This window comes from Micromys minutus, assembly GCF_963924665.1.
Source record: "Micromys minutus genome assembly, chromosome: 18".
NCBI lineage: Eukaryota > Metazoa > Chordata > Mammalia > Rodentia > Muridae > Micromys > Micromys minutus.
The window spans coordinates 31,841,363-32,129,720 of record NC_137953.1 but is presented as its reverse complement, the minus strand read 5'-3'; the positions used below and the strand labels follow the sequence as shown (position 1 = coordinate 32,129,720).

The 288,358-nt window shown below is 44.3% G+C and overlaps 5 protein-coding genes and 4 pseudogenes across 9 annotated transcripts; 7 read left to right on the top strand and 2 right to left on the bottom strand.

The window, feature by feature from the left end:
• Nucleotides 1-7,498: 7,498 nt before the first annotated feature.
• LOC308432125 (diamine oxidase [copper-containing]-like) lies at nt 7,499-11,038 on the top strand (the record flags this gene model as incomplete). The annotated part of the gene is made up of 4 exons (XM_080931843.1): nt 7,499-9,068; nt 9,840-10,125; nt 10,409-10,541; nt 10,772-11,038. 4 exons carry the CDS (start codon nt 7,499-7,501, stop codon nt 11,036-11,038), a joined length of 2,256 nt encoding a protein of 751 aa, XP_080787969.1.
• Nucleotides 11,039-24,431: 13,393 nt separating this feature from the next.
• Nucleotides 24,432-27,883, top strand: LOC308432253 (diamine oxidase [copper-containing]-like; annotated as a pseudogene). Its single transcript has 4 exons — nt 24,432-26,002; nt 26,779-27,064; nt 27,372-27,502; nt 27,758-27,883. The product of its transcript is annotated as a diamine oxidase [copper-containing]-like (transcript).
• Nucleotides 27,884-55,242: 27,359 nt separating this feature from the next.
• Nucleotides 55,243-58,772, top strand: LOC308432699 (diamine oxidase [copper-containing]-like; annotated as a pseudogene). Its single transcript has 4 exons — nt 55,243-56,721; nt 57,603-57,876; nt 58,186-58,323; nt 58,578-58,772. The product of its transcript is annotated as a diamine oxidase [copper-containing]-like (transcript).
• Nucleotides 58,773-72,307: 13,535 nt separating this feature from the next.
• On the top strand, nt 72,308-86,509 carry LOC308432599 (diamine oxidase [copper-containing]-like; the record flags this gene model as incomplete). The annotated part of the gene is given in 8 exon segments (XM_080932378.1): nt 72,308-73,429; nt 73,431-73,439; nt 73,871-74,633; nt 75,679-75,964; nt 76,285-76,417; nt 76,639-76,777; nt 85,254-85,459; nt 86,330-86,509. Coding segments are annotated over 8 exon segments (2,838 nt in total).
• Nucleotides 86,510-115,298: 28,789 nt separating this feature from the next.
• On the top strand, nt 115,299-139,287 carry GPNMB (glycoprotein nmb). Its single transcript, XM_080932569.1, has 11 exons — nt 115,299-115,436; nt 122,744-122,896; nt 123,659-123,802; nt 125,646-125,819; nt 127,670-127,828; nt 128,121-128,660; nt 133,849-133,947; nt 134,468-134,570; nt 135,218-135,426; nt 138,191-138,284; nt 138,690-139,287. Exons 1-11 carry the CDS (start codon nt 115,367-115,369, stop codon nt 138,841-138,843), a joined length of 1,899 nt encoding a protein of 632 aa, XP_080788695.1. The 5' UTR covers nt 115,299-115,366; the 3' UTR covers nt 138,844-139,287.
• A 9,657-nt stretch (nt 139,288-148,944) lies between these two features.
• LOC308432598 (large ribosomal subunit protein uL4-like) lies at nt 148,945-150,205 on the bottom strand (annotated as a pseudogene). Its single transcript has one exon. The product of its transcript is annotated as a large ribosomal subunit protein uL4-like (transcript).
• Nucleotides 150,206-160,211: 10,006 nt separating this feature from the next.
• On the top strand, nt 160,212-166,303 carry MALSU1 (mitochondrial assembly of ribosomal large subunit 1). Its single transcript, XM_080932061.1, has 4 exons — nt 160,212-160,474; nt 161,399-161,577; nt 164,613-164,694; nt 166,097-166,303. The coding sequence occupies exons 1-4, from the start codon at nt 160,237-160,239 to the stop codon at nt 166,282-166,284; spliced, it is 687 nt and encodes a 228-aa protein (XP_080788187.1). The 5' UTR covers nt 160,212-160,236; the 3' UTR covers nt 166,285-166,303.
• Nucleotides 166,304-168,875: 2,572 nt separating this feature from the next.
• Nucleotides 168,876-286,823, bottom strand: IGF2BP3 (insulin like growth factor 2 mRNA binding protein 3; the record flags this gene model as incomplete). Its single annotated transcript, XM_080932246.1, has 15 exons — nt 168,876-168,974; nt 169,313-169,426; nt 170,181-170,312; nt 172,735-172,809; nt 175,714-175,830; nt 187,255-187,380; nt 189,082-189,217; nt 189,760-189,882; nt 191,210-191,344; nt 197,397-197,678; nt 209,612-209,675; nt 209,765-209,816; nt 241,901-241,949; nt 285,638-285,698; nt 286,649-286,823. 15 exons carry the CDS (start codon nt 286,821-286,823, stop codon nt 168,876-168,878), a joined length of 1,740 nt encoding a protein of 579 aa, XP_080788372.1.
• On the top strand, nt 177,218-181,309 carry LOC308432332 (large ribosomal subunit protein uL6-like; annotated as a pseudogene). The gene is made up of 2 exons: nt 177,218-177,792; nt 181,150-181,309. The product of its transcript is annotated as a large ribosomal subunit protein uL6-like (transcript).
• Nucleotides 286,824-288,358: the final 1,535 nt, after the last annotated feature.

The window sequence follows — 288,358 nt, the reverse complement described above, 5'->3', positions numbered from 1 at the left end:
AGAGAATACCCATGGAAAAGGCTTCTACTAATTAGGCTATGGAGAAACTAGGGCCTGTGATAGAGATCTCCCCAGCATCTGGACAAGCACTGAGACTTCTTATGGAATCTGCATGGACCAGACACTCTCAGGCATCCCTACATCCAAATACAAGGGTGGACAGAAAGTCTGCCCCCATTGCAAGCAAACCTGCCCTGCACATATTACTGGTGGCTTGGGAATAGGTTTAGGCTGTAAAAATCATTGGCCATGTCTTCCCCAAAGCTAAAAGGAAGAAAGCATCTTCCTAACTCAATACCTGGAATGACCTAACACCTACCGTTTTCGTAGTCAAAAGACCCAGACTTGCTCACCCAACTGGGAAGCCGTTGAGAAGTGATCAGGGCAGCATTTTCCCATGTTTGCTTCAAAACTTAACTAAGTCCAAGCAGTTTGCAGCAGTCAGGGCCTCTGATGGACTAGTATCTAGGTTGCATCTACAACATCCACTTTAAAAATATAAGCCCGGGGGCTGGAGAGATGACTCAGCGGTTAAGACACTCTTAAGAGCTCTTCCAGAGGTCCTGAGTTCAATTCCCAGCAACCACATGGTGGCTCACAACCATCTCTAATGAGATCTGATGCCCTCTTCTGGTGTGTTTGAAGACAGTTACAATGTACTCATATACATTAAATAAATAAATAAATCTTTAAAAATATGTGGAACGCTTTAAAAATATAGATATAAACCCAACATTAATTGTGTTACCTGAAAGCTGACATTGTCTCATATGCTATACATGTATTGTGATGTCTTGAACCTCCACAGATTTCAGGCTGTGCATCCTGCTGCTTTTATTCCATCTCACAGCTACTACAATGGAGCCTTAGATAATTTAAGCATGTCCATGACAGCTTGTCCTTTATTATGTGATTTCTCCGGACTTCACCCTAAGCAGCTTGACCCAGAACAAGGATATTTACACTAACTTTCAAAAACCATTCCCCAAATGGTACGTTGTTATACTAAACGTAGTTTTCCTGTCATTATAGCTTCTGCCACTCCAGGACATAAACACTTTGATTCCTTAGCACCAAGCCTTGGGTTGCTTTGACTCATCCATTTGCATAATGAATCTTCTGCAAATAATACACCAAAAAAATGGGAAATACTGTGAGTTTATCTGTGTAAGACATATCATAAGATATTGTAGATGAGAAGAAAATAGATATACACACAGATAATGACCTGAGCAACATTAGAGGTGAATGGAAACCCAGAGATTGCACCTTTGGCTTAGAGAAGGAAGCTCACCTCCAAGGTAAGAGATGAAAAATAGCTGCTCTAAGGGTTGTTTGGAACAGAAATTGCCTAAGTTCTCTCTACTTCTCTGCTGCAATACAAAGCAATGGGGTTGGCACAAAGGAGCCTGGGACTGGTCTTGGCAACTGCCATCTTGTTGATGCAGACAGCAATGGCAGACCATGATGACAATGTCAAGGTATTTCCATCCATGAGTGTTCACAAGCTGGGGTCAGCACACACCTTTCTGATGACACCCAAGTAACTGGACATCAAAATTGGCCAAGAGCTTAGTGTTTCTCATTGTAGTGTTTCTGCCCAAGAAGTAGAGGGTCCTGGATTTTATGCATCTCCTTTGTACAGAATACACTCTTCAGCTCATAAGTTTGCCAACATTGTTATTTCAAAATGAACATATTGAAGAAAATGTACTGAAGCCATCTGTCCTACCTACTGCTGGCCTTAGTTCTACCTGGAAGCTGGAGTGTTGCTTGGTGTATAATGAGGGCTGGAGTTCATGCTATGGCACAGCCATATCCACTAGATATGATGAGAGTCCTGAAGCCAGCACAGCTTCTTGACACAGTTTGAGCAAAGCTGGGCAGATTGCTCCAAGCACTGTCCTTCTATCTTTCACTTTGCATTCTGGCAGACTTTCTGTAGTATGGTTCATTTTATTTCTTTTCCTGAGAAAAATTATGTCAGAGTCTTTTTAAGGAAAATCCTAAAATTAACTCTTTCTGACCCCTATTTGGCATTATTTCTTATGCCCTGGAGATAATTAAGCACAGAAGAATACATAGTTAGATGAGGCCATCACTCCAGGAAGCCTGGGGCATCTGCCCCTGATTAAACTCAAACAGCATAATTGGTGCAGGGTAAACAGGAACAACTGACTGTCCTCACTGGCCAGGAGAATAGGTTAGAGAATCAAGGTCTCTTTTTATTATAGGTTTAGAACATTCTCTAAATATAGTTTGAAGATAGGGCATCATACAGGGTACTGAATAAAACTCACTGACTAAGATATGTTGAATAAAATAGATTTTTCTACTTCATGGCATAGATGATGAAAATATTGCAAAAGAAGGTAGGCATTAGTATTTACTATTCATAAAATACTGCTTCAGATATATTGTTTGTCTGATTTCAAATAGTAAACACTACCAGCATAAAAGCAGGCTGTCATATAATAAATGTGGTTGCCTTGAAGAAGACATTCTTTGTTTTTTTTTAAATTGGAGTTACGGGGATAATATTAACAAGAACAACAATAAGAGCAAGAACAATAAAAATCTATTCTGTTTGTATTTTCTAATTGTGGCTGAACTAGTAACCCTGGAGATCTAATGAAAAGTCTATCATGCACTTGTACCACTAGGATAACCATTATTCTGTCTTTATTCTGTGAAACCTGAATAAATAAAGAAGTGCCTGGCTTCTAGTTAGTCAGAGCCACAAATAGGGTCTGACTGTTAACAAGTCAGAGCCACAGAAGTATCCTAAATGTTAGCAAGTTAGCTAAGAGATTCCCATGACCATGGGGCTTGGCTCCCTACTACCCTTCCCTGACTCTTTATCTCTTTATTCACTGTGAGGAAGCATCCTATGCAAGCTGGTGAAGGCCCCCTGGATGAGCCAAAGCTATAATAGATTTACCCACATCTTTAAAACATTACTGAGGAACTGTCTGGAATATTGGAGGCACGTCTATAAATACCCAAGGCCAGAGTTCTCAGATGACTGATTCTCAGCACCCTCCTGCCCACTGAAGCCTGCATTTCTTTCTAAGAATTCAATGGCTTCCTACACATCCCTGACTTTAAGGATGGCCCAAGCATATTTTCAACTAGAACTCCCTGGGCTTCTTACTCCAGCCATTCAAGTCTTTCTGAGAGAGACCCTTGATGACTTCTAGAGACTTGATGTTGTAGCAGCAGGCAAAATTCACAACCATGTCCAGTGCTGGTTCGCTGTGGACAAGACCTGCATGATGCCACCTCATTTCAGCGACAATTTTACTTACAACCCTATATGACTGACTCAGCAATAGCTTCTGGGGGACAGCATGAGAGCCCCACAGAGACAGACCCACACATTAGCTCCCAATAATTTACAAAGCTTCTTAGAGCTGAGGGAGACAGTGATACATTCTCAGTTGGGCAGCAAAGAGCTTCTTTCCTGTTCACTAGTTTACTCTCCAAAGCACTCTGCATCTAGGACAAAAGAAGTTCATGAGATGCTGGATTTGCACATCTGACATTTTTGACTCACTCTCAATTGAATTGTCCCATGACAGTAATAGGTATACACAAGAAACAGCTAAGGGGAATGGCCAATGAAATTTCCAACATGCTCTTTCTTTGGACACTGCTCTAGAATCTATGATTTACTCTCCGAATCTCTTTATAATAATGGTTCTCAAACTTTATTGAATCACTTCCTTATGTTGTGGTAACCCCCAACCAGAAATTAATTTTTATTGATACTTCTTAACTGGGATTTTTGCTACTATTATAAATCATAATGTATTTTTGGAAATTGAGGTTTATCAAATGGGTAGCAATCCACAGGATACAAATTGCTACTTCATAACATGTGTGTAAGTGTAAACTGACTCATTGCAATATGGTTATAACAACAGAAGCCTGCACACAACAAACTTTCTTTCTGTGGGGAAGAACAGTTCAACAACGTAGGGAACAACTGTACTGTGGTACCTGTGATGGAGAAAGGGAAATAATCCTGGACAGCCTGGCTACAGGGAAAGCCCTCCAGAACCTACCAGTAACAAAGGAAAACCGCACAGAGTAACATACATAGGGTGCCAGCTTCTATGAAGTAACAGAAGACTCTTGAGATCTGTCTTTCTAGGAACTGGAGTTGGAAGACCAATGAGTGCCTCAAAGACACAGGAAAAACAAGATTTATATAAATTGCCTCCATTAGAAACACAGCTCTGAAGAGCTAGAGAACAGGTGTTGGGACAGGGGATTAGCAGTAATGCACTTGTATAAAAATCACAAGGTCCTTGAGTTCATATCCTCAGTATCTCTGTAAAGTTGAGCACAGTTGATTCTATATCCATGGTGCTGTTGGGGTGGTGAAGTAGGGGTAGGGTTGGCAGATCTCCTTGAGTTCCAGGTCAGTCTGGTCTGCATAGTGAACGTGAGACCAGCAAAATCTACAATGATATCCTGTCTTACCAAAGAAAAGAAGTGGGGAGGTGAGGATGGAAGGGGACAGACAGGGAGACAGAGTCAGGAAAAAAAGCTGCCCCTCAACTCAATCTAGTGGAGCCAATTCCTTAGTTAAGGTTCTTTCTTCCCAGGCATCTCTAGTGGGTATCAAGTTGACAAAAACTAACCAGCATACATGAGTTACCTCAAGTTTTTTTTTTGTGATATTTTTTGTCAATACACAGAACATTACAATCCCAGACATATTCTATACAGAGAGAAAGAAAGAGAAACAAAGAAATTCATGAAAGAGCTCTAGAACCCAGAAGTCACCGAAACTGTGTGGACATGGGTTAGAACAGAGGGAGAACTCTGGGCTGGGTGTGGAAATTTCTCCCCAAGGCTTGCTGAGAAGAGAAACAGAAAAGCAACCAGTCGGGTGACTCCACAAGAACACTTCAATACTGTGATTCCCAAACTGCAGAAAGCTGTCATCCAAGAAACCATGGGAAATTCTAGTGCCCAGACCACCAAGGAGCCAGAGCAAGAAAGACAGCCATGGCAGCCCAAGGGCTGCTAAGCTCAAGGGTTCACTAAAACCAACCCCACTCACTTTCCTATATGATGAAAAGAAAGTTGTAATTCTTAGATCAACAATGCACCTGAGCTCAGAGAAAAGGAAGTTAAAGACACTGGGCCAAGCTGGTGCTGTGAACATTGTTCTATACACGAATGTGCATGCTTCTAAGTGTGTGAATGTGATGCAGGGGAGAGGACATTTTTCACTCTGACTACTCTATATAGCTTAAGGACAGAAAGGTGCCTCTTTGGTGTGCTTCCATGACTGACTGTGGGCTGAAGTCTTAGGGTGCTTAGAGGTAAGTCTTGAGTTAGAGGAGAGATGCACCAGAGCAGAGCTCACAAAGTTCAGATCCAAAACCAAAGAGACTGACAGGGAAGGGCAAAACAAGGGGACAGGACATGGTGAGAGGGACAGGAGAAAGTTAAGCAGGCCAGGAAGTGGGAGTATCCAGAGCTGGTGACAGATGGCCATACTTTTCTGTCTAGGGTGACAAAGGGGGGTCCCTAAAGAGATAGATGGTAGGGAGTAGACATGCCTCATGCCTGCAGCATGACAAGAAGCTCTTACAGCTCTTCTATGTTACCTGCTGCCACAGTGTCCTCCTTGGCTCTCACATTATGTCAGAAGAGAGGGCTCTAAACTCTTCCACATTTCCCTCCTTCTGGGCAAAGCAAAACATTATTGGAGGAATTTGACTGAACAGTAGGGGGTCAGGAGGACAGAACCACCAGAAACATGTCCCACTGAGTAAAGAATTCCAGCCCTGCTTCTGGAAAGCCAGTTGACCTGCAGGGGGAGGGGAGGGAGAAGCAGGATGCAGTGGAGAGTTTGGGGACACTGAGAATACTCCCCTACACTGCTAAGGCCACTGTCTCTCATCACACCCTTCTATGATCCAATGACACCTGGCCAGAGTCAATCCTGGGCTACATTACATGCTCTGGGTGGTATGGTAAGGAGGTGGCCCTATGCCTTGGCACTTATGGCACACTGGACTGACTGGTTGGTGCTGATGGAGGGTGGATGACCTGGGAATAGAGAAAAGGGGTGAAACAGTTCTCTACTCCTGCTCATTTTTGCTATGAATCTAAAACTTCTATGAAAATTGAAGCTCATCTGTAGGCCTATTGTTCATAAATCACATAAAGACCTCTCTTCATTTAAAAAGGAGAAAAAAATACTCCAGAGTTCTCCTGGGGTTGGATCTCCTCACAGCAAACAAAGCCAGCTCATCACTTCAGACAAAGTCCTTCCACTCAGCCAAAGACTCAAACTATAAATCAAAACTCTGGACTCGCATCAGCTTGCTAGATACACAGTGGCCAGGGAGTAGGAATCCTCGATAGATGGAAACTTCTGGATAGAGAAATGCAGTTAGGAAGGAGCTTTCCATGGGGCGCCCAACAGCACTGGCTCCGGTTAGGATCTAGAGAAACCAAGGTTGGTTGCAATAACAGCAGCCAACACATGGGCAAGACCTGAGACTTCCCAAGATCTCTGCACACTTAGACTTGGCAGACACCACCATACCTAGATACAAGGCTGAATAGACTGTCAGTGACCAATACCTACAGGAGCACATACAGTGTGTTACTGGTTGCTTGGGAGACAAAACGAAGAGATGAAAACCCTGACTATTTCTTCTCTCAAAAGCTTAGGGAGAAACATTGACTATCTCACTGCCTGGCTTCAAAACCTAGACTCAGTCCTGCCAACATGTACGGCTCAGAACCTGCAGTGTGCTGGGGTCCACGCTGTGCTGTTTGGGTGTAATTAAAGAGAAGCCCAGCCAGTACTCCACACCTTCCTGCAAGGCTAGCACTGTCCAGTATGCTTTTCTTTACTGTTGTCTTGATTCTCTTGGGAACACTCAGGAGATCACAGTTCTGTTGGCATTTCTCTTTCACACTTGAGGCTGTGGAAACTTTGGGCAACATGGACTCAGTGATGCTGTCATTTATTAAAACTTGAGCACAGGTAGAACTCAAGAGGCAACCTTTGAAGATATGAATACATTTTTAAATGAAATTTCCTAAAGGATCTATTCACAAAGGGTACTTTTGATGAGGACAGTCCTCTGCCTCACCAGGACATAGGCATTAGTAGACCTTTGGCACCAAGAATTGGGCTGCTGTGATTCATGTAACTGGCTGAGAAAAATGTTCTTCTTTTGCAATAAGCTGGCAGATGGTGCAAACATTGGAATTTAAGCAGACACAAAAGTCTTCAGAGTATAAGAGATAAACAGAAGTGAATTCAGGCCAATAGATGCAGGACAGAGGACCAGACACCATTAGGACTAGATCCAGAGAGCCATCTCTACCTTCTGTTTGATAACAGCAAAAAGCTAGTGGAAGGAAGGTGCTAGGACAGAGGGACAAGCTGTTGTGAAGTGCACAGAAACTTGAAGGTTTTATTCAAGTCCTCTCCTGTCCTCTGCTGGGTTCCAGAGCCATGAGGCTTGCACAGATGAGTCTGGCCTTCGGCTGGGCAGCTGTCATATTAGTTCTGAGGATGGCAGACACAGCAGTTCCTGTGAGTACTACTTGTGAAAAATCGAGGGTGTTTGCAGACCTGAGCCCACAGGAGATAAAGGCCGTGCACAGATTCCTGATGAGCAGGAAGGAGCTGGGGCTACAGCCATCCAAGAAACTGACTTTGGCCAAGAACTCCGTGTTTCTTATTGAGATGCTACTGCCCAAGAAGAAGCATGTGCTGAAATTTCTGGATGAAGGAAGAAAAGTTCCAGTGAGGGAAGCCAGGGCCATAATCTTCTTCGGTGCACAGGACCACCCCAATGTCACGGAGTTTGCTGTGGGGCCCCTGCCACGGCCTTACTACCTACAAGCCCTACCCCCCAGGCCAGGGCACCATCTGTCCTGGTCATCCAGACCCATCTCCAAAGCAGAGTTTGAGCTCATCCTCCACATGCTCAAGAGAGAAACCATGCCTTTGCACCAGTTTTTCCTCGACACCACTGGCTTCTCATTCCAGGGCTGTGAGGACCGGTGCTTGACCTTTACTGATGTGGCTCCACGTGGTGTGGAGTCGGGTCAGCGTAGGAGCTGGGTTATCGTGCAGCGCTTTGTGGAAGGCTACTTTCTGCATCCTACAGGGCTGGAGATCCTAGTGGATCATGGCAGCACAGATGTCCAGGACTGGAGAGTGGAACAGCTCTGGTATAATGGACAATTCTACAATAGCCCAGAGGAACTGGCTCGGAAATACGCCGTTGGAGAAGTGGACACTGTGGTCCTAGAGGACCCACTGCCCGATGGCACAGAGAATCCTCCACTCTTCTCTTCCTACAAGCCCCGGGGGGGATTTCACACGCCAGGCACGGTTGCTGGACCCCACGTTGTCCAATCCAGTGGCCCCCGATATAAGCTAGAGGGAAACACTGTGCTCTACGGAGGGTGGAGCTTCGCTTACCGGCTAAGATCCTCTTCCGGGCTGCAGATCTTTAATGTGCTCTTTGGAGGTGAGCGTGTCGCCTATGAGGTCAGTGTGCAGGAGGCCGTGGCCCTGTACGGAGGACACACACCTGCAGGCATGCAGACTAAGTACATTGATGTTGGCTGGGGCCTGGGCAGTGTCACTCACGAGTTGGCCCCTGGTATTGACTGTCCGGAGACTGCTACTTTTCTGGATGCCTTTCACTATTATGACACCGATGACCCTGTCCACTATCCCCGTGCTCTGTGTCTCTTTGAGATGCCCACAGGGGTGCCACTTAGGCGCCACTTTAACTCAAACTCTAATGGTGGCTTCAACTTCTATGCGGGATTAAAGGGATATGTGCTCGTGCTAAGGACGACATCAACAGTCTACAATTATGATTATATCTGGGATTTCATCTTCTACCCTAACGGTGTCATGGAGACCAAGATGCACGCCACTGGATATGTCCATGCAACGTTCTACACCCCTGAGGGACTGCGCCATGGCACTCGGCTACAAACCCACCTACTTGGCAACATCCACACCCACCTGGTGCACTACCGTGTAGATATGGATGTGGCAGGTAGGATTTATTCCCAGACTCTCTCTCAGTCACTGCTTCTCACTGACAGACCCACTCACAGGGGATGGGCTGAGACCATCTGAGTCACATCAGTAGTATTCTTTCTGTCTGACACCTAGCAACATGTAGCAGCATGTGTCCCCAAGGTTACTCTTCTGTGGGGTGTGAGTCTCATAGCCTTGGGTTCAGTAGGTTGGTGTATGTGGAGTGAGGAAAGGGTAAGTGTTCAGACAGGTGAAATATGCTGAAAGCTAGTACTTGGATTGGAGCTCAGTACCTTCTGAGGTTGCTCAGTGACTTTCCTAGATTAATGATGTCAGCAGAGAATGACATCAGGGATGGGATACCTGGTGTCAGATTAGAGAGCAGAACAATGCCACCGAGATCAGGTAAATGGCTTCCTCCCATTGAGCCACACTTGACTTCAGACCCCTGGTATACTGATAATTCTTGGGGTGTGCAAATGAGGGATTGTACAAACTCTGCACCTGTGCCACAGGTTAGACCCCAGAAAATGTTACAGAGCACAGATCTCCAGAGATGTACAAGGTATGTACCACAAGCTGACACTGACCTGAGAACTGGCCTCTACCTGCCCTGGTTTCTTTTCCTTTGTGATGCTTTCACCTGGCTGTCCCCTCACTGAGCCAGTGCCTGCTCTGAACCCTGCATCTTCTTTACTGCAGGGTATGGTCTAGGATAAACATTTTACAAACAGCAAGGTTCCTCTTCCCATAATTGAACCTCACTGTTTCCTCTTCTGCACCCCAGGCACCAAGAACAGCTTCAGTACCCTGAAGACTAAGTTGGAAAACATCACCAATCCCTGGAGCCCCAGTCATTCCCTGGTCCAGCCCATACTTGAGCAGACCCAGTACTCCCAGGAGCAGCAGGCTGCATTCCGCTTTGGACAGGCTATGCCCAAGTACCTGCTCTTTAGCAGCCCCCAAAAGAACCGCTGGGGTCACAATCGCAGCTACCGCCTGCAGATCCATTCTATGGCTGAGCAGGTGCTGCCACCAGGCTGGAAGGAGGAACGAGCTGTCACTTGGGCCAGGTGAAAAGACCCTTGAAGGGGTTCCCTTCATTGATTGTGTGTGCCCCTGTTTGCTTTGTTCCTCCAGTCTCTGAGCTTGTGTGTGCTTCTGGGTGTGTCCTCTTCTGCACTTGGGGAGGGAGGGGTGATGCCTTCAGTGCCCCAGCCCTTGAGTGCTGATTTGCATTCTTGACAACTGTCAGGAGACAATGATCTTCCCCATCTTTAGCCACAAGAGTGCTCTCTGGAAGGGGTCCAAAGGCAGCCCCAGTGCCCAGAGACACCTGACTTTTTTTGTGTGCAGGTATCCTTTGGCTGTGACAAAGTATAGGGAATCTGAGCGCTACAGCAGCAGCCTCTACAACCAGAATGACCCCTGGGATCCCCCTGTGGTCTTTGAGGAGTTTCTTCGGAATAACGAGAACATTGAAGATGAGGTACTGATCATCCCAACCCCACCCTTCTCACCTCATGGCCTGTGGTCTTAGAATTAGGTTTATTTCTAGTGTGTGTTATATTCAGGGTCATGATAGATCTGCCTTTGTCTCCAATGGCACTGAGAGCTCTCAGGATGTTTATAGACACTTCTTTAAATCATGTCAAAGTGCCCTTCAATGTCTGGAACACAGCACTGCCCTGCCCAATAAAATCTTTCTCTTATCCACAGGATTTGGTGGCCTGGGTGACAGTGGGCTTCCTGCACATCCCTCACTCAGAGGATGTTCCCAACACAGCCACCCCTGGAAACTCTGTGGGCTTCCTTATCTGTCCCTTCAACTTCTTCCCAGAGGACCCATCCCTGGCATCTCGAGACACTGTGATAGTATGGCCCCAGAACAATGGCCTCAACCATGTCCAGCGCTGGATCCCTGAGGATATGAACTGCTTGGTCCCCCCTCCTTTCAGCTACAATGGAACCTACAAGCCTGTGTGATTACCTGACTCCCACCTCTGCCTCATACTACAGCACCTCACAAAGACAAAACAAGCAAGCAAGCAAACAAACAAATCTTCTATTTCTATCCTGTATTTTGCCTTTTAGCAGCGGGAGATTGCTGGTTTTATTCCTGTTCCCTTACCATACCATCCAAAGATTCCCAAAACCAATGCAAATGAAGGATCACAGAATTCTCTTTTGGTGGGTTGAGGGACAGTAGTTTTTTAAACATTTGAGGCTTTTGTCTTTCTATCAGGAGACCTTAGGAAAATTGTCTCATCTAAATGAAGGGCAGAAGTAAGAAAACTGTCATATAAAAAAATGTAATAAAATTATACCTTTGCTCTTTTGACATTAAAGTGTCTAGGTTTTACTCTATGTTCCCTTTCAATACACACACACTCACACACACACAAATGCATATACTTATTAAATTATTGCCATTCTGTCTATAAAAACCTAGGAACATCCAATGTCAGTGGGATAATAAAACAGATTACATCCTTCTTTTGTTCTGAAGGATAAACTGCTGTTATTGGTTTATAAAAGTATTTTGATGGAGTTCAAAAGATAACAGGGTCACAAACACTCAAGGGAAAGCAGCTCCAATAAACAATGGCTTTCCCTGCTATGTGATGGAGTGTGTGTGTGTGTGTGTGTGTGTGTTTGTGTGTGTGTGTGTGTGTGTCAATGTGTGAATAGAGTTCACCACATGAATGGACTATGTGGTGAATTCTGACGGATCATAGGGAAATTTGTGAAAGTTCAGGGAATACAGGCTGCTCTCTATGCCTTTGGCTAAATTGTGCTATGAATCTAAATTGTTCTAAAAACAAAACTCTGAGGCTCTACCAACATTACACCTAGGAGCTTTGGGGAGCTTATGGTTGCAAGGGGAAGGAACAGTCATACTCATTGAAGGTGTAAACACTGGGAAGTTACACTTTTTCAAATAAATAACCCCAAACCCATGCTCAGGAAAACAACCCAAGAAATCCCAGTGGACTACAAAAAGAATAGTGAATGAATGAATGAATTTATGAACATGAGAGGATTTGTTATGAAGGAGCTCGGAATGAGAGTAAGAAGATAATTAGGAAGTTATTACCAAAGTGTTATCTATAAATAAAACTGTGGGAAAATTTTTACTTGCTTTTTTTTTATATCAGTCCACTGTAGTTGTCTTCAGACACACCAGAAGAGGGTGTCAGATCCTATTACAGATGATTGTGAGAAACCATGTGATTGGTGGAATCTGAAATCAAGACTTCTGCAAAAGCACTTAATTCCCTTAACTGCTGAACCATATCCCCAGCCCTTTGTAAAACATTTAATGTTTTTATGAGTATTATATTTACATTATTTCCACAAGTCCCTCTCCCCTTTTTCTCTCCAACCCTTGCTCCCAACTCCATGACCTCCTTTAATTATTATTGTCACAAAGGCACACTGTCTTAGTCACGGTTTCTATTCCTGCACAAACATCATGACCAACAAGCAAGTGAGGAAAAAAGGTTTTATTCAGCTTAAACTTCCATATTGATGTTTATCACCGAAGGAAGCCAGGACTGGAACTCAAGCAGGTCAGGAAGCAGGAGCTGATGCAGAGGCCATGGAGGGATCTTACTTACCGGCTTGCTTCCCCTGGCTTGCTCAAATTGCTTTCTTATAAAACCCAACACACAATGGGCTGGGTCCTCTCCCCTTGATCACTTGCTGAGAAAATGCCTTTCTGGATGATCAAGGAGGCATTTTCTCAACTGAGGCTACTTTCTCTGTTATAACTCTAGCTCCTGTCAAGTTGACACAAAATTAGCTAGTTCTTGAACATGTGCCCAGGCAGACAAACACACCTGCTAAGCCCATTTTGTGTTGTTTATATGTATGTATATTTAGGGCTGACCATTTAGGATTGAACAATCTGTAAGAGAGATATTTTTTCTCTAAAGAAAACTGACTCTGCCTCTCTTGACAGCCACGAATTCCCTGTGATGCTGCATCGACTGATAGGGTCTTATCATTATCCTTGGTCACTTTCAGGTGCCACTGGGCTTGTCCTCATGCAGGTCTTATTGTTGAGATGTCAAGGGTCAGTTTCCCTGTGATGTATAGATACTGTTTCACAGCAACTGTTGCCCGTCCTCTGACTCCCCTGGCCATCACCCCTGGCCTCTGTGGTTTTCCCTGTGTTAGGTGTAGTCTGCACTGTTGAAGGATCATCTGCAGTCAGGAAGGTACAGTCAATTCTCTGAACTACAGTTGTAGATCTCTGAGATGCTCCCCTTTTGTTTTAAAATGGAGCTTACCTAGTGAGGGCTGAGAGCCACACTTCCATGTGGGTAGAGGGATAAACAATGGTTTTCAGTCTGTGGCTAGTGGCCCTCAGAAAACTTATTGATCCACTCAGATTAGAAACAGAGAATCTTTTCAGCATCAAAATCACAGCTATGAAGCAGGAACAAAAGGAAATGTATGGTTTGGAGTTCCTGAGCCCATCAGAAATATGTGTTTTCTGATGATTGCAACCCACTGTTGAGAACTGCTGGTTTAGAAGTCAATTATAATTCATATATGTTAAGGAAAACTGGAGACACATACTCTCCTATAGGGTCTGTGACCTCTCCAGGCAGAGTAGTGTTAGATTTACCCTACCAGGTGTGAATTCCCTCCTATAGAGTGGGCATACTGCCTGACTAGACAGTTGCTGACCACCCCCAAGTTAAGTATTATTTGCTACTATCACAGCTTTGGGAATGCTGCGCCATGGCTGTCACTGTTGTGGTTCACAGGCTTCTCAGTTGGGAGGACTGTTCATGACTTTTCTCCTCGGCAGCTTGCGTAGGACCTTCCAATACTATGAAAGCTGGACTGAGAGATGAGTCTTTCAAGCCAGTTGTAGCTCAATTCCTCCAAGTCCTGTGTCCAAAGTGGGTGGTGTCTTCAACAATACCTTTTAGTTGTGGGAGGCAACAAAAGCAATGGCAACACCTGATGCTGATTTAATAATCCCTTGGATTTTTAATTCTCAAAAACTGAAATGAAGATTTTCCATGCCTGGCAGTGACATTTTTTTGTTAAATAGGAATCTATGGATCTTATGACAAACATTATCACTCTGTTTGCCATAACTCCATTTAATGTGTGTGTGTGTGTATTTATTTTAAGCTTTATTATTTTTAAATGTTGTGAATAAAACCACACATCAAAGTTAGCCAGACAATGGATCATACAATTCAGTGAGCTTCCATACCATTACAGTAGCCATTCAGAACACAAGTTGTAAGTGTTACAATAGATTTTTTACTTGTAATATCAAACACATTTTATGAACTTATCCACTATAAAAAAACAAAAGGAGCTAGGACTAAACAAGCAATCAGCTTTGCATCATCTTTCATTATTTAGTTTATTTCCTAGATCATGTCTTTTCTTGTTCTGTTTCTGTATGCTATATTGAATTCATCAATATATTTTTATCTATCTATCTATCTATCTATCTATCTATCTATCTATCTACCTACCTAAACAACCATCCATCCAGCCAACCATCCATTCATCCATTCATCTATCCACCTACCTACCTACGTGCCAACAGACTTATGTATGTATTGAAACTACAATATGACAATTTAATACTATCTAACATTCAGAAGCATAATGCTTGTAGTTTCTCCCCTAGGTCCCATGACCTGCCATATCATAGACACATGGCCCTGATAATGGTGTCCAACATGAATTCCATCTGCAGGATCGGTCCTGAATCCAATCAGAAGGGATTGGTTCCTCCCATGTTATTTGCCAGTCCTGAAAGTGGGCTAACTGTGCTGTAGTTTGTTTGCCCTTTCTAATCCATTGCAAACCATTTTTAGATGAAATTCACCCAAGTCCAGTGCACTCTGCTGGTAGAGGACAGGCAGCCACACAGACCCCTGAGCCTTTCTATACTGCTATATATATGGGCAGGGGGGAAAAAGAGAATTTTCTACAGGCTCCTCCACAGGGATTGCAATCTGGAGAATCCGAGGCAGTTCGTCACTTATCACAGCAAAGTCTTCTCAGAATCATTCTACCTGTTCAAGTCCAAATGAGTAAGTAAGCCAGGCCTCTGTAGTTCATCCTGCCTACAGGACTGAGGGATGCAGCTAGAGACCCAGAGGGAACTTGAGTGGAATTTCATAGTCAGATAGAGCCCTCTTGTATCAGAGTCAGGCACAAGGTAGCCCCATGAGAGAATACCCATGGAAAAGGCTTCTACTAATTAGGCTATGGAGAAACTAGGGCCTGTGATAGAGATCTCCCCAGCATCTGGACAAGCACTGAGACTTCTTATGGAATCTGCATGGACCAGAGACTCTCAGGCATCCCTACATCCAAATACAATGGTGGACAGAAAGTCTGCCCCCATTGCAAGCAAACCTGCCCTGCACATATTACTGGTGGCTTGGGAATAGGTTTAGGCTGTAAAAATCATTGGCCATGTCTTCCCCAAAAAATAAAAGGACAAGGGCATCTTTCTAACTCACTACCTGGAATGACCTAACTCCTACAATTTTTGTAGTCAAAAGACCCAGACTTGCTCACCCATTTGGGAAGCCATGGAGAAGTGATCAGGGCAGCATTTTCCCATGCTTGCTTCACAACTTAACTTAGTCCAAGCAGTCTGCAGCAGTCAGGGCCTCCGATGGTCTAGTGTCTAGGTTGCATCTACAACATTCACTTTAAAAATATAAGCCCAACATTACTTGTGTTTCCCAAAAGCTGAAATTGTCTCATATGCTATACATGTACTGTGAAGTCTTGAACCTCCACAGATTTCAGGCTGTGCATCCTGCTGCTTTCATTCCATCTCAAAGTTACTACAATTGAAGCCTAGAGAATTTAAGCATGTCCATGACAGCTTGTCCTTAGTCATGTGATTTCTCAGGCCTTCATCCTATGCAGCTTGACCCAGAGCAACGATATTTACACTAAACTTCAAAAAGAATTTTCCAAATAGTACTTTGTTATACTAAAGGTAGTTTTCCTGTCATTATAGCTTCTTCTGCTCCAGGACATAAACACTTTGATTCCTTAGCACCAAGCCTGGGGTTGATTTGACTCATCAATCTGCCAATGAATCTTCTGCAAATGATACACCAAGAAAATGGGAAATACTGTGAGTTTATCTGCATAAGACATATAAGATATCCTAGGTGAGAAGGAAATAGATATACACACCGATAATGGCCTGAGCAACATTAGAGGTGAATGGAAACCCAGAGATTGCACCTTTGGCTTAGAGAAGGAAGCTCACCTCCAAGGTAAGAGATGAAAAATAGCTGCTCTAAGGGTTGCTTGGAACATAAATTGCCTAAGTTCTCTCTACTTCTCTGCTGCAATACAAAGCAATGGGGTTGGCACAAAGGAGCCTGGGATTGGTCTTGGCAACTGCCATCTTGTTGATGCAGACAGCAATGGCAGACCATGATGACAATGTCAAGGTATTTCCATCCATGAGTTTTCACAAGCTGGGGTCAACTCACACCTTTCTTATGACACCAAAGTAACTGGACATCAAAATTGGCCAAGAGCTTAGTGTTTCTCATTGTAGTATTTTTGCCCAAGAAGAAGGGGGTCCTAGATTTTATGCATCTCCTGTGTACAGAATACACTCTTCAGCTCATAAGTTTCCCAACATTGTTATTTCAAAACATGAACATATTGAAGAAAATGTACTGAAGCCGTCTGTCCTACCTACTGCTGGCCTTAGTTCTACCTGGACCAGTGCCTGGAAGCTGGAGTGTTGCTTGGTGTATGATGAGGGCTGGAGTTCATGCTATGGCACAGCCATATCCACTAGATATGATGAGAGTCCTGAAGCCAGCACAGCTTCTTGACACAGTTTGAGCAAAGCTGGGCAGATTGCTCCAAGCACTGTCCTTCTTTCACTTTGCATTCTGGCAGACTTTCTGTAGTATGGTTCATTTTATTTCTTTTCCTGAGAAAAATTATGTCAGAGTCTTTTTAAGGAAAATCCTAAAATTAACTCTTTCTGACCCCTATTTGGCATTATTCCTTATGCCCTGGAGATAATTAAGCACAGAAGAATACATAGTTAGATGAGGCCATCACTCCAGGAAGCCTGGGGCATCTGCCCCTGATTAAACTCAAACAGCATAATTGGTGCAGGGTAAACAGGAACAACTGACTGTCCTCACTGGCCAGGAGAATAGGTTAGAGAATCAAGGTCTCTTTTTATTATAGGTTTAGAACATTCTCTAAATATAGTTTAAAGATAGGGCATCATATGGGATACTGAATAAAACTCAGTAACTAAGATATTTTAAATAGAATAGATTTTTCTACTTCATAGCATACATGATGAAACATATTATAAAGAAGGTAGGCATTAGTATTTAATATTTGTAAAAAGACTGCTTTAGATATATTGCTTGTCTGATTTCAAATAGTAAACACTGTCAGCTTGAAGGAAGGCTGTCATATAATAAATGTAGTTACTTTGGAGAAGACATTCTTTGGTTTCTTTAAATCGGAGTTATGGGAATAATGATGATGATGATGATAACAACAACAACAACAACAATAATCAATTCTGTTTTTGTTTTCTAATTGTGACTTAACTCGTAACCCTGGAGATGTAATGAAAAGTAAATTATGTATCTGTGCCACTACGATAACCATTATTCTGCCTTTGTTCTGTGAAACCTTAATAAATAAAGAAGTGCCTGGCTTCTAGTTAGTCAGAACCACAAATAAGGTCTGATTATTAACAAGTCAGAGCCACAGAAGAAGCCTAAATGTTAGCAAGTTGGTTTAGAGATTTCCTTGACCATGGGGCCTGGCTCCTTCCCACCCTCCTTGTCTCTTTATCTCCTCTGTGGGCTGCTATGTCAGGAAGCATCCTATGCAATCTGGGCAATGCCCCCTGTAAGATGTGCAGCCATGATAGATTTACATACATCTTTTTTATCGGCTAACTTTTTTATTGGATACTTTCTGTATTTACATTTAAAATGTTATCCTCACCCCTCTTCCATCCTCCTCCCCCTACACTTGTCTCCAGGAAGGTTACTGGCTTCTAATCACACTCTCCACCTCAGTGCCTTAGCTTTCTCCTACATTGGCTAAACGTGCTATCACTGGGACCAAAGGCCTCTTCTCACATTGATGCCAGACACTGCTTTATTCTGCTCCATATGAAACTGGAACCATAGGTCTATGTGTTCTAAATGGTTGGTGTTTTAGTCCATGGGAGTTGTGGAGGGTTTGGTTGGTTGACAATGTTGTTCTTCCCATGAGGTTGCAACCCCTTTCAGCTCCTTCAGCCCTTACTCTAGCACTTTCTTTGAGGTCTGTGTTCAGTCCAATGGTTAGCTGTAAGCATGCTCAACTGTATCTGTATGACTCTGGCAGAGCCTCTGAAAATGCATTGCTATCTGATTTCTGCCAATAAGTTCTTCTTGGCATCAGCAATAGTGCTTGGGTGTAGTGGCTGCATATGGGGTGGATCCCAAGGTGAGGCAGACTCTGAATTATCTTTTCTTCAATCCCTGATCCTCTATTTGCACCTGCATTTCACCCTGTGGGTGTTTTGTTCCTCCTTCTAAAAAGGACTGATGTATTCACACATTGGCCTTCCTTCTTTCTGAGCTTCATAATGTCTGTGAATTGTTTCTTGAGTATTCAAAAATTTCTGGGGCTAGTATCTACTTGTCAGTGAGTACATACCATGTGTGTTCTTTTGTGACTGGGTTACCTCACTCAAGGTGGTAGTCTATAGTTCCATCCATTTTCCTAGGATTTTCATAAAATCATTGTTTCTAGTAGCTGAGTAGCACTCCATTGTGTAAATGTACCACAATTTCTGTATCCATTCCACTGTTAAAGGACATCTGGGTTCTTTTCAGTTTCTGGATATAATAAATAAAGCTTCTATGAACATGATGGTACATGTGTTGTTGTTATATGCTAGAGAGTCTTTGGGGTATATGCCCAGGAGTGGAATAGCTGGGTCTTCAGGTAGTACTATGCCTAGTTTTCTGAGGAACCGCCAGACTGATTTCCAGAGTGGTTATACCAGCTTGCAATCCCACCAACAGTGAAAAAGTTATCCTCTTTCTTCACATTCTTGATAGTATCGTCTGTAATCTGAGTTTTTGATCTTAGCCATTCTGACTGGTGTGAGGTGAAACCTTAGGGTTGTTTTTATTTGTATTTCCCTGATGATTAGGTACATTGAGCATTTCTTTAGGTGGTTCTCACCCATGGCCATTCTGTATTCCTCAGTTGAGAATTCATTGTTTAGCTCTGTACCCCATTTTGTAATAGGATTGTTTGATTTTCTAGAGTCTAATTTCTTGAGTTTCTTGTATATATTGGCTATTGGCCCTCTATCAGATGGAGAATTTGTAAAGGTTTCTTTCCCAATCTTTGGGATGCTGTTTTGTCTTCTTGACAGTGTCCTTAGTCTTACAGAAACTTTGTAATTTCATGAGGTACCATCTGTTGATTCTTGATCTTAGAGCATAAGCTATTGATATTCTGTTCAGAAAGTTTTCCCCTGTGACTATATGTTCTAAGGTCTTCCCCACTTTCTCTTCTAATAGTTTCAGTGTACCTGGTTTTATGTGGAGGTCTTTGATCCACTTGGACTTAAGCTTTGTACAAGGAGATAAGAATTGATATATTTTCATTCTTCTGCATGCCAGCTGCCAGTTGAACCAACACCATTTGTTAAAGATGCTGTCTTTTTTCCATTGAATGTTTTTAGCTCCTTTGTCAAAGATCAAGTGACCATAGGTGTGTGGGTTCATTTCTGCATCTTCAATTATGTTCCCTTGGTCTGCCTGCCTATCTCTGTACCAGTACCATGTAGTTTTTCCTCACTATTGATTTGTAATATAGCTTGAGGTTAGGGATGGTGATTCCCCCGGAAGTTCTTTTATTGTTGAGAATTGATTTTGCTATCCTAGGATTTTTGTTATTCCAGATGAATTTGCAAGTTGCTCTTTTCAATTCTATGAAGAATGGAGATAACCTCTAGTAAAGGTCAATAAATGGGGACGGTTTAGTAAGAGAGTCTATGGGTGGGACTTACAGATGAGGGAGATCATCAGTAGATACTCCCATAGTAACCAGGACAGTGACAAGTATCATGAGTGAAGATATGGAGACCCACACTCTGTCTTTAGCTAAATCGAGCTGAGGAAATTTTCAGCAACAAAATGCTGGGTCTTGGGAACAATGCTACAGCTTGGTGAGGGATATGTTTAGGAGCCTTCACCTGCTGCTTTCCAGAGAGGTTGAGCATGCGGAGAACTCAGCACTGGCCTGGATGTCAGCATCTTTGTGTTATAGATAGCCATGGCAGAGTACCCTAAGGACCTCACTTGGGATCCTGAATGGAATGGCTTACCTGTTGTGGGGCTTAGTGCATATAAGCTAAATGCCATGCACAGCTTTGCAGATTCATCTCTAATACAGAGTGTGGCTTCCTCTATAACACATGGAAGGAGGCCACCAAATCTCTTCATTAGATACTCCTCAACACTTTCAGCTTCTTAGCTCTGTGGCTGCCTGTGCCTAATCTTCCAACATGGCTGCCCCTGGTCTGGAATCCAGCCAGCTTTGCATCTGCTTTATCTTATAGCATGAGATAGAACTTCCTGTACCTCATGGTCTGAAAGACCCTGTGTGGAGGGCACTGTAGACTGAAGAAGCTCTGATATAATGCAGAAGAATTGGTTTATGATATGAGGATAGACAGATGGAAAAAAAATGAATCTCCAGGATCCACTGCCCAAGTGCACAGAGATGTCATCATTCCTCTCTTACATGCACTGTGGGATTTTCTTTGCCCATCATGTGGCTGTCCTCACTGGAGTCCATTCCTACTTTTCATGTAATAGCCTAGGGGACAGTGCATTTCTCTACAGAGGCTACAACTTCTACTAGCTGTTCCCTTCCTGGCTGCATTTACTGAGCCTGTGCTTTGGGCATGAGTAAACCTCCTATGAGGTCAGTATGCAAGATGTTTGTGATACTGTCTGAAGGGAACACACCTGTGGGCATGCAGACACATGGACATGGTCTGGGTACTGGACAGTGTCACTCAGAAGTTAATCCTGGGTATCTACTGTCCAGAGAAAGCCACCTCAAGCCCAGAGCCACCTGGCTTCTTCTCAGCCAGCAGGTGGCAGTGACTACGCACTAAGAAAGGTGGTGTAGCAACATCCATAAGCAAATCAATTCTAAGATTCCCCCATGGTCTTTAAGGCCTTCTTTCAGAACAAGAGCACTGAAAATAAAATACCAGGTCATTCAGTCCTCTCCGCCTACTTCCAACATCCTTGGTCGCTCATACCTAGACTGGTTCTGGATCCCAAGATGGTGACTTGTGGCTGAATGGAGGGCATATTCAGAAGCCATGACAGATGGACCTGTCTCTTTCTAGTAGAGGCTGAGAACATATCAGGAAGTTTAGAGGCACACTTAAAAACATCCTAAACCAGAGTACCTTCAGATGCCCAGTAGTTAATACTGACCTACCCACTGAAGCCTGTGTCCTGCCCATAGTATTTGGTGGCCTATGTGACAGTAGGATTCCTGCTCATCCCCCACTCTGAAAATATCCTTAATGTGGCTACACCTGGAAGCTCTGTAGGCTTACTGCTCTGACGTTCAAGTTTTCCAGAGAATCTCTTCATGGTCTCCATATACAAGCAATCCTATGCCCCATATACAGAGACCATAATTATAACAGACACTGGATCTCTGAAGACAGAGCCTGCCTGATGCCTCCTTCTTTCCACTATAATGAGTCCTAAAGTCCTGGGTTAAGAATACTTGGGCACTGCCTAATAGCTCCAGAGCACCACAAAGACAGTGGTTATGGCAGCAAACAAAAGCCCCATGAAACCTCAAGCCAGACTAAATTCCAACATGGAGGGGGTGTATGAAGTCCCTCCCCAACTGAGGAGATAATTGGTAATTGATAATGTCTGTAAAAAATACTTTTTTTTAAAAAAAGAGTATCACCACTGACAAGTCAACCACACTCCCATGGATGGTCACACATCCATGAGAAATATATATATATATATTCATGAATTTATATATATAAATTTCACTTGATGGAAAAAAGACAGAGGAGACAATGTTGTGTGAGTAGGAAGAGAATACGGATCTGGGGGGAACTGGAATAGGAGGTAATATGGTCAAAACTCATCGTAGAAATTCTCAACAATCTAATGAAAAGAAAAAGATTAAGAGGAAACTAACAAGGTATGTGTGGAATTTCCTACCACAAGCCTGCAGAGGAAAACAGAAAAGGAAACACATGAGGAACCCACACTGCTCCCTTAACACTGACTCCTAAACTGCACAGAACTGTCACTAATGGCGACTCTTAGAGCCATGGTGTCCAACCAGGAATCAGGAGCAGAAGAAACTGGAGTTGTGAAAACTGAGAGGCAGCCAAGCCCAAGATTCAATAAAACTGATCCAAACTTCTTCCTCCACAAATAAAGGAGGACTGTGATTGGTGTAGATAAGCAATTTACAGGAGAGTGGGTTGGACATCAGAGGGCAAGCAGCTTCTGAAGGTTGTGCTGCACATGTGTGTGTGTGTGTGTGTGTGTGTGTGTGTGTGTGTGTGTGTGTGTATCTGTTGCCATCCTACAACATTGAGAGTCGTTTTGGGACTGAAAGCTGCCCCCTCATTTTCCTGTCTATCTTCTCTAGCTGTCAGATCCTGCTGTACATGAAGTTGGGGGGTCAGGTTTACCAGCTTAATAAGAACAGACACTCAGAGGTGTGTTCCTATAGGGCACAAAATAGTAGGAGGCCAGACATGAGGGACAAGAAGCGCCAGGGTTCACAGTGCCTGATGTAGGATTCCAACCCTGTTCTGGGAACGTGGCAAAAGTTTAATTGTTAGCAGAGGTTGAAGTGAAGAGGGAGTGAGGAGAAAGCTTTGGGGATTTGGGGACAGGGAGAATGCCCCTAACACTGAGGTGGCTGATGTCTGTCATTACACGTTCTTCACAATCTCTGACTGCATGCTGAGTGTGAACCCTGACCCACAGACTGGTTTTAAGGTGATAGTGTGTCTGTGTGTCCCTGTAGTTCAGCAGTTTTTACCAATGGGGGAGTGCAGCTGGAAAATCAATGGGGTTCACTTCCACAGCCAGATGAAGCCACCTAGCCTTAGTATCAGGTTCAAGGCAGATTGTAGTAAAATGTCACCAATGAAGTGCCCCTTCCAGAAACCATCAGTATTATTTTCAAGTTAGGTTCTAGAGAAATCAAAGCTTGTGACAATGACAATGTCTAGTATGTGTGCAAGGATAGAGGTCTCCCTGTGACTCTCTATACAGCAGGGCCTGCCAGACAGCTTCACCTCCAGAGACAGGGCAGAACAGAATGACAGCCACCCAGTTTCTTCTAGCACTGCAAGCAAACACACTTTCCATAAGTACACAGCACTTTGCTGCAGTTTGGACAGAAAATTAGGATGTGAAAATCTGCCCATGCCTTCTACAAAATGGAAAGAGAGAGGGGCATCCCGACTCACTACGTGAGATGGGCTGACAGGATGATCCCAACCACTAATGGTAAGATGGCCCTGACTTGAGTATCATACAGGGATGCCAGAGGAGGCTGGGCAGGACAAGACCCTTCCCCATCCTTATTTCACAAACAGGCTCAGTCTGCCCAGTCTATAATACCCAGAAACTCCATCACATAAGGTCCGCAGGGTCCAGATTGCATCATTGAGGTAATAAAATCTAAATCAATAATCCCATATTGCTGAGAGACTGAAATTGTCCTAAACATTTTATATTTACCTGTCTTGTTTTACTACAGGGAGACAGGGGCCAGAGAATTTAAACAACAGGCTCAAGGTCACACAGGTAGTGTTCAATGTTGTAACATCCCAGGACTCAAACTCAGTCAGCCTGAGTGCAGAGCCTGCATTTGAAACCCACACTTCAAAATACATCTCTCTAAAGGGAATTTTGCTGTAGGTATAGTCAGACCCAGAAGGACACAGTACATTATAGCCCATGGGGACTAAGTTTTGTGCTGCTGTGACTCATGACCATCCTAGCCTGTGACTGTTTCCCCACCGAAATAACTCCAAAAGTGGAAGATGGAGAAGCTTATCTAGATAAGAAAGACCATAAGAGATTTTCAGGGGAGAAATAGGAAGATTCACACAGACCTAGACAGTGCTGAGGTCTGAGTGGGAACCCAGAGACTTCAGCTGACTTTACTGGGAGGAGGGAAGAAGTTCAGTCCGTAGGAAACAGATAAAGCTGAAGTGCAAGGCACTGTGAGGAGCAAGCTTGGAGAAGGAGATAATTAACTCCCCTCTCCTGTGCTGTGTTCTAGAGCCATGGGGTGGCACAAAAGAGCCTGGCACTGGGCTGGGTGGCTGCCATCTTGCTGCTACAGATGGACATTGCAGAATGCCCCAGGCGGACCCTGAATGGCATTTGCAGCAGTTCTTCATGGGTCTTCATGGACCTGAGTGCTTATGAGATCAAGATTGTGCAGAACTTCCTGGTGGACAGGAAGGAGCTGAAGCTGCAGCCATCCGAGACACCGACTTCGGGCAAGAACTCCGTAAACCTCATAGAAATGCTGCTGCGCGATAAGGAGGACGTGCTGGATTTTCTGGACAAAGGAAAAAGAAGTCCTGTGCGGGAAGCCCATGTCTTCATCTTTGGTGCTCAGGAGGACCCTAAAGTCACTGAGTTTGCTGTTGGGCCTCTACCATTACCAATCTACATGCGAGAAATATCTCCCGGACCTGGCCACATTACATCCTGGGCATCTAGACCCATTTCCAAAGCAACTTCATCTACCGTATCCTGGTGGAGGCCACCGAGCCTCTGCATCAGTTTCTCCTTGACACGACTGACTACTCACTAAAAGACTGTGTTGAGGATTGTCTAACTTTCACGTTTATGGCTCTCCTTGGCACAAAGTCTGACCAGCACTGTAGCTGGTTCATGTTGCAATGCCATATGGCAAGCCACTTCCTACAGCCCACAGGCCTGGAGATCCTTGTGGATTATGGGAGCAAAGATGTCCAGCACTGGAAAGTGAAGCAGCTCTGGTATAATGGGAAGCTCTACAAGAGCCCAGAGGAACTGGCTCAGAAATATGCAGTGAGTGCAATGGTCCTCATGGAGTCAGTTGCCAAGGACACAGAGCAGCCCTCAGACTTCTCTTCCTCCAATACCCCAGAGGAATTCCCCACTACCATCAGCATGACTAGACTCAGAGTGTCTGAGTCCCATGTTCCTGGCTATAACATAGAGGATAACACAGTGTTCTACAGAGACTGGATTTTCTCCTTCCGGCTAAGACCCTCCTCTGGCCTGCAGATCCTGAACATGCACTTCCAGGGTATGCGTACTGCTTATGAAGTCAGCATACAAGAAGCTGTGGCACAGTTCAGAGAACACGTATCTGCAGGCACTATGACCAAGTACATGGATGTGGGCTGGGGTCCCAGCAGTGCTACTCATCAGTTAGCCACTGGCATTGATTGTCCAGACATAGCCATCTTCCTGGAAGTCATTCATCACTATGACACTGACAAACCAGTCTCCTATCCATATGCTCTCTGTCTCTTTGAGATGCCTGCAGAAATGTCAATTAGGCAGCACTTTAACTCCAATTTTAGAGAAGACTTCAACGCCAGTGCTGGGACAAATGGACACATGCTGGTGCTAAGGACAATCTCAACAGTCCACCACTATGATTATATTTGGGACTTCATTTACTACCCTAATGGGGTAATGAAGGCAAAGATACAAGCCACTAGCTTGGTCCATGCCACCTTCTACCAGCCTGAGGAGTTGCGCCACATCTCTCAATCACAGACCCACCTATTCAGCAACATTCTCATCCACCTAGTTCACTATCATATTGACCTGGATGTAGCAGGTAGGATTCAGAGCCACACCACCTCAGACACTCAAGTACTACTCACATAGCACTTCACTCCACAGGTTGGAGCTAAAGAGTCCTTGGTTCAATATCAGGAGATTGTTTCAGTCACATACTGTGCAAAAGAGAAACACACACTCCTGGAAAATGATAGCAGTGGATGGTACCCTGGGGTTACCCTGAGTGGACGTCTGCTCTTGTTGGCTCTGTTAGAGTAGGATGATACATGGGCATAGGGGGTTCCATGGAAATTAAACAATGCTTTGGCTCAGCACTTTGTGATGTGTTCTAGTACCATCTGAGGGTGCTCAGTGTGTTTTTTATAAACGTCATCGTGAGAAGTGATGTTTGGCATCCCATCCCATAATTGAACAAGGCCAATGCCACCAGTACCAGAGAAGTGGCTTTCATATGCTCATTCCCATTGGACCCTCTGATCAGGAATACAAACGGACTGTCCTTAAGCCTGCAGAAACATGGGCTTCCTGTTCTACATGGTTAAAAATAGACACACTGGAGCAGGCTCTCCAGAGAATATTGGGATCCCAACTCCACATGTGCCAGGTGTGACGCTTGAGCTCTTCCTCTAGCTTCTCTGGTTTCTGGTTTGCTTGGTCTTCCAGCCCATGCTGCTGGCCAAGTGTCTGGCCCTAGCCTGACTTCTCCTTGGCAGTTGTCTATAGTTTTTGTCTATTTGGAAACACTGGGGTAGAGGAAGTCAGATTTTTGTTTCAACAACTGATTCTCACCCTTTCCCTCCCTCCTGCTTTCAGGCACCAAGAACAGCTTCCAGACACTGCAGATCATTCGGGAAAACATCACTAACCCTAAGATCCTGAGACATCATGTCCTTGGAAATACCCTAAAGCAAACAAATTACTCCCAGGAGCACCAAGCAGCCTTCCATTTCAGAAAGCTGCTTCCCAATCACCTAATCTTTGGCAGCCTCCATACGACCCATCTGGGCTACAGGAGCAGGTACTGCCTGCAGATCCACTCCAAAACCTCTCAGGTGCGACTGCCAGGCTGGCAGAAGAAGTAAGGTGTCTCTTGGACCAGGTGAGTTGGGAAACGTGGCTAGGGATTCCCCATAGTGATTATATATTTGTTCTGTTTGGATTTTTGTCCTGGAAGGTTCATGTCTATGTTTGCATCTGAATATGCACCCCTGTGTACTTCAGGAGGGGGTAGGAATGCTTACAGAGATCCTGCCCCAAAGATGGTGATAAGCAATTTTCTAGAACCCTAGGATATAAATATTCATTATGGAGAAAGACTAAATTCTCCATTCTTGACACTGGGGATGGTACCTGAAGAGATCAAATACAACTCCAGTGGCTCGAGCCATTTACTTTTCTCCCTGTAGATACTCCTTGGCTGTGACTGAGTACCAGGACTCTGAGAGGTGCAGCAGCATCTACAGCCAAAATGATCCTTGGAGTCCCCCCCGTGGTCTTTGAAGATTTTATTCAGAACGATACAAACATTGAAGATAAGGTAATACTCCAGTACCCACTGTCTTAGGCCTGTCACCAACCACTGCCTAGTCCTGTTGCTGGTCCCAGCAGTTGTGATTACTTAGTGGTAGATAAGTTCAGGGGTCATAGCAGATGAGTCTGTTTTTTTTTTTTAAAGTGGGACTGAGGACATTTCATGAAGTCCATAGGCCCAACAAGCCAGAGTGACTTCAGGTAACTAGGTAGCTAGCACTCAGCACTGCCCTGTCCACTAAAGTCTTTGTCTCTCCCATAGGATTTGGTGGCCTGGGTCACAGTGGGCTTCTGAAACATTCCACATTCTGAGGATAGTGCCAACGTGACTACACCTGAGAGCTCTGTGGGCTTTGTGCTCTGGCCTTTCATCCTCTGTGGCTTCTAGAGACACCCAGGTCTGACAACTTCACCGACATCAGGCACTGCATACCTAGAGACCGAGCTTGCCTGATGACCCCTCCTTTCAAGCAAAATAGGACCTGCAACCCTGTGTAAAGAACCCTGCCCCAGAACCTGCTTAACAGCCCCAGATCAACACAACAGTAGACAATAAACTCTTCCGGTTCCACCCTCAAGTGTTGCTTCCTAGTGGTCAGGGGAAGGAATGGGTCACACCTCCACGAGTGGCCATGGTTACATTCAAACCTGTCTCCTGACCCCAGCAACACCCTATAAATGCCTTTTGCAAAGGGGGAGAAAACCCCTAGGATACTACAAATCTCATGTAGATTTTTCAACATTTGAGATTTCCAGCTGTCTTTCAGGAGAGTGGATAAAAAAATTATCAACATTTTCATCCTGTGGCCATTGTTGTAAACTAAGATTTACCCCCAACAGCCCTCTAGAATCATAGGTAAAACATATGTGGATGCATTATTGTTATCTGTGACAGCAAAAGCATGAAGAAGACCAACCTCCCATCTGTGAGGAAGAATAGTACGGTAAACTAGGGCTCAGCAATACTCAGGGCTGGGTGATAGGAAACTATATGACTGAGGACAGCCTGTAGACTGTAAGAGAAACCCACAGGTTAAGTGGTAGGTTAAAATGGCAGACAATTGCATGCATTCTGCTATCTTTTAAGAGTGGGAGGAAACTAAAGCTCCATTTCCCTAGGAATGAAAGGTAAAAGGCCTCCGGTCCCATTGAAAGCTGAAGAAGCAATGAAAGGGATTTTCCTTCATGCATGGTTAGAGACGCAACAGTAACAGCTCCAGGGTTGGGACTAGCATGCTGGTACGGACAGTAAGGAGTTGGCCTGACTTCAGATCCCTAGCACCTACATAAGGATGCACATGGGGCTGCATGTCTATAATCCCAGCACAAGGATGGTTGGTGGAGATAGGCAGATCCCTTGAACCTGCTAGTTGGTCCATTATAGCAGAATCAGTGAGCTAGAGGTCCAGTGAGGGACCCTGTGGAGAATGAGTGACAGCCACACTCTCCACAGGGATGTGTGCACATGTGTGCATGGATAATATATGCAAATATGTACATGGATACTGGCAGAGTCCTACGCATTTGCACAAGGACACATGCCTACACACATGAAACACAGCATGAGAGGGCATAGAGGAACCTAAAGAACTAACAAGTTAGTTGTGTGGAACTTCCTACCCCGAGCCAAAGGATACAGACAGGGAGCTCTCACGTTGTCTCTCCAATACAATTCAGCATCTGCACGGAGCTGGTACTCACAACTCTTATTAGCGTCAGGGCCCCCAACCAGGAACCTGAGAGGAAACCAAGACCAAGGGTTCAATAAAACTGATCACCTGTTTCTCCTTCACAGGAAATGAATTCTGTGACAGACTGGCTCATAGCGGTTCAGAAAGAGTACATGAGAAACCAGAAGGTCTCTTCCGTGGGCATGTGTGTTCTCTGTCTCTCCCCCTCCCTCTCCCTCTTCCCCACCTCTTACTTTCTGTCTCTCCCCAGCTGTCTGATCCCACTGTGTGTGCAGTGGGGGCTCAGTTACTCCTACTGAGTGGGGCAGAGTTCAAGGTCTGCTCTGATGGGACACCAATGACACTGTCAAAAAGTAGGGTGTGCAAGTGGCCAGGAAGTGAGTGGCAGAAGGCCACTTTACAGTACTCTGGGGTGACAGGGGGACTCTAAGAAGAGGCAGATTGCAGGCATGCGTCCAGTCTGCAGCAAAGAGCAATCACTGGCTTCCAAGTTCTTCCTGGAGCTGAGTGCCTTACCCTTTGCCCTGCCACCATTCCCAGGTAATGTCAGGAAAAGGAAGTTCCAAAGCATGCTTCCACATCTCTTTCCTTGTAGACAAAGTTGGAAGAGATTCAGAGATGAGAAGGTGCAACACAGGAGGCCAGCCATGAAGGACACAGACACTCCAGAAATACAGTCTCCTGGGATTCCAGTCCAACTTTCTAGAACAATGAGGTTCAATGGCTGATGGAGTGTGAACTACAGACCTGAAGTGAGCGTGAGAATTTAGGGCGGGGGGGCGGGGGGACACTCCCTGCCAAGGCAACGGCAGGTACTTGTCATTATACACTTGTCATGAACCTCTGGATGCTTGCTTACCAAGCTCAAACCAGGGGCCACACCATGGGTTCTGGGCAGTAATGGGGTGTCCCTGTAGCTCAGCAGTCGTCATGTTGGTGGGTGCTGATATTGGGGGTTGTCAGGTAAAGGATAGGAAGTATATGGCAGCTTTCTCCTTTTCAACTGGGATGAATCTAAAACTGCTCTCAAATATGAAGTTATGTATGGCCCCATCAACCCCCCATCATGGATTAGGAGAGGGGCTCATATGGCCAAAAGTAAATTACCCCTTTCAAACATATTATCCCTAGACCATAAGGCAAGCGACCTAATTAAATGAGAGAGAGAGAGAGAGAGAGAGAGAGAGAGAGAGAGAGAGAGAGAGAGAGAGAGACAGAGAGAGAGACAGAGAGAGAGACAGAGAGAGACAGAGAGTTTTTAAAAAGGGAAATATTATATCTGAAGACACATTGCCACATTGCTATCTGATGGCTGTGCCACCCACAGGGGAGATATTGATGTGAGTGCCTTCAATGTCATCTGTGGCCATGGTGATGTCCAGATCCATGAGGGTCATGTCTGAGTCTCCAGGTCCTACTAAAGCTGGGATCTGTTTTGATATCTATGGTCTATGTTTCCACCAAAGGCCCTGTGGATGATCACAGTCTGGGCTGCAATCTGAAGGTATGTTGATGTCCATGGTCCAGGCTGCCTCCAAGCACCTTGCCGGGGTCTGTGGTTCTACTGCAGCCGGGTATAATGTTCATGGTCTGTTGTGTCACTCAGGAGCCATAATCTGGGCTCCTGCTAACTGCAAAGAGCAAGGAAGAGGAAGCTACCTTGGCCGTGAGGTATGATTGTAGATGCATAGTTGGGAAAGACACACACAGAAGGCTTCTATAACCTTCTTCTGTAACCTTCTTCTCTAAACCTCCTCTACCCCAGCTCTGCCCCAAAGTAGAAGCCTAAAAAGAAAGCAATTAAGAAGAGCTCTTAAAAACTGTAATAAGGATCCTGAGGTTAACTCTCCAAACCTGATGGATTCTACGGGCAAGAGGTGGGGTGCGAGATGGGAAGGACTGAGTTCTATTTAAGGGGCAAGCCATTGAGACCTTAACCTTGCTCCTCTTAGTGGCACCCAGGGTCTCTGAATGTCTGGGGTCATCTCAGGAGTTGTCTCAGGAGTGCTATGTCCTGTCTGTGCATTAAGACACCAGACAGGGATCATCCCTGGCCTGTGCAGCACCGGACTGGTGGTCAGGATAGCTTTCTGTCAGGGTCCCATCTTGGGCTTGCTCCTCTCCTAGACCACCTACATGGTCCCATTTGGGAGTTTTTCTAGTCTCTGTCTGGCTCTCTGTCTCTTATCTCCTGCTTACTCTCCTCCCTGGGAACCCATATGGGCCTTCCAGGTGCTGGACTGGTGGTCGTCTCACTAATTTCAAGGAGTGTTAGTTCTACTAATCATTCAGATAGTCATAGGTCAGAGCACTGAACACAGACGTAACCTCTCTCCTCTCATAAATATTTCAATTAACACATATGCAATGATAGGTTTCATTATGATGTTTTCATTTATAAACACGGTGCTATAATGTCACACCAACCCTCTTTCCCCTGTTATGTAGAGACAAATCCTGCCCACCCCTTTCCTCTTTTGGGCAAGCTCCTTTCTTATGCACTGAGTACTCAGTGAGTTCCATTACACTTACTTGCAGGAACATGATATGAGGGTTTACATTTATGAGCATGGGTGACATAACTGAAAGGCATATATTTTCATCCCTCATCAACTATTAATCAGGTATGGAGCCTGAGGGAAAGAGACACCGGTATGAGCCCTCTTTTTCCATGATAGGAAATAGATGGACCTAGAATCCTGGATTTCTTCCTGTTTCTCTTCCCCTCCTCCTTCCCCTCCTCCTTCTTCCTCTTTTTTGTTTTCCCCCTTTGAGACATGGTTTCTCTGTATAGTCCTTGACCGTCTGCAAACTAGGCTAGCCTCAGACTCAAAGATCTGCCTGCCTCTTTCTTGGCCTCTGCCTCTGCCTCCCAAGTGCTGGGATTAAAGGCATACACCATCACTACCCAGCTCAGGATTTTATTTTATTTTTAAGTGTCATAACATGTATAATTTTTGTTAGTTCTATGAACATTTTCTATAGCATATTTGAAATCATTTTCATCCTTTCCCAGCTCCACCAGATCCATTGCCCTTCCCTGCCTACCCAATTTAGTCAATCTGTGCTACCCATATACTCTTGAATATATAGCCGTCTACTAAAGTGTATCAACCTACTATGGGCCATAGCCTTAAAGTGGACTGACTCTTTCTCCCAGCAGCTATTGATTGCAAATAACTCCTCAGCTGGGGGTGGGACTTTGTTCCCCTTCTTCTCTACCTATGCTGGGATTTTTGTCTGGGTTGAGCTTGTGAAGGGTTTTAAAGCTTTATTTATTTTTCCATAATTTCAGACCTATAAGTAGAATAAACCTTGTTCAAAATCCCAATTATCCTCTTTTATTTCCCTCAAGCTCTTGGCAAGCTTTCTCTTCCCAATAAGTTCTCCTTTTCTATTAACATGTTTTTATTCATTCTTTGGGAATTTCACACCATCTACCCTGACCACATTCATTTCCTAGTCCTTCCATGTCTGTCCCCCATGCTATTGTGACCTCCCCCACAAAAATAATAAAAATTAAAATAAAAAATAAAGATTAAAAAAGAAACCAAGTCTAACTTGCTCCTGGAGACTAGAGGCAGAAGTGGGGACTAGAGGGTAGTGAGGAAGAGCCTGATGTGAGTAGCCAGTGATGCCACCTAGGACCATGGTGAGCTCCTAGCCTTGCCTACTACAGCACTTCGGAGAGCAGGCCCTGCAACTCACCTGGGCAGCATAGTAGAGTTGTCCCCTGTCCTGCATGAGTCCTCCCCAAGGATGTGAGTCTGTCCTGAGGGTGTGAGTATGAGAAAATCAGCCTTGCCTTTTGTCTACTGTGCAGTGGCATTGGCTAAAGAGAGATCCCCTCACTTTTTTTTTTTTTTTTTTTGGCCTTGACACCTGTGGTGGGCAAGACAGCTGGCTCCACAAGGGTCATGAGAGCAGGAAAGTAGGAGAGCAGATCCTGCATCCAATCTGGGCATCATAGTAGAGCTGGTAGGGACACGGGTTAGCTGGCCTGAGGGTATACGGATGGGAGAGCTAATCTTGCAATTTATGTGCTATACAGTGGCATGGTCCAGGGAAAGATTCCTTCCCCCAACCTTATCCTTTGCCACCTATTGCAAGCAGGTGAGCCAGGAGAGTTGTCCCAGCCTCTTGTCTACTGCAGCACTAGAGAGAGAGCACAGGCCTGGCACCTCGCTTGGGCAACACAGTATGGTTGACCTTGACGTTGTGGGCACAGGTAAGCCATCATCGAGGGTGTGACTGCAGGAGAGCTGGTTCTGCCCTTGCTGGCATTAGACGGAATAGTCAGGAACAGGCAGAACAGTTTACCCCTGTGATGTGGGTTCCTGAGAGCTGGTGGGCTGACTATGAAACAGGGCAACATCAGGATATCCAAAAGGAGTCCCATTATTGATAGAGCAGCAGAAGCCTGACAGGAGCCATCATAAGACAAGATAATTTTCCTGAGATGTGTCTGCTTTGGATTAATAAATAATCCATGACAAACTTGCTCCCATAGGCAATTCCCACTGGAAAAATATTTTAGAAAAGATTTCTGCTATTAATATGCTTTTTCTGTTATTATTAAACATATACTACAATCACTAGTATCTGCAGAACTACATATATGTACTGTCTCTTAGTGATCCTACATAGACAAATAGATGACTTTTTAATTCTTAATAATGATCTTATAAGAATTCTTAATATTATATCAGTTTTTATCAAGTTCTTTTATGGTGGACTGCTATTAGGTCCTTCCTGATATTCAAAACAGCAATGAGAACTCTGCCAGTCTCTCTCACCAGTTAATTGCTTCTACTGCTCAAAGCACATTTCAAAAGGTTATAAAGCCATTAACCAACGGTCATAAAAAGGGAACTACTATTTGTTATAGGTGTTAGGGCAGAAGATAAAATATTGACTGGGTTTATTTATACAAAACTTCAGTGATAACTTAGTTATGGTTTTTAACTCTCCAAGAACCTGTGGAGCTGTGACAGGTGATCAATCTTTTGCCAAATAATTATTCCTAATGAGTATATGTATGTAAATATTCTCTGTTGTAAACTTATTTGATTTATAATTTGAATTTATGTGTAAACTTGTGATGAACTTTTTATCATGTGATCATGTATTCTCAAAGATGTATGAGTGCTGAGGGCAAAGAGAGGAACACAGATTTCCCCTGCCCTGCTTAGGATCTTTCTGCTTTTTCCCTTTTTCTTACAGATCTTTCATATAAAACGTTTTACAACTTGAAATTGAACACTAAATTCACTTTTCAGAGTGTCCCTTTTTCTCCTGTGACTTCAACTAGCAGTCTGAAAGTTAGAGCCATGCAGTTCCTGTTGAAATAGAAGAAAGGTTACTTTACTTAATCCCTTGCTGTTTTAGGATGAGATGCTAAATGCCATCCTACTTGTCAGACTCAATGAGGCCCAAGTACTGTGAAAGAGCTCATCTCAAAATTACACACACACGCACACACACACATGCATGCACACTGACACTCTCACACACATATATGGATGCACACTCACACTTGCACACACGCATGCATGTTTACACACACACACACACACACGCACACCCTTTGCATACACTAAAGAGGAAAATAAAGTAAAACACTAATAAGCTCCTGAGCTGAGAGGATGTTAGCCAAGATGTGTAGAAATTATTCTGAACAACCTGAAAAAGCAGATACAGATGTGTGTTTTTCTATCCTGGGCCTTTAAGCAGAAGAAAACAGAAATTGGATCCTACATTTCCTTCTAGCACTGTGACTCCCTGATTATACAAAGCTGTCAGTTATGACAAGACTCACAGCCAGCACTAAGGGGGATTTATTTTGTTATTTATCAGAACATGAGCCCAGGAACTAAATTTTGAAAGCACACTAAACTTTAAAATGTGTCCCCCGAAAAGGTAATTTGTCCCATCATAAATAGCTCTGAATTCAGTATACTCCTCTGCTGAACCAGGCCATAACCATGTTTCTATCTCTTGAAGACTTAGCTTTGGGCTTTTGTGACTTGTGGTGCCTCTGACTAAAGAGAGAAATTCCTATTTGAGAAAACCTAATTGAAGGGCAAAAGGAAGGTATGTTTGTAGGTAAGAGAGGCCTAAGACTTTGAAAGATAAAAGATATTATCAGTGGGTACACACAGCGAAGCCTGGACAGTTTGGGGACCAGATATGGGGAGTCAGGGACCTCAGTTCTGTCTTCTGCTGAAGGAAAAATAGGAAAATATTGAGAATGAAATAGGAAAATGGTGAAATGCAAAGCAAAACACTCCTTGGTGCTAGATTAAAAAGGGAACACTCAAGTCCTCTCCTCCCCCTCTCTCCTCTCCTCTCCTCTCCTCTCCTCCCCACTGCTATATACTAAAGCCTCTCAACTACAGACATCCACGACAGAGTGCTCCAAATGGATCCTGAATAGGAAGAAATAGATGCTCTAGACTTAACACCAGGAAGCTGAAAGCTGTGCATATTCCTGATAAACATGGAGGAGTTGAAGCTGCAGCCATCCAAGACATGATCCTTGACCAGGTACTCTGTGTTTCTCACTGAGATACTGCTTCCCAAAAAGAAGCGTTGCTGAGCCTATCTGCCATCCAAACAACAATTCATCGTGAGAACCCCTCGTGTCTGACATGAAATCCTACTATATACTTCTCAAACCAGTTCTCTCTGGGACTCAGCATGCCAAAATGGACCGAGGGCAATCTGAGTCGGAAGGCCCTGAACCTATCTCATTGTCACTTGCCTGTCAGACACCCCAATCATCACTCTGCTCCAAAACCTCATGGATTCTGAAGCAGAGCCCTAACAGTTAGAGATCCCAGAGGCAGTCCCCTTATCCCAGTCCATCCACCCAGCACTCACCTCCAGGACCTATGGGATCTGACCTGAAACATCAGAATGGCTTCAAAATTGAAAACCAAATGCTTATAACTTGATAAATTCAGATAACAGAAAACAACAACCCAAACATTCACTTAACAAAATCAAGACCATATAGCCATACTATGAAATACCAGCACTAATTTACTCTAAAGTCAAGACCTCAAACACACAGGTGAATAACCAACTCTGCTCCAGATGTTAACATCTTCATTAGAGTTTTCCCTGAGAAAAGCAAGTTTGCTGATGCACAAGACAATGACTTCAAAATAGTGATTGTAAACATGTTCAAGCAACTCAAAGAGAATATGAATAAATATTTGAATAAAGACCACAAAACACAAAGTTGAATAAATAATGAAGACATTTAGATATGGCCAGAGATCTTAATAAAAAGAAAAGCCAAACACTTGAAAAACTAGAAAATCAAACAAAGAGTTCTGAGGAAAGCCTTGACAAACAGATTGGGTGGATCAGGGATAATAGAGAATTTCAGATCTGGAGGACGGGGTAGAAGAAATGGACCACTCGAAGAAAATGTTAAATCTTAAAGGGGGCTAAACATTGAGAGAATCTGGGATACCTGGGATGGCATAAAAAGACCAAACAGACAAATAATTGGTGTAGAGGAAAAAGGAACTCAGGCCAAAAGCATTGAAAGTACTTTTTCAACAAGACCATCAAAGAAATTTTTTCAAATCCAAGGAAAAACATGCTAAATTTAGGTGCAACAAGCATATAGAGCATCAAGTAGACAGGACCAGAAGAGAAACTTCTCATGATGTATAATAATCAGAACACTGAGCACTCGAAACAAAGGATGGGTACCGAAAGCTGCAAGAGAGAAAGAACAAGTTACAGATAAAGGCAGATTCTTAACGATAACACCTGACACTTCAGTGGAGAGTCTGAAAGCCAGAAGGACCTGGACTGATGCTCTACAAGTTATAATAGACCACAGATGTCAACAAAAACTACCAGTCATAATTGGAAGGACAAAGAAAAACATGTCACAATAAAATTAGATTTGTGGAATTTTTGTCTACTAAGCCAGCTTTATGGGAGTCATTAGAATGACTACTTTGGTCTGAAGAGAAAATTAAACACACCCAAGAGGACACTGTGAGTAAATAATTCCAGGGCAGTCAACCAAAAGAAATCTAAAAAAAAAAAAAAAAAAAGAACACCACCTCCAGAACAAAACAGTAAAAAATTTAAAAACAGTATTTAATAGTAACTCTCCATATTGATGGTCTCAAGCTCTCCAAAAGGTAGACTGACAGTTTGAATCAGAAAACAGAAAATAGAATTCTTTAAAAAAAAAAAAAAAAAAAAAAAAAGAGTCTGCTAGCTTTGTTTTTCAAGTTGTAGTATGTAGCTTATAAGCTCATACATATTTCATAGAAGATGGACCAATTTTGACCCTAAGGTAATAGAAGCAGAATTGGATAGTGGTTAGGAATTCTAGAGACTAATACAGAGCCATCTTTTTTTTTATTGTCTCCAAGAAACACAGCTCACGTCAGTGACAGACCGTCTTAGGGTAAAGGGATGGAAAAGGGTATTCCAAGCAAATAGAACAAAGAAACAGATGTAGTTATTTAACTATCTTACAAAATCAATTTCAAGCCAGAACTGATCAGAAAAGCTAGGGAAAGACATTTCACACTCAGTGAAGAAAAAACCCACTGAGATGATGTTACAATTCTAAAGTTTGTATACCCAACACAAGGGTACCAAGTTTATGAAAGAGATACTGCTGGATCTAAAATCACAGATCCTAGTACAGTAAGAGTGAGTGATTTCAATTCCCTACTCCTGCCACAAGACAGGTCATCCAGACAAAAAAGATATAGAGAAACTCTGGGGTTAAATGACATAATAAATCAAGTGAATCTGACTGACACCTACAGAAAACCCCATCCAAACTCCAAAGAATACTCCAAGCAGCCGTGAAACTTTCTCCAAAATAAACCACATACTAGAACACAAAAGAAGTCTCAGCAAGTACAGGAAGACTAAAACAGTACCAGGCATCCTATCTGAAGATATAAAGAAATATAGCTGGCTATCCACAACAACATAAACAGCAGAAAGTACACAGGCTCGTGAAAACTAAACAACTCATTAATAAGTGAAAATTGGGTCAAGGGAAAAATCAATAGGGAATTTTTCAAATTCTTAGAATTGCATAAAAATGAAAATATAACAAAATCTATGGCACACAATGAAGGCAATCTTAAGATTTATAGAAATAAATGCCTGCATCAAAGGGCTGATGAGATTCCATATTCATAACTTAATGACGTACAACCTTCACATGGCTTCCCTAAGGCATGTTTCTGTATGCAAAACTGCATGGTAACATACACACAGACCTAATGCATACTGCGTTGAGCTGCATGGAATGGGGAAGCTGATTCTCAGCATAGACTTCTCCAGGCCTTTAGCTGTTTCTCACTATCTACTTCACTGCACAGAGACCAGAAGGATAGACTTTCTGAACAAACCAGGGCTATTCTTCCAACCCTCTACCTGGCAACATAAAACATGTGCCCTGAGAATTGTTGGCAGCAAAACTAACCCTATGGTATGTATGTGGTATGCCCTAGCCTGTGGCTTAGTATGTATGTGACAGAAACACAGAGTGCCTGTGAGAATGTGATCCTGCTGTCTAGCACATTAAGATGCTTTCCGATAACATCTAAGGTGCTTGGTGTATTGCTCGGATAAATGATGTCAACACAGAAGGGTGGAATGAGTATGATTTTGGCATCAGATCCACTAATAGAACAAGGTCATCAAGACCACATGGGTGTTTTCCATCCAATAAATCCCATGTTGCTTTCTAGTTAAACAGTCCTCAGGCCTGGGGCAACATGGCTGCTCCTTCTCCAAGGTCAAAGGCAGCAAACAGGCTAGAGTACAGCTCTCTAGCAAACAGCCAAAGTTCACCCTAAAACATCCCCAGTTGGCAGGAGTGACCCATACACTGTCCCTTAGCTGTCAGTTTGGGGATCTGCTCCACCTCCCATCCACACTACTAATGCAATTTCTGCCCAAGCAGTGTTTCTTGCTGGCAGCTGGCCATGGTATGGTCTGTGTTGGAGACCCTGAAATGGAGAAAAGGTTTCCTCTCCAACACTTGACTCCCACCCCCAGTCTTCCCTCATGTCCCTACAGCTTCTAGACACTGAAGATGAGGGAGACCACCATCAACCCCAGGGTCCCAAGATACCACACCATGCAACACACACTGAAGCAGACACTATACCTAGGAACATTGGATGGTTTTCTACTTCAAACAGACTCTGCCAAAGTTCCTGCTCTTTAGCAGCTCCACTGAAAGCCCCAGAGCCACAAAGGCAACTGCTGCCTGGAGATTAGTTCCATAGCCAGGCAGATGCTGCCCTAAGGCTGGAAGGAGTGAGCTCTGTCACCTGAACCAGGAGCGAAGTCCCAGAGAGGATGGATAGGATGCCTAAAGGTTCTCCTGTTATTGTATGTGTCTGTATGTCCTTCCATCCTCCAGTCTCATACATGTCTGTATGTATATCTGGATGTATGTCACCATGCCCTTGCGAGGATGGGATGGAAAAGCTCATGGAGATTCTGGCCCTTGAATAGCAGATTATGATGATAATAAGTCTTCCAGATGCCTGGCAGTTAATCCCTCCTGATCACATTCTTGTCCCACAGTATGTTTCCTCAGAAGTACTAACAGGCAATCACATGTCCAAAGGCTTTTTATCTTCCAAGTAGATATCACTGGCATTGGCCAAATATTAGGAATTCAATTGGTACAGCAACAGCACCTACAACCCAAGACAATTCTTGGGATGCATTCACATCTATCCTTGACTGTGATCACTAGGGCCAGGAGATACACAGAGAGAAGAGCTAAGGCCACCAGCTCACCAGGATATGTGGCAGGTATAACACACGTCTTTCACTCTTGTCAAGTGATGCTCATTCCTCTACAGAATAAGTAGCAAAATTCTGAGGAGGGGGCAGGGAGTGAGAAGTAAACGTGAGGTCCAAGACAGAAAGGCCCTTGCATCTGTAACACACACACACACACACACACACACACACACACACACACACACACACAAAGGCTCAGGGCTCATTATGGAGGAGAGGGTAAAAAAAAAAGTGTAAGAGCCAGTGAATGATTTCAAGGACACAGTGTCTTCTGGGCACAGCAGGGTGGCTGCACAGACAAATTCAGAGTTGTGAGTGTTGCACAAGTTAGACCCAATGCCAGCATGGAGAGGAAAGAGAAACTATTGGCAACTGATAGCCTCTGGGCAGGAGGTTTTCTTTTGTTTGTTTGTTTTTCAATACTAATGTTGCCACTCTAAGTCAGTGGCAACCAACCGTTGCCATGGTGAGGGCCAACAGGGATGAAGGCTCACCCACCAGGAAGGATATCGGGCCTGGTGCTGGAAACCTAAGGAGCTTCAAGGACCTTAGAAAAGAGTCTGTTACTGACACTCCAACAGACCAGCATAATCCCTTCCTATATTCTAAATCTATCAGTATCCTCACAGATGAAGGTAGCTACCACCCCTCCTCAGAGAAGCTCTCTTTTAAAGCCAGTGGAGACCATCAGAGGAAATCACAGTAGACACAATGCAGAGCTCAAGGGATCATGGGAAACCCAACCCCAACAGATGCAGCCACATCACAGTTCCTGAAATGTACAGCTACTCAGAGAACACAGCAGAAGAGGAAGAAGTATTTTAAGAACCAAACTACCAGTAAGTCTGCTGTAAAATGGTCTCTTCTAGAAATGGGTACATAGACAAGACCAGAACAAAAGCAACACCAGTGGATGTGCTAACTTGGAAGAGGAGAAATTTTGGGGGTCCCACCTCAAGACAAAAAACTATAGGCAACTAATGAATGCTGAGAAAATGATAATTAGCCTTTTGGTTGCTCAATGCAGAGTGGTCACCCTTGATACATGATATATATGCATATGCATATATGGTTATATGTATATATATATATATATATATATATTCACACACATATGTATACATGTATATACATATATGTGTGCATTTTGTTTTACAAATGTAAAACAAAATTGAACTCATTGAGTTATATTTAAATATATGTTTATGCAAACACTTATAACAATTATAACAGGAGAAAACAGACAATCAACTTGAGAGTGGGGGACATGGGGGGTCTATGGAAGGCAGCTGAGAGAGGCTAGAGAGAGGAAAGAGGGGAGGAAGTGATGTAATTCTATTTCAGTTAAAAGCATTTTTAAAGTATTGCTGATTAGTTGATCATGCTCCAATGGAAGGCCATACATCTAATAATATAAAGGCAGCACAAAGGGGATTTGAGGGGAGAAAGACATAAAGTTGAGTGGAGAAGGAAGGACTGTGGATCTGGGAGGACTTTAGAGGGATAAACATCACCAGAACTTATTGTTGAGAAATTTCTGAAGCACAAATTAAAAAAATAAGGACTAAGGGAAAAATAAGAGGGAAGGCCCTTGTTGAGACCAGGTCTTAACTGATTTTGAACAGGAACACAGGATGTGAACTTGGCATCGAGATCCAAGTGAGAAATTTTCTCTAGAGAGAAGAATCCAGAAGGAAAATAGTCTTATGTGAGGACACTGAGTCTGATATATGTTATACAGAGACACGTTTATAAGCAGCAAGCATGAGGCATGCCCTGAGGCTCTGGTCCTGTGCTCCAACTCCTCGCTGGAATCTCTGGTAAGTGCCTTTGCCTCCCTTTGCTTAATTCTTACTCTGAAAGTCATTATAGGGTGACACGCACCTAAGTGTCTAGTCTTGTACCCAAAGCTGGGAGGTAAAAGGCACACCACAGACAGAGCTCTGAGCCATCTCTGTGTCTGTCTCCACCTTTCTCCTAAGGACTCCAAGTACCCAAAGGAAATGAAGTCCCGATGACAGCAAAGGCCCTTTAGACCCCTTCCACATGCTCACAGCCCAGGACTTAAGCAAGGCCTCAGAACCCCACCCCCTCTTTAGCTGTGAGGAATTGAGCTAGAGATGTAGAGAGATATTTGAGTGAAACTTCAAAGTACAATAGAATCCTCTAGCATCAGCCACGAGAAAAAGACAGCTCCTTTGTTCAAGAACGACACAGTGTGAGGCTCCCTTATGGGGTCAGAAACATTTAGTTAAGTTGGGATCTGGAGAAGCCAGGACTAATGACAGCGGTCAGCATGTGTGCATGGACTGAGGTCTCTCGGTGACTCTGCACACTGCAGGGTCCACCACACTGCATTCCAACCACAGCCACCAGGGTGAGTTAAAGAAGCAGCCGTCAGAGACTCTGAGCACCACACTCAACTCTGCCGTGCAGGCGTGCACACATGAGCTCAATAGCTTAAGGTCAAGACTGGAGGGTGAGAGCCTTGTCCAGGTTTTTCCTCAGTCTGGAAAGGGGAAGGACACAGGTGACTGAGCTCTTCTAGACTTGGCAGGAAAGAAACCCCCAACTTAAATGCACCATTGCATGACCAAAGAAGGCTGTCAGGGCAAGATTCTCCATATCCTTGCTTCAAGTCTGGACATAGTTCATGCAGTCTACAGTCCTCAAAATCTTTTATTTGTTGTGGTCCAGACAGTATCACTGGTGTTCACTTTAAAAAGAAGTGTGGCTGGGTTGTGGTGGTGCACACCTTTAATCACAGCACGTGTGATTAAAGAGACAGGTGGCTCTCTGCGAGTTCGAGGACAGCCTGGTCTACAAAGTGAGTGCCAGGACAACCTGGGCTACTCAGAGAAACCCTGTCTCAAAAAAAAAAAAAAAAAACCACACACACATACATACATACATACATACATACACACACAAACATACATTCTCATACACACATACATACACACATACACATATATACATGCATACATACATACACACATACATACATATACACATACACACACACACACACACACACACACACACACACACACACACACACAGAAGCATACCCAACACACTACTCCTAGAAGACCAGCATGCTGCTGCTGTCATTAGAGTTTACCGTCGAGACAATAGAATCCCAGAGAGTTGAACACAGCCAAGATAATCTTGTTGCCCTTAGTGGTGTGATTTCCCACCACTTGAACCCAGGCAGCTTCATCCCAGAGCCTGAGTTTGAGAAAATACACTACCATCCAAAATACATCCCCTTAAAAGGTAATTTGCTGTATTATAAAGGTGTTTTTTTTCTGATTGTCCAGTCCTTTGTCCCACCAGGACAGGACCACTTCATGGCTCTGGGTAACTAAGCTTTGGGCTGCAGTGACTGCAGATGGCTGAAGAATGTTCCCCCCCAAAACCGAGGTTCATGGTGAGGGGAAGTAAGCCGGCACACAGAACTGACTAGACTGCATTTGGGAGGCAAGGTGGCAACCCAGATACCCCAGCTCTGGTCTCTACTTGGGCTAGGCATGAAAGCAAAGTCAGTAGAAAAAGCAGACAACACTTAGGGATGCGCTGGTCAGGGGTGTTGGCCTAGAGACGTAAATACATAAGTCTTCTGTTCATCTGTCCTGAATCCTGGAGCCGTGGGGCTAGCCTGAAGGAACCAGTCACGAGGGTAAGTGACTGACACCTTGATGTTACAGATGTTCATGACAGTGCCCTAGGTGGACTCTTATGACAGTCACGAGGGTAAGTGACTGACACCTTGATGCTACAGATGTTCGTGACAGTGCCACAGGTGCATTCTTATGACAATGCCTGCATATTCCAGGTCCTGAATTTTGTGGGCTAAAGGTTGTACACAGCCTACTGGGAGACATGAAGGAGCAAGAACTGCAGCCATCATGACACCAACTTCCGCCAAGAACTCTGAGCACCTTGTAGAGATGCTGCCGCCCAGGGAGAAAGATATGCTGGATGTTCTGGATAAAGAAAAAGCACATTCTAAACAAGGAACTCAGTATTCTCATCTTTGGTGGCCAGGACCACTGGAATGTCAGAAAGCTGTCAGGCCTCTGCCACAGCCCCTACACCTGAGAGCACTGTCCCTGTCACAGGATAACACTAGTCCTAGCTTCCAGATTCTCCAAAGCAGAGTATAGCCTCCTCTATGTCCTGGAGGAGGCCACCAAGCCATGAGGATTTTTTTTTTTTTTTTTTTTTTTTTTTTTTTTTTTTTGGCATCTCCAGATTTTCATGTCCTCCAGTGTCAGACCTTCGAGAGTGTGGCCTCTAGCAAAGCCAGGAAAGTACATAGCAGGCTTATCTTGCAGAGCTGTAGGAAAGGACACTTACTGCCCCCTACTGGCCTGAAGAACCCAGGAATCACAGAAGCACAGATGCCCTGCACTGTAAAACTACCCTCCATAAGTGTGATTTCTACAACAACACAGAGAAGCCGGGAACACAGGACATCACCAGGTCCAATCCGTGCACCTGAGCAGATGCAGTGCTCCCAGAAGTGTCGGCCATCTTGTGATTTGGACAGACTCCGCCTCAGTATCTGTTCTTTATCAGCCCCCCAAGTAGAACCTTGAAGGTCACAGGCACAGCTACTGTCTATAAATCTGCCTGGGCTCAGAAAGTGGTACCACTAGAATGAGATAAGTGAGCTGTCACCTGGGCCAGGTAAGGAGTCCCAGGGAACTCAGGAGAAAGATCTAGAAGATCCCTTCAGAGACTGGTTGTGTGTACATGCTTCATGCCTGGGGGTCTCCACCTGTGTGCACTTAAGGAGGGAGTGGAGGGACTCCCAGCCATTGAAACTTGGATGTGATGGGTAGTCTTATAGACTTGAGGAAATAACTTTTGTTCTGAGGAAGCAACATATTTCTGGTTTATTCTCTGACTGCAGGTTCTGCCTGCAAGTATCAGGAGCCTGACCAAGTATCCGGAGCCTGAGAGGACCAGCACTAACCTATACAACCAGGACCACCCTGGGTGCCCCTTGTGTCTTGGAGAAGTTCCTTGAAAACAAAAACACCATTGAAGATGAGGTACTGATCCAGTCTCCCTTGTCCACCTCTAGCCCTGTCACTAGCCTCTATGTGGTCCTGGTCCATGTTTTGCAGGATGGAGAGCAAATTCAGAGCCTACCTTTTTTAAATGGGAATATGGGTGTCTCGGGACATTTATAGACACATCTAAAACTTCCACAGCCAGAGCATCTTCAGGGTGTCAGCACTTAATATTGCCCTGAAGCCTGTGTCTCTCCCATTAGATCTGGTGGCTTGGGTCATAGTGGCCTTTCTGTACAGCTCTGATTAGGAAGTTGTCCCCAACATGGCCATACTTGGAAATTCCACAGTCTTCTTATATCAATCCTTCAACTTTTCTTACGACATCTACAGAAACCCATGAACAATGGCCACAACTCTGTTGGACAGTGGACAGACAAAAGCAGGGACTGCCTAATGCCTCCTCCTTTCAACTGTGATGGAAGTACCTACAATCTTGTGTGCAAAGTCCAGCCTCAGGTCCTGGCTAATAGCCCCCAAAGCCCACAGAGTCAAACAAAAGTCCACCCTGATACACTGCATCTTAGGATCCGTGGGAGGACATGGGCCACACACACAGATGGGTGATCTCGGGCTTCACTTGTTTGTGTACAGAAATCTCCCAGAAGATCACAATGATCCAGGCAAAGAGAGTCTACTGGGATAATGGATTTCTGTATCAGTTGGGTTTTCAGGCCTTTGGCTCCCTCTCATGGAGGATGTAGGGAAACTGTATGATCCTAGGAATTCACATGCTGAAGATAGCTGCTTTAGGGAAATTAACAAAAATACCAGTACCTTTATGCTTTGGCTAATAGTCTAACACCTTAGAGATGTCCCTAAGACCTATAAAAACACACAAGAGGTGCGTGTATGTGTGTGTGTGTGTGTGTGTGTGTGTGTGTGTACGTGTGTACTAATTTGTTGAACTGTTGTCTATAACCAACTTTCCTTCTGTGGGGATAAGCATTCCAGTGAGCTGGGATATGCTTGCTCTTGATGTCAGGTGGTAGAGAAAAATTGTGAGTCAGGAAAGTCTGTGATAAGAAAAACCCAGAGCTGGTATCAAGTGGAAAGAGAAAAATCACAAATTACATGACAGTAAGCTGACTTTATGTACAGATGAGAAAGAAAAGGAGAGAGAGAAAGAAAGGAATAAAGAAAGAGCCATATTTCCATGAAGATGGGTTATGAGGGCATTTAGGTACCTGGAAAAGCTGGGGAAAAAAAACAGACTCCATCATGGCTCCAGCTGAAACACGGCCATGAAGGACCCAGAGCTTAGACAATGGCTCAGTCAGTAGCATGCTTGCCACACCATGAAGACCTGGGTTCAGATCCCAAACACCTTCATAAAATTTGGCACACTGGTGTTTTCTGTGACCCCCTCACTAAATTGGGGTTAGAGAAGAGAGGCAGATCCCATCGCCTCACTGTCTGGCCAGGGTGGTAGAGTCAGTGAGCTGCAGGCTCAGTGAAAGCGCTTGTCTCAAAAAACTGAGGTAGGAAGTCAACGAAGACCACACCAAGTATCTGCTTCTGACCTCCACAGACAGGATACACACACACATACAAACAGATGCACACACATTCACCACAGGAAAGAGAGAGAAAGAGGGAGAGAGAGAGAGAGAATCAAAGACAGAGAGATCCCAAACTGGAAAGACATTACCCAAGGCACATGAGGCAACCTGAAGAACTAAATGGGTGATGTGAACATCCCTGCCCTGGTGCTGTAAACACAGGAAAACAGACTCTGCTCTTCCCTCAAACACCATGACTCTCAGATTCTACAGAGCTCTCAACAATGCCAACCCTCAAATCCAACACTAAGGATGTTTCAGTTGTGGTTTCTCAGGACCCATACCCAGGCACCTCAATCCAGGAGGATGACTTGGAAAGTCTACACACAAAATTTCAAAATGTTTTAAATTTGTTGCATCAAACAGGAATTCTGAGAACTCTGTGGGTTTTTTTTTTTCCTTTGCATGTTGACCAGATCTGGGTCTCTGTGTTAATTACCATCTACTGCAAGAAGAAGCTTCTCTATTGAGAAGTGAGAAACACTCTGGTCTGTGAGTACAATGGTAAACCATTAGGAGTGTAGCTGAGTGATAGCTAGAGCATGGGGTCCCCTCCCAGGACCTCTGACCTTTCTAGCCACATGTTGGCTCTTTCATGGTGGTAGGTACGGTTTCCATGTCAATCCGATGAGAAAACACTTGGTTATTCCCACACTATTAGTGTCACTAAAAGGGATGAATATGTTCAAAATATACTGTGTGACATTTTCAAAGAACTAATATTTTGTTATTAAATTGAAGGTAGTTCTGCTGCTAGCATTGTCCTCTGCCTTACCAGGGGAGGAGCACATTTCAGCACTTGATGACAAAGCCTTGGGCTGCTGTGACTCAGGATACACCTGGGGCTAAATAATGTTTTCCAACTTAGATGATACTCAAAATAGAGGGGAATGTATAATTTTATCTGAATAGGAAAGACTCTAAGAGATTTTCAAGGAAAGAGGAAATGACAGAGGGACCCAAACAGCCCTGTGAATCTTGAGAAATGACCCAGAAGCTATAGCTCTGGCTTTACCTGGAGCAAGGACCCTTGGGTGATAGGAAAATATGTGACCTTGAGACAAAGCCTTCTGAGATGCTAGACAGGAAAGGAAAATCACTTTCTCTGCTGTGTTACAGAGCTGTGGGGATGCTGAGGAGCTGTTTGGCCCTACGATGGGTGACTGCCACCTTAATGCTGTAGGTGAACCCTGAATGGCAGGCACAGGTACTCTGGGATTTGAGTTGTAATGGACTAGGGTCTGTGAACACTGTCCAGATTAACATAGGTGACCTGGAACTAGAGCCACCCACGACACTTTCTTTAGGTAATAACTCCATGTACCTTGGGAGACGCTGATAGTCAGTAACAATGTGCCAAATTTTCTAGATAATGGAAAAACACATTCTGTGAAGAAACCCTGGCCTCTTTAGTGGCCAAGGTCACAAGGTAGTCTTCAGTGTTGTGCTGTCCTAGGACTTGAACCCAGGCAGCTTGACTCAGGAATCAGGACTTGAATGACTAAACTGAATTCCAAGCACTCTCATCAGAAAAGTTACCAGATACTTTGAAGGCTGATTTTGCTGTTAGTTTTGTTTTTGTCGAACCAGGAAGTAAGTGCTACTACCTATGGATCTTGACTGGGGACATTTTCTCTGGTAATTAAAGAATTAAAGGGTAGGGCAAATCCCAGACACATCAGGCAACAATATGTACAAACTGTTAAAATAAAGAGACACATGGAGAGAAAAGACAGAGATAATAGAGAGAAAGAGATGAAGACAGAGAGTCAGAAAGAGAGATGGAGAGAGACACTGAAAAGACAGAGACAGAGAGGGAAAGAGACAGAGACAGAGAGACAGAGAGAGCTGCATAGAGGCAGACAGACAGACAGACAGACAGATAGACAGAGAAGCAAGGAGACAGAGAGGGACAGAGAGAGGGAGAGAGGCAGAGAGACAAGAGGGGGCAGAGAGACAGAGAAACAGAGATAGAAGGCAGAAAGACAGAGAAAGACTCTGAAAAATATCATGGAAACTTTTTGTTCCATGAAGGATGAGGATTTTACATGATTTTGGTAGCAGGAAAATCCCCTTCCCTTAATTTTGGGGAAATTGGTTGGCCAGTCTAAACAAAGAAAGGGGAGCTGACAGCCCTGACACTTCAGATAACCCTGTTCAGGACCAGCTTTGGTACATCCAACCAGCAGGAAGCAGATCCCCGCTGGAGAAAGGAAATGCTTACAAGCCTTTGTCCAGGGTCAGAAGGTGAGAAAGAAGCCTTTCCCTGTCTGTCTGTCTGCCAGGAATCTGTCCAGCTCCTAGTGCCCACAAGTACATTGCTGTCCTTGAGAACACAATCTTGGACTTCTGTGACTCGAAGTGTGCTTGCCCTAGAAAATGGCTGCCCACTTAGACACTTTTCCTAGAAGCTTTCCTAGATACAAAATAGTATAAGAGGTTACTGGATGAAACAGGGAATAAGATTCTCACAGGGCCTGGATGACCCAGAAGCATAAATAAACAGACTTCAGCTCTAGCTTCAGCTGCAATACCAGGAAGAAGCTCAGGGGAGTAGGAATGGGATGCAGCTTAGGGACAAGGGACTCTGAGGGAGTACCCAAGGCCTCTCCTCCTCCAGGCCATGGAGGACAAACAAGCTTGGTACTGTGGTGGACCACTGCCATCTTGGTGTCACAAGCCACCATGAAAGAGAGCTCCATTGGAAGTGGGCCTTAAATGGCAAGGAAGAGGTGTTCTTTGAACTCAGTGCCCATGAGCTGAATGTCCAACACACCTTCCTGATGAACAAGGTGGAGAGGGAGCTACAGCCATCCAGTGCACTGATTTTGGCCAGGAACTCTATGTTCCTCGATGAGATGCTGGCAAGCAAGAAGATTGACATCTTGTATTTTCTGGATAAAGGAACAAGACATCCTGCCTTTGCTACAGCCCATGTCTTCACTGTTTTATGAAACCCAAGAGCCACCATCTCCGAGATTACTGTGGGACTTTTGCCACAGCTGTTTAATATGCAAGGATTATCACCCAGACCAGAGCACCATCCAGACTTGGTATCCAGACTCATCTCCAAATCACCAAAGCAGAGTATGGCCTCACCGACCATATGTTGAAGAAGGCCACCAAATCCCCACATCAGTTTACTATTGATGCTACTGGCTTCTTCCTCCAGATCTGTAAGAGCAAGTCCCTAATATTTGCCAATGTGGTCCAGCATAGCATCAAGTCCAGCCAATGTTGAGGGAGTTTACCATGCAGCAGCTGTTTCTGACCTGGCTCAGAATTATGAAGGTGGAGAAGTGGACATAATGGTCCTTGTAGAACCACTGCCCAAAAGCAGAGAAGCCCACACTCATGTCTACTTCAAGCTACAGGACAGGTTTGTCTATGTGGTTGACCCCCTCACAGACCACTCCCAGTGCCTACACTTGGATCTAGAAGACAGCAGTGGAAAATGTGACTTTCCCTCCAAGTTGTGTTCTCCCTCTGACAGTGTATCATTAATGTGTACTTTGGTGTTTAGCATAAAGCCTAGAAGGTCTTGTAATTGTGGCAACATCTGGAAGACACATCTGTAGACATCCAGGCAAGGTAGGTGAGTATGAGCTTGGGCCTTGGCTGTGTCATTCATGAGTTAGCCCCTAGCATTGGCACAGTAATCTTCCTGAATCCCATCCACCACTGTGACAGTGACCACTCTCTCTACTGTCCATGAGCTCTCAATGCCTCTGAGATGCGAAAATGGTTGTCCCTTCAGTGTTTCTTTAGCTCCATCTTTCATGGGGCCTTTATCTTCTATGTAGAAGTAAATTCAAGCATGCTGATTTTACATGCAAACATAACAGTCTGTACTTTTGATTGCATCTAGAATCCTAAGAGGATGATAATAGCAAAGATTCACACCACAAGTTATGCACATGCCTCCTTCTGCATCCCAAAATGGCTGACACACAGCACTTACCTGCATATACATGTCCTTGACAAAAGCCATGCCTTCATATACATTATCATGTTGATTTGGACAGGATAGCTAAGACTCAGGAACATATCTTCCCAGTCACTCTACTGTTTTCTACCAATGATTTCACTTCACAGGAGATGAGCTAGGAACCTCTGGTATCAACTCAAGACTACTCATTAGGACTAACTCCTTTAATAGGAAAAACAATGGACACCTCCAAAATGGTGGTACTGAGTAGTCTCCTAGAGTATCCCAGAATGAAGGTATTCAGCTGCTAAGTAAAGACAGAGTAGGGTGGTACAGAATGAGGGGAAGAAGTGCTGTAAAAGGGAGAGTGTAAGGAGTCAGTGTGGTGTAGCGCAGCCTCTACAACCAGCACAACCCAGGAACCCGCCCCCCGTGGTATTTGAGGACTTCATTTAAAATGATGAGAACATTAAAAGGAAGTTACTGGACTAGTGACACCCATAACTCTCTGGCCTTGTCACCAGCCTCTACCTGGATCTTTTCCTGGTTTCAAGACTGTAGATGATGTTTGAGTTCAGATGTGGGCCTACATCTTTCAAAGGAGGCTTATGAATGTATTATTTTTCAATAAATTCTGACACAATAGAAAGACACAAGCATGCTCCCCTGTTTTGGGCATAGTATAGGCACAACATGGTTGTAGAATATGTGTGTTCTAACTAGAAGCTTACAACCACTTTCAATATCGCTGTAGTCTGAGAAGAAGGTAAATCTTTTCTTTCCCCAACCTTTTAGCTAGCCTGATTGCTTAACCATGTTCTTGTCTGGATTCTTATGATGTCATATGTTTGGCGGCTACATAAAGCACAAATCTCAAACTTGTTGATTTAATTTATGATTTTTGTCATGTTTTAAGTTATTTTAACAAAACAGCCATATATGTATTCACCAAAGCTGTCCAAAGTAATCCTAAGACCTACCTTCGTTTTGCAACAAGCGATTTCTGCCCCACCCCTCAATTTTATCAGAAAGGACTTGAAATCTATCCCTGCTCCTCTCAGGAATGGCAAATGAGAGGTCTCAGGGGGAACTTGTTAGTGACTAAGCCAGGCAAACACCTTCAGGGGCAGCCCCCTATGCTGACATACTTTCAAAACACCTTTTTCGTTGCTTCCAACTAAACTTTATGCTCAAACTGGATATGTGCAGGAATGTCCCCTCCCCAAAGTGCCTGCTGTCTGGATATGCACAGACTCTCCCACCAAGTCACCTCTTCTTTGTTCAGAGACAGCACCACTTTGGAAATTACCCACTTTGCTCTCCTTGCTGGTGGCTGGTGATGTTTTCTTCCACTTTCTTGTCTTAGCTGTGTTTGCGTAATCTGTGACGTAACTATTATGGAACTTTTTGGTGTTTGGTTACATGTCCGGCTCTGGTTCTCTGAAGACAGAGTCCAACCCCAGTATCTGGAGGATACCTCAAGAGGCCCACAAAATCAGACAGTTGATTCTTTAGCTTCACTTGGATACAGCTTATTGAAGTTGTGAAAGGTGTAGTATCACATAGCAAACAGATGTCCATGAACCCCATTCATATTTTTCTAGTGTGTCCCCTAAGAGACTTCTATGATCAGGGCAAAGGAAAAAGGGGAGATGTTGGGTATATGTATCAACATGTTAATAACTGTCCGATCTTTCTGTCCCTCTCTGTCCTTCTAACAGAGGCTGCTTGGGAATTATCTGAACTCAATGATGGACGTGCCTACGGAAGGTGCTATGAGAAAAATCTAATATTTTAATGTTAATTTAAAATGTTAAAAATCTAAAATTACCAACATCTTTACTCTTTGGCAATGGTCCTGCATCTAGACTATCACCACAAGGTCTCTCTATTCAAACAGAAAAAGTAAATGCATATGTGTGGTGATTCCTTGTAACACTTCTGTAACAACAAAAGTTTGTAGAGACCCAACTTCCTACCTATGGAGAAGAAGAGTCCAATAAACTAGGACACCACTGCACTGTGGTTCCCAATGACAGAAGTATATGAGGAAGGACAGTGTATGGTCTGTAGGGAAAACTACTATTAACTAAGAGAAGAAAGTGTTGGAGAACAGCATATGCAGTGCACTTGGTTTTGTGTACAAAAGTTTTGGATTCATCTTTTCAGGAATGGAAGATGGATGGTCTGTAAGTGCTCCTTAAATGCTGGGCAGTTCAGAGAATGAAATTCCTCCTTTGTGACTCTGTTAGGAACATGGCTCTGACACACTCCAGAGCTGGGGCTGGGAGGATAGCTAAGTCCATTCAGTGCTCGCTGCACAAGTATGGTGTCTTGATTTCAAATTCACAACATCCAGAAAACTTGAGCACAGTTTTGCATCCATAACTCTAGTGTCATTGGGAGAGCTGGGATAATAAGTGGATTCTGGGGTGGGTTAGCCTGCGGTGTAACAATTTAGTGAAAGACTACACCTCAAAAAATAAGGTGAATGGCTGAGAGAGATACAATGCCAACCTCTGCCTTCCACACATGTGCATATGCACATACACATTCACGGGCAACTGCAAAACGTGCACACAGAGGCACACATATGCCACACCAAAAAGAAAGAAAAAGATAGGATGGTGGAAATGATAAAAATGTATCTGGAGGTGAAGAGATGTCCATGATGTGTGAAGACTGCTCAGAGCATCTTGAAGAACTAACAAGGTGTGTGTGGGCTCTCTACCACACACTTGTAGACAGAGGAAAACAGAAAAGCAAACAGGTGACGACCCAGCCCTGTATCTCTAACACTGAATCTCCCAAGGCAGTGCAGACTTAGCACTTATGGCAAGTCTCAGAGTCAGGATCCCCTTGTCCAAAAGAAGAGCCAGGAGCAAGAGTCACAGTCATGGAAGCCCGAAGCTCCTTTGCAGTGTTTCTTGAAGAAAAGAAGGCTGCAATTGGCATCGATAAACAGTTGAGGAGAGCTCACAAAAGGCCATGTTATAAAACAGAGAGCAAATGGTTCGTGTGGACACTCTCTCTAATCTGGGGAACCTATGGCAGTGAATTACCTATGATAAAAAGGACCACTCAGAGTCCTTTCGCCTCCTCACAGGCTGAGAGTAAGTCTTGACTTCATCAAGGCCTCATGAGTGAAACTCCTGCTTGAGACCCAGATGGAGCCTTGAGTGGAGAGCAAAGGTCAGGTGGGGTCTTCCAGCATTGGTGACAAGTGCAAGGCTTTGGGGGAGACATGTTCATCTGGGACCCAGAAGCACCTCAGTCAGGATCTGCAAAAACAAGGCCTGATGCCAGTGACAGCAACCCACTCATGGGTAAAGCCAGTGTGTCCCAGGAACACTGTATACAGCAGGACCTGGCAGGAAACCTTACTAGCAGGTACAAGAAAAGACAGGGCTACAGGGGCTGAGGTCTTTCAGTACCACAAGCAACCCTGCCTTTCTAGCTGGTGGGAGTGGGCTACATTGACAATTGTCAGGCAAGAATTCTGACCTTGCGAGTGAGCCTTAAATACATTTAGATGGCTGTCCATCACCCCAACACATTTGCACCATACAGAGTGCCTTTGTCGGGTCATTTGCTGTTCATTTGTACGCTTTACAGTTAAGCAGCACTATTGATCATTTTTCTGTCTTGGAAGTTTGAACTCACCTTGTGAAAGCATAAGACCCAGTCCTTAAGTAGGAGGCCTCTGGGTCAGATGTGGCTAAATTCCTTCAAGTCTGAAGGATGTGATGTCTCTAGCAATCGAGTCTTACCTTCGAGCTGTGAGAAGCAATTAATGTGAATATCAATAGCCTACACTACTCTGGGAGTCTCATGGACCTCCCCCTGACCAACAACTCAAAGGGAAGTTTCCCGTGCCTGGCACTGGGCTTGCTGTTGGTCAACAGCTCAGTAGGGGGACCAATATCATCTTGGGTAGTGTAATTCCATTTAAGTGTGTCTGTGTCTGTGTCTGTTTCTATGTCTGCATCTGTTTCTATGTCTGTGTGTCTGTTTCTATGTCTGTGTGTCTGTTTCTGCGTCTGTTTCTATGTCTGTGTTTATGTCTGTGTCTGTGTCTGTTTCTATGTCTGTGTTTATGTCTGTGTCTGTGTCTCTGGGAGGTGAAGTGTTTTGTCAGTAAGCTTATAAAATGTTTCCCTGTGAATTTTTCAAACATTATCTCTCCATTCCACTGACCTTACTTTTTTTGTATTATCTTCCCTTCCTGCACTTTAAACATTTAACCTAAATTTCAGCATGCAACCCTCTAAATGACCATCTATTGAATCAGAAATAAAATTTTGCTATTACTGTAGCCCTCTGGCTCACCGGATCTCAGGTTATTTTAGCCCTTGAGGAGCAAGCCTTGGGCTGCTGTGACTCACAGTGCATCCTTTATTACACCAAAAAGGAAAAACAATAAGAGATATCTAGATAAGAAAGTGTATAAAGGGTGTTCATACGCTAAAGAAATTAGGTGGATGCACACGGGGCCCGGAGAGCACTATGAACTGTGAGTAAGGACCCAGAGACTCCAGCTCTTGGCTTCAGCTGGGTAAGGGAGGAAAGACAGGGCGTAGAGACAAGGGGCTCTGGAGTGCTGGTCTGGAGAGAGAAACACCTAAGTTCTCTCTTATCCTCTGCTGAGTTCCAGCACCATGGGGTTGGCACAAAGGAGCTTGGCACTGGGCTGCATGGCTGCCATGTTGGTTCTACAGACGACCATGGCAGAGCACCCCAACTGGATGTTGAATGGCAAGGCCCAGGTGTTTGCAGACCTGAGCGCCCAGGAGATGGAGGCCGTGCACAGCTTTCCTGATGAGCAGGGCAGAGCTGGTGCTGCAGCCATCAGACACACAGCTTTAGACAAGAATTCTGTGTTCCTCATTGAGACTCTGCTGCCCAGGAAGAAGGATGTCCTAGAGTTTCTGAATAAAGGAACCAAACCTCCTGTGCAGGAAGCCCGTGTCATCATTTTCTTTAGTGCCCAGGAGCATCCTAATGTCACCGAGTTTGCTGTAGGACCCCTGCCGCAGCCCACGTACATGAGAGAACTGTTCCCCAGGCCAGCAAAACATCGATCCTGGGCATCCAGACCGATGTCCAAAGCAGAGCAAAGTCTTCTCTACCACAAAATCAAGGAAGCCACCACACCCTTACAGAAGTTTTTCCTCGACACCACCGGCTTCTCATTAGAGGACAGCAACGGCCAGTGTCTGACCTTCACCCATGTGGCCCCCCACAGTGTAGAGTCTAGACATCGGGCCACCTGGTTTCTATTGCAACACATTGTTAAAAAACACCTGCTGCAGCCCACAGGTCTGGAGATCCTAGTGGATCATGGGAGCACAGATGTCCAGGACTGGAGAGTGGAGCAGCTCTGGTATAATGGGAAGCTCTACAGCAGCCCAGAGGAACTGGCTCAGAAATATGCAGATGGAGAAGTAGATGCAGTGGTCCTCAAGGACATGCTGCCCAAGAACACAGAACTGCCACAATTCTCTAAAAAGCCCGGTGGGAAATTCCCATTGCCCCTCAGAAAATCTGGCCCCCATGTGGAGCAAGCCAATGGTTCCAAGTACAGCATAGAGGGTAACACTGTGATCTACAAAGACTGGAGATTGGTGTGCAGGACGCTGTGGCTGTGCACAGAATAAAAACACCTGCAGGAGAGCTGACCAAGACCATGGATCTAAGCTGGGGCCTGGGCAGTGTGACTCGTGAGTTAGCCCCTGGCATCAACTGTCCAGAGACAGCCATCTTCCTAGACGTCATCCACTACTATGACACTGATGGGCCTGTCCATTATCTACGAGCTATCTGCATCTTTGAGATACCCACAGGGGTGCCTGTTGGGCCCACCTTTAACAGTTTTGCAGGCAAAACCAACTTCTTTTCAAATGTATTGGGACACAAGCTGGTGCTGCGGGCAACTTCAGCACTCTATAATTTTGATCACATCTGGGATTTCATCTTCTATAATACTGGTATGATCTCTGCCAAGACACACGCCACAGGTTACGTCCACACCACCATCTATACACATGAAGGTCTGGGAGAAACTCACCTGCTGACTCATCAAGTTGGCAACAGCCATGCCCACCTTGTGCATTACCGTGTTGATCTGGATGTGGGAGGTAAGACTTGAAATCCGACCCTCCATGTCACTTACCTGCCCCCCACCACTAATACTACCTCACAGAGATAGGGCTGAGACTCCCTGGCGTTAATTGTAAGCATTCGCTGAATCCCTCTTGCCACAACCATGCAAAAGAAATATTACACATATCTGAGAAATAATGGCTATGAATGGTACCCTAGTGTTACACAGCATTTTAGGTGTGTATCTGCCTTGGGTCTGAACTCAGTGGTACGGAGAAGAGGGAAGAAAGTACAATGGGAGGGCGATGAAATGTCACTGTCTAACTCTTTCAAACTGTCTGTAGTGAATATATAATATCACCACAGAGTAGTATCATGGCTCTGACATTTGACATCAAAGCCAATAACAGAACAAGGCCAGCAAGATCAGATGAATATCTGCCACCCACAATCTGATCTCTTTTTATGGCTCAGAACATATTGCTGCAGGAAGGCTCAGGCCTTCAACAACACAGGCTATCCCCTTCTCTTGGGCCAAAACTACGGCAAGCAGGCTGTATCACAGCTCTCTTGAAAAGGGCCTTGGGTCACACTGAAACCACTACAGTTGTCAGGACTGACCCATGAGATGTGCTCTAGCTCCTGTGGTTTGGGATACACTTAATTACCCGGCCCACATTGTTGTCCCATTTTCTCCTCCCCCCACCACACACACACACACACACACACACACACACACACACACACACACACATACACACACACACACACACACACACACACACACACACACACACACACTGCTTCTTGCTGGCGGCTGGATAGGGAAGTGATCTATGTTAGAGATCCAAAATAAAGGTAGAAAGCTTCCAATCTAAACTTAATTCTGAACCTCCTTCTCCCCTCATGGTTCCAGGCATCAACAACAGCTTCCACACACTGCAAACCAGGCAGAAAGACACCACCAACTCCAGTCGCCCGGGACGCCTGGTACAGGACATAATGGAGAAGACCCAGTACTCCCAGGAGCGCCAGGCAACCTTCTCCTTTGGACAAACTCTGCCTGCATTCCTGCTCTTTAGCAGCCCCAAAAGGACATCTAGGGATACCGGCGCAGCTACTGCTTACTCCACGTCTGAGCAGAGGCTGACCCCTGAAACCCAGGAGGACTTGGCTTTCAGTTGGGCCCGGTGAGGAGTGCAGAGTGTGAGGAGTCGGTGGGAGCTTCTCTGGCTGTGAATGTCTCTCTGTGCTTCAATTCTTGAAGCTCTGGGTCCATGTGTGAGTCCGAGTGTGCATCCTCATGCACTTGGGAAGGGAAGGGGTGGGCTCATGAGGCTCTTGGCCCTCAGATGACTTTGAGCACTCTTGCAAAGTTCCAAGAGATAACCGTTCATTATGAGGAAACACCACCTTCCCCATTTGTGGCACTGAGGACGTTCTGAGCCCTAGCTGGGGCTTCAGCTCTCAGAGCCACCTGGCTTCTTTTCGGTCTGCAGGTACTCCCTGGTAGTGAGCAAATACTCAGATTCTGAACGTGAATGCTACAGAACCAGCATCTACAACCAGAACCACCCCTGGGATCCCCCGTGGTCTTTGAGGATTTCCTTCAGGACAATGAGAATATTGAAGACCAGGTACTAGACCAGTCTCTCTCCCTTCCTTCTCTCGTTCTATCACTACCCTCTAACTTGACCTGTCCCTGGTCCTAGGAGTGTGGCTTGTTGGTGGAGGGCAAGTTCAGAGATCATCATGAAAGATGAGCCAATCTCTTTTCAATGGGGCTAAGACTCTCTGGGCAAAGTTTGTAGACACATCTTAAAATGATCCAGACCTTTTAAGGCCCACAATCAGTACCTCCTGTCCACTAAAGACTTTGTCTCTCCCACAGGATCTGGTGGCCTGGGTGACAGTGGGCTTCTCTCATGGGCCCCACTCTGAAGCTGTTCCATATATGGCCTCATTTAGGAACTTCGTAGGCTTTTTGCTCCTGCCTTTTAACTTCTTCTATATCACAGAAAGAAACCTAGGTACAAGTGCCACAGATGTAGCAGACACTGGATCCCTGGGGGCAGGGTCTGCCTGATGCCCCTCTCTTCAACTTCAGTGGGGCCTACAACTCTGTGTCAAGAGTCCTACCCCAGATCCTGCTCAACAGCTCCGTACCCCCTCAAGGACATTTAATAAACACTTGAAATTCTTCCCTTCTCTGTTGCTTCTAGAACTGTGGAGGGTGTGGACCTCGTACTCAGATATATGACCAATGCCTCCATATACAGTTATCTATTGCATGCCAAAAAGACCTCCATGACCAGGGTAAAACTGTTCTGAGATGGATTTTTCAGTATCTGAGACTTCCTGAAGCATCTTTGTGGGAATTGTCACACCTCGATGCTGGGCGAGCAGAAAAAAAGCTGTTGAGATTACCAACATCTCGATCTTTTGTTGCTTTAGCATCTAAAGTTTTCCCCTAAAATTCTTTTATCAACAAATGACAAAACATATGTGGGTGCTGATTCACAGTAGAGCTGTCTGCAGCAAGCAAAGTCTGGAGACAACGGACTCTGCTCCTTTGGGGAAGAACAGTTACTTGTTCAGTCAACCAACAGTGGTGCCCTGTGATAGGGAGACAGTGAATGAGTCAGGACTATAGAGAACCGCCTACAGGATGACTAACAACTGTGCAAACTGTGCTAACTTTTGTGTAAGAATGGGAGGAAGCTAATTATAGGAACTAAAGGTGGACAGTGTATAGGTGTCTTCAAAAGGTAGAAAGAGGCAAGGGAACAGAGTTTTCCAGAGTGCACCTATTGGGAACACAGCCAGATCTGGAGTTAGAATGACAGCTTAGTCCTTGCCATGCAGGTATGAGAAGCTGCAGTCAGGTGTCCAACATCCTCATAAGACACGGGAAACACAGGGCCCAATTCTTTATCCCAGCAATGGAGACAGACAGATCCCTAGGGTTCTCTGAAAACCCAGGCTAGTTAAATCAGTGAACTCCAGGTTCAGTGAGAGACCCTGTCTCAAAACAAAAAGTAGAAAGAACAGATTTTGTTCACTAGGAAAGCACACACAGAGGCATGGACACACGCTCAAGCTTATAGAGATGCACAAAAGAGAAGGGAAGAAGCGAGTGTGGCAGCACATGCCTTCAGTTTCAGCAGAGAATTAAAGGTAGTGTGAGGCCAACCTGGTCTACATAGCAAATTCCAGGCCAGCCAGCGCTACACAGTGAAACCCTGTCTCAAACAGAGGGAGAGACAAAGGGAAGGAATTGGTGGGTGTAGAATGAATAGCTCTTAGCCAAGATTTCCCCCAAAGTGGGGGAGGAGGGGCATTTTTTAGAGCAGCAAAGACAATGTTTGGAACTTCCAGAAGAACTGGAGAGGCAGATATAAACTTTTTTAACCCGGAGCTGTAGACAGAGGGAAAAAAGAGCAAATAGGTAGGGAACCCATATTCTCCTCCAGTACTATGACTTCAGTGCTTTGCAGAGGTCGTGACAGGCCTCAGAGCCTACACAAAGATCATTCTTTCTATTGTGATTAAGCAGGACTTCAACGCAGGGCCATTTGATCCAAGTCTAAAATTGAACGACTATACACATTTCAAAATGCATCCCCTCAAAGGAAAGTTGTATCATTAAAAGGTTTACAAGTACAGCCTTCTGTCCTACCAAGGTAGAGAGCACTTTGTACCCCTTGGAGATCAAGCTTTGGTATCAAGCTATGCCCCTGGCCAAAGTATGTTCCCTCACTAAGATAACACCAAACAAGGGGGAAATGGGAGTTCACCTGCACAAGAGATATGTGGGTGGAGGAGGAAATGATAGAAATTCACAGCAGTGATTGGGCTTGGACAGGGCCATGGACTGTGAGTGGAAAGTCAGCTCGAACAGTAGCTAGCTTTAGGGAAAGAAGCTGAGATGTAGGAGAACGACTAGGCCTAGGAACAAGGCTCTAAGGACTGGAGATGGAAATACCTGTGTCTTCTTTTCCTTTCAACCCCACACGGGGTTGGTGTGAAGGCCCCTGGCTCTGGGCTAGGTGGATGCCGTCTTGGTACAACACATGGCCATGGCTGAGTGTCCTGGGTGGAGCCTGAATTTCAAACCACAGGTACCCTGAAACCTGAGCACTGACAGCAGAGGCTGGTGCAAACCTCCTTGTTGAACAGGAAGGAGCTGTATCTGCAGCCATCTGCGACAATAACTTTAATCAAGAACTTGGTGTTCTTCTTTGAGATGAGAATGCCCAAGAAGAAAGACAGCTGAAATTTCTCAATAAAAGAAAAACATCTCCTGGGGTGGCGGACTAGACCATCACCACTGTTGCTCAGGCGTGGAGCACTTCCGTGTCATCAAGTTTTCTCTAGAATCCTACTGTGGCCCATCTATATTAGAGCATGCTCCCCTGAGCCAGGGGGCTGGCCACGAGTGTTGAGCTTCAAGACACATTGTCAAAGCAAAATAGGACCTCTTCTAGAAAAAAAAAATTTAGAAGGACAACAAGACTATGTTAATTTTTTTCTTGGTACCACCAGCTTCTTATTACAAGATACAGAGTGTGTGACATTTCAGCAATGTGATCTTCCCATGGTAGGGGGTTCACAAGAGTCATAGCAAGCTCATCAGAGAGGACTGTGTGGACACTGTTGCTGTGTACTCTACAGAGTGAGAGATCCTAATAGATCACCGAGCACAGATGTCCAGGACTAGAGTTGAACTCTCTGGCATAATGTCAAGTTCTACAACAGCCCAGAGGAACTGGTTCAGAAAAACAAGGGTAGAGAAGTGGACGTGGTGGTCCTCAGTGACCACTACCCAAGGACACAGAGCATCCTACAATCTTATTCTCCTACAAACCCCATGGGGACTTTATCATGCCCTGAGCATGGGTGACCCCCAACATGGCACAGCCTCACTTTTCCCACTGCAGCCTAGAGGCCAGCAGTGTACTCCATGGGGGTTGGAGCTTCTCCTTCCAGCTGAGGTCCTCTTCTGTGCTACAGATGCTTGATGTGAGCTTTGCATTTAACGCGCCACCTACAAGGTCAGTGAGCAAGAGGTTGTGGACTTTATAGAAGACACACACAACTGTGTGCTTTCAGATCCAGTAGGTGAGCCTGGGTAGTATCATTGTGACTTGCTCCCTGGAATTGACTGAACTACAGCCACATTCCCAGATACTTTCTATGACACTGGATTTCTCCATCAGATGGGTTTTACGATATCTGTGGCTTTCAGCTGTCACTCGTGCAGGAGAATTGTCCCACCTCGATGGCAGGGATGCAGAAAGAGGCTGCTATAGAAAAATCTAACAAAATGACCAATACATCTGGATGGTCATTGTTCTAACATCTAAGGTTTACCCCCAAAGATCTTTCCATAAACACTTGAGTGTGTGTGTGTGTGTGTGTGTGTGTGTGTGTGTGTGTGCTAAATCACTGTGGTACAAATCACTGTTTGTACCAATGCAAGTCTGGTAACAGAATTCTTCATCTGTAAGGCGGAGCAGGTCAGTACATTAGAGCACAGCTGCACCCCAGTGTCAAGTAATAGAAAATCCCATGTAAGTGGTGAGTCTATAAACCGGAGGGAAACCCTGCAGGAGCTCTGTGAGTTTCAGGCCAGCCTGGTCTGCAAAGTGAGTTCCAGGACAGTCAAGAACCCAGTCTTGAAAACAACAAACAAACAAATGGATGAAACTCAGCCTTGAAGAGCTCTAGGATGGGCATGGACAAACATTCAGTCACTAAAGTCCTTGCCACCAGGCATGAGGTCCTGAGTTCAGATCCCCAACATTAATAGAACTGTATAGTGTGGGTTGGTAGACAAACACAGGCAGATCCACAGAGCTTTTTGACGGGCCAATCTCAAAGAATCACTGAGCTCCAGGTTCCGTGAGAAATCTCAACTCAATAAATGCAATGAAGAGTGAATAAGACGTAGGGAAATGAGCAGTGACTTTCACATAGATAGCAACAGTCTCCCCAGAACCCCCTCTTTCTGACATACACACACACTGTCTCTTTCTGTCTGTTTCTCACACACACATATACACACATCCACTGTGCTGTGTGTCTATGTATCTGTCTTTCTCATACACATACAAATTTACACTGTATCTGTTCATTTTCTGTCAATCTGTCTGTCTCTCTCATACACACACAAACACACACATATACATACAGCTGTCTTAGGCTCACTGAGGTGTGTCAATTCACCTATAGCCTTCATGAGAGGGACCTGAACACTTCTGACAGTGAAAAACTCCTCTTACACAAAAATTCAATATCTCCTTTGGCTTCCTTTGCCCTGGAAATGGAGGGGGAACAGACAGACAGACAGACAGGCTTTTGCTACCTGTCTTGGTTAGGGTTTCTATAGCTTCCACAAAACACCATGATGAAACCAACTTGGAAAGGAAAGGGTTTATTTGGCTTAAGCTTTTATATCATGGTTTATCACTAGATGAAGTCAGAACAGGAACACGAGCAGAGGAGGAAGCTGAAGGCAGGAGCTGATACAGGCCATGGAGCAGTGTTCTGATTGGCTTTTTCATCATGGCATGATCAATATGCTTTCTTATAGAACCCAGTATTACCAGCCCAGGGATGGCACTACTCCCAATAGGCTGTGCCCTCCTCCATCAATGACTAATTAAGGAAATGATATCTTACGGACTTGCCTATAGCCTGGTCTCATGGAGACATTTTCTCAACTGGGTTCCCTCCTCTCAGATGACTATGGCTTGTGTCAAGTTGACCTAAAAGGAGCCAGCACACACCCTCATAAAGTGAGGGGGATGGGATAGGAGAAATCTGGAGGGGAAACAGGGAAAGGGGATAGCATTTGAAATATAAATTTTAAAATTCAATAAAAAATAAAATAAATTGCACCAGCCAAAGTTTCACCAAAAAAAGAAGAAAAGGAAGGAAAGAAAGAAGGAAGGAAGGAGAGAAGGAAGGAGAGAGAGAAGGAGTAAGAGAGAGAGAGAGAGTTCAGGGCCATAATCATTCCAATTCCAGCCTGGGTTAAATTAGAGCATGTATCAAACAAAAGAAGAGAAGGAGGAAGAGGAATAGAAGGAGAACCAGAAGGGGAGGTGGCCACTGAACAATATCACACTTAATTTTCTTCTGAAATCCACACCCATGTACATGGAAGCAACATGCCTTAGCAAATGCGCCCTAACACACACAGTTTGTTTACTTTGTTTATTTCAGAGAGATGACTAAGATGTTAATAGCATTTGTTGCTCCTGCAGAGGACCCAGACTTGGTTTCTTACAAAGTGCCTATACTGAGGCTTACAACTATATATAATTCCAGTTCTAGGGTATCCAATCCCCTCCAGACTTCCATGTATGTGGTGCATGCATATACTTAGGCATATACATACACTAGTAAAATAAAGAAATGATACTCTGTTATGTTTTCACACAGGAGCCTAGAAAAACTCTCCTCTGAGAGGCTCCACCCAGCAGTTGACTGAAACAGATGCAGAGACCCACAGCCAAACATTGTACTGAGCTCAGGGAGTCTTATGGAAGAGTTGGGGGAAGGCTCGGGGCCTGGGGGAGATAGGAACTCCATAGGAAGACCAACAGAGTCAACTAAACTGGGCCCCTGGGAACTCTCAGAGTCAGAACTACCAACCAAAGAGCACACATAAGCCAGGCCCAGCACCCTGCACATATGTAGCAGATGTGCAGCTTGGTCTTCATGTGGGTCCCCTAACAATTGGAGGGGGTTGTCCCTAAAGCTGATGGTTGTATGTGGATTCAGTTCCCCTGACTGGGTTCCTTTGTCTGGCCTCAGTGGGAAATAACGTGTCTAACCCTGCAGAGACTTGATGTGTCAGAGTTAGGGGATACCCAGGGAGACCTCCACCTGTCAGAGGAAAAGGAGAGGAGGAAGGACTGTGTAATGGGGACTGGGAGGGGTAGCAATCAGGATGTGCAGTGAATAGATAAATTGATTAATTAATTAATGGAAAATAAAATTGCAAATTTAAATGCTAGAATCAGAGCTGAGCTCATGTCCTTCTCAGTTTGTACTGTGTAAAACGTGCTTGTCTCACCCACTTCGATCAGACTGGACATATACCATATACATACCAGTCTTTCAGCACCAGGCCTTGCCACCAACTCTGAAAGGCATGTGTTTCCAACAGAAGGAAGTGCCCAGGCTGGAACATTTCCTCAGAGTCACACAGGCATGAGACTCCTCAGGTAGGTGTCCAGGACAGTGAAGAGGGACTCTCAGACCAGCCTTGACAGTGGTCACCTGGGCCAGCAGTCATGGGACAGGAGAACTGAGGCTACCAGCAGCCCAACAGCCTACAGAGAATGAGGCAGGGACAGCACGCACAGTTCACTGCCACAGTTGGAATATTTCATTCTCTGCAAACTAAATACCAATGTGCCAAGGGCCAGTGGATGGGACATGGACAGGGCCAGGGCCAGGACCAAGACAGGAAGTCCCTTGAAAGAGAAATATCCTAACAAACATTGATCAGAGCAACAGGATATGACTTGGTATAAAGGGCCAGGTGAGAAAAGTTCCTGAACAGAAGAAGCCAACAGGAAAAAAAATCAGCCTTTCTGAGCACACAGTTGTGATCCCACACTTGTGTGTGGGACATATGATGTAAGAACACATGTGCCTGATGAGTGCCTTGCTTCCCTTTGCCTAATTCCTGCTCTAACACCAAATTTTAATTGGAATGCACCCAAGTTCTCACCCTCATGGGAACTGCTTGATGATCCCTGGTCTCCTGGAACAGACCCGGTAACACAGATCCCTGAGCCCCTCTCTGTGCCTCTGTTGCCAGATTTCTCTCCCAAAGTTGTGTTGTGGTTGTACCAGCTAGGAATGGGCACGCCAAGGTCACATTTTCTCTGCATTTTGATCAGTTGTGGATTTCTGTAACAGTTACCATGGGTTACAAAAAAGAAAACTTCTTTGATGAAGGATAAAAGCTACACTTACCCGTAGGTGTAAGGACGAGTGCTTAGAATACAGTTAGAAATAACGTTGATTTTAGAAAACGACAGAGTAAGTTCTCCTTCAGGGTCTACGACCATCAAGTCACGGGGCATACAACCAAGCATGAATTCCTTTCTATTGAGGGAAAGTTAAGTCTCATTAGATACCTATTGGATATCCTGAGATAAAGATGTCACTATTGCACCATCAGAGATGTCTTTCCAGGCTGGTCACTATTGTGATTCATCTGGGTATGGGGTTAGATTGCTTTTCTCCCTTTGCTGCTTGAACTGCACCTGTTGTCACAAGAGCCAGTCCTCAGGGATGAGACATATGGGTCGTTCCAGCTCCATTCTTTCAAGTCCTGTGTCCAATGAGTGTGTTCATCAATAGGTTCTTACCTTCATGCTGTAGATGGCCACCAAGAGCAATGAGAGTCTCTTGAACTACCCTGACCAATAACTTGAAGGATGGTCTCCCATGATTCTTAGTTTGGTTTCTATTGCTGTGATAAACACCATAACCAAAACCAACTTTGAGAGGTAAAGATTTATTTCACCTTACGACTTAGTTTCTCATGAAAGAAAGTCAGGGCAAAAACCTGAAGGTAGAAGCTGAAACAGAGACCATGGAACAATTCTGCTCAGTAGCTTATTCATACTGCTTTCTGAGACAACCCATGACTACCTGCCTACAGGTTACACCACCTGTAAGATGAGCCCATCGGCATCAATCCCCAATCACAAAAATGTTCTATAGAGTTGCCTAGAGGCAATCTGACAGAAACATTTTTCTCAATAGAGACGACTCTTCCCATTCAACTCAATTACACTGTGTGTCAAGTTGACAAAATAAAAGCAGAAAACAAAAAAAAAAAAAAAAAAAAAAAAAAAAAAAAAAAAAAAAACCAAAAAAAAACCAAAAACAACAAAAACAAAAAACATCTAGGATACTGTGCCTGTCACCAGAATTTTTTGTTCATGACCTTTGGGTGAGACAATATCATCCTGTGTAGCATAGCAACAATTCATATTTATATAATATATAGAGAGACTAATTTATATACTGTGTGATATGTAATATAGTAAATAAAATGTAAGTTTTGGCAAGCATATAAAGTAATATTTGTATTTTCAAACATACTTATGTCCCTTCTTCCTCTGTATCACTCTCCCTTCATTAACCTGGATGGACACATGCTCAAACTGCACACAACTTCAGCATGCTACAACTTTGTAGGGAGAATCTCTTATGAGCATCACCTGTCAATAAAGAAAGTTTATGACCAATGAGCTGAGGCAGGAAATAGTAGGTGGGACATCCAAGAGAGCAAGGCAGGGGAGGATTCTGGGAGAGAATCAAGCACAGGAGGATTTGCCTAAAGAGGAGACTGGCATGGAATCTGAGCAAAGGCATGCAGCCATGTGGCTTACCAAAGCTTTTTATCTGTCCCATAGGATTTGGTGACTGGATTACAGACTTCTTGAACAAGCTTTCTTCTGAGACTGTACCCAACATGACCTCACCTATAAACTCCATAAACTCTTTGTTCCAGCCTTTCAACTTCTATATCACTCAAAAACACCCGGACATATCTGACATATCAGACATATCAAACACATATATGCCATAGACATATCAGACTGAATCCTGAGCACAGGGTCTATCTCATGCCTCCTCCTTTCAATCTCAGTGAGACCTATAAACCTGGGTTCATCCCCAACCCTGTCTAACAGCACAGAGCCACACTCGGGTAGAGAGCAAACCATTCCACCATGTGCTTTGCTTTTTAGAGCTGTGGAAACCATAGGCTGCATACTCAGATGGGTGGTTGTGGGATGGATTCGTGTTTTTCTAGTGTACTCTAAAAGATCTCCATGTCTGGGACAAAGGCAGCCCAATGAGGTACTGAGTTTTTCACTATCTGAAGTGTCTGAGTCTCTTCCGTGGATGTTGTGGGTGTATTTTTCCACCTCAGTGATGGTTTGCCTCAGGAAGCTATATACGTGCAATTGCTTGTGCATACATGTGTGTGTGTGTGTGTGTGTGTGTGTGTGTGTTGCCACCTCAGCAACATAATATATAGCTTGCCTGAAAGCCATCACTCTCTTTATGCTGACTTTTCCTAGCTGACTGGTGGTGTTGTGCATGCAATAGGGATTGGGTGATTCTTGCTGAGTGGGGGCAGAGGCAACCGGAGCACAACTCAGAGGTCCATAGAATAGGACACTGAAGAGGTTGCAAGAAGTCTGGGAGAATAAAGGAACAAAAAGGTCACTCCAGGGCATCCTGATGGGACATAGGGCGGTACTGCTGGGAGGGGGCATTTCAGGGAGTGGGCATGTCTCTGATCTGTAGCAGAGAGGGTCACTGGCTGCTAAGTCCTCCCTTGCCAGTGTAGCCCTCCCCCTGTTGCCAACTTACGTCAGAGAAGAGGGTTCCAAACACTCTTCCTCATCTTCTTCCTCCTGAGCAAAGCAAAATGACATTTGGAGATAAGAGATTCCAGAGGGAGATCGGCTGTGAAGGACTTGGAGACACAGGGAAACGCAGTCCTTCTGTAGGAGTCGTACTGTCCAGGATGAATGCAGCGTATCAGTGGTTGGCAAAGGCGTCACTGCAGGGAAGGGGAGCAGGGAGAGCATAGAGGACTTAAGGTCATTGGAACAGTGCTCAGCAGGGGCCTGTCATTACACATTCATCAGGATTCTTTGTATATATGGCAAAATGAGCCTTGACACACATTATGAGTTTGGTATGTCAATGGACTCTCTCTATGGCTCAGCAATCGTCACTCATGGACCACGCTGTCGGACTCTGACAGTGGAGAGACTTGTGGAAAGAGTCAAAGATATGGAGTAGCTAGCTCCCTATCCCCCCTCTTCAAACTGCTGTGAGGCTAAACATCCCCTAGAAATGAAGTCTGTGGACCCATCAGCATCAGTTACCCCTGTCAGGTAATAACCACCAAATGTGCTTGTGCAAGCAACCTCATTAACTCTGAGCTACAAGAATAAAGGCATGAAGAGGGGGACTGATTGGAAAGAGAACTCCATTTAGCTGGAGGTGGTGCCATAGGAAAGGACAATGAAGGGTTGAAGAAATCAGATGCTGTAGAGGTGTGAAATTGTGAAAGACTAAACTTAAGCAAAACAAGAAATCTGAGCTGAGAGTGTGCTGGTGCACATTTTTAATCCCCAACACTTGTGCAGCGAAGGCAGACATATTTCTGTGAGTTCACAGCTAGTTCAGGTTCTAAATGAGCCAGGGCTGTATAGTGAGCCCTGGCTCAGACCAAAACATGAAGTCTGGGTCTCTACGAGGTTTAGAGGGACTCATTGGGATCCAACCTCCCTAAGGAGAAGAGGAGAAATTTTCTCCAGTAGTATATCTTCTATCAAGTTGCCCATAATTGTGTGTTCATACTTGCTCTTGCACTATTGTAAGAAACTGCAATAAAACTCATTTGGTGACCAAATTTATATACCTATAGACTCAGAAAGTATAAGAGTCTATATAGAAAGTAGAAAAGGATGAGCAGAATTTAGAAAGGGGTGAAATTTTAAATATCTTATTATTCATTAAATATATATTTATAATATATAATATATATTGACATAATATATTTACTCGAAATAAATATATATTTATATAAAGATAATGTATTTGAACCAAACCTACTCCCCATACCACTAGTTTTCCTCTTCATGTGCTCCTTTCTTAATACCCACCCAGGCCACTTGGTTCCGAGTGTGTGTGCAGCCGTGTGAGATCTTCTAGAAAATAGGCAGCTCTCGGGGTCCGCATTCCTGAAGAAAGCTGGCTCTCCCCCAGCAGCTGTCAATTACCAACAGTCCCTCAGAGAGTGATGGAATATTATAAGCCCCCCCCCACATCCGTGCTAGGATTTGGGCTGACTTAATTTTACAAGTCTTTCCAATTAGTAACAGTGAGTGTGAGTTCGTGTACACAATGGCTCCATCATGTCCAGAAAGTACTTCATCTCTAAAGATATCTACTCCCTTAACTCTTACAGTCTTTCTGCTCCCTCTTCTAAAATGGTCCCAGGCTTTGTAGGGAAAGGGTATAATATACGTGTCCCGTGGTCTCTTAATCTCTACTTGTTGAGAGATGTGAGTTTGTACTAAACACCATCTACTGCAGAAAGAAGAGAGATGCACTAATCTTTGGTAGAAAAATACAGACTTAGGGAGCTGTGTCTATTTATGACAACAGTAGCTCAGCGCAGTGCAGATTTTTCCCTAGGGCTATGAGCGAGTCAGCCATGGGGGACGATATAGCAAAACCATCCAGGGTTATGTGAGGCAGTAGTTCAAGAGAGAGGGGGTGAGGAGAGGAAGAGGAAAGGGAGAGGGAAGGAGAGAGGGGTGCAACATAACGAGATGAAATACAGTTTTAAATAAAGAATCCGCTCTAAAAGTAGATAGTAGAACCATAGTGAAGCTCATGTCCTCCTCCCTGGTACTGACTTTATCCAGAAGCCTCTTGTCTCATCTACACATAGCAACGAAGGGAAGTCCTCACAGTGAACCACTGATGTAGACTAGGAGAATGCAAAGGAACCCCCAGGCCAGCCTTGACAGTGATCACCAGGGTGCGTGCACACACACACACACACACACACACACACACATATATATACACACATACATACACACACATACACACACAAACACACACACATACACACGCACACATACATACACATACACACACATACACACACATACACACACACATAACACACACACATACACACACACACACACACACACACACACACACTGGTGCTGGGTGAGCCTAGCAGCTCGCAGGTAGGTACAGCACACATCTCTCACTGTCACAGTCAGGAGATCTTGTTCTTTGGAGACTAAATAACAACATGCTGAGGGACAGTGGATAGGACATGGACAGACTCGGGTCCAGGACGAAGACAGAAAGTCCCCAGGTGAGGTAGTGTGAGCCAACTTTAAGGGAAGAAAGGTTACAAGCTTGATATAAAGAAATCAAGTGGAAATATTTCTCTGCACGAAAAATCCCCCAGGAAAACAGGCACTTTGTGAGACAGGCTATTCCATACACTTGTGAAAGTTGCATACAACACAAGACACTGACAAACAAAAAACATGAAGCACCCATGATGCCCAGAGCCTCTGATCCAGTTCCTCCCTTGTGAGCACCTATGCTTCCCTTTTCCTAATTCCTACCCTGCAAGCCATTTTTAGGTGACATATTCTCTTCACCCTGAACCCCATTACTAGTGGAGAGCACATAGCAATATGGACCTCTGACCCCCTCCTATGCTGCAACAGAGGAGTTTTCTCCAGATTCCTGCCAATCAATGAAACTCAAGGCAGTTAATCTGTGACAGCTAGGATCTCTCAAAATCCTTCCACCTACCTCGAGGACCAAGCCATAATTCAGGCCTTTGAACCTCACCAAACCTACAGGAGGAGTGCTACAGGAGACCCAGAGGGACCATTGAGTGGGATTGCAGAGTGGGGTCAAGGGCAGGTGCGAGGTCGCTCCCATGTAAGTGGGTACACAGGAAAGAGCTTCTTGCTGGGACCCAGATCAGATTAGGATCTGGAAGAACCAGGGGTGGTAATAGTAACATGTACACAAGAGAAAAAAGCTCTGTGCACCTTGCATATATAGCATGACTGGCCAGCCCACCTCAACCACAGGTACAAGGGACAACAACATGGCAGTCAGCATCCTTTACTGTTGTTTGGGGGACCTTGTCGAACAACAAAACCTCTGACTATGCCTTTTCCTCCGGAAGGGAGAACGATACATCCATAACTTCATAATCCCTGATGTACTTCATGGGATAACTAACCTTCCAGGAGTGCTCAGATGGCCTTGACTACCCTGACCTTGCTCTACAGCTTAGACTCAGTCCAGCCAGTCTGCAGTGCTCAGAGCCTTCAGAGTGCTGGTGCCCAGACCATGATCAGGGTTCGTTTGAAAGCGAGGAGACAACATTCTGTGTGTCCCAGAAGGTCGGTGTTCTTCCACACATTTACACTTCCTATCAGCTTCTTTCTCTCCAGAGCCTTAGAGATGTGAATGCTGTTGTTACCATCTCTACTTCACAAGTGAAGACAGTGGAGACCCAGAGAATTTAACAGGTTGGCCAAGCTCATGTGGTAGTTCCTAGCCTTGTGACTTCCCGGGACTTTATCCCAGGCAGCTTGAACCCAGAGCCTGCACTTGAAACATTTCCCACTAAATTTGTTGCCTTCAAGGGGGATTTTTGTTGTCAGCACAGCCCCCTGCCTTTCCAGAAGCGTTTTGTAACCAGTGAAGACCAAGGCTCTGCTGCTATGACTCATAGTGTTTCTGGCTGATAAATGCTCCCCCACAGAGATAACACCGTGAAAAAGAAAAATACGGGCAATGTCTAGATAAGAGAGGGTATAAGAGATCTGACAATAAGAAAGAAAACAGCTCTGTGCACAGAGAAGTCTAGACACCACTGAGGTCAGCTCTGGCTTCATCTGGATAAAAGGAAAACGTTCGTGTAAGAACTAGGGACTCTGAGGTGCTTTCTCAGAGACAGAAATACCTGGGAGCTCTCCTCTCCTCCGCTGTGTCAGAGCGATGAGCCTGGTCGGAAGGATCTTGACTCTGGGATGGATGACTACCATCTTGGTGGTCCAGATGTCTGTGGCAAAGCACTACAGGTGGGCACTGAATACCAAGCCCCGAGTGTTGTGGGACTTGAGTGCCAAGGAGCTGGAGTGTGTGCACAACTTCCTGATGAGCAGGAAGGAGCTGGAGCTGCAACCATCCACGGTACTGACTTTGGCCAAGAACTCTGTGTTCCTCATTGAGATGCTAATGCCCAAGAAGTATGAGGTGCTGGCTTTCCTAGATAAAGGAGCCATGCCTCCTTTACGAGAAGCCCGTGTCCTGATCTACTTTGGTGCCCAGGAGTACCCCAATGTCACCGAGTATGCTGTGGGGCCCGTTGAACAGCCCATGTACATGAGAAAACTGAAGCGCAAGAGTGGCCAGGAGCTGTCGTGGGCATCCAGACCCATGTCCAAAGTAGAGTCTGCCCTTCTCTTCCATGCCCTGAGGACAGCCACCAAGCCCTTACAAGAGTTTTTCTTTGATACCACTGGCTTCACACTGCAGGACTGCAATGGTGGCTGCCTGACCTTTACCAATGTTGGCCCTCGCAGTATGACATTCAGGAAGCGCCAAAGCTGGTTTCTTTTGCAACGCTCTGTGAATGGTCGTTTCCTGCAGCCCACAGGGCTAGAGATTCTTGTGGATCATGGGAGCACAGATGTCCGGGACTGGAGAATAGAGCAAGTCTGGTATAATGGCAAGTTCTACAACAGCCCAGAGGAACTGGCTCAGAAATATGCATATGGAGAAGTGGACACAGTGATCCTTGAGGACCCACTGCCCAAGACTGCAGAGCAGTCTCCACAATTCTCCACCTACAAGCCCCATGGTGAATTCCTCATGCCCATCAGCAAGGGTGGCCCCCGAGTGGTCCAGCCCTATCCTGAACTTTCTGTGCCCATCAGCAAAGGTGGCCCCCGAGTAGTCAAGCCCTATCCTAAATTTCCCGTGCCCATCAGCAAGGGTGGCCCCCAAATGGTCCAGCCCTATTCTAAATTTCCCATGCCCACCAGCAAGGGTGGCCCCCGAGTAGTCCAGTCCTATCCTGAATTCCCCATGCCCATCACCAAGGGTGGCCCTCGAATGGCCCAGTCCCGTGCTGAATTCCCCATGCCCATAAGCAAGCATGGCCCTGGAGTGGTCCAGTCCTATCCTGAATTTCCCATGCCTATCACCAAGGGTGGCCCTCGAATGGCCCAGTCCCGTGCTGAATTCCCCATGCCCATAAGCAAGCATGGCCCTGGAGTGGTCCAGTCCTATCCTGAATTTCCCATGCCTATCACCAAGGGTGGCCCTCGAATGGCCCAGTCCCGTGCTAAATTCCCCATGCCCATAAACAAACATGGCCCTGGAGTGGTCCAGTCCTATCCTGAATTTCCCATGCCTATCACCAAGGGTGGCCCTGGAATGGCCCAGTCCCGTGCTGAATTCCCCATGCCCATAAGCAAGCATGGCCCTGGAGTGGTCCAGTCCTATCCTGAATTCCCCATGTCTATCAACAAGGGTGGCCCTCGAATGGCCCAGTCCCGTGCTGAATTCCCCATGCCCATAAGCAAACATGGCCCTGGAGTGGTCCAGCCCTATGTTCAATTTCCCATGCCCATCAACAAGGGTGGCCCTCGAATGGCCCAGCCCCATGTTCCCCGCTACAGACTAAACCACAACACTGTGCTCTATGGAGACTGGAGCTTCTTCTTCAAGCTGCACTCTTCTTATGGGCTTCAGCTCTTTAATGTACACTTCAGAGGTGAGCGCATCGCCTATGAGGTTGGTGTGCAAGAGGTTATGGCACTGTATAAAGGACACACTGCTACAGGCAGGGAGACCAAGTATGTGGATGTGGGCTGGGGCCTAGGAGGTATTACTCACCAACTAACTCCTGGCATTGACTGTCCACACAAAGCCACCTTCCTGGATGCCATCTACTACTATGACAGTGACGGTCCTGTCCTCTCTCAGCAAGCCCTTTGTATCTTTGAAGTGCCCGTGGGAGCTCCCCTTAGGCATTACTTTAACTCCAACTTTAGAAATAGCTTCACCTCCTATGCTCGGCTGAGTGGACCCATTCTGGTTCTGAGGACAGCATCAACAATCCACAATCATGATTACATCTGGGACTTCATCTTCCACTCCGATGGCATGATGGAAGGCAAGATGTATGCTACCGGGTATGTTCACGCCACGTTCTACACCTCAGAAGGGCTGCTCTACCGCAGTCGCCTGCACACCCACCTGCTTGGAAACGTCCACTCCCACCTAGCACATTACCGCATTGACCTGGATGTGGCAGGTAAGTCTTGAGACCAGACCCTCCCAGGCACTAAACTGTTTCCAATACATTGATAACAAGAGATGGGCTAAGACTCCCCGGCATAAAATCAGCTGTGTCCATTCAGACTTCTTATATACATGAAAAAAAATCATGTACCCCTAAAAAAATGGGGACTACAAATGGTACTCTAGGGTTGCCCTAAATGTGGGGTGTACGTCCCCCCTTGTTGAGCATGAGTGGAATGGTTGGGGGAAAGAAGTGTCATGAGGGTCAGAAATGCTACCTCCCCCCCACACATACATTGTAGATGTGTATAGTTTGGTCTTCATGTGAGTCCCAAACTGGAGCAGAGGCTATCCCAAAATCTGTTGTCTGTATGTGAGATATGTTCTTCTAGTTGGGCTGCCTTGTCAAGCCTCACAGAGACTTGATGTGGCAGAGTGGGGAGATACCCAGGGGTGTCCCCACAGCTCAGAGGAGAGGGGGGTATGGAGGAAGAATGTGGGCAGGATGTAAAGTGAATAAGTAGAATAATAATAATGGTGGTGATGATGAGGGTGATGATGAGGAGGAGGATAAAAAGAAAGAACTGCTACCTCCCAGCACTGAGATGACCACACTGTCATCTGGGTGTCCAGTGTTTTTGGATAATGACATCATCCCAGAGGCATAGCATGGCTGTGATGCTCGACATCCAATCCTATAACAGAACAATGCCCTCGATATGGCTTTCAGGACCAGATGGGTAGCCGCTACCCTCTCAGCTCTGACCGGCCCTCTATCCCAGAACACTCCAATAGTACTCAGACCTGAGAAACGTACCATGTCTCTAAGGTTAAAAACCCAGAAAGCCAACGGAATCTCTAGAAAACAGTCTATAGTCACCCCTGTAGTTCATCTGTGGGCCTCCCTTCTTCCCACATGCTCACCAAGTGCCTGACCCCAGCTTTCTCCTATGGGCTGACTGTGGGTGTGGCCTAGCATGGAGCTCATACAAACAGGGAGGACCTTTCTGTCCCAGCCCTTGATTCCTCACCCCTGCCCTCCTTACCTCATGATACAGGTACCAAGAACAGCTTCCAGACACTGAAGATGAGACTGGAAAACATCACCAGCCCCTGGAGCCAGAGAAGCCAGCAGGTCAAGCCCATCCTCGACAAGACCCAGTACTCCTGGGAGCGCCAGGCTGCCTTCCACTTCAGGCAGACTCTGCCCAAGTACCTGCTTTTTAGCAACACTGGGAAAAGTGTATTCGGTCACAGCCACAGCTACCGCCTGCATATCCCCTCCATGGCTGAGCAAATGTTACCCCCAGGATGGCAGAACTCACCAGCTTTCATGTGGCCCAGGTGAGGGGACTCAGGCAAACTGCTGAGAAAGGCCAAGAGCTTCCCTCAGTGATTGTGTATTCCCTTGTGTATGATTGATTTCTGCCCAAGAGGTCATGGTTTTGCTGCTCTCTGAGAGCCTCCTAATGCACTGAGGGAAGGAGTGAGAAGCTCATGAGAATCCTGGCTGACAGAGATGGGAAGTCTTTCGGTCCCTGGAAGACTATCGTTCACTCTGAAACAGCAAACGTGTCCCGATCTTTGGCTGTGATGGTGCTCTCTGGAGGGCATCAGAGCCAATCCCTGTTTCTGAAGCTACTCGTATGCCTCTCTGCTTGCAGGTACCAGCTGGCAGTGACCAAGTACCAGGAGTCTGAGCGGTTCCACAGTAGCCTTTACAGCCAGAACCACCACTGGGCTTATCCTATGGTCTTTGAGAACTTCATTCACAACAATGAAAACATTGAAGATGAGGTACTGATCCAATCTCCTTTGCCCACCTCTGGTCTTGTCAATGGCAAGATTTTGCTGGTCCCAGGATTATGGCTAGCTGTGTAGAGCAAGTTCAGAGGTCAGGACAGATGGGTCCTCCTCTTTTAAATGGGGCTAGGATATCTTGGGATGCTTATAAATATATATAAAGAAACACCCCAATCCCCAGGGTCCTCCCACTGAGACTCATATTTCTGCCATAGGACTTGGTGGCCTGGGTGACAGTCGGTCTCTCAAACAACCTCTATTCTGAGAATGCCCCCAGCATGGCTATACCAGGGAATGCTGCAGGATTCTTGCTCCAGCCATTTGATTTGTACAACAGCTTCCAGAGATATACAGGTACAAAAACTACAAGTACATCAGGTACCAGATCCTTGAAAAGATCTACTCAACGCCTGCACAGTTCAGCTACAGTAAGACACACAATCATGTGTGAAGAGTCTCCCAACTCTTGCCTAATTGCTCCAGGGACACCCACCCCTGGACAGACAACAAACCCTTCAGTTTCTATCTTTGTATGCTGCCTCTTAGAGGTACCGGTGCGAGGGGTGGGCGGGGGGAGTATGAGCCACATGCTCAGATGGATAGCCATGGGCTCCATTCACATTTCCCCACTGCACCCCAAAAGCATACCTCAGGGAGAGGAAAGAAAGCACAGTGAGACACTGGAGTTCTCTAGATGACTTTTCAGTGTCTGAGACTTTCTGATCCCTCTTGGGAAGCTTTAGGGGTACTGTCCCACCTAAATGTTGGGTATGCAGAAGGAAGGTGCCATGGGAAATCTAACAAGGTTAACAACATATCATCCTTTGGCTGCTCTTCTAGCCCCTCCGACTCTTGCCCAGTGTGTGTGCTGATTCTCTGCATCACCGTCTCTTAACAACAGAAGCCTGGAGACAACCGACTTCCCGTCTGTAGTGAAGAATAGCTCAATAAACTAGGGCACTGCATCCTATGCTGCCAGATGGTGAAAGACATTCATGAGTCTTATATTGATGATCTACAGAAGACCCTACAGGATATACCAAGTAGCAAAGGAAAATAGAAATGAACTAATATGTATTGCATTCAGTGTGTGTTTGTCTGTGTGTGTGTGTGTAACTGTATGTGTGTGAGTGTATGTGAGTGTGTGTATCTGTATGTATATGTGTGAGTGTGTGTATGTGTATGTATGTGAGTGTGTGAGTATGTGTGTGTAACTGTATGTGTGAGTGTATGTGAGTGTGTGAGTCTGTGTGTGTGTTTGGATTTGTGAGTGTGTGTGTTGTATGTGTGTGTGTGTGTGTGTGTGTGTGTGTGTTGTAAGAATGGGAGGAATGAAGGGGAACATATAGGTGCCCTTGAAGAACTGAAAAGGGCAAGGAACCCGACTTTCCCTCGTGTGTCCATTAGGAACCCAGGCCTAGAGAACTGCAGGGTTGAAGGTGGAACAGAGGCTCAGTCAGTGAAGTGTGGGAAGCTGAATTCAGTTGCCCAGCACACATGTAAAGTCAGGCACCATGGCCCATGCCCATAGCTCAACATTGACTTTAGGCAGGGCAAATAGATGATTTCTGGAGCTGGCTGGCCAGATGCTCCAGCAAAATTCAGTGAACTTTGGTTTGGCAAGAAAACCTGCCTTTAAAAAAATGTGGGGAATGAGTAAGACACATAATATTGACTGCCACTTTCTGCCCCATGCACATGCACCAAAGAATACATGGCCACACATACAATATAAACAAACACACATGGAACGCACACAAGCAAAAAGATAAAAGACATGAGGGCTGCCCCTCATGTTTACCCTGTCTTTCTCTCACTGTCTGCTAATACTGTGTATACAGTGGGGTTTAGTGGTGCCTGTTGAAGGAAGCAGAGGCAGGTAGACCAGAGGTCACATGTACATCCAATGGGACACTAAGAAGGCTAGCAGGGAGGGAGGGAGAGGAAGAGGAGCAGGTATGATGCAGGGGACAGGAAAAAGAGAGAAAACACAAGAAAGCAAGGGCCAGGCCATTCTGGGTAGAGGATGGTGTTGCTAGTAAGTGTGTTTTGGAGGGTAGGCATGCCTCCTGTCGGTGGCTCCATAGCTACTGTGTTCCTCCCTGGGCTGCCTGTGTTATTATGTTGGAAAAGATTGTTCTCAGCCTCTTCTATACTTTCGCCCTTCTGGGCAAAGAAAAAAGACATCTTGGGATGAATGATTGGAAAATAGGAAGCCAGCCACAGAGGACATGAAAGCATCAGGAATGCACGCTGCCTAATGTAGGTGTCAGCTCCCTTCTGGAAAGACAGTTACGAGGAGAGGTAGGCAAAGGTTGAGCTACAAGGAGGGAAGAACAAGGAGAGTTTCAGGATTTTGGCTCTGTGAGAATACTCTCTGACACTACAGTGCTTGGTGCCTGTCACACGCGCTAGTCAATCCTCTGGGGGCCCAGCAAACAGGAACGATGGAAGAGCAATAGACTCTGGGTAGTAGTGGAGCATCTCTGAGGTTCAGCATTTATAGCATGTGAACCACAGGGTGGATGCTTAAAGTGGGAGAGACAGAGGAAATAGGGAGGAGATGTGGGGCGGTGCTCACTCTACTCCTCTTCCTCAGTGTGGACACAAACCTAAAACACCCCTGAAAACAGCCATAAATGACATCTGAGACCATAGAAGATTAGGCCCAACAACATCTTATCATGGTCAGGGGGAGCCTTTGTGGCACACTTCTCCCTGAAAATGTATATGGAGTTAATGCTTGACTGGGGAAGAGGGGCTGTTTCTTTCGGTGGTGTAGCCTCTGCCAAGTCACCCGTGTTCATGGACACAAAGCTCACCCATTATCAAGTAAGCCACACTAACAAAACTACTGGGTTAACAAAAGGAAGGAAGGGAGGGGGAGGGATGGAGGGATGGAGGGAGAGAGGGAAGGAAGGAAGGAAGGAAGGAAGGAAGAAAGGAAGGAAGGAAAAAAAGGAAGGAAGGAAGGGGCATATAAGTAGAAGAGGTTGAGTTTGGAGGAGGGAGATTAGAGGCATTTGAAAGAATAAAAGGAGAGTTAAGTGTGAGAATCCACTGTGTACATGTATAAAGACATCACTTCAAATCATGTATAATTACTACTTTCTCATAAAAACATTCTAGATGAAGTCTACAGATTAGGCAGCTGAATTAAGTGGCAGTCTTGCAGAATAAGGACATCACCTTGATATCTGGAACCCAGAGGACAACAGAGGGTGTGGTAGTGCAAACTTGTAATCGCAGACCTGTCGAGAAGAAGACACACAGATAACTGTACCACTCCAGCCATCCCCCTAGTGGACTTGTCAAGCTCTAGGCTAGTAAGATGCCCTGTTGCAAAACTGGGAAGGGAAACAAAGTGCAGTGTGGTGGTACTTACCTGCATCCCAGCACTGGGGAAGAGGAGGCAAGAGGATAAGAGGCGCAAAGCCTGGGCTGTGCTACTGTCTATTAAAAAAATGAAAGCAAAGCAACAAAAATGAGGGGAATCGGGGTGGGTGATGACTGGAAACCAACTCCTTTGTCTTCTGATCCACGCCCTTATCTGTATAAAAGTGACTATGCCTAAGTATACACACACCAATATACATTTACACACATATACACTCACACACCAGCACGCACACATAGAGATAGAGAGAGAGAGAGAGAGAAATGAAATCCAGTTTATAATGTTTTCTTAAAGAGCAGCATGACCAAATTTAACTAGAATTCATGTTTTTCCTGCCAGCCTCCTGGCTTTGGGTTTACCGAGATCCCCTTCCTCACCCACTCTTGCCAAGATGGACTCTGAAAGCCTGGAGCCCTGTGATTCCCCTGATCAATTACAAGGGCAAAGCAAGGCCAGTAGAGGAGCAAGACAAGGGGAGAGAGACGTGCCCAGAGCACGTGATGCTCATGGAGACAAACAACCATGATGAACCATGAGTAGGAGACTTGGAGAATGCAAAGGGTTCTCAGACCTGCCTTGACAGTGATCACAAAGGACAACAGACAGAAGAGTTGAGGCTCCCAGCAGCCCAACAGCTCACAGGGGATGGGGCAGGTGCAGCACACACGGTTCACTGCCACAGTCAGACCTCGTCTCCTGAAAAGTAAATGCCAATGTGCTGAGGGGCGGTGAGTAGGATGTGAACAGACCCAGACCCAGAACAAAGACAGGAAGCCCCTTTGTGGGCACGATTTTAGTTAACTTTGAAAAAGGGCAGAGTATAAACTTGACATTTAGTTAAGTGAGAACGCTTCTCTTGAAGAATCTTCCAGAAATTTTTGCATTCTTCTGTACACATAACTCATGTTTCTGACCCTTGGGAAAGGCACATGCCCAACAATAAAACACATTTTCAAATAGAAAATATGAAGCATTTGCAACGCTCAGGTTCTGTGGCTCAGTTTCTCCCTGGTATGTCTAATGAGTATGTATAACTTGGCTTGCCTGTCTTACCCTGCAATCATTTTAGGTGAGATGTAGGCATCATTTAGGCATCACACAGATGCCAGGCCCGACCCAAGAGTGGAGGACACTCAACAGTTTAGACATCTGAGCCTCTTTCTGTGCCTCTGTCTCAACAGGAGAGTTTTCTCTGTGTTTCTCCCAGTTGGTTCTGATCAGGACAAACCAATGGAAATTAATTACCTGAAATAGCAACATCCTCTCAGAGTCCTTCTACCCACTCCCAGGCCCAACCTGTAAGCCAGGACTCTGTTGTCTCAGCCCTACCTACTGGAGTGAGGACTGCAGCTAGAGACCCAGAGAGACCCTTGAGGAGGACCCTACTGTTACAAAAAGGCTTCCTGCTAGAGATAAACCCAAGGCAGCTTTTGTGTTGAAAATGCCACAGCTGGATTCTTCCAGCGAGAGCCAGTTAGACAAAGGCTGGGATAAGATCTGCAGGATACAGAGCTAGTGAGTATGGCTGCTGTCTCCAAGTATGGAAGAGTCAACATCTCCCCCAGGAACAGAGCACGACTTATCGGGCAGTCCCACGCCAGGCACCAGGGGAGACAGAGCCACCGCACACTGGCAGTATCATAAGCAGCCTTCCCTTATACATGCTCAGTATTTTATGGGTGTCTTGAGCATAGGGATAGATGATGAATCCGTGACCTTATCTTCCCTCAAAAGAAAAAGTTTTCCATTGGCTCATAACTTAGTATGATGTGACAGAGACACTCCCATAGTCTTGATGATCAAGAGACCCCAGCTTGAGTCCCCACTGGGAAGGGAGAAGAGGTTGGGCCAGGCAGGAGTTTCCCCATCCTTGACTCAGCCTTAGAACCCCAATGTGCTGCAGTCCAGACTGTATCATCAAAGCTCACTTTAAAGAGAACCATAGCCAATGTGCTGTGAGTTCCAGCAGTCTGTCGTTGTTCCTGTGTGACAGGAACTACATGTACTGTCAGCTTCTTTCCTTCCACAGTCTTAGGGCCGTGCACACAGCTGCTGTTGTTTCCATTCCACAGCTGAAGACAGTGAAACCCAGAGAGTGTAAACACAAGGCCAAAGTCATACAGGTTACCCTTGGCTCTGTGATTCCCCGGGACTCGATCCCAGGTGACTTGAGCCCAGAGACTGTACTTTGAATGCTCACACTGAATTCTAAAATGCATGTTGTGGGACAATAAACCACGTCAGGAAGCTTGGTAAAGTAGAACAGGCCTGAGTTCCTGTACCTGAATACATGCCACACTTCCTACATAAGGAAACATGACCTGTGGTCGCATAGGCCCAAATCAGAGTTCTCCATGCTAATGAGGTACCAGTGGCTTCTCACTACAGTAATGGCTGCTGCCTGACCTTTCCTCATGCGGCCCCTCATGCAGAGGAGTCTAGCAGGCACTTAACATGGTTTATCTTGCAACACTTTTGTGAAAGGACACTTCCTGTGCCCCAATGGGACTGGAGGTCCTAGTGGATCATGGGAGCACACTTGTCCAGGACCAAAGAGCTCTGGTATAATGGAAAGTTCTACAATATCCCAGAGGAACTGGCTCAGAAATACACAGTTGGAGAAGTGGACATGGTGGTCTCAAGGACCCACTACCCAAGAGCACAGAGCAGTCACCACAGTTTGCTGCCTACACCCCATGCTGAATTCCTCATGCCCATCAGAAGGCTGGCCCTCAACAAGTCTAGCCCAATGTTCCCCACTCAACCTAAAACATGACACATGTTCAAAGGACACCAGAGCTTCTCCTTTCTCCTCTGCAGAGGCCAGAGCTCCTCCTTCCAGCCACAGTGATCCTCTGAACTACAGAGCTTTAATGTGCTCTGTAGAGGTGAGTGTATCACCTCTGAGATCAGCACGCAAACAGATGGGGCACTGAATGGAAGGTGTATAACTGCAGGCATGCAGGCCAAGTTCATGGATGTGAGCTGGGGTCTAGACAGTGTGACGACCAGCCACATTCACTCTTCAGGATGCTGTCTACTTCTATGACGTTGACTGCCCCATCCTCTCTCAATAAGCCCTCGGTGTCATTGAGATGCCCATGGAGTGCCTCTTAGGAAATACTTGAAGTCCGGCTTTACAGATGGCTTCGATACCTATGCTGGGCTGAGGTGACTCACAGTGGTGCTGGGGAAAACCACAGTCTATAATTTCAGTTACACCTAGAACTATACATATTCTACCCTAGTGGAGACCTAGATGCATACACTCACCACCTTCTACCATCCTAGGGGATGTACCCACCTGAATACCCACTTGCTTAGAAATATCTATTCCCACCTAAAGCATTAACAAGTTGACCTGGATGTGACAGGTAGGACTTGAGAGCAGGCCTTCCCAATTACTCAGCTGCTTCTTACCAGTGACGTCACCCACTGGAGACAAAACTGAGACTCTCTGACATAAAATCAGAAGTATTTACCCAGCCTACTTCCGTGTGAAGTAAAAGGTTGCACACATCTGAAAAAAAAAAAATGGTGGCAGAGAATAGAGCCCTAGGGTACCCTGAATGTGAGGTGTGTGTCTGCTCTTGTTGGGGATAAATGAAGTAGTACGTGGAGCAGGAGGATAAAAAATGCCCTGGAGGTGAGAAATGGTTCCTAACACTGTGGAATGGTCATCGCATCATCTGGGGGTGGTCTAAACAGGTGACACCACTGAGAAACGCCGGGACTGTTAGCTTGACCTCAATCTCAGCAGAACAAGACCACTTGTTCAAGGACCCGACGAGCAGCTACTTCAGTATCCACCCACTGGCTTTTTGTATACTGGTGGCTGCCAGGCCTTCAGAAACACCAGCTGCTTCTGTTCTGTGGTTAAAACCCAGCAGACTGGCTGCAGCGTGGCTCCCTAGAAAACCAGCTACTGTCGCATTGAAACTGTGGCAGTGGCCATAATTTACTTGTAAAATTTCCCCACACTCCTGGGGGATTTGTGTGTTTCGCTTCCCTGTGCACACTGTTAGCCCAGATCCTGTCCCTAGCTCTGCCTCCTACTGGCAGCTGGAGATCCCTGGGACCAAAGGAGGAGGCTTCTGTTCTAATTCTTGCTCCCCATCACCAAGAACAACTTCCAGACCCTGCAACTTGAAGATGTCTCTAAACTCTGATGCTTGCAGCACTGCGTGTTTCCGCTCACATGGTGCTCTCTGATCTGCTTCAGAAGGAAACGGTCCAGTTTCTGCTTTCTAGCAACCCCCAAAGGACATCTGGGGTCACAGGTGTAACTATTCACTGCAGATCCGATTCATAGCTGAGGGGTGTGTGTGTGTGTGTGTGTGTGTGTGTGTGTGTGTGTGTGTGTGTGGTGCATCTGTGAGCATCTGTGTGCATCTGTGGGCATCTGTGTGCATCTGTGGGCATCTGTGTGCACTTGGGTTTGGATGGGACTGGAGACATTCACATGGGACTTCTGAGCCTGACATGGCAACAGGGAAGATAAAAGCTCCTTATAGAGACACAGTACTTCATGGCCCAGGGTCTTGAGACTGTCCCATGGGAGTGGCTCAGAGGTAACTCCAGTTTCCAGAGTCACCTGCGTCACTCTGACAACAGATACCCCTGGAGGACATACAGGTTTTGGGTATCTGAGCACTCCAGAAGCAGCCTCTACAACCAGAACAGGCCCTGGGATCCCACTGTGGTCTTCAAGGACTTCATTCAGAATAATAAAGCATCACTGACGAGGCAGCACCCCACCCACATCTGTCTTCCTCACTAGCACATACCGGAACAAGCACCAGGATTGTGACTGAGTGGCTTGAACCAACGTCTTTTAAATGATTGAGGAAGTGTATAGGCACATCTAAAGATGTCCCAAGCCACAGTGTCCTCAGGTAGCTGGTACTCAACACTCCTTTGCCCAGTGAAGTGTGTCTCTTCCATGAGATTTGGTGGGCTAAGTGACAGTGGGCTTCCTGAACACCCCAAATTCTAAGGAATTCTCCAACATGGCTACACTTGGGGATTCTAAGGGCCTCCTGCTCCAGCCATTTGACATTTCCCACAGCATCAGGACACACCCAGACGCGGTGGCTACAACTACATCAGGCAACAAATCCCTGAAGGCAGAGCCTGTCCAATGCCTCCTCCTTTCACTTCCAATGAGATACCCACAGTTCTGTGGAGAGTTTGGTCCCAGATCCTGCCTAGTAACCTCAGGCCCTCACAAAGGCAAAGAGTTAACCCTTCAGCTTCCACTGTGCTTCCTTAGAGCCAGAGAAGCTGTGAACCACACAGTCCTATTAGTGGTCATGGGCCCCGTTCATGGTTTTCCAGTATACCTCAAAAATATCTCCCTGACCAGGGCAAAGGAAACCCACTGAGTTCTCTGTTAGATGGGTTCTCACTATCTGGAATTTCCATCTTCCTCAGGAAAATCTCCCACCTCAGTGATGGCCATGGAAAAGGAAGTCACTGTGAGAAATATAACAAAATTAACAAATGCTCTCATCATTTGGCTGTTGCTCTATCATTTCTGGTTTACCTCCAAGAACTTTCTACAAACATGGAAGCGTGGGTACGATTCTCTGAGCACTGTCTCTGACAACGGCAGTCTGGAGACGGACAGCCTTCTGTCTGTAAGAACAGTCCGTAAGTCAGGACACAGCTACGCAGCGGTGCGGAGTGAGGGGTACGTGGGAACGAATGAGCCCAGTCTCTGGACTGAAGGGAAACTCTGCAGAGACTATTAAATAGAAGAAAATGTCAGATGATGACGTGGATTGTATTCTAGCTTTTGTGCCAGAATGAGAACAGAAGAAGCTGGGGAGATGGCTCAGGGATTAGGAGCACTTGCTGCTCTAGCAGCAGACCCAAGTTCAGATCCCAGCACTCACACTGGGCAGCTTACAGCTGCCTGTAATCTCAGCTCTGAGGAACCAGCGCCTCTTCTAGACTCTGTGGTCACTGTATCCATTTCTATACAAACACACACTCCTGCTCGCATATGCACACACACGAACACACACACACACACACACACACACACACAGAGAGAGAGAGAGAGAGAGACAGAGACAGAGACAGAGACAGACAGAGACAAAGACAGAGAGAGAAAGACGGTCAGAAAGAAAGACAGAGAGAGGGGGAGAGAGGAAGGAAGGGATGGAGGGAAGACAGAGAGGGGTGAAATTGCCTGACTTCTGAAGTCTTTACTGTCTGTCTTCTGGTTTTGACATTGGACCCCAGCTACCACACACCCATTATGATAATTAAGCTTATTGTCACCTTGGCAGGATCTGGACTCAACTATGAGACAAACCTCCCTGGGTGGCTCTATGGGGACATTTGCAGAAAGGACTAGCTAAGGAGAAGACCTTCACTCATCATAGGTGCTGCATTCCACATGAAGAGACCCAAGGAAAAGCAGGGTTTCTTCACTGCTGCCTCTCTCTGGGGCCAATGTCCTTTACCCACACAAACTCTAGCTTCTTCAACCTTCAACACAGCCTGAAGACCACAAACACTCCAGGAATCCTGCAGACCTTCAGTTCCGAATTGGGACAACCAAAGCATCCACCTTTGCCACTGAACAGCCTCTGGGTTTTCTACTTCTCCGCATGCACACAGCCATTGTTGGCTGCTGCAGAGGTTTGCATGAGAAATGCCCCAAAGTCGTGGGCATTTGAGTGCTTCCTTCCAATTGTCCACACTATTTGAGAGAGAGATTTAGGAGGTGTGGCCTTGCTGGAGGAAGTACATCATCACTGGGGGTCGGCTTTGAGAACTGGAGGCTTCACCTTGGCCTGCTAGCTATGGTTCAAACCACAAGCTTGAGCAGGCCTCCGCTTCCTGTTGCCATTGTAGAATCTAACCCTCTGGACTAAACTCTTTCTTCTGTAAATTGCCTCAGTCCTGGTGTTTTATCACAGCAATTGGCAAGTAACTAACATGGCTATGGAGATCCTACAGTGTAAGCCAATGCAATAAATTCTTTCTAACATTTATGCAGGCTATCAGCTCCGCTCCTATAGAGAATCCCCCTAACATCCTGAGTGACTCCTGAACAAAAGGAATGTATTTACTCCTTATGATTCCGGAAGCTGGAATGCTAAATCCAAAATACCAGTGGATTCAGTGCCCCCAACAGTGTCCTCCTGTGGCAGAAACAAGGAAGTGCTCCAGGATGTGCTTTAGAAGACCAATCCCATTTGTGAAAACTCTTTGTGACCTACTGACCCCAAGGACACCATCCCATTGCCACCACTGTAGTGGTGAGAAACAGAAACCTCTCCTTTATTGCAAATGCCACTGTTGGGGGAATAAAGTGGAGGGCACATGAATTGGGGGAGTACTGTCCAGGTTTGGGGACTTCTTTGTTTATGTGTTTGTTTTTGTAACCCTGTGAGTTCATTATTTCAAAGGTAAAGGTCTTTTTAGTGCATGCATAATTTCAAAGCAAAAAACAGTAAAGCCAGTCACCCTGTTGGCTGTGTGGTGTTTCTTTCTGTGCGCCATTTGAAATGACACTGCTTCAGGAAGAACCATGGTTGCTGCCACATCGCACCAACTCTTCATTTCCTCCATCTAAGAACTGGGCACTAACAAGACAGCACACAGCCCGACAGGTCAGGAGATGCCTGGAATTCCCGCACTGGAGAAGTGGAAGCAGGAGGATTGCAGCAAGTTCGTTCAAGGTCAGCCTAAGGTACATAGTTAAAAAGTTCCCAACAAGCAGGGATACATAGCCAGACCCCATCTCTACAAAAGAAAAATCCAATCAGCCCAGAAATGTCTATTAAAAATAAGAGACCATGTATGCAGGAAGAGAAGGGTGAAGTGGTACTTTAAACACAAAGATTTATATTCATCTACAAGTACATATCAGACCTGGGCTATATACTTTATTAACCTGTACATGCATGTGCATTCTTCTGTGTGAGTGCGAATGTCCATCCTTACCTTCCATCTTCTGCCTCTGTGCACACTGCCCTTGAGCTCTCACCGTTGTCCATCTTATCACTGGAGTGCTGGAATGACAGATATGCAGTGTGTGTGTGTGTGTGTGTGTGTGTGTGTGTGTGTGTGTGTGTGTGTGTGTGTGTGTGTTCTGGAGATACAAACTCATATCTTCACAGTTGTGTGTAAGCATTTTTCCCACTAGACCACCTTCCCAGCTCCAGACAGTTTCTAAATCCAAAACGTACACTAATATACAAATACATACGAGATAAGCATGAGCTATGTATCCAGATGCCGTTTATACATACATTTAGGGTTTGCGTTCCTTCTTAAGAAGTAAGTGAGCTCAGACTGCTCCTGTCCTCCCTGTTGCCTGATCCTGCCCAGGCTCCACCTTGGCTGTAGCATGCCTTCCCTGCACCAATGCTAACTGGACAGTAGATGGAGCCCGTGCGCCCAACTTCTGCAGCTCCTACCAGAAGCAAAAGCGTCAAAACCTTGAAAGTCCCAAGGGGACGTGTCTCAATTTGTCCGGAATCACCTTTAGTTGCCCCTTTGCCAGCAGTCAGTCCCCAGCCCTCGCACAGAGCCGACCTGCCTCACACTGTATATTCGTTGCTTCTTGGCTTTTCTCCCCCTCGGTGTGACGCTAGTTCGTTCTTGCTATTATAAGCATCAGCAGCCTTGTTGCCGAGTAGCATTCCTGGGTTTGGATAGCTCTGTTTTTTTGTTTTTGTTTTTGTTTTGTTTGTTTGTTTGTTTGTTTTGTTTTGTTTTTTTTTTTTGTTTTTTTTTTTACAACTTTATTTGAAAAAACAAAGATAAATGTACAGATTTTAAGCATTTTTTGCATAAAAGCATACAATACATTTTTGTCAGTACTTGTTTTTTTTAAGGTTTGATAGTGTGATTAAGATCTTACTAGTTACAATGAGCATAAAGTACATGTAAAACAAGATGTAACCTGGAAATAGTCAAAGTTTTCTTGGTGTGTAAAGATTTTTTTTTTTTTTTTTTTTTTTTTTTTTACAATGAGCAAACAGTACATGTAATACAGGGTTTAACCCGGAATTTGTCAATGTGTTCTTGGTGGGTAAGGATTGAGCAAAACTTTTTTGTTGTTGTTGTTTTCTTTTCTTTTCTTTTTTTCTTGGACTTCATATAGTCTGTGAGTTATTTCTGGGGCAGTGTGAGCCTCTGGGGTTAGCATCCCACTATCAGTGACTGCATATTATGTCTGTTCTTTTGTGACTGGGTTATCTCACTCAGGATGATATTCTCTAGATGCAGCCATTTTCTTAAGAATTTGATTAAGTCATTGTTTCTGGTGGCTGAGTAGTATTCCATTGTGTAAATGTACCACAATTTTTGTATCCATTCATCTACTGAAGGACATCTGGGTTCTTTCCAGCTTCTGGCTATTACAAATAGAGCTGCTATGAACATTGTGGTGCATATATCTTTGTTGTGTATTAAAGTGTCTCTGGGGTATATGCCCAGATGGATAGCTCTGTTTTATTCATTCACAAATCTGCTGGAACATTCTTTCCACTTTTTGGAGTGTGTGAGGGAAAGTGCATGTTTATGTGTGTTCAGTTGCACATATGTGCGTGAGCGTGTGGGTAAAGACCAGAGGACAACCTCAAGTGTGGTTCTCAGTAGTCCTGTCTACCTCCCTTAAGATAAGATGGTGTACAGAACTATGGTCCAAGACAACCAAAGCCAGCTTCAGAAGTCTATCTGAGCACGTTCACCAAAGATCACTTCAACTGGGCTTGTCGACCTTGAAAGGAGTGCGTATGGAGGGTCAGAGACCCTCAACCTGAGAATTAACCATTTCCCCCAACTATCTGGATTCAAATCACGAAAATCATCTCTTCTGTTCTCTGGGAGCAGGAGATAGGTAATAGAGGTGGGGCTTCCTCCCAGGGTGACGTCACCTATTGTCCTTCCTGACCCCGAACCTGTTGCTCTGTAAATAAACCTAGTAAACTTATCCCGCCACCCCTGTGCTTGCAAGGAGGACCCTTTTACTCACTAAGCTATCTCCCAACCCTCTGCACTTTTTAAATTTTTGTTACTAAAGCTGCTGTGAATGTTAGTGTGTATGTCTGGTATGAATGTTTCTTCTTCTCCCCAGGAAACTCTTAGAAGTGGGATGATTGAGGCCAGCCCGAGCTCACCATGGCTGTCTACAAGAAGCTTTCCAATTAACACCACTAACTGCACAAAGTAATTGGGGTTTGTTGTGATGTCTCTGTAGTACGTGCTCCATCAAATTCTACCCCACCTCACCCTTAAGCTTAAGTTGCATCACTGAGCAAAAACAAATCCAAGTTGAATATGCATCTCAGATAATAATGGATCGTTTTTAGTTTAAGTTAAGTGCAATATTCAGGGCATTTTTACCCTAGAAAAGTATTTGTCTTTTATCTGAAATTCATATTTAACTGCATTTTTCCTCTGGCAATTATATTTTTATTGCTCCAACAAAAATAAAGTTTGGTTGAATCTACATCTGCATATTTATTTAATAGTGTAGACCTATAATACTAATTGTATTCATATTTTTATATTTATTTATGTGTTTACATGTGTGCTTGTTTGTATGTGCACCATATGTGTACGGTGCCCAAGGAGGCCAGAAGAGGGCGTCAGATCCCCTGTAAGCGCAGGAGGTTCTGAACTACCTAACATGGGCACTGGGAACTGAACCCAGGTCCTCTGCAAGAGCATAACATATCTCCAGTCCATGCAATCATATTTTAAATGATGCGGACAAGTATGAAGATGTGGTAGTTCTCCAACTTTAAGGACATACAAGCCAGTATACTGGACAATGTCCAGAAAAGTGTAAGAAACTCCTCCTGGTGGCCTTCATTTAAAAAAAAAAATACAGAGATCAAAAAGCAAAAAGCACACACCTACTTTCAAAGAACATGTTTTTCCAGTGAGAATACAGAAGGGTGTCGCAGTCACGTTACTAAAGATCAAAAGCAACGGCAGTAATCTCTTGAATGCTTTAAAACTGGCAGATCACTCGGAACCTAGAGTGCAGCCACTAACCCTGGAGACATGCAAGCTTTGAATCAAGCACTGAGCAAGAAAGCGGTTCACTGAGAGAAACCACGGGGTTTTCTCTCCACAAAGATGTGGTGAGGGCCGGGATGGAAGACAGAAGAGCAAAGGACCCGTCTGAGTTAGTGAGGGGACAGCCTGCCCACACAGCCAGCAGCCCAGTGAGCTTCTGTGCCTCATGAACATCCTCCAACACGAGACTGGGATTCCCTTGTGTAGGCAGATTACGTAAAGCCACGGTAGGGTCTTGGGTGTGGACAGCTCCTCAGTTTGTTGCAAAAAGAGCCAAAGCAATAGACGCTGAAGAGCAGGGTGAGGTTGTTGGCATAAGGACCCCACTTCCCGAACCGATACAGGCACAAGCAGGCACCACCTAACTGGAAGTCCCCTGCAGTGCCCTGACAGTGACTTGCACACTTGCTCTGAAAAGGACAGGTCTCAGCTGGGAGCACTACCAACCTCTCTTGGTTGGCATCCTGTCCACAGTGAGTCTAAGTCCTTACTGTCCTGTTTAAATAGTTTTCCCCGTGTCAAGAAAGGTATTGCCCAACTTGGTTTCCTTTTACTGACTTCCCACTTCATTTTTGGAGGAAGGGCAGACAAGAGCCTGGTCAAACATAGGAGATGATTTGGTAGAAGTTGAGGGATCCAAAAAGAAGCCGCTGCAACCTTATAGGAAGTGCTCTGGTTCTCCTGGTGAATACCTCTATGGTGCCTTTCCTCAGTTTCCCCACCCAGACCTCACACTTGGAGCAGACTGGTGCCTTTCTGTTGTCCTCCTTAAACCCAATATAGTCATCTCTCTCTGTCTTTTTAACGGCTGCATCCCACTGTGTGAACCGCCATAATTTAGCCCCTCCTTTCTTTTTTTCTTTTTCTTTTCTTTTTTGATAGACAGGCGAGCTTTTGTAGCAATGAAGAGACAGAATCTCCCAGGGTGCACTTTCGGAGCATACTCTCAGATGCACATGGCTCTTTCTTCACCAGCCTCAACCAAGCGCGTGACTGCTTCGTTGCAGGTTTTGCATCTTTAAGGAACTCTCCATCATGCCACCATCTTGTCTTGTCACATGGTTGGGTTCCTGTGGCCACTGTGGAGAAGGCGGAGGTGACAGCAGCAGCTGGACTTTCTTTTACTGCCTTTCCCTCAGCAGATGGAATCTCATTGTTGACATGGGGCTGCTTGCTGTGTCCTCCAAGTCAAAACATAAAACCCCACATTTCTCAGAAGGCACCATCGGCTCTGCAGTTTATCTGGCTCGCCTGAGGTAAGGGTCACCCTTGTCCTCGTTAACTGCCGCAGCCTCAGTTCCACTGCAACAGTCCACCGAGTTTTGTTATTGGTGCTGGTGATAGTATTTGGTTCGGTTTGGCTTGGGGGTTATAGGACAATGTTTCTCCGTGTATCCCAGGCTGATCTGATACTTGGAGTTCTCCTGCCTCAGCTTCTGAAACACTGAAACTCCATGCTTAAACTGCCACACTCAGTCTTTCACACAATACTGTGGCAGAAAGAATGAAAGAATGAAGAAAGGAAGAAAGGAAAGAAGGAAGGAAGAAGGGAAGAAAGGGAGGAAGGGGAAAAGAAGGAGGAGGGAAAGAAAGAAAGAAAGAAAGAAAGAAAGAAAGAAAGAGGAAATGAAAGAAAGAAGGAAAGAAAGAGGAAATGAAAGAAAGAAGGAAAGAAAGAGAGAGGAAAAGAAAAGAGAAAGAGAAAAGAAAGAAAGGAAGAGAGAAAGAAAGAAAGAAAGAAAGAAAGAAAGAAAGAAAGAAAGAGGAAATTAAAGAAAGAGGGAAAGAAAGAAGGAAAGAAGGAATGAAGGAAGGAAAGAAAGAAGGAAAGAAAGAAAGAAAGAAAGAAAGAAAGAAAGAGATAGAGAAAGAAAGAAAGGAGAAAGAAAGAATGGGGAAAGAATAGACAAGACTTGAACTTCCTGACTTTCTTACTTCTTTTGCTGTTGTCTAAGGGCTACCTGTGACCCACACTGGGGCAGCCTTCCCTCACCATTTCCTGTGACCCACACTGGAGCAGCCTTCCCTCACCATTTCCTGTGACCCACACTGGGGCAGCCTTCCCTCACCATTTCCTTGCCCGAGGCCTTGCAAGAATCCTCTTCAGTGAGCCCCTCACACTTGATGCAGGCTGGTGCCGGTCTGATCACACTAAATCCAATATAACGATCTCTCTCAATCTTTTTAATAGCTGCACAGTGTCCCACCCCACTATGTGAACCTGTCTTAATTTAGCCTCTCCTTTTTTGATGGGCAGAGGGGTGGTTTGTAGACTTCCAATTTCTATCTCCAAAGAGCCAAGATCTAGCCCAAGTCTAAGGCCTGGCTACTCGGCTGTGTTCTATGCTTTGCCTTTATGGTGAATGGTCCTACCTGTCCCATAGTGCCGTGCTCCTGCATTATGATCTGTAACCACCACTGAAGCCCTGGCTTCCTACGTAGTTGATTTACTAGAATATGTCTTAGTGCCATGTGTTCTTTCTGCTTCAGATACTTGATTTTAATTTTCCTCCTCCTCCTATTCCTCCCCTTTTCCTCCCCCTTCTCCTCTTTCTCCTCCTCCATCTTCTCATCATATCATCCCCACCACCATCACCACCATCACCATCACCACCATCACCATCACCATCATCACCATCACCACCATCACCACTATCACCACCATCACCATCACCACCATCACCATCACCACCATCACCAGCATCACCATCACCACCATCACCATCACCACCATCACCACTATCACCACCATCACCATCACCATCACCACCATCACCACCATCACCACCATCACATCACCATCACCACCATCACCACCATCACCATCATCACCATCATCACCATCACCATCACCACCATCACCATCACCACCACCACCACCATCACCATCAGCACCATCACCATCACCATCATCACCACCACCACCACCATCACCATCACCACCACCACCATCACCACCATCACCAGAGACAGCAGCAGCATCTTACAAATCTCTCTAGGCCAGCCTGTTTCTGACTTTTAACACCATCCAGGGAGTTAAGGTTTGGCTGTACTTCACATCTCTGCTTAATTGCTGCAAAAAGGCTTGTTTGCTCTAGAGATGGGGTAGGGCTGTATGAACTCATTCTAATTTGTCTCTTTTGCCTTCATAGTCCCAGTTGTGCCCTGCTAAATGCCACCATGTCTGTTTCCTAACTCCATTTCCTACAACGGAAGTTTCCCTTGGTCTTTTCCCCGTGAAGCTCCTACTCCCATGCCAATCCTGCCACACTTGCCCACTGCACGTTTAACTCCTCGGGTTCTAAGGACCTCTGGGCTAAAGGGGAAAGCAGCCTCCCCAGACCCACATTTGCTGGGATGTGTTATGAATATTTTTTCTCTTCCTGTCACATGGCAACTGGTTGACCATGTTCTATCCATTAACAGGGAGCAGGTTTAATGAGCAGCATTGTTTCTAATGCGATTGGCAAGCGCTGCACTGCCGACAATCCCAGACATATTTGCTTTGAAGGCTCTGTTCTATCTGAAGAGATGCACCATGCGAAATGGGAACGGTGTCAGAGTCTCACCTTTGTGACTGGTGTTCCTTTGTTCTAGCTCTGCATACTGGTGTCATATCCTGAAGCTAGAGTTTTATCCCAGCATAGATAGCTGATCCCCGTTAACTCGTGAGACTTAGAGGAGAGGAACCCCAAAGACAAAAGTCCAACGTTAAAAAATAAAGTACCACTGGGGCTAGAGATATGGCTGAGCACTAAGAGCTCACCACATGCAAAGAACCCAACAAAGTATCAGGTGGCTCACAACCACCCGTAATGCTTGCTGAAATCCAATGCCTCTGGCCTCCGACGGTTCCTGCACTCAAGTGCACATACTTCCTCTCAACACACACACACACACACACACACCTTACAATATTTTTTAAGAATCTTCAGTACAAAATGTCTAAATAAATTACTAACATTTGAAGCTGAAGAAAAGCCAGCTGGCCCTCTATTAATGCTTAATCAAGAAGAGGAAATCAACATAAATATGGTTGCTATGTATGTATGTATGATATATGTATGCGTTATGTGTATATATGTATGTACATGTATGTGCATGTGTGTGCATGTATGTCTATAAATCAAATGCTAATTTGATTTATGGGTTTTTTGTCACTTAACATTCAATTAAGTCTTGCTTAAATAGACTCTGTGTGTAGACTTTTCAAAAGGACAGTTTCTTCAACTCTCTGAATTCTACTCTACTCTCTGGGGAGTGCTCTGAGACCCAGGACCAAGGCTTCTTCCCAGTGATCTGGAACAAGCACATCTGCAAGGCCATTCAGCAGATGACCTTGGAAGACGTGTGGACCCACTTTTATACTAGTAGAAAATAGACTTTATGATAGATTAGAAAATCATAGCTAGTACATTACATTCCTGATTTCATAGATATTGTTGTTTAGGATAAAATTAAAGTATAGCTAATGGGGGCTGGAGAGATGGCTCATCAGTTAAAGGCACTGACTGCTCTTCCAGGGGACCTGAGTTTGATTCTCAATACATGTAGCAGCTCACAGCCATCTGTAAGTTCAGTTCTGAGGAATCTAAATCACTTTTCTGGCTTCCACAGGCACTAGGTACACACATGGTACACAAGCATATATGCAGACAAAACATTCATGATATAAAATAATAGTGAGAATGTAAGTACATAGCTAGTGGTTTTGGAAGGCTGGTTTAATGGGTAAAGACACTTGGTGCCAAGCCCTCCAATCTGAGCTTGATCCTCAGGACTCAAGCGGTGAAAAGACTGAACTTACTCTCGAAAGCTGCCCTCTGACCTCCACATTCTTGCGTGGCATACGCACATATGCACACACATAAACAAATAAATGGGTGTTTTTAAGTATGGCTAGTAGGTACAAAGATAAATATTGAGTAAAAATATAATAAATGGTACAGATGTGAGGAAATTACTTGGTTAAACAACTGAACTTGGAAGAATCTCTCTCTCTCTCTCTCTCTCTCTCTCTCTCTCTCTCTCCCCTCCCCTCCCCCATGCTGCCTCAAACACTGTGTGCTTCATGCTCGTTAGAAGCTGTGATACCCTGTTCTGCGTCCATCATTTCTTCTGATCTTCATTCAAGCATTAACCATGGCACAGCAAGGCAACCTAGTAGGTGGCTCCCTGGGCTTTTCTGTTTCTTGCTGAGCTGAAGCTGAGTAAGAGCAGGACAGCAAGGAGAGGCAAAGAGACTCATTGTCCCACTCTGGTCATTGGGAATGTTTTTAGCTCTGTGGCCAGTGAACTGATTTGTATTTGAGATGCTTCTGAGAAGGAGGAAGAGCAGGGCAGTGGTGTCATGCTCTGGCATGCTGACTTGGTGTCACAGGGCCAGCTAGCCTGGAGGCATTGCAACATGAGGCTCATGCACAGGCAGAGCAAGTCCCATGACTACGCAGGGCTTCCCTGTCACTCTTGCGTCAGCAATACCAAGAGAGTAGATTTTAAACCATCTTCCTATTTTATTGGAAGAACATGCTTAAACTTGCAGGGCTGGATTTTATCATTACAATTTGTTAATATAATTATTTTCTAGAAAAGGTATAAAATGACCTACAAAATGCATCATGCCCTGGTGGCGCAGCACACGCCTTTAATCTCAGACCTTGGGAGACAGAGATGGGAGAGGATCTGTGAGTTCAAGGTCAGCCTGGTCTATATAGTGGGTTCTAGGACAGCCAGAGCTACATAGTGAGACCCTGCTTCAAAATGCATCACAGTGAGATACAGATTTAGTCCAGTGAATGGGAATATGGAGAAGGGAGAAGGAAGTATGACAGGAAGCTGAAACTGATTATACCTCCAAGTGTGCTCCGTGCGGACTTTATGTTTGTTGCTATCGGTAACAGAGCTAGACTGCGGCTTCTGTTTCTTTTCATTTTTATTCTAAGTTTCGGGAGGTATGTGAGCATCTGACTACAGGTAAATTCATGAAGTTGGAATTAAGCTCTCTGTGAGCTGTTCAACATGAATGCTGGACCTGAACACAGATTCTCTTCTAGGAAAAAGAAAGAAAGAAAGAGTTTGTGTTCTTAACTACAAATCCTTCTCACCAAGCCCTTTGTCTTTTCTATTTTATTTCAGACAAGGTCTTGGGACAAAGTACAGCCCAGGATGACCTCTGACATGCCATCCACCAGACTCCTGAGTGCTGTGATTACAGCATGTCCAGCTGATTTCCCTGGGGTGTGCAGCAGTGGTTTCCTGGGCCTCTGTCAGACAATAGCCTCTAACATAGGCAGAGTCAAATCAGAAAGTGAAAGGAAACAGTCATAACACATAAAATATCCTTGCAAGCTGATAAGCCAAACAAACTAATTTTTAAAGGATTAAATTAAGTGTGTGGGGGGTGTGCATTGTGTGTGGGTATACACATGTATGCATGTGTGTGTGTGTGGGGGTGTGTGTGTGAACATGTGTATGCTTTAGCATTTGCACATGCTACGCCACACATGTGGAGGTTGGAGACAGCTTTGCCAAGCGGGTTCTCTCCTTTTTACCTTTACATGGATGCCAAGATCAAATTCAGATCTCTAGGCTTTCAAGACAAACACCTTTACACTCTGAGCCATCTTAGGAGCCTCCAACTTACCCAGTCTTTAAAATAGGCCACGTCTGGGGATAAAACTGTTTTAGATGGCCTGGTTAGCATGCACAAAGTTTAGAGTCAGTCCTCAGCACCCGCAGAGTTGGTGGTATAGAACTGTGATTCCCTACACTCAAGAAAGGAAGGTCAGAAGTTCAAGGTCATCTGTAGGGCGTAGAGCTGGTGCTTTGATTGAAAATCTGCCTGTGAATGCTGAAGGTCCTGTTTTCCAGTTGATTCTTGATTGATCAATAAAGATGCTAACAGTCAATGGCTGGGAGAAAGAGGCAGGACTTCCATGTTCCTGCAGGCAGGGTAGGAGACACAGAAGAGGAAAGAAGATTCACTACGCTTCAGAGGGAGAAAGAGCCACCAGCCATGTGAAATCTAGGGCGGAGTGGCCATTGGCTACTTCCCCAACTGGCCTGAGGTAGCAGGCAGGAGATGAGAAACACAACTAAGTTGGGGGAAGATTCAGAGGTGTCGAGCTGGGACTAAAGGTAACTAAGCAACTAAGCTGAAGGCAGATTTAGAGATTTTGAACTGGGAATCCTTAGCTGAGGAAGGCTTAGAAGCGAGTTAAAAAGCATATTAAAAATAAACGTGTGTGTGTGTGTGTGTGTGTGTGTGTGTGTGTGTGTGTGTGTGTGTGTGTGTATTTTATCCAAGGAATCAGGGTATGGCTGGTCCTGCAGTTCACCTGGAGCTTAAAGCGGGATAGCAGAAACTACATGCTACAATCATCTACAATACATGATGCTGATAAATCATAACTATAAAAGATGCTAGTAAATAAAAGGAAACTTTCAAGATAGCTTATTAACTCCTCACAATAAACTGTATAAGACCAACTGTCTTAAACAGACACAAAAGGATATATAAAAATCTCCAGTATTCTAATATCACTTGGCTGTCAGAAAATGAAACTTAAAACCAGTGTCATATGATACCTATATACATTCAAATGCTTAAAATTTTAAACTTGACAGTACTGAGTATCCACAGAGATGTGAAATCAATGGAAGTCTTTGCACTTCTTTTAGAAATGTGAATGTTCTGTAAAATAATTTTCTGCTTCCTTAAGAAGTGGCACTTAATATAAGAACCAACTTCTGTGTGTTAAGAAAAACAGAAGGCCATGAGTGTCTCTTTGGAGTTATCTGCAAATGTTTGCCACAGATTTAACTTGTATTAGCCTAAGTTGGGAGATGGATAAAAATTCTATTGGTGCCCTCAACGTGGAAGAATAAACTATTAATACACACAAGAAAGATGGATGTCAAGTTATCATGCTGAATGAAAGAAGCCAGTCACAAGTGCATTAACACAGTATGAGCTCACTGCACAGATGCCACTGAGTTCATGCACAGTGTGATCATACATAGTGCAAATGTAAACTAATGCAAGGACACAACAAGATCAGTGGTCCAGGGGTTCGATGTCAGGGAAGGAGACCCTGCCAAGGGACACAGGAATTTTTCAGAGGGTAGAAATATTCTTTGTCATGATTGTAGTTGGTGAGTATACACAATTATCAGAATGTGTCTGTTGCATTAAATAATAAAAAGGCTACCATGCTACTGCCGGTGGGTAAGCCGGCTGGCTGGCCTGGCAGACTCTCTGCCGCCTGGCTCCAAAAATCTCTCCACTTGGCTTGCTAAATTTCCATGGTGGGTCTATGCCATGCCAGCCCCGCGCATCCAAACTCACACAGCTAGCTGGTGTGCATTTCTTGAAAACCCACACTTACCCCCCACCCCAAACCTTTCTCTTTGGAACCCAGCTGAGTCTCTGCCATGTGAAGAAAAACACCACACAAACTTAGGTTAGAATCAACAGGTAACACAATGGCTGGACTCAGCAACTAGCATCCTAGTTTTGTAAGCCATTCTAAGTTAAGCACCTTTGGTGGTAAATCCTGGCGGATCTGCCACCTAAACCCGGGGCCTCTCATTAGCTACATTTTTCCTCCAAGCTCCCCGTCTGAAAGCTTAGTCACCTCTGCCTCCTCTCTTCCACTCTCTGACCCGGAAGTCTGACGTCAGCAAGCCTACTCCTCACCCTGTGGTTGGTCCCCTGAAATCTTTAGTCACTAAGGGAAGGTTCTGCTACATGTGTCCACTTGGATTGTAACATAAGTTATAAATATAATATAATATAATATAATATAATATAATATAATATAATATACAAACATAGTATAAATTATATTAGAAAATCGTGAGATGCCATCTGTGCTTATTCAGAATGGATTCAAGAACCAAGGATCTTGTTGGTTGTCTTTCTGGGTGGTTGGTTGCTCTTGTCTCCGACTATAGAATATTTAAGTATTCTCCCAGATGCCTTGTCCTGCAGTAGGCTGCACCCCATCTATAAGAGAGAAGGAAAAACAGTATCAAAAACAGTGTACCCTGAGAACAGCTAGAAGGCAAACCACTCCCAACAAAGGTCACTGTTTTTATCCCGGGCTGTAAAAGCCTGTGGTGGGGATGAGAAGGCAGAAGCTCTTTGCAGAGTATGGTCTGCCATGGGTTCTTTTGATCAAGAACTCCAGTGGGACTGTTCCAGTGGGACCTCCACGGTCCTTTCTGCCAGAAATGTAAACCCTCACCTGCTACTTGCTACCTGTTCCTTTGCTTTTGTGTGTTCTCTCCGTCGGGCTATTTGATTGTTCCGATTATTCGGGAACCAGTTGTTCCCCTACCTGGGGTAAGTGATCTTATCTCTCTGCTACTTTCTATTTCTTCTTGTACTTTCACTCACACTAAATTCATAATAAATTGCCCATTTGAAACCCAAAGTACAGCCATTGAAGATCATGCTTAGTACAGAACAGGGGTCATTCATCAGAAGAATATGGAAATGTGGTCTCCAAAGGACAGACACCCCAAGACAAAAGCTTCCATGTCAGAAACACTGAGGGCTGCCAGGAGCTGCTGGGGGCTGGAAGAACAGACAATGAACAGTTATCCCTATAGCCCTTGGGAACATGGCTCTGCCAGATCTGCGACCTCAGGCCTCTGGCCTCCAGGACTGAGATGAGGTGAGAGGCTTCTATAGTTTTACCTATTGGGTGAAATAAGGCAAAAGCTGAGAATGACCTGTGAGGTTTTAAACCATGAAGGTGACAGTGGCCTTGACAAGAGCTCTCAAACAAAATGGTGAGACGGAAACCATCATTAAAATGTTTTCCTAGGTGGATAGGGAAGAGGAAACAGAAACAGAGACAGCAAGTGTGCATATTCTAGGCCTGGGGTTTCAAAGAGCAACAGACTGCCAGCTAATTAAAAGTGGGAAGCAGAAAAATAAAGCAGAGCTTTAGTCAGTGTGGCCATGTTGGGAAGAAACACAAAGAGATCCAGTAAGCCACTCAAGTCTATCTCCGGAACTGAAGGGAAATCAAAATTTAAGTAGAGCCCAGGATTTCCACTGCTAAGCTTAGTCCTGGTGCAGTCAGACCCACCATTATCTGGGTGTCAGTCTCATCCTGTAAGGTGGTCTGACATCTTGTTAGAACTGTGTGAAATCTCTTTCTGGGAGACAAGTTAACATGCATGCTTTCATGTACAGTACACACATGCACACACACACGCACACACACACACACACACACGAATGCATGTATGCACCCACTGGCTGGTGCAATTTTCTTCTTCCAGCCAAAATTCCTGGAAAAGCCCCCCCTGTCTTTTGGGGTTCATTGTTTCAACAGTCTGATAGATAGAGATACAAAGTCTCTTTAGACTAACTCCATTGAAATGTAGCGGTTCGAGTGGTCACTGATGGCAACAGTGTCTGCATTGTCGGAACTGGAAGTAGCCTGGGTGACAAAGTATACAATATGCGCACACCTGCTCACTCTGACCTTCACAATCAAGGCTCATCCGGCACTCCATGAGAATAGCCTTAGAATGAGGAGAAGCAGAGAGATGGTAGTAATTATTAACGTGTGTGTGTGTGTGTGTGTGTGTGTGTGTGTGTGTGTGTGTGTGTGTGACTGTGTGTGACTGTGTATCTGTGTGTGTGTGACTGTGTATATCTCTGTGTATGTGACTGAGTGTGACTGTGTATCTGTGTGTGTATGACTTTCTCTGTGTGTGTGACTGTGTATGTATGTGTGTACGTGTGTATGTGTGTGTGGTTTTGTGTGTGAGTGTGTATGTGTGTGTGTTTATCTATATCTGTCTGTCTGTCTCTCTCTCTCTCTCTCTCTCTCTCTTTCTCTCTATCTCTGTGTGTGTGTGTGTCTGTGTGTGTGTGTGTGTGTAAGGGTAGGCAGGGAAAGAGAACTCAGAGTCTTAGGACCTGTCTCCTCCTTCACATCCTCTATGTTGCTTTACAATCTCTTAAGAGCCTAAGAAGTACGCCTTTGAGTGGCAGGTCTGCGTGTCCAATAATGTATGTGAGAGGACAGAACTGCAGCGTCCTCTCAGGAGGTCCAGCTGAGCCCCCAGGGTGAGGGGTGACGTGCTGTGCACAATGGCCCTCATTTGAGCAGGAATGCCTTTCAGGTGCCTGCTGTACCCTCCTGGCACCAGGCCCAGCTGGCTCTCTCCCACTCCAGCCCTCCTTTGCCATGTCGATCCGCTCCTAATTCCTTCTTGGAAACTCTGCCCCTTTGCTGCACACCACGGGTTCGGCCAGGGCCCATCTGACAGCTGGGGCCCCTGGCCCAACCCCACAGACACCCAGTGTTCCCTTCACAGACCCCGGTGAGCCAAGTCTACTTCCTTTACAACCCTTTCTCGGGCCCTCCCTTTCTGGGGCCTTGTGTGCCATGCCAATGGCTTACACGCTGATGAAAGGACTCAGGGTCCAAGAACTTGGATCAATGGGGTCTTTATTTTTGAACATCAGTAAACAGCACAAATCAGTTGAATGGGTGCAGCCCTATTCGTGATCCCAATGCTTGCTGTGGTTTCCAGCCAGCATTAGACACACTGACAATGTGCTCCTTACTGCTAGCTAATGAAGAATGTGGCCCTTTTTTCTTAACTTGAACACACTCCAAGACGCTGGCCTGAAAGATCAGTGTGACACTGGAGAGGGTGAATGGGAAAATCTTTAACCTTCCTTTTGAAACAGTCCATTGACATTGTTCTATCCATTTTCTTCCCTTTTGGTCTGCTTCTGGCATCTCTGGGTCGGCTTGATGCAAAAGACAATCTTGTTTAAGACTCAGAAAATGGCGCCAGGACCGTTCCCACTAACTGAACTACAAACCGTGTAATTAGAGATGAAAAGTCCCAGGAACCTTTAACTCGTGCCTGTGGCTTTGTTGAAATGGACCCTGTCACTGTGTTTTGGGGGTTGTTCTTGTCACTCTTGCTGTTTGTTTGTGAAACCACTCACAGCTCATTCAGTGCCACCAGCAAGTGACATGACCTCCTTGTTTTGACTAAAAATAGCCACTGGTGTGGTTAAAACCACGGGGAAAAGAATTCTTAAAAAGGTTTAAGATCTGGACTCGTAGCCTGAGTTGTAGCTGGCCTTGCCTAACATGCTTGAGGCCACACTGGAATAAAAAGAATTCAAGACCAAAATAACTACGTATTTTCCCCCAGTAGAATTGAATATTTAACAACAAAGATTGAACTTTTGTTCCTATTTAAATACAAAAGGCAAAAAGTAAAAAAGGCAGCAGAGCTTCACCGGGCATGGCCAACACCTCCACACACCCTCTGTATGGTAGGAGAGATCAAGAGCAAATTCTGGAGGCAGACGGCAGGGGTTCAAATCCCTGTCCCATCACTGAGTGTGGTGCTGGGCAAATTACTCTCTGCGACCGAGTCTACACTTCTATAAGATCAGTTAGCGTCCCTACCCCAGGTGAAAGGCTTGTTTTCCTGTCTAGCTCAGGAAAAGCAGCCCCTATCCTTCTGGGTGGATAATGGTTGGCCTCTGTCCAGTCCTCACAGCTCTGCCAGGATGACCCCACACATACACTACTCTAGCCCCTCCTCACGTTCATGCTCACTTCTACAGGATCTGAGGAAGCTCTAGACTGATCAAGTGGTCAAGGAGTCTGTTACTCCCCAAATCAACCTGCCATTACTATAGTGTGACATTCAAAGCCACCAGGAAGGCACCAAAGAGCAGAGAACTCCAGGTCACCACATGAACAGTGTATCTTTGATTTATTTTTTTCAAATCCTATTTTTAATGATGGGTCTTAAACACTTTAACCTCCCTTGTAGCCTATCACCCACCAGAAGTAGTGAAAAAGAAAGGACGGGGAGGGGATCTTTGGAGCAACTCCCATCTGTGTTGTCTGGAAAGCGGCCGTTCAGTTCACAGGTCAGCAGCGGCAGCTTGATCCATTTGCAAACACGCCACAGATACACCCGCAGTTCAGTTTAGTAGAGTTGGGTTCCTACCAGAGACAGCCAGGCCTCAGCCTCTGCAAGAGTCAGCAGGAAGAACCAGGGCCAATAAGAACAGCAGGGAAAGTTCTCGGCTGTGCCTCTCTCACCAAAGCAAAGATCAATGAAGAAGTGAGAACCACGGGCAAGTGTTGTACAGCGACCTCTATGAGCAAACCAACCTCAGCCCCTGTCACTGTCCTTCCAAACATCTCCTGTCCTCCACATGTCTTGTCCCAGCTCACATCACTCTGCCAATCAACCTGAGTCCAAGGAAGCGGCAAGAAACGGCAGCACACCACCAGAAGTTTGTTGGTGTGTTTCTCTCTATGGAGTCCCAACAAAGAAGGCCTAACTACGCAATGTAAGGAATATCAATACCGGCAAGGTGTTAGCAAAGAATCCTTCATCCTGTGTCCTTTCACATGCTTGCTTTAGCAGAACATCCCCTCTCCTGTGTCTGCTTCAGGGAAATATTCTTTCACTAGTCTCCCTTAGCCTCTCACCTGTGTTCACTTAAAATACTCCTTCACGAGTTTGCCCCAGCAAAACACCATCCAATACAACTAATTTTTCAAAGAATCCTCCAGTTTCCACTTCAGAACAGAGGTGGCTTTCACAGTGTTCTTTTCCTTTTCTTGCTGATGTGTTACTTTCATCAGATTCCTCAGTGTTGGGCTTCCCACTCTCTTCTGCAATGTTCCCTGGGCCTTGGAGGGGGGTGACAGGAGGGACTGTCCTGTTTATGGCTAAGGACTGAACTTATTCTCAGCACTTTGACAGTTATGAGAGTCTGCATTAACTGTTGCCCTCCGCAGAAAGCTTCTCTAACCCATGCTGAGAGTAGTACTGGTCTATAGATAGAAACAGAAATGTTTAGAGAGTGGTTTGCCCATGTATTCATTTAGCAAACCATCAGTAGGACCTGTGACCTTCCCAGCCATAGGCTTTTTGGCTAGTTTGACTGCATCAGGATCTATTCCCTCAAATTCAGTTGGGATGCAATTGGTTAACCCACGAACATTCTAGCCACCATTACACCAGTGGGTCCATCTCACCTTGTTTTCTCAGTTGGGAAACATTTCCCTTCAGGGAAAACTTTTCCCTGTATATCACCTTCTGGCTAGCCAATATGGAAGACACTTCCAGATCAATTTCAGCCTAGTTTTTCTGCCTGGAGGCCTGTGGTGTGCAGCCTTAGGTTTCATTATTCCTTTATCCCTGTGATGGACACACCCTCACATAAAACAGAACATCCAACTGATGCTACCTACTAATCGAAGTCTAGGTCAGTTAAAGGCCAAGCTGAGAGCTGTTCTAATACTGCCTTCCTGTCGTCTTAGTACTTGGAAAGAGGAAGCAGACAGTCAGTGGTTCAAGGACAGCCTCAGCTACTGAGTGACCTGGGAAAGATTTTTTTAAGCAGGATTTGGGAGGCATGAAATTTCCACCAGTCACATTTCTTCCACTCGAGTTGGCTCTCAGGCCTCTCTCCTCTCTTGCTCAGCCTTTCAACTGCCATAACAGCCTAAGTGAAAGACAGAGCTTCCAAACCTGTCTTTTCCCTACTTCCTTCCCCCTTCCTGTATGTGCAAGAGGGAGTTTGGTTTAGTTTAGTTTTTAGTTTTCTAGCCATCTCTTCAGCCCAGAACAAGTCAGCAGCTATGGCCGTGAGCCAGATCCAGACAGCTGTATGTTTAGCACAGCCTGCAAAGAAAGGCTCTTACTTAATTAACTGGTTGAGAAACACCCAAACCATTAAAAAATCCTTTGTGACACAGGGACATTGCATAGAGCACAAATCCAGTGTCTATACATGCGATGTCGTCACTGAACTCAGGCACGCTCACTCAATTCCATGCCACGGCTGCTTGTTCACAGCAGCTGATCTGTGAAGTAATTATCACGGAGACCACACTGACCACGAGGCCGGGATATTTACTATCTGGCTTGTACAGAAAAAAAAAAAAATCCCCACAATTCCTGAGCTAATTTGCATGCCCATCAATATCCAGTGCATTTTAATGTTAATGTCTGTGTGGCACAGTTACCTATGTTGTACATAACATTACTCATGCCTATACTGGGTCTCAAGAGCTAGAACAACCACACGGGGAATTTTGAATTCGTGCAAGAAAGGCTGGGCACTGATCTTAGCTCAGTCAAGTCAGACAAAGTCTGGCTTACTTATTACCTTTCTTTTTTTTCCTTTTCTTTCAGTATAGGGGATTGAACCCAGGGCATCAAGCATTCCAGGCAAGTGTTCTACGACTGACTGCAAATCCTATGAGCTCTACCTGTGCCCTCATGGCTTCAAGATGGCTGCTACATGTGGCTTTGCCACTCCCATGGGGCTGAGGCATTGAAGTCCTTCATATGGCTGTGCCCAAGTCAACAGTGCACCTTCTCAAGGACTTAATTGGCTCCCTACATTTTTGTTATTGTTGTTGATTTGAGGTGGAGTTTTACTATTAGCTCTGCTTAACCTGGAACTCACCATTTAGTCTAAGTTTGATCTTAGAAAACAATCTTTGAGGCAGGTCTTATGCCTATAGTCCTGACACTTAGGAGTTAAGCCATGTGGCTTGTAGTCTGGGCTACAGTGTGAGACCCTGTCTCAAAAGAGAGAGACACAGAGAGAAAGACAGAAATGGAGAGAAGAAGAAAGAGAAGAAAGGAAGAAAGAAAGAAAGGAAGGAAGGAAGAAAGAAAAGAAAGAAGGAAGAAAGGAAGGAAGAAAGAAAGAAAAGGAAGAAGGAAGAAAAGAAGGAAGAAAGGGAGGGAGGGAAAGAAAAGAAAAACATTGATCTTTGCCTGGTGGTGTAATTTCAATTCCAAGAGGCAGGTAGATTGCCATGAGTTCAAGTCCAGCCTGGACCTTATAATGAGTTCCAGACACACATCAAGATCCTACCTTTAAAAACACAAAACATTATAAAGAAGAAAGGAAATGAAGACGTTTGAACTGCTTTTGGAGATAGACGCAATCAATAGATTCATTCCAACTTTTCCTATGACAAATAACTCATTTTAAAATATAATAAAATAACCTTTTAAAGTAATTTCAGTTGATTTTCAAGCCAGAAGCACACAGGACAGCTCCGGGGCTTCTCTAAACCCTTCTTGGCCTTTGCTGGTAACATCTAGTGTTCCATGGTCAGGATTCCAGGTGGACAGACTTCGGTGACACAAGGTCATAGTTGGACAGTGTTGCACGAACCTTACATGGTCAAAGTTCTTATGAGCATAGGCTTGTCAAGATCATCAAAGTTAAACAAGGAATCACAGTGGAGTATAGCAATGATACGAGCATAGGCTTGTCAAGATCACCAGAGTTGCACAAGGAATCACAGCCAAGTAGAGCAATGATTTATGGCCAAAGCACACAGAGAGTATAAAAGAAAGGCTGGGGTGTGCACACAGGTCCCAGCGAGTCCCAGAGCCAGAGCTGGGCATGTGACCCTAGCCCTCATGAGTCAGAGCCCATGAGATGCACCAACAGACAGCTCCTTTGATGTTCCTCACTCACATGCTCCATGGCCTATTTATAAACCTGTGTAGACCAGCCTCGGTATGAAAATACAGTCTAGCAAGGAAAGCAGTGTGATGGCTAAAACTAGAAATCTTAGAACCCCAGCTTCATAAGGACAGAGTTTTGATTTGATGTGTTTTCTACAGGGCTCAGAAAGTATGCTGCTGAGGCTGTAGCTAAGTACATTTCCACCTGTGACCTTGGTGGACTATGTCCCCATGACACCTCCTCCCCCACTGCTGCCTTAAAGACCCAGATGTGACTATTCAACCCTTACAGTTCCCCTGCACAGGAACCTGGATGTAATGGGGACCATCCAGAGCAGCGGCACACATTCAGGGTGCAAAGAAAACATCAAGTTTTCGGAAAGGCAATTGTCTTGAGCAGTCGAACACATAGCCCTGACTTTGTGCCCTCTGATCAGAAGATGGTGAACAAAATATGTGCAGATGGTTGAGTGTTAAGCTTTTGTTCCTGCCGTTATCTCTTGGTTTATACAAACTTCTCCCAGAAATTGAAGTACTGGGGAGGGCACACGGTTTCTGTCAGGCAATGAACTTTCTGTCAGCGGTGTGGGCAGCATTTATTATAGAAAGGTATGAGTAAGGCTGCTCAAGAACAGCCACCTGATGTGGTTAGTACGGGGCCACCCAGCCGTGTCGTCTATCTAGTTACCTCCATTAGGCCATACACAAAGGTTTCTCTTCAAAGAAATAAAAGCATACAGAAGACAGACTGTTGGCTGTGTGCTATGTCTCATAGTTGGTAAGTGATAAGGAAGGGGACCACCCTCACGAATCTACAACTACCCAGTGCACAGTGTACCAGGCAGTGCACATGTATCTTTCACTTTATCAAGAGCCAGTTTCCAAAAGCTGCTACATGCTACATAAAACCTTAGGGCCCATAGGAATAGCTTTCAAAATACTCACAGTAGCTGCTTTGACTGTATGGTATCTCTGATTAAAGACTAGCTTAGATTTTATTTTACTTTTTTAGATGAACTCATTTAGTTACCAGGATAAAGCTGAAACATATTATATACATGGATGCATGAGCAGCCCATCTCACAGGTGAGAAAACTGAGGCACAGAAGTTTCTCCCTTGCCCAAGATCATAGTGCCAGTGAGAGACAGAAGCATGGTGCAGGCACAGAGAGTGCCATTTGCACTGTGCACTGTCGAAAGCCCTCCCTTAGCTCAGCCAGGCTGGGTGGGAGGACAGCCCTGCACAGTTGCATAGGCACTAGGCAAGTGTTCAATCCTCCAGTCTCAGAAGGGCACTCCCCATGGGGTGGGGGAGGAATGGAGACGCTTGTTAAATGGCCTGGCTATGTTTTAAAATGAATAGCAAATAGGAAGCTAAGCTTCAGAAAGCTGTAGTCCCTGTTTTGATCAGCCACACCTAGCGGATGAGGACAAATCCCACTCTTACTTACAGAAGTATCTGTGTAAGACATGCTTTGGCTCTGCGCAGCGAACAGGCTCAGAGCACTTTAGGAAGGAATGTCAAGGGTTTAAAACCGAGGGGTTAGTAACCAGGTAGGCAGGCATGTGTGCTGGCTTTCCAGTGTTGGTGGCCCTCTTCCCCTGTACCAACCAGCTGACCGCAGGATCGTTTCATGAGTCTCAGAGTTCAGGCTGTTTGAGCCAACTCTATGCAAGCTTTGGGGGCTTCTGTACTAATGGTGGCCTCGGTGCAGTCTAAAAGCTCGTTGCTATGGTTTTCAAATTTTTCCCTTTTACTCTTGAGTAATTTGTTTTTGGATTAATAAACAAAAATCCTTCATTTTGTTACAAACCTTGTTTGCATCATATTAGATCCTGATCAAATCTTAAAAAGTTAAAAAGAAATGCATTACCATTCCAAAGAATAAATTAAACATTAGGTGTAAGAGATGTCACAGGAACCAGTGGGTCCACCTTTAAGAACTTAGCCATGGGTGAGGTGTGACCACTACTCAGTTAATAGTTCTTGCAGTGAGTCAATAGTTGCAGAAAATAAGCAAGAAACCCTTTGGAAGATTTCTGAGTCAAGAAGTTTGTGGCTGTTCTCAAAATTCACTCCAGAAGGCAATTTCCTGGAGTGATGGTGAACCTGTCAGGGAAAAAGGTGCTACAAATACACACACACACACACACACACACACACACACACACACATACACACACACACACTCACATGTACATACACACATGCACATAAACTCTTATACATGCACATACATTCACACGCATAGCCACTCACAAGCACACACATACACACGAGTGTGTGTGCACATACACTCACACACAATCACATGTACATGAATATATGTGCATACACTCACACACAGGCACACATGGATCTGACTAGAATTTCTATCTGTGGAGAAGGGGTGAAAAGGAAAAGAAGGCAGCATGGATGGTTTCCAGATAAAATCTGACAGGATCCGAGGTGCAAGGGTGAAGCCAGGCCCCACTTCCCACCCCGCACAGACGTCTTTGCTCTGCAGCACCACCTGGATCAGCCCACACAGCTGTGCGCACTCCAGACACGTGGATTTCTTTGCCCTCCATGTCCATATTTAGCCCAAATCTAAAAGCCTTGAGCAAAGTCCCATCCTATTTCCATCCCGTGAAGGATTACTGGGAAAATGTCAGGGAGTTCTAAAGATCTGCCCCATTTCTGTGCACAGTGTATTTAAAAAGAAGGTGAATACATATTAAAGGCCGTTATTGTCCCGACCTATCAAACTAAAACCTGTGGAAAGTGGAGGGCAGGGTGGAACACGTCCACGATGTGGCCTTTTATAGAAACCGACTTGCTATAACAAGAAAGGGTGTGCTATTCTGTATGTGAACTAAAGTAAACTTTATCACACTCTGTAAGCTTCTCCCCGTGAGATCACACTTTAAACATTTTTCAGAGTCCCCTACATATGCTGAAATCAGGGCAATCTTGCTACATTTTATGGTCACAAAGGTGAGTCTATTGTAGAAAAAAGATCTAGAATGGCCCTCCTCCTTTTTGACACAGTCTCCCAGATATAATCGGGCAACAATGATGTCCTAGGTTCTATGTCTTACCTTTTGTCATATAAGTTTCTTTCATTTTGCCGAGTGCGTGCCTAGCTTACAGGAAGTCCTGGGTGTGGTCTTCAGCACTGAATGAAGCCTGACAAAGGTATCGAACACCTCACCACTAGCTACATAGTGAGTTTAAGACCAGCCTAGGATACATGAGACCCTGTGTTAAATGAGTAAATAAATCCTATCATCTTTAATTTATTGAACAAACAAGAATACAAAGGCTGTTGAGATAGAAGATAAACTACAAAAGAAGTAAAATCAGATGTGTGGTATTCCTGTCCCAGGTGTACCTAAATATTAACATCATTCCATCCAAAGTGAGAAACATCCTACAAAAGCTATTCTTTACCAGTGATGATGTCATGAAACACAGTGGGCTCAGTGATAATATTCCAAGTTCATGGCATTAAATAAATAAACAGGATCCTGACTGAGACAAGGATAGAAGAACCTTGTTCAATCTGTTACTGAGCTGACTGGCAATCCCAGATCACTGCATTGCTGCCACAGTCCCCAGTTTTGTCAATTGTGCTGTGCTAACTTGGAGAGCATTCGGTTCGGGAACAGCAGTTGAAGATAAGGGCAAAGAAGAGTACTGTCTGCAACTCACCGTTCATTAACAATGGTGCATGTGTGGGTATGTGCATGCATGTTTGTGCATGTAAGTTAGATGTGCAAATGTGATGAGATACTAAAATTGGTTGAGTCTGAGTAAAGGGCACATGAGTTTTTTTATTCTTCTGTGTGTTTGAAGTTATTTCGTAACGAAGTGTGAAGTTGTTGAGGTTGTAGCCATGAGAGCCCCTTGCCTGAGACACTGTTACCAGCTGACATTGAAACATTATCTTGAGCAAGATGCTAATGACTAGTTAAAAATCAAAAGCTTTACAACTGGGTTTTGCAAGATTCATTTCCACTTTGAAGAGTGCTGGAGACAGGCAGTCCAGTGTGGGAGTGGCCATTAAACTAATTGTGTGTGATGGGAACTTGGCCTCTGCTACCTCTTTTTAAATATCTACTCCCGGGAAATCAGAGAGGGAAAAGTGCCAGATGTGCATGAAAACATCTGTTGGTGACACTCGTTCCACAAGAACCAAGCTGGCATCTCTTGTGAGTGGGTCACACTCAAGACAGGGACCTGCACAACTTTTGTGCTTAGCTCCACTCTCCCAGTCTCTGGCAATCACCCACCTACTTTCTGCTTCTGTGGATTTATCTATTCTGGGTATTGATACAAATGAAATTATGAGACTGTCCCATAATTTTTCTCTCACTCGACACAATGCATTTTGAGATTTATTACACTGTAACATGTTATTAATATTTTATCTTTCACATTATTTTTCTTGGGGCTAAGGTTGGAGCTCGGCTGGCAAAATGCTTACCTAGTGTATAGTAATGCCCAAGTTTATTCCCTCAGCACCAGAGAAAACTGGTTGTGGTGGTACACGCCTATAATCCCAGTATTTGAAAAATAGAGAAAGGGGGATCAGAAGTTCCAGAACAATCGCCCCTAACTACATATCGAACCCCAGGCCAGCCTCAGCTTCGTGAGACCCTGACTCCGAAGAACGAAGTCACTCTTCTTCTGCTCTTACAGCTCCTCCAGCCTGGCTGCACTTTCCCTGTGTGCTCGGGCTTTGGCCAGTTCAACGAATGATTTGAGAACCAGCTCATCCTTTGTCTAGAAACACGTCTGATTTTCTTCCAGCTTCTCAAAGCATATCATCCATCTACATGGCTTCATTTAAGTCCACACTGTGATGATGGTTAGGACTAACTTAACAATAATCCAGCAGGAAGCTGTGCGGGGAGAGGGTATCAGTAAAAGAAGAGAGACCATGTCCTCCTCTCATACCTAATCTCCATGACAACAGTCCAGGTATGCTGGGCTCAGCAATGGTCAGGCTAAAGCAAGAAGTCTGGGAGTTTCCAGTCAGCCTAGGCTATGTAGAAAGACCCGGTAAAGGGAAGAAGGGATGGGGGGAGAGGAATAGTGGTCTCAAAAAGGACGTAGGTGCCTGATAGCCTAGCAGGTAAAGGTGCTTGCTACCAAACCTGCCAAGCTGAGTCAGTCCCTGAAACTTACAAAGTAGAAGGAAAGAACCAACCACAACAAATGCACTGTGACACACAGAGAGACATGCACATGCACATACATATTCACATATGCATATACACATACACATGTGTACACACACACACACACACACACCATATAATAATAAGCAGACAAGCCAGCAGTGGAGGAAACCTCATGAAAGGACATGTTTACCTGTAAGTTATTTTTCTCCTTTTTTGAAGATACAGAAAAAATATATTGGGAGAGAGTAGGCTCAAAGCTCAATGAACCTTAGAAACAAGGGCTTTAGTTACTCATTCATGCAGAGAGCAGACGTCTCTTAGTCATTTGCCAGTGCTTAAATCTGAAAATCGTGACTCTGCTCATGACACCAGCAAAACCCCACACCAGGGCCTGGTCACGTGGGCTGCCTCTCTCTTGGGCTGGTCCCCTTACCTAGTTTATTGCTTACCTCCCTTCTCTGCCACAGGTCAAAGCTTTGTTTCCATGAGTCTACCACGCTTAGGGGTATTGTCCAAAATATTCCCATAGTCCACCTTTATGGTTTTCTCCCAAGCCCTCTGCTGGATAATTGTGTTGCAGAGTAATGATCCCCAGAGATGTTTAACCTTATCCTATAGGACCTATGAACCTGTGACACAGCAAATTCCTAAAGGGAGGAATGAAAGTGAAGGTTGCATCCAAAGTAGCTGAGCACTACAGGAAATGGTTCTGGAACAACCAGACAACAAGGGACCTGTAAGTCACATGGGGTGGGGGCGGGGCATGGGAATCAATGCCAAAGGACTGAAATGTGAGAAAGATTGCACTTCCATTGATAGAGATGGGAGGGAAGGACACACGCCAGGAAGTGTAAGAAGCCAGAGACTAGAGAAGAGGCGAGAAAATGGGAGGAGAAGAAAAAATGGGGAAGAGGAAGAAGAAGAAGAAGAAGAAGAAAGAGGAGGAGGGTGAGATGAGGAAGAATAGAGGTGGGAAGGAAGAAGAGGAGGAGGAGGAAGAGAAGGAGGAGAAGGAAAAAGAGGAGGGGAGGAAGGAGAAGAAGAGATGCTGTTTCCATTTCTTATTTACCTGGTTTCTGCCCTAGTGACTGCCACCTCTGCTGATGGGGCAAGGAAGGCACAAAGTAAAAGATAGTTTAATTGTTCCGACTTCCTAAACAAAACTAAAACTTATCATAGGAAAGTTTAATGTCCAATTTACTTAAAGACAAAGATCACTCATCTAACCAAAACTGCAAGCCAAAACTATGTCAGCAGCCAAGGGCTCTAATACCTCAAGCGTTACCAGGAGGTTTGCCCAAAGTTGAAAACTTGGTTGTTGTCATTTCATTTTTTACATTCGTTTGGGTGTTGGGGATAAGGACACAGGCCACAGCTCTTATGTGAGGATCAAAGGACAACCTGCAGAAGCTAGTTTCGTCCTTGCACCATGCAGGTTCCAGGGATTGAACTTAGATCTTCAAGCTTGACAGCTAACTCCTTCATCTACTGAACAATCTCACCAGCACTATGTAGTCCTAGCTTCCCTACAACTTGCTGTATAGAACCAAGCTGGCCTTGAACTTAGAGAAATCCAGATGCTTCTGCCTCCCTGGTGCTGGGATTGAAAGAATTCACCTCTGTGCTTTCTTTCTTTTTTTTTTTTTTTTTAAGATTTATGTATTTATTTTATTTATACTATAGCTGTCTTCAGACACACCAGAAGAGGGCATCAGATCCTTTTGCAGATGGTTGTGAGCCACCATGTGGGTGTTGGGAATTGAACTCAGGACCTCCGGAAGAGCAGTCAGTGTTCTCAATCGCTAAGCCACCTTTCCAGCCCCTTAGGGCTCATCTTTAATTGAAAGGTTATACTTGTGGGGAAAGCAGACGTTGTTTATGTTACACAAAAGCATCTCTTTCACTTTCTCCCCTGCATTAGAGACCTTTGCTTCTTTGTGGTTGTACAGAAGCCTCCAGTTCTCCTCCATGTGGTTTTCCCCACACACAAGATCCGTGCCCTGAATTACTATAAATCACTGTGTGCCACAAGCAAGATTCCCCTGCCCAGAAAACAGTCTAGTGATGTGCCTAACACCAGCATTTTTACACTTAACGCTCGCTATGTGGCAATACGAAGCGTGCTTTCTGCAAGCCACCTGAAGTTATTCTGAGCAGCTATTTTAGAGATGTTACCAAAAAATGATGCAGTTTGTTCTGAGCATCCTGTAGAGCCAAGTCGATGTGTCATAAACCCTAGCTTCGGGGTACATTTCTCCTCTGCCTGAAGCCTGTGGGCTCTACCGAACTTGCGATTTCTGAAATGACACCTGTGATCTGTCTGCTCTGGGAAGGGAATGCTAGCTGGGGTGCGTGCAAATGCTTCAGTGTGAGCACCAAAGTAACACACAACAGGAACCACAAAGTCCCCCAACGACACGGGTTTCATTTGGCGACGAACGCCAGAACAGGATGTTAGAAGGCTCCCTTTAACCTGGAAAAAGAAAGATGGAGGAGAGGAAGAGAAAATGGGGGGTGGGGCGGAGGGAAATCACAAAATGAAAACACCACGCATCCCAAGTCAATAAACAGGCGCCCTGACACGAATGAGACGCCCTGGGGCGAGTGAGTCATGCGCACGAGTTGTTCAGAGGTGGAATTCGGGGGATCAAGCCACACTGCTTAGAGCATCACATGATCTCCCTCTGGCCCCGTATTTCATAAAACAGAGAGGATCCCAGGAGGCTGACACTCTGGCTCCTGGTGGCTAGGACCGGGGAGTCAGAGTCAAGCCCTGACTGATTGCTGGCGGTGCTGTTGGAGTCAGCATGGAAAGTCTCTGCGGGGTCCTGGGATTTCTGCTGCTGGCTGCAGGACTGCCGCTCCAGGCGGCCAAGCGTGAGTCCCGTCCTCTCTGGGCGCTTACACTTCGGGGTCTGCAGACAGGGTGTGTTCCGAATGCTGGGACTGTGTTTTTTTTTTTTTTTTTGCTTAGGACTCATGAAGAGCAAAAGCCACGCGGCCACTAGAAGCCTTTTCTGCTCTGGCCAGATTGTGGCTGGAAGGGGAGTACAGCCTGTACCCCAAAAATAAAGCAAGTCTCCCAGACCCCCTTTTCTGCTTCCTGCTCATAGGGCAGAGCTCTGGCTAACTTTGCGGAACTACCCCACCCCACTGTCCGCACGCTTCAGAGCGAGTTGCTTTACTGGAGATACTGAGGACCAGCTGTGTTCACCCTGGGAGGGCTCTGTGGCAGGGACCCTACTAACAATACTTTCCAGGGAGTGGCAGTGGCGTCTTCCAGAGTTGGGCGTACTGGTCCAGCATCCTTGTGCGCGGCCTGGGTGGAGCCCTCTCGTCCTGGCCGAGGTATAGCTGTCCCCTCCTTAACAGAGCTAGTGAGCAGGGGGAAGAAAAGAGTCACTCCACGTCACTTCCAGGGGCTGGAGACAGAACTTTTTCCGGACCCCAAGTGCGGCCGCCCAGCTGGCTGCCGGGTAGTTCCAGAGGAGAGGAGTACCTCATCTCCCAGTCTCCTCTTGTACAAGGCAGGTCCTCTCTAGGCCGTCCTGGCTGGGGTGGATCCCAGGCCAGGCAGAGTGGAACAGCTGTGGTCCCTGCACCCGAGGATTGCCAGGCAAGAGGGCAAGCAGCCCAGGCCCATCACAACTGTGCCCTGAGCCAGGGATGCCTCTACCGAGACTCCCCACCTCTGGGTTTGAACTTTAAACGCAGAGACAGCAGCCAATGCCCGACGGAATGCTCACCTTGTGTCTAGGTGTGGTGCCTTCCCAGAGCGAGGGGAATCTGAGCTTGGAATTATCCGCTTTCCCCAGATGAGGAACCTGGCCACAGAGAGGGCCAGGAATTCGTCCAGGCCACACAGAGAGCAGGCAGAAGGGGAAACAGGCCGTCTCCCCCACTGTCCTTCCTTCCCGCCAGGGTTCGTGCCAGCTAGGCTGGGTCATGAGTGAGTTAGCTTCAATAAATTTCTTTTTCCTCATTTGCAAAAGTGGCTGTAGAGTCTTGGGATATCAGCTAGCAAAGACACGTTGCCAGAGCACACATCCAAAGCGTTTTTAAAGACAGAGTACACACCTCTGCTCCCCCTTTCCCACCCATCCCACCCCATACCTCCTGCCTGACAGATTATAATAACCTAGAGAATTAGGAATAGGAAAAGCCAGCGAAGTCCTCCCACCTAAGGTTTGAGGGTCGGTAAGACAGTAGCAAAGCCAGGAGACTTGGTTCATTTATTCAATCCCAGCACTTAGGAGACAGGGTGGATCTCTGTAAGTCCGAGGCCAGCCTAGTCTATATAATGAGTTCCAGGACAGTTTGGGCTACATAGTGGGGCCCTGGCCTAAAAGAAACCAACGACCCCCCCAAAAAAAAACAAACAAACAAAAAACCACAACCCAACCAGTAGCCAGAAACTGAAGGGGGCAGCCTTTTAACCAAAGTCTCAAAGTTCCAGCCATCCTTGGGCTCATGTTATACTGAATTAAACATTCCAGACACAAGGCACAAAACCCTGTGGGAGGCAGCAATCTGACTGTAGTGTACTGAGGAGGCAGGAAAAGCCTGGCAGAGCAGGTAGTGGGCAGCCCAAGCATCGAGCATTGGGAAGCTGGCATGAAGAAAAGACAAGCAACTGCAGGGTTACCTCCACTCTGCCCCCATGCCCCATTTTCCTGTTATAGTTTGCTTGTCACTGGGCTTATCTGACTTTAAGTTGAACCTCTATGTTTTAGGCTAATGGTGCACTCTGTGAAATTGAAAGAAATAATTCAGTCAGGTTCCAATACGACCTTGACCCAGTTTCCCCAAAGACAAAATTAGATAGAAACACAAGTACCAAGACCCTGACGAGGAGAGAGTCATAATACAGAACATGCATGCCCCTTGCTGCCACAACCATCCCACGCCCTTTTATAGCTCCAGTCTCCGGCCACTGGGGGCTTGTCCATTTAAACAGGCTTATTCTTTCCAGAACGTCATGCAATGGAATTTTACAGTCTGAACTTTAGACACCTGCTTGGGGTTTCTCCTCGGTATGATTCTCTACAGCTATATCGATATCTCTGTACAAAATAGATTGTTCCTTTTTTCTGTTTGAGTAGTAAGTAGTCCATGGTCAGAAAGTACCACTTTAACCACTCCCCCACTGAAGGACATCTGAGTTGTTCCAAGTCAAGATGCTACAGCTTCTCGTGTCCATTTCTCCGGGAAACTGTACTGAAGAGTACAGTTTGGACAAGTTACATAGTGTGTAGCTGTCTTAGTAGAATCTAGCGGGATGGCTGCACTTTCTCAGGTTCCTGCCAGCAGTGTGTGGTGGCCCCAGTACTACTTCCTTCGGTAGTAGTGGCCTGATAGGTCTGCAGGAGGGTCTACAACGATCCTCCTGTGTTAAATAGCTGTACATCCTCTGCAGTGTTCTCTCGTGTCTCTTCCCATTTTCGGACTGGCATTGCTTTTTAATATTGGTGGAAGTGTGGTCTTCTCCACTCATTCTACTGGATGCCACAGGACAGACGTGTCTTACTTGAGTAAGGTCTCATACATCAGTTTCTTTTTTTCTTTTGTGGGTTATGCTTTTGATGTTCAACTAAGAAGCTGTGTCTAGTCCTAAATCCTGATGTTTTCATCTCTGCTTGCTGCCTTTTAAAAAATGTATCTTTTCTTTATTGGGTTATTTTTCTTTTTTTTAACCTTTAAGACGATGTATTTTATTGTGAGGGTGGTGCCTGCAGCGGCCACAAGAGGGCGGCAGATCTCCTGAAGCGGGAGCGTTTGCGAGCCCCCTGAGGTGGCTGCTAAAATTCAAACTAGAAAACTGAGCTGTCACTCTTAACCACTGAGTCATCTCTCCAGCTCCTCTGATGAACGAGTTTGTGTCCCGTGTGAACTCTGCCTGGGCAGATTAAACGGGTCTGCTCTTGGCTTTCCTGTCCGTCTGTCCCCGTTCCCGCCGTCCCCACCCCCCACCTTCCCCACCACCCCCATCCCTCTGTTGCTCCCTGTATTTTTCTTTGACCTCCGAACTTTAGGAGCAGAGGAGCAATCTGCGTGGTTTGTCGCTGTTGTTTTTGGCTTTTATGGTAGTGCTGAAGTCCAAACCCAGGGCCCTTGCATGCCAGGCAAGCACTACACCACTGGGTCACACCCCAGCCTGATCCTTGCTCTGATCGCATCTACTCAGAATCTGTGGGCAAAGACTCCGAAAGGGTGAGAAGAGATTGCTCCGGGCATGAAAGGAGCTGAATCCACTTTTGCTTTGGGTTAAAGATGATCCTGGTAAATTCCATCTCTCTAGATGTAGATGTGTTCATCTCTAAAGTTAGTCTGAACGGAAACAGCTTAATTCTTCCCACGTGCCTCCAAAGTGAACGTCCAGCTACAAGCATCTGTTGATATATCCTGTGCCCATTCCTCCACTGATGTCTGTTCTAGGTAGGAACAGTCCTGGGAGTTATTTGAGGTTTGTCTGATTTGAAGGCCTGAGATCGCACACCCTGCTTATGACAGAATCCTATTTCCTACATATCTGCCTCTCTGTTGAGAAAGGAACAGGAAGGTGAGCAGTGGTTTAAACCATTGTTCGCCTGGTTAATGGGTACATTGCCTGCCTGGCAAGCATAAGTCAGAATTCTGTCTGCAGCACCTACCCAAAAAAATAAAAAAAGCGGAGCATACACAAAAACAGGACAGTGCAGAGAAGGAGAGACAGGAAGAAGAGATGGATAGGAAATCCATCATCATTGATAGATGAGAAACGGGGAAAGATAAGCTGGATAAGAATCAAGATGGTAGGCTCGAATGCAGAGTGTCTGTCATTTCCCCATATGTAAATTAACTCAGTACTTCAGATAAAAGCTAGAAATTTTCAGATTTGATTGATAGATATACAACCAACTATATGCTACCTACAAAAAACAAAAACAAAACAAAAAAAAAACCCTCACATTAAATAGGAGTATATACAGGCTAGAAGTAAAAGAAGGGGAGAATAGGGTCCAGAGAGATGGCTCAGAGGACCTAGGTTCAATTCCCTATACTCACATGGGAGCTTACAGCTATCTGAACTCCAGTTCCAGGGGATCCAGTGCCCTCTTCTGGAATCAGAACACAGCCACACCATGAACATAGTACACTGACATAGATGTTAGCAAGACACCTATACATAAAATACACATAAAAAGTCTTTTCTGAAAAGAAGCAAAACAATAGAAATGTTTTTAATATATACACATATATACATATGTAGATATATAATATATTACTAAACACTAGCAAAGTAGTCTTTTTATTGGATATTTTCTCTATTTACATTTCAAATGTTATCCCCTTTCCCCCCCACTCCCATGCCCCCTCCCCCTCCACTTGTTTCCATGAAGGTGCTCCCTCTCTACCTCAGAGCTTTGCCGTTCCCCTACACTGGGAAAATACACCTTCACTGGACCAAAGGCCTCTCCTCACATTGATGCCAGACAATGCTAACCTCTGTTACATATGCAGCTGGAGCCATGTGTCTCTCTATGTGTATTCATTGGTTGATGTTTTAGTCTCTAGAAGTTCTAGAAGGTTTGTTTGGTTGATAATGTTCTTCCCATTGGGGTTGCAAACACTTTTAGCTCCTTCAGTCCTTTCTCTAGCTCCTTCATTAGCTGTAAACATTCTCAGCTGTTTCTGTATGACCCTGGCAGAGCCCCTAAGGAGGCATCCATATCTGGCTCCTGCCAGTAAGCACTACTTGGCATCAGAAAATGTGTTTGATTTTGGTGGCTACATATGGGGTGGATCTCCTGGTGAGGCCGTCTTTGGATGATCTTTTCTTCAAACCCTGCTCCTTTACTTGTCTCCTCCCATGAGTGTTTTATCCTCCCTTCTAAGAAGAACAGAAGCATCCACATTCTGGCCTTCCCTCTTTTTGAGCTTCATGAGGTCTGTGAATTGTTTCTTGGGTATTCAGAACTTTTGGGGCTAGTATCCACTTATCAGTGAGTGCATACCATGTGTGTTCTTTTGTGACTGGGTTACTACCTCACTCAGAATGATTACTTCTAGTTCCATCCATTGCCAAAAATCATAAAGTCATTGTTTCTAATAGCTGATTCGTATTCTATTGTGTAAATGTTCCACAATTTTTGTATCCATTCCTCTGTTGAAGGACATCTGTGTTCTTTCCAGCTTCTGGCTATATAAATAAGGCTGCTATGAACGTGGTGGAACATGTGTCCTTGTTAGATGTTGGAGTGTCTTTTGGGTATATGCCCAAGAGTGGTATAGCTGGGTCCTCAGGTAGTACTATGTCCAATTTTCTGAGGAACTGCCAGACTGTTTTCCAGAATGGTTATACCAGCTTGCAATCCCACCAACAGTGGAGGAGTGTTCCTCTTTGTCTACATCCTCACCAACATCTGCTGTCACCTGAGTTTTTGATCTTAGCCATTCTGACTGATGTGAGGTAGAATCTCAGAGTTATTTTTATTTCCATTTCCATGATGACTAAGGATGTTGAACATTTCTTTAGGTGCTTCTCAGTCATTCAGTATTCCTCACAAAGTAGTTTGTATAACAAGGAATATTATCAAGAATAAATAATTAATTACTAATTAAAAATAGACAATCACAAAATCAATAATTTGGGATGGAGAGATGGCTCAGTAGTTAAGAACACTGACTATTCTTCCAGAGGTCCTGAGTTCAATTTCCAGCAACCACATGGTGGCTCATAACCATCTGTGATGGGATTCGATGCCCTCTTGTGTGTCTAAAGAGAACAACAGTACTCAAATACATAAATACATAAATAAATATTTTTTTTTAAAATCGATAATTTTAAACTTAGATATACCTAGCAATAGTGATTCAAATGCATTTTTAGAAGACTTGAAACTAGAAGAAGAAATAGCTACAACCCTAACCCAGATAGCATGGATTTTTTTGGTTGGTTGGTTCTTGTTTTTCGAGACAGAGCTTATCTATGTAACCTTGGCTGTTCCGGTGCTCACTCTGTAGACCAGGTTGGCTTCAAACTCACAGCGATCCACCTGCCTCTGCCTCCCAAGTGCTGAGACTAAAGGTGTGCACCACTATGTCTGACCTCAAATAACATTTTTTAAACTGCTCTGTTTAACAAATATAGACTATACAAGGGCTTCTTTTGACTCAGGGGTGTTTTTTTGAGACAGTCTCTCCGTAGCCCAGATCAGTGTTGAGTTCATGGTAATCTACCCTGGATTTAGGTAGTCCCTGGGCTTAGGTGAATTAAGATGAATGCCTTACCCCACGAATGTGTATTGAATATTCACCACAGTGTGTTGATAGGATTTTACCACGGAATCTTCCACGCTAACATAGCTGTCTTTCAGCATCCCAGGAGCATCCCCAGGCTTCAAGTCTCTGTAGACAAAAGGGTAAAGGACTGAGAAAGGATGCAGGGCTGTATGAAGAAAATGCCACCAAGTTTCCCTTTTCATACCATTACCGAACCTAAGTATTAGGAGCTATGTTAAGTAAAGCTTAGAAAAGGTGGCTGCCAAAATTTTCTCTTTAAGGCTGGGCTTTGTGGCTCATTCCTTTAATCACGGCTACTCAGATGCAGAGCAAGGTGTATCTGTGCACGTTTGAAGCCACCCTGGTCTACATAGCGAGTCGCAGAACAGCCAGGGCCATGTAGTGAGATGCTATCTCAAAAAATAAATATATATTTTTAATTCTCTAAAGAACACTTTCAGTAGACTTATTTTATTTTTATATTTACTTATTTGTGCTGGGCAGGGGGTCAGGGAGCATGCGCGGAGGTCAGCGGACAAGTCTGTGAGTCGCTGCTTTCCTTCCAGGGAAGGAACTCAGGTTGTCGGTCTTGGCGAGCAACCTCACCTGCTAAGACCTGTTCCCAGTCTCAGTAGATACTTGGGATGGGATCTCCTTACATAGCTCTGGCTGGTCTGAAATTTGATATGTAGACGAGGCTAGCCTCATCCCACAGATATTTGCCTTCCCCCACCTCCCGTGAGCTGAGACTAAAAGTGTGCGCCGACACACCTACCCAGACTTATTTGTAAGCCCCTTTATCTCTTGATGTATTGGCTAGATTATGCAAGTGCTTCCCAGTGAAAGGCTCCATCAACCATTCCCACAGAAGTGCGAAGGGAGTAGTGGAATTGACAAAATCTGCTTTTCAAACACTAACATAGGATTTCGCGATGTGCTGGGCCATGAGCAGTATCCTGGTCACGTGAGGGAGCACAACCAATTACGCGGCTGGTCTTCCGATGAAAATGAATGGGATGAAAGCCTGTATCCAGTGTGGAGGAGGGGAGATGGCAGGCGGAAGGACTCCTGGGAAGGTAGGTGAGAAGTCAGGACTCGGGTTCTGGTGCGTGTGTGCTAAGAGCAAAATGAGCAGCCCCTGGGCTTGGCACATTTCCCTCCTCCCTCACCATCTTCACTTTCTGGGTCATACAATCACTTGGACCTTAAACATTTTCAAGGTCTTTGAATAATTTAGAGACCGGCCGGATGTTACATAGACACCCCCAGAAAAGCTGGGACATGGCCTGATCATCCAGAGATCTGGAGGTGAGGCTTATCAGAAAGTGCACCCGGTCCCACACAGTACTCCAGCCATTGGTTTTAAGGTTGACGTCTACAACTTTCAACATGTGCCTCTGCAATCCAAAAATGTCTTTTAATGTGCATTGGTGTTTTGTCTGCGTGCGTATCTGTGCACCACATGTGTGCCTGGTATCCAAGGAGGCCATTAGAGGGTGTCTGCTCCCATGGAACTGAAATTACAGATGGTTGTGGGCTAGCGGCCACATGAGTTCTGGGAGTTGAACCAGGATCCTCGGGAAAGCAGCTACCTCTCCAGACCCCTTTGTTCTTTTCTTCAGTGAATACTTTTTTCTGTGATTAAAAATCCGTTAGCTACTTTGACTTACCTTTTTCTATGATGTTATACTGTGAACACTAAATTTAGCATCAGGAAGTAACTAAACACTGTCAAGATGCATATGGGTTGAATGGCCCTTGCCTGCAGATAGAACACTTGTAAACACTTTTGGTGGAAGGTCTTCCAGGGAAATGAGCCCCATTCTTTCCTGCCCTAGGAGGCCGCGTGCAGGCAGTCCTGACCAGTGACTCTCCGGCCCTGGTGGGTTCCAATATCACCTTTGTGGTGAGCCTGGTGTTCCCCAAATGCCAGAAGGAAGATGCCAACGGCAACATCATCTATGACAGGAACTGCAGAAGTGGTAAGGAGGCTCAGCTCTTCTCCCAGAGCTCCACCCACAATTCTAACGCTCATTCCTTGCCATCCTCCTCCTCAGGGTCACATCCTTCTTAATTAGCCTGCGTTCATCGTTCGAAATACTTCTGCTGTACATCATGGACTTTGATCACAGCCGCCACTAATTCCCCATCCTATCTCTCCCATCACTGATTCTCCCCCTTCCCAGATCACCCTGTGAGCTGCACTGTGGGGGTGGGATGAACTCAGTGAATGAACACTTGCCTGGAGTGTGTAGGATTCAGGTTTCATCCTCAGCACCACACACTCAAAAACCCAACCTACATCTCCTCCTTTGTCACACCCAGCTTGTTCTTTGTGTCTACTGGACAAAAAAAAAAAAAAAAAAAAATGTATTATTGTTCTTGCTGTACTACCCAAAACAAACAAACAAACACAAAAACAAACAAACAGAAAACACAGGGCCCAGCTGAGAGAGTGTGCTGATTGGTTCATTTCTTCCGACGAGTGTTTAAAGTGTCTGATGGTGCTGATACTGCAATGTGTGGCTCTGATCTCTTCTGCTCTTAAAGGGATGCACTCATTATCCATGTTAAGAGATCACGAGCACACCAAGGGACATCATTCTGTGAGACTTGTACACTCTCAAGAACTCAGATAACCACTGAGATTACTCAGCAATTGGTACAACTACTCCTACGTGGTGAGCTGCCTGGTGTTCAGGCTAGCCTCAAACACATGATCCTCCTGCCTCAGTCTCCACAATGCTGGGATTACAGATGTGTGTTACTATGTCCAACTTCTTACTTTAAAAACAAAAGATTCTAACCAGAGTGGTAACACATGTTGATAATTCCAATACTTGGGAGGTTAACGAAGGGAAATCTCAAGTTTGAGGATAGCCTGGACTACATAGCAAGTACCAAATAAACCTGAACCACTTTGGGGGAGGATGGGAGTGTCCTAGCTGTCCTAGAACTTACTCTGTGGACCAGTCTGGCCTTGAACTCAGAGATCTGTTGTCTCTGTCTCCTGGATTAAAGGCGTTCACCATCACATCTTAACTATAACAGAAAGAACTCAAAGGCCCACAGAGCTGTGTCAGAAGGAAGCAAGAGTCAGCTCAAAGGACTCTTGGCCACTTTGGGAAATTTTGAGGACAAAGACTAAGGAGCTCTTCAAGGGCACAGGCCAAGGGAGTGTCCCTGGTGACAGACAATGAAGCAGAAAATGTCACACATCTGGAGAGGTTGATGCTGTCCCCTAGATTCAGATCATTTCTCTATGTCTGCTTCTCTCCAGTGTTCTCTATACCCATCCAGGTCTGTTAAACTATGCGTAGGAGAGCCTCTTTCTAGGATTTATTTTTACGATTTACTTACCTGTGTTTGTATATGCAAGTGCCCTCAGAAGCCAGCAGAGGGTGACAAAGTCCTAGGAGGTGAAGAGCACCCTGCTGTGCTGGGAGGATTTTTTTTAATTGGATATATTTTATTTACATTTCAAATATTATCTCCTTTCCTAGATTTCCCTTCATACTCCCATCCCACCCCCCTTCCCCTGCTTCTATGAGGGTGTTCACCCCCCACCCCACCCACTTCCCCACCCTGGCCGTGGTGCTTCAGGGACATGAGGGAACACTCTCCTGAGGGCAGTCCCTGCTGAAGGAGGCTGTGACTTAGGACTTGGCAGCGATGCCAGTGAGGGGAAGAAGCTAGGGACAGTGCCACACTAGAAGGTGGTGCATCCTGTAGGGTGGTTTGAATAGCTGAACTGAAAAGTTTAGGCGCTGAGCACTGGGTATTTGGAAGCCAGAAAACTAACTTGACCTCTTCATCCTTGGTTAGATTTGGGGCTGACTTCCGATCTGTATGTCTACAACTGGACGGCAGGGGCAGATGACGGTGACTGGGAAGATGGCACTGGCCAAAGCCAGCACCTCAGGTTCCCCGACAGGAAGCCCTTCCCCCGCCCCCACCCATGGAAGAAATGGAGCTTCGTCTACGTCTTTCACACACTCGGTTTGGTTTTTACTAATTCTTAGCTTTTTACATTTCTTTCACATTCTTCCCTTGTCCTTTCTTCTTCTCTAATGGAAATTGTGATGCCCACCCCTCTGTGCTTCTCCTAACTCTGAACAGTGAGGGGGAAACGAAACCCTGGCTACCCTCGTAAATGTCCTTGGGACAGCACAGTCATAAGGAGGATGAGAGGGGAGAGAATTTGGCCCTCTCTTCAACTACAAAGACTACTCTAACATAATCCTGTGAAAAAATATATTTGAGGGCACGTGGCTGTTTATTCATTAATTTTGTTAGTGTTTTTTAAGTGAATTAAAGTTAAAAAATGTATATTATCTGTGGGAAATTTGGAAACACAGAAGGCCACAAACAAAATGTAAAAATCATCCACAAACAACATCAGACATCGTTGTTATGAAATGATGTTTTCAGTGGTGATACTTCTTTTTTAAGATAATAATGGATACACATTTTTATTTTGTTATCATAGCATATTACTATATTATCTAAAACTCCTTACATTGTCTTACTGACTGTATGATACAGCAGTGTGTGGATCTAGAACAATATAGATCCTCTTCTTTTCTGTCATGGCTACCCTCCGCTTTCCAAAAGCCACAAAAGATTTCACTGTGCTGTATTACTAGTGAAGTGTCATTTTACTTATTAACAAGGCTGCTGAATTCTCAGTACATTACCAGAGGACCACGTTTATGGATCAGTGGGAGAATACATGCCCAGCATGTACACAGTCAGCAAAACATACACACACCACACATGCCACACACAAACAACACACATACTGAAGATATATACACACATACCACACACACACATCACATATACATATACCACACACACACCATATATATACCATAGATACCACACACACCACACATACACACACAGCACACATGCCATATACCAGAAACATATAAACATACACACACAATATATACACACACCACACATATTATACACACACATATTATACATACATATTACACACACATATTACAGACTCACACATATTATACACACATATTACACACACACACACACACACACACACATATTACACACACACACACATATACAGAACCACCACCACCACCACTATTACCACCACCAGGAGCCAACTGAGGCTGAGTTTTCAGAATCTATTTCTACTGAGCAACCTGGATTTCTAAAGGTTTTGTCCTTTTTCTGAGAGCATTCTTTTACTTCATCATCAAGAAAGCACACCCACTGAACCAAGCGCAGAATCGGCCGGGTACCAGGCCGCCTGGAGCCGGCTTTCCTGGTGCCTCATTGCCCTGCCTCCTCTGCGGCCCGCACCTATGAGTTCCAGAAACGGCTGCAGAGGGAAACGGAATGACTCAGATGTGTTCTCCGGGCCATCCGTTCCCTTCATGTCTGCCATCATATCTGTGATCCGCTGTTGCTCTTTTATGTCTTGCTGGTTTTCGGAACAAGTCCTTCTAGGAAGTGGAATTCAGTGACTACAGAACCTATTACCTCACGACGACATTGAATGAGTTTCCTAAGGGAAGAACATGCATTTCATGGGCACATCCTTTAAACCTAGTAGTGTTCATCTATAAATAAGGAACTGACTGTACTGTCCCACTACACAACTCTCTCACCTTCACCAGCTGTGTGCAGTTGTTACCTGCGTGCAACCATAAAGTTGCTCCCTGGGTTTTGCATAGGGCCAGCACGAGCTCCCTTTCTGGAGCTTCCAGCCTGTTCTGTCCACCTCCCAACCTTTAACTAACCTTTCAGAAACAACTCTGCCTAAAGATCATGTGATGTTACCAATAACTCCCAATGTCCATCCTTCCACACAGGTCAGTATTTCCAAAAACTGGGTCGGTGTTCAGCTCGAGTTTCTATAAACACGGTTAATTTGACAGCTGGCCCTCAGGTCATGGAAGTGACTATCTTTCAAAGATACGGTCGGGCATACATTCCCGTCGCCAAGGTGAAAGACGTGTACGTGATAACAGGTAGGTGGCGTGAACTCCACAGCCGCAGAGGAGGACAGGGCATTTAGCTCTTTGATCGCAGCAGGTTAGGAAAGAATCAGCACCCGGTGTTCTGGGTTAGGGTAGGACTCGTGTGGTGTGGACCCCAGCAGAGTAACTATGTGATTCTGTGCTACCCCACCTGTCACCACGAAAGCTTACCTATGAGGTCTGGTTTTAATCTTCGAGCAGAACACATCCCTGCAGCGCTTCCCTCAGAGGCAAGCCGTATGTTGTTGTTGGATTTTTTTCCCCCTTGTGTTGTATCTTCTAGATCAGATCCCAATATTTGTGACCATGTCCCAGAAGAATGACCGGAACTCGTCTGATGAAACCTTCCTCAGAGACCTCCCCATTGTCTTCGATGTCCTCATTCATGATCCCAGCCACTTCCTCAATGACTCTGCCATTTCCTACAAGTGGAACTTTGGCGACAACACTGGCCTGCTTGTCTCCAACAATCACACTTTGAATCACACTTATGTGCTCAATGGAACCTTCAACCTTAACCTCACGGTGCAAACTACAGTGCCCGGACCATGCCCTTCGCCCTCGCCCTCGCCTTCAATTTCGCCCTCGTCCTCGCCCTCACCCTCATCCTCGCCCTCGTCCTCACCTTCGCCCTCATCCTCGCCTTCGCCCTCGTCCTCGCCCTCATCCTCGCCCTCGTCCTCGCCTTCGCCCTCGTCCTCGTCCTCGCCTTCGCCCTCGTCCTCGCCTTCGCCCTCGTCCTCGCCTTCGCCCTCGTCCTCGCCTTCAACTTCACCTTCGCCTTCACCTTCGCCCATTTTATCAACACCTAGCCCCTCTTTAAGTGAGTATTTCCTGAGCAGTGTGATGTTGGTGATGGTGCTTACTAAAAAAGAATCAAACTAACCATGAAGAGGCCTAGCATAGAAGGAAAAGTCCCCATGTGTCCTCTCCCTGACGTTGCTGGCTGCGTTTCTGGCCAGGTCGTTTTCTATGTGTTTATGGACATCCTGCATGTTTTCTCATTTGGGATTCTACGTAAATGGGTTCGTGCCATGCTTTGTTCTTTGTACATGGGACTCTATCACAGCAGACGAGGTGTCGGCACAATGTCACGGGTGTATAATAAACACCCACAAGCTATTGGTGAACACCTACGGAACCCCAAATCTAGGAACAAATTAAGCAGTACTGGGCTAGTCCAGACAGACAGCTTCATCCTGATATGACTCTAGACCTCCTCCCTCCTTTCCTCCTTCCTCCTCCATTTTCCCTTCCCCAGGCTCTTATGTAGCCCAGGCTAGCTTCAAACTCAATATTATCACCTAATGGTCCTCTAGCCTTCACCTCCCAATGGCTGGGATTGCAAGCTCAGAGGGTCACTTGGGAACTGAACACAGGTCTTTTCAAATGCTGGGCAGGTACTCTCCCAACTGAGCTGCATCTCTAGAACCAACTCCTTTATCTGCCAGAATGGATAACCTTCCTTATACATAGAAAGAGCATCTGTAACTTCTAAATAATTATAGATGCTTTCAGCATCTAAAAAAAAAAAAAAAAAAAAACCTGGTTAACTTGCTTAATTTGGGCTTTTGAAATCATATTTTTATCAAATGAGCTGTTTTTCTTAGAAGCTGTCATGCCATATATCAAACATATTTCTGAAGCCGAATTTAAAAGGTGATTTAATAATCAATTCAAAACACTTTAAAGCAGCTGGGGTGGGGAGGGCTAAGCATCAGGGCCTATAGTGACTACAGAAGTTAGCCAGAGCTTTTTACATTCTTTATTCATTTATTTGTGAAAGTGTTTATGTGTCTGTATGTATGTGGTGTTTGTATATGTGTAGGTCACCTCACTCCACACCAGTCTGTGTGTGTGTAGGCCTGAGGTTGATGCCAGGAGTCTTCCACTGTGTCTTTTAACCTTACATTTTGAGACATGGTCCCTTGCTGAGCCTGCAGTTTGCTTTCCTGCTAGGCTGGCTGGCCAGGAAGCCACCTGACATCTATCTCCAGCCCAGGCCTAGCTGTCAGGTGGCTAAGCAAAAATTTTTAAAAGGATTTTTCCCCACTAGAGAGCATTTCCAGCTATGTAGACCATATAAATGAGCTGGTATCTTTTTGTAAAAATTTATTTATTATTATCTTTATGATTATTGGTAATGGTAATGGTGTGTGTGGCAGGGGGTGGGAGAGCGCATGTATAGGGGATTGGTTCTCTCCTTCCACATGTAATCCAGGCTTGCCTGGCTTACAAAACAAACGTCTTTACCCACCGATTCATCTCACTGGCTTAATTTGTATTATTGAACATTATTATTTGACAAACAAGTGTGTGCCCTCTGTTCCAGCAAGTAGCTTCAGAATAAGGTTCCGTTAAAGTTAAAAGTCAGGGGCCCCAGGAATGTAGCTGAGAAACAGAGCACAGGCCTGGGTTCCGGTCCCTGCACTGCAGTAAGTCAGTAGGCAGCAGCTGGAAGCCCTAGCTTAAAAACCAAATAGTTAAGGGAGACTACAGGCCTGAAAAACCATAGCCAAGCTGAAGAGGGCACTGGGCAGCTGACTGAATCATGAGACCGGGAAGCCTGTCCTACTTTTCCGTTAAAGGATTTTTTCTTTATCTGGTCACACTTGTTCATTTTCAGACTTTTGTGAACAAGCCTGAGAACCAGAACAGCCTTTGCAAGACAGATGCTGATCAGTGTGACGTCAAGTGTATTACATTAGATGTTATCACGGGCACGCACACACAACCACATGCACACATACACACACAAGCACACACACATACACACACAAGCACACACACAAGCACACACACATACACACACATGCACACACATATACATACACATACATGCACACACACATACATACACACACATGAACAAGCACACATGTACACACACAAACACACACATGTTCACATGAAACAGCACACGTGCATGCATACACACCCTATCGGGTCATGTGGTTGAATACTGTGTAGAACGTTCCTGTACTCTTACACCATTCTTTGGGGAACAGGGAATTAAGTACTGAGTTTTTCTCACCTGCAGTTTGAGGTCTTCATTCTTCTCCACTGATCTTTGACAAATCTTGACATCACAGATCTGACATCTAAATCTCATAGGCATCTGTATAGTACCTAAAGCAGGACAACTGACCCTCATTGTCTTCTTCCTAAAGAAGTGTTACTTTAGGATACAGCTGAGTTGTAGCTCTGCACTCGGGTAGACAGCTAAAGTCTGTTCCTCCCGAACTTTAAATGAAGGAAGCCTGCAGCGCTCGGGAAGAGCTGGGACTCTTGCAGCTGTGCACAGACCAGCCTCCTGCTGCCGAATCCACCAGGAAAGACAGAAGGGATTCTGTAGTCACCACGAGGCCCAGCCTGTCCTGCTGATGAACAACTGCATGAGAAGCTAACACAGCATTAGGACCTCTCTGGGCTTCATGGAACAGCATTTCCCAGAGTGCCCTTGTCCTTCGAATCCCACCAGGCATGGAAATGTCACCCTCAGGAAACTTTGAGAAACCATAGAGAGCTCCCAGCTGGCTTCCTCTTTACAGGTCATGAACTTAAACACGAATCCTTTTCCCCCCTTCTCTCCTTCCCCCTCTTTCTATCCCTTTCTCCTTTCTGCCTCCTCCTTCTCCCTTCTTTTTTTCTCTTTTGAGGAAGGATCTTATCATGTAGCTCCAGGTCCTCACAATCCCTCTGCCTCTGGTCCTCTGAAAGAGCAGCCAGTGCTCTTAGACACTGGCCTATCTCTTCAGATCTACTTTTTTAAGATGAGAATTATTTTAAAACTCCCAAACTGGGCCATAGGCGCACCTTCAGTCTCAGCACTCAGGAGGCAGAGGCAGATAGATCACTATGAGCTCCAGGTCAGCCTGGTCTACAGAGAGAGTTCCAGGATAGCCTGGGCTACACAGAACAACAAAACCTTTGAGTCCCTCCATCTCAGTACCTTATGGAATTAAGGAGGAGATAAAGTTGAACATTATCATATTTTCCTTTCAGACTTTAAATCCTAAAGCTACACCAACAATGCCTTAAGTTATAATGAGTGAGACACTGGATTCTTTGCTCGATTATATTCATAACTGATTTGGTGACGTCTTTATGTGTCCACATAGCAGCCAGAGCTTAATGGCAGGTGTCTTCCTCAATTGTCTGCCACCTGAGTAGGAGACAGGGTTTCTCACTGAATCTACAGCTTTCCAATTCAGCTACGCTTGCCAGAGTTCTGTGATTAATTGGTTTGTAATATTTTATGGTCGCTATTTGTAGGTTAGTTGGTAGGTTGGTTGTCATGGCTTCTTTCCCACTGCTGTAATAAAACACCATGACCAAGGCAACTTATAGGAGAAAGGGTTTATCTGGGGACGACAGGTCCAGAGGGTTAGGAGGCCAGTGCTATCCTCATGAGAAGTATGGCAGTAGCTGCTAGGGTTCAGGCCAGTTGGGAACTCACTTCCCAACCGCAAACAGGAAGCAGAGAGTACTCTGGGGACGACAGGAAGCTGTTGAAACCTTAAGCCCACCTCCAATGACACACCTTCTCCAACATGGCCACACCTCCTAATCCTTCCCAAGTAGCTGTTAAGGATTCAAATGCCTTGTGACTTGTGGCTTATGGGTTTCATTTCATTCAAAACACCAGAGTTAGTTTGTTTCTTTTTTTTTCCTGGAAAGAGAAGTCTAACATGGTAATCCAACTCACTAAATAGCTCAGGTCTCAAGCTCACAGCAATCCCTCTGCCTCAGCCTCCAGACCACACCTGTCAGAAAAGTAATCTTCATGTGCCTTATTTCACTTTGGCTTAAGTGATTCAACCTTAACACAGTGATGTGTTTATAACGTTTGTTGGTGAGCAGATGTGGGCAGAGACCAGTTTAGTGATGTGTGGGTGACCAAGTGGTACTAGCATTCAGGCCAGAACAGCTGCACCCCGATGAGAAGGGACTTCTACTCCCTGCTCGGCCTCCAGGAACTTGACCTGACCAGATGTAGATAGAATGAAGAAAAGACAGAGTGAGGCATACTCAGACAGAAAGCTGGGATCTGGATTCTCAGGTGAAGAAGGCTTAGCACCCCTAGAAGCACATGTTTGTCATATAGAGATGAAGAGGGAGGTAGGGTTTGTGGTGTACAGATGAACAAGGGGACAGAGCCAGCTAATCTCAGGAGAGCTGTCTGCAGGAGAGCAGTCTTCAGTCTTCAAATGTCCGCGGGGAAAAGGCTATGGTGGACAATTTCTGCCCACACCATCAGCACTCAGTGCCCGAGGACACCTTTGGCTCTTCCTGGGGGAAGGCTTTGCATTTGTCATGGACCCGAGGCTTTGAGGTCCTTGATATGACTGTGCCCGTGTCGACAGCACACATTATCTCAGAACTTCACTCATTCGGGGCTTCCTCTGCTTCCTACAGTTTATTTATCGAGTTAAGTGGCCACAATGTCTACATAGTAAATGCTCTGACATCCATAAGAATCGTTTACGTTACACAAATTTCTGCCTTAGTCATAAAGCTCCAGAATTCTTGATGCTTAGTTGGGTTTGGGTTGGTTGGGTTGGGTTTTTGATTTTTATGCCTGGCTGTCCTGGAACTTGAAGTGTACATTAGGCTGGTCTCAAACTCGCAGAGTTCCTCTTACCCCTGATTCTGGGATTAAAGACATGCACTGACTCATCTGGCTTCCTGATGCTTTCTAAATAGAAGATGGAGCTGGGATCAGATGGTGCCTTGGGTGTGACAATACATAGCAACAATCCCCAGACTTGGGGGCTAGGGATAATAAGACCCAGAGTTAGGGCCACCCTGGGCTATACAGTAAATTTAGACCAGCCTGGGCTACATGAGTCCCTGTCTGGAAAAAGATAAAACAAACACCAAAAACCACCAAAACAAAAATAATGAAGAATGATATACAAGTGTCTGTGTTTTTTGTTATATTATGTGAACTCAATTACATTCTTCATCCCTATTTATTATTTTAAATTTTTATTACTCGAACTTTCTAGTGCCTACTGGTTACAACTCCATGGAGCAGGGTGACATTTCCAATGAAAACTGCCAAGTAAACAGATATGGTTACTTCAGAGCCACCATCACAATTGTAGGTAAGTCTGAAGACCAGTGGGGAAGGATGCCAGAACCCGCTAAGCCAACCATTCACTTAGCTAACAGTTGAAGGGTGGAGATAAAGGAGCACAGTCCCTTGTCCTGTCTAAGGTGATTCAAGATGGTGTCCACTGTTGGCGAGGATGCCGTATTTATTCTTTTTCCTTCTCCTTTGTTAAGAGACATTCTGTAATTAAGTTTCTGTAACAGGGTCTGTAGGCTCAGACCTACAACTGGGTTCATGGCTTGCTGTCCTGGAGGGAAAATGTCAGATCTGGCGTCTGGAAAGGAGCACTTCATTGCTCATGAAAGGTCATTCCCCCTTGTAATGCCCTCACATGGCTGAAGAGACAAGGAGGCTCCCTGAAGTCTCTCCATAAGGGCACTGACCACATCCCCAACAGAAGTTTTACCCCCTCACACCACAACTTAGCTGGGATTTCAAACAATCTGTGGCAGAATGATTTCCTTTGGTTTCTGTTGCATTTTGATATTTCTCTATGGCAACTGTTTTGCTAGATGGGATCCTAGAAGTCAACATCATCCAGATATCAGATGTCCCAGTGCCCATACCTCAGTCTGACAACTCACTGATGGACTTCATTGTGACCTGCAAGGGGGCGTAAGTACAGGCTCATGCCAGAGGAAGGGCTAAGTGAGGACCCCAGGTCTGAATAAAGGGCTTGACCACTAGTCATCCTTTTGAAGGTGATTCAAAAGCCTACATATCAGAAACCTCAGATGAGCTGGGTGTAGGAGACAGATGTATGTCTGTAATCCCAGTATTGATGAGAGGCAGGAGACCATGGGCTGTATAGTGAGCCTTTCTCTCAAAAGAGAATATAAAGAGGGGCAGACTGGAGGGCATCCTAGCATTTGAGAAGCCCTGGGTTGGATCCCCATCACTACATAAGAGTCCATGCCTGTAATCACAGTACCCTAAAGGTGGAGGCTGGACAATCAGGGGTTTAGGGCCATCTTTAACTACATGGTGAGTTCGAAGCCAACCTGACTACATGAGACCCTGTCTTTAAAAAATAAAAGTAAAAAAATAAAAAGGCCCTATTTAAAACTGTTATTACCAAGGCATGCATAATGTCTCTTATCTATAATCTCAGTACTTAAGAAGCTGAGGCAGGACTATTACCATAGGTTCCAGGCCAACCGTGTGAAACCCTGTTTCACAAACAGCACCCCACCCCCAACTTTGCATTCTTTTCTCCCTCACTGGATGGATCTGTGTGCCCTCACCCCTCTTTCATGTCACAGCACTCCCACAGAAGCCTGCACGATTGTCTCCGACCCCACCTGCCAGATCACCCAGAACAGGGTCTGCAGCCCCGTGGCTGTGGAGGAGCTGTGCCTGCTGTCTGTGAGAAGAGCCTTCAATGGGTCTGGCATGTACTGTGTGAATTTCACTCTGGGAGATGATGCGAGCCTGGCCCTCACCAGCACCCTGATCTCTATCCCTGGCAAAGGTAAGGTTTGCTTTATATCTTTATGAACATTTCCTATGACAGAAGCTATACACCCAATATTAAAGCCCTCGAGGCTTTACTAGCAATGTTTATCTTGTGGCCAGGTTCTTTGAGCCATCAAGTGTGCAGTCTGTCACTGGCTGAGCTGTCATTATGTGACATAGGTGTGAAGTAACTCGTGAGAATGTTCACCAGAGATGAAGCACTAAGAACAAGGTGGAGAAAGCATCCTTCCTCTTACAGGACAAGGCACATTCGTACTTGCCAGAGAGCTAAGGAGGAGAAAGATACAACGGGGCAGCCAGAAGCTGTGGACATTTCAGTGTCCTGACCTCCAGCTGTGCAGCTAGGACTGCTCCAGCCCTATGTGCTGTGTTTTATAAAAAGAAAGAGAAGAAGGCTGGAGAGATAACTCAGTGGTTAGAGCCCTGACTGCTCTGCCAGAGGTCCTGAGTTCAAATCCCAGCAATCACATGATGGCTCACAATCATCTATAATGAGATCCAATGTCCTCTTCTGGTGTGTCTGAAGACAGCGACAGTGTATTCATATACATAAAATAAATAAATATATATATCTTTAAAAACAAAAAAGAAAGAGAAGCTAGGAATATGTTTGATGGAGGCTCAGTATAGTATGGTGGGGGGAGTGCAAGGGGTGCCTCTGTGGGCCCATGCTGAGGCGTCCCTCTCCCTACCCCATCCCCTACCCCTGAGATTCTAGCCACATGATGGTATAGTATAAAATAGAGTTCATTTAGCGCATGGGGAGGGAGTTGAGGGTGTAGAGACAGAGAAAGGCGGCGGGGGGGGGGGGGAGGAGTTCAGTCAGTAAAGTATTTACCTTGCAATCGTGAGGTCCAAATTTCAGATCCCCAGAACCTCAGAAAGAAGTGGTGATGTGCACCTGAAATCCCAGCAATGGTGAGATGGGAGGTGGAGACAGACAGACTCCTGGAAGCTTACTCACTGTCTAGCCTAACGTACTTGACCAATTTCCAAGCCAAAGAGAAAGCCAGTATCAGACAAAAAGGAATGATGCCTGTAGTTGGTTACCCTTTATCTCTACATATACACAAGTGAACCCACAGCCACACAACCATGCACACACACAACCATGCACACACACAACCATGCACACACACAACCATGCACACACACAACCATGCACACACACAACTATGCACACACACAACCATGCACACACACAGCCATGCACACACACAGCCATGCACACACACAACCATGCACACACACAACCATGCACACACACAACCATGCACACATACAACCATGCACACACACAGAGTGGCAGGGAGAAAAGTCAGAAAGCAAAACAAAACAAAACAACCTGTAATCCAGTAAGTCTTACAACTTGATAACTTGAATGTCAAAATCAGAATTTCAGAAATAGTGATGGTTCAACAGAAGTCCCACTGGTGTGCAGCTGAAACTCTTTTTAATGATCGATGGTCATTGAGCTGCCCACCTCAGGCCCAGCACAGAACTCTGCGCAGGACAGAAGCCGCTGGCTAAGGAACAAACTTGGAGGACCCTGCTTTCCTAGGCAGCAACAGGTGTTTCAGGAAAACGTTTAGACCAATTCAATTTCACAGTTTGTTGAAGCACCAAACTGAGCAACACTGGAGTCAGAAAAGGCCCAGACCAGCTCCCATCCCTGAACTGGAGGTCAGGACCAGGGGCGGCCATTGCTGACCGCTTCTGTAACTGAGGGCTGGAGTCAATCAGTTAAGCTGCTTATGATTGACTGAAACTTAATCGTTTCTGTTTTTAAGGATTTGGTGTGTGTGTGTGTGTGTGTGTGTGTGTGTGTGGTTGTTTTTGTTGTTATAAAATATTCTCGTAAGAGGATGTCATTTGCTTACCTGTGAACTTGTCACTTACATCCTAACTCAGAACATCTAATCAGACTTATTTTAACGCAGACAATAAAAAAAAATTAACAAGATGATATTTTAAGGAGAAAAAAATAATAGCTCAGAGGAAGGAGAGGGGTGAGCTTGGAATGAGAGGTGAGGGCAGTAGTTAGCACCCTAGATAGGAAGTGGGGGCAAGTCTTGCTGTTCAGTGATACTGTCTTGTTAAAGGACCTCCTTGGAACTAAGACCTAAATATAAATGGTGAAAACACAGGAAAGCTGCGGTTAGAAGTTTTATTCTGTAAGCACTGGCGAGGCGTTTGCGTGAGAAGATCTCGTGTGCCGGTGATAGATGATGATGAGAATCAGCTCGGTAAAGAGGACCTCCTGGGGTCTGGAGGTGACAGCCAGCTTGCAGAGCAAGTAGGGGCAGCTCAGATGATCAGACATGCCTTGGGGTGGACACAGAACTGGCTGGTTTGCTGGTTACAGAAGAGAAAGAAGACAAAGCCCCTGTCTCTGTGGCCCTTGGTACAGATGAGATGTGGGGAGAAATAAGGACACAGTATGATCCAGGCCGAGGAAGAGGCAGACAGCTCACCACAAGAGAGCCGGTGCCCTCCAAAGGAAGCACTGAGATGAGCCAGGCAAGGGTGGTCCCAATAGGGGCCATGCACTTTCCACACAATTCCAGGGGTGTTAGCACAGGGGCAGGCGTAGAGCCTGAGAGGAGGCCAGAGGCCAGCACAATGTCGTGTGAGAGCCTTTTAGCCCCTTTCTGTTGAGAGCAGTTGAAAGCGGTAGCTCGTTTATTCAGTAACATCACAAGCAGATGTCCTCTGACGGAACAGAGCATGACTTGTGTGGTTTCCCTTCCACTTTAAAGCCCCGGGCTCCCCTCTGAGAACACTGAATAGTCTCCTGATCTCCATCGGCTGCCTGGCCATGTTTGTCACCATGGTTACCATCTTGCTGTACAAGTAAGTTTCTGATTTTAACACTTTACATCTCTATAGCAGATAGTCAAAAAGCAAATAGCGTTCGTCTGTATGAGCGTGCCATTTTTCCTTCTTGCTTTTACATAGTATGTGTATGAAAAGAAACACATCCATTGAACCACGAATGCTAAGCTGGGACCTATTCATTTTACTGTGGTTTTGGATTTGTTTGTTTTGATTCTGAAAATGCTACCAGATGTCAGTAACTTGACAAACTTGGGATTTGTAATGTTTTTTTCAAAATCTCAAAGATGCTGGTATGTTTCAAGCAACAGACTGGGTTGAACGGAATTAGCTCTTTTGCACCTGGCATGAGAAATGCTATAGAAAGGAATTTTAGTTCAGATGAAGATATGCTTAAAGTCCTGTCCATCACATTGTTTTCAGAAAACACAAGGAGTACAAACCAATAGGAAACTGCCCCAGGAACATGGTCAAGGGCAAAGGCCTGAGCGGTTTCCTCAGCTATGCAAAAGCCCCGTTCTCCCGAGGAGACCGGGAGAAGGACCCACTGCTTCGGGACAAGCGAGGGGTGATCTAAGTCTTCGGCCTCACTTCTAACCAGGAACCCACTCCTCTGTGCATTTATGTCAGCTGTCAGAAGTACATGACTGGTAACTGTTGTTTTCTAAGGATTTTTGTAAAATGTATATCACGTTTAGGGGGTGTAGTTAAATGGCATTTTAGAGAAGGGATGGGAAGACCTAGTGTTTCTTCACATCTTTATTGTGGTTTTTACACTGTTAATAGGGTAGCCACACTGTGTCTGAAGGGAAAGGGAGAGGCCACTGCTAACTGGGAGAGGACACCACAGGCTCCTCTGCTTTCCACATACTATGTGCATGAACCCAGCTAGTCCTGACCTCAAGGCCATGCTTCATCTAACTGTATCCCAGATCATTGAACATTCCTGAGCTCCTGACAGAATTATAATGGGCCCAAGCTTTTCATATGGTGTGTGTGTGTACATATTATACTCATTAAAAAGATGGTCTAATAAGCTGGTATGGTTATTATATTGGGGTGAAAATTGTCCCTGTGTTGATGAATGGAGTGGTCCTCCATTCATTATCTACGGACACCTGTGGTGGGTGATCTGTGAGACCTTGTCTGCTCTGTACCAACAGAGCCTTAATAGCAACCAAATGAGATCTGAGAGTCCAGACTGTATCTACCTTGACGGGAGGTGGGACAACTGGATAAATCTGATTACATCCCCCCCAAATACTAGATGTTATTTATAGAATAACTTTATTTTGAAGCATTGTGGGGGACCAACATTCAGTCTGGCACTTTGACCCCTAGGTGGCCTAGAAGCAAAAAGAAGCCTTTTTTGTTTGTTTGTTTGTTTGTTTGTTTGTTTGGGAATTGCCTCCAAAGAATGCAAAGATCGCTGGCCATATGACAGCTGTAGTGGGACTCTCAGCCAGGGTGTTTGGCAATGTTTGGAGAGAACTGTGGTTGTCAAAACTAGGATGGGATGCTACTGGCATCTAGTGGGGAGAGCCCAGGGCTGCTGAACACCCTGAAACTTGCGGGATAGCCCCACAGCCTGAGCATGGGTGTCCAAACAGAAGCTTTGCATGTGAATCCAACCCTGACATGTAAAACGTTGTAACCTAGTGACACGGCATTTTAGGAGTCTTTTCAGCTGTAGAAGGGGTATGCTGTCCCTCTTCCTTTTCTGACTCATGTCACAAGGTCACTACAGCGCCAGCTGCAAGAATGAACGCAGAAATGGCCTAGTGTTATATACAGAGCCTGGGCACAGAAACACTGGGAAGAAGTTTTGTTTCTTTGTTTGTTTGTTTACTTACTTACGGGTTTGTTTATTTAGAATAAGCAGCCAGATCCCTAGTACCCAAAACAGGACATTAATTTCAGGTTGCTGCACAATCCACAGGCTTCTCAGCCACACCCCCATGGTTCCTAATGCAGTCTTGTGGAGGTGGGACCCCATAATTTAGATTTCTAAAAAATCAACAGAGAATCAATTCTTCTACTGCTGGTTCCAGGACACGAATGAGCCAGGTTGGGCTTGGGATCCACTTCCTTGCTCACATCAACAGGGGGCAGCAGAGAACAGCAAATACATAACAGTCTCCAAGGCGGCAGGTCCATGACTTGGTTTATCTAAACGAATTTTAATCTAGTAGCAGGAAAGAGGTCTGAAATAGTAAATTGTGTCAATTTACATTTTCCAAGTGACCCTGGCAAGAAGTCATCCAATGTCTTCTAAGGGAACTGTGTGCAGAATGGAAGGAAACAGCCTAAGAGACATGGATGGTTTGATTGATGTTGGCTGAGAATTAAAACTTCTCACGAAAAATGCATGTGTACGTAAAAAAATATTCCAGGAATTGCTTATTCCTAGGGCTTTTATAAATGTCTGCATGCTTACGCATCTCTGGGTCATTCACAAATATTGGTTTCCCTGGGTTGAAATTTCCAGGTGATACATTCAGAGTACCCACCAAACATGGGATACACAAAACCACACTTGAATGCACAAAACTCTTAAGCTCAGGTGACACACAGAGCAGATGGGTAGACAGTCATCCAGGGGATGAGAGTGACCTCCTTTGGGGGGTAGTGGAGGAACAGTTCTTTGAAGGTGTTCTGTTGATACTTGTTTGTTGTTTGTTGGGTTGTTTGTTTCGGTTTGTTGTTGTTTGTTTATTTGTTGGTGGTGGTTGGTTGGTTTTGTTAAAGCTTCCAATGCGACTGGAACAGACCCTGTGAAAACTCAAAGATCTGCTTCCAGGGATCAACCCTTGCAGACTGAGTTTAATTGTTTAATCTTTTATCGACTGCCAGGGCGTCTCTGTGTCTAAGAAAGAACAAAGAGATGATAAGAGATACAGGACTGAGTTTGTGGAGCTGAGATTCCAAACCAGCACAGAATGTCATTGCTCAGGTGGTCACTGCTGTGACGTCACTGACCTGAGTCCTGGCTCACCCGCTGGCCTCAGCCTCACCTGCAAGGGCAACTTCTGTTTGTAGTCAATAGTCATCCCCTTTATTCGCATGATTCTATAGGGAATCAGGGCTCTCCGTGGGCCCTGTGGTGTTTTGAATGAGAATGGTCCTCATAGGCTTATATATTTCAATGTTTGGTCCCCAGTTGGTGCAACTGTTTGGAAAGAATTAGGAGGTGTGGCTTCACTGGAGAAGGTGTGTCACTGGGGGGTGGGTTCATACCAGGCCCTGTCTTGTTCTTTTTTGTCTGCCTGCTTGAGGGTAAGGATGTAAGCTCTCCACCCCATGCAGGCCTGCCAGGAATATGGACTAACCCTCTGAAACTGTAAGCAGGCCCCTAACTAAATGCTTTCTTTTATAAGAGTTGCCTTGGTCATAGTCTCTCTCCACAGCGATAGAGCAGTAACTCAGACAGGCCCTTTGCGCTGACATGGTTTTAATACTTAGATTTTAGTCTGTGCTAACTTTCCCAGGCTTCTCCCAATGTCATCTACAAACCAAACTGTGCACTCACAATGTAACCGCGCTGTTCAGTACAGCCACACGGACCACAGTGAACACAAACATCAACCCTTGAGCTGAGTCCTTACTTTGAAGGCCTGTGTGAAACAAATTCTGCTTTCCTGGAAAGAGAAGAGCCGTTGCTAATCCTGTGGCAGGGGAGAGTAGGTAAGGCTGGAGTGGGACAGCCTGTGCTCCAGCCTCCAGCCCGACATCATATTGTCACTAGCAAGGTGCCCAGAAGCCTGTCTCCCTCTCTGCCTCTCTATCAGATGGAGGAGAGGACAGGGGGCCGCTTCTGAGTCTTCAGGTTTTCATCATGCTCCTCTGTGGAAAATGAAGGCAAGTTAACTGTTTCTCCACAGAGCTTCCGGGATCTCCTCTTCCTCCTCCCCTTCTTCTCCACTTCCTCCTCTCTTCTCTGTCCCTCTCCTTCTCCACCAGACGAGATCTCGCGATGTTACCCAGACTAGCCCTAAACTCCAGGGCTTAGTGGCTCAACAGTTGCCTCTCTGCCTCACTGCCTCCCTTTGCCTCTGAGTAGACATACCTCAGTAGAACAGCCATATTTCATTGATGTGCGCGGTCTGCTGCTGCTCAGCCATCCCAGCAGCACAGCTGGGTAGTTCCCACACAGAAGCACTTCACAACTACCTCCTGTAACTCCAAGGAACCTGGCACCCTGCGCTGGACTCTGAGGGCACCCACGGACATGTGGTGAACGTTTATACAAACATGAAAATACAAGTACGGTTTTTAAATGAACGCAGGGTAACACAAAAAGTAAGAGCGAGACACCATGTTTAAAGTGGTTCTGGATGCATCTGTCTGCCTGCCTGGCAGAAGCCATGTGAACTCTCTCTGCAGGAATGCCAAGCCACACATAAAACCTCAAGAACATGGGCTCACAATTAAAACCGACATGAACACATGTACAAATAATCCTTTATGAATGAGCCAAGAGACGCGGGCTGGCAACTACTTCAGCAGATACTGGGCACAAAGTGTGCCTCATCCGGGCATGGCGGTGTAGACATGTAGACCCAGCCCAAGAGACTTAGGGGCCAGCCTGGAAATTATAGCAATTATTAGAATTTGAAAACAAAGTTGAGCCTACTGTACACTTTTAGGAAGAAGTTGAAAGAATCTAATGAACTGCTAACAACAGAGAATGGTGGGCTTCCTCCTAAGAACTTTTAGAGCTGAAGATCATCAACACCAAAAGTTGAAAACAGTAACCAGTTGTCTGTGCTTGCTGTTTGGTTTTATTTTAATTTGTGCATGGTTTTGTTGTTGTTGTTGTTGTTGTTGTTTTTAGAGTGGAAGGTTTCAAATACAAACAACCAACCAAAACCCACAATGTAGATTCAAGTCATTATTCAACTTATGGCTAACCCTATCTAATTGATTTCTTTAGTCATTTTAATTTATTGATTAGTCTTGTGTGTGAGTGTATGTTTTGTGTGTGTGTATGTTTATGTGTGTGTGTTTATATGTTTATGTGGGTTGTGTGTGTTTATGTGTGGGTGTATGTTTATATGTGTGGTGTGTGTGCTTATGTGTGTGTATATGTTTATGTGTGTGGTATGTGTGTGGTGAGTGTGTGTGTGTATGTTTGTGTGTGTGGTGTGTGTTTATGTGTGTGTATGTTTATGTATGTGTGTGTGTGTTTATGTGTGTGTATGTTTATGTGTGTGGTGAGTGTGTGTATATGCTTATGTGTGTGTGTATGTTTGTGTGGTGTGTGTGGTGTGTGTGTTTATGTGTGTGTATGTTTATGTGTGTGTGTTTATGTGTGTGTGTGTTTATGTGTGTGTGTATGTTTATGTGGGTGTGTATGTTTGTGTGTGTGGTGTGTATGTTTATGTGTGTGTGTTTATGTGTGTGTATGTTTATGTGTGTGGTGAGTGTGTGTGTATATGTTTATGTGTGTGTATATTTATGTGTGTGTGTGGTGTGTGTTTATGTATGTGTATGTATGTTCGTGTGTGTATGTGTATGTTTATGTGTGTGTGTGTATGATTGTGTGTGTATGTGTGTACTCTCAGGTACATACTGCACATGTGGAGGTCAGCAGCTGACACTGTGGGATTGTTTCTCTCCTTCTCCCTTTACTTCCAGGGATCAACCCCAGCTACAAAGCGTACTTTCACCTACTGAGCTCTGATGGCCCTATTCACGTTAATTTCTAAAGAAAATTTCAGAAGTTATATCATTTTATCCAAGAACATTTCAGTTTATTCTTCCATAAAACTAAGACCTTTTAAGAAAATATACAATTATCTCATCACATCTAAAGTAATTAGCAGTCATTTTTTTCTACTAAAATATCCAGTTAGTGCTCAGATTTTCTTGTGTGGTAATTATTTTTTGCATAATTTATTTAGTATAACAAAATATTTGTAGAAATACAATAGAAACTGGAGATCAGATTTTGAATTTTTATTCCCACCTAGGGCAGAAGATACATAACGCTTTCCCTGATTCTTGTCCTGGAATTTCCCAAACAATCCTAAGGAAAACACCAGTCCTCTGTGGTGCATGTGTTTAGCCAGGATGTTGGGTAGATAAGGTGTATAAAACCCATTCCACTTTTTACATACTGTATGTTTAACTTACAGTTGAGAATTTTACCTAAATTTAGTTTATTTGAGGGCTAAGCTCCATCAAAAACAAGGAGCATCCGACAAAGACAACTGCCATGGTCTGAATTATGTGGCCCAGCACATCCATGGATTTAAACGTTGGAGCGTTAGGAAGTTAATTAAGATTATATGAGGTCTCCTAAGGACAGAATCTGCCATGGCTGATGTCCTTCCAAGAAGAGGAGAACACCATGTGAAGACTCTGTAAAAAGGTGACCATCTACAAGTGATGGAGCGAGCCGCCACCTTGACCTTAGGTTTCTGACCTCCGGAACTGGGAGCACATCAGTTCTGTCCTGTAAGCCATCCAGTCTGTAGTAGTCTATTACAACAACTCTGCAAGACTAACATACAGCACACATAGACAGCGCTTCTCAGCCAGTGTTGTTGTCTACACCTGAAACCTCAGCACTCGGGAGACAGAGGCAGGAAGCAGTAGAGGAGGGTCATCCCCTATGACATAGGGAGTTGAAGGTCAGCCTTGACTCTGTGAAACATTGTCAAAAACAGAAAGAGGGAGGAGGGGGAGGGGGAGGGTGAAGAAAGCTATCTGTCTTTATCACAAATCATGAGGATAAAGAATGCTACAACCATGAGTGAGCCCTTTGCTTTAGAACTAACAACAGGAAACCTGTGGAACAGCTGTTTCCAGATGTTGGACACTGGGTAATATAGATTACACTTGCTGAGAAAAGTGAGCAGGGTAGCCTAGAGAGGAGAGAGGAAGCCTTCATAGGACTAGCCATCTTCTAGGGTCAGAGAGATGGTCAGCTGAGTAATGTGTGGAAAAGGAAGCTCAGAGTTCTAGAGATGGTCACAGCATCTTGACATTGCTTCAGCTCTTACCTATATTCGCACAGGTCAAAGCCATTGTCGATACAAATTTGCTGACTGTTCCTTTCCTGTGCATAATGAGGTGTAATTTTATCCTCAGGACTAGACTGAATTTTTCCTCCAGGTACCTGTTATTGCCTTTGGCATCAGATAATAATAAAGTTTTGCTACAGAGCCATAATGATCAGCCACTATAACTTCTTGAAATATTGCCTTTGGGCAGGTAGAGGAATGACTCAGGGCAAACAATGACCCTGAAAGCTCAGAGAATGCTGTGCCCAAGGCAAGTGTGGGTCTTGCACTTTGGTATTACAGAGAGAAATTATAGAAAAAGTGCCTCCCAAAGAGAGAGAACCTTCTGAGTGTGAAGTTCTGGTGAGTGATGTCAATTTTTGGAATTTTGGTTTCCTTTTTTAAAAAAAAAACCAGAAATATTATAAGAATATGTTTTCGTTTTAACCCCAGAAATGGGAATGGCTGCGTCAGATTATATACCGCAGCTGACTATGATTTGCCTCCTGCCCTGGCAAGGGCATGATTTTGCCAGCTGCTGATAGTTTCTGTGATTATGTGATGTTTGGAATTCTGGGACTTTTGAGAGGGTATGTGAATGCTAGAGCCCTGAGAGTTGAGGTAGCTGTTGTTGGTGGGTTGGTTGATTGGCTGGGTGGTTACTGTTGGTTGAAGTTTGTTAAGTATTCATGGGCGAAGAAACAAGAAAAAATTAGATATCCTGACAAGATCAAACTTGCCCCAAGGAACTCAACCCCTCTAAGCAGCAGAAAGTTGTCTAATGACAATGTTGCCCCCTTTCCCCTCTATCTTTTTTTCCTCTCATATCTAGTGTTAGGGGTTGAAAGGGTGGGGGAAGGGTGGAATAAAAAAGAACCCACAAGGTAGCAAATTCCAGCTACACTGCAATGATCTCAAACCAGCTCTGTGCTTCCTGACATTAATTCTATCTCAGAGTTCCATGCCAGCTCCTTGTCCTCATGGAAAACTGGATATGCCTCAAACCACACCATAAAACATCTGAGCAGTGGACAGCCCAGACTCCACAACCCTTAGGATTCAGAGACAATACTGTATCCCTACATTTATAATGTAGTGAGCCTTGCTATTCATCTTCTCTCTCTTTATGGTGCTGGGCATGAAGCTCAAGATCCTGGACATGCAAGGTGAGTGGTCTATCACTGAGGTCTGTCCCCAGCTCATCTCTCTCTTTTTTTTTTAAGTTCCTTTCTTATTTTATATGTATGGGTACTTTGCCTGCATATATCTGTGCACATATGTGTGGTGGCAGAAGAGTCCGAAAGGAGGCATCAGATCTCTAGGACTGGAGTTATGAATTGTTGTGAACAACTCTGTAGGCACTGGAAAGCCAGTGCTGAGACATCTGTTTAGGCCCTGATCATCTTATTTTTAAGAAGACTTTGTCCCTTGTGACTGCAAATCTTCATTGTCAACTTGACTATATTTAGAATCACCATGGAAACACACCTCTAAGTATGTTTGCCTAAGTATGTATGTCTTAGTTTGTCTAAGTATCTAAGTATGTCTGTGAGGTGTTTCTAGAAAGGCTTAACTGGATAGGAAAGCACAGTCCATGGTCCCAGCCTGAGTGAGGGAGAAAGTATACTGAGCACCAGAATTTGTTTCTGTTTCATGACTATGGACATAGAGTGACTAATGTGTCTCTCCACTAGGATGGACTGTGCGCCCTTAAACTGTAAGCACAAATAAACTCCTCCTTCCTTAGTTTGCTTCTTGTTGGGTATCTATTAACAGCAAAAACAAGACTAACTACATACCCCACTTTCAAGTAGGATGTTTACAAATTAGGTAACAAAGTATTTTAAAGGAAATATATTTTACAAATTCACATTTATTATTATTTGGGTTTTTTTGTTTTATTAAAAAATTTTGATTTCATATGTATGAGTATTTTGCCTGTGTGTATTTCTGTGTTCCACTTGTGTTTCTGGCCAGAAGAAGGTACTGGATGCCCTGGAACTGAGTCCTCAAGAGGAACAGCTATAGGAGAAGTCATTTGATTCCTAGTCCTTCCTTTAGCAAGGTCTCTACAGAACAGAAACAGCACATAAAGAGGAAAAATGCAGGAAAATGTAACTTTAAGTTTTCTCAAAGTTTACCTTTAATGATGGTTCTCAAACACTTTAACCTCCCTTGTAGCCCACCACTCACCAGAGGTAATGGGAAAGAAAGGATATGGGGGAAGTAGAGCTGTTTAGAAAGGTTCTTTGGAGCGACTCCAGACTGTGTTGTCTGAAAATTGGCAGTTCAGTTGACAGCTTGGGGGTGGCAGCTAGATCCACTTGCAAACACTTCATGGAAATATCAGCAGTCCAGGTCAGAGTTGGGATAGCAAACACAAATCAGCAGTGGTGGTATTACCTGGCAGAGACAGCCAGGCCTCAGCCTCAGCACAAGTGAGCAGGAGGGACTTGGAGGAATGCCAGAAGTTCTCAGTTATGCCTCTCTCAGGGAAGCAAGCATCAGTGAAGTCTCCACCCACCATGTTGCACAGCGAGCTCTATAAGCAGACCTAGCTCAGCCTCCGTCACTGTCCGCAGAGTGCAGAGTTCTATTTATACCCGCAAACATCACGTGTCCTCCACGGGTCTCGCCTCAGCACGTGCATCTGTCTCAGCTGACATCACTCTGCCCATCAGCCTGAGTTGGAGGAAGCAGCAAGAAACCACAGCACATCACCAGAAGGTTTTGTGTGTGTATTTCTCTCTGTGGAGTCCTGACACATGGAGTCCTCACAATGGAAGGTGGACCAATACATGCATGTTGTTAGAAAAGAATCCGTCATCGTGTGTCTTTTCACATGCTTGCTTTAGCAGAACATCCTTTCTCCCGTGTCTGCTTCATCTAAATGTTCCTTCACGAGTCTACCTTAGTCTTTCACCTATGTCCACCTCAGGAAAACACTCCTTCATGTGTTTGCTCCAGCAAAACACCACTCAACTCAACTGAATATCCAAAGAATCCTATACGTTTCCACTTCAGAAAAGTATTCAGCAATGGCAAGAGTCACCATGAGCTGCAGATAGCCAGTATGACCTTGTGAGGTCATAAAGAGACACTGAGGTCAGGAAGTAGTGGGCCCAACATTTACAACTTTGGGGTTTGTCTTTAAATAAGTTGGAGATACCTGCAATTATGGATTGGCACAATTCACCCCACCCCGAATTCTGCCTACCTCCTAGGAGGTCTGCTCTAACATTCGACACACAGCTGAGACTCTTTGCCTCCTGATCCCAATCTCTCTGCCTGCTGGGACCCTAGCAAGCCAAGTATTAATGGGATCTGCCATGCCTTGTCAGAGCTCCATCCTCCTTCTGGTCTGCACCTACACATGCAGTCTTGGATCAGAGTACCACAACCACACCCCACAGCTCCACGTGCCTCCCAGGAGGCCTGCTCAAACCCAGGACACCAGGCCAACACCAGAGACAAACATGGTGAAAGGCAAACACAAGAACATAATCAACAGAAACCAATGCAATATGGCACCATCAGAAGCCAGCTCTTACTACAGCAGCCCCAGGGTCCCATAACACACCCGAAGAGCGTGACTGTAATCTTTTTATTCTTCTCACTACTCAAATAGGCTGTATCTATTTGCTCTCTGGAATTTAACAAACTTTAATAGTTTATGCTGCAGGCTTCTTTTCTCCTGTGGTAGGTTTCTTCTCTGCTGGTTTCTTGGTAGCCACCTTTCCCCCTGCAGGCTTCTTCAGCTTCCTGACATCCATAGGTTTCTTTCCTTTCTTGCCTACTGCAGGCTTCTTCTCTGGAACAATCTTCTTGGATTTGGCTGCCTGTGCAGCAGCCACCACTTCCAGTTTTTCCACCCGAAGTTTGTGATTTCTGGCCTGGTGAAGAATGGTGTTCCTGCGTGTAGTCTTTGCATAAGGGTTCAGCTTCAACGTGATTCTCGGGTTCTTCAGTGGATTCTTCTTCAAGACTCTACGCTGAATCTTTTTGTGTGGCGCTCAGAGGCTCTCTGGATCTCTGGGCTTTTCAAGATTTTGCTAAGGTCTGTGTGCATCATCTTGTGCATGGGAAGGTTATAGTGACTCTTGAGGGAAGCAGCCTTACACCAAGTGCCATACAGCTCATCCAACTTCTAGAAAGTACTTTCTTTCAGCCCAAATGCAAAAACACCCCCACATGCCCACCAGGAGCAAGTTTCAGAATGGTCAGCTTGCTGACATTAAGCAGAGCAATGCCAGGATGTTTCTGAAGACCTTGATGACACCATTGTCTTCATTATAGATGGTGCAGGGTCCCCTGCGCTGGATCCACCACTGGTTTCTCATTTTGCCCTTGCCAACCCTCATTCTCTGAGAGGCATAGACCTTTTGATGTCATCCCTGATCTTCTTGTAACTTTCAACTTCATCTTCAACCACCAAAGGCAGTTCAGAAACTTCCCCAATAAGATGACCTTTAGACATCACCAAAGCTGGTAAGGCTGAGGCAGCCAGGGCAGAACAGATGGCATATTGTTTTTTTGGTTGTGTTTACTCTGTGGTGCCAATGATGCTAGGTTTTGGGTGGTGCAAACATGCGGCTTCCATGACACATATTTCTAAAGGCACCCTGGCCAGCACACTGGGTCCCATCACCTTGAATTCTTGGAAGTTGAGCCATAGCTCTGCAAGTACCCCAAGACTCATCACTGGTCTGATGGCCGGCTAATTCACTGACTGCACAGGGCTGTCTGTTGTTTTTCCTCAAGGTGGTGTGAATGAAGAATCTGAGCTTTGAACACAGCTGGCAATGTGACATTCTTGCCAGGTGACTCCCCTTTTCAGAGCATGCCTATATGAGGGGACAGGCACAAGCCATGGCAGGGAGAGGAGAAGGCCACACTCCTCTCTGATGACTGTGATCTTAAACCCCATTTCATGAAGATTATAGGGTTCTTTAAAGAAGATATAAATAATTCTCCTAAATAAATACAGGAAAATACAATAAATGGGTGGAAGCCCTTAAAGGGGAAACAAATAAATCCCTCAAAGAAATACAGGAAAATACAGCCAAACAGGTGAAGGAAACAAATAAAATGGTCAGGGCCTAAATATGGAAATAGAAGCAATAAAGGAAATGCAAATGGAGGCAACCCGGGAGATAGAAAACCTAAAGATGAAAACTATAGATGAAAGCATCACCAACAGAATACAAGAGATGGAAGAGAAAATCTCAGGCATAGGGGATACCATAGAAGAAATTGATAGATCAGACAAAGAAAATGTCACTGTGAAAATGGACACTATGAAAACACCAAACCTTCACAGTACAAAGAGCCAGAAAACATCTTCAACAAAATCATAGAAGAAAACTTCCTAACATAAAGAAAGTGATGGCTATAAATGTAAAAGAAGTTTACAGAACACCAAATAGACCAGAAAAAGTCCTCCCATCACAAAGTAATCAAAACACGAAATGTGGAGAGCAAAGAAAGAATAGTGAGAGCTGTAAGGGGGAAAGGTCACATAATGTCCAAAGGCAGACCTATCAGGATTACACCTGACTGTTCATCAGAGACCCTAGAAACCAGAAGATCCAGACAAATAGATATCTTATAGACCCTAAAAGGCCACAGATGCCATCCCCAATTACTATACCCAGCAAAACTCTTAATCATTATAGATGGAGAAACCAACATATTCTATGACAAAACCAAATTTAAACAATATCTTTCTGTGAATACAGCCCTACAGAGGATCCTAGAAGAAAAATTTCAACACAAGGAGGGTAACTACAGCCAAAAACAAAAAAACAAAACAAAAAAAAAAAACCAAAAAAAACCACAAAGACGGCTAATATTAATACTTCTCAAACTATTCCACAAAATAGAAACAAAAGGAACACTACGTAATTCATTCTGTGAGGCACAATCACCAAGTAACCTAAACCCCACAAAGACTCAACAAAGAGAACCTCAGACCAATCTCATGTATGAACTCTGATGCAAAAATAAATACAAGTACACATATCAAAATCATTCACATGACTAAGAAGGCTTCACGCCAGGGATGCCATATATAAAAATTCATTAATTCAATTCACTATGTAAACAAACTAGAAGAAAAACCCACATGATTAGGCTGAAGAGATGGTTTAGAGCACCAACTGCACTTCCAGAGGTCCTGAGTTCTATTCCCAGCAACCATGTGGTGGCTTACAACCATCTGTAATGGGCATATGATGCCCTCTTTTGGTGTGTCTGAAGACAGTGACAGTGTACCCATATACATGAAATAAATAAATAAATCTTCTTTAAAATACGTAATTATCTCATTAGATGATGAAAAATATTTCCACAAAATCCAACATCCCTTCATGTTAAAAGTCTTGGAAAATTAGGGATACATAATAAAGGCAATATACAGCAAGCCAAGAGCCAACATCAAATTAAATGAAGAGAAACTTGAAACAATCCCACTAAAATCAGGGACAAGACAAGGTTGCCCACTCTCTCCTTATTTATTCAATATAGTACTTGAAGTTCTAGATAGAGCATTAAGACAACAAAAGGAGATCAAGAGGATAAAAATTCAAAAGGAAGAAGTCAAGGCTGAATGATGGCATATACAAGCAATTCCAAAAATTCTGCCAGAGAACTGCTATACCTGCTAAACAACTTCTGAAAAGTAGCTGGATATAAAATTAACTCAAAAAAAAAAAAAAAACCCAGTAGCTTTTCTTTATACAAATGATAATGATAAATAGGCAGAGAAAAAAATTAGGGAAACAACACCTTTTGCAACAGCCATAAATAATATAAAATATCTTGGTATAACTCTAACCAAGCTAGTGAAAGATCTGTATGACAAAAACTTCAAGCCCATGAAAGGAGAAATTGAAGAAGATATTGGAAGATGGAGAGATCTCCCATGCTCATGAATAAGTAGGATTCACATAGTAAAAATGGCCATCTTACCAAAAACAACCAATGCAGATTCAATGCAATTCCCATCAAAATTCCAACACATTTTTATTTTAAAGAACTTGAAAGGGCAATTCTCAACTTTATAAAGGAAAATAAAAAACCCAGGATAACTAAAAACAATCCTGAACAATAAATGAACAGCATGTGTGACCTCAAGCTGTATTACAGAGCAATGTTGATAAAAACTGCATGGTATTGGTACAGAGACAGACAAGTTGATCAATGGAATCGAATCAAAGACCTAGAAGTAAATCCACACACCTATGAACACTTGATTTTTGATAAAGAAGCCAAAACAACACAATGGGGGAGGCACCTTCTATAAATAGTGCTGGTCTAACTGGATGTCTGCATGTAGAAAAATGCAAATACGTCTATATTTATCACCTTACACAAAACTCAAGTCCAAGTGGACCCAAGACCTCAACATAAAACTGACTACAATAAATCTCGTAGACAAGAAAGTGGGAAATAACCCTGAACACGTTGATACAGGAGACAGTTTCCTGAACAGAACACCAATGGCTCAGGCTCTAAGATTGCCAACTGAGAGATGGAACCTCATGAAACTAAAAAGCTTCTGTAAGGCAAAGAATACTGTCAATATGACAAAATGGCAGTTTACAGATTGGGAAAAGATTTTCCTCAACCCTACATCTGACAGAGAGCTAATATCCAAAATATATAAAGAACTCAAGAAGTTAGACTAAAGAAAACCAAATGACTTAATTAAAAGATAGGATGCAGAGCTAAACAGAGAATTCTCAACAGAGGAATTTTGACTAGCAGGAAGTATTTAAAGAAATTCTCAACCTCTTTAGTCATCAGGAACTTGCAAATCAAAACCCTGAAATTCAACCTTATATCAATCAGAATGGCTAGGATAAAAAAATCAAGCAACAGCACATGCTGACAAGGATGTGGTAAAAGAGGAACAATCCTTTATTGCTGGTGGTAGTGCAATCTTGTATAACCACTCTGGAAATCAATCAGGCTGTTTCTGAAAAATTGAAAATAGTTCTACCTAAAGACCTAGCTATACCACTCCTGGGCATATATCCAAAAGATGCTCCACCATACCACAAGGGCTTCACTATGTTCGAAGCAGCCTTATTCATAATAGCCAGAAACGGAAAGTAACCCAGATGTCCCTCAATCAAGGAGTGGATACAGAAAATGTGGTTCATTTACACAATGGAATACTATTCAGCTATTAAAAACAAGGACATCATGACTTTGCAGACAAATGAATTGAACTAGAAAATATCCCGAAGGGGGTAACCCTGATCCAAAAGGACATGCATGGTATGCACGCACTGATAATAGCCATGAAGTACAAAATACCCATGATTCACCCCCACAGACCCAAGAAGTTAAACAAGAAGAAAGCCCCAAATGAAGGTGCTTGAATCACACTTAGAACATTGAACAAAGTGGTCATAGAAGGGATGGATGTTGGTGGAGGAAACCGGGGAAGGGATTGGTGTGGGAACAGTAAACCATGTAGAGTCTGAGACCTGGAGACTTGGTGGGTACACATCTGAGACTTAGGCAACTCCCTGCTCCCTGACAAATTTCTGTCCTGGAACTCGTGCCACACTCCCTACATAGGAAACGGGACCATCGGTCACATAGGCCCAGAATAGAGTTCTCCATGTTAATGAGATACCTAGAGGCCATGATGGTTTAGCCAATAAGCTGCCTTCCTAGACATTCCTCCCTGCAAAAGGTAATCTTGGGTCCACCCTGAGAAATGCGTACAGTACACTATGTGGGAGATAGAGGCTGAGAGAGTTCTGAATTCATGTTCTGGAGGGTATGGAGAATGTGGGGGCTCATGTCATATGAGTAAATATTACAAGGCAGTAAACATTCTTTCGTGGGAAAACTATTAGAGCTGAGAACAGGGGCTGTACATCAATTAGGTGAGTTATAGAAGAAAACACTGTATATTATGGCAAAAGAAAAATCCATAAAAAGGTCCCATAGCCTCTTGTAATGTGTCTTGAGTCTTTAATATAATGTAAGCATTTGTTCCAGATGTTGCCAAGGGTGGAAGTGGCAAAGTTCACTTTCTTAGGTTGCAGCTTGAACCATGCTTGCCTTTCCTCTCTGCCGTCTTCCACCCATACTTCAAAACATTCTCTTGCTATTGCTTTGCTCATAATTTTCTTTTCAATATCACAGCATAGCTCCTCTACCAGGTTTAACACTCCACACCTTCCTGTGGGTCTGTATCTGCTCCACCATTGGGCATGGCCCCTTGAGAAAGCAGAATGCAGGGAGTTCGATTGTACTTATCCCATGCGGCTGCTGGGGTGGGTGTTGGGTTGTAGGGAAGCACTGAGGTACCACTCTGGGGTGGGAAAACAGGAGCTGCTTCTGGGATCCCTGAGCCTGTGACAAGGCCAGGGCCACAGGGTTCTTAGACTCTTGGACATCCAGGTGCTTTTGGGAGTCTCAGAAGAGCTGAAAATGGAGTCGGGTACCAGGGGTGAGGGGTAGCTCCAGCTTGTCCCAGTGGGGTGATTGTCCTTAGCTTGGCAGAGGCAGGCTTGGTGGCAGCTGTGACTAGAAGCTCAGAGTGGCCTACTACAGGAGAATTAAGCTGCAGCTCTGTAGTTGAAGGCTTTCTCCATGGCTCCCCAGGGAGGATTTTGATGTAAGAGACAGTCCATTTTATTTGAAACCATTTTATTGGGTGTTTATGGTGAAAAATTGATATAGAACATACCATACCCACTTCTTACGGTAGACCTGAGATCAAATACCTTTTGCAAGAAGGGAAGATTATTGGCTAAGCCCTCCAGGCCTTTAGGTACCTCGTTAGCATGGAAAACTCTGTTTTGGGCCTATGTAACCATAGGACATGCCTCTTTTATGTGAGGAGCATGGCACATATTCCAGTTGAGAATCTGGCAGGGAGAGGAAAGTTGCCTAAGTCTCAGGTGTGTGCTCACAGACCCGCTCTACCTTACTACACTTCCTGGCATGGTTTTACCATCCAGTACCCTCCTTTCTCCTTCTACCTTCCCTTCCTTTCCCACTTCCCTTCCCTTCTGTTTCTTGGAGACAAGGTCTTGCTATGTACCCTTTGCTGGCCTGGAACTTACTATATAGCTGAAGACAGCCAGGAACATCCAACTATCCTCCTGCCTCAGTCACCTAAGTGCTGGAGTTACACACACACACACACACACACACACACACACACACACACACACATGAGAGAGAGACAGAGACACAGAGAGACAGAGACAGAACAGAGGCAGAGAGGCAGAGAATCATGCCTTATGTTTTGTGTGTGTGTGTGTGTGTGTGTGTGTGTGCGCGCGCGCGCACGCGATCTAGCTACATGTACATCCGCATGCCAGAAGAGGACATCAGATCACATTTCAGATATTTGTGAGCTAGTATATGGTTGCTGGTAACTGAACTCGGGATCTCTGAAAGAGCAGCCAGGGCTCCTAACCACTTGGCTTATATTTCTAAGAAACAAGGTCCCTGAGACTGCTGCTAGGCCCAGCTGGTGGTCAAAGTGTGCTGTTTCTTATGGAATGAACAACAGTGTCTTATAGAACCCAACTCTTCCCAACACAACACAGTGCTTGTGGCTGACCCCCAACATCCCTGGATTCAGGATCAAAGTTGACTGTGGATTTGCCTCTGGACAGCTCCCAAGCCACAGACCACCCCACTTATCCTGCCTCTTTAGCCTTGGGCAGCACAAGCAAAAATCCCAAGCAAAGACCCCTCTTCCAACCTACTGATATGTTCTGTCCTCCTTTGGGTGTAGTGCCACTTGTTAATTGTGACCATGTGATGGGATTTTTCTAATAAACTTTATACAAATGCCTACGTCTGAAGCATTTCTTCTTGTAGCTGGCTTTGCTACTTTGTGGATTCTTCTTTTCCACCCTTTATCCTACTGTTTGACCCCCTTATCGGTAGATAGGAGAGAAAGAAGAACAGAGGGGAGAGAGAAATAGAGATCTCTGAATCTAACTTATTTCTACCTGTTTCTGCATTGCTGGTAGTCAGTCTTTGCTACTTCGGGGGTTATTCTTTTTCCCACCCTTTATCCCCCCACCCCAGTTTCAGCCCTTATCACTAGATAGGAGAGAAAGAAGGATGGGGTGTGGAGAGAGATAGAGATCTCTGAATCTAATTTCTTTTTTCTTGTTTCTTCTTTCAGCATGACTACTAACAAACCAAAACCACCGCCGCCACCACCCCTTGCAACGAGCAACAACCATCCACCCTCCCTGCCTCTCGGGGCACTAGCATTTATATACCCTCTAAAAAGTTCCCAGAATTCCAACCATCACAGTCATAGAAACTGTGTGCGGCAAGTAGAACCACGCCTCTGCTAGAGCACAGGGCAAACCATAGTCAGCTGCTGCTGACAATCGGAAGCAGCCTCACAGCCCCACACATTCTGGGATTTAAATGAAAACAGTTTCTTACAATATTTCTCTGTTTTTTTAGAGAAACCAAAAATTCCAGAATTCTCACAATATCTTCCCCATGAAGTCAATTCATAGCAAAATACTATGTAGTCAAGCTCTACATGATAGATCAATGAGAATGTTATTGATTGAATGTTACTACCTTACAGTAGTATTGTCTGTGCAAAAGGGAACACAGTATGAATTCCCTGACCTCTACATGTTTACAGTCTAGGACAAATGAAGCAGGAACACACACAAGGAACAATGTGATAGCAGTTCACCTTGTCATGGAAACCATGCAGATGACTTCTATGAGAATATGAGGAAAAAGGCAGGTCTACATGTTGGTCCCAAAAGATTACAATGCCTGGAAATGTTTTACTTAGTTTATGTATGACATTTGTACAATGGAATTGCTTGGTGATGCCAATTTTCAGAGCATGTGTCTATGGCTGATAATGTTTAACTATATCGATTTCCTTGTGATCACATAAAGTTCTGTCGCATATGCAGATGGTTTGACAACAAATACAAGTGAGAACAAAGCTCTTGGACAGTCATGTGGAAACACAGAGCAGATGGCAAACGTCAAGAAATACCAACTTCATACCCATGGGGAAATAGAACTGAAGAAGGGACGAGAACTCAGAGAAGATAACTTCCTCCGTAATCATTTACTTCTCTAACAGAACCATTGTAAGTATTTGTAGTGGTACACACAGGTGCTTATACAACTTCTGAATTTATTATTTTGTTTCAGGGTTTTACCATGTAATCTTGGTTGGCCTTGAACTTACTATGTAGACCAGGTTGTCTTGAACTCACAGAAACCCAGCTACTTATGCCTCCCAAGTATGGGGTTAAAGGCATGAACCACCACTCCTGGCAAATTTCTGAGTCTAATAAGACATTTTTCAACATTAATGCTAGGTTTTCCCATTTTCTTTAAAGAATTAATAGTATCAAATACCTTGGGGACACCTACTGTGTATTTGGTGGTGTTCCACTGTGCATTTGGGGCTGCTCGGGAAGCTTTCTTCTTAGGTACTTGGCCTTTGCTTTCAGTTTGTTCCCTACATATATGAGTCTGATCAATCCAGTGTTCTTACTGAGGTGGCCTCTATACTGCTGCCCACAGTGGGAACATCGTGCAAAGGCTGTAGGTGAAGGGCTGACCCGAAAGCAGTCCCAAACCAGGCCTTTACTCCCCTGTCTTTGTCCCACTTTAATCCAGAATAGTAGATGCTCTTTGTGGACTTCCCACAAAGGACTCTGCATATATTTAAAGACTACTTAAAAATTTATCCTTCGGCAGTTTCATACATGCATATAATAATGTATCTTGATCATATCTATTCCCAGATCTCCCCCCTCACTTTCCTGAACACCCCCCCACTTCAAGCCCTTTCTCTGTATAGCCCATTGAGTCTAATTAGTGCTACGGATATGCGCACGGGTATGTGGCCATCCACAAAAGCACGAGCAACCAACAGCAGCTGCACTCTGCCCTCCTCAACAGTTCCCATCTCTTGCCAACAGCTCCTCAGCTAGGGATGAGGTCTCATGTGCTCCTTCCCACTCTATGTTGTATTATTGATTGGTTTGATCTTGTGCAGAAAGCCATAGCTTCAGTGACTCACGTCCATGAGGTAGCATTTCATAATACTCCTTCCCAATCCCCAGTTCTTACAGCCTTCCTTCCCCTGCACCCTGATGGTCCCTGAGCCTTAGGGAAGGTCTTGATATAGATGTCCCATTGAGGGATTAGAACTCAACAGTCACATAGCTTTGGCACTTTAACCAGTTATGAGTCTCTGTAATAAGTGTACACATAAATATTTAAAGGGTAGTTTGACAACAAGCCAAAGCAATAGGAACAGGTTTCCTCAGGACCTATGGCCTCTCCAATCATGTTTTTGCTTTGATAGGGTTTACAAGACTAGGCATGGATTCCCTCCTGTGAGGTAGGGCTTAAATCTAATCAGAAAATGGTTGGTTAACCCCATAACTCATGCCACTATTGAATCAGTGGGCACATCTTGCCTGGCGCTTCGGGATTATATCATTCAGGGTAAGCACACTGGTTACTTTTCTCCACCAGTGACCTGCATGCCACCTCCAACTCGGTGAAAGCTGGTCATCGAGGAAGAAGTTTTTAGATTAGTTACAGCATGAAAACAAGAAGTGTTGTCTTCAGTGATACGGTCTTACCATCTAATTAAGGTAGACAACCAAAAAGCAATAGGCTAGGTTTTTTGTTTGGGTGGGTCTATGGCCACCCTGACCAACAATGTAGGGAGGATAGTATCCCAAACCCAGCACTGAGATTTTCATTTAATCACCCATATCTTATTTTAAAAAACATATGTATGTATGTATGTGAGTACACTATTGTTATCCTCAGACACATCAGAAGAGGGCATTGGACCCCATTACAGATGGTTGTGAGACACCATGTGGTTGCTGGGAATTGAACTAAGGACCTCTAGAAGAGCAGTCAGTACTCTTAACCCCTGAGCCATCTCTCCAGCCCAACCTATATCTTCTGCTGGAAGCAATCAACCATCCCTGATGTCTCCATTCAAACATTTCTTTTTTTGTATGATTCATTTTTGTTTTGTGTTGTATTTTTATGTGTTCAGGTGTTTTGCCCACATATATATCTGTACAGTTTGTGTGTACACTTCATCTGAAGAGGGCATTTGATGCCACTGAAATAATTATAATTGGTTGTGAGTTGCTATGTGTGTGCTGAAAATTAAATCCAGGTCCTCTGGAAGAGCAGTCTGTGCTTTTGACTGATCAGCCATCTTTCTAGTTCTTAAATTTAGGTTTTTTTTTTTTTTTTTTTTTTTTTTTTGACAGTGGGAGATGGCTAAAACTATTTAATTCCTAACTGACAGGGTTAATTTCTGCATATTTGGAGGTGGAAAGAAAAAGAGATAGGAGAGAGCTAGAGAGGGTTTAAAGGGGCTGGAGAAAGTGGGAGAGAAGGAAGAGGGAGAAAAGAAAAGGAGAAAGATGAGGAAAAGGAGGTGGGCAACCTTTAATTCCTTTTAAGATGTATTTATTTATGCATACCTACAAGACAGAAGAGGGCATCAGATCCCATTATAGATGGTTGTGAGCCACCATGTCATTGCTGGGAATCAACTCTCAGAACCTCTGGAAGGGCAGACAGTGCTCTTAACTGTAGAACCACCAGCCTCATAAAAAGTATTTAGGCTCACTTTTTTCTTTGTTCCTTCCTTTTTTTAAGAGACAAGATTTTTCTGTGTAGCTGACTGGCCTGGAACTCACTCTGTAGACTAGGCTGGCCTCGAATTCAGAGATCACACTGCCTCTGTCTCCCGAGTGGGGGAAGTAAAAGCGTAAGCCAGCACCATCAATACCATCCTTGTCGTTCTTTAGTAAATGAGTCCCCTGCCAATCCGTCTAAATTTTCACTTCCGGTTACAGCCCCGGCCACTTCGTGACGTAAAATCCTGGAGCCGCTGGGAAGCCCCGCCTCCTAGAGAAGTCGCGGGGATAGATATGGGTCCGGGTTGGTCACCCGCGCGACGAATGTGGCCGCTGCTGTGGCGCAGAGTGTTCTCCCAGAGAGCGAGCCCCGCGGTGGCTTCTGTTCCCTGGCTTCCACGGCTGGCAGAGCGATGGCTTCCCGCGGGGCCCGCGACCTGCCTGACCCCGAGCCCGATGCGCGGCCTGCACCATGGGTCTCAGCCCGAGGAGCGGACGGATGGCGACGCTCGCCTGCAGCCCGGAGCCGCAGGTACGCGGGCAGACAGCTTGTGGCCGGGCCTGACCCAGGCGGCCTTGGCTTTCCTGTGCGCTTCGGGGACGGAGAACTATCCATTCGCGCAGACGCAGAGCTGGAAGGGATTTGTGAAGGTGGTTGGCACCAACTTTCTTTTGCATAGCGAAGAGACCTGGAGGCCAGATGGCGTGTTATTTTCAAAATCCCAGTTATATCGCTGGCCACATTCGTCCTTTGGCATCACAACCCAGGGTCATAGCAGATGGACTGATTGGTCTTAGTAGCATCAGTCCTACCAGCCACGTTTCTTCATATCCGTTGAAGGCTGTGGACCAGGTACTGTCTGAGAACACGCCTACCTCACAATGATAGTTAAGTAACCTTTTTTAGCTGTGATTATATTTAACTTGCCCAATGCCCTAGGATATTACCCTCTTCTCCAAACCATGCCGCTGGTCGTTGTGTAGCTTCTCTGCATTTGCCATATGTTGTTCATTTCAGTACTAGTGAGTAGAAAGCCATTTGCTAGTTTTCCATTTGGTAATAGCGTCTGTAATCTGAGCATTCTGCCTAGAAATGCCTAGCGGTACTTTAGGAAACTGTTTCCAGGTTCAGTTTTGAGCTAATTTTTTGGTTGGTTGTTTGGTTTTGAGTGGAGGTGGTATTAGGGGTTGGAACTAGGGCCATCTACATACCACCACTGAAGCACACTTGTTAATCTTTTGAAAAACAAAGTCTTTAGACATTGTCTTCCCGAGTTTTCTACCTAGCATTGAACCTGGGATCCTCCTCATGTTCACCAAAGCATTTTGGATATAAACACACTCTTAGAGGAGCAATTCCACCGTCTCCAGGAGACTTTGTGTCAGTCTGATTCTGTAGATAAATGTAGGTCTGTATTTTCCTCAGCCATCTGACACAAGCATTTCTGCATTTCAGATCACATTGGTGCCAAGTTTGACATCGACATGCTGGTTTCACTTCTGAGGCAAGAAAATGCAAGAGACATTTGTGTGATCAAGGTTCCTCCAGAAATGAGATACACAGACTACTTTGTAATTGGCAGTGGGACTTCCACCCGACACTTACATGCTATGGTCCACTACATTGTGAAGATGGTAGGGTGCTCTCCTTTGTTTTGAACCTTTACCTAGAGAGTGACTTGGTACATTAGGATGGGAGCATCACACAAGCAGCTACAAAGGAAGCCTGGATTCTAGAATCCACAAGAGTGACTTTTATAATATTTCAAAGTGAAACGTTTGGGAACAAGTACTTAGCTCTGTTGAGTCCAGATAATTTCTAATTCATGTCTTTTGACATCATTTTACGGGGGATAGATACTCTTTGTTAACAATTGGTCAAAGAAAAGGCAGTTAAGAGCAGCTGGAGATGCCTAGAGAAGGCCTTTAAATAAAAATGGGTTGAAAGCAAACCTAGTGCAATGTGATAGATAGAAGACGTGTTTGTTTTTAACAGAGTTTCTCTGTGTAGCCCTGGCTGTCCTGGAACTCACTTCACAGACCAGGCTGGTCTTGAACTCAGAGATCCTCCTGCTTTCAGCCTCTCTAGTACTGGGATTAAAGCAATAAACCACGACCATCAGTCAAGTGGAGGAACATTCTTAGGAAGTATTTGGAGACAAGAAGACCAGGAAAGATGGAGAGAGTTATAAGGCAGAAGCTCTTAAATGCAAATGTGAGGTGGATGAAAAGTTACCAAGGCTTCTGAGTATTTAAAAAACTGGGAGGTTCTTCAGAGAAATTGCACAAGAGCAAAGAACTACAAGTATCTTTTACAAAATGTTTGTATGAGAAGGGCAAGAAAGAATGTGGTTTTCAGTATCTTACAAATACACTCAGCTCGGCCTCTAGTTTATGCCACTCAACTTGTTGTCAAGGCTCCCCTGTGCTGTAGCATGTGCCAGCTTTTGTTTTGTTCTTCCTTGTCCAGTGGTGAGGATTGAGCCCAGGATCTGTGAATGCTGGTGCTCTGCCACAGAGCTACAGCCCACCCTAGTAACGTCCTCTGTACTGTACACCTCATTTATCCATTTTGGCTGTTGTGATTGCTACTTTAAATATGGTCATAGAACTGTCCGTTGCTTTTAACGTTGGGTATACACCTAGAGGTGGAATATTTGGACTATATAGTCATTCTGTTTTTAACTTCTTTTAAATTAAGATGTACTATAAAGAACCTATGAATAATAAACATCACACTGTGAAATTAGCCAGACTGAAAGTCTTTTATTTCCAAGTAGCCCCGTCTGTTGATACTTGGAGCTACTTCCTTAGGTTCAGTGTTTCATGTTTTAAGTTAAAGGCTGTGGATCCATGAGGTTTTTTTCTTTTTTCCTGTAGGTAGATGTCCAGTTTTACCAGCACCATTTGCCGAATCTGCCATTTCCCCAATACCTGTTTTTGTCTTCCTTAAAATTAAGTAGGCAGAGCATAGTTTTTTTTCTGGGTCTTCTACTATCCTATGTCTAATTATAATTTTTTTAGATTTTTAAATCATATGTGTATATGTGTACCAGTTGTGTGCCTGGTGCCTTTGAGGTTAGAAGGTGGTGTTTGATGCCCTGGTACTGGAGTTACTGATGGTTGTAAGCCACCATGAGGATGCAGGGAACTCAACCAGGCCCTTCAAAAGCAATACTGCGGGGCCAGCTGTCTCAGGCCATATCAACCCGTCACTTCACAGTGTAACTCGGGGTCAGCAGTGCTCTTGCTCCTTAGGATTGCTTTGGTTGTTTATGGTCTTTTCTTGTCCCATTAAATTTTTCCTAAACCTGAGAAGTATACCACTGGAGTTTTGGTAGGTATTTTATTAGGTCAGTAAGTTAATTCTGGTAGTAAAGTAATTTTCACATTATCTGCCAATCAGGAGCAGAGAAGGTCTGTTGGGTGTCTTCTGTGATTTTTTTTTTCAGTGTCTTGAAGTTTCTGTTATAGAAATCCTTCTTTTTTGGGGGGTTTTATATATCCCTGTCTTAGAGTTTTACTGATGTGAACAGACACCATAACCAAGGCAACTCTTATAAGGAGAACATTTAATTGGGGCTAGCTTACAGGTTCAGAGATTCAGTCCATTATCCTCAAGGCAGGAACGTGGCAGCGTCAGGCAGGCATGGTGCAGGAAGAGCTGAGAATTCTACATCTTCATCTGAAGGCTACTAACAGAATACTGGCTTCCAGGCAGCTAGGATGAGGTATTATAGCCCACACTCACAGTGACACACTTACTCCTACAAGGCCATACCTTCTAATAGTGCCAGTACCTGGGCCAGGCATATACAAACCATCACAGTCCCTAAATATTTAATTTTTTAAAGTTATTTTTTTAACGTGTTTTCCCATTTGTTTACTCAGACTATTGTACACACACACACAACCACCAAAGTAATTAATTAAAAAAAAAACTCATATAGATTGGCTCTGTATTCTGCACCTTGAAGTTTTTATTAGGCTCCAAAGTTTTTTAGTAGACTTGTGGGTCTTATGTTAAGAATAATGCTATTTCAAGTAGGGGCTAGTTTGCCATTTATTTATAGACAAGGTCTCGGCTGTGAAGCACTGGGTGGCCTGGAACTCATGAGATCCATCTATTTCTGCCTCTTGAGTGCTGGGATTAAAGATGTGTGCCATCACACCCACTTTATTTACTTTCTTAGTTTGTGCATCTTTGTTTGAATTTTCTGTATCATCAATTCTTTAAAAAAAAAAAAACCACTCAGAATTATTTTTCAGGCATTTCAGCTATCTCCAGTTTTGGATTCTCTTATGAGAGTTAGTGGGTTGGTTGGTATAGGTGGTGAATTTGTGTTTCCTTGTGGGTTTGTGTTTTACATATCTGTTGGAGTAGGTTTGTCCTGACTTTCCCTTCTTCTGAGCCGGCTGGATATTTTGTTTTCCCAGAGCAGTGGTTTTCCACCTGTGAGCTGTGACCCCTTTGGAGGTGTCCAGTGACCCTTTCACAGGGGTCACCTAAGGCCATCAGAAATCACAGATATTTACTTTATGATTCATGGCAGTAGCAAAACTAGTTATGAAGTACCAATGAAAATAATTTTATGGTTGGGGTCATCACAAGAGAATTGTATTAAAGGGCCTCCTCCCTCCTCTAACTGCATGCACGGCCTGTTTTTCAGTATAAACACCTGAAATGTAAAAGTGATCCGTATGTCAAGATTGAGGGGAAGGACACTAAGGACTGGCTGTGTGTGGACTTTGGTAAGTTAATAGTGTGTGGCTTACGATACCCATTACTTAAACATTGTTTTCAGCTGCAGAAAGGTAGAAATCAAATTGATGAGTACTTACCAATGTTAAAATTTTGAGTTTTGAAGGTTTGACTTGATTATATCAGGTAGTATTAGTCACATGTGAAAGCTTTGCCTCCTGGAAGAACTCTTGACAATACACTTTTGGTAGAACACATACTGTATGCCTTTGTGATAGTTTCAGAACACTGTCCAGCCAGATATGTACAGGGAAAACAATACTGTATGCTTACCCTGGGGACAGGTGGCAGTCATCTGAGAGTTTAGCCTACTTGCTGTGGTGAAACACCATGACCAAATTAACTTGGGGAGGATTTGTCTCATCATCGAGAGGAGTTAGGGCAAGAAGGCACCAGGAGGCAGAAGCTGATGGAGTGGCCATGGAGGAGTGCTGCTCACCTTATAATGCAGGACCACTGGGCACTAATTAAGAAAATGTCCCTTTTTAAATGTTTACTTATTTAATGTACACGAATGAACAACACTGTAGCTATCTTTAGACACAGCAGAAGAGGGCAGATCTCATTATAGATGGTCATGAGCCACCATGTGGTTGCTGGGAACTGAACTTAGAGCAGTCAGTGCCCTTAACCACTGAGCGATCTCTACAGCCCAAGAAAATGTCTTACTGGCTTGCTGTAAGCCCAATCTTGTGGAGGCATTTCTCAGCTGAGGATCTCTCCTTTCAGATGACTATAGTTGTATCAAGTTGACATGAAACTTGCCAGCTCACAAGGTGTCATTCCAGTTTCATTTCAGGACCATTTTGGAAAAGCATAGTGTTTCTTGCAGTAGTGGCAGTGACCAGTACTGTAACCTCTGTGCTGGCTCTCTGAGGTAGCCCACAGGCCAGATAACACATAAGTAGGAGTGCTGTGGGACAACAAGGCTGTAAGCCAGGGTTTCTCAGCTTTGTGATTTTGCTGTGTGCCTGAGGAACAGGATGCTTACTATTAGCAGTATTCCCTCCCCTCTCTAGTATAAACAAAGATGTCTGTGGGTATTGAAGCACTGCTGTGAACACAGCTGCCCTGGAGGCAAATCCTGTCTAGTAGGACTGTTGACTTTGCTCACAAGATGACAGAAAAGTGAAACCTGGGAGACAGTTGTCGCAGGGTATGACCAGAGGAACCTGACAGACCCAACTTGCATTCCCATGGATTACAGTTAACAACCATCACTGGTACTACAATGGTGACCTCATTTTCATGTTAACAGAAGTTCCACAGCATCACGTTGCAGGAAGGGGGTCTACCATTTACTCTTCTAAGAAGTTAGAGGTGAGAAATGTGCATTGATAAAAATATAAGCAGTGAATTTTCTTCATTGTAATTTTTATCTGTTCCTGATAGGCAATATGGTGATCCATCTGATGCTTCCAGAAATCAGAGAAACCTATGAATTAGAGAAATTATGGACTCTGCGTTCTTTTGATGACCAGTTAGCTCAGATAGCAGCTGAGACATTACCTGAAGACTTCATTCTTGGACTAGAAGATGACACTTCATCCCTGACACCAGTGGAGTTCAACTGTAAATAAAAGCCGTTCATTCCTTTGGTAGACTGAGCCGTCTGCAGTACAGGTCCTAGCCACATCTGCTTGTCAATATATGTTCTTGTCTACCTCTTCAACACTCAACGCTGGCAGCTGTACAGAGACTAGATAAATCAGCTCACAGACTAAGAACCAGTAATTCAGTCTCAGTCTGTCAGCTACTGTCTTTCCTCTTGAGATTTTAGCATGCTGCCTTGGGTAGCACTGATCCCATGATTGACCCAAGTTCTCTGTTCAGATTATTCACTTTGTTTAAATGCAAATCTTTGCCATGACATGGTCAAAGCCTGAAAAAAAAGTACAAAAACCCCATCCATACCAGCCTTCCTCCCTTTCCCAGCTTTCCAGAAATGTCCAACGGCAGTAGTGAGTAGCAGGCGCTAGGATAAGGATAGCAGTTCTGTACTATCCAGAGTGCTCCCAAGTACAATATTTAGAATATTAGGGAAAGCCATGTAAATCTTAGTTTGTATTAAATAGGACAACCAAGGTTCACATTCTTGTAACAGGGGCTGAAAAAATAACTTATTGGTAGATTACTTTTAGTGTAAGATACAGAAAATAACTCAAGAGCACTTATCTGAAAACATACTACAGAAGCTGTGGCTTATGATGAAAAATTTATTCTGCATCAGGACCTGGAAAATGAAGCTGCATTTGGGGCACACTACAGATGAGAAATGATCTGTGAACACAAAACACAATTACAGAGTTACTCAGTACCAGGTACTCCAGACCAGCAGTGCTCAGGTGAAAGGCAACATGATTGGCCACTCTAAAAGGCTAGACACAGAATATGGCAGAATTGAAACCAACAGATAGAAATGTAGCACCTGTCAGTTTAAAAAACAAACACTGGAAAAATCAAATACTGAGGAAGAGCTCTGGCCTTAAGCATATCTCCCCTGAGATCCAAGCAGGAGAGCAGGTCACATTTTTTTTAAGCAGTTTAAATCCATATATGAAAATGTTAGATGAATCCAGTTTTAAGAAGGGGGCACTTTTTGGCTAAAACTACAAAATAGACTGGTTTTATGAAAATGTTTAGGAAATCATTTTCACAAAGTCTAAATGATATGTTGATGTTCAGAAAAACTTAAAAGCATGTAGAAGTTAATCCTGAAACAATGAGGCAAAGTGATTTTCTGAAGGGTTAATAATCCCCTCAAGGTCAGTGTAGACCGACTGTAACCACCTTATGAACAAAGCAACAAGAACAATTGAGAAAGCAGCATGGCCTTGAGGACCAGCCACACCCACAAGTGTCCACAGAACCGTTTGCATGATCTCCTACCTTGACTGTCAGGTAATGCAGGGCAGACACAAACTCTGCTGCATTTCATGGAAGAATTTTGATGAACTTAATTCTTCCACTGTTGAAACAATCTTTAAAATAGCATAGGCTCATGACAGTGCTGGGCACAAGGAGATGGAGCTTTTGTTGCCCTTCAGCCCTGTCAGACACCTGACTCCCTCATCCTCACAAAGCATTTCTTTCCATGTCTGCTCAGAGCATGGTCTGAGCTCAAGTGTGTTGGCAAGCTGAGCATCTTGTGAAACAAAACTCAGGCTATTGTTTTAAATTCTGCATTTCTTCACTGACACTCTTCCTTCTCGTGATGACGGAACAAAGCATTTACGAATTCCCACACATAGCTAAGCACAACCCCCCAAGTCTTCTGGAGCCCTTTACACTAGCTGTCCCAAACCTTGCCACTCAGCTCGGTCAGTACCACAACAACCTTCCCAAATATGAACAAAGGAATACGTGGTATTGCTGCTCTCCGAGAACAGGCACTGCTCCTTATCTTTGAACATTTAGTGGACTTTCCAACTACTGTCAAAAGGCTCAAAAACTGCAAAATTATTTTTCCAACTTTACTGTCACCAGCCAGACGTAAAATTACTTTTTCAATTACTTGCCTATCAGCTGATAACTGTTAATTTAAAAAAAACAGTTGGAGTTTGTATAAAGTATATAGAAATTTCAAAAAAGGAATAATTTTGCTTTTTAACTGTATTACTGAATACCTGAGGTAGTTGAGTAAAAATGCACATTTAATACCCCGCCAACAGCGGTTGGCACTTCCCTTAGGTTATCCACATTAGTGTTAGAGAGACAGGAAACACAGCTCCTATTCTAATGGCTTAATGTTGTGTTCCTGTGACAATTCTACTTTGATCCAATTTCAACAATTGGACTTAGGAACGATCTAGTTTTAAATTTATTTGATAAATTTAGTGAATGTACCATTTATGCTAATTTCTGGCATTATGGAGGGATATTAAGAAAAATTAGCACATTTGTTATACTCTGATATCACAAGGGAAGTGCAGAGTTCTCTTTTTCTACCCCCACCTTTTTTTTTTTTTTTTAAAGCTGGGTGTCATATATTTCAGAGAGCATAAAGTATACATTCTCACAGAGACAGGAGTTCGAGTTGCCTGGTCCTCAGAAACAACCAGCTAGGTAAAAACTCGTGCGTGTGATTCTGGATGGGTCAGCACCAGTCTGTTGGTTAAGCAAATCTGTCTTTGGTTTGGCATCTGCCTCTGTGGTGGCTGGTTCCTGAGCCTTACTTCCGCCTTGACTGAGGTGGTCCACTCTGCAGAGCTTTCTGCTGTTGGTGTTGCTTTACCTGAGTCAGAATTTCCTGAATTTTCCTCTGGGCAACCTACAAAAGGACAGAACTTAATAGAATCTTCACAGTCCAAAGTCACTGAGTTACTCTACTGCAACAGTATCAAGTTGAAATGCTTGTGCCCAATACTTAAGTGTTCTGGCTGAATGGAAAACTAGATGTGCCAAACACAGCCAGGCTCAGTGTGCATGAGGACAGAAGCTGAGACGTGGGGGGTCTCTGTAGCCTAAGGAGTTCAAGGCTAGCCTGGTTAACAGCAGAAACAGCATACTTCAATACCCCACCCAACACTGACCCATGAGCATCTAAGAGGTTCACTTATATATATGGAATGGTAGCCCTAAGAACTTGTCATTTTATAAGCCACTTGCCTGGCAAGCGTAGAAGTGGCCAGTTATTTTGACAACAACTTGATCATTCTCATCAGGTGTCTGGTCACGGGGGACAACAACTTCAGCACTTGATAAATTCTGGAGTTCATTCACCTGAAATACATAAAGTCATTATCACTAAGCATTAAAAGTTTATTTCCCAAGCACTTCCTGTAAGCCAGACAGCTTTGGCTTTATAGAGCTCATTTTATCCACTAATACCTCTGAGCTAGAGAGTTCCCATTTTAACATGACTAGAACTGAGGTCTAGACAAAGAAACCCATTGCAGAAGTAAACAGCAAAACCAGACTCAGGCTGGAGAGATAGCTCAGGGGTTAAGAGCACTGACTGCTCTTCCAGAGGTCCTGAGTTCAAATCCCAGCAACCACATGTTGGCTCACAACCATCTGTAATGAGATCTGATGCCCTCTTCTGGTATGTCTGAAGACAACTACAGTGTACTTATATATTTAAAAAAAAAAACAAAAAAAAACAGACTCAGGTCCTCAAGTTCTGCTCAAGGTGGGCTCTAATATCTCTGTATTACTCCACAGTTAAAAATATGGAAATGACTTAGTTGAGAAAGACTGAAAACTCCTTTTTGCAATTTGAAGATAGTTTGTCAAACTTCACTCCTGTCCTTTAAGGTGTATAAAATACAAAGTTCAAGTTCTATGTGTGAGAGAATGCTGCATGCCCCTTTCAAGGCCCAGGACAGTGTCCTGGTCCGAAATATGTAGCAGTCTGGCGAGTTACAGAAAGAATGAAAGCTCTCCAAACCCTGGTCAAGATGATCCCACTTTTTATAAACCAGCCGAAGCCCCTGGGCGGAGCTTCATCAGGGCAGGCTGCTGCTAGGGTACTTGCCGTTTTGCCTCCTTTCCCAATAACTCTGCCAGCAGCAAAGGATGGCACTCGGATGTGAGCTTCAAGTTTCACCTCTTCTTTAGGACTGACAAAGTTTTCTTCTTTAATCTTTCCATAAATTCTTCCCTGAGCCTATAGATGACAAAATACCCCATCAGTATCATTCATGCTTGAGACAAAGTTCAGTTAATAGACAGCCTGTTCAGCCTGAAAGATCTGTGTAGTGGTTGATCAGCATCTAGAATGAAGACTGGCAACAGTCAGTGGTTAGGAGGTAACTGTTTCACAGGCAAGGTGACTGAATTACTACAAAAGGAGGACATGGGCAGAGGGCAGCGATGCATATTGTTGTGACTGTCACTACGAGTCCCACCGCACACTGACACTTAAAGAGGAAGCCCTAGGCTGAAAATAAAGGCATTTAGTGGAGGTCTAGTTAAAAATGACCTTAGAGACAAATGACCATTCACAGTCCAGTGTTGAATAAAGGCTCTCCTACTGTGAAAATAAAGAGATTGCATTGTTCTTGAGCAAAAGAAACTAGGGAAGAACGATGTAGTCAGGGACACCAAGTTCACAAGGAGCTAAGCCCATTTCTAAACAGGACAGACACCAGCCAACATGAACATTTTCTACTTAACAGATGTGTTCCTCGGATGATTTCAGCTGTATGGAAGCTAAAACGCTGGGTATGACACTAGGTCAGTAGTCCTAGCACTTAGGTACACAAATGTGAAGCCATCTTTGGCTACAGTGTGAGAGCCTGCCACCTGCTTCCACCCAAAAAAGCTACAGAAATCAAGTTAATGTACACTGCTAGTACCCGGCTTGTGTACTGTGGATAACTAGATGTTTATGTAAGGAACCACCTATTGTGTGCAACCATTAATTTGTTCTCATACTTCCAAGGAGAAGGAATTCTACGGTGGGAAGTTGGGCTAATCTGACAAGCCGACAAGAAAGCTATAAAAGCCCAAATAGCCAGATTTTCACTGGTGTAGAAATGCTAATTAGGCTCCTTTGGAGAATTAGAGAGAAGACATACATCACCCCACTCAACAATCTTCTATACAGTCTTTTTAAAATGTTTACTTTTATGAGTGTTTTGCCTGCACGTATATCTGTATCATATGTGCATGCAGGTAAGGTGGGAATCAAACCTGTGGCTTCTCATATGCTAGCAAGGAGCAGTATCCAATCATAACCAGTTTTTAACATTTCCCATTTATGACATGAACTGAACTATGAGGCTACTGGGAAGGGTAAACTTTACTTTGATGCATAGGCACTGGTACTCAACATATTAACATTTGCTCTGCAATCATGTGAAAGCAACTTTGGATTTTCATTGACTCAGAACAAAACAAAAAGCGTCTGGAATATAGCTCAAGGCAGAGCCCTGCATAGTAAGGCTCTGGTTTAGTCTTTCTCTTCCCAGATAGAGATGGTGGGGTGAGCTATGGGGAATTATGGAGTGTTAAGAAACAGCAGAGGAGACTAAGGTTAAGAGTGAATGCTTGACCTTGACTTTTTACACAGCTGTTAGTGGGACTTAGGACTAAGATACAAGTGTTGTGCTGGTGAAGTGGCTGAGTAGGTGAAGAAAGTACTTGCCACCAAGCCAGACACTTGAGTTCAACCCCCAGGACCCACATAGTGGAAGATGTCCTCTGGCCACAGCATGCCATGCACATGCTCCTCTCAACTCCTCCCATCAATCAATCAATCAATCAATCAATGTAATTTTTTTTAATGTAGGTGGTAGATTAATGAATAGAATAGAAAGTTCCAACCATCTCAATGGTGATAGTAAACCAACACCATTAGAAAACTCAAAACTTAGCTGCCTAAGACAAGGTGTTCCACACAAACTGTTCAGTAAAATGAAGGCACCTATGACTAGTGGCCTCACAGACTGCCTCAGAATTGGTCTCACAAGAGCAGAGGGAGGTGGTACTGCTTGTTTCATGGACTATTGTAAGCACTATATACTGTATAGCTACCTAAGATAGGGATGCTTCTATTGATGAGGAACTGGGGAGAAGGGTAACTGATCTGAGGTCACAAATGGTGAACGGCCAAACTAGGATTTGAAATAAGGCTCTAGCTGTCAAGTTGTCTCCATTACCTCAGAACACAGATTTTTCCAGCTCCAAAGGACCCCAATAATAAATGTTCAGAAGTTAAAGCCAGCCTTCATGCCATCACAGCCTAACCTTCCTAACTAAAATCCAAGGACAGCGCTAGGTGAAGGTGAAGAGAAAGGGGTCACTGTAAATCAAGATTAGACCATCTCCAAGACAGAACAGGACACTGAAAACAGTTACAAGGTTTATTAGCAGGCAGGTGTGTCTATGCCTGTGTTAAGGTCCCAACCATCTCGGTGGTGGCAGTAAACCATTACAGAACTCAAAACTAAAGGCTCTTGGTTTATGGTTGTGAAATAATTCTGGTGTGGCTCCACTCTGATCTTTGGATTTCCACTGATACAGGAGCTAGAGAAGGCAGTAGTATCATCTAGTTCCCTTTGGTTACCTGTGCCCTAAACACATACCTTGAACTGAGCCTCTGGTGGTCCAGTGATAATCACCATCCTCACTTTAGCATCTGGTGCTTCAGCTGGAGCGATCTGTAATAGACCCATCAACAGCCAGTTAGGACTCTCTGTGTCACTGACCAACCTTAGGCAAACCAGCCTGACATCTGCACATAATTGACTGGGCTGAAGAATTAAATGCCTTCTAAATGGGAAGGAATTATGGAGAGGCTATGATTAATATGGGTTGGTCAGGTATAGCACACTATTACTGAATATTAAAATGGTGTCTGACTCTAATGTAAACCTGCATGTACCATCACCGAGCTAACCCACAACCACATCTAGCTAAAGAATAATCACTTTGCAATGGGAGCACAGAAGGCTGGGGACTTTAAAGGACCCGAACCATAACTGTATAGTTAAAAGGCTTTAGAGAGCTGGATGCGTCCACTCCCTGTGCACTTGGCCATAACTCCAGTAGCATATGGAGTGTGGTGACATGTAGCAGCTCTGGGCTCCTAAGTTGTGAGGCTAACATATCCATAGTCTCGCCTCAGCATTCGGAGAACAGGGCAATGCTGTCAAGGCAGCTGTGCTTCTTATATTTAAATGAGGGGGAAACTCTGGATTGCTCAAACTATTTGTATACTTTCTATTGCTAAGACTTCTGGGTAAATTGCTCCCAAATCTATGCATTGGAAGGACATAGGACATTAACCAGTATTAACTGAGCAGGAGACAGGTAAACAGACTTCTCAGTTTTCATGGAGTGAAATCTAAAGTTCAGTTGGAGTGGAGTGTGGATGCTCACCTGTACAATCACAGCACCAAGAGTAAAAGGGGTTCTCCAGATCAACCAGGCAGGGAAACAGCCTTATTCATAAGCTCTGGCTTTAACTGAGAGACCCTGACACTTGCTGTGCAAATAAAACCTAATCGATACACCACAAGACCGTGTAAGAACAAAAAAGGACAAGTCACCCTAATCTACCACTGCCAAGTTCTCGTAGCTTCTTAGAAAAAGGCTTTAGGATAAATCAAGTCTTGCTTTCTGTTCCCTTCAAAACAAAGCTACCATTCTGTCAGCTGGAGTCAAACTAATGCAGGGCACTGACTTGCTTTAAGTCTGAAAAACAAGCCAATAATTCTTGAGGCTTTGTTCACAAGGAACTCTGTAAAGGTGCCATTCTTTAGCATTCTAGCTGCTTTTTTGTTTTTTAAATACTTTCAATGATAGAGAGCCAAAGCTAAGGGAACACACACATTGACAGTATATATGTCTTCTACATCCCTCCTTTCTTTTTCACTTTTTTACAGATACTTTTTTTCCCCCTTTGTAACCTTGACCTCAGAGATCTGCCTGCCTCTGCCTCCTAAATGCTGGGATTAAAGGTGTGAGTACCCACCACCAGACTGACCACCATTTCTTAAAGCATGGAAAAGGGTTCATATCCTTTGACTAACCAAGTCTATTCCTATAAGCTTCTGTTAAAGATACTAACTGGGTTTTCTGTCCCTGGATTTTTCTGTCTCTTCTACAAGTATGTAAGGATTGTTTCTGTGTTTTGGATTTTAATTTACATAAAGCAAATTTTACCCTTTGTTGTCCACTCCTATGGGGTGACAAATGTGTACTCGGGTTAACTACCTCCACAATGAAATCACAGAAAACTCCCTCTCCCAGCCCCTCAGCAGAGTCTCCGTGCACTTTCCACGTCAGTGGCCCACAGCCAGACTTTGCTGTCCCAGGATCTCTGCTTGTTCCAGAATTATTCCATAAATGGACCAGACAGTGTGAGGCTTCCTTTCTGACTTCAGTCACAATCCAGGAAACGTCTCTCACATGGTTACCTCCATGTTATTCACTGACTTCTGTGCAGGCTCACTGCATGGAGGATTACACTTTATCTGCATATGAAGGCCATTTGGGATAGTTACCGATAAAAAATCTATAGCATTCTAGTTTTCTTTGGGGACAGGGAGCATATGCTTAGTCTCATTTCTCATGGATGGATACCCAGAAATGGAATCAGTATGTTGTACAGAAATTATATTAAATCTTTTATTTTAAAAATCTCGCACTGACCATTTCCTGGAGAAAGCTATGAACGTATCAAACCTGGCAACCTTTGTTTTAAAGCAGAAATTTGAGGATGGGGGCATGGTTCAGTTGATAGAATGTTTAGATCCCAGCATCTATATAAACAGATCAGAGCTGGACAGGAGTCCTGAATTTCACTGAAGCCCAATGAGTCAGTAAGCTGGTCAATTAACACTATCTCAGAAAATAAAGTGGGTACGACTAGGGAACCAGCAGACATCATCTTCCATGTATACACATATACTAGAGCACTCCCTCACAGGTGCGCATGCACACACAGACACCCTTTTAAATAATGAATTGCTTCAACACATCAAAATACAGATCCTGCAAGACACAAGGATCTCTTCTAACAAACACTAGTGGTCCCGCATTTACAAAATAAATGCTTAGTTGACAACATAAAACTTTATTCCCCTGCTGCCCCTTCAGCTTTGTCTGGTCAGGTTCTGAGAATGGAATATACACATATCCCACAGCAATAAACTATGGGAAAGACTTCGATACAACCTCCCATCCTCACTGGCTGGGTGACAGACTCTCTTTTTGTTGTTTGTTTTTTCAAGATAAGGCTTCTCTGTGAAAACTAGGCTTTCCTCAAACTCAGAGATCTGCCTGCCTCCACCTCCTGAGAGCTAGGATTAAAGGTATACACCACCATTCCCTGGCTCAAGGTCTCGGAAAGTGGAGATGAGCTAGAAGGAAGTTCTAAGCCAAGATCAGAGGCGCCAAGATGTTGTCCAGTTGGCTTCTTCACAGACCAGTTATTCTGAAAGAGATGTTAACTAAACACAATTAAGCCACTGTTGTAGGGTTCCTGTCATATTCCTAATTCAGCTTACAACTTTCACTTTCTTGTGTAATTAGGAGAGCCACAGTGTGCAGAACAGTACCTTAATTGAAGCTCCTGCAAAACGAGAAAGCTGTTTGATGTGTTGACCCTGCTTCCCAATGATGGCACCGACTGACAGGGCAGGAATGAACAGGTGCACAGTCTCTGTTTCAGATTGCTGTAAGAAAAGAAGGTCAGGACATGAATGCTTATTTGTGGCTGGAGAAATCATTGAAACCATCACCTTTGCCATAGGCACATTCTCATGCAGTAGAAATGGATTAAACAGAGCTTACCTATCAAGCCAAAGGTGGTCCTGAAAAGACCAGTTAAAAATCTCACCTTTGTCTACAGTTTACCTAAACTTCAAAATCTCATTAAATTAGAGATACTTTGCCTTCTTTTTATGAATATTTAAAATATATAGACTATATCCCAGATGGCTTTCAGACTACACATCAAAAACTAGACAACAGTGAAGGGTAGTCCAGAGTTTAGCTGCCTCTCTCTTTTTCTCTCTCCTTTCCTTCTTTGTCCCACAGAATCAAGGACTGAACACGTATGTTTGCTAGGCAAGCACACTTCTGCTGATCTAAATCCCCAACCCCAGGCTACTAATTCTTAAACACAAGGAGTAAACAGCTCCTACACATGGACAGACCACACCATTACCATTCCACACTTACCACACATATGACAGAATTAAAAGGGAAACCCATTGACTTTAATAATGAAATACTATAAGACACTTCCCTCCCATGCACTTCTCTGCACTCCTTTGGCATCTTTATACAGAAACCATTTTGCAAGCTGAATTCTGAAAGGCTATGCACACAGGGCCTCATGCTTCCTGCTTCACACTGGTCACACATGGTCCCCTGTCAGTCACTCTGACAGCTCAGTGACCAAATTCCTCACAAGGAAGCCTGTGCCAGGACGTCTTAACTTTAGCCAGGATGGGGCTTGGAATGAAAAATGGTCCCCTTAGGCTGTTGGGGATGGGCACTCCTGGGAATTGTGGCCTTGTTGAAAGAGGGGTGTCACTGGGAGATGGGCTTTGGGGTTTCAGAAAGCCCCAGTGGCTCTCTTTTCCTGATGCCTGACCATCCAGATATAGAACACTTAGCTACCTGTCCAGCACCATGCCTCCCGCATGTAGCCATGCCTCCACCAGAATAATGGACTAAACCTCTGAAACTGTAAGTCAGCCCCTATTAAATGTTTTCCTTTATAAGTGTTGCTGTGGTTATGGTGTCTCTTCACAGCAGTAAAACCCTAAGACAGCCACCAAAGGGGTCTTGGGTGAAGATGTCAGAAGAGTTCAAGAAGCTGAGCTAAAGAAGGAAGATTAGACTTCAGGAAGTTGCTCCTTGTGGCTGAAATAATGTGACCTATCTCTATTCCTATTTAACATCTTTATTACCCATAGTTAGAATAAATTATTGTTCTGGAGCTTGTTGTACATAAGAAGTTGGTTTTTGAAAAACATATATAGTGTTGACTGGAGCCATAGCTTAGCTGTTGAGAGCACTGGCTGCTCTCTCTTTGCCCCATCTACTTCTAGAATGAAGACCATTCTCAGCAATTGGATGGTTGACATTCCAGAAAATGTCCACATCATTCTGAAGGGGTGCACAGTCATTGTGAAGGGCCCCAGGAGAACGCTACAGAGGGACTTCAATCACATCAGTGTAGAGCTGAATCTTCTTGGGAAGAAAAAGAAGAGGCTCCGTGTTGACAAATGGTGGGGTAACAGAAAGGAACTGGCCACTGTCAGAACCATCTGCAGTCATGTTCAGAACATGATCAAGGGTGTTACACTGGGCTTCCATTACAAGATGAGGTCTGTGGATGCTCACTTCCCTATCAACGTCATTTTTCAGGAGAGTGGATGTTTGCTTGAAATACAAAATTTCTAGGGTGAAAAATTCATCCGAAGGTTCTGATCAGGACAGGTGTTGCTTGTTCGGTCTCTCAAGCCCAGAAGGATGAATTAATCCTTGAAGGAAATGATACTGAACTTGTTTCAAATTCAGCGGCTCTGATTCAGCAAGCCACAACAGTTAAACACAAGGACAACAGAAAGTTTATTTGATGGCATTTATGTGTCTGAGAAGGGAACCGTGCAGCAGGCTGACAAGTGAGACCCCCAGAAACAAGATCCTGATCACAAGTACAATTTGGGGACAATAAAAGATTTATATATTGGGGGAAGAAAAGAGTACTATCGGATCTTGCAGGTTCAGCGCCCAGCCCCACATGGCTAACAGCCATCTGTAGCTCCAGCTCTAAGAAACCCACTCTCACTCTTCTTCTGACCTCTGTGAGCACCGCACATTTGTGCTGCACAGACAAGCTTGCAAGCAAACCACCCCAACACGTAAACACCAGCAAATTCTGAAATAAAGACAGTAGTGGAAAAAGGTAAGTCACCAATAGAGCAGTGCACACATTCGTGTTTTATGTTTATTGTATTTATTTTTTAATTATTTTATTGGATATTCTCTGTATTTACATTTCAAATGTTATGCCCTTTCCCCCCACTCCCCTCCCCCTCCCCATCCACTTGCTTCCATGAAGGTGCTCCCCTTTTCCAATTGCCCTCTTCACCTCAGTGCCTTGGCGTTCCCCTACACTGGGAAAACGAGTCTTCACTGGACCAAAGGCCTCTTCTCCCATTGATGCCAGACAGTGCTATTCTCCGCTACATATGCAACTGGAGACATGGGTCTCTCCATGTGAGCTCACTGGTTGGTGTTTTAGTCTCTGCGAGTTCTGGAGGGTTTGGTTGGCTGATAACGCTGTTCTTCCCATGGGAATCCTTTCAGCTTCTTCATCCTCTCCAGCTCTTTCATCGGGGTCACCCTGTTCAGTCCGATGGTTAGCTGCGAGCATCCTCAACTGTTTCTGTATGACTCTGGCAGAGCCTCTGAGGAGGCATCCATACCTGGTTCCTGCCAGAAAGCATTTCTAAGTATCAGCAATAATGCTTGGGTTTGGTGGCTGAAAATGGAATAGATCCCCTGGTGAGACAGTCTCTGGATGATCTTTTCTTCAATCCTTGCTCCTCTATTTGACCTTGCATTTCTTCCTGTATTTTGTTCTCCCTTCTAAGAAGGACTGAGGCATCCACCTTCTGGCCTTCCTTCTTTTTGAGCTTCATAAGGTCAATGAATTGTTTCTTGGGTTTTCAGAGCTTTTTGGGACTAGTATTCACTTATCAGTGAATGCATGCCATGTGTGTTCTTCTGTGACTGGGTTACCTTACTCAGGATGATAGTTCCATTTATTTGCCTAAAAATTTCATAAAGTCATTGTTTCTAATAGCTGAGTAGTTCTTCATTGTGTAAATATACCACAACTTCTGTATCCATTTCTCTGTTGAAGGACATCTGGGTTATTTCCAGCTTCTGGCTATTATAAATAAGGCTGCTATGAACATGGTGGAACATGTGCCCTTGTTATATGCTGGAGCATTTTTTGGGTATATGCCCAGGAGTGGCATAGCTGGGTCTTCAGGTAGTAGTGCTATACCCAGTTTTCTGAGGAATTACCAAACTAATTTCCAGAGTGGTCGTATCAGTTTGCAATCCCACCAACAACAGAGGAGTGTTCCTCTTTCTCCACATCCTCACAGCATCTGTGAGTGTTTGATCTTAGCCATTCTGACTGGTGTGAGGTGGAATCTCGGGTTGGTTTGATTTGCATTTCCTTGATGACTAGTGGCTTAGTCAGGGTTTCTATTCCTGCACAAACATCATGACCAAGAAACAAGTTGGGGAGGAAAGGGTTTATTCAGCTTACACTTCCATAATGCTGTTCATCACCAGAGGAAATCAGGACTGGAACTCAAGCAGGTCAGGAAGCAGGAGATGATGCAGAGGCCACAGAGGGATGTCACTTACTGGCTTGCTTCCCATGGCTTGCTCAGCTTGCTTTCTTATAGAACCCAGGTCTACCACCCCAGAGATGGCACCACCCAAAATGGGCTGGGCCCTCCCCCCTTGATCACTAGTTGAGAAAATACCTTACAGCTGAATCTCATGGAGGCATTTTCCCAACTGAAGCTCCTTTCTCTGTGATAACTCCAGCTCGTGTCAAGTTGACACAAAACCAGCCAGTATAGCTAGGGATGTTGAATGTTGAACATTTCTTTAGGTGCTTCTGGGCCATTCGATATTCCTCAGTTGTAAATTCTTTGTTTAGCTCTGTACCCCATTTTTTAATAGGATTATTTGATTCTCTGGAGTCTAACTTCTTGAGTTCTTTGTATATACTGAATATTAGCCCTCTATCAGATGGAGAACAGGTAAAGATCCTTTCCCGATCTGTTGGCTGCTGTTTTGTGTTCTTGACAGTGTCCTTAGCCTTACAGAAGCTTTGCTAATTCATGAGGTCCCATTTGTCGATTCTTGCTCTTAGAGCATAAGCCATTGTTGTTCTGTTCAGGAAATTTTCACCTGTGCCTATGTGTTCTAAATTCTTCCCCACTTTCTCTTCTAATAGTTTCAGTGTACCTGGTTTTATGTGGAGGTGTAGATTCATTTCTGGGTCTTCAATTCTGTTCCATTGATCTACCTGCCTGTGTCTGTATCAATACCATGCGGTTTTAATCACAATTAATCTGTAATACAGTTTGAGGTTAGGGATGATGATTCCCTTGGAAGTTCTTTTATTGTTGAGATTTGCTGTAAGGAGTTTGCAAATTGCTCTAACTCTATGGAGAATTGAGTTGGAATTTTGATGGAATACCTTTGTGTTTTAAAGAAAACATTATATGTTTCCATCTCTAGAGGTGAAAGAAGCTATTTGCAATAAAAAATTTAAAGATAGGGGCAGTGGATTTTGAGTTCAAGGACAGCCTTGTGTACAGAGCTACTTCCAGCACAGCCAGGGCTTCATAGAGAAATTCTGTATCAAGGGGGGGGGGGCTGAATTTTAAACATGAATGACTTGGTGAGAATTTCAGAATTTAGCAGCAGCAGAGAGCAGTGCGTGAGGAGTCTGCTGGTCTGATGGCCTGGACATGGTAAGAGCCGCTGCTTTGACAGCATAAAGACCTGCCCAACAGAACAAGCCAGGATTGAAGCCACTATGTTTTTCATACAGGAGATGGTGCCCCCGACCAATGGTACATCATGCATGCTGCTGGCAACACATCTCATGTGACTCATCCACCATCTGAAGCTGGAAGAGGGTGTTTCTGAACATCACCCATCTCCCTGGCTCCAGTTCCATTCCCCCAGCCATCTCACTGGCCATAAATTATTTCACAGGGGAATTTTCCTGAGACACAGGCAGATTGTGGAAATGTCCCTCCACTTGACTGTCTGTACAGTGTGTTCTCACACGGAATCCAGCATGAGAAGCCATGTTTTCAGGATCTGCCCCAGATAAGTACATTTTGACTGGAACAAAAAAAAAAAAAAAAAAAAAGCCTCTGGCAGACAGAAGAAAAGCCTCTCAGCATTATCCTTTCTTCTGACACATTCCTTAGGTGTAAGTTCACCCTCCTGAAGTCATCGGAGACCTGTTCCTGTCCGTGTTCTTTAAGGGTGAAAGACCGTCGCAAGGCACTGCTGCTTCCCAGTGGACTGTTGCCAGATGCCTATGGCAAAGCTTCCTTCGCACTCTTGGCAAGCACTGTGCTGTCTTGAAATAGCGAGAACAGAGCCGTGAGGCCGCGTTTGCGTAACTGGTGAAGCCTGCCAGTGAATAATTCCTAATCACCCGCTATCCAGAAGATACAAGCAACAGCAAACAGTGAGGTTAAGTGTATTTACTTTGCAGGGAACAAAACCTCAGGCATCACGAAGGCATGGAGACGTGCCTGCAGCCAAGAGACCAGCCTCCAGGAACCTGGCAGGAAGCCAGTGCTTCCCTTTGGCCTGTAAGACAGGCACTTGGGGGAGGGAGGAGTTGTTTTCAACTAGATTTGGGTCTGGAACGAAAATGAAGTTTACTCAACCCTATGACCTAAACAAAATACTAACGCTTAAAAAAAAAAAAAAAGGAAGAAAGGAAGGAAGGAAGGAAGGAAGGAAGGAAGGAAGGAAGGAAGAAAGAAAGAAAGAAGTTTTCCTCATAACCAAGTAAACCAAGGCTTCCAATGGTGCAGTGATGTTCTTGCTTAGAAATGTTTTACTGCGCCCACAATGAGAAACCTTAAGGACTATGAGATACTACCTGTCCTCAGGAGAGGCAGCTCAGCCTGTTTCTTAGAGTGTGCCCCTGTGACTGCCAAGAAGCGCTCCCTCATCTTTCTTACCCCTGTCAGAGCAGAATACTTGCTACTTAAAGGTCAAACTACTATCTTGGAGTCTTCAGAAAAGCATGTAAAGAAACTATCAGAGTTGTGAAAACAAGAGCCCACAGGTTTGTTCCTGCCAACCCAGCTGCAAGCCGCCCACAGGGCAGCTAAGACACTCATGCACTTTGCCAGCTCCAGCTCTTGTCTGGCTGGTTCTCTAGCTGCCAACTCTCACTTCCCTACTGTTTGGGCATTTCTGAAAGGAGCATTCCCTGTCATTTATAAACCGGAGTCTTGCCAGTTAAGAACTAAGTGAACCAGCTTCCAGGCAGGAACCAGAGACTTTCTGAAATCTTTTAGAAGATACATCACTTTGGCTGTGTGGAGAAATCAACCTCACAGGTTCTGGGAGAGAGATGACTTTGGAAGGATGAGTGGGTAGGGTGCTGGAATGCAATGGGCAAGATGTTTATCCATAGACAGTACACCCCATTCTTCTCTCACAAAGAAGAAATGAGTAAATCTACATAAAGAACACAGACAATTCTAAAAGTCCATAAAACGTCTTGGTGGTGTTTGGGAGGAGGCGGGAGGGGGGAGTTTACACACCAAAATCTACTTCCCAGGTATAGGGAGATGTGTTAGTCAGTAAATTAAAAACCTGAGTTTGGAAGCTAGCACGTATAAGAAGCCAGGCATGGCGCAGTGGCATCCACCATACACCTGAGCAGCATCTACACAGGTGAATCAGACAAAGTGCAAATCTAAGACTGCTCCTGCCTCTGCCACACCTGAGCTGTAATGTACATCCATGTACATGTGCATGCTTATGTGTACACATATGCCATATAAAGAAACACAAATATATACCATATAGACTCACAAACACACACAAGCATACAATTGAAAACCTAGGGCAGAGAGCAAGAGGATGATACAAAAACCAATCTCTGATCTCCATATGCACATTGATGCATGTGCACCCTACAAATACACACATGCTCTCACACATGTGTGCACACCAAACTCCTCTTAACAATCAATATGCATTTAAAATAAAAGCGGGATTCACTCTTACCCCACACGATATCAAAGATAATAGAAAGGTCTTTTTTTTAGGACTGAGCATCAAAGCCAGAGCTTTACACTGTAAAGAGCTTGACCACTGAGCTACCGCCGTAGCTAGGAACAAGTACAGGAACAGGAAGAAGAAAAGCTTCTTAATACAAGTATGGCCACCTCAGTACGGCCCAGGCTCACCTTCCCCGGGGAACCCTTAGCTCACACCCAGAGACCCACAACACATCACTGTTCCATAACAAAAGAAACAGACAAGAGAATGCTGAGTGTTGGGGAGTGTCGCTCCATTGGCAGAAGCCTGCTTAGCATGTGCACAGCTCTGAATCCAATCCCACGACATAAAATTAAACAGGGTAGTGCACACCCGTGATCCCAGCACTTCAAAGGAAGAAGCTTGAGGCCAACCTGAGTTATGAGACACTGTCTCAAAACAAGACAAAACAAAACTAGTAAGACTTTCATAATTTAACTGTTGCCTTTAAAAATTATAGTTTTAGGGTTGGAGAGATGGTTTAGCAGTTTAGAGAGCACTTGCTGCTTCTCTAGAAGACCTGGGTTCAATTCCCAGAATTCACATGTTGTCTTACAATCTTTTAAAACTACAGTTCCAGGGGACCCAAAACCCTCCTGCTCTGGCCTTCTCAGGCATGGCACACGTGGTGCACAGGCATGCAGGCCAATTATTTTATATACATGTAAAATAATTTTAAAAATGTATTTCTCAGAGTAGTCCCACCTACCTAATACAAATAGGTGAGTGCAGACTACTTCCTGCCTTCAAGATCCCAGTAGATACATCTAAGGCAACTGACCCTTCAAAACCCTACACACAACATGATTTTTCTATAGACACTTTTCTGAGATAAGCTAGAGAATACATTAGAACAATAACAAAACAGGGGTGGGGGAGCTGTTCAAAGGAGCTCTGTTTCCTCAATAAATTTTTAGCAGTTAATGCAAACTGGGAGATTAACATATCAGTGATTCAGATTTAGAAATAAGGCTGAGAACCATAAACAGCCACAAGAAAGGAGAATTTATCCCAGGTGATATCCACAAACACAGAATTCTCAGAATACCTGTCTATGCTCTGCGTGTCAATAAAATAAACCCATAGGGGTGGAGACTGCAATATGAAATGTCCTCCTCACCACTGAATCTCCCTTTCTCTCTGAAAGAACTCACGGGCTCTGGAGTTTCACCTTCGAGAGGTGAAAAGCTAAGCCCACCTAGACTGTCAGGAATGGCTGCTCCAGCATCCATGTTTCTATCCATGTTCAACAGACACACTGCTACCCCCAGAGCCATTGCTTCCCAGGATCCCTGCAGCTAGACAAAGCTTCCTTGTCTGTTCCTTTTGTTATTACCTCATTGAACAATGTAGTACTGTGGGTCTCTGGGTGTGAGCTAAGGGTTTCCAGGTATTAACTCTGGGAATGGAGAAGGTGACCCTGTGCTTATCAGGGGTTAAATATCAACGCATGCTTTAGAACACTGCCCTTACAGGCACTGGCATTGTTTTTTGTTTCTTTGATGGCTGGACTAAACCACTGGCCAGTCTGAGTAATTGCTTTGGGCTGAAGAATGGTGTTAAATAGTACTGGGAGGAGCAGTAGGCTCATACTAGCTTTAAGACATCTCTCCTCCCATAACTTGGGCAAGCACATTCTCCATCTACACAGCATAACACAGCAGATTCGGAAGAGTGAGAACGCACCCGTGGCAGCATCCCACAGACATGTTTTGGCCTGACGGATGCTTAGAGGTCAAATGACTAAAGAAGAAAGGGTAAAGGTACTTGTTTCTGGTAGTGGTTTTTAAACTATTCTCTAAAATAAGACACAGAACAGGATAAAAAGAGGAACACATCAGCAGGGTGTTTATGGTCTCTTTAAATCTTTTCTCACATGCACTGATGTGAAAAAAAAAATGCTTTCCTCCAGCAATTATGTCTCCTCTCCTGCCTAGTAACATTCTTGTGGAACAGCTCTTGACAATGAGTGAGCAGCAAGAAAGTCAACATTTACAAAGCCACACTCCCAAGCTCTGCCCTCTCCAACTGAGATTTGATTCAGGAAAGTGGGACACAGGGTGGCTGCTGTTGCCAGTCTCACTACAGATCAAGTCACCTGGGGAGCTTACAAAGGGAAGCTGGGCAGGGCCCTTCTCAGGGGACTCTAATCAGCCAGCCTGGGGAAATTATAGCCACAGAAAAGCTAGTTTCCCCTCAGGCAGGGAGATAGTAATGCTGAACTCCACAGAAGACAGCAGTGGATGAATGAGAAAGGCTCCAGGAGGGGTGAAAATGACGCAAGGACAGAAAGGAAGGTTGGAAAAGCAAGAGGCATAAAAAGAGAAGAGAACCCTCACCCCGAGATCCAGTTTAAGTTTAAGTTTCCTGCTAACTTCCACAGGACTGATAGAAACCAGTGTTTGTTCGTTTCATTTAATTTAGTATGGGTGTATGTGTGTGTGTGTGTGTGCGTGTGTGTGTGTGTGTGTGTCTCATCATGACAGGGGAATTGAACATGGAACCTTACCCACTGAATCATCTCTCCAGCCCCCTAAAACCAATGTTTCATAACGATATCACCATCAGGATATAAAAACCAAACACTAAGCTACACTTTTTTCCTATATCGAGAGTGTTTGTGGCCTTGACTTTACCAGTATTAGCATTCTCCGATAACTCTCAATCTAAATATACCTCATGAAAATACCTTATGATTCTATTGGCAATTCTGAAGGAAACTCTTTAAGAAAATGAGTAATTACACGTTTTTATGTAGTTATAAACTGCTTTCTGGAGGAACATGGAAATAGAATGTGTATTTAGCTCCAATTCTCCTGGAACTCACTATGTAGACCAGACTGGCCTTGAACTCAGAGATCCACCTGCCTCTATTTCCTAAGTGCTAGCTAGCATCAACATGGGTCTCTATCCCCCATACTCGCTTTCAACTTGAGGTCTTACCCTGTAGCTTGGGCTTGCCTGGTCCCACCCACTAGCCCAGTCTGACCTAGAACCCACAGCAGTATTCATGCCCCAGTAGTGGAGGCTGAGATTACAGGTTTTTCATTGTGAAAACAGACCCAGGGCAATAAGAAACCTGACCTTCAACAGCACTATTCACAGCAGAGCTAGGTCAGACTTGGGGTGAATCCAATCTTTTTTCCCCAAAACTGTCACCATCAGGTGCAAATCTGCCAGCTACTTCACAGTACCCAAATCTGAGCTGAAGGCTTCACATGATGGAGACACACTCTCCAGGCTGTCAGCTCAAGCATCCTCCCTTCTTTAGTCCACCCCATCCGGACCAAGTAGCTGATGATAAAGGTACATACTATCACTTCTAGGTGTTTATTCAGTAAAAAAAAAAAAAGTTTATTCACTGTGAAAGCCATCCTCAATTTGTAATATAGTTTCCAGGCTTAAACAACTAGAGTGAGTTGCAGAGAAAGATACAAGATTCAAGGCAGAAACCTAGAGGCAGGAACAGAAGCTGGGTTCAATATCTGGAACCCACATGGCCATTCATAACTACAGCTCTAGGAGACCCAATACCCCTCTTCTGACATCTGTCAGTACCAGGTCCATGTGGCTCAGACATACATGTAAGCAAATACTCATGCATATAAAATAAAATTTTAAAAGGTTCTGTCTCAATAAATAAATATATTTGTTATATAATCTCTACAGAATGCAAGCTATTCCATGTTCTATTCATGAACACGGTAGAACTGTGAGGTAAACACCCTTGGTTCACTGACAAGAAACATACAACACCCAATGGAAAACAAGCCCAGCCTACATGGGCCTTCTAAAGCAGTTAATTTCTAGGTGGTAAAAATAAAGAAAAAAATTTTTCTTTGAGACAGTCTTGCCATGGATGCCAGATTACCTCAACCTCACAATCCTCCTGCCTCAATAGGAGTGCTGGACTTACAAGTATATACACTGTGTCCAGCATGGAAATCTTCTAAAAACATCTTTGCCTCAACACTAAAACCCAAAGTACTAAACCAAAAAACAAACCAACAAAACAAATCCAGTAAAACTACTCTTTTATTGAAATGACATATTTGCAGAACGCTACCACCCCAAACACTTAAGAACAACTCATGCTTATTATTTGGGGGTGAATGAAAAGTTGCCATTGACAAGTAACAGATCACACTACACGGAGTTTTGGCAGGACCATTTTACCACTTAGCTTGTACTGCAGCGACACTAAGGCACTTAAGTGTGACAGCAAGCATCAAAGAACTTACCTCAAATTGTGGGTAGGGAGGAGTCATGGTTGAAGGGGGCCCTGAGGTGGGAGGTGGCATCCCTGAAGTGGGTGGGAACAGACCCAAGGCATTCAGATTTAATCCAGGGATTAAGTGTGCTTGAAGCTGAAATGGTAAAGAGGACCTTTAATTTTCTATCAGAAGAGTCAAGGGAGTGAGTATTTGTAAATGTCAGAATTCAGATTGTCTGATAAAAAAAAAAAAAACACACTAAGACTCGTTTTTTTTAAACACAGTAGGCATTCTGACAGAATTCTAGGGAGTGTTGATGGCTCTCAGCACTGTTAAATTTGAACGCTGGTTGCACTGCACTGGAGTCTGAAAGGCACGCAGGGAAGCATGGTCCCTCCCTTCTCCAGCCCGGAGCACTGAAGACAGAATGGTGCTCTGCACACTGCAGGTCTTCCACAAACACCCTCAGAGTCCTGCACTAGCCAAGGGGGACTAATGAGCTGCACTATCTGAAGTCACACCAGGTACTCAGCACAGGCTGGGAGAGGATCCTCACTCCTTGCCTCTAGCTGAATCCTTCAAAATCAGGTCTAGTCTTTACTCTAAGCACACCTTTGGGAGACGCAGAACCCATGGAGGGACTACTGTGCCGGTTTATTTATGTTTTAAATATTTGAGTGTAGATGCTTTAGTTGCTTGTATAGCTGCATACCACGGGCATGCACTGCCTACAGAGGCCCTAGAGTTGGAATCAGATGGTTGTGAGCTGCTATATGGGTGCTAGAAATCAAACCCTAGTCCTTGGAAGAGCAGAAAGTGCTCAGAGTTAGAAAAGGTAGAGACTAGAACTGAACTGGAGAATACCTGACACTAACAGACCTAGGAGTGTGAACTAATGTTCAGTCATTTATGAACCACTTAGCTAAACAGCATTCACATGGGACAGGCAGGCCATCATATGGGATAAAATGACCAGCATTCCAGGCTCTTCACACAGACATAATACTGTCATATTCCCTTCTGTGTCATATGACAGGCCCAACCGAAGCTTCTTAAATCACTCACCTCACATTTAAGGAGCACCTTTTACATGGTGGGCTTTTGAACTGTCCCACTGCCAGCACCATTCCATCCATTAAATAGTGGCAGGAATTTGCTTTCAAAGCCTTCGCTACATTTGCCATATGGAATTCTCAATCTCCCAGGTTTATACGGGCAGCACAGTAATATTCAGACTTGTGTTTCTGCAGTGTAGAGGCTGAAGCATGCTAGGCGACATTCTAGCACAGGAGCTACACTAGCCCCTAAGCCTGTACTATATTCAAGACATGACCCTAAATTCAAGATGGACTTGACCTTGCAATCCACCCACGTCAGCCTTCCAAGCTGCCGGGCTCCCTCCACACTGCCTTGGCACTTAAGTCTGTGTTTCTCTAATAGTAATTTTACATGCATGGTACTTGCTGTAATCTTAAAGAGCATGTAAAATAGGAGATACCAGCTATCTAATACAGAGAAGAAAGCTGTGGCTCACAAACTGTTGGTGGGAAATAAAACCTAATTTACCTTCTAATGCGTACATCCTCAAATTAATACAGGAAAGAAGGTAATAACCTTTGGTAGGCAGGTATTAATCAATCCTTGTGTATCAAGCAGGAAGGCATGAAAGCTACCTAATTTGTTACTAAGCACAGAAACAGCTAGGCCCAGTGTGAAGGCTTGTGTGCCATCCCAGGATTTGGTCTGGTACTGACAACTCACTTAAAACAAGTGTAGCGCTGGAGCCACTGAAAGATCCTAGCAAAAGACATTTAACTCTCCATTGAACCATGACATCCCCACACCACAACTAACATTCATGGAAGCAATATCATTTTCGTAAGACTCCCTAATCTTCTTCATGATTTCCTCCTCAGCCTTGGCACACGTCTCAACATTGCCTTTAACTGTAATGGTGCGTTCCGGATTGTAGAGCGTCAGTTCCTGCAATCTGTGGGCAAGAGAGTACAAACAAAAATGACAGGAGGAAGCCAGGTGACAGTCATTCGGCCCCACATGACAAAAGAAACCCAATGGCTCGCGCAGCATCAGGAGAAAATGGGGGACCACGCACCAAAGACCCAAGTCTGAGACTTGTACCGACTTCCCTCCCACTCCCCCAATAGCAGTGACTGGGCACGTGGTTTCATTTCATTTAAAGATGACTAGAAACAGGGCAGGCAAGCTGGCTGAGGAACAGGCTCACAACCTAACAGCAGAGCAGAAATAGTTGTAAGAAGGGAGCCGTGAACAAAACACACAGCTTAAAAATATCCCCTGCTAGAGAGATGACTCTGGTTACGAGCACTGACTGCTCTTCCAGAGGACCTGAGGTCAATTCCCAGCAACCATATGGTGGCTCACAACCATCTGTAATGGGATTTGGTGCCCTCTTCTGGTACGTCTGAAGACAGCAACACTGCACTCATATAAATAAATCTTTAAAAAAAAAAACAAAAAAAAAACCCGATTCACAAACAAGATGGCACTTACGGAGATATTGTGATTTTAGTGTCCGTGTCTTGCTCGATTTTTTTAAGGTTTCTTCCTTCTTTACCAATGAGACGACCTACAAAGTTATTATGAGCTAAAATCTTCAAGGGGATCTCCTCTGTGCTGTAAACAGAAAAATGGTCAAAAAGTCAGGGAAAGTAAACACTGGATAAAAAGACAATGTTCTTTCATTAAACATTTCCTCCCTAACTGCAGAATAAGAAATGTCACCCTGGCTCCAGTGTACAGTGAGCTGTAATTAACCTACATTCTAGCAACTGATGCAGGTCGGAGGGTAAATAATAGGTTATTTACACAGGATTTCATCTTTAAGACAGGTAAGGTCTACACTCATGACAGATTCTCCTAGTCAAAGTGGAACACAATGTCCAAATTAAAATACTACACAGAAATAAAAAGCATTGCACAAAAGTGGGTAACCCTGAAACCACACACCTGGAGATGAACAAGTCTCAAAAGTCAACAGTGGTCCCGCATGGGAGACACATGCCTGTTAGTGTACTCACCCATGAGTGCATATGTGTTGGCCAGAAGTGTCACACATCTGTCTCTGTTGCTCACCACCTTATCTTTTGAGGTAGTGTCTCTCACTGAACCTCGAGCTCGCTGATTGGCTAGACATGCTGGCCCGAAACCCCCTCCCCACCTGCTGTCTCTATTTCCCCAAAGCCAGAGATACACAAATGGCACCAGCACAGCTAGCTTTGACATGGTCTAGGGACCCAAGCTCAGGTCCTCATGCTTACTCAGCAGACACCTCACCCACCAGACTTCACCAGCGCCCCTTTCAGAATTTCCACATTGCACATCCCACTTTTTAAATGCCGCAGGGGACTCCATGCAGTGGGCTTTTCCTGTATTTTCTCTATACTAAAAACATTATTATACCCACACAAAACACCTATCCCTAAAGCATACTTTATGAATACTACCTCCTGGGGCCTTCCTTGCTATGTTCAGTGTTGGCACGGAACCCAACCTAGCTTTTTGATGGCAGAGACAGTCTGCTCTAGACTGATCACCCAGATCAATCTCTAGTTGCCCTTAGCACAGGATTAGGTTCATTCACTCTTGCATGCCCTATTGTGCATGTGGGGCTGGGTGTAGACAAAAACAGAATGCCCAAGGTCGCCAGTAAAGTCCTGGGGCCAGTCTGGGGTGAATACCAAATTACTTCTCGGCCCTCGGTTGGCTATGTCTTAGCTGTATGTCTCACCCTATTATGGCTGCTTGTTCCATACATAAGTATGAGTGAAAATGGAGCATTTCAGTTTCTAAAAGACTTAATGATTCATACCAGGTCAACAGTAACAAACACTCTCATCGGGGTAGCATTCCCCTCTGCTGCTTAGCAATTCCCAAGAACCGTGTCAGAGAAATCTGCAACAAAGCAAAGAACCCTCTTCGCAGGCTAGACCTCGTTACTCACAATTTTATATCTTGCGCTTCCTTATGCATAATCTCCAGAATAGACTTACAAGCTGCAGAGGTGCCTTCAGGGGTAGAGAGGATAGTTATGGGCTTCTCCGCGGCCCCTGTGTTCTCCTTACGATGGACATCGATTCTGACAGCAGACAGGAAGAAAGGAAGATGAGAACAGTCAGTGTGTATGCACCACAAGGAGTCTTCAATTACCAACTACAAGCCGCAGGACTAACAGAGGAACAAGGAAGACCCACTTTTATAAAAGCAGAAACTGATGTCAGCTGTCAACACCAGTGAGGTACAGATGGGGTGGGGGATGTTTTAAGACCTGGTCCATGTATCCAGGCTGGCCTTAGACTCCCTACAAAGTGGGAAAGGACCTTGGCTTCCAGCTTTCCTGCCTCTGCTAAAACCACAGGCATTCACCACCACGTCCAGTTCATGCAAACCTGGGAAATTTCGTGCACTCTTCTTGTTATGGGGGATAATATTGACTATCATCTTGATGGGGCTTATAGTCACCATGGTAACAAATTTCCAGGCATGTTTGAGAGTTTATAGACTGAAGAAAGCATGCTGTAAATGGAGGCAGCACCGTTTCCTGGTCTGGGATCCTGGACTGTGTAAAAAGAAAAGCAATATGAACAGGACCCTTCATTTTCCCTGCTACCTGACTGTGATACAATCTGACAAAATGGCTCCTCCTCTACCCCCATCACTACAACAATGGCTGTCTTCCCTAGAACCTGAGTCAGTGAAAGCTTTTCCTGCCTCAAGCTGGTTTTGATCAGAGCAACCATACACATACTAATACACTATGCAACACTGAACTTTAGCCTCGGCCCTCAGACAAACTTCAGTTCCAGGAATGCTCTCTCTTCTCAATCCAACCAAGCATGGGCATCTTTTCATTCTGCCTACGTTGTGTGTGCTTAAAGCTTCCCTTCATATGCCCAGAGCAACCGTGTAGTGTCAAGAGCCTGAGATGCAGAGAACTATGCATGTCAAGAGAACCAGAGCCAGAATCCCACAGCTGGTCCCCCTCAGACACAGAACCTTCACCAGGTACCTTACAGCAGACCTTACTCATCCAGTATTTGTTGACAGGGTTCTTCCTTCTTGACAGAGAAAGGCAGCAACAAATGGTGATAGGAACTCGACTAAAGAGGTGGCCAACTGGCTGTTTTAAAAAGAAAAAGCCAAGTGGCAGTGGACACGCCTTTAATCCCAGAAGCAGGAGTCTGAGTTTGAGGCCAGCCTGATTTACAGAGAGAATTCCAGGACAGCCAGAGCTGCACAGAGAAACTCTGCCTCAGAACACACACACACACACACACACACACACACACACACACACACACACACACAGAGCAAGTCAACAATAAGCTCAACTGATATTTAGACCAGCTAATAATTATATCTATGCCAATTAACACATAAGTTTTTCTAGACCTGTAAATATTTTAAGATCCATAAAATGAACTACTGTTGAAGTGAAGGGTAATGAGGCTGATCCACATTTTTGGTGGCAAACTGACCAGCTGAAGGTATAATGCTGATTTTTAAAAGTATCATGTTGTGAACGATGTCTGTGAGCAGGACACACACACACCGTTCCACTTCACTGGTGAAAGGTCCCTCTTGTTCCTGCCATGCTTTCACTCCAAGCTAGCTGACCTGCTGTTTTTTTGGGGGTCCCATGTCCCAGCAGGAGTGCTTGGGCCCTGATATGTGCCATCTGCATCCAGCTTTCACATGGATTCATGGGGTCAAACTCAGTTTGGCTCCCACTGCAAACAGTGCCCTGCTGAGCCACCTCAAAGGTCCACACCATTTCTGACTCAACGGTCCAGAGAGTGGGCTGACTGAGTGCAATTTCTCACCCTCAACACTCATCCATCTTATGCCAAGCTCATTCTTTCTGTGGATCTAGCAGCAGCCGTTAGATGTGCACTGCCTATGAGATGACAATAGTACCCTTCACCCAGATGTGACAAAAACTTCTCTAGAAACTGCCAAGTGTTCATGCAGAGAATCTAGTCAGAAGTCACTGGTATGGTAATGTTTATTGTGGAACTATTTCTACTAAGAAAAAAAAAAACATTGGCATTAACACTCTGCTGGTTAGAATGAAGATGAAGATGTTACAGTCACTGTCTGTATAAGTCACACAGCTGGTTTCCCTCTGTGATACCAGAGATGGTGCCCAGGACATCGGGAGCAGGGAACAAGTACCATTAAGCTACATCTGCAGCTACTTTTTACAGGCTGTAGCAACATAGTAAGAAGTCCTTGATCTTAAGTGAAAATACCATGTGTCATTTTTAAAGTTACAAGTTGACAGATGCATATAATTAATCCTATATAAAGATACAACACCCAAAACCTAATGACTCAGAGGACAAGAATCTAATTCGTTCTTTTAAAAGTTTGTGCATTTGTACAATTTTAATAAGCCATGAATTAAGTTTGCTGTTGTGAGAACATTAACTACCTCATAGTGTGTGTTTTAGGGACATCTAACCAACTGCTGTGTTTTTTGGGTTTTTTTTTTTTTTTTTTTTTTTTTTTGAGAGTTTCCTCCTCTCTTAAGGTCTCACTGCCCTAAGAACAGCCACTTCAACGAGCCAATAAAACTAAACTTGCTTTTCATTTTATTAGAATTTGCCTCAGAATTAAAACCTGTAACTTAATATAGAAATGAAACAAGTAAGTACTATGAATATATACTACATTAATGTATATCTAGATAACAGTTCCAATCCCGTCTGCCTAACCAGTTTTACAACCTCGTCACTATCAGCCATGTGGCTGTCCTCTGACATGCTCATGGCCCCTCCTTTGGTGTACGTTTTCACCCTTTTACTGGGCTGAGGGCTATAAACTCTGATCCTGAGAAAGGAATGTTGCTCTGGTGATCAGCACCCTGCCCTGGGACTATTCCAGAACACGGGCTCTGGTAATGATTAGTTACAACGGTAAGAAATAATTAAATCCACTGGCAGAGCTCAGAAACTGAATCATCAGATATGACAGAAGCACTCCGTTCTGCTTTGCCCCATCTGCCTACCTGAAGTTCAGCTTAAGGCTCCTTTATCTGACAGATCCCATTAGCAGTCCAGAAAGCAACTAAAGCTGCTACACCAAGAAGCAGCCATGTACTAAGTTCCCAAAGGTAAGGGATGGAGGGAGGCACGTCACTCTACACTTTTAGATGAAAGTTAGGTAAACTGACCCATGTCCCAGCATCTTAAACTATGGGTCACAATTTCACATGGGTCCCATTACTAATGTGAGGGCTGTGAAAATTTTTGCAATAGAAAAGGTTTCTGAACAGGAGGTGACCAAAATTCATTTCCCAATCTCAAGTGAAATGAATCCAATGTGTTTCTGGAAGCACTTGGACATGGATCATGTAACTTTACTGCAGCCTTAGCTCTCAACAAACAGCATGTGCACTTTGAACCGCACCTTGTATGCATTTCTTTTATACCAAGAACACTGCCTTCAAACCTCTGATGCAGGATTATTGTTTTTACTGAACACCTACAATATTCTTTCTTAGAGAAACATAATGGTTTAATTGAGAAAAAACAAAGACTTTTGTCATTTTCCTACCACCATTCCTCAGCATACATCAAGCTGGCATATGATAGATTGTACTGTGTACAAATATTTGATTTTAGAAATTGGTGCTTGAGTTGCTGATTTGAGTTTCATTAAAAAAAAAAATCATTCAATGGTTTTGGCTTGGGACTGGGGCAGAATTTCCAACAACTTCTCGAAGGGCCTAAATATACTTGTGCCATTCTGCCCTACATGTTTATGTGAAGCAGTGTGCTCCACACAGAGACAGAGTCAAAGCATCGATCTGCTATGAAACACTCGCAGCTGTCCCATGTCCTGCAGTCAACTCCTCGGCCAATAGTTCATTCTTTACGTGGCAGCGCCCAAGGCTTCTACCTCCACTGTGCTAATTGATGGCAGAATCACAACAATACCAAAGAATTATTTTAAATACTATTTTTTAAGGATCTATTATCGGTAAATGCTTGATTTGAACCTTCAGACCAGTTTTTGAAGGATATGTACATTTTTCTTAGGTAAATAGGGGTCACATGGAAAATTTAAGAGGTCTTGACCGTGATAATGGTTCAGTTGTTTTCCCCACCCACTAATTATAAATTTGGAATCATTAATTTTACACATAGGTATCCAACACTTAGTGTCTCTTGCTTCAAAGCAGGGGTAAGCAGAATAGGATGTCCCAGCAGGCTGGGTAAGCACGCAACCATCACTACATACAATTCTTTTAGGTTCTGCATGACAATGAGTCTCCCAGTTGGCTTCAGGAAGGTGTCTGTGATGAATATGACTGTCTCTCTGAGGCCCGTGAAACACACTCAGGCAATTTTCAGAAAAAGACCACACTTAATTTCTCTAATCACATGAAACCCTTATTCTTAACTAAATTAAAAACTAAAGTCATCTAGTCATTTCTGTAGATGGGTCAAGCTGTAGAAAGATGTGGTTTTTATACAACCCGTTAACTTCTTCCCTAGGAAATGCTTCAGCTCTTCAGGGAGCATGGCTGGGCAGGCCAGCCAGGTGTCTGTCTTGTAGCCCTCTACAGATGGAGAGGTGGATGCGGAGATTTCAGCCAGCTTCCTTGAATCAACCTATCCACGTGGACTGCACAAAGCATCGTTTACAGGATAAAGCACGTAACCTGTAATGTGATGGCACTTGCAGTCAAAGACAGGAGCTTAGATTTGGGCAATGGGTTTCAAACATAATTCGTGCACAGCCATCTTGATCATTTGAAGATGCAGTGGCTTCTTATATATTGGGCAGTGGCTCTGTGCACTGAGGCTGTGGTGAAGAATGACATTAGTTCCCACCTGACTGCACCCAAGTGAGTTCTGAAGTTTGATCACGATTTCCCTATCCCTTAAAGCCTGACAAATAACATTATCAAACATTCTCAAGAAAAAGCCATTCTAAGTTCAGCTTATTCACAGGACAAACTTAGACTGGAGGATAAAACATTGTTCTTCACTTGTGGGTGTGTGAGGTGTGTGAGTGTGTGAGTGTGTGAGTGTGTGAGTGGGTGAATGTGTGAGTGGGTGAGTGTGTGAGTGTGTGAATGGGTGAGTGGGTGAGTGTGTGAGTGGGTGTGTGAGTGAGTGAATGTGTGAGTGTGTGAGTGTGTGAGTAGATGAGTGTGTGAGTGGGTGAGTAGATGAGTGTGTGAGTGTGTGAGTGGGTGAGTGTATGAGTGTGTGAGTGGGTGAGTGTGTGAGTGTGTGAGTGTATGAGTGTGTGAGTGGGTGAGTGGGTGAGTGTGTGAGTGGGTATGCCTGGATGCACATCTGAGGGGCTGGAAAGATCACTCAGCAGTTAAAAACACTGCACAAGGAACTGAGATCAGTCTCCAGGACTCATGCCAGGAAGCGCAACCTGTAAGTCTAGTTCTAATAGACCTAATGCTCTCTTCAGGCTATTATAGGCAGGCAGGCAGGTACACACACACACACACACACACACACACACACACACACACACACACGTAAAAACATTTTCTGAAAAATCAGAGGACCACTTTCAGGAGACTGTTCTCTCCTTCCATCACAGGAAGCAGGGATGGAATGCAGGTGGTGGTGGTGTTTGGTCCCCGTGGTAAGTGCTTTGATGTGCTAAGCTAACTTGCCAGTCATTTTGGCTGTTTCAAGTAGCCCCATCTATCTGCAAATTCACTGCACAGCTAAGAATGCTGAGGAACTCCTGGTCCTCCTGAGACAGGTGTGGACCACCATTCCCAGTGGATGGACTGTTCTTCACTGAAGTACTCCCAGGCTACAGTGTCATCTCTGCACTGATGCTGAGGTGAGACGGTGGAGCACCGCAGGCAGGCGGGGGCAAGTGATAGAGAATGGCCTACACACACAGCCCTGTAGTCCACTAGGGCCTTTCCCATCACAGTGGCATCGAGTACCACTTGCTTTCCGTTCATGTGAGAAAATGAGGTTTTCTTTGAGTTTTATACAAACAATGCATGATCAGGTGACACGACTTCCCCTGCCATTGTCCTAGGTATTGTAAAAGAGCTCCTAACTCTGTCCAGAAAGGCATCACACCCTGATGATGAACACAAAAGGAAGACAGATGCCCACCCTTTCCCACACACTCACTTAGACTGGGTCTGTTTGGTGATGTTGCGAATGGTAGCACCTTCTTTTCCTATAATGGCTCCAACAAACTGGGTGGGAACCAGCAGGCGCAGCGGCAGGTCACAGGGTTTCTGCTTGGACACGGATCCTGGAGATGTCTGCCTGGATGAGCCCCGCTGCCCTGGTCCCCGGCGCCCTCGGAGCTGTGGTGAGGGATTTTGCTGGGCAGCAGTTTCATCTGGGATGTAGGCGACCTTCAAGGTGAAGTTCTCTAACTGGAATCCATTCAGTTTGTCTAAAGCTCTGAAAGTTACAAGAAGCAGAGGTTGGGAAGGGAAGCAGAGACATGGTTACCTGTACACACAGAATCCGGCTCCCTCGCTAGGAACTATCAGTCCCAAAGCTGATGAATAAAGTCACTGTACAGGACAAATCCTACCACTGCCCACACTCTTCTTTGAAGACCATGCTTAGGGAAGGTCAGCAGGTTCAAAAGGTACACGCATGCCTTCCATCTACCAGTGAGAAACAGAAACAAAAACAAAAACAAAACAAAAAAAAATCGCAGTAAATTTTTGATTTGATTAGATTAAGAAGTAAGTAAAAGCTTGGAAATGCCCCAAGGAGCTCAATCCTACCCAAAGGGCTTGAAAAAAAAAATCACTGAACAAACATCCTTACAACTACAGGACACTGGCTATATACTCAGTAAGATTTCATGCTGAGCCACGCCCAGGAAACACCAGCAGTTCCCTCACCTTGGGTGGGGTTTTAATCTGATCTCAGGGAGGAAGAACAGGAGGGAGAGATGTTGGATAGAAGGGAAGCTACTCTTCTATTCATGTACCTATTGCACTCAGTATCAGCTTGGTGAGAACTTGAGCCTTTGTCCACATTTTCAGTTTTATTGTAACATTTATATGAGATGGCACACAATTCAAGCACACATCCCAGTGAGTTTTAAAATTATTACTGCTAGTGGGGGTGGGTATGTGACGGCCAGTCCTCTCCCTCCCTCTCTTTGTGAGTTCTGAGGATCAAACAAAGTTGGGTTGCCAGGCAGCTTGTTGTAAGGAGGCAAAGACCTTTACCTGCCGAGTCATTCCACAGTCCCTCCACACCAAGAATTAGGACATGCCAGTTCCACAGGAAACCTGTCAGGGCTCTGCTTCAGTAATTCCACATCTTCTACCACAAGTACAGATTAATTTTGCCTTTTAAAGAAGTCTATGTAAGTACACACACTAAGTATCCTGTCAGGTCTGCTCTTGTTTGAATGTAACCGAAGTTCCATCCCATTACTTTCTGCCTTACAAACTTCAGATGGGGAAACTGAGCAATAAATTGGTGCAATATATAGAGCCAAGACTGCTAGCGCTCAAATACTTGTGTTTTTAAGGTACACCTTCCTAACTCCCTGGAGCACTGCAAATGTAATGGGGGCAGGGACTCTCCCACTTTTCCTAGTCAGATTCACTTTGAGCAGAATCTAAGTTCAGATCCTACAGGTAAAGATAAAAGCATCAAATACTCTCTCTAGCAGCTCCATGAAGTCATTTCCAGCTCCTTCATTCATTTCCTTACTTAAACCTACTTTTTAATTCTTAGATGAAAAGAGGAGGATACAAGGTGGTCTTAGCACTACATAAGCCTGAGAATATGGGGTGGGAAGCCCAGGCGGGATGCCACGGAAGCTCCTGCTGTCTTCAGATAGGATTCTATATTTTCCCCTCATTTCTACCTTGCCCTACTTCCCCTAGCACACAAATAAAACCATTGTCAAGACCTGGAGTTATAAACACAGTAGGACAAGGTGCTCTATCACTTTTCTTATGCTGCTAACTAAGTTCAACGTCTCTGCAAATGGCTTAGCCCTTTGCCTATTTCACAAATGCGTGGGAGCGAACAGTCCCCGTGCCTGCTGCAGCCGGGCTCAGACTATGAGGTGTGGCGCTCTGCGGCTGACTTCTCTTCAGATGTACTGGGTGGGGGGTAACGTCCACAGGACTTTATGTCAGAGGGCTTGCTTTACACAAACACCAGAGGCAGACTTATCACCAATGCCCCAGTAACAGGCTCAAACTCACACTGGTCTTTGCATTCTTCCTAAGCAAATGTAGATTAAGGGCTATAAAATACATTGCCCAGATCAAAAGAGAGAAAGTTGAGGTTTTATTAATAAATAAATGCCTATTTACTCTACAAAATTGGAGTTTCAACAATTTTAAAGATTTAAAGTAATTCAAAGCCATTCTAAAGGACAGAAGAAATCATAAAAGATTCTTCCGAAAATCTTAACTAAATGAAGGAATCAGAAATCCTTCTACAGACATAAAAAGGAGATCATTCACCGTCAGCTCTTCATTATAAAACTGGGCACTGCTGTCTTTAGCAGAATCTTAGCATGGAATGAAGCCAGGAATGTTACAAAAAGGGTAAGAGATACACAGACATCCTTCCTCATAGGGATAAACAGAGGAAAAGTATATGTTGCCAGATGCTTCTGTGTATTCCAGATCACTCCAAACAAAGACACACATGTCCCAAGAAACAACTCTTCAACTTGGCAGAAATAATGATTTGTACATTCTACCACACTGCTTTAAATAGTGTTCCTCTGAAGGAAGAGATTGGCCCAGGGAAGGAGTGAGAGAGCATAAAAGTAGTGGTACCCAAGACATTCCAGGACACGGGCAACTCTGGGGAGCAAGAAGACAGCAGCTATACCAGGTGCACCCAGCTGTGTGTCTGACTGACACAAGCCAAGTTCCCCCTCAGACCACAACGCTCCAAATGAGGTCAGAACTTAAGAGAACATAGGAGTCAAGCTAGCTGCAGACAGTGGCTAAAGCTCCCTCGTTTACGAACAGATGTTAAACCAACTGCTGAAACTTCCTGTACATACAGTTTGATGTCGAGCTCTGTCATGTGGTGGTGGTCTGCTAAGAGCATGAGAAAAACCTGTAGTATCTCACTAAGCCTTCCTTTGGTAAGTCCTGGGAGAAGAGCTCTCATAACCATCAACGGAGAGCAGGCGCCTCACACAGTGTATGTGCTGCTTACAGCCTGCCACTCGACAGCACCCACGTTAGAGCTCTCATAACCATCAATGGAGAGCAGGCACCTCACACAGTGTATGTGCTGCTTACACCCTGCCACTCGACAGCACCCACGTTAGCTCTGTGGCTGTTCTAAATCATCCACAAGATGCTGAAGGCCAGTAATGGCTTCATGAGTTTGTGACTACAGAAGGGAACAGGGTTTGATCCCAGTAGAAGACAGCATCAACCCTGGATGTTTTCTCCTGACTTCCACACATGAGCAGACTTACATGTGCCCTCATACATCTATACACAAACACAGGCAGAACCTGTGGTGATCTGAATATGTTTGACCCAGGGAGTGGCACCATTAGGAGGTGTGGCCTCGTTGGAGTAGGTGTATCACTGGGCATGGGCTTTAAGCCCCTTGATCCTAGCTGCCTGGAAGTCATTCTTCTCCTAGCAGCCTTCAGATGAAGATGTAAAACTCTCAGCTCCTCCCGCACCATGTTTACCTAAATGCTGCCATGCTCCCAGCCTGATGATGTAAGCCAGCCCCAATTAAATGTTGTCCTTATAAGAGTTGCCTTGGCCATGGTGTCTGTTGATAGCAATAAAAACCCTAAAAAGACACAGCCCATACTCACAGGGCAATTATAAATATATGTAACTTTTAAAATTATGAAATGGGTTTTTCTGGTTTATAATAATTAACTGTATTAAGTTTATTGAGATAACACAAAAAGGCATTACTAGAATAGGAAGTTCAACCTGAGAACCAAGAAGGAGAAAAGACTAAAGTGACATGACACAGTGAGGTCAATGACAAGGAATATGGATGGCTGACCAGCACTCTCGTCCAGCTTGACTAATAAGTACCCATGCTACCCTAGAGAGGCCATTTTCTCAGTTTGGTATTTGAGGCCTGACAGAAAACTAAAGATTAGACTGTCTCGCTAGCAGTTGTACCAAGTGTCTTGTGCCTACTAAGTACATGTTCTTCCACTGAAAGATTCTATAAGGTCTCCTCCTCTTACTTCTGTACTACTGCTGACGTACATGCTAACATGATGACTTTTAACCACCTTTGAAAGTCACAAATGTACTTCTTTCCTTGTACCACCACATAGTTTTGATGTTGCCATCAAAACTCATGGTATTAACAGATGGAATCTTTGTGGGCAATGGATACAAATAAATAAGGGGACCAGGTAGGACCCTAGTCCAACAGAACTGTGGCGTCTTTAAAAGAGGTAAGACTTGAGCTAGTGTCTTAGAGTTTTACATCTGTGAAGAGAAACCATGATTTATGCCACTCTTATATAGGTAGACATTTAACTGTAGTTAGCTTACAGCTTCAGAGGTTAGTCCATTATCATCCTGACAGAAAGCATCGCACCATCCAGGCAGACATGATTCGAGAAGAAGCTAAGAGTCCTGTATCTTGCTCTGACTAAAGACAAACTCTTCCCTCACTGGGTGGAGCTTCCAAGCCCACCCTCATAGTGATGACTTTCTCCAACAAGGCCACACCTCCTAACAGTGCCACTTCCCATGGGCCAAGCATATTAAAAACACCACAGCTAGAATGGTCAGCTTTGCCACACAAGGTCCTGCACCACTTTGGTACTCTACAAAAGCCCCCACCCACTTTTGTAGGAAAACCTCATCAGATATAGCCCTGAATTTTCACCTTCTAAGTTTTATACTTATGAATCATATGTCTTTATTCCTGTCTGTGGTACTTAGTGGCAGTTGCAGGAAACAGTGTGGCATACCAAAAATTAGAGGCTGATAATAAATTGACTAAAGTCCTAGGAACACTATTGCATGAATGTATCTTAATTACAGACAAAGCACAATCACTTACCTACAGAGGCTTCGTGACTAAAGTGTTATCACAAGTAAAGCAAAATCCAATGCCAGAGGCTCAATCCAATCAGTAAAGTGCTTGTTGTGGAAGCACAGGCACCTGAACTTGATTCCTAGCACCCACAAAAGAAGGCCAAGAACAGAACCAATTGCAATCCCAACCCAGGGGATGCAGGAACAGGTGGATCCCTGGCACTGAGTGAGTTCCAGCTCCCAGCAAGAGACTGTGGCTCCAAAAACAAGGTGGCCAGCCAGTGAGATGGCTCAGTTTGTAAAGGCTGTTGTCAGGCTAATGATCCAAGACCCAGACCCAAGACCTAGAGGGTAGAAAGATGGAAATGAGTCTTGGAAGTTGTCATCTGACCTCCCCATATACTCTAAAGCATGTGCATGTATGCACATGTGCACATAAACAAACATGATTTTAAAAGAAGACAGCACATAAAGCGCTGCAGGAAAACTAATTCTGACAGCTGTAATGCACGCATAGGAGTGAGGCTAAAGGTGGGAATGTTAACTGTTCATTTCTGAATGACATAAAATTGTTTGGTCTAGTTCTTCTATTTCTTCTTTTGATGTTTTTGGTTTTTAACAAGTAAGCTACATAGCTCAGGCTAAGTCAGAGCCAACAATCCTCTTTTATCAATTTTCTGCACTCCTTTCCCATAATACATTGATTTACATAATTTTTAAAGCCAACACAGAATTTTCCTTCTCATAGCCATTAGCCAAGTTACTCTGATCACTTGTTTTTTGTTTTTGTTTTTTTGAGAAGGGTTTTTCTCTGTGCAGCCTTGGCTATTCTGCAACTCGATCCTTAGATCAGACTGGTCTTGAACTCAGAGATTCACCTGCCTCTACCTCCTGAACACTGGGCCTAAAAGTGTGCACCACCACCACCACCCAGACACATTGAACACGTGTAATGGTAACTTCTTCATGAGTTCCAAAGCAATGTGCAAGGAAGGATTCAAAGCACTCAGAATTTGGTTTTTTATTTTGGTTTGAGACAGGGTCTCATGTAGAGTGGTTTCCCCACTTGCTTTGAATCAAGCAGTTTCTTAATGGAAACTTCTCTTTTTAACGTCTTTTGAACTTTTATTTCATTATTTAGTAACATAAGACTTAAGCCTAAAATAGGTATTGTAGTTTTGACACCTGTGCTACAATCTCTGACATTTCTTAGCCACAAGGTGGCAGGAATTTCCAGGGTAGATTCTGTCTTAGACAAAGCTGTATCAGAGGAGCCTCATACACAACCGAGGTCTAGAACTAGGCCGCATCTCCTATGGCACAGTGCAGTAAAGAGCAGCAGTTCAGCAATTTCCTGTAGCTATAAATGTGGTGGAGGGACACAATGGCTGCTCACCTGAGCTCTCACCACATCCTAGCTTTTAAGTTCAGGGTTACAGCAGTCTCATATGTGACCTGAGAGTAACAGAGATTTCCACTTTAGAATGGGCCAAGGGTGGAGCTCAGAAAGTAGAATGTTTTGTTTGAGACAGGGTTTCTCTGTATAGCCCTGGCTGTCCTGGAACTTGCTTTGTAGACCAGGCTGGCCTCAAATTCAAAAATCTACCTGCCTCTGCCACCCTGGTGTTGGGACTTAAAAGTGTACAGCACCACCAGATGGTAGAAAAGAAATGACTGTTTTAAAGGGAAGGGGGGAAAGGCAGAGTCATAAGGGAGGACAGGCATCTAGCCATCTCCCCCAAACCCCCAGGCTTATCTTGTATGTTCCCTCTAACAGGAACTTGGAACCACGAAGCAGGCACACAGTTAACTGTAGACATAAGACCTTCCTCACTGACCTCCTGTTGCTCACATGCTTCCATCATCATAGCTGTAAATGGGTGGACACTCAAGGCCTAAGACGTGGTATTTTCTTGCTCTTCTTACATGGCAGTTGAACACAGCTTGCAAAATATCAACCTTATAATCCTACAATAACATAATGCCCAAGGTCTCATAAAAGATGCTGTAACTTAAATAAATAATAAAGATACAGACAAGGAAAACTAAGAGGTTTAGACATGTTAAAAGCTTCAGTCTCACTTATGAAAATAAGTAAAATTACCACAAACATTTTCTCCTGTTAGACTGGTAAGGTTTCAGAAAGCCCGGGGAAAATATTGAGAAGCAGTCACACAATACAAACAAATCTAAGCTCTATGAAGATTACACAGTTGAAAATAATTCTGGAGCTAGCATGATGCTCAGTAGGTAAAGGTGTTTTCTGCACAAGTCTGATGACCTAAGTTCAACCCACAGAACACACATAAAGGTCTTCCTGACCTTTCTATGGTCTGACTGTGACAAAGAACTGACTCTATACAGTCATCATCTGACCTCTACGTGATCACCGAGGCATGCATAGATATATCTGGTTTGCTACACTGTTTATAACTGGAAAAAAAGTAGAGTTTTTAAGTACCAAATTTCAAATTAACTAAGGCATTACATATCCCATTTTTTGTATTTAGGGAAATACATTTATGAAAGCATATTTATATTTAAAAATACAAAACAGGTTACTGTGAAAGAGGCAAGGAATCTACACGCATCTTCCTCCTTGTGGCTGTGTCACAGAGGCCACGTTCACTGGCAGCACTGCTGGAAGGGGGGTAGCACCACACACATCTCTACACCTTTGACATTCTGGCTCACACACACCATCAAAAATAAGGGTCCCATTTGAGTCTTACAAATTTTCATCTTCCTCCCTGGCTTCTCTTTCATTTTCTAGTAGCCTCATGATGGGAACAACCTAACTGAACTCTTAATCTTTAAAGAGGAGGAGGAGGCAACAGCAGCGACCATAACTTTTGAGATGTGTAAAGTTAAGATGCATTATTTCATGTGACTGTGTGCAGTTTGATCCTCCTACAACTGGAGTTACAAAAAGGTGTGAGCTGCTATGTGGTGCTAGAAACTGAACTTCAGTCCCCAGCGTACCACCCAGTAGGCATCTTCCGAGCCCCAAAAGTTATTTTTTGAACCATGGTTCTGCATTATGTCAGGATTTTCCCCACCCCAACGCTCCCCTATGCTGCTGTCCATTTCTTACTCCTCTTATTGGCCCCCTCTGGTCCCATAGCTACAATTCTATTTTCACATCATGTATGCAAACACAATCTTATACTTAATATCTAGAATCACAGATGAAAGAAATAACACTCATTTCTCAGATGAGCTTAATTCACTTGTATGATCTCCAACTAAATCCATTTTCCTATAAATCATGTAACTTCATCATTTTGTGGCTTTAAAAATATTCACTGTGTGTGCCAGATGTGTTAGCACACTCCTCTGACCCCAACACTCAGGACCCAGAGGCAAGTGGATCTCGAGTTCAGGCCATCCTGGTTTACAAAGCAGATTCCAGGACACACACACACACACACACACACACACACACACACACACACACACACACCACTCCTTTCCTGTGTATCTGTTTTTAGATACCTCAGCCTGCTCCAATCCTGGCTATGTGAAAAATGCTAGAATACACATTATGCACAAGTAATATGCTCACCTGGAGTCCTTTGGGTAGATAAGGCAATAGTAGTAGAGCTGGGCCAGACCTCCACATATTGATTACCACACTGGCTGAACCACCCGCAATAAGGCAGGCTGCCCTTCTGCCCACATTCTCACTAACATGTGTTATTTGGGTTTTTCTTGTTATTGTTTTTTTAATGGTTGATCTTCTGACCAGGAAAAGATGGAATTCCAATATAGTGGTATTATAGCAAATCACTTTTTTTTGAACTTTTCTGCATGGTTATTGGCTATCTGTATTTCATCTTTGGAAAATGGTCCATTTATTTTACTCGGTCATTTATTGACCTCATTGTCTGGTTTCTTGTTGTTTTTTTTATTTTGTTGTATTAGATATTATCTACTCTAGATATGTATCTTCTAGATATGTATCTAGATATTTAATCCTCTGTCAAATGAATAACCAGCAAAATATTTTGTACTTCGGTAGGTAAGCTGTCTCTTCTCTTGATTGACATTCCCTTTTTATTATAAGGCTTTTAGTCTCAAGAGGGCTCCATTTGCTAAAGGCTAACACTGCTTCCTGCTCAGAAAGCCCTCGCCTATGTCCAGCATGTACAGAGACTGCTTCACATCCAGGATTACTCTTGTCATCCAGGTCTTTTATGGTCCCATATATTATGACAGACTGAGTTTCTTTTAGGAGTATAGCCAGTTTGTTTGACAGTATTAATTTACCCACTTCAAAAATATGTAAGGTCTTTCCATCTTCTAGTTGAAATTCTAGAAAACTCGAATTTCTTTTGAGTGTTTTAAATTTTTCATTGTAGGTCTTTTATGTTTTGTTTTGCTTTGCTTTCAGAAAAGCTAAATACTTTTTGTTTTATATTTTTTCCTCTCTATCTGCCTGACTTTCCTTTTTTTTAATTAATTTATTCACTTTACATTCTAATCACAGCCCCCGCTCTCTCCTCTCCCCCCATTCCCATCCTATCTTCCAACTCCCTACCACCCCACTCTCAGAAGAAGAAAGCCTCTCCCTGACCCCTCCACCCCCAAGCTAAGCATATCCTTTCCCACTGAGGCCAGCAGAGGCAGCCCAGCTAGGAGAAAGGGACCCTGAAACATGCAACAGAGTCCATGACAGGAACAGACTCTGCTCCAGTGGTTGGGGGGACCCACATGAAGACCAAGCTGCACATATGTCCATGGGTGCTCTTTGGTTGGTGGTTCAGTCTCTGTTGTAAGCCCTACTGGCCCAGATTGACTCTGTAAGTCTTCTTGTACTGTCCTTGAGCCCTCCATCTTGACTCCCTCAATCCTGTCCCCCTGACTCTTCCACAAGACTCCCAGAGCTCTGCCTAGTGTTTGGCTGTGGGTCTCTGCATCTGTTTCCATCAGCTGCTGGATGATACCTCTCAGGAGACAGTTATGTTAGGCTCCTGTCTGCAAGGATGCAGAGTATCATTAATAGTGTCAGGGGCTAGTGCTCTCCCATTGGTTAACTTGATTTGTTTTATTTGGTTTTGCTTCCTTGGTTAGATTTATTCAAAGATAGTTTATTTAGTTAGTCAATGGCTCTTATGGATGGATTATTTCCCGACTTCTTCCTCAGTGTGTCTGTCATTGGTACACAGAAAGGCTACTGATTTTTTTTTAATGTATATTTTGTGTCTTGGTACTTTGCTCAAAGTGGTTATTCGGCTTTAAGGGTTTCCTGGTAGTCTTTACAGTTTTACATGTCGAATAATAAGATCTACCAGTGAAGATCGTTGGCCTTCCTTTTGGATGTGTAACCCTTTCTCTTTCTCTCTAGTCTGAGTGCTCCAACAAAGACTTCAAGCACTGTATTGGATAAGAGCAGAGCCCAGAGGCTCTTGTACTTGGTTAAGTGGAAATGCTTTGAGGTTTTCTCCATTTAGTATGACAGGCTGACACAATATCCTGTATTAGGCTGAGATATACTCCCTCTAGTCCTAGTATAGTCAGGGCTTTCTCATGAAGAGATGTTGGATTTCTGTTAAAAGCCTTTCCTGCATGTATGGAAATTAATGATTTCTGTCTTTGAGGCCATTTATGTATAAAATTATTGATTTGCACATGTTGAAACATCAATACATATTTGGAATGGAGCCAAGCTAATCACGGTGAAATGTCTTTCTGATGCGTCACTTGATTATTTTCCGTATGTTTTATTGAGAAATTTTGCATCTACACTCATTAGGAGGAATTGCCTATAACGTTCTCTTTCTGTTGTCTCTTTATCTAGTTTTGGTATGCGGTTAGTACTAGCTTGGTAGCTTTCCTACATTTTCTAATTTTTGGATTAGTTTGAGGAACATTGGTCCTCCTCAAACAGACTGCAGAATTCAGCAGTGAATCTGTCTGAATCTGAATGCTTTTAGCCAGGGGACTTTCTTATAAGTAATTCAATCTCAGCAGCTGCTACTCAAACTCTTTTTTGTTTGGTAATAAACATACAGAGGAATGTCCATTTCTACTAGATTTTCCAACTCAGTGGAATATGTGGGATTTTTTTTTAAGGTAACTTCTAATGATTTTCTTAATTTCAATGATAACTGTTATAATGTTTCCTTTTCTTTTTATTAAATGACTTTTTTTTTTACACTATGTGCATTGGTGTTTTTCCTGCATATATGTGTAAGGGTATTGGATCTCCTGGAGCTGGAGTTGCAGAGTTGTAAGCTGCCATATGGGTGCTGGGAATTAAACCTGGGTCCTTTAGAAGAACAGCCAGTGCTCTTAACTGTTGAGCCATCTCTTCAGCCCCTCAACTGAGTCTTAACTCGGTTTTTCTCTGTAAGGCCTGTCTCCTTGTAGTCCTTCCTGACATCTAGGTAGATAAATATCCTGGAACCTGAGTCTGTGGCCCTACATACTGTGGCTCTGATCAGGCTCTCTTGGCTGAACAATACTTAGTTTATCCCCCGAGAGACAATGTGGCTAAGTTTCAGTGTGTAGTCAGTCCCAGGACAGTTGCTGTGGGACCACCCACTTGGTAGGTTCTTCCTAAAGATCTCTTTCTCCATATCTGGATGGGACTCCTCCCCTTCACATGGAGGCTAATCCCTCAAGTTCAGCCTGAACTCACACTGTTAGAGATCATTTCCCATTTCTTCTTTTAAGGCTTAGGGATGGCCAGGTGGTCCTTCTGACTCTCCTACAGAAAAGACTGTTCTGTTTCAGCCCTCCACCATGCAGCAAGTGAGACTTCCAGTCACAGTCCTAGGGACTCTGCCCCACCCTTGTTCTCATGGTCTAGGCTGAGCTATCAAAGGCAGTTTCTGTGGCCCCATATTTTTTCTCCCACTGCTGGCAAAATTATCTTGGGTTGATCAAAAAATTATCTTGGGTTGTCAGATGCAACTTGTATTGGTTCAGTATCTGCTCGGTTAGTGAACTGAGTAATTATGACCAACTTCAGTGAGGAAAATGACATTTTCCTGACAACTGTTGTTAGTTTAACGTAATGCTAAAGCACTAAAGAAGAGTAAGGAAGCTAGTTACATAACTTGGAAAAATATTCAGGCCCTTTGTGCAAATAAGTTGTTTAGCTTTATGCATTACTCTGCAAATGGTATTAAAGATAAATTAAAAATGGAATTAACCTGAAACTCATGCAGATTTTCAATAGTTGTGCAGACTTAAAAAGGCATTAATCGTAGAGTCAAAACATACAAAATAAAGTTCCCTTTTGTGACCCACCAGCCCATCTTCAATTTAGAAGACCACACAGTAAGTGACTGTAATAACTTAGCCCAGATTGTGCAGTTGGACAAGAAGTTTCAGGCCACTTACTGTCTAGCTTGGTCCTTACTGGAATAGGTCACATTTACAACTGCCGTTTCCGAGTCCGTGTTCACTGAGGGGGAAGAGAAAAACAGAGAACTGGTTACTTTCTTTCCACTTCCTTCCTTTTACAAATTTAAAAGCAATTCAGAAGACAGGTACCTTGCTCACAGCTCTCCACCACTCCATACTGGACTAGTAAACTATCCAGCACCTAGCAGGAGGGGAGAGAAAATCATTAAGTTTTGAGTTTCCCAAGATATTAAAAGGGCAGCAATATGCTCTCAAATTGTAAGTCATCATGATGGAAAGAGTCAAAGAACCACAAGGAACACACTCACTGCTTCTCTCTGCTGCCATGCCTGCCTGGTCCCCATCCTGGCCTTCACCTCTTTTCTGGTGGGTACCTGTCAATCTCAGCAAACCAGGGAGCAGCTACAGGGCTTTTGGGGCACAGGGCAAGTGCGTGTTATTTCTCATACACAGATCTACTTCCTCCATGGATTCAAAGTCATGAGATGAGGCCTATGTTAAAGAGTGTTATCTGTGAGATGGTCTTTTTCAAAGACCTTCCTTTTATAACTGCACTGAATGTAGCAGGTCAAGATAAGCACAAGGCACACAGCAAATTAAAGCAAACTTGCAGTAGTTGTCAGCATGCAGATGCTTACAAAGACGGTGTGAGCATTTCCAGGTTTGAACAAGAGTGGAAAACATAAATATGAAGCTGTTTCCTCTCTCCTGCTGTACACTGTTCTGACAGAGAAGCCATTAAATAGCAATTATAGGTTCATTATAACAAGAACCTGGGCTCTGCCTCATCATACAAGCCAACTTCAGCTGTTCTAGGCTTTACAGGTCCCCCCACTCCCAACACACACGCACACAAAATGTGAAGCAAAATTAGTTTCTATGTATCTATATTACTTATTAATTCAATTGCCAAAATCTGAAAGGCAGAAGTCCCTGGAGATGTTCTCTGGACCCAATACACAGAAAACTGTTAAGACGCATAGTACACTTTAAAGATAATTTCCTACTTCACCAGGATTCCTTCCTTCTGAAGCACTTTCCAAAGGCTCTTTCTGTGGTATATTTTGTGCTTCAGCCTAATAACTGCCTGGAAACATGCTTTCTTCTTCAAGGAAGGTTGACTTCTAACTTGTTAACAGAATGCCCACTTCTTTTTTCTTTCCTTTGAGACAGGGTCTCACGGGCTCATGCTGGCCTTGCTATGTAACTGTACCGTGGATTTTGCTGAGAGCTAAGGCAGCATAAGGGTTGTGGAGGAGAGGAGCAGGCAGTGAGGAACAATTACCTATTTAATATGTTTACTTAATCATTCTTAGTTCTTCCTGAAAGCAATTTGCTCAGTAATTAAATACATTAGCTCTTAGTTTCTCGCTTCTGCACCTCAACTTTACTCTCCAGAGGACGTCCTGTGGCCCACAGACAACCTGGCTGAAGCCTATATAACAAAACCAGTGGGGCCAACATTCTTCTCCAAAGCTCAAGCAGCAAAGGGGCCAAGGCTGCCATCCGCAGAGGTTGTATGATATGCATGCATGCAGGATGTATATACGCAATGTATACATGGGCATGTACAAGTAAAATTTGAAGTTTAGGAAATATCTTTCATATTTTAACTGCATATTTTTATTAGGTTTCACATATTCAAAACAAAACATCTTAGGCAGTATTGGCACACATGAGTTTCAGGATAGTCAGGGTTACACAGAAAAATACTACACTAAAAATGGCAAGTTTTATGATATATAAGTCATACTTAAACAAACATGATTTTAAAATAAGACCAAAACCACCAAAACTGTCATCCAGAAAGACAGAAAGAAAGAAAGACAGACAGACAGACAGACAGAAAGAAAAAGAAAGAAAAGAAAGAAAGAAAAAGGTCCAGCATCAATTTTTGTGTTTAGTTGTGAACAAATTAACAATATAACCAGGCACCATGTGGGAAGTTTACACCCAGGCTACAGAGGGATTTAAGTGGGTCCTTGGTGCCTTAAAAGTTTTATGAACAAATCTAGGAATAATCATGACTCACAGAATGGGGGAGGCACCAATGGCCTAATTAGTTACCCTTCCGACTGGGTGAGTTCAATGGTTCCTTTAATCCCAGAACCCAGAAGGCAGAAACAAGTGAGACCAGCCTAGTCTACATAAGGAGTTCCAGACCAGCCATGGCTACATGTTCCAAAACATTAAGTAAATAAATTCTCAAAAATGAAATCAGGCTGTGGGGCAATTCGCAGGTGAGGACACCTTGGTTCTCGGTTGAGGTAAGTGAAGCCTCGGGAACTTTAAGTGAGATAGTAGGTGCTTCCTAGTTTCCTTAGAAACCAGGCTCTTTCACACAACCCCACCACACACACACACACACACACACACACACACACACAAGGTGACATCGGTCGCATAAAGTGGCATCAGCCATGTCTCAAGTCCCTCGTTCGAAGGTGAAGTAGGCTCAGTCATGCTCCAAATCCCTCCTCTGCAGGTGAAGAGGTGACCACCTGTAAGCTCCAGGCAGAAGCAGCGCCACCACCCAGATATGTAGACCAGGTTTTCCCAAGCCCTCAGGCCAAGCCAATGGGAAGCACCTGTTGTCAGACTCTGAGCCATTCCAAGAACAGTGTGTGTGTGTGTGGGTGTGGGTGGGTGTGTGAGAGACTGTTCAAGAGTAGAGGTGTGCAAGAATCATTCCGCCATCTGAGAACTTCTGTTACAAGAGCTGTTAACACTACCATTTGCACCCTGTGTCAGAGCTTCCCACTGGCTTGGTTCAGCCTGGCTTCTTGCCTCGTGGCAGTGGCAGAAACGGGACAGACCAGACCCAGCAGCAGAAGCAGCGGAATCGGTTTCCTCTTCCCTGTGCAGAGCTTCCCCTCTTCACCTGAACCCAAGCACCCAGCCAGACCGAGAGGCGAAGGTGGCAGAAGCCACTCTGATCAGAGATCTCTGTGTGGAACGTCCAGCACCAGCCCAGCCCAAAGTCCCGTATCAGGCTCAGTTTGAGTGTGGTTGTTCAGGTAAACCGCCCCTCTCCGAGAGTACAAGTGTCTCCGACTAGCCGTCTCGGCCAACATCATAAGTAGGAAGATGTGCTATGTGCCTGTGGGTTCTCCTTAGCTGGACTCCTTTTCACTCAATATTGTTAAGTGTTCCCTCCCCTTCTCCCCAAATCCCTTACATATTTCTATAACCTCTGCCCAAATCTCTCACAAACCAGAATCCATACTTAAGTGAATTTATTTCACTCAAGCTGAATTGGAAATATGCCTTCATGCTTAGTGAAGTTTAAACGCCAACTGAAGGAGACAGAATGTATCAAGACAAGCTAAGCTAAGTAATGTCTTGGTAGACATTTTTCCTTTTAAGACTTAGGACTTAAAACCTAAAGATATAGGACCTTTGCTTTACATTGTTCCCTCAAAATCAGGAGTACTAAGGAAGGTTACATGATAAGTGCTAAGGTTTGTCTTTCAATTGAACACGGGTGTGTGTGTGTGTGTGTGTGTGTGTGTGTGTGTGTGTGTGTGTGTGTGTGAAGAGTCAAGGTCATGTGGGGCAGTGGTGTACACCTTTAATCACAGCAATCACAAGCACAAGGCAAGGAAAGAGGATCTCGGGGAGTTCAAGGCCAGCCTGGTCTATAGAGCAAGTTTCATGATAGCCAGAACTATTAGAGTAAACTCTGTCTCAAAAAACAAAACAATCAAAACAACAAAAATGAATCAAGATCACTCACAACAGCCTAGAGTAGAAACTGCCTTGACATGGCGCTCTCCTATAAAGAACCAGCATTTGATCATAAAAGGAAGCATTTACATATACTACATAGGTTAACCTTAAAAATACTTCTCGAAATGCTGGAAGCCAGCACACTGATTCCACCTGTATGAATGTCTACAATACCAGATCACTAAAAACCACTGCATCGCGTCCAGAGTACCTGAACTCCATCTTAACAAAGCTGTTGAGTATCACTGAAGATCAACAAATGACACAAAATTTCATATATATGTGTTCCAGTTTCCTCGAGATCAAAAGGATCTTCCAACATGGAGGAAGTTCCTTGAAAGCATAAAAAGTAAAGATTCAATAGCTTCAGGAAATCCCTAAAACTGACCAGAGTCACTAAGTCCCTGACACAGTAAACAATAAGGAGCCTCAGATTCGGTACAGCTGAGCTGCAAACAAGACTTTAAGACCAGAGCAGTACCAGGAAGCAGTAGAAAGCAGCTAGGCTGCCCCAGAGGTTTATATCAGCTGAGGCACCTGGACAGGACACTCTCCAACGCCCTCCAAGCCACCGTGCTGCCTCCAGCCTGTGCAGTGCACTTTTGGTCCCCAGCTTCCTGAGCTGCTACCCGTGCTGGGACGGGTTTGGTGATGCAGCTGCCTTTGAGTTATTTCTGCTCCTGTAACTAACCCTCACTCACACTCCTGTGTGTGACCCCATAGACTTCCTGGTATCTGCACTTTGGTCTGTTGTGGATTTATTTCCTGAGGGTAAGCAGATGTGTATATTGTGTCTCCCCAAAAAAAGTTTTGTCACACAACATGCCTATACACGTGAAACCGTCACAATCACATGAAAGCAGTTTCCTCACGTGTTTCTTCACTAATAACGGTGCCATTTATTTTTTTATCTGTCCAGAATTATTTCAAGAGCTGAAAATATCCGTGCAGTTCTAGCTCCAACGAAGTCAGTCTTCCTCTACTGCCCCAGCCTCAGCTCTACCTCAACAAAGCTGTGTTGCTGATCCACCAGGCACAGGAAGCTCACCGCACTCAGTGGAAACCATCTCCTGTATTCCTGTGGCTTTCATACCAGCTCCTCATACTGATGCTGTCTGAAACACAAGACCAGTATGCTTGCCTCCAGCCCAACGCTGTCGTCCTGCCAGAAGGTGCATAACCCCAAAGGAGGTTCAAATCACTGGTGTGCACTGTCCGTACTTCAGCGTGGTTATGCACAACATGGTTAAACACACACACATATGAATGTATATGTGCATACACACACACACACACACACACACCTATATGTGTGTTTAACCCCAACACCTATGCTACAGCTATATTTTTCAAGAGTGAGTGTCTGTCTCCGCATTTCTCTATGTCTGTCTGTCTGTCTCTCCTAACATCTGATCATAGAAATGAAAAAGTATCATTTTATCATGTCTTTCCTTATCTTTCTTTACCCACCATACTAGCAGTTGTTACGCTTGGTGATGCTGTCACCAGGTGCATATGGCAGTGACCTCCTCTTTGACATCACACTAGCTGTTAAAGCTGGCAGGCAATACCTAACACTCACACGTGGCCTTACTCCTTATGTTTTTCATGCTACACCTGTCTTTAGCTTTTCACCCAGTGATGGGAGCAGGATATATGGGAACTTGAGAGATCAGGGAAAATATAGGGGTCTGACCTAGGTCACACACACACACACACACACACACACACACACACACACACACACACACACACTTCATAATATAACATCTGAGTAACTTGGTGTTCTTGTCCTTGTCCAGCCTTGCTGTGACGGTGTCTTGCTTGGTTGCTGTCCCTGGGAGGCCTGCTGTTTTCTGAGGTGGGAGAGGGGAAGAGTCTTGGGGAGGGGAAGAAGACACTTCAATCTATATGTAATACATGAGAAAAGATAATAATTAAAAAGGCTTTTGTCCTGAGTGCAAAGAAAGCTAATCTTCAGTTCCATTAAAAGTCCATGGTAATTTAAACTAATAGGTGCACTTGTTACAGACTCGTGAAAAAGAAGCATAAATTCTCTCAGCACCCTTGCTGCAGTTAAAGTTAAATACAGCTCAGGGGCAGGGGCACCCAAACATGCTCACCCACCTGACAGCCCCCCATACTAAAATTAGTTTCAGATACTAGGGAAGGCTCGCCGCAGACACGGGTCACGCCTCCTGACAAGAAGTGGGAACTATGTCCACGGAAGCTGCTCTGCAGAGTGGGGTGGGTGAAGGAGCTGCCTTCAGATGTACCCAGCGTTCCCTCAGGAATAGGCCCGGGACCTCTGTTCTTGCATCTCTGAAAAGACTACATATATAACAAAAAGCACTTAATATGTTGCAGATGTCAGGAACCATTTCTAGTAAAAACTAACCCCCCCACCAAAAAAAACCCAAAACAAAGGTTTGGCCTTATTATTTCTCTAAGCTATCCCCAACACAATATTTGATAAGACTTCTCTTCCAGCAAGCCTGAGCACGGCTTTTAGGCTGAGAGGTATTGTCCTCACAGAGCACTGGCAGCACAGCACCCTCATCACCAGGACAGTCGTCCTGGGCTTACGCAGACGTCCACTGTGGAGTCTTTAGAGCAAAGGCTTCTGGGAACTGGAAATTTCACCAGTCATGTGATTAGAAGCGGGGGTTACCTTCCACGGGCCCCGCCCACCACCTCTGAGGTCATAGGAAAGGACATCTGGCACTAGGCACTCTCACGTTTCCACTGAGCCACACTGGCTTAAAAAGCTGAGTGGGCAAGTCACACACACCCTTGTCTCAAGCCCTTGTAAGTACCAGGAAGTCCCCGTGTGACCACTCAGGTGACCGCTCATCCTGTTATGCATATATTGCCCTCTGCAATGCACCAGCTGCTGCTGGTTTTGAATTGTGCTGCGGAGTGAATCTGTCACTCACTCCACACATTCCCAAAGTACCAACATCTCATCTGCAGTTAGATAAACTATGGCAGGGGGGTTGGTGGGAGGGGGCGGTGTTAACAGTGTTAGTCAACCCCAGCTGTCAGGGTTCCTACTTGAATAACTGAGCCCATAGACAAAGTAGTTTTGAGGTAGTCAAGCTTAGAGAGGAGGCAAATGGGGTGACCACTGAAAGGTCATGGGCTTCTCTCAGGGATGATGAGACGGTTCTAAAATTAGTGGTGGTCACACTCACACAATACACTAACAGCTGATTGAACACAGTGGTTAATTTTATAAAGTGTGAATTTTACGGCACGTCTTTAAGAGACATTTGTGTTTATGTTTACGTATCTACACACACACACACACACACACACACACACACACACACTCAGAGAAGCAGCACTCTCTACTCATTTTCACACGTGTATGTACAGTTCTGGTTTACACCCTTAAATACACTCTTACTTGCTCCTGCAAATGTGGCCTTTTTCATTTGTAGGTGGTTCTCAGTTGTAGACAGCTTCTGGGTTAGGGATGGGGACTTGTGTCTACTTCCACTCTCAGCACTGGGACCCCATCAGGCCCAGACTCGTGCAGACTCTATGAGGCAGGTTCTCCCACTGGCATGGACTGGCATTTTACACAGGACAGAGCAAACTCAGGTCCACACTTTGGAGGTAAGCACCAAAGTGCCTTCTCCAGACCTGCTTTAAGGCTGTAAGCAAACAACAGCAAACACTGAAAGATGATGCGGTGACCTCCAAAGTCAGTGTTAAGAACATTGCCCAAGGATGAGCAAGCACCTCGTGATCATCCACACAGGAATACAAATGGAGGAAAAGAACACTTGGCGTCCCGCCATGCTAGAACTAGACTTAGCACAAGGAGTTCTCAGTGGTGCATCTTATAGGTTTAGTTAAAAGGATCAGACCATCACAATACACAACCCGGGACAATTTAAAATGCACCAGTAGTTACAGAATCACAGCAGCTTCAATTATAAAAAAGCAGGAAACCTAACAGGCCCAAATGATCTCAGCTAATAAACATTAGGGCCAATGCACACAAGAGCCCAGAAAGAAGCTACAGAAACACTTCAAGCTGGGTATAGTGGCTCATGCCAATTGTTCTAGGAGGCAGAAGCAGGAGAATTGCTGTGAGTTCAATGGTTAACCTGAGCTTCAGAATGAGACTTTCAAACATTCACAGGGCCGCACGCATGCACGTACGCACAGCAATTTAACAATTAAAAATAAAACAGAGCCAGTTACACAGATATTTGGTGAAGCACTTCTATGATTCCAGCCTTCAAAAGGCTGAGGCAGGCGAATCGAGCTGGAAGCCAGCCTGGACAAAATGTTGAGAAGCTATTCCTTATCATTGATGCACTAACTTCATTTCTGTTTAGTCAACATTAAAGAACCCATCTGGAATGTAAGTGAAAATCTATGCACAGACATGTTTATTGACAGGTCAATTGCTGGAATGGAGCTAAGAATCACTTGCATAGGCAGTGATTCGGAATGCTTTAGATAATTACAAACCACACAGAAAACATGGTAATTAACAATCATCATAAAGTGTTTAGAACTTTCGTGCCTCAGCGGGGCCTGCTGAACTTAAGAGATTCTTTCACAAACTAAAAGACCCTTAGTCCAGTCCCAAGTACAGACCCCCAAAGCTTTACAGAATGCTTTGAGAAAATAAAGATGTCTGTAGACAATGCATGTATGTAATGAGGGATGTGTATATAGGGTGTTTAAAGAACTCAGACACCCCAAATTTTCCTGTATCGTTCAAACACCACTAGCAGGAATATAAACGATACAACCATCTAAAACCTCAGTCTGCTAGTTCCTTGAAAACCTACCACACGCCTCACTGATCCCATCTTTAGGTACACACCCTTCAAAACTCTGAAAATCTCTACTCACCACAAACAAGCACACGATGTTCCCAGGAGCACACACTCGCTGCACAGCTAGCTGTATGACTAACGAAAATCTGCATACGGTACAGTCACATAGCGGCAGTCTTTCTTGTCATGACACATAGTGAAGTACATATTAAAACATGGCACCTTGAAAAGACTCTGCTGAAAGGTGTCAACATGAGCATGCTGGTGGTTCACCCATAAGGCTGGGACTCCAGAGACTGCAGACACTTATCTACCCTGGTTATACAGAGGGACCATGTTTAAAACAGCAAACCAAACAACAAGCACAGGCATGCAAGGCCACACACGGAATAACTCCATTTACATTAAATATCAGAACGGGCAATCTATAGAAACAAAAGCATGTCAGTGTCTCTGTGATCTAGGAAGAGGCTAGCCGGAAGCAAGAGACAATGATAAGAACCCCAGTGATTTTAGGGAACAATGAAAATACTCTGAAACTAACAGTGATGTTTCCAACCCTGTGGATACTCTTTTGAAGCCATTGTACTGTGTACTCTACAGGATAAAATTTATACTCTATGAACTGTGACTCAATTTAGAAAACCTAAGAAGGCATAAAACACAACATGCTTGACCATGCTAAGAAACTGAGTCCCCTGAACAGTATTACTGTAGAAAAAATTAAACTGAAAGCATAAATTATATAGGTTATACTGACTTTCAGAAATTGTTTTAAGAAATAAGGAATGCCAAGAAAAGAGGTGTGGGGCCTGGAGAGATGGTTCAGTGGTTAAGAGTGCTAACTACTCTTCCAGAGGTCCTGAGTTCAAGTCCCAGCAACCATATGGTGACTCACAACCATCTGTAATGGGATCTGATGACCCCTTCCAGTGTGTCTGAAGACAGCTGCAGTGTGCTCATATAAATAAATCTTTAAACCAAAGAAGAAAATAGATGTGTCTTCTTTCTATTTTTAAGGTTCTACAGAAGTGGAGCAGGCAAGCACAGGAATATCAGCGACCTGAGACGCCGCTCGGCTTAGACTACATACCACTCTTCTACGGATCAGCTGCACACAATACTCTAAGAAGTGGAGCACGTTTTCCATACACACCACTGAAACACACGCTGTGCCTCCTTTTTTGTGTAAAGCTTTTACCCAAATGTATTATGTATTTCTTAAGGTTCCTGGTAGAGAAAGCAGGGTGAGCTAATGCAATAAGCAAAGTGAATCTGAGCTTTCAGTTCAATCCAGTGAATAAGGAGCAGAAACCCACAAGTACCCAGTTCGGATTCCTGAACTCACAGGTCAAAGAGCCACAGAACCAGACAGAACAACCCAGAAGCTACTGGAAACTGGCAGGAAAGAGAAAGCTGCTACACAGCACCCACTGGAGCACTGAGCACACCGCTGAGACAAGGCCTGGTTTGACACAAAACAAAAACAAAAACAACAAAGGCCTTTGGTACGACAACTCCATAGATATTTAGGACAAAATACTTACTATGAGGACTCTGGAACTACAGTTAATTTCTGAGATCTGTTCCCCAGAAAACAAGAAACTCATTCTACCACAAATTAGAATCCCCAAGATTCTAAGTCTGAGATCGGGCACAGGAACCTGGCTGCTAGCTGGTGTTGCTAGCAATCTTAAGCTTTCATCTGGTTCTGCTTAAAAACCTTCAGAGTCTTTCTGGCTTGTTGTGGGGAGAAGAGAAAGCCACATACGTTAATGAAGTTCAAGGCTGCTATCACGTATTCCAGCCTCGTCTCATCCACTCCCCCACGGAACCCCTACTAACTACCCTTCACCTAGAGCACAGCTCAGGGCTGCTTGACTCTGGAATGCAGCTCATTACCTCATTCTGGCTAACCACTCTGCTGTGTTCAGGACTGATGTCATTGGCACCTGCAGATGTGACTGGTACCATATGAGAAAAGGAACAAAGGCACAAGCACAACTGCAAAGACAGACTGCAGTGGGCACAGCAGTGGCTAAGAGATACTAAAGTCCTGGCAACTCCAGGCTCACCTGGGCCACTACTTGGGATTGCTATCTCCAGAATTCTGAGGATGAATGTGTTGCTTAAAGCCTCTTGCCTTGTGGGCATGACCTTACCTCTCTCATCTGCACAGTATCTACCCAGGGGCTTATCTGAGCACAATGCAACAGGCCATTCACTGGTCCATGTCTGGGTAAGAGTCCTTGCTTTCATGCTCTGTCTAGAACAAGCCACTTAGATATTCACACTTGAGGGCTCTAAAGGCAGGAGAGACTCTCCATTCACCTCTACACACGTTAGTCAAGCACACATTATCCTATTCAGTCATCCAACTATCTGCCAGCATAGATGCTAACCATGTCCTCAAGACATACGATATGCTTCAAAGAGGAAGGCCTCTTGCCCAGTCAGACAGCAGAGAGACACTGGGTTCCATTCTCAACACGCACATGGTGACTCACAACTGTGTGTAACTTCAGTTCTAAGGGTTCCCACACCCTCTCTGGCCTTCTGGGGTGGTACACACACATGTATCACAGATGTACCTAAAGCCAAAACACTCATACATAAAATAAAAAGGAATAAACAATCAAAGGAGGTTGCAGGGGGAGGGAGAAAGATTGGAATTATATCCTAAAATACAAAATAAATAGCCTCAAGCCCGAAGGACTACACAGAGCAGACACTTCTTCATGAACAAAGAGCTCTCTCAAGATCCTGGGCTCTCGGTCATACAGTGACAAGGACACTCGTCAAGAGAAGCAGGCAATCTTAACTGCTAAGCCACCTCTCCAGACCCACAGTGACATACTTCCAGGGGTCTGGGAAGGCAAGGAAGGCAGCTTTACACCCAATATTCTACCTACATTGCTCCAAACCCTCTTCCAGGAGACCAGGGTTGCTGTGAAGTGGCAAGTTGGGCTGACGACGTCCACTCAACAGACCACAGTGGCGCTTTCTCTCAAGTGTATGAGCTCAGAGTAACCCGGAGAGGGACCTAAGCTAACCAACAATATTCAGCACTGCTAAAACTGTCACAGTCATCGAAAACTGAGTCCAGAAACTGCCACACATTAGGAAGCAGAGGAGAAACCATAACTGCCCATAGTTAACAGTAAGAATGAAGGACAGAATCTTTATCAAGCTTCAGCTTTAGTTCAGTATAAAGATGAATAACACAGGTTCCTAGTGTGCCAGATACACCCCACTAAAGCATCCTGTTAGTAACACTCGGCTGGGTCTGAAGTGTATGAGAAGACTCTCCACTTGTCTTCTAGTTCTTCTGTAAATATCCAACTAGTGTGAAATGCAATGTTCACTTCAAAAGAGGAATAAGGCACCAGTACATGCTGCTACATTCATGAACCCCGAAGAAAGACGAAGGAAAAAGACTCAGCCACAAAATAGCACACGTTATATGAGCAGTCTATAAAATGTCTAGAATACAGAAACCTATAGAGATAGAAAGTGAACTCCCCAGGTTTGGGAAGAGGAGGAAGCAGGAAGTGAGTGCTTACCTTTAAGGGTAGCTCTTGGGGGTAACGAACATTCTAGAGTTAGACAATGGTGCCCCACCACAACTCAGCGGACACTAAGTCACTGAATTGTGTGCACTTCAAAGAAGATTTAGGAGCCAGCAGGATCGCTCAGAGAGAACTTGCTACTCAAGTCTACTAACCTGTGTTCAACACACACACACACACACACACACACACACACACACACACACACACACACACACACACTAGACAAAATGAGTAATAACAAAAAGTTAGGTGATTTTTATGGTATATGAATTTCTTAATAAAGCTGTCATGAACACAAAACAAAATACAACATATTAGAAAAGCTAATATTAAAATACCAACTGCACGTGTGGGACGGGTCTCCTGGTGAGCATGGCAGCTGTGCTCTGGAAGACAGTGCTGTTTTCCCTGATGCATCATCCCTTTTTGCTCAACTTGGCTATGTACCAGGTTGACTGAATGCTGACAGACTGGGGGTGCTTTTGACTATTGTTCTAGCTATACAACTTTCATTTGAAAGTTTTAAGATCTCTGTGTACACACACAGTCACCCAGAGCTTACCAGTTAGTCTGGATGGGCTGGCCAGTAAGCCCAGGGGTCCCTCTGTTTCTGCCTTCCCAGTGTTGAGATTACAAGTATGCATTGCCAGTTGGGGAGCCACACTCTACCTTGTGATGTGGGATCTAAGAATCAAACACGGGTCTACATACCGCTCACACAGGAAGCGCTTTCCCACCTAACTTCTCCCCAGTCCCTTTCAGATCTTTTGAATGAAGCATTCTCGGTTGCACCTCTGACGTGACTTTTAGAAGGGCATTTGCCATCCTGCACTCACTGTCATGAAGTTCCTATGTGGGTTCCACAGTGGGCTCTTGTCTGAAGACGTTAACTGTCACGCTGTCCTGAGAGCCTTTCCAAAAGCCTTCTGCTTTCTGTGAGGTGGAGGTGGTGATCGTCATCTTCTTGAGACAGGAACCATACAGTCTAGGGTCTTGACCTCATTACATATCCCAGGCTGCCTACAAATCAGCACCTCCTAAAAACTTCACTACTCTGCGACGTCGGTGTCCATCCTCCCAGTGCTCCTTCTGCTGGGGTGGCACTGCCCACGTACATGTCTGTGACCACAGGTCTCTGCTCTCCTTTGTGATCGATGCCTTTGTTTCCCTAGAAGCCATGTGCTATTCCTGCCTTCCCTCCTCAGTTGGGGCATATGAAAATCCAGGTTGTTCTGAGGCCCACATCTGTTTCATAGACATAAGCTCTGTTATTCAATCTGCAGACCCTCAAACACTAAACCTACATTGATGAGGTGGAAAAAGATTGTTCTCAGCCTCCCAAGTGCTGAAATTAAAACATGTTCCCTTGAACAGGAGACTTTTGTTGATTACAATTGGCTGTTAGGTGCTAAGGATGTTTGAGTAGCGTATGCTTGACTATTGCCTGTGAAGTGCTTACCACACAAATGTGAGAACCCACGAAAAGCACAGTGGTGAGGAGATAGAGAAGAAAGTCCACAAGTTCTCGGTCCTCTGACCCACACAGGAGTGCCATGGCATAGCCTGCACATACTTGAAAACAAAGGCACAGCATGAACACACACATGAGTTACAGTTGTAAGACCCTAAGGGCTCTAACTCACATGCCAAGGTCTCTAAGATGAAAATATTTTTAATTTTTTATAAACAAAAAAACTAAAAACCCACAGATGCAAACTATTCCTCAAAAAAGTGAAGCAATTTAGAACCACTACAATTGTTTAATACCCATGGGTGGGGGAAGCCAGGAAAACTTAAAGTTAAAAATTAATAAGAAGTCAGTGATAATACTCTAAAAGTATACAGTAAGATAGAGGTGACCCTTAAGCTCGGTAGCAATCACTCCCAGACTAAACCTGCTTGGCAAGGGCCTCAGAGTCTGTCATGCACTGCAAAGCTCTGTCTCCAGTAGCAAAGGGGCGGCCTGAGCAAAGGTTCTCTTTCTAAACAACCCTGATTAAACACCAAGTCAGATAAAATTCCTATGAGAGAAACAAAGCTGTGACTGATGAAAGATTTGCCCATGCTTTGTCAGGCCAGGAAGAACCTGATACAATGAAGTCCCATCATTAACAGGAAAGAAATAATGAAGATTATTACAAATCAGAATTATTTGCTCAACTGTGTTCAACCTCACTGAAATCCTGAAGTGCCCAGGTCTGGAGTCACTGGACCACAGATCTGCTCAGAAGGGCAATGATGGATGTAGGCTTGGGAGGGCTTAACACAAATCCACCTGACGAAGGCTGCATGTGGGGTGCAGCCTTTTTAGTAACACAGTCGTAAGGAGTGTCACTCGGTGACGCTTCCAACTCTTTGTGACTCACTTCAATACTGGAGTCAGAAGTTTCCCTTAAAAAAAAGAAGAAATTGAGCTGCCTTCAGTTACCAAGTTTAGTATGAAGGTAAACTACCATTACAAAGTCTAACCGGGGCTGGCTTGGTGGTCAGTGGGTCAGTGGGTCAGAGCGCTTGCCACACAAGCAGGAAGACCAGTGCTCATCAGGACTTACAGTAAAAGAAAATGGACTGAGAAAAGTTGCCTTCTGACCTTCAAACACAAAGAAGAAAAAGACTAACCAAAACTGAACTACATAAAACACTAAAAGCAATAACCAAATGGAGATGAAAAATGTACAGGATAGCATGTCCCATGACAGTAAAGGGTTCACACAGTTCACATGGCTTACACTATGAATCCCATCAAAACCCAAAATAAAAATTACCTAAATAGTTTTAATTCTGTAACAATAAAACGAGACAACAAAATTACATTCTATTTTTTATACTTACCTTCTTTACTATCTCTACACACAAAAATCTAGGGATTACAAGTGTGTGTGTGTATGAGTGTGTGTGTGTAAAAGGGGGGGGGGAGAGAATGAATATGAGATCCTTCTAGGTCTTTGGAAACAACATGGAGGAACTATAACCCTTGTCCCCAAAGCCTGGAGTCTGCAAGGTAGAGACAAAGGTCAGAAGGCAATACAAATACAAAAGGCAGCAACTGCTGCCACAGTGCTGTGGGCGAGAAATATTGGAGACGCCTGACCTAGGCGTGGCCAGGAGAGATAAATGAAGGCTTTGTGGAAGAAATGACAGCTAAGGTGGGAAGAGAAGGGTTAGTGGGAACTGAGAGAGTGGTGGAAAGGCGTGGAGGGCTCCTGGCAGACAGCACCGAGAGGCAGGGGAGAGGGTTAAGGAACAGTAGTCTTCACAGCAGGACACCCAGACACTGGCCAAAAGCAAGCAGTTGTGAGTCGCTGATTAACTCAGAATGCACACAGATGTGCTGTTGTGCTTGTTCTCATGATAGCCTTGCAGAGGGTGTCTTTCTGGCAATCCCTTTGCACAGAGGGTTCTGCAATGTGCTGTGCCTTTGCCCAAAATGTCAAAGTCAGTACAAGGCTGTCCTCAAAGTTCCAAGGCTCCACTGCACACCCCGGGGCTTGATAATGCATGTATAACACACAGAAACTGCCACCTCTGGCTCACATATGAAACCACTGTCCAGATTTCTATGGAGAATGCACAAGGCCTTGGGAACAGTGAATGTCTGAATGAAGATCCGGGTTAGGTTGGTTCATTTGTGCAATCTGACTTGGGTAAGAGGCCAAAGCTGCCTCATACAGATGAAGGTGTCTGCCACAAGCCTGATTACAGGAGTACCAGTCAGAGCCACACAATGAAAGGAGACAAACATACAAGTTGTTCCGACTTCCACATTCCCAGTATGACTCAGTCTGAGCACACACGCATGCACACATGCACACAATAAATAATTTTTTAAGAGGCAAAACCCTGGGTAGTGCTACATTCCTATAACCCCAGCATTTTAGAGGCTGTGTAGTAGAAGGTTTGAGGCTGGTCTCTGAATGAAGACAGATTAGACGACATAGGGTTTGTTTGTTGATACAGGGTCTGTGTTGTTGCCTTGGCTGGCATGAACTGGCTATATAGACTAGGCTGGTCCACCTCTGTCTCCAGGCTGCTGGTATTAAAGGCATGCACCACACCCAGCTGAGAGGGGGTGGGTGGGGGCGGGGTGAGCACTGACAACAGACAGATGTTAGACTCAGTGCTCTGATGGAAGAGACAAGACAGCACCAGCTTTCAGCTGGCTCCAGTCAAACCCCAGATGAAAGGTCCCCGCACCATCTCAGCACCAAGGACTGCAACTTTCTCCCAATCTTCAAAAGGAGCTGCAGACCCCGGCTCATCTCCGTGGACCTACCTGATTATCTGCTGGAATGCATATTCGAAGCAATGTGAAATGGTGTAACATTTATACAGCATAGAGATACCTCTTAGTTCTGAAAAAAAATCATCTTCATGCCTTTCTCTGACTACATTTCCTACTCTTAAGCTTATTTGATATTTAAGTGATAACTACACTATGGTCCTGCAGTGTTCCTAGAGTGATGTGTCTCATATTACTACCTACTACTTCCCAAAACCAGTAACCCCTCCTAGAACAAAGGGCTCTCTGTAGGTGTAATCCAGGACCTCATTCTCAGGGAATCATCCAGCACATCCAGGAGGGCTTGATGTGACCACAGGAGTTCTTGTCCAGGACAAGAAGTGTTGGTAAAAATTAGAAGGCTCGGGCTGGAGAGATGGTTCTGCAGTTAACACTTTCTGCTCTTCCAGAGGTCTTGAGTTCAGTTCCCAGCAACCACATGGTGGCTCACAATCATCTGATGCCTTCTTCTGGTGTGTCTGAAGACAGCGACAGTGTACTTATATACATAAAATTCAAAAATAAAAGATAAAAAAGGCTCTGACAGCAGAAACAGATAGGGATACTGTGCTCTGAACATGAGCAAAGGAAAACAGGCAGCCTCAAAACCCTGTAAAAGTCAGGCTCTCCCACACTCACCCAGCCTAATGACATCCACTCAGGGTTCTTTCTAGCCTTTGGCTGCCACAGCTGCCTAAGAATTGATTTCTGTCACTTTAAGTCATAGCATTTGAGAATCTGTTCCTGACTCCATAGGAGACATTATACCTATTATTCTTTTATATCAACACATGATATAAAACTCTCTAAACCTCCAGTCACCGAAACCTGCAGTCACCTGAAGGTTGATGTGTTAGACTGCTTGTGCTGTCATCCTGGTCAAACACAATGGAGGGTTACGGTGATGGGACCTTTGGGAGGTGACTAGGTGCGAGGGCAAAGCTTCGGGGTAGGATGGGTGCTGATTAAAAAATGGGGGTGCGGGCGGCGGCAGAAAGCTCCTTAACCACTGTCCATGGACCAGAGACCCAGGAGCAGGCCTGGCTGGACCTGATCTGCTGGTGTCTTTATCATTAGACTTCCCAATCTCTAGACTGAATAAGTGTGTGAATGTGTTTTTTATGAGCACTGTTCCATTATAATTTATACAGCAATTCAGAAGGACCCATCCAAATACCTAAACATGAAAGCACCACAATCCACACTAAAGTCAGCAGACTACTCCTGGGTCTAACCATAAACACCTAGAACCAACCATCCAACACCACAGGGCATGACCCAGTATGAACCAAATTATCTGGGAGATCAAAGGTGTTCAAAAGGCTATCAAAACTACCATGGTTTTAGGTGTGGAAGATGGCTTTGCAGGTAAAGTGCTTAACTCGCATGAGAACAGAAATTCTGATGCCTAGAACTTATTTAAAGTATGGGGACCTGTGATCCCAGGGCACAAGAGGGAAGGCAAGGATCTCCAGGACAAGCAAGGCCAGTGTTTCTCAACCTGTCGGTTATGACCCCCGTGGGATCACATATCAGATATTTACAATACAATTCATAACAATAAGAAATCACGGTTATGAAGTATCGATGAAATAATTTTATAGCTGGGGGAGGTCACCACAATATGAGGAACTGTACTGTATAAAATGGTCAAAGTTAAGAACCACTGAGCTAAAACAAATCAAATGGTGAGCTCTGGATTCAGTGAGAGGCCCCAGCTCAATACATAAGAAAGACTTCAACTTGGACCTACAAACACACAATCTTTTTTTTCCTTTCCTTTCTTCCCTCCCCCCTTCCTCCCTCCTCTCCCTCTACACATACACACACTCAAAACACCTCAGGCTGGAGAGATGGTTAGAGAGCCCTGACATCCAAAGATTCAAATTCAATTCCCAGCACCTGTATGACAGCTCCAAGTGATCCAATGCCGTCATGTGACCTCCACAGGCACCAGGCACAAATGTGCTGCATATATACGAAGGCAAAATATTCATATGAAACAAAATAGTCTTACCCAGGAGGTAGTGCAGGTCTCTAATCCCAGAATTCAGGAAGCAGAAGCAGGTGGATCTCTTGAATTAGCATCCAGCCTGGTCTACAGAGCCAGTTCAGGCCAAACAAAGCTACATAGTGAGGCACTCTCTATCTTACTAGGAGGAAGGGAGAGTTTGCTGCTATTAGTATAAAGTACTTGCCCCACATTTACAGAGCCCTGGGCTTGATCCAGGCCCCACAAAACCACAGAAAAGCAACTGATACGGTTACCAAGATTAGGGGAATGAGATCAGTTGCATTAGCGTCCAGTCCATGTGATCCCTGTGGTGGGGCTGTTCTCTCCACATACCCCACGAGGAAGCTATGGAGGACTGGCCGTAGCTCACACATGGCCAGCCCAGGAATCTTCCTACCCCGCTACCCGAATGTGTTAGTCAAGACTCACGGTATGAAAAACACACAGCAAGAAGCCTTCTAACATCCAGGCCTTAAAAGTCTTACTTCCCTGTGTACTGGTATGAAAAAACAGACTTTAAATATGCAGATCTAAGGAGAAATAAAAGCCAATGATGTGTGCCTATAAAGTATGCTCCAAATTCAATCGTGAATCAAAAGGGACCCCTGAAGGCAAATTAAGTTCATGTCCATTATCAGATGTCTTCTCTCAAAGATGACTGGGTTATTTATGGAAACAAGAAAGTGAGCGAGGTGTAGCCCACACCAGTAATCCCGCACACTCTGAAATCTGGGGCAGAATCATTTGAACCTCGGAGTCTGGGTCAGTCTGAACAGAGGGAGAAACAGACTCAAAGGAAACAGAACAGAAAAATTCCAGGAGGAATAAGAGTTGTAAAGCAGTCATTTGAAAATGTGAGGCCCTGAGATCGAGTCCTAGCACCTACAGAAAAAGCTAAGTGTGAGCTACTAGTACTGTGGGAAACTGAGATGGAATCACTGGGTCGTGCTGGCTACCCACTTAGGTTGAGGTTCTATGAGACACCCTCTCAAGAGAGTAAAGCAAAGAGCCAACAGAGCATTACACCGACATCCTTCTCTTACAGAGACATACACACGCATGCACACACGCACACACACACACACACACACACACACACACACACACACACGCATGCACACATACACACACACACATGCATGCACGCACACACACACACACCACCCCTCAAACAGGGATTCTCCACTGACTTAATTTTCCTCTTCTAATAACTCATTCTCACTATAGATTTTAAAAGCTAGTGATTACTTGGAACTCACTAACCAAGTGTCCTTCCCCACTGCCAGGTAAGAAGGATCTAGAGCTCAACTAGTTTTGTTAATGATTTTTATTAATCATTTACGTGAGAGGCAGGAGGGGAGAATAAATGGATGAACAAATATAAATACACGTGGTGCCTGCAGAAGCCAGAAAAGGTCACCAGACGCCCTGCAGCCAAATGTGTGTGCTTGAAACCAAACTCAGGTAACTCCTGAGAAGCACTGAGTGCTCTTAGCCAAACTTCTTAAAGAGCGGGTAACACCCCTACGGTCATATGACTGAATATAGGGGTTGCAACAAAAATATCAACAGGAAAGATTTCTAAAGGCACAACCAAAATCCAAACTCAAATGTGGAATGAATCTGAGGTGCTTCTGTGTGTCTTGGCTCTGAACACGCAGAGTGTGTACTATGCACGCCTTTACACCACCCAGTGTGGATGATTTGAAACTATTCCTTGTTATGACTTGAAGTATTTTTATTGGACATGTAAAGTTTTCAGTTCTTACATAAACATAATGATTTAATTGTGGGAATTTTTTTTTTCATTTTTCAGATTGTCATTCCTTGGCATGTATCAAATTTAGCTATCTTTGAGTTGTATACTGTGTTAGAATATTTGATGTTAAAAACTACCATTTGAGTGTTGTGGATTTAGCTCAGTGTGCAGCATGCTGGGTTCAAACAGCACCTACCCCCCAAAAATATGCAATTTGGATCAATAACTTGAATTTCTTTTTGTTTCTTTTTTCCTTTCTTTCTAAGATCTTTAAGTAACTTTTGACCTATCAGGCCAGAATTTTGGGGGGAGGGGGGAGACAGAGTGACTTCCTCATTTATTTCCCACTTAGGCTTCTTACATGATAAATTAGCTACTTTTCTATTGCTATGATAAATCATCAAGACCAAGGCAACTCACAGAAAGACGGGTTTATTTGCTCTGACTGCTCTCCAAGGGGTTAGAGTCCATAAGGGCTAAGGGTAAGGCCCAGCATCTTGATCTGCAAGCAGGAAGCAGAGAAAGCCAACTCCTGTCCTCTCAACAGAGCCTTTACACAGGGGACCCCTTGCCACAAGCTGCCTGTCCTCATGCACAACCATCTAATCTCTTTTACCTTTTATGCGTCTAGATCTGGACCACATGGATGCGGCTGCCAAGTTTGGCTGTTAGCTTGGGATGGACACTCGCCTGCTTTGACCACAGTAGCGTCAGCTTTTGTGTGCTGAAGCGAGCTGGAAGCTTAGCTGGGCAGAATCTTTCCCTGAAGGTACCCTTCCCATAGCTCCTCCAGCACGAGCCTTGGCTGTAACACAAGCTTGCAGAGTTCTTTCTGTCTCCGAGCTGTACATTCTGTGTTTTTCCTTTGGCCTCGTTTTCTCTTTTTCATTGTAGATCTGCATAAGTTACTAGTAACAACCAAGTCAGACCCAATCTTATGCTGTCTTGAAATTTCCTGCCAAAGAAATTAGTCTATTACTTTTTAATTTAGCCTCACAACATGGGCTGAAAACAGATTGTTTGTCAAAATATCACATGAATGGCTGTTAAGGTCCTTGCTTCCCTTTTTAATCAAACGGGGCTCCGCTGTATGTGTTCCTCTCAGCTCTGCTGCCCGCCAGGGCCCTACACGGGCTCATTAAGCCCTTCCCAGCATTCCATTGCTTCTCTGGTCCAAAGTTCTGAAATCTTCCACATTCCAAAAAGGGGGATGGGGTAAGGTGGGGGCAGAACAACAGGATGTTTACTCAACTATCCACTCTCTAGTACCAACTTATATCACCAAGGCATCATATATAAGGAAGGGTCTTTTGGGCCTATGTTTCCAGAGAGTTAAGGTCTGTAACTGTAGAGATGGCAGCAGGGTACTGTGCCACAGACGTGACAGCTAGTGCTGAAAGTTGAGACCTGAGAATTACATCTCAAAATATAAATAAGCAGAAGGCGGAGGCAGTGAAGTCAATAATCCCTCAAAACCCAGCTCTAGTGACAGGATTCCTCCAAGCAAGCCACACCGCCCTCCTAAAGCCTCCAAGTAGAATCACCACAGAACTCAAGTATTCAAATGCCCAAGACTGTAGGGAACATCTCATTCAAACCACTACACATGGGTGCTTGGGGGTTCAAACCCCCTAAGTCCATATACAATAATCTGGACCCAATGGCATGCATTTGTGATCCCAGTGTTAGAAAGACGGAAACTAGTAGAGATATTTGGGGCTGACTGGCTAGCCAGGCTTGGTGGGTCTCAGGCTTGGAAGAGGTAGTGTCTCTTTAAAAAAAGTAAGTAAATTTTGATGTCATCAGTTCCTTAATTATGGCATCAGGAACTATCCTATGGCTTCCACAGTCATGCACACACACAGGTGCCCATATAAGCCAAGAGAACAAGTTAAGTGAGCTCTGAGATGGCACTACACACACTCACCTACATTACAACTACTGCCTTACATCTTCAGAACGTGTTTATTCCACACACATTACAAAACCGATTAGGAAGGAACTGTGGAAATAGAGAACACTAGGCAGATGAACACAGAAACCTTGATCTCGGCTGATCGTGGACTGTGGAAGGACATAGCATATCCTCAGTTGAATCAACACCAAGTACCTCATCCATCAGACAGACGCCATAAACAAAGGAAGCCTGAGAAGCCATCAGAGCACACTTACTGACATCTAGGAAAGACAGCAGAAAAGTAAAGCACAAGGGAGAACTCTAATAACAAAAGTATATTTTGCATGAGATAAAGCAGGCCCTTCAGCGAGGCAGAGAAGAAAAAGATAGAAATGCCCTTGGTACTGAGGCACACTTACCTTTCTGGATGCTGGTGCTAAATTAGAAACAGAATTAAACAGACCATTTTCAATTGATAATTGTTCTAAATCCTTACGTGGAGACCATTCTCCTCCTCACATGTTAACTTTATTTTATTCATTAAATCATAAGTGGAAATAATAAAAATGAGTGAAGCAAGCAGAAGGGCTTACACATCCAAACAGCACATGTGACTCACACGGCTCTTGTGCTAAATCAATCATGTGGACAACTCTAACTCACTTAAAAGACAGCTAAAGACCTACTGGGTATTAATGTAACCAAAAGTTATCTGTGATAGATAACTTTTGAGCCAATGGACAACAGTGTTGCATTCCTGAGAAATGAAAACCTCATCCTGTCCCCTTTGAAATTTAGAAGGAATAAAAACTACATGTAGTCAAGGAAACAACTTTGTATCAGGTTCTGCAACCAGACACAACTGAACTAACTGGTCTACTCTAATGTTTCTCTCACTGAACACAGCTATAAAACCTGAACCATACCACACTTCAAGCAACTGGGAAGATGAGCTCCAACAGTAATAACAAGGGCAGGAGTACTGTTGGGTCTAAGATGTATCATCTGCCCTTTGCCCTCTGACATGTCCCCCACAATTTAGACCTGGGGGAGATGGAATGGAGAAACCTTGCCATCCTCGCCTGAGAACAAGATGCTTCAAGAGCCTCCCACAGAAGACAAAGCTACAGTCCCAAAGGTTGGGTTGAAATCTGTGCTGTTTTCTCTGTCCTATCATTTAAATCCTCCAATCAACATAGGAAGTGTATGACCAAGGACCAGGACTGAAGACTCTAGATTTTCCAGTTAAAAATGGCCAGGGTACAACACAATCCCAACACAATGAGGAAGACAGATGGGGAGCTCAAAAGTTACTAGAAAAGTTACTATCACCAGGGTTGGGACAGCTCAGTGACACAACACTTGTCTAGCAAACACCCCTCCAAGTTTAATGCCCAGTAACCATGGCAGGAAGGAAAGAAGTCAAAGAATTCTTACCAACATGTCACCCAGGGTAAAGCAGAGTCATGGGGCCCACAGGGAAGAAGAACAAATGCTATAAGGTGTCCTCTTCCCTCTGCAGGTGCACAGGTAATCCAATAGAAATCCTACCCACACACAGAAATCCAATAGGAAACCAGGGTGGGATGGGTGGTGGTGGTGCACACCTCTGACCCCAGCACTATGGAGGCAGAGGCAGGCACACTGCCTCGGGTTGGAGGCCAGCCTGGTCTACAGAGCGAATTCCAGGACAGCTAGAACTTCACGGAGAAATCCTGTTCCAAACAAACAAACTTGATCTTAGCCGAAAGGCCAAGCAGTGAAATAATAGATCAGTGAATAAATAAATAAAGGTTCAAGCAGAGCTCAGTGTTAGAGCGGTCGCCTTGCAGCAGTAGGGCCTGAGCTGCAGCCCCAGATCTGAGGAGGACAGGGAGATGGGCTGTCACTATAAACTCCCAGACAAGACACACAGCTTATGATACAGAGGGGAAAGAGAAAAAGCACTACTAAGCCTACAGGAACAAGGACATAAATGTCACATAACCCTGGGAAGGCTGGTGACTTGGTCCCAAGAGGAGAATACTGTTATTATCTCCCAAGCAAAGACCCCTTAAGACAGGAAACACTTAAATAATCCTGGGACTTTGTGCTACAAAATGAAGTAAGTTACTAAGTGCTGAGGTGCCATAAAAACAATACTGGTTTCAAGAAGCCACCACATTCACCTCAGGATACAGACACTGAAAAAAGTGACTCCAATCTGAAACCCAAAGGGTCTTAAACCCACAAGCTTAGAGTTAAACACACAAACGTACGCTGCCTCTGATAAAAAGCACTCAGTAAATGAGGAGGCATGAGTGTTATCCTGTGTTGTCTATACAAACCATCTCAAATAACTGAATGATCAAACAACTCAGAAGACAAGCCCATCTTTGTTCAACTGCAACCAGGAATGAAGCCATGAAGGACCCAAAAGCTGCCACCTCAGAACCACAACTAATTAACTGAAATATTAACTAAAATAATAGATTTAACTAAAATAATCAACTTAAAAAAAAAGTGTAGGAAACATGGATGCTTCTGATGCTCAGTGGCATCAAATCCAACGTGACATTTTCAGTTCTTTCCTTTAGATCTGTCCATGTATTTGCTCATGTGTGTGCGTGTCACATGGGCGTTCATATGCCATGAAATATGCAGAAAGACCAGAGGGCAACTTTAGACATAGTCAGTTCCCTCCTTCCAGAGAGGGGACTAGGAGGTTGAACTGAGGTTGTCAGGCTTGGGAGCAGGCTCCTTTTCCTGCTGAGCCATATTGCTAACCCTATCATAAGTTAGATCTCAAGTTTAAAATGACTTTTTGGAGTCAATGACACATTCTCCCCATCAAAACTTTGTATGAATGCATCCTAATTCCAATTTTCAGAATGTGAATTTACCTCAACAGCCTTCACGGAGGTGTTACGATGAGGCTTGACAGAACCCACAGTAACTATCTGTCTCTGTAAAAGGGGGGTCTGGAGTCGGAACACATATAGAACACTATGAGAAAGGAAGTTTTGTTGCCATAAGCTAAGAACTAGCACCAAGTGCTCCTTCTCTCACAACCCCAGGGCTTCCGGATTCCAGAAGGATGAGGAGGCAGGAAGTGCCTATTTAGGTTTATACTATGGAAGCCCTGCTGATCCACAGATACAGACCATGTCTTTTGGAGACCCAAACTGAAATACCTAACAATGTCTTGATGTAAAAAAAAAATTGTTTCAAAATAACCTAGAAAGGGCAAAGGGTGCATGTGTTTACACATAACAAAACCAGCCAACCATGTGTACACAGAAAACCAGCCAACCACATGTATACCCAAAACAAAACCATGTTAGTAATGTCGAGTTTCATTGTATCGTCTACTTTTATATTTGACATTTTTCATAATAAATAAGTTATAAAATTGTAAAGTGACATCTCAAAGTAGCAGCAGCCACTGCCACAGAACAAACAGCTAGGCATCACAGGGCAATGGGAAAATGGCATCATAAATTCCTGCAGAAAATGTACCAGCCATGGGGACAGACACACCAAAGGCTAGATCAGTCCTAAGGATGTAGGAGACTAGCCATCCCAGAGCAGCCACTCACAGACAACACAACCCCCACAGCTCTCTAGATAGGAATTTCCCAGTAACAGCCCAACTAATCTAAGATCATCTGACACTCAAATGACAGGTCACCCTCAGACCGTGGAGGGTGCCTCTTCTGTCAGGCTCCCTACCCAGCTTTCAAGGGAGTGCTTTTTGTTTTTAAGCTTTTGTTTTATGTGTATGAGTTGGCGGTTTTGCCTACATGTATGCCTGTGCTCCAGGTACATGCATAGTGCCCACAGAGGTCACAGAGAGCTTTTACTCTAGCGCAAGCTAGCCTGGAATTCAGGTTGGCCTCAAACTCACAGAAGTCCTCCTGCCTCAGCCTCCCAGGTACTGAGACTACAGGTATAAGCTACTATGTCCAGCTTCCAGACGTAAGCTACCAGGTGGATAAAGAACGAGGGAAAGGCACGTGGTTTTCTGTCAGACATTCAGAGACTCCCGCCCTCTCTAGCTCATAAGCCTAGCAAATAGTTAACTCTGAATCCTCTATCTCAGATGTCTCCTCTTCAGTGAAGACAAAAAATTGTTCCTCTGGTACCTAGCATGCAGATGGGTATTTACTGGCCAAGCGGTCAAAGGCAGGACACTGTAGGAAAACCACTCACACAGGAACCTGGTTCACCCAGATCTCTGTTACTTACAATTCTAACCCAGGTCCTGGAGAAGATCTTTTCTCAGCATCATTGACTCCCGTGACCTCTTGCCCACTTTAACACACTGCTCCCCTTTGACTGCCTCAAAAAGCTTGCTGTTGACAGCTGTGCAAGTCTTTTTTACTTCTGTCTCACTCAATTTTCATGCAGCACTAATTTTCTTTTTAAAAAAATCCATATTTTTATGTGTACGTGCCTGAATGTAAGTATTTGTACCATGTGCATGCAGGAGCCCACAGAAGTCAGAAGAGGCATCAAATACTATAGAACTCTAGTTATGGCCACTGACGGGCTCTAGTAGGCCCAAGCATAGCAAACATGGCTCTGGCAGACCTTGCCCTTCCCTCATTCCTTTTTCTTTGCTAAAACTGGCTAAGAGTACAGCTAGCCCCCAAGGACCATTCCCTTATTTGGCTACTTCCTCCTCCTGGGGTTGACCACCAGGGTACAGCCCTCAGTATTCTCCTTTTACCTTTATATAAATTGCCATTTACCTAAGGCCATGTCTGTCTCCTCTTTATCCAGAGGTAGTCTTTTGTCCCTCTGAGGAAAATATCCCTTTTCCCTTTCTCCCTCTTCCTGTCTTTGTCCCTCTGGTGCAAATAAATCTCCTTTGTGCTGAGAACTTGGTCTTGGGGAGTGTCTTGTGCAAATTCTAAGGTCCTTGAGTTGTGAGCCATTGTATGGGTGACTGGAATTGAACCTGGGGCCTCTGCAAGAGCAGTAAGTACTCTTAACTGCTGAGTCATATCCATCCCCTTAAGCATTAATTTCTAAATCCATCATAGACTAATAAGTATCCAACCACAGTGCCAAAATACAATCCCCATTTGGACTGAAGAATGACAGCTCCAGCCATCGAAGTCACCAACATCCAGCCTCCTGCCGGCCACTCACCACCCCACCTCCCACTAGTCCCCAGCAGTCTCCAAGTCTCAGCTCACATTCACTCGGCTGACAATGGGCCTTTCATATGGACTATGATAGGCTTTGCTGGATAACCCAGTAGCATCTATCTATCTTCTAGGTCAGTAGCTGGAGACGGTGTGGTCTCTGATGTTAATAGTGATAGGATTAACATGAAAAGCAAGGCCTTCTCTCCCCTAACTGCTGTCTTTTGATTTGACTAAAATGTGAACATCTTTCTAGTGGGTCGGCCCCTCCGGCCCCTCCTGCCGGAGAGTGGGCAAGACTAGTAAAGAGTGACTGAGGGAGACTCAGCTGCCTCCCCAGGCAAGCTTCCTGTTGGTGAGATAACTGGAACCAACATGTGCAACAGTGAACATTACCCATCAAGAAAAACTGTGGGTTTCTCTGAACTGGTTTTCAAGCACCTGGTCCAGAGATAATGAGCCAAGCAGAAATGCTAAATAAAACATTCTGTTAGAGTATTTATGGGGCACTCCAGAGAGCACCCCTTTAAAGAGTCCTATAATATTGTCTCTAACAACAGTGTGTTTCAGTTTCCACCTGGTCCTCCATCTTATTTTTGTGCACTGGTCACATGATTTCTACACCAAACAGAAGGCTGGCCAACAGGCATGTCAGAAGCCTGACTCCTTTCAAGTTGCCTCCAACACCCAACCATCCTATAAGCACACATTCCACATACACATGAATAAAAACTACATCATTTAAGCAGATAAACGTAATAAATGAAGTACACGTTCTCCTAAGTATTTGTCAAACCACCTATCTGCCCTTTGTGAGTCACCTCAGTCATGGGCCCATCAGCAAGGGGAGCCTTACAATGGCGGTGACTAACCATGGCTCACACCGGTTTGCAGCTCACTCTGGAAACACTACCCTCTGCTTCCCCACTGAAGATCTAAACTTGCTCTTTATTCTAGGACCACCATTTTCATGTGGCTTATGGGTTTTCCTTCTGCACTCCATGACTGCTACTAGGGACTCTTGATTTTTCTCATCAGAAAGCAATAGTCAGACAACCAGGAAGTTCTCTCATGGACGTTCTTTCCTAAGACACTGACACCTTAAATCTAACAGTTGGACTCACCTCAAGAAAGCACACAAAGAAGAAAAGGATGGAAGTATGGTCCTTCAGTGCCTGCCCGTCTCCTAAGAGGGGTGCACTTAGGAGGTAAAGGATGGACAAGAGGACTGTTTCCTGAGTACATTCTACAGATGGGGTGCGGATAGACATTCCCAGTTCTCCAGCACCAGGTCCTCAGAAAGTTGTTTCTGTGAAACTTTATCTGCCACAGACACAAAAGCTCCTTACCCTGGCGTTCATAATGCTTTAGCATTGTTAAAAGCTAATCATTAGAAGCCCCAGGTACAAAAGGATGTACCCAAACGACCTGGGAGGAATGTGCGTCTCATTTCTTGGAAGTATAGAGGAATAGTTAAGCAGGATGTCGGGTGAATTTAACAACGCAGGTGAGCACCTACAAACCAGCGCACAGCGCTGGGGCTGAGCTGTTTCTGTCCTGCTTCGACGAAACAGATCTCAGAAGTGGTAGAACGGAGGCTGCTCCTTTCTGTTTCCTGGTCAGATCATCAGCAGAGTAAGAAGCTCTCAATCCCAAATCGACTTTTTCTTTGAGACTCTGGGAACTCAAATCATCCCTCTTCCCATCTGTTCCCAGTGTATTTCTGCCACGGAAGGAACTGCGGCAGTGAGAGGCTGTGGGCGTGACAGTAGGAGGATGGGGGCGGGGCAGTAGGAAGCTGGGGGCGGGGCAGAGAAAGTAGGAGAAGCTCTTTCTGGTCCTCTGATCGGACCCATTCCAGCAGTTGGCGCTAGCCTTTTATGGCTGTAGGCTCCAGGAACATCTCATAAGTTCCAGTCATGAGCTTGCACAGCTCAGAGAACTGAGTCTCGGCTACTCTGGCTCTTATCCTAAGGATCTAAATGTCTATCTGTTCCCTTCAGTCATAACTACTTCTACCCCTTTTGCTCTTTAACCTCTCGAGATCTCATGTGATTCTCCACGTTTAAAGCCCCTGGTGAAGGCCTACTGTGTATACTGTGAGATCAGCTGGCCTTGACGGGCACATGAAGAATTTAATCAAGGTTGGGAGGTGATGAGTTTGTTCTATCACACACATAATGTACTAGATGTTCATACAGACCAAGCACTGTTTTATGGGCACAGTAAGGGTGATTCTTTTTGGTTTTTGTTTTGTTTTATTGATAGGATTTCTCTATGTAGCTGACCTCAAACTCACAGAGACACACTTGCCTCTGCCCAAGTGCTGAGATTAAAGACATATAAATAAGGGGGGAGAGGGGCTACTGTCATCATCTCTGGGTCAGAAATGAGGAAAATGCATCTCACATACTTTTAAAGTGTGTTTAAGGTTTTTTGAGATGGCTCAAGGGGTAAAGGCGCTTGCTGCCAAGCTGACAACCTAAGTCAAGTCCCTGGGACTAAATGGTAGGAAAGAAGTGATTCTAACCATCACATGCATGTCTCGATGTGTGTGTGTACACACGTATGTATGTGTGTATGAATGTATGTCTGTTTGGTTGTACATATGTACATATGTAAAAATCCTGTTTAGAGATAAAAGCATAGTGCTAGGCTATAATTTAAGCCTTCCTACAGGCTGCCATGCTTTGGGCACACTGTCCACTGAGCTTGAACACTGCTCACAGCTCACCACAGGCACATGTACAAGTCATGTCCTAGATGTCGTATACCTCTTGGCTGTCTAACAAAACAGCATTGCTTATGCTGTGAGATGCCTCGTACCGCAAGCTGGGTTACTATTTAACTTGTATCCCATCATCCATATTTCTTGCAAAACCTACTTAAAATAGAATGTAGTCGAAACTCTTTTTAAGGAAGGACACGCTGTGTGTGCAATGCATTTCCTTCATCTGATCATAGGTCACATGTCTGGCTATGTCACTTTCTGCATTCCTAACATTACTCAGTGGAATCAAACTCTAGCCCCTCCGTTATAATGGAATCGGAGTAAGAGCACAGTTACCACTGTCTACAGTAACGGTCTGGCAGGAGGCAGCCAGCATGCCCAGGGTGCACAGATGAAGAGATACCAAGTGACCTTTTAGGGAAGGAAAGGAACATCACCCATTCTACTCCTAACAAGCCCTGACTCAATCTGGCTTCAGACATACATGCTCACACATGCCTATAATCCAGGACTCAAGAGGTTGAGGCAGGAGGATTGTTGTTAAGTTTGAGGTCAGCCTAGGTTACACAGCAAGATCCTGTCTACCCCTACATAAGAAAAAAAAATTTGTTAATCAATAAAAAAAAAAAAAAAACTTAAGAGGGAATCACAGCTGAGAAAACCTCCAAATTCTAGTGCCAATCTTCTTCCGAATTCTCACTAATCAATCTCACTTCCCATTTAAAGACTATTGGACCAGGAGAGATGGCACATGCCTGGAATCTCAGCACTCAAAAGGCTGAGGCTGAGGGTCCTAATTTTAAAGCCAGTCTAAACTACATGGCAAGATACTGTCAAAGAAGAGGAAAGGAGAAATGGTGGGACACAGAGAACAGAAAAATAAATTATAAAAAAAAAATAGGACAAATAAAGTTTTGTCTTATTGATTAGATTTTACTCAGAACAAGGGAAAGAAAACTGTCATGACAATCTCAGTGAAAACTATGCCACTGGCTGCAGCAGATCCTACATGACATTAGCCGTTCACTTGCCTGTTTTTGGCTGCTGTGACTGACTGTCTCACCAACAGCCACATTACACTAGATGTGATTCCTGAACAGAGTATCTGGTTAACCATATTTAATATGGCCCATCTTAACCGGGTACAAATTTATGATCTTGATGCTCTCACACTCAGAAACCCACCCCTCAAGCTAATGAATTTCCTACACAAATATTACTCTAAAACAGGGAAATGCATATAGTTTAATCTCTGAAGTCACCACTCAGCCTACAATGTGTGTTTTTATATATAATAAAAACATTCAAAACATATTAAGAACTAACCATCCTTCCCAAGATGAGAATGCAGCAGCTGTGTAACCTGATGTTCTACGCACAAGTGATTTGATTCTAAGCAGGAACCTTGGGGAATCAAAATTCACAACTTCCCTCAGCTCACTGCCAAGGAAACCTTGAGATCATGCTCTGCATTTTAACAAGGGCTCCAGTTTAATGACGCAGCAAATTCAATTGGAAGCCTAATCTGAAACCACAAAACAAGTCACTCTTGAAGTTTATGTTCTAATGATACAAACACTGAGCAATTCCCTGGCAGGGCTTCAAGGGAAGTCTTAAAACCTTTCAGGGGAGCCAGCAAGATGGCTCAAGGGGTAAGGTTGCTACTGCAGTCAAGCCCGAGGACCTGAGTTCAATCCCTGGGTCCTACAGGGTGAGAGGAGAGAATCAACTCCTGAAAGTGGGCCTCTGACCTCCTCAAGTAAGGATACAGACACACAGTAAACACAACAGTGAGAAATTTTAATTTTCAGAGTCCGTGGTCTGGAAGAGTTAACAATCATTTACATTGACCTCCACATTCTCAAGTCCTCACCATGACACTGTCATGGTGCTGAGGACACTGCTGACACAGGCTAGTGAACTGTGCTATACACTTCTGTTGATGTACAATCACTGAAGGGCCATCATCTAAGCAAAAACAAAACAAACAAACAAAAAACAGAATCACATTTTAAAATAAAGCAGTAACTAGTAGGTATTTGTCTTTTAAATTTTTCTGCCAAGGAAGGAATGCCATGTTTAATTCTAATGGGCAACTCAGCTCAACAAGATGCTGTTCAAATGGAGCTGAATCAGAAAGGTAATTACTACTAACTGTTGGGCATTTAAAAAAAAGATTTCAAAGAGCAGATATGTAAGGGATTTAATCCTACAAAGAAAAGCCCATAGCACAGTCAGTAAAGAGAAGAATTAGGTTCTAGTATACCAGAGAGCTGAAGGAAGGAGAAAAATCTTCAGAAAAACAAAACACTAGGCTCCGACACTAAGATCTTAACATAGAAGCTCTTACCTCCCATTGTAAGTGGGGTGGGATATTTCGTATCTGAAGTTTCCGAATCCTGCAGAAGAATTAAAATATTTTAAGGAACAAAACATACAAAAGCAACACACACCAACAGCAACACAGAAGCTTAGAAAATGCTTAAAATATGAATTTAAATTTAACTGCACACCAACATGTAATGAGGAAATGTAGCCCACAGAAAGGGCAAAATAACACCAAGGTGTGACCTGACTGAACTGTTAAGTGACTGGTATTTTATAAAGCACTAAAACAGACACATAAAATACATTTATTCTGATGACTAAGTTTAGCATTCAAGCCTCCTTTCCTCAACTTAAGCCTCTGAGAGCACAAACAAAGCCTTATCCAGAAGTTTTTGTTCTGAGACCACAGCTAAGAAGCTCACTATAGCATTAGAGAAGTTGGGAATGGAGAAAGGAGACGGACTCATTTTTTCCCCAACCTCCTGACTATAGAATTCAACACAAAGTTCAATCATGAGCATGGGTAATAAGCCACAGAACCTGATATTCTCAAATCAATGAAAATCATGTATTTTCATGCCACAAAAGGTGCAATAGATCATAAAATATCATCTGTACTTGGTGATAAAACTTATACATACATATAAATGTATACATGTGTTCACACACACAAACACATGATATCATGCAGATCAGTCTAGAATGACCTTCAGCTCCTTTCCATTTGAGTACTGGGCTCACAGGTGTGCACCATCATCACACTCACTAATGCAGTGCTGGAAGCTGAGCCAGGACCTTACGTACCTGAGGAAAGTACCACTTACTGAGACACATCCCCATCCTCTCACAGCTATACTAAAAAGTTCTGTATCCCAGGCTGGCCTGGAACTGCAGCAATTCTCTTCCCTGAGCAGTATGAACTAGCACACTAGGCTTTGTCAACTGTATTTTGAGAGAGTTTCCTTTAGCAACCCTAGCTATTTTGTGCATGTAAAGGCATTCTAGGAGTGAAGAGATGGCTTAGTCAAAGTGCTTGTGTACAAGCATGAAGGCTTGTCCCATCTCTCCACTACCCATTTACAAAGCTAGGCATACTGGTGCGGACCTTTAATGTTAACATTCAGGAAACAAAGCAGGCTCTCTAAGTTCAAAGCCAGCCTAAATAGTGAGTTCTAGACTAGCCAGAGCTATACAGTGAGATCTTGTCTCAAACCAAAAAAAGACTAATTAGCTTTGACCTCTGGTCCTCACATTCATTCATGAACATGTACACACAATAATGATGATGATGATACCAAGACTTGGGAGGGCGAGGCAGGAGAATTATAGTGATTGAGGCCAGACTAGAAACAACAGAAATTTTGGAATCAAAAATAAAGAAGATAGGTTTCAGGCTAAGAAATACACAGCACAGAATAGATGAGGAATCTTTTTCACCTTCGTTCAGTCTCACCACCATTTACCACCTTCGAGGTGTATAAAGGATGGAAAACAAGAGATGGCACATGGACTATGTGAGACTGCTCAACAGGCACCACATGAAATCAGCCTGCAGATGCTCAAAACCACCACAGCTGCCGGAGCGATGCAACTTTGTAACATGGCACAGGGAGACTGAACCAGGAGGATTCAGAGTTTGAGCCAACCTTGGTAACACAGTGGCCCATGCCTCAGTAAAGTGACAGTGACAGTGTCCTAGGCACCTGAGTTTGACAAATCAAAAAAGTAATTCAGGAGCTGGAGAGATGACTCTGCAGTTAAGATCATGTAAGACTCCTCCAGACCTGAGTTCAATTCCCAGCAACTGTATCAGAATGCAACTCTCACTCCAGGCCACAGCCTCTGTGGGCACCTGTCCTCAGACACACACTTACAGGTGATTAAAAAGAATAACAGAGCTGGGTGGTGGTGATGCCTTCAATCCCAGCACTCAGGAGGCAGAGTCAGGCAGATCTCTGAATTAACAGAAAGAAGGATGGATGGATGGATGGATGGATGGATGGATGGATGGATGGATGGATGGATGTCAAAAAATCAGAATCACAGTGAACTTCCCATTCCCCACCAAGTAGCCTATGATTTTGAAGTTTTTTTTTTTAATTGAACAACTTTATTTTTAAAAACAAAGATAAATGTACAGATTTAAAAAGCATTTTTGCATAAAAGTATATGAATACATTTTTGTCAGTACTTGATTTTTTTTAAAGGTTTGATAGTGTGCATTAAAATCTTACTAGTTACAATGAGGATAATGTACATGTAAAACAGGATGTAACCTGGAAATAGTCAAAGTTTTCTTACTGTGTAAAGATTAAACGTAATAATTGTTCATCTATTTTTTTTTTTTTTTTTTTTTTTGCCTATGTTTTTCTTGAACTTCATATAGTCTGTGAGTTGCTTCTGGGGTGTTCAAAGCTTTCTGGGGTTAGTATCCAATTATCAGTGACTGCATATTATGTCTGTTCTTTGTGACTGGGTTATCTCACTCAGGATGATATTCTCTAGATGCATCCATTTTCTTAAGAATTTCATAAAGTCATTGTTTCTGATAGGTGAGTAGTACTCCATTGTATAAATATACCACAATTTTTGTATCCATTCGTCTACTGAAGGACATCTGGGTTCTTTCCAGCTTCTGCCTATTATAAATAGAGCTGCTATGAACATTGTGGTGCATGAGTCTTTGTTGTATGTTGGAGCATCTCTGGAGTATATGCCCAGAAGTGGAATAACTGGGTCGTTGGGTAGTACTATGTCCAATTTTCTGAGGAATCGCCAGACTGATTTCCAGAGTGGTTGTACCAGTTTACAACCCCACTGACTATGGAGGAGTGTTTCTCTTTCTCTGCATCCTTGCCAGCATCTGCTGTCATCTGAATTTTTGATCTTCGCCATTCTGACTGATGTGAGGTGAAATCTCAGGGTTGTTTTGATTTGCATTTCCCTGATGACTAAGGATGTCAAGCACTTCCTTAGATGCTTCTCAGCCATTCGATATTCCCCAAGTGAGAACATTTTGTTTAGCTCTGTACCCCATTTTTAATAGGGTTGTTTGATTCTCTGGTGTCTAACTTCTTGAGTTCTTTGTATACCTTGGATATTAGGCCTCTATCAGATGTGGGGTTGATAAAGATCTTTTCCCACTCTGTTGGCTGCCATTTTGTTTTCTTGACAGTGTCCTTAACCTTATAGGAATGTTACAATCTCATTAAGTCCCATTTTTTATCAATCATTGACCTTAGAGCACGAGCCATTGGTATTCTGTAAAGGAAATATTCTCCTGTGCCTATGTGTTCTAAGGTTTTCTCTACTTTCTCTTCTAATAGTTTCAATGTACCTGGTTTAATGTGGAGATCTTTGATCCACTTGCACTTGAGCTTTGTACAAGAAGATAAGAAAGGGTGTATTTTCATTATTCTGCATGATGAGTGCCAGTTGGACCAATACCATTTGTTGAAGAGGCTGTCCTTTTTTCATTGAATGTTTATAGCTCCTTTGTAAAAATCAAATGACCATATATGTGAGGGCTCATTTCTGGATCTTCTATTCTATTCCATTGATCCACGTGCCTATCTCTGAACCAGTACTATGCAGTTTTTAACACAATTGCCTTGTAATATAGCTTGAGGTCAGGGACGGTGATTCCCCCAGATGTTGTCTTGTTGTTGAGGATGGATTTCGCTATTCTAGGTCTTTTGTTATTCCAGATGAAACTGCACATTGCTCTTTCCAACTCTATGAAGAATTGGGTTGGAATTCTGTGGGGATTGCATTGAATCTGTAGATTGCTTTTGGTAAGATGGCCATTTTTATAATTTAGATCCTTCCAATCCATGAGCATGGGAGATCTTTCCATTTTCTGAGAACTTCCTCGATTTCCTTCTTCAGAGGTTTGAAGTTCTTGTCATACAGGTCCTTCACATGCTTAGTTAGAGTCACACCAAGGTATTTCATATTGTTTGTGACTATTGTGAAGGGTATCTTTTCCCTAATTTCTTTCTCCACGTTTGTCCTTTGAGTAGAGGAAGGCTACTGATTTGTTTGAGTTAATTTTATATCCAGCCACTTTGCTGAACTTGTTTATCAGCTGTAGAAGTTCTCTGGTGGAATTTTTGGGGTCACTTACGTACACTATCATGTCATCTGCAAACAGTGATGTTTTTACGTCTTCCTTTCCAATTTGTATCCATTTGATTTCCTTTTGCTGTCTAATTGCTCCGGCCAGGACTTTGGGTACTATGTTGAATAGGTAGGGGGAGAATGGGCAGCCTTGTCTAGTCCCTGATTTTAGTGGGATTGCTTCAAGTTTCTCACCGTTAAGTTTGATACTGGCTATTGGTTTGCTGTATATTCCTTTTATTATATTTAGGTATGGGCCTTGGATTCCTGTTCTTTCCAAGACTTTTAACATGAAGGGGTGTTGAATTTTGTCAAATGCTTTCTCAGCACCTAGTGAGATGACCATGTGTTTTTTTTTTCTTTGAGTTTGTTTATATGGTGGATTACACTGATGGATTTCTGTATATTAAACCATCCCTGCACCCAGGGATGAAGCCTACGTGATCATGGTGAATGATCATTTTGATGTGTTCTTGGATTTGGTTTGCAAGGATTTTGTTGAGTATTTTTGCATCAATGTTCATAAGTGAGATTGGTCTGAAGTTCACTTTCCTTGTAGGGTCTTTGTGTGGTTTAGAAACGAGAATTATTGGGGCCTCAAAAAATGAGTTAGGAAGTGTTTCATCTGACTCTATTTTGTGGAACAGTATGGAGAGTATTGGTATTAGGTCGTCAATAAATGTCTGATAAAATTCTGCACTGATCCCATCTGGACCTGGGCTTTTTTTTGGTTGGGAGGCTTTTGATGACTGCTTCTATTTCTTTAAGTGTTATGGGATTATTTAGATGGTTTTCCTGGTCTTGGTTTAACTTCAGTATCTGGTATCTGTCTAGGAATTCATCCATTTCCTCCAGATTTTCCAGCTTTGTTGAGTATAGGCTCATGGTAATCTCATTCTTAAGGGTAGAGAAGTTTTCTTCTACGATTTTGTTGAAGAGATTTACTGTGCCTCTTAGTTGATATTCTTTGCCTTCTTCTATTCCTATTATCCTTAGGCTTGGTCTTCTCATTGTGTCCTGGATCTCCTGGACATTTTGGGTTAGGAGCTTTTTGGCTTTTGCATCTTCTCTGACTGTTTTTTCTATGTTTTCAATGTTGTCTTCAGCCCCTAAGATTCTCTCTTCCATCTCTTGTAGTCTGTTGGAGATGCTTGAATCTGTGACTCCTGATTTCTTTTTCAGGTTTTCTACCTCCAGGGTTGTCTCTTTTAGTGTTTTCTTTATTGTTTCCATTTCCATTTCTGTCTTTAATTCCTCTATCTCTGTGGTTCTGTTTTCCTGTAGTTCTTTGATTTCTTTGAGTGTTTTTTGTGTTTCCTCTTTAAAACCTTCTATTTCTTTATGCTTTTCCTCCTGTTCCTGTTTAAGGACCTCTATTATCATCTTGAGGTATGATTTCAGGTCTGAGTCTTCTTTTTCTGGAGTATTTGGCATTCGGCTGTTTGCTGTGATGGGAGAGCTGGGTTCTGATGTTGCCAGGTTGTCTTGGTTTCCTATGGGTAAGTTCTTTAGCTTTCCTCTTGCCATCTTGTTGTCTGTAATTATACGTGGTCTTATTGTCAGTGATTGGTTCCCATCTCTCCAGTGTACCTGGCTTGTGTCCCTGGATTTCTGCTGTTCCCGGTGGCTGATTTTGAAGTTTTAAAGCCTGTTTTTGGTGTAGATTCTAGTGAGTTATTACCTCTTTCCTCTCCCACAGATAATAGAGTTAATGCTATAGCTGCTCCCTATTCAAAGACACCAAAGAAAACAAACTCAAATCAGAGGTTCCCTGCTCATAATGCTGACAGGAGGTGCACTCAGATCTTTTTTATGACACAGTAAACAGCAAATCATCAGGAAGAACAGAACTAAAAAAAAAAAGGTATTCTATCAGTTCAAAAAAAAATTTTGTGCACCATCTAACTACAATATACAGAGGGATGATGCATTGTTCAAATATAACTCCTGCATCCAGCTTGTGAATTAAGCATGTAGTCAAGGCACTCAGGAGTCTAAGATAGGAAGATAACCCAAGGCTATCCTGGGCTACAAGCCAAAAATCATCACCATATCAACAACAACTCAGGATCATATTTCATTTTGTTTAGGTTTTCAAGAAAGGATTTCTCTGTGTGGCTGTGGCTGTCCTAGGACTTGCTCTGTAGACCAGGCTGGCTTTGAACTAACAGATCCTCCTGCCTCTGCCTCCTGAGTGTGTTGGGATTAAAAGCATGTGCCACTGCCACCTGATATCAGGCTCCTATTGGTATTGCTTTTTCATAAAAGATTAAAAATACCTGAGGGCTAAGAGACAGGTCTGTGAGCAAAGTGTTTGCCTCACAAGCATGAAGACCTCGATTCACATTCCTAGAACCCATGTAAAGCCAAGCACAGCTGCTCATATTAGAAATCCAGTGTTCCTATGACAAGACAGTAAATTTCCCATATGCTGTGGTTCAGTTAGTCTGGTTTAGGCAGCAGAGAACAGCAGAGACACTTGGTCTCAAAAAGATGAAAGGCAGGAACAACACCCAAAGCTGTCCTCTAACACCATGTGCACACTTATATTCACACAAATGAAAACAGTTAAGTGTGTGCTCATGCACACTCACACACAGATACATCCTAATAAGCTTTCTGATATATGTTTTGGATCTGCTATATATTGCTTCCTTCACATTGTAAATATTTACCCTGGGTAAGTAAAGAGATGAAAGAAAGTTGCTGTACATATGCAGATGTGAACCTAAGTTACTCGAGCATCGCAGGCCTGGAAGCAGAGTGAAGGAGCCGGGTCTCCACCCACTCTGGACTCACTGTGGAGAGTGGAGCTCTTCATAAGAATGTTCCTTAAGTCAATGTGCAAATATGCATATACTCGGATTACAAGAACAGATATCCAAGAAATTGTGTAGATACTATCTTTGAGAAACAGCCATGCTCTCAAGGATGTTTCAACTCTCCTCTGCTGATTCAAAGTTCCCCTGGAGTAATCATTTACTAAATGCTGTCCAGTTTACAGCCCCTGGCTCCTTTAAACTTCATCTTAAGTGAGCAGGCACTGTAGCCAGAGCTGTTTCTGGCCCTGAGAAGGGTTTTTCCCACTTACCAATGACTAATCTCAGTGTTACCTTTACCTCACACTCTTACTAGACAGAAGACAGATGCTTCAACATGAAAACTTACCAACCAAAGGTGCCAAATATCCTCAAGCAGCACAACAGTACCTTCTATGCCAAGAGAGCACTTGAGAAAGCAAACCAGCCTACATTGCTCATCGCATGCTAGTAAATCAGGGTCTCTGGACATCTCCGACCCAGCTGCTACAATTACATTACATCTTGGTAGATTCAATACTGATGTTTGTAGATGGCTTCTGTGAGAATGACTAGGCAAATCATTATGGTTCCAAGCATGACGACTCACAACTGCAATCCAAGTATGCAGGATTGAAAGCCGGGGAGAAACTTGCATTTATACATGCATGTGTGTAATAGTTTAGTTTAAATATCAGCCAAATAAAATAGTGTTTCATTTCCTCTGACTTTATATACATCACATATATAAGATATGGGATAACAGGGTTATCTTGGGGGTATAGAACAGTACTTGGCCCCGGGAGGGAGAGGGGCAGGGGTAGGGAAAGGGAGAAAAAGCAAGAAAGATATTCTTGACTGGCAGATACTACTGAACCTCAGTAGTTGGGGCCTAAAAAAGCTAGTAGAATCCAAAAGCTTTCAGTCTCTCTAAGGGTGATACTATCCATCAAAATGCCCTCAGAAACCTCCCAATAAAAAGGGAAGAAGCCCAGAACCAAAGCACCTAAGATTCAGCATCATGTTGACTCCATGTGCACTACAAAACAAACGCAGAAGAAACTCTGAAGAGTCAGCACACAGAAAAACAAGTAGAAGGCTGCAGAGAATGCTCAACTTTTAGCCAAGAACATGAAGCAAGACAAAGAAAAAGGCCAAAGAACACACTGTCAAGAGGTAGTAGCCCACTCTTGTTGAACGATTCTACTTCTAAATCTAAATCCAGTCAACATTCAGTCTCAAAGAGTAACAATCAGACCTTGAATCTCAAACAAAAAAGAACACCCAGAACAGCAGCAGAAAAACTAGTAAGATGAGCCGCCACATATCTGTTCCCAGCTTCCCTGACCAAATTTGATCTGGATCATGTTGAGTCTACACCCAGCCTCTCCCAACAAGCCCCACTCACGCAGATCAGGCTGAAATAGTGTAAGGAACTCTAAGAGATGGGGCCTTATTCATCATAGCCATGACTCCAGAACACCCCAAGACTGACCACCTAAGACACCCCCCATTAGGACATACACTCTGTGTTTACTTAGTTGCCCCCAACACTCAGCTCCTCTTTGTTGGTTCACACCAAGTCTTAATAACATGGCTTACATTTTCTTGGCATAGTGCCAGGTCATAAATCCTATCTGATTCTAGATTTTGCTTATAGCTTCCTCTATAATCCACCTCAATAACCTTTCACTAAATTGAATGTGATATACAGGATATCAAAAAACACACATAAACTCCCTAAAATACACAGAAACAAAACAACTCAAGTATGTGGTGGAACCCACCTAGAAATCCCCAGCACTTAGAAGATGAGGGTTCAGAAACATTCTACACTACAAGACCTTGTCTGCAACTCCCACCCCCAAAAGCTCATACTTCTCCCCACTCTTCCTCCCTGAGTGCAAGCATTAGCTTTAAACTGTTATCAGTTTCATGATTTATTTATAAATACACATTTCTAAAGAATGGAGTCAGGCTGGGCGTGGTAGAATACATCTCTTGTCTCAGCACTTGGGACACAGAGCAGTTGAAAGCCAGTCTGATCTACACAGTAAATTCTATGTCAGCCAGAATACATAGAGAGCTACATAGAGAGACCCTGTCTCAAAAAAACAAAATAAATAAATAAAGCATTAGACTATCAAGCATGGTGCATCTTGTTTGCAATCTCAGCTGAGGAAGGAGGTTCAGCCCAAATTCAAGGTCAGTCTAGTCGAGCTAGAGTGAGTTCCAGGCCCACCAGGTCTACAGAGTGAGACCTAGTCTCAAAACCTCATGGGGGGTGGGGTTGAGGAAAGGAAAACAAGAAAACAAACAAGCCAACATTAAACAGCTGAAGACAGTGGCTCAGGCCTGTAATTCGAGGTTCAGGAACAGGATCAAGATCATCCTTAGCTACATGGAAAGTTCAAAGCCAGCCTGGGCTAGGTGGGACTCTCATAAACCTGCCCACCCAACCTCCCTTCCAGCCTCTTTTCCCAAAAGTCTTTAGAGAAAATGCTGTTATCACAAATGAGTAGAACTCAGTCCAGTGGATGATTGGTGGATAGAGGCAGTTGCTGTCGAAAACTGTGTCCCTCATAACAGGGGAAGAGAACAGACTCTCACAGGTGTCCTCTGACTGTCACATGCACTCCATGGTACACTCATGTGCACAGACACTAAACAATATAATGCAAAGAAGTCAATGCTAAGTATCTAACTAGTGCTCAAGGCTTCCTAATTAAAACAAACAAACAAAAAGCCAAAAAACCAGCAAGTGTCCATTCCTGTGTTACACAAGCTCGAACTCCCTGGCTCGCCTCTGCTCTCAGGATTTCAAACTGCACCTCTCTCCACTCGGTCATTTCCAGGTGCCTAGATTTTGCTAATTTTCTGTCCCATAAAAAGTGTCAGACCCCAAGGTTTGATAATGTTTTTTTGTTTGTTTGTTTTTTACTGTTGCTTGTCTTGGGAGAAGGAGGAGTGCTCCCTGGGAGTGCTCAGTTTGGTTTTTTGTTTGTTAAAATCTGTATACATGTAAGATCTACCTTTGAAACAGGGTCTTGCTCAGCAGCCCAGGAAGGTCTGAAAGTCACACATTCTCTTTTTAGTTTTTTTGAACAGGGTCTAAGTAGTCCTAGCAGTCCTGGAACTTGCTATGTAGACCAGGCTAGCCTCAAGCTCACTGAGATCCTCCTACTTCTGCCTCCTGAGGGCCTCAATTAAAGTCCTGCACCACCATCACTGAGCTCAATATTCTTTTTTTAAAGAGATGGTTCTGCAGTTTTAATGGGCAAGGAATGGAAGGGACACATGAAGAACGTCTGCAGCGAGATGCGGCCTGCCCAGCCTCTCAGGCAGGTGAAGCTGGACAGCCAGTGCAGAGCCTCCCTAGACCCCCGTTTCCTTACAGTAAATGCGGTAAAGTGCACTGGAACCAACTGCCTGACTCAGGGACACCTCTTCATCTTTCAGAATGAGCTATGCCCTGCTGGATTCTAAAGAAACCAAATGTTTTCAGCACTGTTACAAAGCAGATACAAGCATTTTGCGTATTATTTAATTTCATTAATCTTTCTGATACTCAATGTGTCCCACATTTGGCCAGTGAAACTGCTTCTTGCTGTTGGTTCCTACAACTTTTGGATAAAATTCCATTTTGAGAGCAGTTTTGTTCTCTGTTTTTGGTGGGGTGAAGGGGGGAAGCACTGGGTCAGACCTAGGGCTTTGTGCTAGTCAGGCACCCTATACCTCTTGCTCGGTTACAGAATGTCAAGAACTACAACTGTACTTTTGTAGTCTACATGAGACACTAATCTCCTTCGGTCATTAACGGTGCAGAGTCCACAGTCTGATCTCTAACATGGTCTGACTGAATTCATCTCGGCTGAAGGAGGGGGGAGTACAGAAATATTATGTAGTCATACTGATAATTTCTAATTCAAATTTTAGATTTGCATAAAGTCTTTGATATTTACTTCTAGGGATAAGGCTGATATTGTTAAGCAGAGCAAGCATGTTTAGTTTTTAGTTTGTTTTCTTTGAACAAACCTGGTATATGATGACCATGGTTATTCAATCTGAATATTGTTTTGTGTCTGTATGGGAAGTCACAGCCTAACAGTTCACTGTCACAAGACAGGCATGGCTGTACTGCATAACTTACAGCTATTAAATCATCGCTTTTCCATAAACTACTGATTCTTCCTGTCTTTAAAGATTCATGGGGTTGGGGATTTAGCTCAGTGGTAGAGCGCTTGCCTAGCAAGCACGAGGCCCTAGGTTCGGTCCTCAGCTCTGGAAAAAAAAAAAAAAAAAAAAAGGAAAAAAAAGAAAAAAAAAAGATTCATTAAGTGATGTCTTATGAAGCCACAAAACAGGTAACATTTATATCTTGACCTAAATTTGTGCTCTCATTGTAAGTGCTGCTTCAAATTGTAGATATAAAATGAAATTTCATTTTTAATTGGAAAAATCCAACACAGAATATTCATTTAGAAATTAGTTACCATAATAAAAGAACTGCTGTAAAAAAATCAGAATGCATAGACATTTTGGAACTCACAAAAGGACTATAAGGGACAGATCTGCAGACCGTGGTGGTGACACCTTTAATCTCAGCACACAGGAGATCTCAGTGACTCTGAGGCCAGCCTGGCCTACAAAATGAGTTCAGGACAGCTGGGGATGTTACACAGAAGCAAAACCACAAGAGAATGCATTGCTATCCTGAATGATGCCGCTGGGCTGGGGATGGCTCAGTGAATAAAATGCAGAAACCTGCGTGTAAGGGTCGAGAAAGTCTGAATGAGGCACTATGTGGTTGCTGGGAATTGAACTCAGGACCTCTGGAAGAAAAGCCAGTGCTCTTAACCTCCAAGGCATCTCTCCAGCCCTACTCAAGCCCTCTTAATGAGTAGAAACTGTACCAGGCATTTTACTCCTACAGCAAAAAGGAGACAGGTAAACATATGGATTCTCACTTCACAGATTAAAAGTAAGCTCTAAGGATTGTTTTAACCTTTTTTGTACAACCAGACCTCACCTGCCTATGGATGGTATGGTCCACAGTGAGCGAGGCCCTCCTGCATCAATTAGTAATGAGAAAATCCCACAGGCCAGTCTGATGGAGGAAAGTGCTCTACTGAGGTTTCCTTTTCCCAGATGACCGTAGTTTGTGTCAAACTCACAAAAGCTAAACAGCACATTCACTCAGCCGTCTCACTGTACTTGTTGTGTATTTGTGGACCTGTGAAGATCACCAGACAGGGCACAGAGCTGGCTCTCTCCCTCTACCATATGGGTCGAGGTCATCCAGCTTAACAGCAAGTGCCTCTGTCCACTGAACCATACAGCCCTGGAGAATGTAGGATGTTCCTCGCCAGAGCTAAGGAGGCAGAGGCAAGAAGTGTTGAGTTCTGCAACCCAGAGCTATAAAGATCAAAAGATAAACAAGCAAGTGTATCATCTGTCTGTCTAACCAGACACAGTGTCTCTGACCTTTAAAACTCAGTAACTACATCATACAGGACATAAGACAATGGACAAATAAAACTATGGCTCAAGGGCCTCCCATCTTCCTACTATTTAAAGTCCTATGTTGTATCCAAAACCTGTTGTTCTAATGAATTTATTGTTACTTTGAGATAGGCTCTCACTGGGTAGCCCACTCCAGCCTTGAATTGGCACTCCTTTCTGTCTCAGCTTCTGCTGCTGGGATTAAAGGCATGCATCATGGCTGGAACATACTATTCAACTTAAAAGGTAAAATGATAGCTAGATATGGTGTGCTATATTCAGTTAAGAGGCGGAGCCTGTCAAAGAATCCAGTTCCAGGCCAGTCTGGCATATATAGTAAAATCTTAACTAAAAATTTTAAAGTAGCATAATAAAATAATAATAATAATAATTTTAAATGGAAGCCTAGGGGGTCTTAAATGCCATCCTCTTGGAAGGCTGAGGCAAGAGAATTAGAAATTCACCACACCTAGCTACTTAACAAGAAATTTTCTCAAAATGAAAAGGAGAGAGAGAACTGGAGATAGAGCTAGGTAGTTGAACACTTACCCAGAATGCTCACTGCTCTTCATACACACATGCCCAATGTTAAAGGTTACTAAAACTTTGGGCCTTGGAGATGGTGCTGTCTTATAAGCCTGATGACCTGTAAGAGCCCAGAACGACCCAGAATCTTGAAACAGTGGATATATTCCACTTCTATATGATCATGGGAGGCAGACACAGAAAAATCACCCATAAGTTTGGAGGCCAGCTAGCCTGGAGTACACAGCCCAGAAAAAAGTCTAAAAAGCAAGACGGAAGGAGGGGAACCCACTCCTCAAAGTTACCTTCTGACTCCCACACTTACTATGTGTGGCATGAACCCCCATACACATACAAACTAATAAAATTTTTAAAATTCCACCTCTTAGGACATCAACCTACCCCACAACATGGACAATCAATGTGATTACAAGTGAAGGTCACACCTTCAAGTTCACCATCTTAGTTTGCTTTCTAATGCTGTGATAAAACACTGATGGAAAACAACTCGGGAAGGAGTCTTTCCTACTCATCCAAATCAGAATCCACCAAGAGAGGAAGCCAAGTCAAGAACTCAAGCAGAAGAGGAACCTAGAGGCAGGAACTGAGCAGAAACAATAAAGGAATGCTGTTTGCTGGTTTGTTTCTCATAGCTTGCTCTAACCTAACCCTAGCCCCATTTATACAACTCAGGACCACCTGCAGGATGGCACCCCAGCACTGCCGTGGGCTGGAACGCCCACATCAATCATTAACCAAAAAAGTGATCCACAGGCCAATGTGATGAAGGTACCTTGTCAACTGAGGAGCCCTCTGCTCAGATGACCCTAGAGTGTGTCAAGCTGAAATCAAACAAAAAATTAACTAGCACACCCATAAGGGCACACTTGGTTTCCTTTACAATACTGATATAATTGGTCAAAACACCCAGAATTGAGAGAGGGCTACTAGTACCAAAATCCAAAGCACAAGTTCCCAGCTGTCCTTGGCACAGCTCTTATCCTCAGGAGCACCCAGGCACATCCACCTGCCCTCCGGCTCTCCTCAGACAGCAAGCATTTAAAATGGTCATTTCTTCGGTGCTAAGTGCCCTTTACCCTTCCTTTTTAAAGCTTTACAATTAGAATAAGGATCATAAACTAAATCTGTAATTAACAATCTGTACAGGACATTAAACTTTAGTAGGCTGGGCTTATAGACCTTAACACCTTGTAAAAATGGTAAAATAAGTGTTTTGGAAAGGGATACGATTTTAAGGACGTGTTAAATGGCCACTTGGTAAAATGACAGCCTTAAGACTGGCTTGCAAGAAATGAAGCCCAAATGAAAGCTATCAGAACAGGCAGCCTATGGGGTGAGGCACACAGCAGGACCCCAGCACGCTCCTCATCACCACAGTCCACAGGGCATTTGTATTCTCACACACTTTACTGCAGCTGAAATCATACCTAAGTGAAAGTTTAAAACCATTTTTCCAAGAAGCCTTGCATCATATGCACCTGCTTAAAACTGAGTCTACTGCTAAGTAAAACTCAAATACATCTTAAATTTAAGAATAGAATCTCAGAGAAAGCTGGAGAGATGGCTCAGTGGAGGAGAGAATTGGCTGCTTCTAGAACCCAAGCTCAATTCCCAGCACCAGTATGACAGTTCCCAACCATCTGTAACTCCAGCTCTAGGAACTGGAACGCCCTCTGCTGGCCTCTGTAAGCAAGACATACTCATGGGGCATAGACACAAGTGCATGTGAAACACCCATCCAAATAAAATAAGAATTAAAAAATACAATCTGTGAGACACGTGTTTGATTCTAAGTCTCTCTAGCTACTGACATCATCTGAGTTGTCACTTAATGTATGTTTTTAGGTACAGAACCTCCAGTCATTTTAAATATAAAAACATTTTCTTTTAATTCATCATCGCTGAATTTTACAAGGAAAAAATGGCTCAGTACACATTCGAAAAGCATATGAATTCAGATGTTGTTACGAAACTGAACAGAACAAGGGGGAAATTTGATTTACTTATAGCAGGCAATCCATACATCTTCAAATTCTAATGATTCTAATCAGAGTCTGTGGAACCTGAGAAGCTCCCTTCTCTTCCATAGACTGCAAACCATCTATCTAATCAGTCTGAAAGGCCCAGTGGAACTATTTAAAGTTACCACCAGCTATGACCATGCTTACAGATGTGTCTGCGTTCTTCTCTGTCACATAAATCCATCTTACTTGGTAAAAAGTTTCTCTTTCAAATTTTTAAGTTCATGTTTTTCTATCTCCCTAGTATCGCCCTAGTAATCCCCAGTGGCTGGAGTCAACAGATATTCTAAAAGAAAATGAGCCAGGCATGGCAGTTCACAGCTTCTCTGTGAGGTCAGGGCCGACTTAGTGCACATAGTGAGTTCTAGGACAGCCAGGGCTACACTGAGAACAGTCTCAGAAATAAATATAAAGTCATGGGGATGGGAGCATGGAACTACAAATAAGTATCAGGGTTATACTGGGATTATCAGTTTAAAATTCAATCCCTTTGAAACTGGAGATAGGTCAGTGGCTAAGAGCACTGGCTGTTCTCCCAGAGGACCCTGGTTCAGTTCCCAGCACCCACATGGCAGCGCACAGCATCTGTGATTCCAGTTCCACAGGATCCAGTTCTCTCAATCAGACAGAAGGGCAGGCAACATACTCAATATACATAAAACAAAAGTAAATTATTTTAAAGAAATTTAACCCTTCAAGCCACTCCTTACCAGGTGGCTGTGTATTGATGTCTTTTCTGAAAACACTCCATATTTTAAGACGTTGTAGCATTTCAAATTTAACTGAAGAATTCAGGTATTAAGTTTAGGTATTTTGATGTTATTTTACCAACATTCCCATAATAGTCTTTTGATGAATCCAGAGCAAGAATGTGTATGCGTGGTGGTTTGACTGAGAATGGCCCCACAGGCTCATGTATTGGAACACTTGGTCCCCAGTTGGTGGAACTATTTGGGAAGGATTAGAAGGTGTAGCCTTGATAGAAAGTGTGTCACTGGCCTTTAAGATTTCAAAAGACTCAAGTGTACCTCCTGCTGGGGGATCAAGGTGTGAGCTCTCAGCAATTCCTACCACCATCCCCTTGTTTTCATCACCATGGGCATTTGTTGCTTAGGCTATCATAAAATTAAACTTAAAGCTGGGAATGGTGGCACACGTGGACATTTAGCCAGCAGAGGCAGGCACATCTCTGGGAGTTCAAGGTCAGCCTGGCCTACATAGTGAGTTCCAGGACAGACAGGGATATGTAGAGACTCTGCTTCAAAAAATTAACAAAACAAAAACAAAAAACAAGAAACCAAAAACTAAAAACCTCATGGGGCTAGGATGGCTCAGCTGTTAAGAGACCCGGCTAATCGTCCAGAGGACCCTGATGGTGGTTCACAAACTGACTGTAACCCCAGTCCCTCCATGGGCACTTGATGCATATAGTACACAGACAAACATACAGACAAAACACTCACACAGGTGAAGTCAATTATTTTAAAAATATACTAATACAAATACAGAAAAAAATGTTTTCCTAGTCACTATAAAATCTATCAGCTGAATCTACATTTCATCCCCTTTTGTTTTTGGTTCTGTACATTTAAATAATTTATAGCCATCAGTGATATGACTCATGGGTAAAAACATTTGTTCAAACTCCAGAACATAAGTAAAGATGGAAGGAGGAGGCTGGCTCCATGAAGCCGCCTTCTGGCCTCACATGCCACCCTGGCAGATGTACCCGATGCGCAATAATGAATGAATAATTTAAAAACAGCTTGTAAAGTGTTGAGTTTAAAATGAATTCAATATTTAATATTAAAGACATACAACTAATCTTGGACAGACTACAGCACTAAATTACTACCTATGACTCCTTTGTGAGGTTTCTAATTACATTTAATTACATATTTTATTTTAAAACTGTAAGACAAGTCCATAAATTCAGAAACAGACAGACTGATGTGCTCTGAGCAAACATCTAGGTCTTCCATCTAGAAGTAAACATGATACTATTTCACTGGTTAAAAAGTTGTTATTTACATTCATTTTGAAAATAAAGTGGAGGGGGGTCGTCAAAATGGACCAGTAGGCAAAGGCCCTTGTCATGCAAGCCTGGGAACCTGAGTTGAGTTCTATACTCAGAACCCAGGGAGAAGTAGAGACCCAGCATCACAAAGTTGTCCTCTGACCTCTACATAAACAGCTGGGCATTCATCTACAACACAGAGAGAGAGAGAGAGAGAGAGAGAGAGAGAGACAGAGACAGAGACAGAGACAGAGACAGGCAGAGACAGAGACAGAGAAGTGTGCTGATAATACTTTAGGATTCACATGTTTTCTTTAAAATCATGACTTAGGCTTACAAGTCAAATTTTAGAATTTTCAATTTATAGTTCTTTCTGGGGGGGGGACCCACAAATTTGTCTTTAAAACTAATTTAAGCATTAAGTAGGAAAATCAGCACCTAAAAAAAATATGTTTAAAGTGCCATTAAAAAAAAAAAAAAAAAGTCAGACAAGGAAAGATGGCTCAGTGGTTAAGAGCACTGGCTGCTCTGCCAGAGGTCCTGAGTTCAATTCCCAGCAACCACATGGTGGCACACAACCATCTATAATGAGATCTGACAACAACAAAGTCGGGCATAGTGGTGCACACTTTAATCCCAGCACTGGGAGGCAGAGGCAGGTGCATCTTTAAGTTCAAGGCCAGCCTGGTCTACAGAGTGAGTTCCAGAACCCTGTCTCAAAATTAATTAATTAATTTAAATAAATAAGTTAGGCATTTTTGCACACATCTCTAATCCCAGTACTTCAGAGGCAGAAACAATGGATCGTTGTGAGTTCAAGGCCATCGTGGTCACCACGTCAAGTTCCTGGACAGCTAGGCTACATAACAGAGAAACCCTATTTTCTATTATGTCAAGAGGGAACAGCTCAGTGGGAAGCAGCACACCGGAGCTCAGTCCCCAGCACCCTCGCCAGTGGCTTTCAATGAATTCTGCCCTCAGCAGGCAGCAGCACCCATATGTATTCACAGACAGACATAAACAAGTAAAATAGACATTAGGGGAGAGCTGGGGAGACTGCTCACTGGGGAAAGCATCGGCCATGAAGACATAACAACCTCAGTTCAGACCGAGAGCCTCTGCGTGAAGCTGGACATAGTCCATGTCTGTAAGCCCAGCTCCTACGATGTGATGGAATATGGAAACAGGCGGATCCTGAGATGCTCACAGGCCAGCTAGTTTGTCATACAGTGTCATACAATATGGCCCTAAGATGGAAGGCAAGGACCAACACTCAAGCCTGTCCTCTGACTTCCACACAAGCATATGTGCATATATGTGTGGAGAGCCGTTTCGGCACCTCTGAACAGTTGATGGAGGAGTAATATTAATCTTATCCCAGGACATTTTGGGGCTAGCCAAGGCAGGAATCCCGCCTCTGTGCTACGCCCTGTAAGGGCTATTATCCAGCACATCTACTTCTGTAGCCCTAGGAAGGCTCTAAGAATGAGGCTATAAGGAAGTACATCTGCATCTGAAGTATGGGGCAGGGCCTTTTAGAATGCAGCACAGGGAAGTACATTCGTATTAGATGCTCCAGGCAGCATCCTTAGAAATACAACTTAGGGCAGGGTGGATTTCGGAATGTAGGGACGGCTGTCAGAATATCCATTCTTGTCTCTGACCATTTTACCTGAACTCCAAGATTGTTAACTCATTGGATCCCTGTCTCAGAACAGTTGTTACCATTTTTGCACATAATTAAAACGGTTTAAAAAGAGGACAAATAAAGCAAAACTTCGCTTCGGCCTCGAGGTTTTAACCTCAAGTCCGGCCGAAGTCATATCGCAGCTTTAACTAACTTGTCTTTTTCTCTCAATCCCCGCTCCGGTTCTGGGGGAACCCAAGTTGTTCGCCCGAGCTGGTCATATGCACAGATTTGGGGTGCAGGGGGAAAATATCAGGGCTGAAGAGATGGCTCAGAAATTAAGAAAACTTATAGCTTTCGGACCCAGGTTGGGTTCCCAGCAATACAGAGGCAAAAACACTCAGACTCATAAAATAAAAATAATTAATCTTTTTTAAAAATGAAAAACATCTGGTCGTACACATCTTTAATTCCAGCACTGGGGAAATTGTCTCAATAAATAAAAAATGGAAATGGTAATAAAATGAAAATGAACTTTAAAATGGGGCTTAGATTTCTTTTCAAGGGTTTGGGAAGATGCTGAATGGATATACCTGAGTTTAGAGCCCCAGCACCCATGCAAAAGCTGCTGGGTACAGTGGCGTTAACCACGTGTTATCCGAATCCTGCTGGGAGCAGGTGGGGACAAACTGCCTGGCAGTTAATCCAACCAACTGGTGACCTCCAGGTTTACAGAGCATCCCTGTCTTAAACATAAGGTGGAAGCATCTAGTCAGACAGCAGTCTCATCCCCAGGAGCACCATCCGTGGAAGGAAGGAACCGCCACGCTGACTCCCGAATGCTGGCCTCTGGCCTTCACATGCTCCCACACCATGCACATGCCCACACTCACATACATCATACACACAATAAAATTACAGTGAAAGATGAGACATTTTAACATTCACCTCTGGCCTCCACATGTGGGAACATACCTGCACACATGTGGATACTCATACAAATGTGACACACACAAAATATATTTTAAACAAAAAAAAATAATTCTTTTGTGGTTGTTGTTTAGAATTTTTTAAGACTTATTGATTTATTTATTTAATGTGAGCACACTGTCGCTGACTTCAGACACACCAGAAGGAACCTCTACGGATGGTTGTGAGCCACCATGTGGTTGCTGGGAACTGAACTCAGGACCTTTGGAAAAGCAACCAGTGCTCTTAACCACTGAGCCAACTCTCCAGCCCCCAAAATTTAAATCCTTCTGTTAGTAGCACAAGCCTTTAGTCCCAGCGCTCATGAGGCAGAAGCAGGTGGGTTCAAAGCCAGCCTGGTCTACAGAGGAAGTTCCAGGACAGCCAGAGATACACAGAGAAACCCTGTCTAAAAATTGTTCTTAATTATTACTGTGTGGTGTGTGGAGGTGGAGGTCAGTGGTCAGCGTCAGGAAGCAGTTCATCCCCCCTGCAGGTCCTGTAGACCCAACTCAGGCTCCCCAGCCAGCACAGGAAACAGTAACTCCCCAAAAACAAAAGCTGCTCACGAAAGCTTGTCATCCTGTCTAGAGTAATTCACAGCACTAAGCAAGCTCAACCAGTGAGTAGTGCTCACACACTCCTTAGAAGCTCTACTTGGGGAGTGCTCAGCGCTTTGGGCTTTATGGTTAAACTACACATTCCTTTCTTTCCTCACATCTGATAATGGGGTAAGCCGTGCTGGCGTTTTCAAAACAGAATAATCTGAAGCAAGCACAAAGATCACTAATAAAAACGGGCACTTGTTCTCACAGTGCATCCACGTTTGGTTTCCAGCACGCAGACATGGTTCCAACCTAATTCCAATTCTACAGCCTAATACCCTCTTCTAACCTCTGTGGGCACTGGGCACACACCCAGTGCACATATATATTGTCAGGCAAACAAATGCATCCTTAAAAACAAGCACATCTTTTAAAACATTACTAGGACATGGAGCCAGCACTGGTAAGAGCACCTGCCAACAGAGCTGACACCCCGAGTTTGATCTCAGAACTCACACGCCTCTGAGTCGTCCTCCGACCTTCACAGGCAATGGGATATGTGCCTCACACACTCCAGATAATAAATGTAAAAGGTAAACAACTAAGATGTGACAATATGGTCCTATGTGGGGCCAGGACCCTTCAGAGGCAGATTACAGCACCGGAGCACAGATGATGAACAATACTATTAAACTGAGATTCACTAACAGCACTGAACATCCTAGAGTAAAGCAAATTTACCCTCCCAAATCCTAAGGTGCCTCTAAAATGGCTTTTCAAAATTACAAAACCAGCAAGGTGCAGAAAGCTGGGTGTTTTTCCTAAGTATCCAACAGATGCTTATCTGTGCACATAAATCTTCCCCAAAGAAAATGACCGCGCCTGCAGCTGTGATAGCCGAGAGGATAATTTAACTTACTGTAAGGGTTAAACGTTAGTATGTACATTAGCTGAGAGGGTAATTTAACTTACTGTAAGGGTTAAGCGTTAGTATGTACATTAGGTCCTTCTACGTTTTCTAGCCTTTCATCATCATGAGAAAAGGTCCTTTAAACTTACGCCCCCGTATTTGCATACAGTATTAAATAAGCAAGTATCAGTTTGTGTTGTGTATTCCCCACTCACCCAAAGATCCAAGAACAAGCCTTAATGCCAGGGTGCGTGTGACAGGGCCCTGTTGGAGACTGGTTCTAATGCTGTGATTTAATTGGGAATCCGTGTGTCCAAATGCTAAAGGTCCTTGTCCCCAATAGGTTTTTGATCAATCAATAAAGATGCCAGTGGCCAATGGCTGGGCAAAGGGAGACGGGGTGGGACCTTTAGATCGCAAGGGCTAGTCACCAAGGTGCCATGTAAGAATGTCAGTACATGGCCACTGGCCACTTCCCCAATTGGGCCTGGGGTCGCAGGCAGAGGATTAGAGCTGTTTGGCCTTTGGTTAATCCTGCCGCCAGGAGCACAAAGCTGAGTAGCTAAACTCACTGCTACAGTGCCTGAGTGTGGGGGTACATGTAACAGTGTGTGCTGGTTTCAGTGGCTGTACCAACAGTCCCTTGCACTGTGACGGACTGGGAGTGGGAGAATGCATGACCAAGAGATGAAATAGCCTGTTATCTGGTCAGCACTGTGATGAAGTATAAACAGCACACAATAGAAAACGCAACAGGTACTTAAGACTTAATGCACCATTCATAGGAAAAACGACCTCTAACTTATACAATATACTCTAGGTAGCTGAGATATACAAGAAGTTAAAAACATCCACCCAAAATGAAGCCTAAACCAAGTTTCCGAACCTGCATGTGGACATCAGACTACGGTCCCTTTACCACACTAAAATTCTCACCTTAAAAACCTACACTTCAGGGCTGGAGAGATGGCTCTGCAGTTAAGAGCACTGACTGCTCTTCCGGGGGTCCTGAGTTCAATTCCCAGCAACCACATGGTGACTCGAAACCACATGGAGGCTCACAACCATCTGTAATGAGATCTGATGCCCTCTTCTCGTGTATCTGAGGAAGTATGTATGAGTACAGCAGTGTACTCATATAAATAAAGTAAATATATCTTAAAAAACAAAACTAACACTTCAGCCAGGTACTGAGGTGAGGGAGGAAGGGGAGGGGGATCGATGGATGTTGGATATCAGCTTGGCCTACATCATGAACTATGGACAAACCTGGGCTACAGAGTGAGACCCCCCCCCCAACTTTTAAAAAACAGTTTATTTATTTACTGTATATGAGTATACACTATAGCTGTCTTCAGACACACCAAAAGAGGGCATCAGATCCCATTACAGATGGTTGTGAGCCACCATATGGTTGCTGGGAACTGAACTCAGGACCTCGGGAAGAGCAGTCAGTGCTCTTAACCACTGAGCCATCTCTCCAGCCCAAAACAAGTAATATTTAAACAAACGAAATCTTTACCTTAACAAACAGTGACAATAAGTGAAGTAACACAGGTTGGGGCATCAGAAACAGAGAAGCATAATCACACTGGAAGTGAAAGTCAGAAAACGGTATTTCCAGACAGGAACTGTCCAGTCATGCTCAAGTTAGTGCAAATGGTGTAAGAAATGGGCCCTTCACATTGTCCCAAAATACCTGCTTACAGGCTTTTTACTGCAAACGTACCATTTTCATAGCCATTGAAAAAAATCACTTAAAATCAGCTAAGACTTAAAGCTAATAGAACTATGTGAGAAAGAAAGTTTAGGCCAAGCAGAACAGCCAAAGCAACATAGAGAGACTAAGGAGGCGGAGGGGGAGAGGGAGGGGAGGGAGAGGAGGAAAGGGAGAGGGTTGTTTAATGGGCAGTATCCCATGATGGGAAAAACACCTAGCACAAAGAACTTGAAGAAATACAAGAATACCACTGTTGTGATTCCTGACAGGAGCAACACTAGTCACTTTCCCAGTTTAGTGGACAGTTATTCAGTACTAGAAAGGCTGAGATATATCCAAGGCTGCACGTTATCTTTGTGAATAAAGTAGCACTATAATCTTCAGCTTCTAACCACTGAAACTGTCAAAACAAACTATATCCCAAGAGCCTAACTAGTGCTAACAGGCTGTCCGTCTCCCTGGGCCTAGAACTTCCATCACTGAACTTGAAGCCGGACTGAGTGCTCAATCATACAAGACTACTGCATTTCCCTCACTCACATTTTTTTTTCCTGGCTTTTTGAATATTTGTCTATTTTTGTCTGTCTTAGTTACTGCTCTGTTGCTATGAAGAGACATCGTGACAAGGCAACTTACAGAAGAAAAATTTAATTGAAAGTTTGTTTACAATTTCAGAGGGCTAGTCCACAATAATCATGAAGAACATGGCAGCCGGAAGGCAAGATGCTGAATCAGTGGCTAAGACCTTATACGTGATCCATAGGAGGAGACAAGAAAGCGCCAACTATGGATGAGCTAAGCTTTTCTAAGTTCAAGGCCTACCCCATTGATGCACCTCCTCCAACAAGGTCACACCTCTAATCCTTCCCAAATAGTTCCACTCCCTGGTGACTAACATTCTATATATGAGCCTAGGGAGGCCCTTCTCATTCAAACCAACACAGTGTTAAGTGTTTTGGGTTTTTCTCTGTTTTTTTATTTGGTTTTGCTTACATATGTACACCATGTATGAATTTGGTGCCCAAGGAGGTCAGAGGAAGGCTTGAAATGTAGTACTGGCATTACAGACAGCTGTGAGCTGCAACGCGGGTGAGAGGAATCCAAACCCAGGTCTTTTGCAACAGCAGTAAGTTCTCTGAGCCACTGAACCATGGCTCCAGCCCTCACACTTGTGTTTAGATTCGTTTTAATTAATCTAAATATTTTTATGAATTTAATTTTTTTCTTTAGTTTAGTGTTTTACATTTCTATCCTTCACATCTGTTTTTTGTATGAAATCTCCTACCAGGCAGTTGAAAAAAAACCCTTGCTTGCTCTTGCCATCTGCTGCTACGGTGTAAATACACATTCACAAAGAACACCTGATCCAAGTACTGTCAAAGTATATATTAGCGAGGGGCTGTAATTCCCAAAGTGCAGGCTGTGCATCCCTGAGGGCATGAGGAGTCAAGACTATCATTATGACATTGCTGGGGTGTCACTCCGCCCCTTTCACTGTGCTGACATCGGTGTTGCTGGTGCAGCTGGCCAGTAGCATGAAGCAAAGCAGTGGTTCTCACTTGTCCAGCCCCTATATGCCTTACTGGCACCTGCAGTAAAAATTAGGTGCATTTTGTCTATAACGTCCTTAACATCAAAGTTGTAAAAATAATTGTTTTTGTTTGTCCCAGTTCTTGAGCACACACCATTTAGACATTCATCTATGAACTGAAAAACAAAGCTGCAGAAAAAGCACAGAAGCACTATGCTACCTGAAGACACCTCAGGAATGCTGTGGCTATTTATGCTTGAATGTGTGGCAGACAGACTCAAAAACAGAATTACCTGGACATATCACTTATAAAGTGGTGTTTCCTCTAGTATTTATTTCCAAATGACTGAATTTCAGCTTTAAGTATAACTAGAATTTTGAATAACTTTTACACATTACCATGACCTCAGATAGCTTTTCAATACTCACAAATTAAAATCATCTTAAAAAACACAAGGAGAACCAATGAACCTGTTGTCACAGGGCCCAGAATTCCTCAACACTGCAGATTTCAGTCAACAGCTTTCCCAGATCCTCTAAACAATGCCTGATAAGCTGAGGCAAGGGGGCTAGAGAGGTGGCTCAGTGGTTAAGAGAACACACTGCTCTTAATGAAGACCTATGTTTGGTTCTCAGCACCCACATGGTGGCTCACAAGCATCTGTATTCCAGCTTAAGGGATCTGACACCTCTTCTGAACTCACTGGACTCCAGTATGCATGGAATACTCACAATCATGAAGGCAAAGAACTCATGCACATAAAGTAATTTTAATTAAAATGTGATGAGTGTGGTGGTTTGAATATACTTGGCCCAGAGAGTGGCATTATTAGGAGGGTGACCTTGTTCAAGTAGCTGTAGCCATGTTGGAGGAAGTGTGTCACTGTGGGTGGGGGGCTTTGAAACCCTCCTCCTGGCTGCCTAAAGACATTCTCCTCCTGGTTACCTTTGGATCAAGATAAAGAATTCTCAACTCCTCCAGCACTATGTCTGCCTAGGCACTGTAATGCTTCCTCCCTTGACAAAAATGGACTGAACCTCTAAACCTGTAAACCAGCCACAATTAAATGTCCTTTATAAGGGTTGCTTTGGTCATGGTGTTTGTTCACAGCAATGGGAACCTTAACTAAGACACTAGCATAGTGGTTTGAATGAGAATGGCTCTCCCATAGGCTTATATGTTTAAATGGTTGGTCCTCAATCAGTGGAACTGTTTGGGAAGGATTAGGAGGTGTTGGGTGGGGCTGAGGTTTCAAAAGCCTACTCTAAGCTCAGTGCGCTCTCTCTCTCTCTCTCTCTCTCTCTCTCTCTCTCTCTCTCTCTCTCTCTCTCTCTCTCTCTCTCACTCTGCCTGCTGCTGCCTATGGTTCAGGATGTAAAGCTCTCAGCTACTGTTCCAGCACCATGTCCACCAGTGTGCCACCATATTCTCTGCCATGATATGAACTAACCCTCCAAAACTGTAACCCCACTCCCACCCCCCCCAAGTAAATGCTTTCTTCTATATGACACCTTGGTTATAGTGTCTCTTCATAGCAACGGAATAGTATGAAGACCGAAGTCAGTGCTACATGGCAGCAGTTCACACCTTTACCTTTAATCCCAGCACTCAGGAAGCAGAGGCAGGGGAATCTCTGTAAACTCAAGGCCAGCCTGGTAGTAGTCTACAGGGGAAGCTCCAGGACAGGCAAGGGCTACTCAGAGAAACCTTGTCTCAAGGGGAAAAGAAGACAGACGTGGGTACCATGGACTAGGGTACTGCTGTAACAGGCCTGACTTTGCTGCTTGTTGGCAGAATATTAAAGACTTTGGGACTCTAGAGTAGAAAAGTAGTTAAATGCTTTAAGCAGGGCTTAATGAGCCATGCTGGTAGAAGCCTGGAAGACAGTATTGCTAAAATCAAGGTGGGTCAAGCTCTGGAGGTTTCAGGAGGAAATAATATTAGCAACTCTCCACTCATAATATTTTGGCAAAGAATGTGGCTGCTTTTCTGCCCTTGTCCAAACATCTTTAAAATTCTGCAATCTAAAGCTGTTTTAACTACTGAGATCACAGATAACAAAGACTTAGTTTTGGAGTTTTCAGATTAAAAAAACTAAAAAAGTTCATGTAAATATTCCCAAATTCAAAAAATTTAAATAAATAAAAATCTGATATACTTCTGGTCCCAAGTATTTTAGGAAACTGATATAACCTGTGCTGCCTGGGTGCGCACATGCCAGCCGTCCGCCAGGGTGCGCTCTGGCTGGATGAGCATCCTTGCTCCACACACATGCCAGCACGAGGTTCGTACTTACTCACTTTTCTCCAAGCTGATAAGAGAAAATACCACTATGACTGTCATTCCCTAACTAGTAAGATTGAGTGTATGATCTACAGACAGCTTCCAGACATGCTCCTCTGAACCTCTCTCTTATCTTTTGTCTAGATTACTTTATGATCTCTATGATAATTTCACAACTAGATACATTTGGGGGATTCAAAAATCTATGTATTTGAATATATAAAGTACAGTTTCTTATATTTCCCTATGCATAACCAATATTCTACAAAGAAATTTACAACATTCTATGTCTCTGTACGTATTTCCAAGACGTAAACAATGGGTCTGCATTTCTGTCTCACAGCTGGGGTGTCAGAACACCGCTGATCTGTCACTCAGGGAACACAGGCAGAACACAGGAGCGACAGGCTACGTGCCTGCCTTTCTGCTGGGAACTGGAATGCTGCCAGAATGTCCCTCAGGGAAAGCAGAAGGTAGTCTAGGATAGGGTCCCAGTCCATGATCATCCGGGAGAGAAACATCCACATTGTGGTTCTCAAACTCCTGTGTACCTAGCTACTGCTGGGAACCTCAAGGAGCTGAGAACAGTAGTTCCCACCATCCTGTGTACCCTGATGCTGCTGGGAACCTTGAGGAGTTGGGAACAGGAGTCTGTGGCCAGGCTGAGCTGAGCCTGGAATGAGGCAAAATCTGGTTTAATTCTGAGTGAGTGCCAAAGTACAGAGGGGCTGGAAGAGAGACCTTCTAAAGGAGATCCTAGGTGTGGCTCTCTACAACAAAGGCCTCTTCCTACAGCCACCCTTGAAGAAGACAGTCTTTGCTTGTCCAAGCCATGTTAATGATAGTGGGTGAGAATGCATGTCATACTCAGGGTGAACCAGAGATTAAATATCATTTGCAGGAAGGGATGCCCAGGAAGGGATGCCCAGGAAGGGAAATTCATTGGCTAAACACTTGGGGCCTATCTAGATACCTCATTAGCATATAGAGAACTCTAGGTGTTTATGCTGCATAACTAGTTGTAATGGTCCTTGTAGTGGGTGTCATGTCATATATTCCAAGACAGGTAGTCTGACCAGGAGCCGGTTCCAACACCTACCATTCTCAATTTTAAGATTTACCTGCGATTCTTGAATCAGTCTTGCTAGCTCTTCTGTCTGGTGGACGGTTCTACTTGCCCCACACATGGGACTGTGAAGAACTGACAGATGCATCCCTCCATCTCTTCTGCCATGTGGAAAATTCACAAACATTACTGTACCAACTCCACAGACTTTGGTTAACCCAAGAACATCCACAGAATCTAAGTGTTCCACACCCTGTGCGTCAGTGTCTCCGCCTCTTCAGATACCAAAACCAGTGACAAAAGGCAGCAAATTCCATCACCTCCAAGCATCAAGAACTAGCAAGGACTCATACAAACAGTGGTATGGCCAAAAACCAACATGCCCTGACTCTTCTTCCTGCACTGAGCTATGGTCCCTAACTTCACTGTTAGTAATATATGCAGATAAAAGGACCAGTCATGTTTTTCTTTAAAAGCTCATTACATCATCTGGAGTGTCTTCAATAAAAATCAAATAATACCAGGAGCTTTAATCATCGACAATGGTCTTGCCATAACCAATGTTAATAACACGAGTGCAGTCATCCTTATGACAGGCTCGGTAGTCCTAATCATACCTTACCCACCAGAGGTTACCCTAGAAGGACAGGAAAACCGTCAATGTTATGGAGCACAGCCACTCCCACAGAGTAAAGAGGCAAAAGCAACTCAACAGACTGTCAGGGGAACAGATCCCAAAACTGACCCAGACACCACATTTTTCATAATAAACCCAAATCACCATGAGCCTAATAGCATGTCCTGGTTAGAGTTTCTGTTGCTGTGAAGAAACATTGTAGCCTATCATGGAAGGAAGCCAAGACATGAACTTAAGGAGGTAGGAACCTGGAGGCAGGAGTTGATGCAGAGGCCATTAGGGGCCCTGCTTACTGGCTTGCTCAGCCTTTTTTCTTATAAAACCCAAGACCACCAGCCTAGAAAATGGTACCACACTCAAGCTGAGCCCTCCCCCAATCAACCATTAATTAAGAAAATGTCCTACAGGGCTGGAGAGATGGCTCAGTGGTTAAGAGTATTGACTGCTCTTCCAGAGGTCCTGAGTTCAATTCCAAGCAACCACATGGTGGCTCACAACCATCTATAATGAGATCTGATGCCCTCTTCTGGTGTGTCTGAAGTTCTCTCCTAACTCCGGTTTGTGTGTTAAGTTCACATAAAACTGGCCAGCACACAGCATCAACTAAACTGAGAGCTCCTGAAATTACTCATGTAATGAAGTCCCTCCCAGAGGCACACCACAGCTCCAGCCACCCGAACCAAGCCTGAATCAAGATCATCCTGCCTCACACCTGAGCCCATTTAATCCTAAACAACTTATAGTCTATTTCGTTTTCATACACACACACACACACACACACACACACACACACACACACACACACACACCAGGATATTGCACACTTAAATGCCTCAGCTCCTATTGTCTCCTCTTCCTCTTCCATACCTGGATGGACCATTGTCTACTGCTCTATGATCTATTCTTGGGTATATGCATCTACAGTCTGGCCAAGCCCCTCCGCTGAGTTCTAGGGTACCTGACACATTACAACTTCTTGCAGAAATGTCAGTTTACTTGCAAGATCACTGTTACAGCAAACCATTAAAGCTACTAAATAAAAACTAGGGCCTGGGGAAATTGCTCAGTGGTTAGGGGCACCTGCTGCTCTTCCAGGGGACCTAAGTTGCCAGTACCAGGCAGGCAGTTTGTGATGGTTTGCATATGCTTGGCCCAAGGAGTGGCACTATTAGAAGGTGTGGCCTTGCTGGAGGAAGTGTGTCACTCTGGGGTGGGCTGGGAGACACTCCTCCTAGCTGCCTGAGGATGCTTAGTCTGTTCCTGGCTTCCTTTGGACGAAGATGTAGATCTCTCAGGTCCTCCTGCACCATGTCTGCCTGGACACTGCCATGCATGTCTTGAAGATAATGGACTGTACCTCTGAATCTGTAAGCCAGCATCAATTAAATGTTGTTATTTATAAGACTTGCCTTGGTCATGGTGTTTGTTCACAGCAATAAAACCCTAACTAAGACACAGTTCATAGCTGTTTCTAACTCCAGGTCCAGGGAATCTGATGCCACTAGCCTCCGCGGGCACCTGTATTCACTCATACATACCCATACACAGACTCACACACCTATACACAACTTCAAATGAGAATAAATCCTGAGCCAAGCAGTGGTAACACACACCTTTAACCCCAGAGGCAGAGGCAGGTGGATCTCCAGGCTCCAGGTCACCTTGGTCTACAGAGTGAGTTCCAGGACAACCAGGGCTACACAGAAACGCTGTCTCAAAAAACTATTATAAACAAACATCACCCAGCAACTTAACTAAACAAAATAAACATGGCAATATCATAGGTATTTCTCTTCAGGACATTCTTTTAACCCATGAAACCACCACAGAAACAACCAGGGGTGTAGTTGTACCATTTGTACATGGCCTTAACAATTCATTTCTCAAATCAAAACCTGCAGACACAGACTGGAGAGATGGCTCAGAGGTAAAGAGCTCTTCCCGTGGTCCTGAGTTCAATTCTCAGCAACCACATGGTAGCGCATGACCATCTATAATGAGAGCCGGTACCCTCTTCTGACATGTAGGCACACATGCAGGCCGAACAATGTAAATAAATCTTAAAACAAAAACACACAGACATGGCACAGTGGCAGGCAAACTGAAGGTTTGTCTTTGTTCAAAGTCAGCCTGGGTCATGCAGGGGGACTCTACCTCAAAAAAAAAAAAAAAAAAAAAAAAAAAAAAGAGGGGGGAAGGATAAAAGAACAGGCAGATGGAAGGAAAGAGGAAAAAAAGAGATACAATACCATATACAAATAATACAGAAATGTAAACTATCCCAGAGGATGCTACAGAGGTGGATCAACGGTTATAAGAACACCAGCTACTCTTCCAGAGGTTCTGAATTCAATTCCCAGCACCTATATGGAATTCATAACTATTTATAAGGAGTCTGATGCCCTCTTCTGGTATGCGAACAAAACACCCAAGATGTCACAGGATGGATGATCGGCTTGGTGAACTCAGCCTGAACTCTGCAGGAGAGCTGACTCTACAAAGCTGTCCTCTGACCTCTACATCTGCACTGTGATGTGCACACATCCACACATATATCATACACACAATAATAAAACATGTTTAAAGGGTTATTTATCTATTATATATAAGTACACAGTAGCTGTCTCCAGACACACCAGAAAAAGGCATCAGATCCCAATACAGAAGGTTGTGAGCCACCATATGGTTGCTGGGAATTGAACTCAGCACCTCTGGAAGAGCAGTCATTGCTCTTAACTACTAAGCCATCTCTCTAACCCTAGGTAAAACATTTTTTAAACTTCTGCCATATTTAATTTGCAAGAAAGCAAGTGTCTACACTTGTGTAAAACAGGCTAATTTTAAAAAGGGGAGAGGGGTACCATGAAAAATGGCCCAGTAGAAGAGTGCTTGCTACTCTTCCTTGGACTTGAGTTTTATCCCTAGCACCCATATTAGGTGACTCCCAACCACCTGTAACTGCAGTTATTGGGGATCTAATACCCACTTCTGGCCTTTGTGGGTACCTGCACATAGGTGGCATGCATGCATATACATAAAACATAAACTTTAAAAAAATGAAACTAGGCACCAGAGAGACAGTGGTTAAGAGCCCCAGCTGCTCTCCTGGAGGACTCCGGTTCAATTCCAGTACCCACATGATGTTCACGACCATCTGTGACTCCAGTCCCAAGAATCTGATGCCCTCTTCTGGCCCTTGGGTACCAGGCATGCACATGATATAGACATACATCCAGGCAAAACATTCATACACAGATTTATAGAAAATAATTATTATAAATAAATAAAAGTTAGATTTTAAGAACTGCAGTTGCACACAGTGGTACAAACCTATATAGCCCCGGCTACTCAGGAGGCTGAGCTCTGAATTCGGAGCCTGACAACTTGAGGCCAAGAAGGGGTGACATAGCAAGACCTCCCATCTCAAAAGTAAACTAAGTTAATTAGATTGAGCACTTGGGAATCTCTAGAGGGAATTCAGTCACTTCCTAGTTTGGGAGTGGGTGTTTTGTTTTGTTTGGTGGTGGTGGTGGTGGTGGTGGTTTGGTTTGGTTTTTGCCACAGGATTTCTCTGTGGAGCCCTGGCTGTCCTGAACTCACTTTGTCCTGGCCTCGAAATGACAGAAATTTGCCTCCCTCCTGAATAGTGTGGCTTAACACCTATTTTTTTATTTATTCTTATTTTTATTATTTTGTTTGTTTGTTTTTCACTTCCCAGTTATCTGCCAGCTACAAGCTAGATACTGTCTTCTTTTTTGTTGTTCCAAGAAATTGTTTAGTTTTACTTTAACTTAACATTGAAATTTCACTTTCAAAATTACACAAATGTAATGTAAAATAGCCCCATGATGGGCTGGAGAGATGGCTCAGTGGTTAGGAGCACCGACTGCTCTTCCAGAGGTCCTGAGTTCAATTCCCAGATACCACATGGTGGCTCACAACCATCTGTAATGAGATCTGATGCCCTCTTCTGGTGTGTCTGAAGACAGCAACACTGTACTCACATAAATAAATCCAAAAAAAAAAAAAAGAACCATGCAAACTAAATATCCAGCAAAAAAAAAAAAAAAAAAAAAAAAAAAAAAAAAAAAAAGAAGATGCATTTAGAAGCCCAAGGTCAGGTAAGTTGAGGTGGCTAATGAGTCAATCACCTCACAGAAGGGGCAACACAGGAAAGTCAACAGAGGAGAAACAGCACCGTCTTCCTGGGGAAATGCTTTAATACAGCTCCTACGACAGAAAGCTATTGACTGTTTCTGAGGAAAGATAGAAACTTCAGGGTGCTAGTTATAAAAACCACAAACCCCAGACACAAGAGGGATAACTTACCAGGCTTAATTTTATAAGAATTCTCCTTCCCTCCCCCTCCCTCTCACAGGACAAGAATGAAATGGGATGCAGACTTCCCAGAATGAGCACATCATCTCTGGTAGACAAGGAAACAGTCTTGAAGGTTTGGTTTGGGTTTGTACTGTGTGTTTTGTTTGAGACAGGATCTCATTATGTGACCTAGGTCTGTGACAATCTCATAGTCCTTCCCATACCTGCCTCCAGGGTGTGGGAATTACAGGATACACCACTCTACATACTGTCACCAGAGGATTTTTTTTATTGTCAACCTATGATTGATCCTGTCAATAATAGAAATTTTATAGCTCCCTCCCCCTCCCCCCACACACACATTGCACTTATGAATCTGTATTTTTCTTCTTTTTGTTTAAGGGTTTTGTTTTCTTTGTTTAAGATGGTCTCCCTAGCTGGCCTGAAATTTGTTTTATAGACTAGGCTGGCCTCAAACTCACAGAAATGTACATGTCTCCAGCTCCCAAATGCTGGGTTTCAGGCCTATACCACTATAACCAGCTAAATCTTTATTTTTGACATAACAATACCTGTTCTAAGAATTTGTGTTATAAAATTTCCCAGACTAAAAACAGGCAAAATGGTACAGTCCCATAGGATCCTACAGGAGCCGTGGAATAAGCCCTCTCAGACCTTCTCACCCTTAAACATGCCTGGGCTGGAGAGTTAGCTCAACAGTTAAGATCATTGGCTGCCCTTTCAGAAGATCAGGGCTCAGTTCCCAACGCCCACACAGTAGCTTCACAACTGGCTGTAACTCTAGCTTCAGGAGTCCAGTGCCCTTTTCTGACCTCCAAGAGCAGAAGACACACACATGTGATACAAGCAAAACATTTACACACAGTAAAAACAAAAAAAAAAGTTATGAAAGAAAAAAATGGAAGGAAGAAAACATTTTATTATTGGGAATTATGATTTGAACCCAAAGCAAAGATCCATATTCCACATCCTTTAGGGTATAGGCTCTTCAGACCTCCAAGGACACACAAGGTAAAGACTCCTCTCCAAGTCTCCTAACCCTCAATAATAATGGGAACTAAAGAGACTTTCCTCAACAAAGCAGGGCCCTACCAAACAACCCTGGACAGAAAGGAACCTAAGAATGTATTCCCGGAGTAAGTCACTCTAGGGAGGAAGCGGCCATCTCTCTCAATACCCTCTACCCTACCCTCAGGTCTCAGCTGCCAGCACCCCAAACCCTCTGTGAAACTCATTCAGAGTAAAATGAAGCTGCTACAAACCATATCAAAGACAAAGGTCTTGGTTTGGGGAGGAGGACGTTCTCTGTGTAGCCCAGGCGGCTCTGGAACTCAGGGATCCACCTTCCTCTGCTAGAATTAAAGGCATGAACCACTATTCCACATTTTTATTTTTCTTAAAACTTATGTCTGAGCGTGGTAGCACTCGAACCTGGGGGATGGGGACAGGGGAAGGGGTGGATGTAGGAGTGCCAGGCCTACAGTCAAGGCCACCCTTGACTCCTGAGACCCCATTTCCAAAAACAAAACAAAATCAGGACCCCTGAATGTTTTCACTCTGTAACAAACTGATTCTCGACTATCTTGACCTGTCTCTGTTGAAGAAAGACAATACTAAGCCAATCCTTCAAAGACTTCCAGGCTTCAGAAACGGCAAGAAACAAGTCTCTGCCTTGACATAGTCTAACAAACATGATGGGGCTGCCATGTGACCCACTTGAGGATTTGCACAACTTAAAGAGGAGCGTGAAGTCGAGCTGGGCAGTTCGAGGAATGGGCTCCATGATATAGTGCTGAGGGCCAGTCTCCTTTCCCAACGGCTCCATGAAGAATCCTCCAGCAAAGCAACTAATGCCACAGAAGAGTTTTTGTCTGTTTAATTTTCCTTCCTTGAAAACAGTAGGTGTCTAATAACAAAACAGCATTTTTTAAAAAAGGATTTATTTATTTTATTTATATGAGTACACTGTAGCTGTCTTCAGACACACCAGAAGAGGGTATAGGATCCCACTGTGAATGGTTTGTGAGCCACCAAGTGGTTGCTGGGAATTGAACTCAGGACCTCTGGAAGTGCAGACAGTGCTCTTAACCGCTGAGCCATCTCTCCAGCCTGAAAGTAGCACTTTAAAGATTTTAATTTTAATTGTGTATTAGTTGTGTTGTATAAGTCATGTGTACATAGGTGCCTGTGGAGACAGGAGTCAGATCCCCTGGAACTGTAGTTACAGGTGTTTATGAGTGGGTGTTGAGACTTGAACTCTGGTCTCTGGAGAGCAATGCCTACTTTTAACCTGTTCTTAACTGCTGAGCCAGCTCTTCAGTCCCAAACAGCATTTTGATACTGATCAAAGAACTTAGACAAACACAAGTTTTGACAGGAAGCCAAGTCCCTCAAAATCAGCTGAACTAAGAAAGCACTTCATTCCTGCAGCTAAGGGGGCCATCAAAGGTGAAATTTACAACTATAAGCCTGCTCTCATGAGATTTTCAAAAATTAAGAAGAAATTTAGGCACTTTCAAAAGATCATTATTTCTTGTAGCAAAGTTTTATGAGTAAAATGAAAGCTATACTTAACTTCTCCTGGCATCTAAAAACAACCAAATGATTAAAGTGCTTTAAAAGAGCTGGGTGTGATGGATGGACCCAGAGCTCCAGCTGCACATGCAGCAGAGGATGGCCGTATCTGGCATCAGTGGAGGAGGAGGCCCTTGGTCCCGTGGAGGCTGGATGCCCCAACATAGGAGAATACTAGGGCAGGGAGGTGGGAGTGGGTGGGTGGGGGAGCACCCTCACAGAAGCAGGGGAAGAGGTCTGAGGTAGGGGGTTTTTGGAAGGGAAACCAGGAAAGGAAATAACATTTGAAATGTAAATAAATAAAATAGCCAATAAAAATACATAAATAAAATAAAATTTTGAAAAAAGAGCTAGGTGTAATGATGTATGCCTGTAACCCCAGCAGTAGAGGAGGCTGTGACTAGAGAATTCAGAGTTTGAGGCCAGCCTGAGCTACAGAGTAAGACTCAACTAAACTAATTAAAACTAGCCTATGCTATCCATAATGACTTGACCACCAGTTTCAACCTCTGTTTGTCAAGTTATTATGTTCTGTAGAAGAGTTAAACTTCGCCTCCCTCTTTGGCTACGATAGCTCTGGAGTATTTCCCAAATGTATGTTAGTAAACAGCAGTATGATTTGTCAAAGAAACTGAGCTCACAACCATCAGAATAGTGAAACATACCAGCCATGGTCCGATGTCACAAACACGTTTTGTCTGTTAAACAAGATGACTTACTAAGGTTAGGGGGATCTCCGGCTCTAACAGATTAGAAACAATCAATCAGCTTATAATTGTTTCTAGAAATTAAGACAACCCAAGAGCCTAATAAATGAAATCTAAAAGAAATGTTATATTTCAGGTTTGAAACATCATAAATCCATTCTCTTACAGCAGCAGAACCAGAAGACCGAGTTAGTTGCTTATTTTTATTTAAGATTTATTTATTTTGGTGAAGTAGGTGGTGTGGTGTCTTTGATCCAAGCAACTGGAGGCAAAGGGAGGCAAATTGTTTAGATTCTTGTTTTCCATTTTATTTTGTGTATAAGTGTTTTGCCTACATGTGTCTGTGCATCGTGAAGGTGACTGGTGCCTATATGTTACAATTGGGTGTTAGAGTAATAAATGGCTGAAAGCTACCATGTTAGGTCCTCTGTAAGAGCAACAAGCAAGCTTAAGCATTGGGTCATCTGCTTTGCACCAAAGACTGAGACTTAACTACCTCCACTCACATATTCATCTACAGCACAGAACTCCTGAGCAGGACCCAGCCCTGGTGACTACACCTCTGTTAACAGTCTATTTACCTTTTCCTCAAAACACTTCCTCTATCTGACCATTGTGAAGGAAAAGGGTTTTTTTTTTTTTTCCCTATCAAGGCAGTGAGCCCAAAAAGGACTCCTACTCCCTGAACCTTCTCCCTTTTCTACCTGCTGAATAGCCAATCACATCAGACTGTGAGGTCAAACTCCCATCAAAGAGATAAGACACAGCCACCACCTACATTAGGGATAAAACACAAAGGCTAACTATTGCTACTCATTAGTCACAGACAGACACCTCTCTCACTCATTTAGAGATTACTTTTATTTCTGCATGAGTCTTTTTACCTGTATATATGTATGTGTACCACAAGGCACCTGGTGCCTGCAGAGGTCAGAAGGACGAATCTGATCTGCTCGGGCTGAGGTTACCATATATGGAGCTGCCAAATAGATGGTGGGAATGAGTCTGAATCCTCTGGGAAAGGAGCCAGTGCTCTAAACCACTGGGCCACCTCTCCAGCCCCTCTGGCAAATCCTTTTTACAAAAGGAACTTGCCTTGCCAAGTTACCTTCACTTTGCTGGTGAGTTTCTTTGTATGGCACCAAGCTAGCTCTCATCCCACACAAGGTGTTCACCCTGTCTCGGAGGTTTCTCCTTTCTCCTGGCCCAGAGCCTCAGGCTCAGTCCCTTGATGATCTGGAACAATTTGATGGTTTTAAGCACATTATGGCTCCTAATTTTCATCTCCACCTTTGAGCTTCTCCCTTTCTTTTATATTTCTACTAGAAGCTTGCCCAAAGTAAAATCCCTACCTCCCGCCCCAGAGTCTGTCCTCCAATAATGCGCCTGCTGGTGAATGACGCCATCACACTGTTGCTCTAACCAGAACATCTTGTCATCCTTGATTCTCAACTTTCTGATCTAACCCATCAGCAGTTACCGTGATGCTTCTCAGAAACCTACAGAGCCTTGGCTGATGCAAACTCATCTCTTCCAAGAAAATAAAAGCAGAGACTGCCTCTCCATTTCTATTGATAAAAACAATTTTAAATTGTTTTCAAAACTGAAAATTAAACACTGGACTTTTATATGGTAGATAAACACGCTGCACTAGGTACACCTTCAGTCCAACTGTCACATGCTTTATGTTCCAAGCGTTTGAAGCTAGTAGCCCCTTTAGCAGAAACAGAAATTAATGGCAAAGAATTTCCCAAAGATAATTCTGGGCTACATGGCAATCCCAAAGCCAGCCTTGGGCTGTGTGGAAAAACCTGTCCCAAAAAATAAAGTCCTGGGATGCAACGCTGTGGTAGAGAGAGCTTCCTCCTCCGACTGTAACTCTCAGCACCTGTGTAAGAATGTAAAGATGGCCACCGCCCACCAACTCCTCCCTTGATGATCATGTGCACAACTCTACCATCTGGAGACAGAGACTATTTCCTTATCTTTCCTGCATCCAGTCTGGCCAGATGAATTTCCTTAATTAATGGAATGAGACAGAGATAACAATGTGCCAGTCTCTGGGGTGGGAGGTGAAAGGGAGGACCTTTTTGGCTACTAACTGAATGATTAGATACCACCAAGATCTTACAAGGGTAAGTAAACATCAAGGGGTCAGTTATGGGGGAGACTCTCTAGGACTCTTTAGTCCAGCTTTAGTAAACCACCCAAAATGAAATCATGTGGGACAGAACCAACCACCTAACAGACTCACAGGAACATAGAAAAGCCAGGTGTGTAGTGGCACATACCTTTAATCCCAGTACTTGGGAGGCAGAAGCAGGCAAATCTCTGAGCTCAAGGCCAGCCTAGTCTAAAGCATGAGGTCCAGGACAGTCAGGGATACTCAGGAAGGTGGAGGTAGGGGGCAGGGAGAACATAGAAAGAGCATGTATGTTCAGTGTAAGAGCACATACATATGAATACAGACCTCAGCAGGCTGAGGCAGAAGGCTCTTCAAGTCAGCCTGCATTACAAAGTGAGATCCTGTCTGAAAAGAGACTAAAAAAGACTGAGGATGAAACTCCATTAGTGGGGTGCTTGCCTAGTTGCACAAGTTCAGCCCCTGACACATAAACATGGTGGCAGGCGTCTGCAACCAGCACTCAGGTAGTAGAGGCTGGAGGATCAGAACTTCAGGATCACAGCATGTTTGAGGCCCAGCCTGAGAAATAAGAGACCCCGTCACCAGAAAAAAAGCTTACATAAACCAGTAAGTGTTGCTATAGTCTGCTGGGCAGAACAGATAAATGCAATGCTATGATGACAACAGACTCTACTCCCTAGACAAGTGTTAAGTGACAATGAACCATATATTCAAAGGACTTGAAGTCTGGTGCATGGGAATGCACACCAGTAACCATGGCCCCCAGGAGCCCGAGGCGAGAGAATTAAGAATCTGCAGTGAGCCTGGGTTATACAGCAAGATCTACCCTTCAAAGAAAAAGAAAAACATTACACATGGCCATTTTATCTTATAGCTCTACTACAGTTTCCTTAGTAAGTTCAAACTATTTCCTAATCAAGTTAAATGGTCTCAGGACACTTCTCTAAAGCGTGTACAGTGGGTATGAGCCCCCGATTCAGACAGTAAAATTCCCACACCATGTTAATATTTGATACTAGTTATTCACTAATGCTAAGCACTTACCAGACAGGACTTCAGGTCATGATAAATTACACCTTCAGTTTTAATAGAGCACTGCAAAGTAGGCCCACCACTAGCCTTCGAGCAAATCTCTGGCAGTATAAGCCAATTTATAAACATCGGATATATGGGGCAGAAATCCTAACTAAGAATGCCAATCCTTTGGTCACTGCTACCACAGTGCCACCTCCTGTCTCGTGACTCTGGAAGCTTGAACCAGAGGCAGCAGTTGATAGAGGAAACCGAGCTAAGAATAGCACACCCAAACCATCTTTCTGCCTCTCCTTCCTCCCAGTCCAAACCAACTGTCAGAGTGAGCAAACAGAAAAGTCATACCTTTCAGAAATTAGTCACTGCTAGAAAAGCCGCGGCCTGGACGCCGGCAAAGACAACATCGAGCTTCTCACAAAAATGGAGGTGGCTCAACAGCCTCCCTTTAATTCAAGATCCCAGCCCTATAACAACACAGCACAGTAGCACAGCTCACAAAGGGCTTCAAACATAGCAAAGATAACTTTCCATTTGCTGACTGCCTGAAAGCTGTGCACAGGAAAAGGGCGGGGAAAGCTACAGTGCTACAGAACATTCCAAGTGAAGCTCCGTAGCAGGAAAACATTGGATCGCTGTAATTCCAAAAGGTATTTTTAAATTCAAGAACCCATCTGCTTCCAGGAAAGTGGCCAAACCTCAGAACAAATGATGCCCCTTGGAGTTTGTCACAAAAGGTGTCTGGTCCTGAACCTCAGTAGCCACACAGGTAAAAAGCAAGGGCCAAGGTCAGAGGCCAGGTTCCCTATTCCCATTGGCTCCAGACACATGGGACATTTCAGTAACATCTTTCTCAGGGTGACTGTGAACAAAGCACGGTAGAAGCTACTTAGTAACCGCCATTTGCTTCCTAAAAATTCTTTAAACGCCGAAATAAGAAATCTCACAGATTCTAACTATATTGAGCAAGTAGGAAATTAAAAAAGAAAAAATATCAAAAAGCTCCTCCAGCCACAACTACTTAGTCACACACTGCGGAGCACTCAAAAGAGAACTCTGCTTGAAATTCTTTCCCAGCCAAGTTCCCTTAACATTAATCCACAATTCAAAGTGAGACTCATCTGTCCCGCACCACTAAGGAATACCTTGTGTTTAAATGTTCAGTACTGAAAACAGCTTTTGCTATCCTAACCACAGACAGCAGTTACAATGACCTGGGCTAATGGGCACGACACATCCTCCTAACATAGACTTAACAGCCTCTGAAGCAACCCACTAGTGTTTCAATGGCCACTTACAGTGAGAGGACTTTAAAATCCCACTAGCTTCTACTCAGCTGAGCTGTAAGCAGAAGATTCCAGTATCAAAGTAGGTTGTTCTCTTTGTCTTCTTAAGAATATGAAGTACTTGTGTGTTAGAACCACAAACCATTTAAGGATCTCTCTTGGTACACATTAACTATAATACCTTATGATTTCTCTCCTTTACTCAAATATTCATAACCAAGGTTAAGAGCTAAATAAATCACAAGTCTAATCAAATGTGAGTAGGCTGTGAAACACTGAAAATAGGAAAAAAGAATCAAGAATCTGAAAGTCACAGAAATTTAGCTAAAACCACCATGTCTCAGTTCTGCAGCATCAGCAACTTTGCCATTCCCTCTCTTGTGCCCAACAGCCCACAGCATAACTCAAACAGAGCAGTGGTGCCTCGAACATAAGCAAATATCGGAGTCCAGAAGCCCTAAGACACCACTGGCTCTCAAAAAACAGTTCTGCAATCCTTCCTAGGCAAAAACTTCTTCACTCACCTTAAATCTGAGAGAGAGAGAGAGAGAGAGAGAGAGAGAGAGAGAGAGAGAGAGAGAGAAGCTATGTAACTTCCCCATGCTGTATCTTTTGAATTTGGAACCAAGGGTGTAACACCATCTCAGAGTCCAAAGCATGCTTCTTTTCTGCAAACAGGGATCCTCAGGCCCTGTGCACTGTGCTGTAAACCTACAACAGAGGGGCATCTGAATGCAGACAAGCCACATTCCTTCCACATTCCCTTGAGACTTCAGTAATGGGGAACTAAGCTTGGTTTGAACCAAACTCAACAATACCCCTTCCTGAAGGGTCCCGCCCAGCTCAGCTTGCAGCTAGCCTGCAAAGCATCCAATCACCTCTGTGCCTGCTCCCCGGTTCATCCCACGGAGTGCTGCCAGAAGCATTCCCCAGTTCCCGACATGCCTTGCAAACAGGTATAAAGGTCACTGCCCTCCAAGTAGGCGTGCCTGCCTCAGATGCCCACATGATGGTGGAAAATGACTGCAAAGCAAACTCCATCCCAAAGTCCAGCAGGCTAGCTTAGCAATCACTCATCTGACTGTGCTGTGCAATCACTATCAAAGTAATCCACGTGAGTCACCTCTTAACCTTGCCATAGGTGTGTGAGTGAGCACGGAGGTGCCAGGTCACTTCTTGGCCCTCTTCCAGAGCCTGTGAGATGGTGGAAGAGTCCAGATAAGGAAAACTGCACAGCTCCAAGGTTCAGCTAAAACTGAACTGTAATGGAGACAGACAGTAAATTTCCCAGGGAGATAAAGAAGTCTTTATGCAAAACATTTCAGTAAAGGATTGCGAGCACTCAATTGCTCCCAAGTCCGAAAGAAAAGGTGCTCACGTCCATTTACTTCACTCTACCCTGTAAGGGTTACTTCACTGGGCTTGTAATACCACATTTAAAGTCCTAATCGTTTTGGTGGGGGGAAGGGGTGGGACAAGAAAAGTTTCTGTTGTTATTAACAAACTGAAGAAGCTTCCAGTAAACATTTGCCCCCACTTGTTACTGTCTCCTAGCTTTCCAAAAGAGGAACCCTGTAATTCAAAAGCAACAAGTGACTGTTTTCCGGCCAAGCAAAGCTTTCGGAGTTAAGACTAGCAGTTGTTACCAAAGTTCCTAAATGAATTCTCCACTCACAGGGAGACATTAACTCCGACAATAAAAAGCAGCAGGTACAGCAAATAGAGGTCCGCAGGTTGGCAGTCGCTGAAAAACTCAGTTAAGGTTTTTCAATTTAAAAAGACATTCACTGTTTTAAATTCAGAGCCATTTGTTAATCAGTATCATTGTCCAGTCCCAGGATTCTGGAGGCCTCTGGCAGCTACGAAATCATTCTGCTAACAAGATACAACACCAGACTGTTGTCTTGTTGTTTTGCTTACTTTTAATTCAACAGTTGATTTTTAAAAGACAAGAGCTGAGGACCGGGCTCAAGTGGCAGGGTGCTCACCTGCACAAATGAAGCCCTGGAATGATGGGGGGATGGGGGGATGGGAGGAGACTGGATCAGTCAGAGCTAAAATACACAGGGTAACAACTAGCATGTGTGTGCACAATAAGCTTCGTTTTTTCCAAAATGGCTGATTCACAGGTTAGGTCTCTAAACCTAAGGGCAAATGATTTGTCCCTCAACTGCTTAAATTGTATGAAACCAAGATCAATTTGATACTTTTTATCCACATCTGCTCTAAAAGATTTAAAAAAAAAAGCTACATTCTACTATACGAAATAACTTAACATTTATCAAAATAGATCTAAATCAGGTAACACAAATATCTTTCCAATTATCTTAGGGGAAATTAAGCAAGTACTTGAAAAGAAATCTACAAGTATCCACACTAGTTTATTCCTAAACCCAGGAATGTGAAGTGATTCATGTGGAAGAGAGCTTCATTCAAAACAGCCACATAGCATTCTTCTTGCCCTCTGTCTCTGCAGGGCAAATCCCTGTCCCCCAGAGCACACTCTCAGAAATACTTAACCAGATACACACAGCCCTGGTTTGAATTAACTTCAAGTTTATTGTTTACTCCAGGTTAGGAAGGGGGTAAGATTGAAAAAGCAAGCCAGAAATCCTAACCCCACCTTGCAAAACCCAACAGGCCAACCTCAGTCTTTCCAGAGTTACAGAGTCGAGAAAGGGAAAAAGAGCCATTTCTCCAAAGAGCTTCATTAGCTAAAATAGCCTGCAAAATGTTTTGTAGAGTGATGGCTTCACATGCTCTCAGAGAAGAGAAATCTCGTAGAATTAGTACAGATACCCCCAGCCTTCACCAAGGGGCAGAAGGACCGGGAACAAAGGCAATGTTTGAAAACAAAACAAAACTTTGGAGTGTTTGAAAGGCCCCAGGACCCCAGCATTCACTGTGTCCCAATGACCACTGGCTGGCCAGTGAACCAGGGCAAAGGCAACTGTGTCACTCCTCTCTTAGAAGCACACACCGCGGACCAGCTTCTCCACATCTGTCCCGGACTTGCCTTCTAAATCCCAGAGGTTCCCAAAAACTATTGCCTTTTGAAACTCGGATTACAAATTTAAGGGGCTAAACCTGCTCTGCCAAGAACACGTAGAGATGCGAGAGCTTCCGTGACAGGCTTTGATAATGACAACAATAACCCAGAAGCAGGGGCCACAGACCCCCCCCCCTGCTTTACATCCCAGAATTATCGTTTACATCCCAGAATTATCAAAGCGCGTGCACACACACCTGCCATAAACTTAAACGCAAGCAGAAAAAGATCGAGCTGAACCGTGGCCCCAGCGTGTAAGCCAAAGGGTCCTAGTTTTCATCTGTGTTCAGATGGGGAAAAAAAAAAAGTGGCTAGAAAAAGGTAAACCGGCTCACCTCTGCCGTTTGGGGACCGAGTGCTCAACTTCCATCGGTTTTCCATGTAGTTCCATTTTACCTGTGGACACACAAGTAGCAAGACGACTGACTAGATTCCGTGGCTCTCCCCACTTTGAAATGTATAGTCTTTAAGAGAAAACTTCGGTGACCTCAGCAGGGCCCCTAGATTCCCACCCGACTAAGGACAAGAGAGGAGCAGGGCAGAGCAAGGGTGTAGAGCTGACCCTTCGGGTGGGTGTGGCTTTTTAACTTGCAGAAAGCTGGGGAGAGCAATAGTCAGGCTCACCACTTGGGTTGCAATTTTCTCCTGGCCCCATCGGGGGCCACCCAGCACCCCAAGGTCTTAAGAGGTACACCCCCAACAAACAGCCTGCCATAGGTGCGCGCGGCCTTCTTTCTGGTCCACGTCTAGGTCGGCCTGGAGCACTGGGCGGTGGGATTCAAGAGCCAGGGAACCAGGAGGGAATAGGGCGGCCGGGGTGCTGGTCCACACGCGCCGACCCATCAAAGAGCCGGCCTCGAGTCCAGCAGGGGACGATGGAAACCGAAAGGCTCGGACAGCTGCTTTCCCCTCGGGCATCCGGGAAGAGCGCACCCAGACACCCGGGCCGCGGCTGCGCGCACGGGCTGGGACTGCGGCGCCGCGCGTGGCAGGGCTGCCGTTCTGGCAACAGCCGGCCGCCGCCGCCGCCCACCTGCCCCTTTCGCTCCAACGACCCCGCGAGGTGGACGCGGCGGCGTGGAGAGGGGACCGAGCGGACGCGGCCTCCCTCGGGCGTGAGGCGCGGGCCACTTTCTGTTCTCCACGGCTGGGGGGCGGCGGGCAGAGAGAGGGCCCGGCGGGCGTCCACGCTGGGCCCCAAGGCCCGCCTGGCCCGGCCTGCAGCACGCGCCGCGCCCCGCGACTGACAGCGCGTCCCCCTCCCCACCTCCGCCCGCCCCGCAAGCGGGGTCCCGGGCGGCAGCTGCCGAGCTGGGGACGGCCCCGACCACGCGCGCGGGCCCCACCTGAAAGCGCCTCGATGGCCTTGAGGGCCCAGCCCTCGTCCGGACAGTCCACGAACGCGTAGCCCGTCTTCACCAGGAAGGGGCCGGCCACCGGGATCTTAGCGTCCTTGAAGACACTTTCCAGGTCCGCGGGGCCGGCGTGGTCGCTGAGGTTCCCGATGTACAATTTGTTCATTGTGAAGAGGGTTTGTTTTAAAACCCGAGGAAAAATGCTAAATTAAAAAAAAAAAAAAAAAAAAAAAAAAAAAGCACCCACGGCGGAGGATGGAGCTGGGGGATTTTGTTCCTCTCCTCTTGCCTTTCAAACCCACACACAGTGACCCAACCACGGGAACGACGGGCGAAAACCAGATCCCAGGGTCCTTTTTTTTTTTTTCCTCTTCTGGGTATTAAAAAGAGAGAGAGAGAGAGAGAGAGAGAGAGAGAGAGAGAGAAAGAAAAAGCCTAGCGACGAGCCCAGCGTCGAGTCTTCCTAACTCTGGGGAGGAGGCGGGATTAGCGAGAGAAAGGAGGAGGCGGGGGTGGGGGGGGAAACTACTTTTTGTCTCTTCTTCCCCAACCCCTTTGGCAGCGGCCAGCGGGCTGTGAAAATATCACACTACGTGGGGCAGGCGCCGCCTCCCCGTAAAAAAAAAAAAAAAAAAAAAAAAAGACCGAGGGGTGACTGGCAGCGGCGAGGGGAGCGGGCGGGGGCAGCCGCTCCGAGTGTCCGGCTTTTTGAATGAGCCACGTGTTCAAACTACAAATCAACGTCTCACGTGAGGAATCCCAGCGCCTCAATTAGAGTGGGTTTCGGAGGAGAGAAGAGAAAAAAAAGGGAGAGGGGGAGGGGAAGCGGGATTGGGCGAGGGACCCCGAGCCGGGGAGGGGGTGGAGAGCGCCGAGCCGCTGCAGCCGGCGCCGGGCGCGGTGGGCACGGCGACTTTCGGGAGGGTCCGAGCCCCGGGAGGGCCCGACGAACGACCCTTTTTCTCTTAGGACGAGGAAGCGGTTAAGGTGTCCCGCCGTTGCAGTTACCGTAGTTTTTTAACCATCCTATTTTTTTTTTTTTTTTTGAAAAATGGCTCACTTCACAACGAAATCTGAATGACAGTCTCGAACTCGCACGGTGGCTCTGGTGACGGGGCGAAAGCAGAACCCCGGGGGCAGAGCGCCGCTCCCCTCGCGGGCCCCGGGGACCGGGCGAGCGGGGCGGCCCCGGCCGGCGTGGGGGAGGGGAGCCGGCGTCCTGGGCGGGTGTCTGCGCGACACCTCCTCCGCCTGCGCTCCGGGTGGCTCTCCGCCTCGCCGCTCATTGGCTGCGCGGCTGCGAGAAGACTCTGGATAAATGAGGCCGGGGGCGGGCTGGGCGCGTGGGGGAGGGGCGCGGGGCGGAGGCTATGGGGCTGGGGGTGGCCGAGTGGGAAAAGTCGGTACTTAAAGGGAAACCCTCGCTTCCTGTGGTTTTTTTTTTTTTTTTGAGGGGGGAGGGACTGATACTTTTATTAAATAATTTTTGTTAAAGAACTTGGGACTCTCTGGGAACCCTGTTCAGCGTTAGCGTTAGGTGACGGTCGCGCTGGAGAACTAACGTTCCTCGGCTCTTTCTGCCTTCCTTTGACTGTGAGAGCCATTCATAATTTTCCCTGTAGGTAACGAGCACAATGGTGGTTGGGGGGTTGGGTCTGGGCCCGGTGGAGCCTTCCTGAGCCTACCAAATGTGAGCCAGAG

Excerpts from the sequence above, each read along its gene's own strand:
- MALSU1 (XM_080932061.1), top strand. The coding sequence starts at position 160,237 with ATGGGTCCGGGTTGGTCACCCGCGCGACGAATGTGGCCGCTGCTGTGG. Across the intron at positions 160,475-161,398 it reads CCTGCAGCCCGGAGCCGCAG|ATCACATTGGTGCCAAGTTT; the intron begins GTACGCGGGCAG and ends TCTGCATTTCAG. Across the intron at positions 161,578-164,612 it reads TCCACTACATTGTGAAGATG|TATAAACACCTGAAATGTAA; the intron begins GTAGGGTGCTCT and ends CCTGTTTTTCAG.
- GPNMB (XM_080932569.1), top strand. The coding sequence starts at position 115,367 with ATGGAAAGTCTCTGCGGGGTCCTGGGATTTCTGCTGCTGGCTGCAGGA. Across the intron at positions 122,897-123,658 it reads GCGGAAGGACTCCTGGGAAG|GAGGCCGCGTGCAGGCAGTC; the intron begins GTAGGTGAGAAG and ends TTCCTGCCCTAG. Across the intron at positions 134,571-135,217 it reads ATTGTGACCTGCAAGGGGGC|CACTCCCACAGAAGCCTGCA; the intron begins GTAAGTACAGGC and ends TTCATGTCACAG.